Consider the following 227,324-nt stretch of genomic DNA (forward strand, 5'->3'; position numbering starts at 1 on the left):
TTTTCCAGAAAGACTTTTTTTAAGCTACATTTTTAGATATTTTTGCACAACCCAACATTTTTTTTATATACCATACATGGCTACTTTAGCAGATGTAAATCATAGGAAGCACCTTGCTGATATTTTAATGCACAGAACATTTCCTTAAAAGTGCAACACACACTGTGCCATCTCAAAAAACTCATAAGGTCATGAACATGTCACTGACTGAGCTCCATAATGTAGAATATTGCTGGTAACTCCTGTTACAGTACGATTTGTTGCAGTAAAGGCATGTCTAAATCTGACATATCAGGCCAATGGAAAACAAGGTTCAGGTGTCAACAGTCTAGACTCTGAAAAAAAGGAAGTATAGGATAAAGGAGAAAAGACCAGAATAATCAGTTGTCTGTGGTGGCAGCAGCATCACCACATGATTTTTCACTAATATTTCTGATGCTGTTACTTTGTCCTGGAGCATCTTTGGTCAGAAGAACACAAAATAAGGCAGTCAGTCCACCTGCCATGCAGAACAACCACAGATCATTGATTCAGGCTCACAATTACACATTTTTTTTTTATGCAAATCCCTCAAAAAAAGATTTTGTCTCAAACCATTTGCAGATGATAGTTTGGTGTTCCTGAATCCTTCTTTCACTGCTGGATGTTGAATGTATTGACGTAGCCACACTGCAATCAAAGCTTACTATGAAGGAAGGATAAAGCTTGTTCAAATCGCATCTCCTTTGTTTGAAATACAGCTGGATGCATGCTATTGCTGTGTTTAAATAAGGTTTCTACATGTGATTCTGCTTTTGGTCTCTGATTTTGGGAGATCTGTTGGGACCACATGTGCCTTTAGTCTGTGATCTGGTTTTACTGGTGATACTTTAGTGTATAAACGGATCATTTTATGGTTACTGTTATGTTTTGTGGTTTAAACCTTTTTAAAAAGCCCATTTTTGATTGTTTGCAAAAACAAATGGCTCCTGACTGAGTGCAGCTTTGAACCTTACAAAAATGCAGCATTCACCTAATGCTCAGGAGGGTTCAGCTCACTCATCAGAAGCTTTATTCATAATTGATTTAAAACAGGAAAAAAAAACTTCTATTAGAAAGCAGAAATGAGCTCGAAGCTTGAGCTCTTTGAGATGACATCTGCAAATTAGGATTTTTCCCCAACATTTTACATTCTTTCTCATAGCTGAAATGTTTATTTTTGAAGGTTTATTGTAAATTTTCTACTTGATTTAGGTTTGTTTTGTGAAAAGATTTCAGACTAGCACAAATTAAACTCGTCTTTTCTACCAACAAGTGCAAGTAAATGTGTTTTTGTGTGTGAACTCGAAGTCTTTGGTCTCATCTGTATCTAACCTATAATAAACTCTGTTCTCACTCTGTTCAGTTCTGCCAATCTCTCTTCCTTCTCTTCACTTTTCTCTCTGTTCTCTCTGGGAGTAAAAAAAAGAAAATGGACATGGTTGCATCTTTACACAGACAGGAGACAAGGACATATTTCATGTTACAAACACAAACTTCAATGTATTTTATTGGAATTTTATCTGATGGGCCAGCATAAACCAACAGTTGTGAAGGGGAAGGAAAAAGAATACAACCTTGTTAAAATAACAAATGAAAATCTGAAAAGTGTACATTTGTATTCAACTCATACATGTAAATAAAATCCAGGACGATCTATTGCCCTCAGAAATCAACCTATTAGTAAACATCTCACCTGTGTGTCACTGACATCCAGGTATTCGGTGAAGGCCTCAGAGGTTTGTTGGAACACATTGGAGAACGAACACCATCGTGAACATGGTGGATGAGTCTGAGAGGAAGCTGAGAAAGTTTTAAACGGGGTTAGATCATAAAAGAATATTCAAACACCTAACAGACCACCGCTTAACCCATCTGAATCCGGAGTTATTGCACAACTGCATGGCTGCTAAAGCAAGGAGGGCATTCAACAGAAGCAGCCAAGACCCATGGTAACTCTGGAGGAGCTGCAGGGCTCCACTGCCCAGGTGAATGATGAACTCTTTAATGCTGGTGTTTACAGCAGAGGTAAGACCAAAGCCATAAGAAGCCCATCTGCAATCCCATCTCCACTAGTCATGTAGGAGACACAGCAGGCGTGTGGAGGAAGGTACTGTACTATGGTCAGATGAAACCAGAAAATGAACTCTAGCTTTGATGCAAAATGCTGGTCTGGTGGAAAACTAACACTGCCCTGTATCACATCCATTCAGTGAAACTGAAACTGTAGCCAAACTTTTTACCGTTCATATTGTCATACTCTATAGTACACAATGTATCTGTATGCCAAATCCTCGTACCTTGTGTACACAACACTGAATATAATTCACTCATCACATTGTGGGCATGTATGTTTGTGTGTGTGCACCTGTGCATCACTTCCACCTCTGGTATGTACATAATGATAATGGAAATAATATTTACTTTTGAAGCCTCTGCCATTTGCTCTTTACATCAATGCATTATTTTTCTCATTTTGCCCACTTTGTACAGTGTTCATATGTGTCTGATTTTTATGACTGCATTATCCTGTTGTATTATTGTACAATCCAGAGTCAAATTCCTTGTAAGTGTACACACATAAGGCAGATAAAGCTGATTCAGAAAGCTGGGGGGAGTGGTGGCCTGGTGGCTAATTATAGAACAGACAGCTTGTGTTCTAGAAAGGATGCATGGTTCTGGGTTTGTATCCTTTAGACGGCTTGAGCAAAATTTTTATCCCCCAAAGTGCTCTCCGGGCGTCGTCCGCTGCTCCCTAAGGGATTGGTGAAATGCAGAGGACAAATTTCATCTGAATGTATGTCGCAATGACAAAGATCATCATCATATAAAAAGTGTTATTATTAAAACCTGATGGTGGCAGCATCATGCTGTGGGGATGCTTTTCTGCATTAATGGGGAATCTAATAAATGAACACTGCACAAAATGACTAGTTCATAATTTTAAGAGGCCTGCATTTGAGCAGGAGTTTCAGTCACGCGTTTAACATCTTTAAACATTTGAATGTTTCGTTAGAGTATTAACAATAATACCGTTTCAAAACTGAAAGTGCACAAGTTAATGCATGAATGCATCTATTAACTCGTATTACCGCCAGAGTGGTGCAGTTAACACATTAAACACTGAGGACAGAGGGAGCTGGCTCTGGATAAACAGGGACGCTCTGTGATGAAATGTGACACAAATGGAGGCTCTCAAGATCTTATATAAAAATGGATCTTGATTGGATTTGATTCCCAAAGCCCTGTGTGTGAATTTGGATGCTGCACTGCTTAGTAAAATCTGAATCATTTTACAAAATGTGAGACCACTTTGGGGAGCAGCTTGAGACAGGACTGTTGAGTGGGAAATTAGCACTAAGTGAAACCTTTGCTCTCATCTCTCTGTCCTCTTCCTTTGATTCCTTTTATCAAGCGGTCACTAATGAAGCTCTCATTTCGGCACAGCAAGCCTTTAAAAGGGGGCAAGACAAAGAAGGAGACAAAAGACAGCAAATCTGGACTGATGAACTCATTCTTTGTAATTAGCAGTCTTTGAGAAATCTTGATTGGGTTAGAATGGATCTACTTTACAGTGGACACCCAGGATCATAGCCAGAAAGGGTCCGCTCAGTCAGGATCTAAAACACACGTTATGTTATCAACATTGCACTTAAATATAGAAGAAAACAAATGATTGCCTCGACTCCATTTTGACAACAAGCAACTCAATAATAAAACTGTAATCTAAAATAAATAGCAAACAAAAATAAATACTGATGGTTTACAGATTGCATAAAACTCAAATATTCCAAGTCAATTATGTTTTTTAAAACACGTTTACAATTTTAAAAGAAACATTTCTTGCTGTTTTTAGAGCCTCAAGCGTAATATTTTGTGACTATTATGTTGCTCTTGAGCACCCCCTGCTGGCGTGGAGGACTCAAAGCAGCAGCTGAGTTTGCGTATGCGTAAGTCTCAACAGCCACACGTGATTGGCTCCTATCATGACGCGGTTTGGACTGGTTCTGCTAAGGCGCTGGTTCTGGTTAAAGTTAAAGCAGAAGCTCCAGAAACGTGGACAGGTGTCCCCTGGCTCGCGCGCTGTCTCTAAAACGCAGCAACAGCGCGAGGCTCCAGCGCGTGTGATGGACAGAAAGAGTTCTGATGGAGAAAAGGGAAGACAAGGCCAAGTATGCGACTGCAGGTTCAAAAAACGAGCCCAAAAACTCAATAAATTTACCAGCGACTTTAGAAAAGAAAAAAGCAATAAGTCGCTTGGCATCACTGCGTCTTACGCGGCCGCTCACACACACAATACGCAACAGAGATGTCCGCAAATGTCATTAAAGCTCAGGCTTCGGTTGTCCCGAGCAAGTGCGCCATATAACAAGCTGAAGTAAGCATTTACTTGCCTATTTACATAAGCAAGTAAATAAAACTTGTTTAATAGTACACTCCAATGGCCGAAATTGTATGTTTAACAAGCAGCTATTATATCATTCTAACTCAGGTCACTCTTTGCAAGGCGCAGTTTCACTGTGTACCGCCAGAGGTCAGTGTAAACCATCTCTTCCAGCCTGTCCAAGAACCCATCCGTCTACAGTTGTGTCCACAGGATGTAGTCTAAAAGATTCAGATCTTAGATACAGAAAAATAATAATAATAAACCCAGATTTTTTAAAAAAAAACTATTTAAAACATTTAGCTTTTACAACAGAAAAAATATTGACAGTAAACCAAAAACAACACACAATAAGTAGTGGTGTTCTTAAGAGTAAAACCTTTAAAATGAGACAGTCATGAAGGGTTTCTTGTGATATCAGGCAGGCTGCTCTGCCTGTATATTGTATAACTGGACCCTCATGACGTGACCCATCAGACACACCTATTTAAAGAGGAGAATAAATGGGTGATAGAGTTACAGGATCCAGAGTGAGGCCTCCGGTCCACTGCTGTGTCATGCAGATGGTGGATGAAGCTTTAAGCCAGGTGCAGCTTCTGTTGAGCCCTGCAGGTGGGATTTGGCTGAGATAACCGCCCTCCCTCTGGCAACCATGTTTGAGCTCTGACTTCTGTTTCACCTGAATCACCTGTTGATCTGCAGCGGCACACAAAAAAACACAACGTTAATTTAGACCAGAGTAAAAACACAAACCATTCAGCGCAAAGTTGTGTGTTTTGATTGGTTCATATCTGTGGAGTCTTTATTTGCAGCAATACTTAAACACATTTCCTCCATCTGAAAAAACTTTCAAATTCTTCTTATTTGCACTGAGGCTATTCATAAATCATAGATTAAAGGTCTCTTTCGGTGAGTTTTTTTTCCCAACACAAAAAATATACAGTATACTGACAATAACGAGACATCAGGGCATTTAAGGTAAATTACAGTGTTTTTAAAAGTGCTCTGAAGAAAAATGCCATGGTAATTTTTCTTTATTGTATTTGGATTGATGACATCACAAGAGGTACAAGAATCAAGCTGATCAGCTGGTATTAGTGAGAAATGAGTGACAGATTTTGAGAACGTTTCCAAAGTATTCAAGTTTACATTTCAGTCTTCCCTAGTCCTCTTGACAAAATGCTGCCCTCAGTTTTATGGTTGAAAATAATTCCAATAAGTAATAACGACACCTATTGGTTAAAATCGGAACCACACATACGCAATGCCTTTCACGAACACCTGCCATTTACTTAAAGGTCCGGTGCTGCACTGAATTTTTCCTTCTACAGGACAGGTCTATGATGTTGTATTCTCTATTATTTCTGATCCGCTTCTCTTACTGGCTCCCATGTTTCCAGGCTGCTGCTCTTTTGCCAAAATAAAATACCAAATGCTGCGCTCTGTTTTGGGAGCCTTGGGAACTCTCATTTGATTGGCTCATGAATCAGGAAGTAAACACGAGCTACACTCTGAACAGAAGCCGTTCCAGACCGTACCTCTAGGTTTGAAAGGAGAAAAACTTGACTAAGACATTATTAATGGAGAGGACAGATTGTTTATAAAGATTGTTACTTCCATCCCAGGAGACAAATGGGAATGATTTAGACTGATTTTACAGTAAATCTCTTACTTATAGCTCCTTTATATCCATGAGGTGTTCTCAAATACAGTTCAAATGTTTTGCTGACGAATTCACAGAAATACCGTTGAAGAAAGAAAGGAATTTCAAGAACGTGCAAATAGACAAAATAGCTCTGATCAGTTGCCTTATACCTTAAAACTTGTTCAAACTTAAAACTTGTAGCAATTGCTACAATATATATATATATATATATATATATATATATATATATATATATATATATATATATATATATATATATATATATATATATATTGAAGCAAACCCGATCATACTATGTTGGATCACAGGTGCAACATTTTATTTAAGTTGAGTTTGAGGGAATTTACACAGAAGTCCAGGTAACTCTAATAATAAGACACACTGCAATGAAAAGCTTTTCCTTTTCCCCCCAAATGGTGGTTTTATACTAGTTTTCATCTCCTTTTGTCTAAAATTAACACAATCCAATAACATCCAAGCACATTTTGATTGCACGTAAAATAATTGGGAAAAGGGTTACACTTCCTGACAAAAAACACAACATTTGGAAATGTACTGTTATTCTTTTCTTTTGCCTTGCTTCCTCCTTTTCTGCCATTCGTTCCAAGTGTCCTTTTTAGGATTTCCTCAGATCAAACTCCTGGCCCGGAGCTTCTCTGTGTATCTGGCCTTCTTCCCCAAAGCAAAGCCAACAATGGAGCTACTGCTGCCATTAACTCTGTTTACACAGTTCCTCTTTACCAGTGAAAGCAGCCCTGGACCAGTGATTCTCTGTTTATTTTTGTGCCACTCTTGTTCTTTTTTTGACAGTAGGCTGACAGGAAATGGGATTTAGAGAGAGGGAGACATGCAGCAAAGGTCCACAGGACAGGACTGAGGCCTCCGTGTGTTCCACGCCCAAGAAATGCAGTTTTCAAACACAACTTTGCGATGCTGTGATTGAGATTAAGTTATTTGATTTGATCTGCATTAGGGTAGAAGGGTAACTAATACATCCAAGCTGGATGACCATGGTAGTGTCACATTAACAACTTCAACCCTTTCAAATAAAGACCAAAACATTAACATAATAACATAGACGTTCTTTTTATGGCGCTCTCCCCTTTCCTTTCATGGTGGGTGACCTCCTGCTGGGCTCTTTGGGATGATTTCCTGCCATAATATTCATGGTCCATCCAATTAAAGGGAGAAAAGAAGACAGACACACTGTCCTGATGAGGCATTATACTATAGCGGCACAGAACACACTGTGGTGTGAAAAAAGCATTCGCCTGATGTCTTTTTTTTTCCACAGTTAAATGCTTTAGGTCATCAAACCGATTTTAACATCAGCCAAAGGAAGTTATGATTTAATTTATTGAGAAACCGGCAATCCAAACCAACCTGGGCATATACGAAAAAGCAATTGCACACCTTGTTAAATCATGAAAGTGTAACAATTTAATGAACCACACCACTTCCAGACCCGTAGAATCAATAAATGACTTTAAATGAACATTTCTGTCAACACAGAGTTGGGTAACAGACCTTGAACAGCAGCACATCCTGTCCTGGTGTATATAAGTTCGGGAAAGTATGAGACAAAACAAACATTCATGATTCTGGGTTAATGGATTAATGGATTTCAGCAAACCACAGTGAGAAGACATGGAACAGTGGAGAACCTTTAACAAAACCTACCAAAATAACTCCAGGAGTGAGTCAACCACTCATCCAGGAGGTCCAAGAAGAGCCGAGGGCAATATCTAAAGGCCTGCAGGCAAAATATGCCTCAGTTTAAGGTTGTTGCTCATGATTTAACAATAGAAGAGGGACTGTGCAAAAATAGTCACCATGTGAGAATTGCTCATTGCTGACCAAATACAAAACAAAGGCCAGATTTGCTGTCTTACATTTCCCTAAAAAACATCTCATTGATCACCAAGACTGTTGGAAAAATGTTCTGCTACCGATGTTAAAAAAGGGGAAAGTTATAGAAGCTGTGCGCACCATTACACCCAGCAGCATTTCAGAAGTAGACATGGTGGTGGAGGTGGTGTGATGGTCTGTCGAAGCTTCAGAACCTGATTGACCCACCGTTGCTGATGGAGCCACAAATTTAGCTTTCTGACAGTAAATCCTGAAGGTGGATGTCCAGCCATCAGTTTGTGATCTTAAGGTCAAGCACGCCTGAGTCCACCTGCAAGTCCGTCTAGGAATGGTTAAAAAAAAAAGAAATAAAGATCTGGATTTTATCTTTGTCTGATATTTAGGTTTCTTTGATGATCTGAAACATGTAGGCGTCATTTAAAAGACAGTCGGTACAGATAAGGTGAGACGACGTGAAGCAAAGCTGCTGCTTTGTGATTTGCATCGAGTCTTTGCAGGATCGGTCTTCATGAGTCGGGTGTCAGGTGGAATGAGGAGGCTAATCACGCCAGGAGGTGTGTGTTAGGAAGGAAGGAAGGAAGGAAGGAAGGAAGGAAGGAAGGAAGGAATATTATATCTGACCAATAGCTTGTATCCTCTGATGACCTCAAAGCCCCTCCACTTTGTGTGTGTGCTCAGTGATGCAGATGATCCACAGATCTCATCCCCTCCCCCGCCGTGCCTTCATTTTCCTCACTCACACAGTCCTTGATGGAGAGGGGGGGAGGAGAGGGAGGGGGGAACGGGCGGAGGTCATTAGTCAGGGGGAATGAAAAGCGAACAGGAGGCCCACCACACACACACACACACACACAGAAAGAGGGAGAGGGGGAGAGAGGGAGCATGCACAACTGCAGGCCTTATACATGAGTAACTGTTACATCAGTGTTTGTGATGAGGTGACCCCACCCCCAACAGAGCTCCATTAGGACCAGCCCTGATGTCAGCAGAGGAGCAGTCTGTAGGTTAGCTCCTCTCTGCCGCCTCGCTGCGTAGAAAGCATGATGGAGAGCCTCCTTTCTTGTCGCAGACTGATCTGGAAAACAACACGACGCCATCGATCAAACGGAGACAGCCCTCACTGTAGTGGACAGGGTGACAGACAAGGATCTCAAAATTAACAGATCACATGACTCTCAGAAACCCTAATTATCTCGTGTCTGATGCGCTTTTTAAGCGGTGAAGGACAATACATCTATTTTTGCAGCTCATGTCTCTGCTTCAGGCTTCTGTTCCCAGCTTCCTCGTATTTCATAACAAAATGAGAAGGTGTAACATTTTAAACTTCCCATGTGTGACTGTAGTAGAGCCCTTTTGTCAGCAAAGGTGAAATGGAGAAAATCTGAGGATGTTTGGCTGAAGGTTCACGGCAGCTTTCCATCCGAGCCACGCCAGCCAGAGATGTCTTCATTTAGATGAGCGGGTTTGCTTTCATAGCGACTGGGAGGGGCTCATGTGTGGTCTGTCCGCTGCTCTTTCATCAATCCACTTTGTGGGCTCTTTAGATGGGAATTAAGGTTCTTTTGGATCTCTCCTGGTTTTCTGGAAAACTCTCAAGCTGTATATTTGTTTTAGTTTTTTTTTTTTTAAATAGTGATCATGTTTGAACTGAGTCTGTTTTTACTTTGTTAATCTCTGAAATGTAAAAAGAAAATATACAGCCGGAGTCTCTTTTTGGACTTTTAGCACTTCCACACCAAATATAGGAGTTTATCATTGCGCTGCTGAGGATCCGTGCTCCTCACACACCTCACAGAAACCCTGTGCAGTGTCTCCCTCTGATCCTGCATGCTCAGTAGCAGGAGCCTGCAGTAATTTAGGGTTTTTGAAGACTTCCCTCCGCATCTTGCCGTCTGCTTTCAGGGTGAAGTTGCTTGGACGGTCCCACCTGGGCGTGCTGGGAGATAGTCGGAGGCTCCTCCACTTGTTGACTATCATTCATACAGGGGGGGGATGGGGGACTTCCAATTCTTTTGAGACCTCTTGAAACACATTTGTTCATCTATTATTTACCATTTTCATTATTTATTCATCATTTCATCATTTGAATCTTCCAGTGGTTTCAATAAATATAATAAATATACAAATATATTATAAAAATACACATCATGTACTAGGGTGTCCCAGTTTTTTTCAGTATTACTATTTGTACAATGTTTATTTTTCATTAGTATCCTAGCAAAGCATTATCAAAAATCTAAATGCATATTAAAAACATTTGATAAGAATTATTTTAGCTTTTGATGTATTTTAAGCTTAAATCTGCCATGGACTGCAATGTGGATATTGTAGGGTCTAGAAGAAGAGTGTGAGGAGTACGATTATTTTTTCTTTATATTTATCTCCTTCATAAAACTGTCCATCTGCGTTAAGTGAGAGCAACCCTGAAGGTCTATGAACTCATCAAATGTGATTCGGTACAATAATGCATGATAACTGCCTCTTGTGCGCGTGACATTTAACATTTCTTTGTGATTTATTACCCCCGCCTGCTGCATTCGAAAACCGGGTCATATGTAATGAACATATTGTATTAATGAGATTAGCGCCTTTTCCGGCTGGCCATCCGTCAGTCCATCTGTCTTTCCAGCCGTCTGTCCGTCCACTCGTCCATCCATCAGCCCTCTCTCGGCCAGCCAATCGATACCTGATGTCAGGATGAGGTAAGTGATGACTTCAGAGTCATTAAGTGATATGATAGGCGGACACGGTGCCATCAGCAGCCGCGGCTGGAAATGGATGGACCCCAGACACCCTGGCTCGTATTTCAATGGTCTCTCCCTCTCACACACACATTTATACACTTTACAGGCTCACGCTAGCCCTGTGAGGATCTCCTATCTCCTGCCATAGAAATGGATTTTTCCTCTGCAGACCACACGGGCCTGATTCATATCTCTATTGATTTAGATGAGGAGATGAACTGAATGGGATGAAATGGGATCGGCCCCTGAAATAAATGAGAAATTAATCATATCGATCTGATCCAGATACACACATGCAAGCAGTCGCACATATAGTGCATAATAAGCCCGGCTGCAACAATGCAACCCCCTGCAGCCGCTTTAATCTGAAATTCACGCCGCCGCCACAGCACTGCTGAGGCTGCCGTGAGTGAGCAAGGAAGGTCACAGCAAGGAAGTCCTGGTCCTGACTGCAGGTGAACGCTTTTAAAAAGGAGCCCCACTGTTACTGTTTCTGACGCTTCAGATGTGAGGGTTAATCAGGCACTACAACTCATGAAAGGGACCAAATGACAGCAGAAATGAAGATAGGAGAACTGGTGTTAGAAACATAAGATCTGATCCGTGGTGTCTGACACGTAGAGCGGCGTTCACATGCAGCTATGTGACAGAGCAACAGAAAATGGTGCGTAACTGTGTTGTGAAAGGAAAATGTGTGGTTTTTAAGATCGTTCACTGATTAAAGTCTGGAGAATGTGACCCGTTTTAATTTAACCCCACTCCACTCTGATAAAAGTCAGGCGATAGCTTTCAAAATTCATAGAATATTAAAATAGAATAGACCTGTGTGTAATTTAATCTCGGTATGAATCCAGCTGTTGGGTGAAGGTTTGTTAGAGGAAATCAGTTTAAATAAAAACTGCAGCAGACCGGTCAGGGACAACGTTGTGGAGAAGCTCAGGCCAGATTTAGGTTTTAAAACTAAATCCTAAACTTTTAATGCCTCACTCAGCACTGTCCAATCTGAAAGACTATATGACACCACTGCAAACCTGCCAAGTCGGTGCCCACCGTAACCTGACAAGGACAGCGTTAGTTAGAAAGGCAGGAAGCCCGTTTAACTCGGGGGGAGCTGCAGGGATCCTCCGCTCAGGTGGGAGAAAAAGTTGACCAGATAACTATTAGGTGTGCAGATTGTCAAAGAACCATGTGAGGGACACAGCAAACATGGGAAAAGTGCTCTGGTCAAAACACCTAATGAAGCGAAAATCTTACACAAAAAAAGTCTTCAGACTTGACGGGAAGACGGATGGAGTTAAAAAATGAAGGAAGAAAACTAGTTATAGGTGGCAAGAGAGTGGAGTCGACATTTATCTTTAAGCAAAACGACAATCCTGAAGTTACAGCTGCAGCTCAGTGGAACGATTTGGGTCAAAGAACATTAATCTGATAGAACGGCCCAGATCTAGATCAGAATCTGTGTCAAGACTAGAACACCAATCTTCAAAACCTCCTTGTCCAAATGGCTGATCTTGAGCTATTTTGCAAAGAAGAAGGGGCAAAAAACTTCAACGTCTAGATCAGGGGTCTCCAACCTGTGGCTCCAGAGATGCAGGTGGCTTTTGGGACCCTCTATAATGCCTTAATTACTATGATAAAATGACAAAGAACCAATTAATATTTTCAATACACTATGCTATGGAAAAAAAATGCAAGTTTAAACTTTCGGGGGGGTTCCATTGGAAATTTGGATTGGATTTCCACAACAGAATGACAAAAACATGACATTTTTATTCTCATTAGGTTGGAAACAACCTAATGACAATTAGCATTAGCATTAGTAAAAAATTAGCATTAGTAAAAATGCTAATTAGCATTAGCATTTTTACATTTCCACAAATCCCCACATAAAAAATTTATCTGTCCTCTTTTTTGTATGTATGGCTACATACAAAACGTGTATGTAGCCATACATACACGTTTTGTATGTATGGCTACATACAAAATGTGTATGTAGCCATTTTCTATGAAAATGCCGATATAGGAATAAATAGAATAAAACCTATAATCATCAGAACATCGGAAGGTCTAAGTTCAGCTCTAGGAGAATGTTGAAGGTGTGCTTAATAAGACTCAACACAGAATTCAGGTGCAAAGAACGGTTTAATATATGAAAAGAAAAATATTTACAATATTTACAGTTGTACACAATAAGTAACAAAACAAGCCAGTTAAATTTTTCCAAATGAACAAATACAGAAATGGTCACTAAATTGTGGTCTGAAATCTCAACTTCATATAGCCCCACAAAGCTGTATTATTGTCCCAAAAGGTTGATTATGAGAAATGACTAGATGATATTGAAAGGTTAGTATATGGATGTATGAGGGTTGGGGGAAGCGAGCTGCAGTGCCTCCTACGGCACTGATGGGAGTTGCAGTCGGCTTTTTTCCGGGCTGAGGCACCGAGGCCTGTCTCTAGCTCACCACCCAATGCATGGGAACAAAGAAACCTGGCCTGTATAAACATGAGCAATAATTAGCACCATGATTAACAATGCTTAGCTCCTAATTAATATCATAAACATATTTATATAGTCATCCACATGAACATGATTTATCTTAATTGTTAAATTAAAATATACAAAACAATTATTCACAGAGTACTCTTTACCACATTAAATGGTTTCGTACATAAGTACACTTTAGAAATGGATTTCAGTAAGCCTATACATGTTAAAGGCTTCCAGCCAATAACCATAAAATAAGGTTATTGACTTTTGTTAACTAATTTTAACCCAGTTGGTCAAATGAAAACAACAGGCTAATGCAACATTACAACTGTGGAAGCTAGGCAATTTAGCTGTTAGCCATAATTCTAGAAACAATGGAAACCAATACAAAGTGCAGCTAGCGCCCGCGCTAAGCTAACACTATCAACACAGGGTATTTAGCATTAGCAGGCTACAACAGACAATTTAGCACTCACCAGTTCCGTCTTTAGTTTTTCTCCCACATGAGGTATATTAAAACGTTTTGGTATCATTATTTTAAGAACAAGTAACTGCGTTGGTCAAATTTTAATCCGTTTTCCTCGTCGATATTCAGTTGTACCGAGCGACAGGGGATGCATATCTCAGCAGGCATGCACTTTTCGGAAACATGCACTTTGCGAGGGAACGCAAAAAAATAATTCCCCATGTCCCTTAGAGGGCTCCGTATAAAGCAGCGTGGTTACATGTATGTTTTTTCTTTATTTTGAAACAAGCAGGTGTAATATTTGCGGCTTTGAACACATTTCATTTAGCTGGACTGAGGTAAAAAAACTCTTTGGAGTGTAAAGGTTGCAGATCTGTGTTCTACATGTCCGGTAGACACCAACAAGGCCTGCAGCTCTGACTGCAGCCGGAGCTAATTATACAAAGAAGTACTCCACAGTGGCAGGATATTAATGCACATAATCACTGAGAAGCTGACTGACAAACTCTGAAGTTTGTGTTTGTAACTTGACCAAATTAGAAGAAGTTCTTACTTTTGAAAGACTCTGTATGTGAACCCATGTTCTACTGCTGGACCTCACATGGTTACTGTTTTCTACAAAACACATCATTATTACAAGTACATCAAAGCGTTTTAAGGCATCCGCTGAAAGTAGCTTTTCAATAAATTAGAATTATTCTAATCGTTTATTTCTTTTTTTTTTCATTTCAGTAACTCAATTCACCATCACATCATATAGAGTAACACAGACTCAGGATGATCTAAAGCCTTTATTTCTGTTAATTAGGATTTTCTTCCACCTCCAACTAATACAAATAAAAACGTAGCATTTATGATTAGAGCATCGCCTCAGAACAAATAAAAAAGCAACATTTTTAATGCAGAAATTGGGGCCTAATGAAAAGTAAAGGTTGTTTTTTTAAAGGTACTTTTAATCTGACAAACTAGCCTTTTAGAAATGCATATTCTAATTTATTCTGTATTTGTCTCTTTTGTCAGACCAGTAACAGGTTTGAATGTTGCTCACATCCTCCTTTATAATGATAAAAATTAATAACCAGCCCTCACTGCTACACCTGTTTTCTGCATCCGCAGAAAAGTCTACACACTGTTTCTCTGCCACAACGCTGTTTGGACAAGAGAGCTAAAACAATAAATAACGTGTTTGCGTTGTGGTTCCTGGGTGCTGATTTTAAGAGTTTCTTTAAAGCTCCAGCCAAGCAGGACAGTCTCACTGAGCTGCTTCTCACAGGCAATTCCCATAAGTGAAACTTAAGTGGTGTTTAAGTGCTTTGACTGACATTGAGCTTTCCGTCCCACTGAGACTGACATAGAAGCAACATTTTAATCACGTTGACAGGAAAAATGCAGAGTGGAGACACTACATGTATCTAATGTGCAGTAACTGAGTAAAATGGACATGTGTTTTAGTCTACTTAGTAGTTGGTTCAGTCTGCGTTAACGTTGGATAATTCAACAAGTCTAAAACAGGCTGCAGAATTTCACTTGAAGGGTTGTTAAACCAACAGGCACTTCAGTGTTTGCTGGTAGATAGACTGCATGACGGCTTACTGAGTAAGTGCCAGAAAATCCCTTCAACGAATGAAGGAAATAACAGCAAACAGCTTTCTGAAGGTGTCGTGTTTTCTGAGTCTGCAGCACAACACTACAGGGTACGTCCACTGTGACTTCCTGAAACGGTTTTCAGGCCTATGAAAGGCTCAAAAGGCATTTACAAGGCTGGGCATGAATACGCAGCTAAAGCAAAAACAAAAACAGCCCAAACTCATTTGGATCATTTAGTTAGCTTGTCATGCTTTACAGAAATATTAGCTTTAGTCGTTGTTGTCCTTGAAGATTTTTTTAACAGCTACTGTGTTCTTTTTCATTAAAGATTTAACTTTTAGGTGCATCAGAAGAACACAAAGACACTTTGGCCACTTCAAAACACTGACTTTATTATCTTTAAGTCACTCCCTATCTAATTTGGTGGTGTGCTTAGGGTCAGTGCCCATCTGGAAGATGAAACGATGCATTGTACCAGATTTAGCTATTGCTAATTTCCATCTGCACTCCTAGCGCAGGTGCACACAACATTAAAACACATTACTATTATACCCTTTGAAGCTTAGTAAAATTAGTTCATCATTACCAACATAATTATCATAATAACAATAAAATAGATCTGATCTAACGTAAAACAGTACTAAGAAGTTACATAGATAATGCAAAGAACAGCTTAGCTGGCTTAATGCTGACACAGCTGCTTATCAGGAACACTTTTGTAGGTTATTTTATTTTTTTGTCCTGTCTGGCAATGTGCCATTAAGAATCTTAATGCCAAAAAGAGCCCAACAGATTTTACTTTCAGAAGCGGAGACTTACCGCTTTCACCATAGTGCTCTGCTTGATTTATACATGCAAGAAGCGCTTTTGTAGGTTTTTAGAAACAGTATTCAGGTCTACAGACAGTTTCAAACTATTTGGGAACTGATTCCATAGTTTAATGGTTTTTAAAGGAAAAAGCTGCCTGTGCAAAGGCAGATAATATTCTCTGGACGCCGCAGTTTCTGTGAGCAGCGGAGCAGGACGTTCAAGCTTGTTGTTCAGAAAACAGTTTAATAATTTGTTTTCCATTTCCATTTCTTTTTCAACGAGGCAGCCTATTTTGAGAAGCGCACCAGTCCCTCCTGCAGCAAAATACATGGAAACACGCTGCTGCCATCCCCGTACTTCACAGATGGGTTCATGTTCTTAGGCCTGCAACTTTCTTCCGTTTTCTCACTCGCAATGTAATGACGTTCATTATGACCACACATGTAAAATTTAGTTTTATTAGACTGCAGGACGTGGCCTTAAAAATTACAGAATGGGAGTTTGTGCACGCCAAACCATTTAAAAGCAAACCCTAAGCATTTATATGCAACCAAACAATTTGATTACACCATTGTATATTTATATAGATTTGGGTAATGCTAAATATTCTTTGTGTCGTTGATTGTCTCTATTTTTGCGTCGGTGTTTCAATTAAAGTTAATGGTGGTTTGCTTTGTACGAGGGGCTTCTGGTATAAAAAGCCTGGAGTAGAGGCTCTCATGGAGGGTGGTGTAGTTTAAGGAGCTAGAGTCACAAAGTGATAGAGCTTCATAATCAGGGGCCTAAAACTGTTTTTGTAATTTTGATACAACTTTGAAGTGCAATTAATCAGAAGATTTTAATTCCTAGCCTTGACTTAAGGGCAGATAAGTCTTTTTCAGACAACCGGGGTCTTGGTGGCGTATGCAGAGCCTAAAACGTCCACACCAGAACCTTAAAACGGTTCTGTGTTGAACTGTGAGCCACTGCAGAAAGATCAGCAGGTCTAACATGAGATTAGTTGGAGATTCTAGTCAGAAGCTTAGCTCCATTTACTGAGACAACTTAAAATAGGAAACAAGGTCCAGCCAGGCAGAGAAACCTATATCATTTTGATAGAAAATGCTTATTTCCTGCAAATTAGATTGAGGCAAGTAGAGCTATGAACAGGGCTAAAGTTACATAATTACAATAACCACCTGTTGACAATGATCAAATAAACATGTATGAGCATAAAAGCATGAAATACCATCTCTATCTCAACTTCAAGCTTTATAGCACTCTGACTGCAAGTGTTTTTAACCTAAAACTAAATCGGAGACTTTTGACATGTGAGCCAAATCAGCTATTGTCATCAAAAGTCATCCCCAGATTTCTAATTATGGGTGGAAAGCCAGACAATGTTTTGAAAAATCTAAATATGAGCCTACCATGATTATGTAGATTTTAAATTATTTCGGAGGATTGGTACTTCGGATGTTCCCAAAGCTGTAAAATTACTTAAAACCTGAACATAATTAGCATAAAAGGGATGGAATATACCCCTGAAAAATCTTACATACTCTTGGTGTTTCCAGTTCACACAGGACAAGTAATCATGCATGTAAATAATAACATCTTAGGAAAATTAATAATGTCAATTAACTTGGACTGTGGAAGAGAACAGGTGGGAAAAAAGGTTATGCTTACAATGAAAGAATATGTAAACTCCAGGCAGAAAGGCTCCAGCTCTGATTCAAACCCAGCAGCTTTTGGTTATGAGGCAAGAATCCTAACATCTGCAGAGGAAATAAACAATAAATAACAAGTAAAACCGCTACAGAAATGTTCTGGATACAGTCAGAAAGAAAGAAAAAAAAGCACAACCCACTAAACAGAGTTCTTCAAGAAACAAACATTCACAAATCAATGTTCTTTCTTTTCCATAAATATTTGTCAAAAAGAAATTGATTTAATTTTTCTTCATTTGTAAATGTTTCCCAATCACAATGAAACAACGTAGAATTCATGTTGGATTGTGTGATGGGGAGCTGGACAGGTCCCTCAGCAGCAAAGCATCCCCAGATCATGACACTGCCACCTCTGTGCTTCACAGGCGCTGTGATGTTCTTGTTTTAGAGCACAGTAGTCGGTTTATGCTACATTCGCCTTCTGTGATGTTGTCCAAATAGTTCAGTATAGCTTCTTCACTAAAGCTGTAAGGGCTATCGCCCCCTGCTGAGGAGACTGAGTCTGTTCACGTTACAAAACCTCTGGTAGGGCATCTTTTTTTACACACTCTTAACCATCAGGAAGGTTTCATTGCACAGTTTTAATCTCACAGTTCTGCATATTAAGGTTTAAGTATATTGCACATTGCAGGCTTTACGTGTTACAATATCGCTACTGTGGAAGCATAATTCTCTTGCACACTGTTAAGTATCAGAAATGTTTCATTGCACAGTACTGAATATCAGGTTTCAAGTGACTGATTCATCCAACACAATGGATCGCATTTAGGTGGGACTGACTTTCAGAACTAGCAGAACACAAAGACTATCTTGCATGCTCTGATCTAAAAATGATAATAAAATAAATAAATAAATAAATAAAATAAATCAAAAAAGACCTGTACATATTTTTCACTGTGTTATTTTTATATTATTATTGTTTGTTGCATGTGTCCTAACCCAGAGTATGTCCTGAAAAAGATTTATACCACGGTATCACGCGGTGACAATAAAAAAAAAACTTCTTGCTTCATCTATTCAAAGAAAATGTTTCTCTGGCAAACTTAAGTCTGGCCTTGATATTGATAATATTCTTGGAAAGCAAAGGCTTCCTCCTTTACATCTCCAGTTAAAGTTTAACACGTTCTGACTTTCCAAGCGTGGACTTTCATATCAACAGTAGTAGTAGTTGTCCAAGGTGTTGTATAGCTGGAGTTATGCTGCTGCAGGCTGAGGCTGCTGGACAACATAATCAACACTTTTCCTCTCTCTGTTACAATCTCCAATTCTGCATTATGTTCTATTATTGCTCTCTTTTTCTCTCTTCGTCGTAGCTACAGTGGGGGGATCATGAATTTGATTCACTGACGATTTTGCAGATTTTCCCACTTGCAAACCTTGTAAAAGTTCACTTATAGGAGTGAAAGCTGCAATTCATTGACTCGATGCAATCTACCGGGTCTCCTCAATAGAAACCTTTTTGATCCGTCTGTCTGTATGATTTATTTGACTTTGCAAAGTCCCTTGTGATGATGTGTTGATGACTGGCACTATGTAAATCAACTATATTGAACAGAATTAAAGAATGTACTGAACAGACCTGCAAGTCCAACGAGCTGCTGAACCCCTTTAAAACGGTGGGACAATGACACAAATTAAAAAAATATATATAGTACATCTAGAAACAACTTAATTTAAACTACACTAGCAACAAACCTCTTTGAACTCAGAAGAGGATGTGACGTGGAGCGGGTAGCTTGTATCTACGGCGTACCTGAGCATCACTGTGTCAGTGCAGCGCCCCTGTATCAGGGTCTGCCTGGTGTGTTAAACCTCTGCTGTGGGAAAACTTTCTCACACTGTCTCAGCAACACTGCCTGATGACCGGGGTTTGCTTTTTAACGGCGATATCAACCCAGAAATTAATATAAGTGTCCTCACCGAGATACTCGTGTTAGAGCTGTGTGTGTGTGTGTGTGTGTGTGTGTGTGTGTGTGTGTGTGTGTGTGTGTGTGTGTGTGGGTAATTGAATCAGTGGCTCTTAGTGCCACATTTCTGCCATTTGTCTCCCTTGGAAACAGAGAGAGAGAGAGACATAAAACCCCCGAGCAAACAAGGGGGACATCTGGACCTGTCTCTTCCTCTCTCCTCCTCTCTGCATAGTCCTCCACTCCTCCTCCATCACCACCCCCCTCTGACTTGTGCCTCTCCCCCCCCCTCCTTTTTATCCTGTTCTTGCTGCGCTCTGTCACTCTCGGGGGGCTATCAATCACAGTTGCGATGACTGGGCGTGCGGCTGGCCTGTAGGTGGTCATGCCGACGGCAGATGGCTCTTTATCGCTGGAGCCCTGGCCTCTCCATGACAACCGCAGAGAGCAGGAAGTGACACATCCAGCCGGGTGGAGAGAGATTCATCTGGACAGGAGAAACACACACACACACACACTGTGGTCCTATTTTTGTGGTAACCCATGCTGAGCAGATTGCCTTTGCAGTCCCTTTACACTATCCTCTCCAGCTGAAGCTAAATATTAAATCAGTTAATAACCATAAAAATAAATTTAAGCCCTTATTTAAACATCAAGGAAACATAATTTTGGATCCAGGTTATCAGGACTCACACGTGTTGCCAACTCATATACAGACAATGGGAAATATAGCTGTAAAGAAAATGCAGTCCTACTTTAGGAACTGTCTTCAGTTGTGAAATGACATGGTTATCAGCAAGTTTGAAACTCATGACAGACCCAGCACCGCACACGCTAAAGGAAGTGGGATTTCTATTGTGAAAGAATTGAACACTTGTTTACGTTTTGTCTTGTTCCAACCACAACCTTCAGTGTATCTTAGTTGGGATTTTTATGAGGTAGACCAGCACAAAGTAGGGCAGGATTGCAAAATGGAAGAAAGATACAAGAGAATAGACTTTGTTTTTCCGAATACAGATTAGAAAAGCGTGGCTTGCATGTGTATTCACCCCCTTTTAATCCAACGGCACAACATAACATTTAGTAAAACCAGTTTTCTTCAGAAGCAGGGGGAAAATTAAAATAAAAGTAGTTTAAGCTTTCCAGCTCTCAAAGGAGGACTGTCCAGTCCGTCACCCAGAGAGTATGAATCCTACGAAGACATGGGCCATCCACACGGATAAAGAGAGGATTATTCAGAGAAGCGGCAAAGAAAAACATGGCAACTCTGGAGGAGCTGCAGAGATCCACAGCTGGAAGTGGAAGATTTGTTGACAGGCGTTTACTCCACAAACCTGTCCTTTATAGAAGAGTAGCAAAAGGAAAGCCATTGTTCAAAGAAAGCCATAAGGAGTCCCGTTTGCAGTTTTACAAATCATGAAGGGAACATGGCAACCACATGGAAGAAGGTGCTCTAGTTAGATGAGACCTGAATAGATTTTGTTTGGCCTACATGCAAAATACTATGTGTTGTGGAAAAACACTCCACAGTGCCATGAACACACCAGTAGTGAAGCATTGTGGTGGCGGCATCGTGCTCTGGGGATTTCTTTAGGAGGAAAGGGGAAACAGGTCAAGCAAGACAACGCCCCTGCCCAAACTAACACTCTATTCTTCTTTTTGCTATTATCAAAAATGTATTTCATTATTTATTTATTTATTCCCACTCTGTGTGGGATCAGTTCAGCGTAGAGTTTGGTGCAGTGCCTTTCCCTGATTTGATATCTGGAATATCATCTGTGCTGCAGTGTGTTGGGCAATATGGCTGGATATCCACTAATCTGAGCACATTAATTACAAATTAGCTGGCAGAGGAGAACCTGGCAAACGTTCCTCAGCGATGTGCAGTCAAGAAAGACAGATCGTGTCGACGGAGCTGCCACAAAGTCAAGCTTTAGCCCAAATCCCTGTTTAACAATGTGCTTAATCTGATTTAAATGTGCAAAACGTCTACGTTGGAAATTATTTTATTTTTTTAATAAAGTGATTATCGCAAAGTCGTTGTTATATGTGTCATTTTCACACGCAGACACAAATAAAACGGACTGAAATCTGGTAATGCAGACATTGCTCTTCACGTTCCTGGAAGGAGAAATGGGGGCAGAAGAAGAAGAGAATACATGCTGTGTGTGTGTGTGTGTGTGTGTGTGTGTGTGTGTGTGTGTGTGTGTGTGTGTGTGTGTGTGTGTGTGTGTGTGTGTGTTGTGTGTGTGTTTTATGGAGCGGCTGGTAGATTTCACGTCCCACTTCCTCCTGCAAGGCGATTAGGCCAGACGTCTGTCACACACAAACACACACACTGACCCCCAAGTCTCTACTGTCTGCTGAAATAAACACACCGCTGCTCTCAAACCGTAGTTTTCATTTCTCGATTGATGAATTTTGTCCAATCTGTTAGCTTATTTCACAGAACAGCTTGAAAATATGTATCACTAGATATTTGAAACCAAGTAACTATTGTGAAAGTGGACGGAAAGAGGAGTACAATAAGTAAAGTGGAGTTAAAGTTATAAGCGTTGTATTTGGGGTGTGGGAACCACCGTGAATCTGAACTATAAAGCTTATAAAACTAATTCTAGGTGTCGTCTTTCTACTATTAAAGACACGTTTTGGGAGTAAACTTGAGGTTTTAGTTTTAAACTGGTGCTTCTGTGGGTCAAGAACAGGCAGATATGAGCCAGTATTGACCTATTTAGTAACACACACACACACACACACACACTAAAAGGTTTGGCTGTCAGTTTGTTAGTTGTCAGCAGCTCCAGTGGGAGAAATGCCATTTCTGACAGCCTGGATGGACTTCTACATGGATGTCCACACACACACACACACACACACACACACACACACACACACACACACACACACACACACACACACACACACACACACACACAGCAAACCGAGTGATTTCCTGAAATGTTATTTCACCTCAGATTCACCTTTAGAGTCACTTTAAATCTTATTGTTTCGTGCCAACATGTTGTAAATAAAAATGACCGCAACATCAGCGTCAGACCAGATCATTTGGTTTTATTCAAAGTACGCGTCTCTCTTCACTCTTTCAGCTATAGCTGAAAACATCTAACAACCAGACCATTAATGCCATTTTTTGTGACAAATTTTTTATTTTTTTTTATGCTAGAGACTTGCATGATCACTTGTCGGTCGTGATGATTTGGACTATGTAGAGGAAAATCAGAATATCAAATGTATCAGCAGGTTTATACCTTTAAATGTGGCTGAGGTACCAGCATTAGACTCTGTACAATCAGCCATATGTCTAAACCTTTGTGGTAAAAGCAAAGCCTGACATCTTTAAATCAGCCATTTATAGAAGATGCGGAAAAATACTTGCTACAAATTTTTACCAACCCAGGTTTCTCAGTCACAAACTTAAAGGGACAGTGTGTAACTAATTTGGCTTTTAATTAGCAAAAATCAAGTATTACTTTTATAAATAGATAGTTTGGCAAATTCTAACATCACATCAAAAATAAAAGTGTTCTCACAACTTAGAATTAGTAGTTTATAAATATATAGGTGCCAGTGCACCCACTGGGAGGCGCCATGTTGCGTAGCCGTTTCTGATTTCAGTCGCCAAAAGGCTTTCAGTAGCCATTTTCCCTATATGTCTTCTATATGAAGATGTGTTGTTGGAGTATAAATAAGCAAAGAAGACCGTAGATCATTCTACGTTTTCTGTTGAAATTTGTAAATAAATGACCAAATATTCTCTTTGCCACCGACTTCTTGTCATTGTCTGACTCTTGAATGAATCTGATTGGATGAAGAATGACACAAGAAGCGCTGATTGGTCACAGGCATACAGAGCTACTCTCGCCAATTCCAGCCCCCTGAGGAGAATATTTTAGAAAATCAGAGACCAGTGGAAGCCAAGTGTCACTCTACATACACATTCATATGTCTCATTCATACGCCCCACACCAGTTAAAAATGCAACTCTCACACAAACACAAGGACCTCTACACCATAGCCAGTGGCTGCACCCAATCGGGGCCACTAACTATAACAGTTTATAGTAACTAACTATAGCCAACTATTGATATTTCAGGCCACTACTTTATTCCAAGTTTATTCCTTCCTGAATGAAACAATGTTTTTAATTCAGTTCCCCAAGCTGTAAGCTACTTCTGCAAGCGAATGCGAGAAAAGTGCAATTTCAGGAGATAAATGTGTTTTGTCACATCTTACAATATTTCCGCATTTCCTTTTAACAAGTAGAATTATTTAAATTTAGAAAAGATTTTCCAACCTAGAATGGGTATTCTGTATTTAAAACATCCGAAAGCCTAAAAGAAGATTATATATTACTCTGCAAAAGGTGTTGAATTTATTGAAATTTATTCACTATGACCTGTAAATCTCCCCATCCTGTAAAATGCAGCCTTTTGTGCAGTAAAAATGTAATTATTTAAAAACTTTTTCCATACATAGTGAATTTTCTTCTGCACATAATTCAACTAAAACACACAGTAAAGAGGAAAAATATGAAAATAATAGAATCAAGGCCTTTCTGCGTTATTTTTTTTCACCATGCTCTTCTTCCTTTACTTCTGTGACAGCAGTCCTGCGCCACTCACTGGTGTGGCATAGGTATTACACCTATTAAGGCTCCGACTTGGTTCGGTTTCATCGACGGTCAAACCTTTCTGTGCAGATACAGTATTCAGTTACCGTGTGGATGTAAACCAATATGCATACACGCAGCCCCACGGGGCTATCTAAAGAGTTAAAGGTCACATATCATACAAAATCTACTTTTTTTTTTAGCCCATAAAATTCATTTTGTTGTTTAGTTGGAAGTCCCAAGGAGTGCAGAAAAGTTAAGTGTATTCCATCCAGGTGCTGTGTAGATATCTTTATATTCTTTTTTTTTGGCTCATATTATTCCAAGTTGTTAAATTTTTTTGTTGTTGTTTTAAACAATTATGTCACAATATTTGCTGCGGCGCTGCTAAACAAGGTCACGGACTTCCAGCCTGTGAAATTCGCTAATCCACCATTTATATTTCTCAGAGTGATTTTGTAGTCCAAGCTGAAGGATGCCAAAGCTACAAATGTGTAAGTCAAAAATGTTCGGTTACTCATTACACAATCCACAGCATACTACAAAAATGGGCGAACAGGGTGGAGTGGAACCTGGAGGGAGGCGGGAAGTAAAAGCACCAAAACTAGTTGCTCTCAGATGGACCTCAGAACAGTGGTAATTAACCAGGGGTCAATTAACTAGGAATTTAGACCAAAGCGTTGCAGTTTCACTTTATATATACACACCACAAATAAATGATTTCCATGTGAAAAGAACTACAAAGCATGATATAGCTCCTTTAGGCTCAGGTTTTAAGAAGATTGAGACAACTACAAAGCATGATATAGCTCCTTTAGGCTTAAAGAAAACTGAGACATTAAAAATAACGAGACAAGAGGCAGGGGATTGGTTTCCTAGGCGAATATCATGATTCACTTTTATTAAAAGCATCATAGCTACAAGTCATCATATATGATGTCTCAAAAAAAACAAAAACAAAGAAAAAATACACAAACCAAAAAAGAAAAAAGGAAAAAAAACAAAAACATTTACATGGTATGTCTGTAAACTTCAAGGCTAGATAAGAATTTTGAGGTAATGCTCTTCAGCTTGCTGGCTAAAAGTAACAAAATGTCCTTTTTTTTTCAAGAAAAGTAGCTAAGTAATAAAGGTACCTGATTAACTTTACTCTTTAACACCAGTGCATCAACAGGAAAAGAGTGAGACAAAAATTGATTGCAGTACTTATTTGTCCTCATTTACAGTTTGCTTCTCTACTCATACGACACTTGTGGTTATTCATGGGGTGAGCGTGTTGGGAGAGTGATGTTGGAACATTCAAAAGCTGCCTCGGTTATTGCTGACTCAGCGTTACAGAGGAGAACCGGGATCTTCGTGGCGGGGCGGCGGCGGCGGCGGGGGGGGTCGACCTCCGACTCGCTTCTCTCCCTGGCCGCAGCGCTTTGTGTTTTAATGTACTTTTAAATATTTGAACCACTTGCAGCACTTTTTTCTTCTCCGACACTAGAACTGGCCTTTTTTGTTTTTTTGGAGGAGGGGGCACCACTCGTGCTTTCAAGTATTTAAAAACTTAGCGAGCAGAGTTGAATTACATGTAGAAACTTCCTGTCTCAGTCCTGTTTGTGTGGCCAGGCCTGGTGTCAGTGTATGTGACTAAAAGCAACAGTCTTTATAGAGAGGACGACTACAGGGAGCAGCGCTCCGTCTGGAGCTACCGGGAACACCAAGCAAGTTTAGAGCAACACGTCGCGGGGCAGCAACCGGGAAAGAAAAAAATAAAATATCTCATGTGCCCCCCTTTTTAAAAAAAGGACTAACCTGAAAACATCACATCCCTGTTTGGACCGCCGCTCCAAATTCATTCACGAAGGCCCCCTTTCTCTGCACAGGGGCGGCTGGGTTTTTGGCAGCATGAAGCGGACTGGTCAGAAAGGCCGGACCCGGCGGCAGGACCCAGCCCGCCCGGCACCCCCCCCGCCCCCCGCCACCAAAAAAAAAATAAGCAGCCGCCTCCCCAAAAAGAACAGAGACGCCAATTTGGATGTGGCAGTAGGACAGACTCCAGGCTGGTTTTCAGTGTGGGACTGGGTTTAACAGTATCGATTCAGCGTGCACCGAGCGCACGCCTACAGTCAATAAGAGGAAAGGAAAGACAGGAGAAACAGTCACGTGACCTATGAGGGGTTAGTGTGTAGTGGTAGCCTCCTGAATGCGTGTGCTGCTCTTCATCAAGTATACGCCTGGATGTTAGAGAGAAAGAGAGAGAGAGAGAGAGAGAGAGAGAGAGTCTGGTTCGTTTTCCTCATCAGAGTCTACCTGGTCTGATATGTGAGAACTTAAAACAACATCTGCTCCAGAACAGAGCAGCTCTAGCGATTCGTTTTGCAGCAGCGTTATCAGACAGACAGCAGGATGAGCCGTAATGCTGTTTTTTTTTTTTTTTTTGTTTTGTTTTTTTTTTCCTGACTATTTCTTGAGAACTGACGCCAGAAGAAGCTTCTTCTGGTTTGGATGAGACGCTGCCGAAGACAACAAATCGGTCCGGACAAAAGGAAGAGGGGAGGCATAAATGACTGGAGAGCTGAAAGCAGCAATAATAATAATAATATTAATTAGAACAATAGTATTACTGGAAACATGTGAAGTCCTATTGGTGGAAAAAGGAAAGAGGCGGGCGCAGAGTTCACGGCTGGCGCCGCCCGCAGAGAAGGAAACAGTCTTTGAAGAAGAGGATTTTTCCCTGACTACACTATCGATCAGAGAGATTTAACTTAATACAAACACACCTCGTCCTCTCTGACGCATAGTAAATACACCTGGTCAAACGACAAAAAAGCAAAATAGAAATCGTCAACAAAAGCCAAAAGGAAAAACAAAAACGAGCTTGGTAATAGTTTGGATATTTCTGTTGGAGGCGTGTAAACGTGCAACAGAGGGAGGAAATGTTCAAGGCCAGTCAGTTTGTTTGTTTTCCGCTTCAGTCACTCGCTCCGTTCTGAGGAGACGCTGCCGACTCCTCCGCCGCTTCTCCCATCCCTCCTTCCTCTTTCTGCTCCGCAAAGTCCGTCTCCTCGCCCTCCTCCTCTTCGTCGTCCTCCTCCTCCTCTCCTGCAGCCTTCCCAGCGTCCCTCTTCTCCTCCTCCTCCTCCTCTCTTGGGGGGTTGGGGGTGGAGCCGCTCTCCCCCAGCGCCCCGGCCATGGCGCTCTGCAGTTCGGCGAGGGAGGCGGTGGGGAAGCCCGGCAGGCTGAGCCCGGCGAGGCCCGGAGGGAGGAACATGGAGGGGTAGAGGAGGCCGGGGGCCATGGTGGAGAGGAGGAAGGGGTTGAACGCCAGCGAGTTGGCCGACATGCCGGCGGCCGACATGCCGGCGGCGGCCAGCAGGGCGGCGGCGTCGCCGTTGATGGAGACGTCAGCTGGAGCCTCGGCGGCGGCCATCTTGGCCGCGCCGCTCACGTCTCCGGCTGATTTCTCTGACTTTTCTGAAGCAGCCTCGCCCTCCATCTTCCTCTTCTTGCCCTTTTTTACACCATCCTCATCTCCCTCCGCCTCTTCGTCCTCGTCCTCCTCCCCCATCTCGTCTCCATCTTCTCCCGCCTCCTTCTCCTCTCCCTCTCTCTTTCTCTTGGCCGTCTCCTCCCCGTTTCCTCCCTCTGCCTCCGATGTCCCGTTGGTGTTTCCGGACGAGGCGCTGGACGCAGCAGCAGCCGCTGCCAGGTTGCCTCCAAACAGCCCGCCCAGACTGAACATGTTGGGGATGGCGGCGGCCATGTTGGGCAGGCCTCCCATGCCGGGGATCATGAGGGGCAGCATGGAGGCGGCGGCGGCGTTGGCAGCGGACTGCTTGGGGTCAGCATGAGGGAAGGCCATCAGACCGGCAGCCAACTGGAGAGACTGGAGGCTCTGCAGAGACGACAGGTCCATCCCTCCAAACAGGCTGTTCAGCAGCAGAGGGTTGATTCCTCCTGCAGACACACGTGTTGTCAAAGCTGAGCTCTGGAACAGCGGCTAGCATCTCTAACGGCGGCGGACAGTGAACGTTACGAGCAGAGGTGCGTACCTGCAGATGAAGCGGCTGAAGCCAGGGACGCCTGCGCGGCCTGGGCTGCCGCTGCAGCCTGGGCGGCGGCCGCCGCCTTTGCTATCTCAGATTTGGGTCGCCGCCCTCGACGACGGACCCCTTCCTCTCTGACCACAGGGCCGGTCAGGAGGCGGTCAAACATGGCTTCTGGGAGGAAACCCTGTGAGGTGGAGGAGTGTTTGTGGTTAGAATGGAGCTCAGGACGACCTCAGGATGCTGGAGCCGAATGGACAGGAAGGACTCACCGACTGTTTGACGATGTCTGTCCAATCAGGAGCGATGGAGAACTCTGGGTTCTCCAGTAACCACCTGGGAAGCTCCTTCATTGGTGGAGCCATGGCCCCGCCCATCTAAAAAAACAGGAAGCGGTGATAAATGAGAGGGAAACAAACAAATGTTTAATCTTGACCAACCAGAGTCATCCTCTGCCGTCATGCGTTACCTTTTAACTTCACCGTCATCTACTCACACATAAAATCTCCCCAAATGCATTTAAGTTTGTCGATTCATTGGAAAGGAAAGTTTAATGTGTGCTGTTGCTGCCGTTGTCTTTACCTTACGTCCATTTCGTCTGTTGACCACAGGGACTCGCTCGTCCCCGGTCAGCGTGTTGATGTCGATCTTGTTGGGATTTCGACAGCGATGGCGCTTCTGCTTGGGCTTAGAGAACTGAGACAACAGCACCTCCTCGTTCTTCTGCAAAGGTGAGAACAGACGTGTCTCTGACGTGCAGCACGGTTAGGAGAGCAGGTAAAGGTGAGCAAGACGAGGAAAGGACACTTACTGGTGTGAATCCTGTCATGTCCATGGTGTATGTGGGGTGCTGTCTCAGCCACTCTCCAAGGTCTTTGCTGGAAACTGGTGCCTCCTCCTCCTCCATGCTGCCTGAGGCCAGAGAGCGGGCGTTGGGGCTCTGCTCAGGGACAGCGATTGGTCTGTGGGATTGGGGGGCAGCATCCTGAACCCCCTCCACGCCTGAAATCTTTGTCCCATCAGAATCCTCCTGGAGACGAAGGAGGACGATAGGTTTAGTGTGGCTCAGAGGCACGCGTGTCCGTAGAACAGGGGTGTCAAACATACGGCCCGCGGGCCGGATCCGGCCCGACGAACAATTTAGTCCGGCCCTGTGGCTAAATGCATTATCATTATTGAAAATTTTTTTTTCCAGTGTCCTGTCTGGCAATGTGGCAATAAGATGCCACAAAGAGCTCATCAGATTTGACTTTCACAAGTGGACAAGATAAAAGGAAGAGAATGATAAAACAATTATTGAAAAAAACATGTACTTTGTTTAATTGAAAATATGTAGTTCCTATATTGTCCACGAGGGGCGCTGTGTTTTATTTAGCAGATTAAGCTTCAGGTGTGGAAAAATTTAAATCATTTCTTAATTTTTACCTTTTTGATGTATTTTGTCATGCATACAAAAAAATTTAAATAAATGTTTTTCAACATTGTACAATCACTGTGATCAGTTCTTATGCATAATGCACAAGTAAATGTTTAACTGAGTAAAAGTATTGTTGAAATTGCACATACTTTTCTTAAAAACGCTGAGGTTATTCATAATATATTGTGTAAAAGTGAAATTAACTTAATATAAAAATCAACAAGTCCACATTTATTAGTTCTATTTAATCTTGCAATGAGTTAACTCGTGTGGCCCTCTTGAGATCAGATTAAGCTGAATGCGGCCCCTAAACCAGAATGAGTTTGACACCCCTGCCGTAGAACATCACAGATCTCATACGTACCCCTCCTGCCCTCTTGTTGCCCATGAACAGCAGCTCCAGGCCCTCCACATTTTTCCTGCGGCCCCGCCTCCTCCTCATGATGGGCAGGTCGGCGTCCAATGAGCCGTTGGCTCGGTGTCCGGAGGGCGGGACTTGCTGGAGCAAATCCATCTGGGCTTTGAGGGAAGGGTTGGTCATCAAGGCACTGGGGAAGCCAGCCAATGAGGGCGAAGCCTTGTGGTGATGGTGCACACCCTGATGGCAGAGCTTCAGTAAATCAACATGAAGACTACCAGCAGCTGGAGAGGAGACAGAAAACGGAGCTGTGGGCACCTTGGTGAGGTCTATGGCCTGGTTCTGAGACTCCGCCGCCGCGTGGCTCTCTCTCAGCTGAGCCACCATCTCCATCAAGTTGCGCCTCTTCGCTGCTCTTTCGGCCTCGATCTCGATCTTCTTCCTCCTCCTCCTCCTCTGTCGGGGCACCGTCAAGCTCAGGGCGTCCTCCTGCAGCAGCAGGCCAACACTCGCTCTACTCAGTATCCAACAGAGTAACATCCGCACAGACAGGGCAGAGGAGCCCTGCTAGAAGGGTGTTTTATATGGTCAGCACTCACATGAACCTGTGGAGACAGCGTCTTGTCTTCCCCCCCGCTGTAAGGCGTGTGGATACCAGCCATGGTCAGCTTGGCCAGGCTCCGCCTCTGCAGAGGACTCTCGCTCACCATGGCCACGGCGGCTGCTGCTGCTGATGCGGTGGAGCCGTGACCCGGCAACAGGTTGCCAGGGAAGTCGAAGATGTGGCGTCTGTTGACGGGCCACTTGCCCTTCAGGACGGCCTCGCAAATGTTGTCCAGCCTGTTGATCATCACTCGATCCTGAGCAGCGGAGAGAAGAAACAGGCTAGTCAGTTTATGAACACAGGACCTTTATCACATGCTGACAATGGAGAGTTAACATCTTTTTTAGAACTTCAAAACACACTTTTATATGTAGGACAACAGGAACAAGCTAATTGTTTATCATCTGCTGTTAATAATCATCTGTTAAGTCTTTGGGTAAACGTCTCTGATCACTCTCTCGTATCGTTCTGCAACAGAAACTCCAGTTTCTGCAGGTTTTACAGCAGATGTTTCTAAAAATGCGCCAAGAAATCGACCGGATGTCCTAGAGCTCGAATGGCAGGTCAGAAACTCAGAAATCCAATTTTATTTACTCAGCCAGATTCAAAAATACAGCGGGGGATGTAAGAATGGGAACTTTTTAAAACAAAACTGTATTTTCTGACCTTTAAAGACATATTTTTGATCCATTCAGGCTGAGAGAAAGAGCAAGACTCTGAGCAGATAACAGGAAGGGTTGCAGAAACGTTTCATGCTAGTTTTGTACACGTTGGCAGACTATTGGTAATTTGAAAGTTAATCTAAGGAGCTACATTCTCTAGGGAATACCCAGAGAACAGGGATCAGAGTAAAGCTAAATGGCACATAATAATAATATAAGATGCTAAACACCGTCTAAACGGTTCATAATCACCTGATCTATGTTTTATAATAGTGAAACCAGGTTTTACTGCAGATTCTCTCACCAAGATCATGAGATATTCTCACCAACACGAGACAACTTTTTATTATTAAGATGAACTACTTGAAGGGTTAGAAGTTTCTTAGAACTAGATTAATAAACCATTCCTTAGTGTTTGCCTGAGCATCCCTGAAACAAATGTTGGGCAGATGTCGGGTGCCTGATAATCATTCCCTAGTTATAGACTCACCTTAGGCCAGAAGGAGAAGGCGTAGGCGCGGTCCTGCATGGCGTGCAGCACGGAGGTTTCCTGCAGCTCGTCGGGACAGAACTCGTCTCTGGTCTCGTCCCGGACGGACGTGCTCAGGGAAGCGATGCTCTCCTCGTCAAAGTTCTTCTGCCCGGCGCTCGCTGCAGGGAGAGAAATAAAAGTCACATTGCGAAAGGCTTCATTTAAAAAAAGATGTTCTGAATTGTCATCGGGGGATCCAAACTCATTTTATTCTCTTTTCCTGGAACTAATGCTCATTAAGACTCTGAGGAGTCACGAGGGGGAACACCAGAAATAGTGTTGGGGTCAGCGGTGACGAGGGCCAGAAAGGCACCTAAATAAAAGCAAAGCAGGGATGGTGGAAGTACCTTCAGCCTGGGAAGACTTCTCTGATTTGTCGTCTTCATCCAGCCTCTCCTCCTCTTCCTCCTCGGGGCTTTTCTCCGTTTCCGCAGACTTGGGAGATTTCAGAGGTTCTGAAGTGTCCTTCTCCTCGCCGTCCTCCTCCTCCTCCGCAGCCTTGGGGCCAACCTGTGCTTTAGCCGAGGAGTCTGGGAGCTCAGAGCGAGGCTCGTTCTCGTTGCTCAGCTCAGACTCAGGACTTGTGCTGCTCTTCTGCTTCGTCAGGTCGTGCTGTTGGTCATCCGTCGTCGGGCTTTCTGCTTTTACTTCCTGATCCTCTTTTTCAACCTTTGGCGGAACGGCGTCCGTTTCGACCTTCATCGGTGAAGCGGACGCCTCGTCCTTGTCTTCCTCGGCGCCGCCCTGACTTCCCTTTTGCTCCAGGGCTTCGGTCTTCACACGTGGACTATCGCTGCCGTCTCCTTCCTCTGCTCCCATTTTCACCTCCGCTTCTGCTTTCTCGTCCTCCGTCTTTATATCCTTCCCTTCTTCCTCCTCCTCCTTAGCGGCGTCCACAGCCATTCTTGCGGCGGCGGCAGCGCTCTCCAGCTCGGCAGCTGTGAGGAGCGGAGCCGAGGCCGTTTCTGCGGGCCCCATCCCGGCTCTGCAGAGTTCTCCGAGGGCGGCGGCGCCAGGCCCTCGCTGGCTGGTGAAGCGCTGGTGGGCCTCCAGGAAGCCCAGGGTGGGGTCGTTGAGGATGTGATAATCTGTGCGACTGACGCCGTGCTTGGAGGCCCCCAGGAGGAGGTCGCGGTCGTGGCGTCCGCACTCCCACCACTCGGGCAGGTCAGGGGAGGGCTGGCAGAGCTTGAGGCGCTCGGACAGCAGCTGGTGAGGAAGGACCTGCTCCCTGATGCGGCGCAGCAGCTCGATGCGGTACAGGGTGCGGGAGGCACGCTCCTCTGTGATGGGGTCGATGATCAGGGTCGGGTCTGGCAGTTCTGGGAGAGATCACAAGCAGAACAGCCCATAAGTTTCATGAATTGTTACCATCTCCTTTCAGTTCCTTTCATTATAACCACAAACTCTGAGGTATTTTATCACGACATCACGTGACAAAGCAACACAAAGAAGCGCTTAATTACGAACCGAGAGGAGAATGATGCAATGTTTTCAACAGATTTTACTAATAGATTTTAATTCAATGGAAATAAATATTCCTAACCGTAACTGAAGGATGATTTGCAGAACCAAATCTAGAGCTGCACCTTTTTTACAGTACCAGCTTTTTACATGTAGAGGCCGACACTTACTGCCCATTCTTCTGCATAAAAATAGCTGTCAGATTGGATGGATCCTGGATTTTCAGGTCTTGCTACATATTCTCAGTTGGGTTTAGGTTTGGGGCCGTTCAAACACACAAATATGGTTTAATCTAAGCTTTTCTGGCGTGGCTCTGGTTTATACTGAGGGTTGTGTTGCTAGAACATGAACCTAGTCTCCAGCAGCCTCTAACAGCTCGTCCTCCAGGACGGCCCTGTACTTCACTTCACTTCATCGTCCTGTTAACTCTCAGACGCTCCTCTGTTTCTGCTGAAGAGACGCTGCCAACACAGAGTTTCACCTCAGGCTGCTTTCATGGTGGGAAGCCACACATGGCCTTTGGCATGTTGGGCAAACAGGTACGTTTAAAAAATAAATAATTAAAAACCTAAGACGTCTTTGCGACATCCAGCACATGACTTTTGGCAAACTTGAATTTCTTTTTGCCACTCTTGAATAAAGGCCAGAGCTGTGATTTGCACAACTTCTAATCGTGCTTTTACAGCTTCTTACTCAGAAGTAGATCTCTGCAGCTCCTCCAGAGTCACCATGGGTCTTTGGCTGCTTCTCTAATAGTGCCTCATATGGCGGACCCATCATTCTAGGCGGGCCACGTTCTGGCAGGTTTGCAGCTGTGCCATTCTTTGTATTTTTGGATAATAAAACTACTTTGGTGACTTCTGAGGGCAACTGGTTGCTCTGGATTTTTTTGTAAGATACAAACCAACACCCACAGATGTTTCAGATAAACCCATTACAGTTTGTGGTTATAATGTGAAAAGGTTCAGAGATCATGGCCACTGCTCTAAGGTGTGTTATGGTCAGTAAGTACCTGTCTCCGTCTTGACCTGCATTCTGCAGACCCGTTTGCACATGGCAATGAACGAGTAGTAATATTTCTCCAAGCTCTCGTCCGTTTTCTTGTCCAGGCGGGCAAACGCTCTGAACTGTGTCCAGTCAAACTTCTGACGCTGCGTGTCAAAGACGACTCCAAAGGTGGAGACCACACGGTAGAAATCTGCCTCCTCGCGGCGCGTCCATCTGAGAAAGAGAGACCAGGGCAAATATCCCCATGAGGCATTGATGGACTGCGAGTCATTTTAAAACGGTCTCTAAGCGTTTTATCGTCTCTAAATGTTGAATATAACCGTACCTTTGTCTCCTCTCTCTATAATATAGGGACCCATCAGACATCAGGGAGCCGGCCGTCATCACCGGTGAAGCCTCTGGCAGGAACTGGCCGCCTTTGGCAAAATAAGCACTTCCTTTAGCCAAATATGGGCTTCCTTCTGTCATGAACACCCCCGTGGCATCCTGGATGTACGTCGTTCCTCCGCCCGCTTCAGGAACCATGGCGATGGATGGCAGGAACTCCCTGCGTCGGCGGCGGCGGCCATCGGGTCTGTTGAGCGCCTCCTGACGGAGCTGCTCTCTACGGTTGGAGCGCTGGTAAGCCGTGATCAGACGCCGCAGCCTGGCTGTCAGGGCCGAGGCCGCGGGCCAATAAAGGCGCTCGCTGGAGCCAGAAGCTCCGCCCACAGAGGGTACAGTTTGCCCGTTTTCACCCGATTTGACTACAACAAAGGAAAAAGACTTGATGTATTCAAACTGCTGTCATAAAATAAGTTAATAAACCCTGATTTTCTACGTCAGCTTATATTCCATGTAGGCTGGATGTGGTTCAGCACTGTAACTGTGACAAACTTGGACATTTGGGCCAATTTGCGTCAATTTACTGCATTATATAAAACGATAGTCTAATTAAGTTCTATCAAGTAGGGCTGGGCAATATATTGAGATTTTTTTTAAAGATATATAAGATGATACTATATTGTTTATATGGAGATGGTCCGTGTTGCGTTATATTTATACTTTTATGTATTCCAGTAGGTTATTTTTCAGCTGTTTCACATATTTATCTACAGTTGCTTGTTAAAATTTGTGCCTGTGAGACATTTGGGATAAAGCTTTGATTCTGAGATAATTTTTTTAGTATTGTATGAAAAGAAAAACGGAGATAAATATCGTATATCGGGATTCAGCCTGAAAATATGGAGATATTAGTTTTGGTCCATATTGTCCAGCCTTACTATAATTCTGAGTGGTTTATTTCTCACCAGGAGTATCTTTCTTTGTTTCTTCGTTTAGAATAACTCTATATTAGTTGGACCCAGGAGCTAAAAGCTAATGATTCATCTGCAAAGTCTCTAAAGTTGGGGATGATTGGTGGAAATATTGATGTCACTTTAGCCTGTTTCAAGCACATTAAACTATTTAGATAACATTCTTGATGACATATTTAAGGCACACAAACTCAAACAGGTAATTTACACATTACATGGAAATGTTAAAGCCTCATTTTTTAGTTTTTAACTGGGTATTAACACGTTTTATATAAACATATCGTCTTTAGCTTCGGGTTGTGAAACTAGCACCTATTTTTTTCTCCCAGTGTAGTTTTACTATATTTGGAGTATGTTTAATATTTATGCTTTTTATTTTTTTAATCTATAAATTTACTTTATTTTCTATGCTTTTTGAATTAGTTTCAGTGTTAGAAGAATAAGATTCCTGTATAAACGTTTAAACTATGGTCAACATTACCATATAAATAATATTCATTAACTTCTGAGTAACTGACTGCCCAAAATGTTTTTTTATAGTAAAGTATTCCCATAAACTGATGTGATTTTTGTTCATATTTGACACGTTATGCAGAAGGACGCTTTTCGCTTGGCTCCTCTCAGCCTAGCTGTTAGCTCGACCATCTGGGACCAACTAATATGGATTCCTACTCAATGAAGACGTAAAGCGTCGTCTACTGCGGGGAACATATTAACAGCTCATAAGCTTTTACCAGAACAACACGTAAAAAATCCCAAAGCATCCCTTTAACTGTGATGACTTGGAACAAGGAGGGAAAAAAAATCCCTACGGTTTCAGCCAACCTTCACAGTTCACTGGGATATTTTTACTGACGTGCGTTAAAATGTTTAATTTTATTCAGTTTATAATGTCCGTTGTTTTTACCGTCGGTCTCGCCTTCAACTGCGTCGTCTTTGTCATCCAGTGGAGAGTTGGTGAAATCGTCCAAGTCATCTTTAAACGGCATTCTCATCGGTTTGTACTCCGGATCCTCATCCTCCCTGAAGAGTTAAAGGAACAACCAAGACATTTATTTTATTTTAAACGGAGCGCATATCTCACTACGCAGCATCATTATGTGTTACTACAGAGCGGATAATATCAGAAAGTAGAAAATATCAGAAAGTAGCGCAGTACAAAGCCTCATATTCAGCCTACACAAAAACAAACGAGGACAAAACTCAGAAAAACGTGTATAAATAAGCTGTGGAGAGTACAGGGCTGCCTTTTGGTCACCGAGGCCTGCTGTCTTACCCCTCAACACCATCTGCCATCATGTCAGCGCCCCTCTGCTCAGCGGCAATCGCTTTGGCGTCTGGCATGCCCACTCGCTCCAAGAAGCACAGGGCAGGGTCGGCACGCATGGAGTTGTACTTCTCATAGCCTGAAGAGAGAGAAAACGAAGGATGAGAAAGGCGACCAGCGGTCTGAACGCGTGGCGGAGGCTGCGGTCTGGGTATGGACGCGTTAGCGGCGCCTGTTTGCTTCACAGATATTTTAACCGAGGCTGAGGGCAAACTCCTGAAAAGAAGTCGTGCTTTCTAGCTCAGTGTTCAACAGACGGAGCGCTGTGCAGGCAAACACATGCACACGCGGCGTCCATATTAAATGAAGGAAAGAGGGGGGGAAAAAGCAGCAGCAGAAGGGCAGACCCCAGGAGCCAGCTGCTGACAATACCCGGCCTGCATGCGTGTGCGTGTGTGTACACACCCGCCTCTGCTCTACATGCGTGCGTACGGATCCAAGTGAGCCTGCAGGTGCTTATTTGTGTCAGAGAGAGGGAGGGAGGGCGAGCAAGAGAGGAAGAGGAGTAAACCGTGTGTGTGTGTGTGTGATGGAGTCCTGTGAAAGTGAGCTACTGTGAGAAACTCGGCGTGTTTGTCCGTTAGGAGCATTCAGGCAGAAAAGATTAGAACGTGCAGATCCTACTGAGACGCATCAGGAAGTACAGGAGAGGGGGAAGAAACGCGGGGAATGTGAGGGGGGGGATGAATATCGGGAGGAAAAAAAGGGGAGAGGACGGGAGGAGGAGCCGAGGAAAACAAGCACGCCATCTCTCTTTAACCTTTTATTCATCTCTCCTCTCTCTCTCTCCATCAAATTTCCATTAGCAGGATGTAAGGCATCGCTCCTAACCGTCGCTCTGTCTCCCTCTCGCAGCCCCGCGCCCGCAGCCAAACGTTAATCATCGGGGCCTTTATAGGCCATCACTCTTCTGTATGTGCGCGCCGAGCGCTGTTTGGTGTCTGCGCACAAAGCTTGGTGGGTATGCGTGTGTTAGTCCCCCCTGAAGGGCCTCCCTGGTGAATAAGGATTATGATTAACTACGGGTGAGGCCTTTTGTGTTGCGCTGTGTGTGCTTGTGCGTGTGTATGTGTCCTAATTGAATCATAGAAGGCGGCAAAAGAATTATGACAATTATTCTAAATTAATATGAATGAGGGCCTCCGTATAAAGCAAACCAGTCCAGTCCACGCCGACCGACCGACCGACCGCTCGCCTATCAAAGCGACACGTTCAAATATTTAAAACGGCCTGCGAGAGTAAAGTATTTGGTAGGGAAATGCTGAGGTTAACTTTGTTTATAAGTCAACACCTGTAACTGTGTGTTTGTGTGTGTGTGTGTGTGTGTGCAGCCAGTGGTGAAAACAGCCATCAATCACGCTCCCATCTGCAGCGAGCCTGCCAGCTGCGCACCGCCGTGCCCATGGCAACACCAATCAACTGGTGGCAGGACAGGCGGGTGGTGTGAGCGCTCACCCGGTGTGTGTAGCTGCTCGCGTGACGCTGTCTCTGCTGGAAGCCGCTGGAGTGTCTGAGCGTGTGTGAAGGTGCCGACATTATCCGAGCGTGCAGTGTGTGTGTGTGTGTGCGTGTGTGTGTGTGTTACCGTGTTTGAAGACGCCGATGAGCAGGGACTTGTCAGCCTCCGTGTCCCACCAGTCAGCCGGGACCTCAGCGTGGAACGGCTGAGGGATCCAGATATCCAACACGCTGAGGAGGAGAAGGAGACGAAGCCACGTTATCATCAGCCGGGACGATTAATGGCTTTTTCAAGATTACAGCAGTTTTGGATTTTCCTCCAGAACAGAGAAAGTTCAGCCAAACAAACAGTTTAATTGTAGAGTGACGCATTAAAAGTCGACACAATAATTACAGGCATTAGTAAAAACGGTTCTTACACGCCGCTACATTACATTCACCATGTTGACAAATATGTAAATTACATTTGTCATTATTTAAAAACTGATTTTACATGTCTAAGATTTGTTTTTGTTACTATGAATCAGTCAGGAAGGTTTAAAGTTTTACAGTACAGCAGTTATAACAACAAAAACATCGACACATTTCTACGCTCATCTTTTACTTTTACTCAGTAAAATTCGGTGGAAAATGTTGTTATTGCAAAAGAGCACGGCTATATATCACTGCTTTAACTGGAAGTACTAATTTAAATTCATTCATAATAGCTCCAACACTTTAGCCATGGCTAAATCTTCCTGGCTTTCTATTATTATTATTATTTTTTTAAACGCATTATGAACTTCGGGGGATCTCTGACCTCTGACCAGTCAGGAAACGCTCTAATCGTCATTGGCAGGTCAAACATTACAAAAACCAGAACCAGGAAGTGGCTTCACATCTTTTTTTGGCTAGGACTAAACCGGTGTAACCATTTTTTAATAATTACATTTAATCCAAACTCATTTAAAAAGTGCTCAACATTATATATGATACATGTAGGATGTGTAAAGCCCATGCAATGCATTTCCTTTTAGTTGTTGTTGTTAAAAGCAATAAAGCTAAAATGTTACTCTACACGTCAACGAGTGCTGCATGAAAACCACGGTAAGAGAACCATTGTAGTAAAAGAGCTGCTTTAGTGGTACGCAAGACCAACATCGCTATGAACTAACCTGGGTAAGGAGTGCAGGGATGACTTACTATTGGCTTTTTTTAAAAGGCATCAAATCCATCTTCAAACCTGAGACCTGTTAACTGATACCCTTGGCGGTCAAGCTACCTACAATTAGCAGTATGTAGTAGGGCTGGGCCATATATCAATTAATTTGAACTTGCAACTCCTGAAGATTTAATTGTGGAAAAAAAATAAAAATAAAAATCAAGATTTATTAGATTTTACTTATTTCTTTTTTGCCAATGCAGGCTCCTGGGATGCCGTTAAATTTAGCACTCTATCAGTTCCGAAAGTGGAATTTGTTTTGGGTAATAGCATGCAATGTTGAATGTATGTTTGGGAAAATATATTATCAAAATGCTCCAAATTTTCTGTTAAATCTGAAAATGTAGACCCATAACATTGAGTTTGGTCTGGTGAGAAACTCCTAATTTTCTCATTAGGAATTCAAACTTTCAAAAAAGGAAATTTTAGACTGAGATAAAGAAGAGCTTAATCAAACCACTTCCTACAACCAATCAGACAATGCCATTGGATAAGGGTTTCTTTTTCCATGTTGACTTTTATCACATAAAACAACTAACTGAAAAAAGTCCACATCCTGTTGTGAAACAGTTTTAAAAATACGGGCCAACGTGGTGGAAAATTTCCTATTTACTAAGATGATACTTGTCTGAGAAGCGCTGCTCTATGAGGCCGATCAGGACCATCTGGTTTTGACCAGGCATGCAATTAAACTTTGCGCAATTACTATGTTTAGGCGTAGAAAAAACAAAAAAAAAAAAATATCCTCCATTATAGAAAGTGAATAGCATTTGCAGGCGGTTACGGAGAGAAAGGGTACGAAAGACAATGGGAGCAGAAAGACAGAGGGTGACAGGAGGAGAGAAGAAACCAGGGAAACAGTCCCTTATCTCTGCAAACAGCAGCATGCCTGGCCTTGGCAAAACGTGAGCGCCAAGACTGGCATGCTAAATCCCCCTGGCATATGTTGGCACGATGGCACCCCGTATGCTCTTGTCTGGCACGCGCTGACAAACGCACACACACACACACACACACACGCGGGTCTGTCACAGTAGCCATTGAGTGGGGGGAAGGAGGAAAAAAAAAAAAAAAAAAAGGGGAGGAGGTGGGAGAGGAACAACTTTGAGTGCACATGCTCCCCATTATAAATGCATTCACATCTGGGTGGCAGGCTAAAGGGGGGGGATGGGAGATGAGACTAAAGAGCACTGTGGAGGAAGAAAGAAATGGACAGATGGCAAGGAAAAATGTAAAGTGAGGAAGAAAAAGACAAGGAAGGAGAGGAGGGGGGGGGGTTGTTAGAAGGAGATGAAGGAAGCAAGGTGAGCGGCTCCTCCAACATTCACATCTGGACCTTTGCTCTGCAATGCCTGGTGCCATATTGGACAGGAAAAGCCTCCTAAATAGGTCAAACAGTGATAAAACCTTATTTTTTTACCCACATAGTGTGTTTTGTGTCATCAGAATGGAGAGCCTGCTGCCAAAGAGGTCAGTAGCACACACTGAAATACGCTTTAGTAATAATTCATGACTTGGTCTTAAAAACAGCTGCTTCTTGACTTCATATCATGAAGCATGTGAGCGACAGAGCGTCTCCATTAGCTTTCAAACTGCTCTTTGTGTTCTGGGAAACTCCTCTGCAGCAGAAGACGGATGCATTTTCCCCTCCAGGTAACACCAGGATGCACAGGAGTTTTAAAACTATGACGACTGGGATTTCAGGTTATGCTTGTGCGTTCTTGGCTCTTGTGAGAGATGGAGTGATATGAGACAGAGGACGGAGAGACTGCGCCGACACGAGGAATCCACCAACCTGGAGTCAGCTCCCTCCAGAATGCGCTCAGCCTGGTCTCCAATGACTTCCTGTCGCAGATAGTACAACATCCGGACTCTCAGCAAAACCCTGAAAACGGAGCAAAGAATTAGACTTGAGAAGCTGCTCTTTGCCAGATTTATTAGTGGAGCCCAGCTCCACAATTTCACAGCTAATTATCTTGCAATTAATTGAAACAAAGTGAAATAATTATACAGGGTTCATACTAGTTTTGTCAAAATTTCATAATTTTCCAGCCAATTTCTAGAGTTCAGACAGATTTTTATCAAAATTTACAAAACATGCATACACAGGCTTTCCAGGACTTTATGGCAGATTTCTAAAGAACAAAAACAACAACAAAAAAACCAAAACAAAACAAAAAAACAACAACAGAGGATGGAGACTGGCTTAGCAAGGAGACGTATTAATAATAGGGCTGGGCAATATATCTAGATTATAAAAATAGAGATTCTTTAAAAAGAGATAAGAGGAGAATATCGTTTATATCGAGATGATCTGCGTTGTGTTAGAAATAAACTTTTATGTATTCCAGTAGGTTATTTATCAGCTGATTCTCATATTTATCTACAGCTGTTTGTTAGATAAATCTGCCACAGACATTTGGGATGAAATTTGATTCAGAAATAACTTTTTGTAATTAATGTATGAAAAGAAAAACATAAATATCGATAAATATCATATATCGGCATTCAGCCTAAAACTATCAAGATATTAATTTTGGTCCATATTGCCCAGTTCTAATTAATACAGCTTCTTGTTGCTTTAAAAGTGTCTGGATACACTAATTAAATCCATACTTTACTTCCATATTTCTCTAGGACAGAGAAACACCAGAATAAACCAAAAATATTGTTTTCACATATTTCCAGCCTTCATATGAACCATATTGATGATTTCAGTGTGTTTAATAAAATACAGTTAAGATAAACCATCAAACAGCTAAAGACTTTAAAGGCCAGGCAATATTTCCCTTTGTTACTTTTTATATCTAGTTTAATATACAATAAATTCAAGGTGTATTCTGGTGAAACGCGTAGTAGGGACTTATTTCTCGACGTAATGAACTAGATTCTGCGTACTACACTTTATTTAGGCGTATCAGAGTAAAGGGGCTAAACCACGAAGCACGCCAGACATGTTTTTATTCGTAAAACCTGCAGAAAAACCACGTTTTTGCCCTTTAACATCACAAGCGTGCACCGCTTTGTGTTGGCTGACCTCTTAACATCCTGACAAGACTCACTATAGTTAGTGGCGGTAATGTGGCAGGACGTGTGAATACTTTTGCGAGGCACTGGAACGTCACAGAGCCCAGCGATGCGATGGTGTTATTCGTCACGACGCTGTGAGAAAAACGTCTTACATGCTCGACGTTTCGACACCCAGAGGGCGTTTTCCTTCTGTCTTAATTCTGAGTGTTTCGCTGTTAAACGGACGGCCGTCTTCTCTGGACACGACCTGCAGGTGCTCGGCATTGCGGATCGCTCAGAGCGGTTTCCTTCCAGAAAATAAAAAAAACGAATCTCTCCGGGCAACAGCAGCTAGTCAGATATGATCTTGTGACACTGGGAACAGCGCTCGCGATCTGGGAGATTTGCTTCACTGTAAACATTTGTCACCAGATTTGTCAGCAGCTAGTGATGGTGTTCGGAGCAAAAGGCAGAGGGGGAGAGGCGGAGGCTGAGAGCAAGAACTGAAGGGATGGAGCTGTGCTCCAAGGAAGGGAACAGAAAGTTTGGAGAGGAGCTGAGGGGGGTATGAAGACAGGCCTTTGCACCTCATTCTCAGTGTGTGTGTGTGTGTGTGTGTGTGTGTGTGTGTGTGTGTGTGTGCATCAATGGCATAACAAGTTGCAGTGTGTGTGTGTGTTTGTTGGCAGGCTGTGTGTGCTCATCCATCAATGTGCCAGGCCTGATTAGCCACACAACGCTGTGCTCCAGCCTAGCAGATGGCACCACATAATCACCCCCAAGTGTGTGTGTGTGTGTGTGTGTGTGTGTGTGTGTGTGTGTGTGTGTGTGTGTGTGTGTACGTCTTTTACCCACTTCCAACAGGTCTGCCTGCCTAGCACCTGGGCTGGCAGACAGCCAGACACACAAACATACACACAGAAACTTCTCCTTCAAGAAGGGGGGAACAAATCTTGGAACTGAATTTAGAGGGCAAGGAAGCAGATCTCCCTGACAACAGCAGAGAAAGCTGACCATAGGAGTGTGTGTGTGTGTGTGTGTGTGTGTGTGTGTGTGTGTGTGTGTGTTAGAGAGCTAAGTTTTAGACGCACACCCTGAGACCAACACATCTGCCATTTAAATCCACACCATATTCATGAAGCTAAAGCATTCTCCATCAGCCGAGTTTTACAATAACCTGAAATAACTTTTTTTAATCCTTGTTACGAGCCGATATTTAACAGAACCTTACTTGTTACAGTGATGCTTCAGGTGCCTCTTGTAGCTATCCTCCTGCAGTAGATGGTCGGGGTTGCAGGTGGCCAGCCAATCAGCTCGCGGCGTCTGAGGAGGAGGAGCAGTCATCTTCCCCTTCTTGCCCTTCCTGCCCCTTGGAACAGGGGTGGAGAGGCCTGGCGAGGCAGACGCACACAGAGGGGGGTGAGGCACAGAGGGCAGAGACGTGCAACCAGGACTATCAGCCAGTAAGCTTCAGGAACTGCTAATGAGACACTTTTTATTTATATAAAAACTATTCTGTCGTTTTTCTATGGTCAGACTATTTCTTTAGAACAGATTTTCTGCTTTGTTTTGAATCTGGGCAATAAAAAAAGATGGTCTACAAACACAATCCTGTCTGCTATGCAGCACCAATCATGATTTCTCTGGTCCATACAAGAAGTGCATCAAAGTACAAAGTATTGGCAAAAAAAGAAAAAAGAAAAGTGGATGTTCTTATTTTGACAAAATTTGAACCATATGGAAATTAATAATAATTAGCTTTTTCAGATTTTAACCTGCCAATCGGTCGGCCATTTTCAATCACCTGGCTGACGACCGCTTTATCTCGAGGTCTGATCAAACTCAAAATGCGACTCTAAGCGCTTCCCATCTAGAATAACTCTGTTGCTTGTGTTTCTAAGTTCAAATTCAAAGACAACAAAATACACTGTTGGTCTGTATGGTCTACAGAAAGATTTCCCTTTGCCGTTCCAACCCCCAGTAACCTTCCCTACAACAAACACAGTTTATACGAGGAAACCAGCGGGATGGTGCGTCTTACCAGAGTGATTGGTCAGCGTTCTGGTGGTGCCGTCTTCACTCGGGGTGATCAGGTCCCAGATGAAACTCTTGATGTTCTCGTCTCCGCGGTAATGCAGCAGACAGTAGGCCAGCAGGGCCCTGCAGATCGTTTCCACGTCTGCCTCCTTCAAGGGGCGCTTGAAGCGGCCGTGAGCGAGGATGTCGCTCCACCTGCCCCAACTACAGAGGGACGTGGAGAAACAAGCTGCCAGTCAGTGCATGTGTGCATCCCTTAATAACATTATTATTATTAACATCAGGTAGAAAACACAGAGCTTAACCAAAGGTTTTAAACTACAAAGTCATAGCTGCATGCAGTGGCAACAATTCATCTCTAGTTTTTAAACTACTCATTTTTTGTTACACTGGGAAATACGAACAATTCACTGGTTTTTAATGCAAATTACAGATTATGAGGTGATCCAAAAAATAAAGAAGAAATCCAACACATCTATGGATGGAGAAATGTTGTTACTCAGGAAGTCAGACAGTGTTGGATTCAACGTGACCCCCATCCGTCATGAATATTCACAAGAATCCAGCTGATCTGTTCTACATCAGCTCGTCTCTAAACCGGGGCTTTCTAGCAGAGCTCGGATCCCACACCGTGCATTTTACCAGACTGCTGACTTAATCATTACTGGCAGCCTAACTAGTCCCACCCAAACATCCCTCTGAGTGTGTGTTTTCATGGATCACAGCCCATCTACCCCCACTAACCAAAGACCCCACTGGCTGATGTGGATTCCTCCACTTTTCCTCTTTCATATTTTTTTCTTTTACTGCCATTTCTCAATATTCACTGAAGCATGTGAGTCGGTCCTGTTTTTTTTTTTTTTTTAGAAAATGGAGGGTGAGGGTAAGAGAAGGAGATGGACAATATAAAGAAAAAAAAAAGCCATGGCTGAGCAGAGATGACGGGGCCCGCTCAGACAGTGTGTTTTTGTGTCCCACAGCCTCGGGCCACAAGGCTAGACTGTAACAATAACAATGCTGATGTCTCACTAGCATCACTGTTCGTTCTTTTACACACACACCGAGCAAGTGAGCCATGAAAATGGAAAGGCTCACCAGATAATTAGGATCTGCAGTAAGTATGTCAGCTAGACTGTGTGTTGGACGCTGTGATATTATCCGCTGCATGAGTCTTAGTTAGGAGGATTCTCTCACGCTTTATTTTAGAGCCGCACAATAAGTCAAAATCGCTATCACAATATTAGTGTGTCCAGTATCGCCATTAATATGGACTGCTTGGACGCCACACATTTTGGAGTGTAATGCATTCCCGTTCTGCTTGTTATATTGGGCCGGTCGAATGAGACAAGCGTATAAGAAGTGCCCCAGAAATGTGGGTTCATTTTTAAAATCCACATCCTCGTTGCTCTTACATAGTTTTCTGTAACGTTGTTAATCCTAATCTAAATACACCCAGATGTGTGTAAAGAGGAAATTGTAAATTTGAGTATTTTTCTGAAAGCTAGCAGAGGGGAAATTGTCATTTTTAGGGAGATTTGGGGGAACTTCTCTGTAAAAGCCGTGTGGGGGTGAGAAACAAACATGTAAATGCAATCTACAGACCTCGCCCATGCGGTCTTGTCTGAGACCGTTTCGTGTTTTACATTAACTAAACTACGCTAGATCATCAGGGGAGGCAGTAAAATTGGCCACAAAAATTCATAAACTAACTGAATATATTATTGCAATAGCATAATTTCACAAGTAAAACTTGTGAAATTATGAAAACATCTAAGCTATATTACTTTTCTCCGCAGGTAAAAGAAAATGATCCCAAATCAAGTCATGATCGTTTTCATCAAAATCCCAAAAGGCACAATTGTTGGCACCACAAAATGCTCTTTCAAAATAAGCGTAAAGGAATCATTTATTTTATTCACACTCGACTTATTTAAGTTGATCAGCGCTTGCAGGAACTTCTAAGGAGACGTTCATCCCTTGTTCTCTTGGGTTATTAATGACACGACACAGATAGCCTCTTCTTTTAGCCAACGGCCACAACAATTAGACGCTCTCTGCAGGCACACCAGGGGTCTGGGAGCGATGCAAGCAAATAAAAGCCTACAATGCGTACATGTGGAGCTTTGTAAACTACTGGAAGCTTTACATTTGGTCAGAGGAGACCAACATTATGCCTTTTGGCACCAAACACTCTGATGAATATGTGTCACAGTGGCTGCAGACCTGTTTCCCTTCCATAAGCCCTGTGAATCGTCTTAAGAGTAAAATGGTACCATGAACACCAGGACATTATAAACAGAATAAAGGGGGCGTCTCATAGAGAACTTGCATTGGGTCATCAGCATAATCACCCAAAGCATAGACCCAAATCAGAAGAGTTGAACTATCCCAGCAGATGTAGCCTTATTTGTGCAGAAATCAGCGGTCCAGCATGTAATCAGGGCTGTGAGCCTCAGACATGAACACGTGACTGACCCGTAGACGAGCAGGTTCTTCTCCACCCTGAAGCACTCGGAGCGGGGGTAGCCCTGGGCTTTGTCTTGAGGCCGTCGTGGTTTGGAGGAAGGCTTGCTGGGCTCGTCGTCGTCGCTCTCCAGCTCAGAGAACTCGAGCATTTCATCCTCTTTTACGCTGCTGTAGTGCCGCGTCTGCTTCCTCACCCTGGGTGTGTCGATCACCAGCGTGTTCTGCGGATAAAGCCAGAAATATATCTTTTCACTCGCGAGTATCTCCTGAGCCTGGGTGTGCTTTTATTCTGGTGACGTCTCCATATCTTGTTTTATGGAGACTCCGGGTTTAATTACAGATGGCCTAAAATCCAATCAAAACATTATGCAAAGCACCTTCTGTTGTACCCCACTGGAATGACCCATTTGTAGGTTCCTTGCGCGGTCCAGGCTCCTATAACTAGTGTAAACGCTGCAAAAACATGGCATCTTCAGGAATAAATCTTGATTAATTGGATATTTGGCCCCGCTCTTCATCGCTGATATCGGGAAATTTGCCGCTTAGCTCAAACATAAACTGGCATTAATTATGTTGTCTAATGAATTACATTTTTGTTCAATTAATTAGATTTTTTTTCCCCCACTCCCTAGCAGTGCCATTAATATGTGCAAACAGGGCCGTAGTTAGTTCCACAATTATCACAGAGCTGCAGTCATTTCCATTTTAACGTCGCACAATAAGAAATCCCCAGGGAACGGCCCCGATTCACGCTCGCAGAGGTGGATTAAGTGTTTCAGTGGAGGGCCCTCAACAAGAGAAGTGAGAAATACACAGAGAAGAAAGAAAATGATATAACGGAGGAGGAGGAGGAGGGGGGGGGGGAGTAAAGCAGCAAAATAAAGACTCCTGTTAGCAGAACGAGCAGTGAGCGTGCGAGAAAGTAATGGAGGCCTTGTTTCTGTGTGTGCATGTGTGAGCACAAGCCTAAGTGATATCTCTGTAGCCTCAAGGCATCTGTGCTCTGTTAAGTGGAGCTAAGCAGCTTACTCTCCCTCGCTCGCTCGCTCGCTCAAACACACACACGAGAGCAGGGAAACATGGGTAATTAAGGAAGAGAGGAGATTCCCAACTGTCAATATTAATCTCCCTCTTCCTTTCTCTGTGTGCTTCCCTCCTGTCCTGTCTGTCTCTTCCTCCCAGGCCGTCTTTACGTGCTTCCTGCTGGTTTGAGGTGGGAGCTCTCACACATTTCCCAATGTGACCCCCCCGCTTTACCGCGGGCCGGACGAGTGCAAAGGCTGGACGCACTTCGAGTTCAACAAGGATAAAGCAGCGCTTGGACGTCCTGCTTAAGGCTGTGATGCAAAACACGGAAACAAATGGTGCACGATTAGCAGCTGCAGTGAAGACATCCAGGAGCTACTGATGAGCCAAACGCAAAGAAAAAGAGACATTGATACTTTGTTTCAATGATGAACTCTCTGGTGTTACAGAGTGTCTGCAAAGATTCTCCCTAAATATGTGACTGACGCTTGACTGATGTGCATTTCACAAAAATTCATTCATCGTTGCAGTTTAATCACATTTATTTATGTGTTTGTTTTTTTAATTATCTTTAAATAAACTATAACTTCAACCAGACAAACTCCTGAATAAGTTGCATGGAACCTCTAGTCTCTGTCACCATATTTTAAATAAAGCTTGCGAGTGAAAAACTGTTTTATTTTGAATTGGTTTTGATTATTTCCAGTTTAATCACATCATATTTACATATTTACTTTATTTTATTTATTGCTGTCATGATTTAGGTGGCACTTTATACATTTCATACTTTAAATTGCAAATCTTAGCTTAATTTTCTATTTGTATATGTATTAAAACCTCAAATCAAATTAACTGAAAAAAAATTTTTTAAAAGAAAGAAAACTAGTCAACAGATTGTTCAATAAATATTCCTACATATGCAGCTGAAATAATCTAACAATGATTATTAAACTTTTAATGTCTAATATTAACTGATTTAACAAAGCTAAATCAGTTAAACACCCCCATGATTCAGTCGTTTTTTTAGGGCAGAGCTCTATGACGCCTCAGATTTTAGGGACCAAGAAATATTTTCTAACACCCAAATGTATCTCTTTTCAGCCAGCTGACCGGTAGTGCGCAGCGGCAGGAGTAAAGAAAACCTTCAGTCCCTGCAACACTTTCACCAACATAACGAACAAGCCGACGCAGTCGTACCCGGCCGTTGATGGCGTCCATGTCCAGCTCGGCTTTCTTGGCCCATTTCTGCCAGAAGTCTGGGTCCTCCAGAGAAATGTCTGTCCGGTTTCCTGTTGCAACAAAACTGGCCTGCAGGCAGACGGAAACATGCTTGTGTAATTATGGCTTTGCTCGCAGAATGAACCGCCACTATGTGAAAGGAAGCAAATTCAAGCGCTTTTCACCTTGGCAAAAGTGGAGCCCTTGCCCTCAGATTCGATGGTGATGGTGTGGGTCCGTCTCTGGAGGATCTGGTCGATGTCCTCCTCGCAGAATTTCGAGCCTTCGTCTTCTTCGTCCATCAACGCTCCATAGGCACCTTTTCTCAGTAGGTCCTCTATCTCCTTCTTGGATAATTGTTGGACCTGGGCAGAAAGTCAGAATTATTTCCCTGGTTTTTTTTAGAAAGGTTCCAAGAGAATAACCCAAACAGGGCCAGAAAACGCGGCAGAGTAAATTAGGGAGAGTCTGGACATTGGACATCTTGGCTCTGATACTCAGCGTGTGAGAGGATCTGGTGGGACTCACCCCACTGTTTGCATTCTCTCGGCCGCTCATGCTCTGGAGGACGGCCTTATCGAGCCCAAGCTTCAAACTGGCCTTGTCAAACATCTCCCTCTCGTAGCTGTTCCTGGTGATCAGACGGTAGATCTTCACAGACTTGGACTGGCCGATACGATGACATCTGGCCTGAGCCTGGTGGAGCAGACGTTTAGAGACATTTTTACAGGGAGCAATTGCTTTGTCATGCCGTTTCCAGCGTATTCAGCTCAACACTGGAAACTATATCATCCTGATGGACGGACAAAGAATTTGGATGGATTACTGGGGGGGGGGGAATGGATAAATAAACAGATGTGTTAATGGATTAATAAATGAATGACTGGATAAATGGAGGGACAAGCATAACTTGAAAGAACAGCTTCTTCAAATAGAAATATTCTTCATGCAGAGTTTTCTCATCCATACCCATTCATGTCTAGAAAACATCTCAATCAGCCTTTTTCCACACTTTCCTTGCTGCATAGGAACCCTGTGCTAAACACAGGGTGTTTGCTCTTTTTCCAAATTAAAATTCCAGACTTTTTCAAAACTGATATTTTTTTCCCCCAAGACCTTAACTTTATGTACTTGTATACTTGTGTGCCTACTGCCTACTTCATTGGTTGAGATTGCACAAACTGTTTATTAGAAATGTTAATTTTTATAGGCTAGTATTCAATGAACAAATGCATTATTCACAGTAAATTATGCTTTTACTGATGAATACGTTTCAAAACATGAAAATCACAAGTACATGAATTTCACATCAAACAAGTGTTTGATTCCATTAGGCTAATACAGTACGTGACCAGTTAGTAAAATTATAGTTTTATAGCCTACCTTCCTATTTCTCATTTCACAATGCCTTTGAGCATACTGTAAAATTCTACCATACATTTTTTTCCATACTTTATTAAGACTTTCACACAAAATTCAAGACTTTTCAAGGTCTGGAAAACAGTGTTTCAAAATTCCAGACTTTCAAGACTTGCGCAAGCACCCTGTAAACAATAAGCAGAAGAGAGAAAAGCCTGGAGGCGGCAGCATGGAGTACGGACCTGCAGGTCATTCTGGGGGTTCCAGTCAGAGTCAAAGATGATGCACGTGTCCGCTGCCGTTAAGTTGATGCCCAGCCCACCGGCTCTGGTGCAGAGCAGGAAGACGAAACGGTCCGAGTCCGGTCTGGAGAACCTGTCGATGGCAGCCTGTCGCAGGTTACCCCGAACCCGGCCGTCTATTCGCTCATATGGGTAGCTGTGGGAAAAGATGGAATCACATTGAATAAGTTGGTATAAAAACCAAAATGAGCTTAGACAGGAACTCTGCCCAGGAATCTGTCACAGTTTCAGCTTCACTGACGTTAATAAAGGGACTGTAAAATTAGCCATAGTGTAATGTTGGCCCCAATCAAGTAACATTTAGAAAAAGCAAGTCTCTGCTCAACCCGCACGTTGTTACTGACAGTTCTGGCTTTACCAGAAAGACAACCTGCAGGATGCAATCCATCCGCATCAAGCACAAAGTTGCACGCTTCTGTTTCTGTGGTATTCATTCTCCTACTTAGCAGAACAAGTAAAAAAAAATTAATTTCCTTTTGTTCCTTCTACAGTTTAAAGGACCACAGCACCATTATCAAAAGCCCGGGTAACAACGAGGAAAGCTGCATCAAACCAGCGAGGAGACGGATGCTTGAACCGCGTTTGGCTCGGCCCTCACCGTCTCTGGATGAGGTAGTCCTCCAGGATGTCCAGGCAGCGCACCATCTGACTGAAGATCAGAACCCGGTGTCCTCCGGCTTTTAGTTTGGGCAGCAGCTTGTCGATGAGCACCAGCTTCCCCGCTGCCTGGATCATAGCTTGGAGGGCCATTTCAGGCACGTCAATCCTGCCGCCGTGGGAATCCCTAAACTCCTCGATGATCTTCTCCTCGGCTCCTGCGGAGCAGACAGGAAAGACGATCCCTAAATGGGCCTTCTGCACCGATTTACAGCGAGATTAATAATCCACCGTGGAGGAAGAGAGTATGCACCATTTATGAGGTAAGGGTGGTTGCAGCATTTCCTCAACTCCATCATGGTGTTCAGCAGGTTGGGCACACTGGCTGATCCACTTCCTCCTGAACCTCCTTTGGACAGGAAGGAGAAATTTTTCTCCAGAATGGCCCGGTAGTATTTCTTCTGGATGTTGGTCAACTCCACCTAACAACAGAAAAACACATAAAATGATTTGGTTTCTTCACTTGAGGACACTTTCTAATAGGAGGAAGGCCCCTGGATGCTCAGGATTATGACGGTAGGTCCTCTACCTCAATAATGGTCTCCTCTTTGGGGGCTAGGTTCTTCTCCACGTCCTCCTTCAGTCTTCTAAGCATCATGGGCTTCAGGATGCCTTGAAGTTTCTGGACCTGATATACACAGAGAGCAATGTTACAACCAGGCAATCTATGGCAAAGTTGAAGAGGTTTTCCTCACGGTTAGCGCCCATCACCTGTTCTTCAGTCTTCAAGTCTCCAAATTCAGTCATGAAAGTCTGTTCAGATGGGAATCGCTCCGGCTCCAGGAAGTTGAGCAAGCTGAAGAGCTCCTCCACTGTGTTCTGCAGAGGAGTTCCTGTCAACAAGACTTTGTGCTCCTGGAGGACAAAGCCGAGAAAGGAAGTACCGATTTAGCATTTCTAAAATTAAAAGCAGGATGCGTCTACAGGAGCTGAAATACTGAAAAGATGGAAAGAGAGATTATGGCAAAGCCGAGACACTGGCCCCATTAGAAACCAGCCTTCCGCTTCCTAACTCGTCTCCCGCCGCTCAGCTGCAAAAAGCACGTCCACTCACCATATCCATCATTTTCAGTCCCTCCAGCAGCTTGCAGTTTCGGTTTTTGAGGCGGTGGGCTTCGTCGATCACGACGCAGCGCCACGGGATGCTGCGCAGCTCCGGACAGTCGGCCAGAATCATCTCAAAGGTTGTAATGACAGCATGGAAGCGATACACGCCTTTTATTATCTTACCCTGGAGCGATGCACAAAGAGAACAATAATGAGGGGCGCTGAGAAGAATAAGTACTATTCATTAATTATTGATTTCTGAAATACGGTCCCGCAGCAGCCAGACTCAACAAGTAAAAGCCACGAAATGCAGCGAAGCCGACACTTCTGTGAGCGACACTTGGAAAAAAATCTGCCTAAATATTTTATACAATATAAACTGACTGAAGTCCTTTCAGTCTACAGATAAAGGCTTTTTCCCTCCTTATGCCACACCTGCTGCCCGGTTATCACCACCGCTGACCCCTCCTGCATTACATCTTTTTAAATAGGATGATCAGTGCCTTGCTAAAGGGCATCCATTGAACCGTTTCACACATTTATCACGTTACAACCACAAACTCTGATGCATCAGATTTTATGTGACAGACCAATGCAAAGTAATGCATAACTGCAGCTTGCAAACATTTCTAAATCTTAGAATCTGAACATGCATTTTACTTCAGTCACTCTGAAGTAAAATGGTTCAACACTGTGTTGAACCACCTTTCAATGCAGTTACTCCGTCATTTTTGGACGTTTTACCACTTCCTTTTTTTTGCAAACTACCTTAAGCTCAGTCAGACAGGATGGAGAACATCTGGGAACATAAATGTTCAACTGGATTTAGGAGTGGCCTTTGACTAGGCCAGTCTACCAAAGGAACATGCTCTAATCCGAACCGTTGCCTTGCAGCTCTGGCTCTATGCTTAGGGTCGCTGTTTGAATCGAGGGCGAACTTCCAGCAGTTTAAGGGGTATAAATAATTTTGGTTTGCCACCAATGCCTGCAGAAGAGCGGTCAACGGGCTTTTGGGGAAGGATGTAAAATCTTTATACTTCTCCTTCTCCATTTCAGGCATAAAGTTGAGACGTTAGACTGTAAATAGTGTGAAATCTCTGCCTATTTCTATTAATAGAAAAACCTAAACTAACAGCGTTGGTGGTTTTGATTCCACAGCTTCCTTTTTTAAAGCCAGGACGACCAGTTTGCCCTTTACTGATAGCAAGAGAGCCCTTCATTTTGATCAGATTCATGATTTTACAAAATGGCCCATTCATAGTGGAGTCTGCAAAAGGCTTGTTTGCATAGAAATGTCGTTTGTGTCTCCGGTCTGTGGAGGATACAGCGGACGGGAGAAAAGAACAGAAGGTGCCGTCTTCATGACCTCGAGGATTACCCCAGGCTGGATTAGAACAAGCAGCCCGCAAGCGCACTGCTACTACAGCTTATTTTCTTCAGGGACTCGCTGTGGCGAAGGTTATACTGGGAGATGTTTGCAGCATTGTACGGTGAGAGCTTACGGTATAACAGCTTACAGCTACATGGCTGTAAAGAGCTTTAGTGGCCATCCCTGTTCATCCTCGGCCAGCTCAATATTTCCCTACACTGAGGGGGGGGGGGGGTTCAGATCTGCTGACCATTTCATGCAAAACCGTGTTTGTGATAGGCCTCCTGCACGTCCCATTTCTCACAAGGACAGTTACATGAAAAAAATATTCAAATGTCACGGCTAGAAATATCTGATACCTCTTTAAAAGGACAGGTATTATTTCATATCCAGAAAACCTAAAAAAGTTAGCGCTTTTGACATTTGGTATGTATTCAAGCTGTACATTTAAAGCAGATCATCTTAAACTGACTTATTTGATAAAAATGGAGTCTTTAAGGTCCCACTTTACCATATATTGATAATAAGTTGACATCCTGCTGTAAAACAACAGGAATATGTAGGAGAACGTGAGGCTGCCTTGGCACAAAGTAGAGGAAAAGAACACCTTTAATAGCTCAGCCAACCACATGTGGTGATAAAAACTGTGACACATTGTTTTTATTTTAAATTACTTATTGACAGGTGCGGTACTACAGTGTCGTAATCGTTCATGTGTAAAAAAAACAACCAAATTCCTGTATAAAGAGGGAGATTTTCAGCTACTTCTATTCACTACCCCCCATGTTTTACCCAACTCACTAATATCTAGCATTCTTCTGACGGTTTCATATCTATTCAGCGTTTCTCACCTTCCAAAGTGGAAATTATTATAACCATCAGTCCAAATACAACGCAAAAGGAAAACTTGTGGAAAACCCCTTTCACTGATTTACAATTTTTTTTTTTAAATCTAAGATGCAAATTGAAGATAAAGCGCCAAGAATACAAAAAAAAAAAAAATCCCCGGCATGTTCCTCAATTCTTAAGCTGTAGTCCATAATGAGCATCCTCCACTCCAACCCTAAACGGTTGTGTTTTTACCTGTGCGTCTCTGTAGTACATCTCGTAGGCCTGGATGGTTTTCCTGCTGGCCTGGCTGCCGTGGTAGACCACCACGTTCAGCTCCGTCCAGGTCCTGAACTCCCTCTCCCAGTTGGGGATGGTGGAGAGAGGGGCGATGATCAGGAACGGGCCCTCGATGTCCTTCAAGTAGATCTCAAACAGGAATGTAATGGACTGGATGGTCTTTCCGAGCCCCATCTCGTCCGCCAGTATACAGTTGCGTCTGTGAGGACAGACGACGACGATGATGATGATGTGGACGAGGTGACAGTGGGAAACATGGATTTTAAATTATTTGGTTAGTAGCACTAAACTGTATAAAATCTCTTGCTTTCATCTTGGGTGCTCTGTGTACATCGAGGCCCTGATGGTAAATTCCAGCATTTTTGTTAAGACTGCCCTTCATAAAACAAAAGATTTTCCATTGTGGTTCATCAAAGCCAATTTTCCAGTAGAGTTAGCCAGTTTGTTTTTCACGGCAGTGATCTAATGCAAAAGACACGTGGGACACCTTGGAAAATACTTGGTAATGTATCTCTGGAAAAGTCTGTCTTCCTCTGCAGTTTGACCATATTTCTTTAAATGTGTGTCAGATAATCCAGAAAATCCAACCGTGGTATTCACTTTGGAAACAGACGATCCGACTCAAGCACACCACTTATAATCTTTAATTTAATTCATCTGAGTGTGCTCGCCTAAAGACTCTTAACATACGATTGGAGCATATATTTGGCACGTGGACGGCGCCAGTGGGGAAACTTAAAAACAGCAGGATCGAACGGAGCCCCTTAATGGGAACTTTAATGCCCACTTAAGACGACTTTAATGAAGTGGCGTTTTAAGGCACAGGACAGAGCACCAGTTAGGAGCTACGTCTGGGATAACACAATAAATGGGGACTTACGAGTTGTACCAGTTGAAAGTCAGCCAGTTGAGGCCTTCGAGCTGGTATTCCCTGAGTGCGTTGCCATTCCCGTATTCTCTGGAGCTCTCCAGCTTTTTCCAGTCGGCTGCAGAAGGCCGATCCTTGACACAAGTAGAAATGATAGACGGTCGTTAAATCACAGAGAGGCTCCCCTCTGAGTTATCAGGGACAGGGCTGCTGAAGTTGGGGCTGCAGGGTTTAAACCTGGCTTTCAAGCTCAGACTTTCCCCTTTAATAAGCTTCTTCACAAACTTACAGTGCTTTCAGACGTGATTTACAAATTACCTCCATCCAAGCCACTCAGGTGTTACTTTAGGATGCTTTTATTTGCGTCACAATCTTAAATATACAGGAAACTGTAATTTTTTTGTCTTCATTGTTCGATGCAGGGTTCCTACAGCATAAGGCAAGTTAAATTCAAGACTTTTTAATGCCACTTGAAATAAAAAGTTAAGACCAACTTCACGATAAACAAGATAAACCTGGTTGCGACAACTTCACCCAAATGTTTATTTTAACATAAACCATTACTTTCTGGCCCAGTAGACATGTTTAAATTTTTTTTAAAAACATTCCATATAGGAAGAAAGCTAAAAAACACAAATTACAGATATATTTTTAACAACTACTGAACTGAATTCACAAACATTGTTTTGTTCCCTACTAAAATAAACTATAAATCAGTTTTAAAAACCACAACATAACCAGTGGCAACTCTTTTTCGCAGCTATGGTCCGGCCGCAACAGTTTTTATTGGTTCCGCTATCGGGACAGAAACAACAATGGTTACATTGAGCTGTTCGGTAATTTTAAAAAATTATAATTGTGTCAATTATTTCACTGTTTGGTAAGGATTACAAAAATAAAATCCTATTGGTATGGTAACAATTTTAAGACCTAAGAATGACTGATTTAAGACATTTTAATGCCAATTAAGGCCTCAGTTTTATATTACAGAATTCAATGCCTTTTAAGACCTTTTAAGGATCTGCAGGAACCCGGTCTTTCAGGGCGATCAGCAATGCAGACTAAATCGCTTTATGTTCAGCTGCAGCAGGGTGGCAGGGGGCTCATTCGGTTCCGAGTCTGAGAGACGGAGACATATGATCCAGAACGTCGACACGGACAGAAAAATGAGCTGTAAGCTTATCAAATGCCGACAGCGCACAACTAAGCTTTTGGAGTATTTTTGCCACAACAATCGCAGGAAACCACAAGCTTTGTGTCACAAGAACGGGCCTCGATTAAGCTAGAAGGTTGAGAAATTTGTAGCTAAAGTTCAACCAGATGATTTTATGGTTTCTTAGCTTGGAGACAGAAGAATCCTCTTTCCATGTCAGCGGAGTGGGAATTTATCTGAGGAGAGTTGAATCCCCTTTAAAAACCCATTTATAAACACAAATTTCAAGTATTTCTATAGATGCCAGTGCTTCAAATTTCAAAGTAATATTACAGACATTAAGGACTTATGTCAGATGTCCCTTTTCTTATCAGACTCTAAAAATGGAACCTAAAAAAAACAAAAAAAACAAAGACAGGTGGACCGAGTGATGGGTGGATGTGGAACGATGTTGGGGGGGAAAAGTGTTTAAGATCGATGGATAAAGAGAAGATGGAGAGGGATTATCGACCTATGGATGCCTAAATTAATGCCTGGATGTGGAATATATTAGGGAATAGAGTCAGGAAATGCAATTATAGTTACACAATACACTTTAATATTCTTCCATAATGATCCAGACCTGGAAAATACTTTAAATTCCCAATTGCTCCAGGTCTTTTTTTTTTTTTTATTGTAAAGGAAGCCTGTTTTAAGTTCATTTGGCCTGTTTCTCCATGGGTTGCAGCTTTGTTTCAGCTATCTTAGAGCAGCAGAGTCTAAAACTGCTCCTTAGGGGAAAGTGAACGTCTGCTGCAATCGTGGCACCGCTGCCTTCTGACAATAACTAGAGGTTAAATAAATTCCCTTCCTGGAGCTGCCGCTGCGTGATGGAGCTTTTCTAATATCTTCCTTAAGGGGAAAACAGACAGACAGTCGTTGAAAAGATGGACCCGGGGAAAGAAAGAGTGATGGAGGAATAGACCATAGCCAGCCGGCTCCCTCTGTTAAGCATTAAACATACTGTTAGTGGTTTGGCCCGGCCACAGGAGCAGGGCGTGTGTTCCTCAGCGTGTGTGTCGGGAGTGTAAGACCACAAGAACGTGGCCCTGTGGAAACCAGTTAAAGGAGCTGTAAATCTGGACGGGGCAGCAGGCCAACACACACAGAAACGCCTACTGGGAGGAGGAGGAGGAGGAGGAGGATGGGAGGCGGACAGCAGCCAAGGAGCGTCTGCAGACGCATACTCACCACTCTCTTAGTGTTGGGTTCTCGTGCGACGATGCGTTCGTATTCGTCTATCTTAGATTGGTCGATGTCTGCCTTCAGCTCCCAGGTGGCGTCTTCATAAGGCAAACTGCACCATTTCACCAAATATAAGGTGACGATCTAGGCACAGAAGGACAGGTTGGGTAAACTCATCTTTGGGGTGATGGAGGAGAAGGGACGGGCGGAGTTTGAAGCTATGACCGAGAGCAAATCACCTCTCCGTTTTCATCTGTGCTCTCAGAAACATCCAGGACCCGGTCCACCTCCACATAGTCTGGATTAAAAGGCTCGTCGTCCATCTGCAAGAGAAGAGGAGCGGTATGCTGTAATTAACAATGAACAGTGATTTCACCTCTACGGAGGAGCAAAAAGACAAAATGCAGAACATCGCATGAACATCGTTGTTTGTTAAACAACCATTTCAGACAACTGAATTAACCTTTGGGTGCAGATGGTTTCCAGCAGTAAAAGATGAGGAAGGGAAAGCTTTCCAGCCAATTACCTCAGTGATGAAGTTGTTGAGTAGCTGCTTGGCTTTGAACCTCTTTATCTTCTGGTGTATCCTCTTGTCCTTCTCCAGCTCCTCCAGCTCCGACCAGCGACAGTGCAGGTACGAACTGGAACCAAACAAACACTTCAGCTCGCTTCGCTCAACGCAGGAAAACGCCACAGGCACCAAAGCAGTGCCGCATCTGCAACGTTCACTTCTCTTCAGGTGGGGTCTGTAATTCTGTCAAGTGTTAAGAAACTCTGACCAAAATGGTTGAGCGTAAACACAGACAATTGCAGACGATACCTCTGGACAGCACTTAGGTCTAGTTGACAAGTATGAGGATCAAGTTAATCATTTGTAGAGTGATTTGATTAGCTGCAACAAAGTTCTACTATTAAACTGATAGAACAGCGACTGTTTTATAAGCCCTGTTGAGATGATCTGGCATTTAAATTTGGTACTTAAACACGTTCTGGTGTAATTTCTGAAGGGAGGAAGGGGGGCGTCGTGCTGCTAGCGCAGGAAGTGACAGCGCTGTAACAGTCGAAATATGAAAGGGTGTGTTTGACTTTGTGGCTCGAAGGCGTGAAGCTCTGGTGACAGACGTTCTCTGCAACCAGTCGCCTGCAGGTTTCAGGAGGACAGGTATTGGATTTAAACAGTTTTAAGGAAACACAACCTGTTGATTGGGTCCTATTCTAGGTCTCATTTGTGTACGCGATCATTATGGGATTTATATAGGGGCAGAGGCATCATCTGATGTGCAGATTTCCAGTATCAAGGTTTATGAGAGAGCAAGATTTTCTGTCACACTATTCATGTGGGTTAAAGTTTCTAACGCCTTCTTTGTAAAAACATGTATAAAAATACATGTTTACATCAGCAAAGGGGGGGAATAAGTGGGTATAGACAATGGATGCAGGTAGATTACATTGTACTAATCTAAATATGTTCTGTTATTAGCAGTGGCAATTACAGTGGCTTTTCTGTTCTCAATTAAAAACACAAAAGTTTTATTTACATACAGTGAAACTATTGTAGCTTTGCACAAAGTTAGACTATGAAGCTGATCCACGCTTGTGATGTGACAAGCTGATGTCATTTTAAAGCGGGCCGAACGGTGAGGAAAAAAATATATAACGCTAATGAAGAAGGCCATTTTATTTGACAAGCCGGGATTATGCACAACAGTTTCAATAGAAACGACAGGATCAAATTTAACACAGGTTGGATGGTTTCACAATTTGAAGTTCCAATATATTGATCATTTTTGGCCATTCTGTGATAAATGGCAGAAAAACTTTGAGGGTTCTTAAAGTTTTTAGCCATCAAACCACAAACAGGAGAGGAAGAGACTGAGAACCCTGAGATTCAAACGTTAATGTGTTGATTTTTTCTAATTGCAAGTACAGCATTTTATCTGTTGTAACGTTTACAGTATAAACATGCTTTAAACATTACCCTTATTTTATGTAGTTTGACTTCTGAAGGAGATCAAGTCCCCACACTACCTTTTAACTTTGATATTTTTATTTTTGTGTGCATTTCTGGTGTGCAGCTTTAATCTTAGCCATGCGGCAGCCTTGACACAAAAGACCTGCATGACAGGAATATCATGCATTTAGCAATACGATGGGAAGCAGACACTGCGCTGCTACCACTCGTGCTATCGAGTTAGAATAGATCTGAAAGCGAAATAAGAGCGATTGCGGCATAAAGAAAATTGAATACGGCTTTTCAGGCAGAATATACTGAGCTTTTCACACTAATAGATCAATGGACACCCTGGCGAGTGTGTAGAGAATGGGTCTAAAAAAAGAGGAATCCCTGCTGTGAAAGACAAAAGCAGTAGAGAGCTGAGGGGGGGAGAAAAAAAAAAAACCCTGGCTACAACTTACAAGCCCTTGAACTTGACGTAGAACTCCTCCACCTCCACTTCCTCACCCGACTCCAGCTGAAAAGGGGAGGAAAAAAAAAAAGGTTAATAATCAGAGAAAATATAGCAGCAGGGCAGTGAAAGAGCAGAAGTGGCTCGTCATTGTTATACAACATGCGGTTAAAAACGGTGAAGTGGGCACACGAGGAGCCTGGAATCTGCTTCACGCCGACATGTCAGTCAGCCGAGTCAGCTCGCAGGAAGCTTTTATTTCACTCGCGTCAGCCCGACACATCTGCGACTATTTAGCCTTTTGTTAAAATTACTAGGATTGGAGAAAAACGCTCTTTATTTTTACACAGTTGTGAGAGGGGGAAAAAAAAAACTCAGCAGCTCTTAAGCTGTCCAGACTCATTCACTTTAACTAATGTAGCTGCAGCACACACACACACACACACACACACACACACACACACACACACACAGCATCATGGTACTACCACTACTACTGTAATGCCATGAATCATCAATCACACACGCGCGCACACACACCGCCTGAGGAAACACTAGCTCGGCGTCTGGCTTAGCTAACGTTGTGGTTTTGGCTGTGTGCCAGGCCTGGGGTCAACTCTGAATGGAGCTGTGAGAAAGGGTGGCTGGGCGGGTGTGTGCGTGCGCGTGGGTGGGTTAGGTGGGGGGCAACCCCACTGGGAGCTGGCTGGCAAAGCACAATTGGCTGGTGAGCGAGTGTGTGTGTGTGCTGGCAGAGGGACGACTTTTCCTTAGCTGAGACGCATGAAACGAAGCCGGGCCGACGCACAGCGAGTCGATCAGAAGCGCACACGTATTTGATGGCAAGAACTTTTGTATCTGCTTACAAAGTGAATACGAAGCGACTTAGCAGTGTGTGTGTGTGTGTGTGTGTGTGTGTGTGTGTGTGTGTGTGTGTAATCTCCTCAGGCCAGCTGTGGAGCAGCTACTCGTATGACGTAAATCATGACTCAGGCCGGTCTGAGTCATGTCAACGCATGCATCTGTGTGTTGAACTACTGCCTAAAGTATTCGCTCCCCTCACACACACACACGCGTGGATTTTAGTGACGTCACAGTCCTTATTCGTATTATTTATCATGACGTCAGCTCACCTTTTTACGGCTCTAAAAGCTGCGGCTCTTCTGGTAAGGACTTCAAGGATTAAGAGTGTGTTTATGGGAAGTCAGGACTCAAGTTGTTCACGTGTTGATGGACCTTGATTTAATCTGGGGCACGGTGGAGTTGGAACAGGAAGTGGGCCGGCTTCCAGCTGTTCCCACAGAGTACGAAACTGTCCAAAAGAGTGTTCTCCTGGCTGCAGCCAGGAACGACTCGTCCCTCCAGAAGCAACTCGTCCAATGCTCTAGAGTTCAGTGGCAGCGGGACTTACACCCGTGCATCCAACGCTTTGCTGGAATGCAGCTGCTCGGCCATGGAGACCCACTGAATGAAGATATCCATTTCCTGTTCCCGAGCCAATCACAGGGTCACATGAAGGTTGGCGGTCCTGCTATCAACGCTGCGTAATGTCGATGACCTCTACTAACTTGATGCACCTCAGCATCTGCTGACCCCGCCCTGTGATTTTTGCACGGCCGGACACACTGCAGCTGAATTGCTGTCGTTCCATATTCCTCTTTCCTATTATACCACAGACAGTTGACTTGGTAATATTTGATAGCCGGGAAACTTTATGACTGGATTTACTGCACAGGGCCTAGACAATCAGGATACCGCGCTAAAATTCAGGGGATTCCTGACAGGGATCCACCCGTTCACACGTGTTTGTAGAAGCGGTCTGCGCGTCTAGCTGCTGAGGGGTGAGTGAATACTTCTGGAAATGAGTGACGGCGTATCTTACCTGCTTTTTGGCGCTGCGTAAACCCATGATCTTCTCCACCACGGGCCCTTCAGCCTCAGCCAGATCCTGGCACAAGAGAGAGCAGACAGATACAGTTTTAACACAGGGTCGCTGGGGACATCTAATTCTTAAAGCCAGAATGGTTTAGCTTAAAATGTAAAGGAAAAAAGTATTTTAAACAGAAGCAGCCGTAGAAACATGGGCTTTTCGGTTACAAATGGAAAGCCAACTTCATGTGAACAGTGAGGCAGAAAACTTGAAGCTTTGCTAACAATTGGTTTTTACTGACTAAAGATGAAGCAATTATTAGAAACCCAGCCCTCACCTGCTGTTGTGAGGATGAAGGAGATTTTGGTGTTGTTGAATCATCTCCGCTGTCATCGTCCTCAGAGATCCTGAACTCCAGGTCCTCAGTGTACCGCTTCCTCTTCACCTGACGGCTCGAGCGGCGCTTCTGATAGGAGGAAGGTGTCGGTATTTAAATTATCCACCATAACCCAGTCTTACAAAATCATCAACAAGCCTTGACCTTCATTACATTTTGTCTCAATACAACCGCAAGCTTTGATGTTTTTGATTACAAGTTCAAGCTATTGAAGTGGTGCATAGTGGATGTTTAAAGGAAACCTCTTGTCAATAAAAAAATGCTCTAAATAAAATCCAGTGAAGCCTCTAGCAGGGATAGGTTATAAAGCAAAATCATCCATGATCCTACCAAGAGATCACAGCACCGACCGCCTAAACGGACAGAAAGGGCCAAGAAATCCTGTTTCAGCATGGGAGCTTTGGTCAGATGAGACCAACACTGAAGTTCTTGGCCTATTTCTAAATGCTACACAGCATTTACTCAGGGGTGCTGAATACTAGTGCACCGTGCTCTTTTCAGATTTCTATTTGCAAAACATTTTTAAGTCAGAGCAATGTTGATCATTTTTAGGGCTTAAAATCTTGGTGCAAAAATCTGTAAAAGGCAATCTCAGGCCTCTGGGAACACGCTGAAGGGACACAGCTGCTGAGGTGCCATTCTGTTTCTGATGAAAATCAGGACTCTTCACGGGCGACAATAAGATCTGCTCATAAATCTCCACGTGAGGAGGGGACGCAACAGCCTGCTTTTGTTCCTCTAATGACCACTTCCCACCCTAAGCAGGCCCTCATAGAGAGCGCATCGCGGCACACACCCTCCTAGGGTTCGCTTCTAAAGAGGTTAAACGGTAAATTTGGAGCAAAATGTTTCCAAAATACATCACTGGCTAAAAAGTTGCTGACAGGCGGGGTTCGCCCGCTGCTCTGTCAACAAGGCTGGTTTACATCACAAACGTCCACCGGCTCAGCGCCTGGCCTACCAAGCTGCTGCGACGACGACTGATCAGAAGTGGTTTGATGGGTTTTTAGTTGGGCTTCCTGGAATTGTCCTGCTGCATGTAGAGTTGTGCGTTTGAATGTTTTGTCGCTTCCTAAAGTGTCAAACAAACTGAATTCTGGAGGATTTGTCTTTGTCGAAAAAAAAAAAAAAACACACATCCTACCTGTACACCATCGTCGTCCTCCTCTTCAGGGGGAGAGGGGAGTGGAGACTTCACCTCCACGTCGTCACCGACTGACGACTCCCTCTTCCTCTTGGCGTCCTTCTTAGCAGCATTGGCCCCGCCCTCTGATTCCACCTTTTTACTGCTGCGGGAATAAAGGATTAAAAAAAAAAAAACATGTAAACGGCAGTATTTAAAAAAAGGTCAAAGAATACATCAAACCTCATTCTTTATAAGATCACCTCTGTAACAGACAACCAAACATGTGTGTGTGTGTGTGTGTGTGTGTGTGTGTGTGTGGCCACTGTCCCAGGGCAATCGCCATGTTTGATTTACCCATTTAGAAATCATTAGTGTGCCTCAGGCTCTGGCACACAGGGGGTTAATATGATGAAAGACTGCATGGAGGCATGGGAGCAAGATGGAGAGATACAGGCTCAGGGAGGAAGAGAGAGGGGGGGTCCAGAGAGACAGACAGGCAGACTGAGTGAGAGGCCCCAGAGAGAGGAGGTGGGAGGAGTCGGGTTTTGCCCAGGCTTCCACTAATCTCTGGCATGGAGAGCAGGAGGAGCTGGCTCCATCTGCGAGTGTGTGCGAGCGTATTAACACCACAGAGGTGAGAGGACACTCAGCATCGCTCCTCCGTCTTTCGTACAACATGTCTCCGTGTTCCTGTATCTCACTCGCAGAAAGCCGACCGGCTAACGATGCGCCGACGGCGGCCGCTCAGGCCGGACTGCTGTTAACCCCAAGTACCCATCACCGTCCTTCCTGTAGTACTTTAAACCTGGATCCTGATCTGCTACATTTTAGGTCAAAAGTCGCAATTCATCACTCGTGTACGTCGTTGCCATTTTGAGATCGACGCTTATTGGGCGTTTCTGCAATGATGGTTTTTCTATTACACGCTACGGTACAGTCCAACTGTGCATGACGTCTGCCTCATTCCTCACTGCAGATAGGATCATCTTGACACGGGGAGGATAAGCTTTTTATCACCGCAGCACATGAGACGCCGTGGTGATGAAATCCCCTCCACACAGTCTACGTTTTTATACAACTCAATTAGAGTGTTGAAAAAGTTGTACTGCACCTTGTAGTTTGACAAGGGTTTGATATATGAATACGTTTTGGCAGCAAACACCTGAAACTCACATGAATGAGATATGAACTGGGTTACAACAAGTAATAGTTTAGGCTTTATCGACTATGACCAAGCAGCTGTTCACGTCACTCCAATATCAGATTGGATTTACTCAGAACTCATTGGATACTATAAAACAGTCAATTTTTATTTTAGTCTCTTTAGAGGGATGTCATGTATTGTACAAGATAGCTACTCCAGGTTAAGTCACCAACAGATAAGCAGGAAATAATATCACTGCTTCATTTTATGGGGTTTTAGTGCATTAGTGACCATGGCATTCAAACATGAACAACTTCTGAGATTAAGTCAAGAAACTTGCATTTTGATTGCACTTATTTTAAGAGCTTATTTTAAGTTAGTCAGGGCTGCCATTGATTGGTAACTGGTACAAAAAAGGTACAGCCAAACAAGAGCATCTTTCTTCAGTTTCTGGTCCATTCCCCAAAGTTATTTCAGGATTATTTGTTTCAAAATCTCTTACAATGCTGTTTTATCTGCCTGAACTGCAGCCGCCATATTTAAAGTCTTGCAGGAGGCTCTTCCATCCAAAATGCCGGGCAAACTCAGATGTTGAGGGGATTTTGAGGTTGGAGCATGTCACATTACATTACCGTTTTTATACAGTAAAAAAAATTAATAAAATAAATCTACTCCTGGCTTTTGACCCAGTGTGCTTTGACTGTGACTAGGGCTGGGTGATATGGACCAAAAATAATACCTTGATATTTTTAGGCTGATATTTATCTTGATATGTTTTTGAATCAGAGATTTATCCCAAATGTCTCACAGACATTTTTTAACAAACAGCTGTAGATAAATATGAGAAACAGCTGAAAAATTACCTACTGGAATACATTGAAGTATAATTCTAAGACAACATAGACTATCTCGATATTAACAATATATAGTCTCGTCTCGCTTCTCTTTTGAAAAAATGTGGATATGTTAAAAATCCTGACATATTGCCCAGCCCTAACTGTGACCTAATTTTATTTAGTTATTGTTTTATTTCTTTTACACCATCTCATTCACGACTTGGTTTCCTGGAAAAGGTGGGTGGTGCGGAGGCCGCACGGACCTTGCGGATGCATCAATCATAAACCAAGCTTTATTCCTTCCAAGGACTTAAGCAGCTGAAGGCAGATGCCAGGAGATGGTCAGTGTGGTTGTGCGTATGTTACTCAATTAAAAGCAGACCTTTAGTCAGCTTTCGATTAGTGAGATATGAGGTCTAAATAGCAGCAGGTCTCAAAGCAAGAAGCTAAAAAATTCACATCTGTACAGTAAAACTTCCACTTCATAGGCTGTGGGTAGGACTGGGCAATATATTGAGATTTTAAAAATACTGTGATTTTCTAAAAAAGCAATAAGATAAGACTCGTTTATATAGAGATGGTCCATGTTGTGTTAGAATTATACTTTTATGTATTCCCAGGGTTTCTGGTATTTTCAGGGTATTTGATCGTGGCGCATTGTTCCAAATGCTTTCTCTGACAACGCCACAATTTGAAAACTGGTTCCAGGGAGTAATGGTTTCTGTTGTTGTGCAAACGGGGAGCCAGAATTTTTCTTACAGGGAATCACCGGTTAATGTGCAGTAGGACAGAAATCAGTAGAAATTAAGGCACACACAACATAATGGCCTGAATACAACCACGACTAGGACCATCGATAACTCAAAGCCGCCTTAAGCAACAGTTGAGCCTCGTCGTCTGTCCATAAGAAAACTTTATTCTCTGCCATGTCAAACATTTCAGTTGCGACGGCTTTTAGGCGGTACGCATGCGCATGTTGAGTTTCAAAGAACATCGCACCACTAGTGGCGTGGGAATTACACCGTTTTCACATCTACTGTTGCTGTGTAAATGGAGATTGTGATTAGAACATGGTCTTGTAAATGTTTTAATAGAAACGGGGGGGGCCTCTCGCCCAGTGAACGCTGGAGATAGGCACCAGCACCCCCCGCGACCCCATGAGGGAGAAGCGGTTTGGAAAATGGATGGATGGATGGATGGATGGGGGGAAAGAACCTCGTTTTAAATGGATCGCTGTGGCGAACAGGGTCTTGAATGGCAAATTTTTTCAAAGATTCAAAAAAATACATTAAGAAAAATAACCATTGAAGATTGACCATGACTTCTGCCAAGCAGTTTGTGATTAAAAACAATTGCTTTCTATATTTTGTAGAAAAAGTGACAACATCCTATATTAGTTATATTATTGCATGTGTGCACACTGGTGATATGACAATTGGTGGTGGGAAAAAAAAGTTGATTTAGGAATTCAAAGTTAGTTTTCAGATGGCTTGTTGGCAAAACTTTAACAAACTTTTACAATATTACCTACAGTAGTTGTTGCACTGACTAAAAAAAGTAGCACCATTACAGACAAAAAAATATTTGCATAGCACTTTTCAGCATAAAATCTTTGTTTTAAGTTAACACGGGAGTTTTTCTAAAAACATGGAACTGGATCCAAGACGGAACCAGCTTCCAGAAGCCAGCGGCAGAGTTTGGATAAAACGAGCCACTTTCCATTATAATATAAACACTGCATTAAAGCTTTAGGCCAGGCGGAAACAAATGTTTGCCCAACTAACCTCCTCCAAAATTGAGGGTAAAACTACGTGTAAATGGTCGTCTGGGCTGCCCTCTGCAGAACTGTACGCCATGATGTCCCTCTCCTCTACCGTGCCTCCCCCCCCTCCCCCCCTCCCTCCCTTCCTCCTGCTCTCTCCCCTCTCTCCATCTCTCACCCCTCTCTGTCCCTGGGGCCCTTCTCCTTTCATCCTCACGCCAAGAGCAATCACCATCTCCGTGGTAACGGCTGGTCATGTGACCTGCACCTGTTCCTCTGGCTGGTCGCCACACGCTGGAGCCATCTGGCCAAACACACACACACACACACACACACACACTCCTCCACTTGGCTGCCTTCTCCGCTCTCTCCCTCCTAGCGTCTTCATGGCCTCACTTCCTCGCTGCAACATCACCTCTCTGCAGCCCTCTCCGCTCAGCGCATCTCTTCAGCCCTCTTCACGCCGATCTTTCAACTACAAGGGCCTTTTCCACCATATCAAACAGATCGGCACAATAAAGCAGAATTTGCTAAATAAAGCTTTATTTTTCTCAAGTGTGCTCCTCTCAAACAGTTTTTGGTGCCAATAAAAAGTATGTTTTTTATATTTCAAGAAAAATCATATACAGAGCCAATGAACATCTGGACCAAGGCCAGAAGCAGTAAGGTTGAAGTTTACAGCCTATGTAAGTGGCTTAAATCTGATATGAATGATATAACTATAAATGATTATTACGTTTTAGTGTATATCCTAATACTTTATACTTTCTATGGGCAGTGAAGATGACACAGAAACCCTTTCAGGTCCGACTCCCCCACAGTGTAAGCATATTCCAACAAACCCAAATCAACTAGCTGACAAGCTTTCTCAATCCACGCTGCAGATATACTTAGTTTAGTTTAATGGTTAATGGTAAATGGCTTGTACTTGTATAGCGCTTTAACTAGTCTTGATGACCTCCAAAGCGCTTTACACTGCATTCAGTCATTCACCCATTCTCACACACATTCACACCCTGACGGTGGTGAGCTATGTTATTAGCCACAGCTGCCCTGGGGTAGACTGACAGAGGCAAGGCTGCCATACACCGGCGCCAGCGGGCAATGCGGGTCAAGTGTCTTGCCCAAGGACACAACGACAGAACCAGTCAGTGCAGGGGATCGAACCGGCAACCTGCCAATTGCAAGATGAACTCCCTAACCTCTGTGCCACGTCGCCCCTGTGGTTTAGTTCTCCCACAGTGTTTGGGTGGAAACTTTTCAAATCTTTCAAAGTAAATCTACTCTGACGATAACTTAGAAGATTAATAAGAGAAATAGGAAACTTCTTCAAGCCAAAGTTTTCAATATTGGACAAAAGTCCACAATGTGAGCAAAACAACCGATATTCTGGATTACATCAAATTAACTTGAAAAAATGAGAGTCCCAAAAGAGAAAGGAGCCACACAAACATTTAAGGTAAACCTAATGGAAGGGGTGCATCTCAGCGTGGCCCTCTAACCACAACAGAGTCCTGCAGAGGACAGTGAGGGGAGCTGAGAAAGGAAGTGAAGCATCCCTCCCATCCGTTCCAAAACTGCTGCAAAGAGTACAACATTGAATGCAGAACCACCAGACTGCTACCCATACAAGTCACCTATGGGGCTCGATGTGGACAGGCAACAAGGAAGCTGAGATGATGCTTTCAGATCGGTGCAAAGCAAAAAAGAAAAAAAAGGGACCAGTTAAGTAAAATAGGGAGTGTGATGGAGACAGGAAGAAGACAAAAGCAAAGAAGGGTGGGGTGTAAGGGACACCTGCTGCTGTGATGAGTCATAACACCAAGCCTCCATAATCCCTCCTCTGTTCAATAAAAAGAAACATAAAGAGGGCCAGAAGGCAACGCACACACAAACATCTCTGCGTGTTCAGAAAGTGCTGCATGTGCATCCGCGTCTGCAGACGTGCACAAAGCAAGGTGCCTGCATGCAGGTCTGACGTCTTTGTGTATTGCAAACAAATCACCCCTGCACACACAAACACACACATGGAGGGGAAGGGTGTGGCAGCTGAGAGTGGTGTTATTTATAGATGTGCTCCCTCGGAGAGGTAGACAGAGGAGGCGTGATGGAGGGAGCAGGGGAAAATGAGGATGGAGAGGAAAGGCAAGGTCAGGGGAGAGCAGTTAGCTGACTGGACAAGTAAACCACCTGATTCTCTCCGCAGCGCTCACACCCACACACGGACCGCTCAAAGCATCCGTAACATGCACATCTGAGAACCCCTTTGATGCGTCTTCTATTTACAATCAAATTTGACTGAGGATTTCTTTGCCATAATGAGTAAGTGAACCAGGCACTCGTTTAATGTAAAAAAAACTAACTGAAAAACCAAACATAGACATTGGCCTGGTAGTGGTACCCAGTAGTGGTACCCACTGCAGGCTAAATGTTTGGATAAAAAAATAAAATAAACTAGCTTCATCTGTATGCTTTGCAACAAACAGGATGAATGTTATGCAGGGAGTCACAATAAAAATGCTACAGTAATTATCAGGTACCTGGAGTTTTCTTTCTGAGACTTTGCCTTCTTCAAAGTACCCTCCGCTGGGTTCAATGGCAACCTGGCATGTACCGTATACACTTTGCAAACTGATTTGTTTTTTACTTCGTTTTATTTTAGTCAAGACTCTCACAAACCTTCTCAAACATAACTAAACATGTAATTTATTCAGAAGTGCACTGGTAAAAATCAAGAAACAATAAAAAGGGAAATTGCGGACATTACAGCATGCTCATTTGCTTTTGCAGAATAAAAGGCAAAGGGATCATGTAGCAAATACATCCCAAAACTCCTTTTTAAGAAAAGCAGTGTGAACCAAAACTTGAAGCTGCTTTCAAGTGTTTAGTGCTGCGTGCTGGTGATATGGCTAAAAGAAGATGCTAGTCCTTTCCTGACAAAAATCTGCTGTCTGGTAATAAGGTTATAGCTATAAATTTTTCGTCAAAATTGTTACTTTTTCAAAAATAATATAGCCACAGAACATCTAGGGTGGTGGAGAATGAAAATATAAACTTTAATGAAAAATATATAGTATACAAATTATTTTCTAAATTTTGACGGGTCCAAAATATAGAAATATTTAACCCTAGTTACGATGCCAACTTTGACACAAAAGTATTCCACACCATTAGGAATGATAGGTTGAAGTCATGCGAGATGGAGCTTATTGTAGTAGCTTCTTGATAGCACTGAGAAATGGCTTCACTGTGTTACATGTCTCAGATTCAAGAAACCAAAAATGAAGCAAAACGAGGGTGAATATTGGTCAAGCCTTTGAGAGATGGTGTCGATTTAAGGGAGGAAAGGGGCTCAAGATGCTGGAGGTTGACGCTTTCCTTCTGGACCAAAAAAGTTAATCGTTTGCTAATGCTAACCTAACATACCAACGGACCTAGCCACCGGCAGGCCAACATTAGTGGGTGAGCGCGCCACCTACTGGCTGGGAGGAGTTAAACTTGTTGCCATCTCCTTTAACACAGTTGGAGAAGTCTAGATTAAAAAAAAAAAAAAGGTCAGGATTACAATATGGCGACGGCGAGGAAAGTTGTTTTGTTCATAGTATCTTCTACGCATGTCATTTAAAGCTGTACTTTCCACTACAAACGCTTTCCACTCTTTTGATTTGTTTGGTTCAGTGTTATGGACACTAGATGTAACATTGATTTTAGACGCGTTCTTACAACTGCAGCTACGTTTACCTGGACAAAAGTAATCGTAATTAAGGGTCGAACGGAATATGATGTTCGGATTAAGCTCAATCGAAAAGAAAATGTATTGTGAATAAGGGGGTGGTTTATGGTGATTGATAATCCAATCAACGTGCATATAAAACACTTGTCAGGCTCAGGTTATTCTGAATGCGGCAAACTGACCCAAGTGCGCCCGATGTAAACGTGACGTATTTCTGCGTTGGTGAGTTGCGGAAATACGTCTTGAAGCGAAACTGTCGGGGCTCCCAATAAACCTATTTGAAAAAATAAAAACTCTAAATTTTTGCACATTAACTAACGTTTTAATTTTAATTAGAACATCTTGGAAGTCCAGCACTCGGAAGACATAAACTTGTATAATACTGCTGTGTTTACAATGTTTTGTTGCTTAGCAAAGACTGAAGTACTTCTGTGTTTTTTTTTTTAGGGGAATTTGATAACTGTGCATGTCAGAGTGGTTTTATAGTGGTTTGAATAAAGCCAGGTGCATATACACGCAGATTATGATAGGATTACTTGATTGCATGGCCTTATAAAAGGTACAATCCAATTATTAAATCTGAATACATTTTAATCCAATCGTGACATTTTGTGCATGTAAATATAGTAAGTATCTTGTACAAGAAATGTGTTTTCATCACAGCTTACTGTTGTTGATGTGAGGAGCTGCCATATTGGATCCGAACGTCAGCCTTGAAAAATTTCTCCAATTTCCCAAGAGGTTAGTCCGACTTTAGCAGCAGTTCCTGATTATTCTTCCCATTAAAAGCCAGAATTTCAGACTTCCACAGCATAAATCAACTAAGTGTTTTTTTCTCCAAAGTTTTGTTCAATCCATTTATCAAAATCAAAATGATGACTTGATGGTATAGATAAAATTATGCAATGAGTCAACATGTTATTTTAACAACTTTGTTTTTTCCATTTCAAATAAAAGCAATTAGATTTTAGAATGTTATAGATTTTGCATTTGAATTTTTGCAAATGCCACAAAACCACATTATTTTTGCTCGTTATTTTTAGCAAGAGAATTTCATACCAGCTCATACCTACTTTAAAGCCATTTCTGACAGAGTAAAAACAAAAACTGCCAAGAAACATTTTGTTGTCTTTCATCGGCTCAAAAGCATCTCTGGAGTTATTTACACACATAAGATGGAGGCTAAAAAAGTAACTGTTTTTTTTTATAGATATAATCAACAAAAATCAGTCTCAACAGGGACTGCCAATAACTAATGCAGCAATAAAAAAATGTTTAGCAAATTGTAACTAAACATCTTTATGCAATAAAAAATCAAGAGCACACACATACACAACATTATCCTCATCTCAAAGTCTGCAAAGATGCTTACATAAAATAAAGTGCATGGTGTGCAAACCGTTGTTGCCCCAACTTATTCTGCAAACGCTTTGCTGACAAAGTGTGACTTCTGAGAACGCCACAAACATGTCAATAAATGGTAGTGAAACCCAAAAAGCAGCCTGTGTTCAGATGGTTTTTACAGCACAGCCCAACATCCCGTTTACACCCATAAAGTAAAGCCTTCCGTCTGCTTTATGGTGGTTTATTTGTTCATACAAATATGCAAATACAGCAAACATACTGCAGTGTGGTATGGCGACGACACAAGAAAGAAAAAAAGAAAAGAAAAAACATGCGCACACACACACAGTCGAGGTTTGCAGCATCTATTGCCTACCCAGAGATCTATTGTACCTACAATGCTGGCAGCACCCAACAAACTTTTTTTATGCTCAACACAAAAAGTTTTGTGTTATGTCTTTAAGATGTAGTAAATGAGGCTTTTAAGGAAATTGTCAGATTTGGGAAGGAAGTCCTGCTGCTAACACAAAAGCAAAGAAAATCTCTACTTAATGGCAATTAACATGTACAACTTTTAAATGATGTCTTGTCATTAAAAAGACACTTGTTAAAAGACCTAAAGGCTTGTTTATGGAGAATGAGCTATGACTAATGAAGAGCTCAGCTTCATAGAAGCCATGCCAAATTTCTTCCAAAAAAAAAAAAAATCTAAATATAATGCCATCTTGATCATTTGTTGTACAAGTGTTTGACTGCAATTACACAAACTGGAAGATGATGATGGAGGAGAGGAAAAGATGACATGCACCATCAGGAAGGGGTGGATTTGGGAAAGGAAGGAATAAAACGGGAGATAAATGGATGATTGCAGAGGTCCACCATTTTAGAGTAGGAGTGAATGGCCTGCAGCCATTATTATGCTAAATTAACCTGGGAGCTCCAGGCCACCACTCAAGATGGAGGAAAGCTTGACAACAGATAAGAGCCAGTTTAGTTTACCAACACACACTGGGCTGAGAATGGACTCCCCACCCCCACATTTCCTTTGCCCTCACACTCACACACACACAGCTGTGGCTGTGGAGTGGTCAGCAGCATGGTCCTCATTATCATTAGACGCCATTTTCTGGCACAAAGATTACCAAGGACCCCTCCCCCCAAGAAATGCATGCACACACAAAACTCCAGCCCACTCATCTGCCCCACCTCCACGCCCCCGACCCTCTTCTAGTGGCCGGTGTATGCATACGTATACACACCCACCAAACCTCCCCCATTGCTGACCCCCTGCCTGCTGCTGCTGCTGCTACCCTCCTCCTTCATAGGGATAAAGAGAGGCCGAGAGGAAAGAGAGATGAGAGACTGAAGGACATGGGGTGAGAGCGGGACGGGGGCCCTCCTGACACATTCCTCAGTCCGATCAAGTTTCCACCTTCACAATGATGCACTCATCCCCGCATATAAAAATGCCCTGAAGCTCTCTTTGGCTCTGGACTACCCCTTTGATTATAAGCTGTGTGAAACAAAGTGCAAATGCGATGTGGCGATCAGAATGCTGTCAAGCTAATATCAATATTGGTCGACTCCGCTTTCAGTCTTGGAGGTACAATAATAAACTATTTCACATTCCTACAGCAAGAGATTATTTATTATTTTTAGGAACAGAATGTTACTATCATTTTAAAATTACTGCAGAGATGTACTTTTAAACTGGCTTTAGCATAATACATTAGCAATTAGCACCATTAGCCCAGCTAGCATAGCATATATCTGAAAATAAACTATAATCGTGAACTATGTCACTGTCAACATGTCACTGAAACCCGTTAAGGTTACTTTAGGAAGTAATTTATTAATTTTTTGGCATTGCCTGAATCCACACAGCATACATCTAATATCACCAAAAATATAGTAATCAGAGGCACACGCATTGAACGGTATTCAAGCTGTGTGGTAGTCAGGTAATTATAGTAACAGTTTTAGAGAAAGAAACACTACATTAAAAAAATATATATATTTACATGATATTTATATCCCGCTTTGTAATCCAGGGTGGAATCATCAGCAGCTTTGTGTTATACATTTGCAATGTGAAAACAGAGTAGGTCTCCTCTTTGTTCTGACTGCATGCTGGGCATTAAGGACGAGGCAGCAGCCTGTACCTGTGGGACAGCGCTGAGGGAAGTAGGAAGCTCTAGCAGCCATGTCTCCCTCATAAACCGGTTGCTGCTTTCAAGTGAAGCTGCTAAACCGCCCAAAGCAGAGATAATAGTCACTAAATTTGTTTCTAGTCACTTTTTTGAAGAAAAGTTTCTAGAGGGGTTCGATTAGCCCTAAAATGGAGTCTGGAGTTTTCCTTCACTACAGAGAGCAGCGGCCACCAGTAGCTTCATACACTAGCAGATTTGCGGCGAGGAGCCAGGGGTGTTGGTTTTTCAAAATATATATATATTTTTAAATATATATATTTCATGATATTTTAATTCATTTTAAACTGATTATGATTAATAAAAAGTGCTCAAATATATACTATGCTATATCACATGCTTTACATTGTTTAAACCTATTTTTTATTCATTAATTTTTCCTTCATTCTGAAGGTGTGGTGGGTTTTCTTTTGGTGTGGTGGTGCGCAATGATCGATTACATTTAGTTTTCACTTCCAAAGAGGACATCAAGACTTCACAATTGGGATTTGAGACACTAAGTGCAGTTTTGTAACCTGACGCCGCCAGATAGATTTGCTTCGCATATCCATCTGGAAACCTTCCGTTGAAGTAATTTTGGGAAGGGGCGAAAATACTGGTTAGCTGATTGGCCTATGTTGGTGATAGACGGGCCAAATAAACCAATCAGATCAACGAAGCATATGACGTACTCGTCAACATGCTTCGTCGTCGCTCGTAACAGAGCGACGACGAAAACACAACCACAAGCCAAGCTACTCTTGCTGCTGCAGGTAAAGGCTCGTTAGCTCAGCAAAGAAATATTCTGTAATTACGATAAAACTTGCTCGATAGCCACGCTAACGCTAGTTTCATCGGCTGAAGCCGCCATGTTCTTTAGACTGAACTGTCGCGCTTCTCGTTGCGTCACACGTCAACCCGCCTCAAAGCCAACGCTGATTGGACGTTCGTTTGGTGAACGGCTCCAAATTTTCTTTAACGGAGAGTAGCCAGACTGATCTGTGAGTGAAACCTTGAAAGCTCGCGAGATCAGGATGGTCTCACGAGGCTAGCAGTTTTGGCCCCAACCTTGGGAACTCAAAGAAGTAAAGGCTTCCCTTAACTCTCCGAAAGGCTGTCTACCTTTTCAAATCCAACATTTTTCATCACAGAGGTTGAAAGCTCAAGGGGAGAAAACAGAGCAACTCTGCAGTAATGTTTTCATGCAGCCTGAATGAGCCTGAATGTAAAATATAGTTTCCTAAATACCTTTGCAGATCTCAATGCTTCCTCTGGCTTTATTTTAAACTCCTTGCTGGTAATAAAAATGGCTAACTTCCGAGTCTGAAGTAACACCTTTCACACAGGAGAGAGTTGCCAACGCAGCCTGATAGCGCTTAGGTATTATACATTTACTGATTGGATAAAGACTGGCTTTTGAGTTTCTGATCAATCAATCTATAAATCATCTGATTCTGGTCAATAGCCGATGTCTTAACATTCACATCCCGACAGAGTAATCAATTAATTAAAAAACAAAAATAATTAACAGCCCATTTCACACCGAAAGTCCCTCGATTTAAGTACCTGAGATCTTTTTTTAACCAAGCCAAAAGGAGCCCGTGTAGTTCCTGTGCTTCCTGTTTCTACTGCGCCATAAGACCTTTTATCCAAGAAAGTGTGGTGGACCCGAGAATCTCAAATTAATCCTGGCAAAATTGTGTCACAACGGAAGGAGGGCTTTTAAAATTCAAGGTAATGGCTGAAAGGCCCTGCAGGGGAAAAGGGGCTAATGTTTGCAGCCTCGGAAAGTAAAAAGAGAGATTTGATAACGGCAGTTAGAAAGAGTGAGAAAAGGCAGAGATAAGACTAAAGAGCAGAGAGTAAATAAAGTCAACCGGAGGCAATATCAGCAAGAACTGATAACTACAGGTTCAGTCAAGCAAATCTATATCCTACTTTAACCAGTCTTCCTCCTTTTCTTAATTAGTATATTAAACATAAAGACAGCAGTTTTTAATCAGTCAGAATAATTAATTATGGCATATTTAAAGTGAAAAGAATTAGGGCGACGTACTGACTCGTGGGTATGGATTCATAAAACGCTATTGTTCAAACTGAGGGAGCCATTAAGTAACATGTTCCTTCGTTATAATGAACACACAGTGTGGTTTATTTTGACTCAATCCCACATACTCTCTCCTGCTGGCAGAAACGCTCCACAGCATCCAAAATGTGTGTTAATCCACCACCATAAACTCCTACTCGACTCTCCTAAATAATTGTGCAGCTCATAAACCATAGAGATTTACTTTGAAAAGATGATGAAATGAACATTTAAAAAGGCTTAGCGCCAGTGTCACTAAGCCAGTCTGTCTGTCAGCGACACAGTGGAGTGACAGACCCGAGCCAGACAAGAGTTCCCCCTTCCACCTGAAGCTTCACCCTTGCAGCTCGGTGTCTGACAGAGGAACGCATGAATATGACTGATCCGTGGATCTGTCATGGAGCCCCTGCTCCATGCTTCACCAGGCTCCACAATCAGAAAGTCGCACCCACATAAACACTGTGTGCTACAGTTCACAGCTCAGAGGCTGTGACCCTTTCAGTTCCCCCTGGTTGGTCACATGAGTGATGGATACGCCGCGCTCGCGCGTGTGTATGTATAGGCTTCTGTTTATGTGTAGAAAGCCACTTTAGTATTCCTTTAGCATCAGACTTTAAAAGGCAAACATGAACATTTTCTCTGCTGTGCCAAACAAATCTCACCTCTTAGAATATCTCTGATTATGATGTGTGGGATAGAGAGAAGTGTCAGGTGAGATTAATACTGAGTGTTACTGAACTCTGATATTCTCCTGCATGCCTATGAGGAACTGAAACGCTAACACCAACTTGTAATTACAAAACATTTTAAGAGTGTATAGTAAAATGACGGAGCGACTGTAGAGGAAGCTGCTTGTTTCACAGAGTACATGAAAGGCTCTGGTTCCAAGTTGATGTCATTCAAAGCTACAAATTGCAGTTTTCTAGGAAAATCACTTAAAGGTACATAGCCACGTTATCTGACTTTATTTATACATCAGTAGCTCACTCTGGATGCAAAGTTTTTAACAAACATTATCACGTCCTGCTGGCGTATTAGTTGTTTTGGTGTTTTACGCTTTGTTTTTGCTCAACATGTTCGTAAATAAAGCCTTTTGTGTTTATTTATGATTTTAACAGGGGTTAAAACAAGGAAGCAGCTAACGGCTATTAGCATCTCCAGGCGAGACATTGACGAAAGGTCCAAGATCCAGCGAGGGAAAAAAAGAGTCCAAGAGGGAAAAGACTGGAAAGACTCTGGGAATACAGTATGAATGTTGGTGTTCACTGAAGCAGAGGCTAAACCTCCCGATTGTTCAGATGTGACTGCAGAGTTGATTGATGTGAATATTCCAAAAAAGTTTTAAAAAAGTTGCAAGTTTGCAAAGTTTAAAAAAAGTTGCAAGCTTTATAGTGCTGCATTACTATAAAGCTTGCAACTCCACATTACTCCAGACTTTTTGAATTGAGAAAGCTTTCTGGATGGGAAGCGAAACATCTTCAAACTTCAGAAAAAAAGTCCAGCTGTTTTGTTTTTTAAACTTTTTTGGAATGACAATGACCTGGATGACTGAACCTTCACCAGCACATTAAGGTGAATAAATGTTCTGATATGAGGCTCTTAAAGATGCTGTTAGATTGTTTTATTTGATTAATAATGGTTGGTCTTCGATCCCGCCAAGCTGCTGCATTGTTTAATTTTGATTTATTAATTAAGCAAACCGGTATTATGATAGTTCTGCGATACTGTTGCTGTTTATATCTGCTAATCGCGCCCAGTGTGGGGGGCTATTTTTTATCCACAAAAGGGACCATCAAAACATTATCAGGATGGAGGCCTGGTATATATAGCCTTATTTTATTATGATCAAACGGTTTTTGGTATTTTTTATAAGCATATTACGTGGCTATATACCTTTGAACTAGCTTACAACACGTGCAGAACATGTCACCGTCAGGTTTTTCCATTTTTCTGCAAAATGAATCAAGAAATATTTCCCATGCTAAAAAGCCCCCTTGCAGACATGTCCGATCATGACGTCACATAAGATAAAACAATGACGTTTTGTTTCAGCATCTCGTTGTTTCAAGCCCCCCACATACAGTTTTTTTCTTCTTTTCTAATTTCCAACTTCCCATTTGAATGGATTCATGTATTTACTGCAGCAAAATGTTAAGAGCTACATGTGAGGACACTGCATGGACTCTAGAAAAATATGGCAACAATAAAACACATGAACAATAAAACACATGAAAGCTGAATGGGAAAACGACCAAGGCAGTCGGAAAGAATCAGTCTCAAAGCAAACAGGGTTTATAAACAGACTGGGGCCAGTTAAAACTGTGAACATGATTATTGTCATCACTGCAGGCTTCAGGGTTGTACTAATAACTTCGAAGTCATCAGAGGAAAACTCGCCCAAAAGCATAAGGTCGAACCCCTTGCAGATAAAATGCAACTGAGGATTTTGGGAATGAAGGTGGATGTTGCTTGTTGACACTGTGTGTGTGTGCGTGTGTGTGTGTGAGAGAGAGAACTAATGCCATCTGATTGCCTCAACTCGTGTGCCTCTTGTGATGACATTAACTCAAATGACCACAAAGCAGAATTTGCTGTTTGTTTCTTCATTCTACTTAAAAAAAAAAAAACAGATTTTGTAAAATCTTGCGGTGGAACTCCAGATTTCATTATACTGCTGTGTTTTGATTTTTGCCACACTTCCTTTGGTGGGAAAACTAAACCTAAACCAAATAAACCAAGGAGTTTCAGCTGTTCCTACCTGGTTTTCTTAGGAGTCTTGGCCTTGGGTGTGGTGCTCTTGGCTTTCTTCTCCTTGGGCTCCTTGGGATCTTTGGGAGTCTTGGGTGTTTTGGGGGTCTTCGGGGTCTTGGGCTCTTTGGGCTCCTTGCCCTCAGTCTTCTCCTTTGGTTTCTTTTTCCGCTTCTTCTTCTCCTCCAGTGGCGGCAAACTCCCTTCAACAGTTCCTGTGCCAGTAACCTGTTCACTTGCATTGCTTCCTGTCGCAGGAAACTCAGACTTCACATCTTCATCTCCTCCTTCCCTTGCTTCTTTCTTGCCTCCATCGCCTTTGTCTTCTTCCGCCACTTTAGCTTTCTTCTTCTTCTTCTTTTTTGGCTTGGTCTCCTGATCAGTAGGCTTCTCTGTGCTGATAGGCTGGCTGGGGGCTCCGGCACCAACCGTTGGCCTGTCAGGAACCATCATTGAGGCATCACCTGACAGGTCTGAGGGGGAATGCTGGTGGGGAAAGAAAAACAACACATTTAATGATTTAGAAACTTGATATTACATACAAATCATAGGTGAACGGTGCACGAATTTGACTCGAGTCAATGTGGAGTAAGACAAGAAAATAGAATTATTCAAAACTAGACGGTAAAAGAGGACCGCAAATACTGGTTTGACAAAGTTTTATAAGGTGACGGTTATGCTGATTGAACATTAATTTAGACAGACAGAAAATATTTCCTCTTGCAGACTAAAAATAAAGCCAGATCAATGGGAAATGCGACAATTCATATTCTTGGTCTGCTAGACAATCTTTTCTATTTCATTGAATCATGTCATATTCAATCAGTAATGCAATGTTAAAGAAGACCTCGCTGGTAAAGATCGTTGAATTACTAGACTATGACTGTAAGTCCCATCTAAAAACAAATCTGACATGCACTACACTACCAAAAGTATTGGCTCACCCATCTAAACAATGGAAATTAGGTGTTCCCATCACTTCCATCGCCACAGGTTAATAAAATTAGCACCCAGGCATGAAGACCGTTTCTACAAACATTTGCGAAAGAATGGGTCGCTATCAGAACCTGAGTGAATTCCTGCCTGCTTCTGTAATAGGATGTCACCTGTGCAACAAACAAGTCCAGTCGTGAAATTTCTTCGCTCCTAAATATTACCCAGTCAGCTGTCAGCGGGGTTATAAAAAACAGTAGTGACTGGGAACAACATCAACTCAGCCACGAACACGTAAAGTGCCAGAGTGGGGGTTGGCAGAGGATGCTGAGGTGCACAGTGACCAGAGGTCGCCAACTTTCTGCTGAGTCAGTGGCTGACTGACCTCCAAACTTCATGTTACCTTCAGAATAGCTCCAGAACATTGCATAGAGAGCTTCATGGAATGGGTTTCCATGGCTGAGCAGCTGCATCCAAGCCATTAATCACCAAGAGAAATGGAAAAGGTGGGATGGAGTGGTGTAAAGCACACTGCCACTGGACTCTAGAGCTCTGGAGGCAGGTTCTCTGGAGTGATGAACTGAGCTTCACCGGTTGCCAGGTGAATGGTAGTTGTCTGATTGCTTGGTTCAAAGATAAAGTTGCACAGAGTCCTGACCTCAACCTGACAACTTTGGATAAATCTGAACAGCGACAGCCTCCTCGTCCAACATCAGTGTCTGACCTCACAAATGGTATAAAAGAATCTCAGAAACACACTCCTAGGTCTTGTTGGCAGCCCTTCCAGAAGAGTTGAACCAGTTACAGCCGCAAAGGGTGAACCATCATCATCATATCCAACCATATGGATTAAATCAAATCAGCTTATGTTAAGAATGGGATGTCTTCAAATGAGAGTCAAGGCAGGGAGACTAATACTTTTGGCAGTATAGTGTCTATGCTACCATATGTGTCATGCTGTTGAAACAAGGGTCGGTAAACAGTATCAAAGTATACCAAGTCGTTTTTTTTTTTTTTTCTTCCACATTTTTCCTCGATAAAACCAAATGTAAGCATCTGACACCGTCCCCTGCCTCTTGCTACTGTTCTGCTTCAACAGCAGCTTGTCAAACCGGCCTGTCAGTCAATATTGACAGATTGCAAAGCGGAGGTTGAATCAGTCAGTAATGGCAGCCAACAGAGCGGAGGGGTAAAAAGGGATCATCTTTCTATCCATTCATGAGCATGGTTGCCATCTCCCCCATCCCCATCTTCGACTCCCTGTTGCTACAGTTTCCGCCTCCCCCCGCCTTGTCCTCCAGCAGGCTAACCTTAGTAAACAAACTGGCTGACACCTCATTTTTCCTCTCCCTTCTCTCTCCTGTAGACTAATCTCCGTGCTCCTTCTCCCCTACACCTCCCTCCTTGCTCCCGAGTAAGCTTTCGGTGACAGGAAACTGGTTACCAGCTGTTGGGAGCCTCTCCAGCTGCCTCTCGTTCCCCTTCTTCTCTTCTCTCCCCTCCCTGCCTCCCTCCCGCTTTCTCTCTCTCCAGCTGCCCAGGGTCCCAGTAGCAGATGGGAAATCAGGCATCATGACACGAATAAATTATCTCCATACTTCAAAAAGGCACAGCGAGGGAGAATGTGTGCGTGCGTGTGCGTGTGTGTGTCAAACCACAGCCAGAGACACTATGCCTTTGAGAGTCCATCGGTGTGCATGTGTAACACGTGCGCTTTCCTTTTCCTTCACGTGTGTTAGTGTGTCACTGCGGTGTGCGTGTGAGCACCAGCAAGTTTCTCTGCGCACACACACACACACTAACACACACCGTGGCTCTTTCACGTGGAGCAGGAAAGAGTTGGAATGCCATCACTAAAAGTTCACTTCCATCAGAAGAATGCTAATGTACACACAAACCCAGAAGTGCTGCAAGGTCACACATCACACAACCCCCCCCCTGCACACAAACACCTGCTGACACACACGTAAACTGAGCCATTTAGATGCACAAACCGGGGGAAGGGAGGGTAGAACTGGAGGAGCGAGGAATAGAGAGACAGTGGCGTAGGAAAAAGAGAGAGAGAGAGAGAGACGGTGAGATGCAGTGCCAAGAGATAAATCTGTCCCCCTGCCAAGTTTCTTGGGTAATCAATCACAGGAATGACAATGGTGATGCACGGTGCCGACACCAAGGTGCGCGCACACACAGATACACGGACATCTCACCGCTGCGCCAGCTTTGGTGTTCTGCAGTATGACTTTAACATGTTGGACCATGTTGTCTCCCCGATACGTCCAAAACAAGCTGAACAGGCATCAATAACTCAAGGAACTGAAGCAAAAGATTCAAACAGAAGCAGCGAGGTTTCACAGCTAAAAATCGCTAAACGTGATTAATACCAGAAATTTTCAGTGGGAGAAGCGACGGCTTTACTATCCATCCACAGTATGGATCATCACACCCATTTATTGTCTGATGATTCAAAGCCAGACCCTGTTTGGCATGAATTAGACTCAGTTTTTTTATATTGCACCTACAGAAAAAATAAATATTGTGTATAAGTGGAATAGAGTAAAACGCCTTTATTACATGGAAGCATCACATAGCGATATATTCCAAGCCTTTGGTTCTTCTAATTTTGCTCATTAGCGCCTACTGGTACAGAAATCCCAAAAATTCAGTCTCAAAGAAATTTTAACATTGTAAAAAATAAAAAAGTTAATTGTTGGAAACCCTTTAAACGGTCTCTCACTCTGGGTCAGAAGGCGACACAATTATGGGGAAGACCGCGGACATGACAGATATCCAGAAGACAGTCAACACCTTTCATAAGGAGGGAAGGCTGAAGCCCTGCAGAAGAAGCTGGTTGTTCAGAGTCCTGAATCAAAGCATATCAACAGAAAATTGAGTGGAAGGAAAAAGTGTGTTTGCTTAAGTCCGCAGTCAACGAATTCATCTACCAGGACATTTAGAGCACGTCATGCTTCCCTCTGCAGATGATTAGTATAGAGATGTTGATTTTATTTTCCAGCAGGACTTGGCACCTGCCCACGCTGAGAAATGTACCAAAAGCTGGATCAATGACCCTGGTGTCCCTGTTCTTAGGCCTGAACCCCATAGAGGGCTGTTGTCAGGAGGAAGATGAGAGACCCCAGACCCAACAAGGTAGATGACCTGAAGGTGGCGATCAAAGCAATCTGGGCTTCCATTACACCTATGCAGCGCCACAGGCTGATCGCCTCTATGCCACGGGGCATTACTGCAGTAATTCATGCAAGAGGAGCTCCTACAAACTATTAAGTTCATAGAAATGGACATACTTTTCAGAGGCCTGACATTTGTGCTTAAAACATCCTTTTATGATTGGTCTACATTGAGTTTTGGGTTTTCTTCACCTGTAAGCCATAATCATCAAAATTACAAAGAATCCAAGCTTGAAATATTGTGTTGTGTGTAACGATTCTCTACAAAATAACCGTTTCACTTTAGGAATGATTGGATAAAGAATATTGCACTTTTACGAAATAGAATTTTTTTTAGATGCCTCCAGATATATTGCTAAAATATTGTGTCAAACATCTTGACAGCCATACAAGAAAGCAAGCTAACCTTAGCTATAGCAGAAACCTTGCTGTATACTGCATCTCTGATAACAACAAGCACGTCGACTCTCTTAGAAAGTAGAAGTTCAAAAGGTCTCCTGTTACAATGCTGCCAGTAAATGCAATGCTGTGTCAGGTGGACTTCCTCCCTAGCATGAAATCCCTTTTACATGGTGATGATGTAGTTTAAAGTTGTAACAATAGTCTTCATTCTTCAGATACAAAAAAACTGGCATAAGGGATCCAAACCCACATATCCCTACCAAAAAGTATTCTATCAATGGGATATTTAATTGCGTACTTCAAAATTCACTTTAAAAAATGTGATATGCAACAAATACAAAGACTGAGGTCTGGAAAAAAAGGTAATCGTAAGTGATGATAACTGGAATTGGTAGAAATGGTAGAAGTGGACTGCAAAAAAATATAACTATACCAATATAATCAACCTATACTACAGCTCACGAGACAAGACATAATACTGGGTTCAGGTGCAGCGAGATAAGGCTTCTGCATTATTTTCTGGATAATTAAGTATCATTTTGAGTTTCGTTTTTTAAAAAAAGAAGATTTGAACGTTTCATAAATCATAAGCAGGGTTAGAGTAATCTAGTTCATGTTTGAATAGACCATATATCCCAATATTCATGCTCGTCTCAACCTGTGATACTAGTGTAAAATACAAACACACACATTAAAACAGCTAATTTTTGGTTTCATAAATCTTATATTGTGCTTAATTTTTCGCACTGTGGAATCATCTAGTTTGCATTTGATCAGAGAGTTTTTTAGATTTTGAACCAGATGTGATAAGATGGAGTCCAGAGTTCTCAGTGTTTTGCTGATGATGCTTTAAAGTCCATGCCAACGTTGGCATCGTTAGCTACTAAGCAGTTAGCCAACCTGTGGTACAGCCATAGTGGCTAAGGCATTGACAAACCTTTCTCAGTGAAAAATGAGCAACTTGGACCATGGGCACAGGCTTCCACCTCTATTCATACCATTGTTTGGCTCTGTTGACTAATCGCTGTCAGAGGTTTACAGTTTTCACTACAGCGCCTTAAGGGACAGTAACGCACTGGTTTGCGCGCCGTCTACTCAGAGGAGAAGAAAGAAAACTGGAGGGAAAAAAAGTGATTTATCTCTATATTATTTCTGCAGTTTCAGTATCCCTATTGTCCCTGAGAAATAAATTATCCTAATGGGTAAAACAGCAAATCGCTCCCCAATGTATTTATGAGAAATATGCATTGTTACTACAAACAAAGCAGCATCAGTGGAGAAAATGTAAAGCTTTTGGACTGTGCTCTATTAAGCAGCCAATTTAAACCTGCTGTGAAATATGAAAAAGAAGCATCGTCACCATGTTTCTTCTCCAGCTCCAGATCTGACCCATAGTTTCTTTAGTGTGTGTTTGGCGGTACCCTTTGATAGGGAGTATCATCATCACCGTTGGTTGGTGCGCTCTCTCCTAGCCGATGACAGTAGGCAGGTAGAGATGACGACACAGGCTTCGCCGTCCAGCGGACTGGGAGGTACAGACTGTTAATATTACCATCACCAAGAGAAGGAGGGGAACGGACGACTGAATCCCCCCCAAGTACCCCAAGATTAACTTAGATTTATGCCCCAAATGTCAGCTAAAGACTCTTTAATCCTCTAGCACTGTGAGGACTTATAACACACACAAGCTTGCCAGCCCTTTAAACTGCTGTCAGCCACTGCTGGTTACAAGATATAAAGGCCACAAAATAATAAAAAATGGCAGGCTACACCAACAGTGATACGCTACATTTACAGAGAGCAAAACACTCTTTATTTGAGTCGGAGGCTCGACCGGTTTGGCTGAACGTCTCTTGTGTTTTGTCTTTTAAACTAATTCATCTTTCTGGGGTTTAACCAGTTGCTGTGCTAACCTTTTTTTGAAGCTGTGACCCGATACAAAAACGTTTACCAGCAGACGGGAAGGTGAACCGAGCCATACGCCAGCTTTCCATATTTTCACAAAAACAACATTATGTGCAGGTGGCCAGTACGCATGCTGGAAAAGAAATGAATAAATTCAAGCCACTACTCTGTCCACTTCACCGTTTTCTCCGGTTCAATACATATTAAAGCTCTCCAAGCGGGTAATGTAAAATTCCCAACAAGAACACGATGAAATTGGAACTGTAGCATCCAGCTGCTTAAGTGCTCCTCACAACAAGACTCGGGCGAAGCCGTCTTCTCTGGATATTCATAGAGGCCGTCTATTCCGCTGAACACGTTTGTTTTGGAAAGAGCAGACCTGACATTTAGAAAGGGGGAGAGCAAAAACAGACGAGGAGGAGGAAACCGGCAGACAATTTGCCAAAACCGTGCAAAATGAGTAAATTAATTTTAAAGAAGAGAAATCAGAGCAAACACGACGGCGTCTGAGGAGAGAAGCGCTTGCGAGAAGATGCAGAACCTCAGCGAGCTAAACGGTATAACAGCTCTCTGACTGTGAGATGAGTGGGGGGGAGGGGAGGGTGAGACAAGCATGTTATATGTCAACCAGAGTGCTGCACGCAACATTGTGTGTGTGTGTGTGTGTGAGAGAGAGTTGTAGAATAAAGGTCACAGCACAGCGTTCTGCCGGAGCTGTGACCTTGAGATGCTGACGAAGGCCCGTGTGCGCGCGTGTGTAATAACCATGCTTAGTGAACAGATGGAGCTTAGAGTACCAGACATGCAGTCATCATGACTGACTGACCAGCATGGTGTGTGTGTGGCTCTTTCTAACAAGAGCATCATGAGATGAACTCCCTTCCTATGCCACACATCCTCTTTAACTCCTCTACCGAGGCGATCCTATTTCCCAAGGCAATTCGCCCTCCTATTCTGGACCAAGCTATCAATGCTTGTGTGCGTTTTTTTGTGTCTGTGTGTGTCTGTGTGTGAGACACAACAGGGGCTGAGGGGGCCGGCAGCGTAAGTCGGGAAGGCGCACGCAGCGCGCCCAGGCGAGAAGTGGGGCTCACCAGTCAACCTGGCATCTAGGTCAGGAGTCCTGGATAAATTAAGTGTGACGGCTGAAATGTCAACCACGAACCACGGCAAAGGCAGTCCTGGAAGATGGGGAGTAATAGGCGAGGGTAGGGGAGCAGACTGAGGAGAAAGAGGGGACTAGCTCTGTGTTTGTGTGGCCACAGGGCTGCTATTGTGCATGAATGGGCTGGTGGAGAAAGGGGGCTTTGAGCAACAAAACAAGCAAATGGAAGGCGAGGGGCACGTGACACAACGCACAAACGTGGCCATTAGAAAGGAGAACCTCTTCCCACCAGCCCTCCTCTCTTTTGCTAGAGATCCTGTTCTCCTTTCTTATCACATGCATCACAGCTATGTCTTCCCAGAACATCTCCCCTCTGGATATGCATTTTTTTTTTTTTTACTTTGTAATTCATTCTTTAAGCGTGCCTGGTTCCAGTGTGATGTCAAAAAAAAATCTGCTGTTTATGTAAATTAAAGCTTGAAGGCTGAGAGGGTCGCATCCCCCTCAACAGAAGTATGTCGCCACTTCAACATCATCAAAATTAGATGAAATGCAGACACTACGGCACTTAAATCTGATAAAATCCAGGTTTACAGCGCAGATAAAACTGAAAACCGACCAAGATCAATTTAAGACTGCTATGATTTAACAGCTACAAACTTTAAGCATCGGTGAAATGGGTGTTAAATGGCAGTGTCAACGTCGTGTTCAGTGTGTGGAAGAAGGGAAAATGGACTCCTGTTAAGATAAAATGTTGCTTTTCAGTAATACAAGTATAAACAGCCTATATCACAGACTCCATAAACATACAAAGACTAGTCGATTCTTTGAAGTATTTAAATGTAGGCGCCATAAACGTCATGAATGAGTTACAGAGTTTGCATGTTGCCCGCAAACAAAAATACCAAATAATCCTGTAATACAAGTTGAAGTTAATGGAAACCGGGACCCTTCAATGAGTTTAGACTGGGAGAAAACTAAATTCCCAACTATCCGGCTTCCTGCGGTAAAATCGCACCTTCTTGCAAGTTGCCCCCCCCTCCGTTTGCCCCATTTTCACAACCTTCTAATATTTAACAGGAGATTTTTGTTTCATTTTCTGCCCATTTCTTCGCACATCTCACTAGACGGCATTAGGTCACCGACGATATCCCTGAAGTGGCTGAGACAAAACGGTGAGAAAGACAGACCAGAGGAGGGCGAGCGGAAAGAGAGGAGACGGGGAAGGGGGGGGCGGACAGGAAGGGAGGTTTCCTCTATAGAAGGGGGGGAAGTGGGACCAAGAGAGAGGAGAGATTATTCTGGTGGCGCCTCTGTGCGCGTGCCTGTGTGCGTGTGTGTGTTGCACACGTGTCTCAGGATATGCAGCTCACAGGAAGCAAACAGCTGCAAGAATCCATTTCCCCACACACACACACACACACACACACACACACACACACACGGAAATACAGCCACACACAGGTTTGCGCACACAAAAGGCGAAAAACAAACAACACACACACACAACCCAAATGATCCAGTACCCGATACACTGCTGTGTTCTCAAATGTCAGGTACACACACACTTCCCTTAGACTCCAGAACGCCCGCACACACACACACACACAATTTCCCCACCCACATGAAAAATAAACATTCACATGAAAAACACCCACACACAAAAACAAATGCACATAGTCTTGATCTTTCTCACACTCGCAGCTTTGCTACCACATCAAAGCGTTTGTTTGATGGAGACTCACCTGTATGTGAGGCACTTTCTGTGGGGTAAGAGGGGGTGAGGAGAGTGGGTGGGGGGCATGTGGCTGAGGTGCCCATGGGTGGGAGGCCTGGTTGGGAGGAGGGGGCGTGCTTTGCAGGTGGTGAGGGTGTGGGGGCAGATGCGTGTGCTGCGTCTGAGTGTTCTGGGCAGGTGGAGCTAAGCCCTGGTTAGGGGCGGGGGCTCCGTGTTGACCAATGGGCGCACCCTGGAAACCCATAGGGGCAGTCTGCATGGGCTGCCCACCTCGAGAGGCCTGCTGTTGGGCCTGGAGCAGGCGCTGGTCACCCCCCTGGCTGACTGAGGCTTCATGAGGGCCTGGGAAGAGAATGAGAAATGAAGAATTTTAATCACAAACTGACACAGCTCTGATTAGGATTAGCTTTTAAGATGCGTTCCTCAAAGGTCCATCTTAAAACCACTCCTATTTAGCTATTTAAATAGTATCGACAGTAATGTCACTATTAAAAGCCTTTATTTTTATTCTGATTATACACGTCAGCATCCAGACAAACCTGGATCATATTTTGCTGGTTTTTACTAGTTTACAGGGTTCAAATATCTAAATTTTCACCCAACACAAATGTATGGGCTTTCCTCCTGACAAACCTTTAGAGATTTTGCACCATGATGTCAGTGGAAACGTTTGAACGGATATTTGTATTGTTTTTATTTAACACTTTAGGCCTAGATGTTACTAGATGTATGTATTTATTGCACTTGGTGATGCAATTCACATGTAGGTCTAAAGGCACAGCATACTGGTAATTATTAGGTTTTGAGATGACTTGTCCACTCAGACTGAGGCTTAGATACATTTTTAGACACCTTCCCAATCTTCAGACCTGCAATCATCAAAAAGTAGAGATAGAGGTTCTGGCCAGGAGTCCAGCAAATCATCCACCACAAATCCAGCAACACCACAATGGCCAAAGGAGATGTGCTTTTGGGGAGGAGCTGGAAAACTTGGCTACTCCCATTGAAGAGGAAAGACCTGAGACAACACCAGCTGAGACACACATCGAGGGGGGGGGGGCCTCCAGGAAGGCCGCCGGACCACTCGGACTGACCGGCAGACCAACTGGCCAGGTCTTCACCAAAATATTCAATTCATCACTGTCCCAGCTCTTCATCCCACAGGTCTTCCAGAACTGTACCACTGCCCACATAGACCATCATCAGCGGCTTCAATGACCAAAAACCAGTTGCTCTGTCAACTGTCATAATTAAGCGTTTTAAGAAACCAGTCTGACATTGCATCATATCCTCATCCCCACACTTGAGTCCCTCTCCAATTCTCATTTAGAGCTAATATATCACCTGGAGACGCCCTTCTCACTCCACCATATCCTATGCAAGGTTGGTCTTTGTTGATCGTAGGTCTGCTTTTAACACCGTACTTCCAGGCAGACTGAAAGCGGAGCTATCGGACATCGGTCTTCCTCCCACCACCTGCTGCTGGATCAGAGACCTTCTTTCTGACCGGGCCAAGAAAGTTAGAGTGGGCCCCCATCACACCTGATTTAAATGGACGAATTAGCTACTCGGCATGGATTCAAGTTCTCCAGAGTCCTGCCAATGACCGGATCACTTGTCCAAGGTGAGTTGAACCAGGGACACATCTAAAAGCTGCAGGACACTGGACCTTCGAGTACCAGAATTAAAGACTCCTGCTCTTTACTGATAATGGCAGTGTTACCGCTATACATGTTCGTCTTTATGGTGATGATATTTGTGTATATTTTTAAATCCACACCCAACCTTACTCTCATTCAACAGCAGTAGGTAAAATATTTTTTTTGTGACAACCAGTTTTAAACGCTGAAATTTCCAAAAGCAAATCACTTATTCTGCCATCAATCCCCACGTTTTTGTACCTCACTAGAAGCATATGGGTCTATTTCTTGTCGTAGCCACATTTATATCTTTACTTTACATATCTCTTCTCAACACATATGCTTTGGATGTTATTTATGATGCCGATTTATATTTCAGCATAAATTTAAAGACACACTCCACAGTTTTAGGCTTGTGTTAAATAGTCAGACCTAACCAATCGCACATTGAGGCACTTTTACGTTGAGCTACGTTTTAATCTGCAAGGACATTCTGGGTCACCAGCCCTTGTAACTTTAGTCCTACACTCATCTAAAGTCAAAGTGAAATGTATTTATAAAGCACATTTAAAAACAACAAGCTGTTACCAAGGTGCTAAACAAAATAAATGATAAGATAAAGCACATTACAGGGTTGTCGTTGTTACGGTCAGTACGACATGGAACATTACGACAAGGATGTTTGAGAGCAGAAGTCGGTAAACCTCTCAAACAATATAAGCTAACGCTAGCTGTTATTAGCTTGACGAACAGCCCCCTTCGAGCTGCACTACGCAACGATTCCACTGCGTGAATCCATCCAAATGAGCTAAAAGACAACAGGGCACGCGCGAATACCAACACAGCACCGCGCTGCCAGTCGTTCCCTGTTATAGTGAAAGTAAAATTTTGGTGAGGACCCTGCATTCATACAACAATTTTGTACATGTACCTTAAGGTTAGACCCTACCCTGGTTAACCCTACCCTGCTTCATCTTTGATCCTACGCAAGATCCCAAAACTCCTCAAAACACAGCACCTTCTGACTCTTAAATCAAAGCGCTGAGCTTAAAAAAAACAAAAAACATAATCCTTTATATGTGTGTATTGTTTCTAAATATACTAGCACAGCCTCCTTTTTTCCAGTGCCTTAACAAAATCAGTGTGAACAGAAATTCTCACCAGAATCAACATGGTGCCAAATATTCTCAACCATCTGTCTAATAAAAAGAAGCTTCACCAGCTTTGTTTTGTATTTAAATAATACAATCGCTGGAAGGGTAGAAATGTGACGGAAACATCCGTTAATTACACTTTTATTGTACTACAGTTGTCTAAGCTATCCATTTGTGTTTGCATCTACAAAACGAGACATTGTTATACTTCTAAACTAACAGCCGGTTTTAAGGCTCCCTACCTTGTGGTTGTTGGAGCCTATTCGGCCCGATTTGTGGTCCACGCTGAGGCCCCAAGCCAGGATAAATTTGCCCGGCACTGGGAGTCATGTTATGGGGTTGCTGGTTTTGTGGGTGTGCTGCAGATAGAGGGGTTTGGTGAGTTCTCTGTGCATGGGCCAAAGCGCTGGGTGGAGAATGCATTGCTGTGTATCCGGCAACATCCGGAGGCCCAGCTAGTCCCGCGCTAGGGGGCCGTCCCTGTGGGGGAGGAGGAGTTGGGGTTCCCAGAACCCGCATAGGCGACATTGATGGGGGGGAGGGGTAAGATCCCTGAGCTGGGGCGGTAAGGTGGGACTGGGGTTGGTTTTGGGGTTGGGGCATATTTGGCGGGTGGTTTAAGGGATGCATAGGCTGGCCTTGCTGTCCTGCCTGCTGCTGTATCGAGGCAGTGTGGGGCTGGTGGGGTGGAACAGAGGGGTATCGTTGTCCCTGTTGCCCTGGTGCAGGGCTCGTTCCCTGGTTGAACCTCTGGCCCAGCTGCCCTGCTCCCATGGCCTGGCTGGTGTTAGCACTGACATTAGCATTAGCCCCCTGGCCCATCCCAGCTCCAATGGCAGCATACTGGGGCTGATAGCCAGGGTACTGAGCACCCCCAAACGGCGCCATGCCCTGTTGGTGCTGGTGGGGGTGCGGAGGTTGTCTAGATGGGGAGTGTGGGTATCGAGGTGTGTGGCCCATGTTAGGATAGTTCTGGGGCTGCGGCTGAGGCTGGGGGTGTCTCATCTGGACCCCGCCCATCCCAACATGTCCTAAGTAGTGAGATGGGTCCTGAGCCGGAACAGGGGCCATGCTCTGTGAAGGGTAGTGTTGGTTCATGCGAGCTGCACTGGATGTAGGGGGGCCTTGCATGCCAGCATAATTGCCTTGAGACATTTGGTAGCTTCCCATCTGGTTGGGACCAGCCCCTGATGGTGCTGAAGCCTGCTGATACACAGATCTGCTCTGCTGCTGCGGGCCCCATACTCCACCCCCACCTCCCGCTGCTCCCCCAGCATCACCCTGGTACCCATGGTGAGGGTTGCTAGGGTTAGCCGGGTTATTGTGGTAGTGGGAGGTCATGCCATTCATGGCCGTGTTCACATTTGGTGAGCCCTGGTTCGGACCGTTCTGGGCCATCAGCCGTCCTCCAGGGGCACCCGGTTGATCATAGCCTGTGTAAGGGCTGTGCTCATACATTGGCCCCAGTTTGGACTGCCCCGGTCCGGCCCCGGTGCTGTGAAGCATCCCCTGGTGGTAAGCCCTATTTCCCTGGTGCTCGTGGTTCAGAGCTGGATTTGTCGGCTGGGCTAGCGGGTTGGCCTGGCCGGCGGCCGACTGCTGGGGAAAGCAGTCTCCCAAACTATCCAATCCGTCCGAGAACAACCCTGCATCATCACCAAAGAGGCTCAACATCCCTGGATCCGCCATGGCTGGGTGGTGGGCCCACAGATGGGAGGTGTGCTGTGATGTGAAGAGCTAGCCACTAATTTGAAGCATTCCACTCCATCGTCCTCATTAAGGTTCCTGGAGGAACACAAACAGAAAAAAATAAAATAAAGTTAGTGTAAATTTAAAAGCAAAGAGCAAATTTACGGCGTTCTACCAATCGGAGACAGTCAATGGAAATTTGACCATTTATGACAAATTGATCCTGTTCCGCTAAATAGTTCCTGATTAATTTATTACACTACAAAGAACCAGCAATACCTAACAATGTCTAAATGCCAAATGGTTTCTTTATTGATTTAGTTTGTTTGTTTATCGGTTTATTGATGAAGTTATGTTCAAATTTGTAAAAAAGAAAAAAAAAACTTCAGCAGGAACAGTTTAATTTAATTTTGAAATTAAAACATTACAGAATTTCTCTAAAGAACTTTAGTTGCACTGCATTGAATTATACAAATTACTCTCAACCCTTCTGCTTTTTCCCCCCAGCCTTTACAGAGGTGTGAAAGATTACCTAACTTAACCTCAACGTACAAGTTAATCATATTCAACCACAACAAGAGGGGGAAAAGGAGGAAAAAAAAAAGTACAAAATAACCTTAACACTCAGAGACACACTCATTTGACATTAGCGTCTCTCCCCCCCAAACACACACACTGGCCCCCACACTCCAATTCACAACTAAACAAAAGAACTTCTTTCTTTGCTAACACACACTTGGAGTCACTAAGTGCGTTTTTTTTTTCTTTTTTCTAAATCACTGTGCGTTAGAATAAAGGGCCGAGCAGATGCAGCTCTGTTTGAACAGCAGCAGCTGCCATCCAGCCAGAAATCAGCCAGCCAACGGGGGCAGACAGAGACGTACACCAGTCAGTCACCGCTTAGCTCCTCAGATGGCAGCCTGTTCAATAACTACTCAGGCAGTGCAGGCAGATGTTTCAAGACAATAGAACCAACCACCTGCTTGATAAGATTTAAGTTTAAGACACCCCCCCCCCAGATAGCAAGGAAAATGCATGCAGGGAGTATATTTTAATGGCGTAAAACACGCAGTGTTAAAATTAGAAAGACCGATATGAATTTAATTGTCATCCTACTGATTCGCCAGCCCACGTAACCTCCCATTCTGCGTGAGCGAGGGGGAGGGGGTAGGTGGATTGAAGCATGCATCAGTGAGTTTGAGTAGTGGAGAGCAGGACAGGGAGGAGGTGGGGGAGGTTTGCTTGTTGCTTCGATGCAGTGCAAAAAAAAAAAAAAAACACCACCCGAGCTAACTTGTACCGCTGCATGGTTTCCCTCCCCTTGAACCTCGCTTCTTTCTTCCTCCACAATTCTCCCCTCCCACCCACCATTTTTTCCCTCAGCCACTTATGGGTTCATTACAGAACACAGCAGGTATCAGGGACCAAACCCTCATTATTTCCCCAAACAGAGTGGGCAAACATTAGCAAGTTTCCCTTATCAATAAATATTATGCGCCTGAACTTAATTATGCCCCCATATAAAATCCATTCCCTCAAAGAATGAGAGAACGGACCACTAACCTACTCTGAAATAGCTGTTTTAGAGAAGTGCTAGCAGGAAGCTAACAGCCTCTCCATTGGCATTGGCCCAAAAACGTGGCCAAAGACAAGTTGACAACTTTTGGCTGAGAACGTCTCCGTTTTTTTTGTAACTGCCAGCCTTTCTCAAGACTCTCAACTTCACAAGATGTGGTCTCCTGCCACCAGACAGATGTTTACCGGTTCCTTTTCTTCGACTGTTTGACTCCCAAAGAGCTGGAATTGTGTCGACCATGTGCTTGTGTCAAACCTTGTACAGCTAAATCTACCTTCAGTCATCTAAAACTCAAACCTCTTCCTAAGAAGACGAGGCAAATTGATGCCGTTAAATCTTTATCGTGGTTGAGGAGAAACCAGTTCCTCCATACGTAAGACAAGCACACGATGGAGCACCTCTGCTCCGTTAAATGTCTAAGAGCTAAGTCGGCCTGAGACGGCGACAGTAACACAAAAAGGTTTCTCCTTGAGGCTTTTACAGTGCCAGGTAAGAGCATTTGCATTTGTTGTGTAAACAGAACGAACAAGTCTTTTCCAGCATTACTTCATGAACCCTAAACATGCTACCAAAACAAGCCCCGTTCAGTTTAATAAGCTCAGCAACTGAGAGACACAGACATTCATTTGTCCTTACCTAAAAGAAAGCTTCACTGACCTCAATACATTACTTTTAAATTGCTCCCACCCTACAGGTTAAGATTTTTGCACAGAGTAGCTGAGACTTAATAGTAAAGGCAACATTCAACAGGTTTCACTGTGCCAGGGGGGGCAACATCTGCAAAGAAAAGGCAGCAACAAAAACCCAAGAGACATGGCTCTGTCAAACACATTGATCTTAGTTTACATTTTAACTTGATGCAAAATAGATTTTACACAAGCTAGTGTCAGATAAGACGGACTGAACGTTGACTTTAGTCTTTCTGAATGCGATCATAAAAATGATAACTGGGAAGAGAATTGAGGACTGGGAAGTAGCCTGTACCAGCTTTTATTACACACCAGCACTTTATCAAATTGTGACTCAGCAAATGCTACTGGAAAAAAACAATGTGTGTTGTGGCAATATCACAAAGGACTACTTATTTGCGGGATTTGGTTGGCCCTTAGATATAAGGTGCCCAGCATTTGGACTCTGCACGTCGACGCTGTATCTGGTTAAACTCTCGCAATTTACACGACGGTAGATGACGCGGCACTACACGAACAACGTGGGTTATTTGTGACCAACGATGACGCCGCAACAGTGCGTTCTACAATGAGCATGTAGCTGTACTGCACCCGACACAGACTTTTGGGTTTCTGGGTGCTAATGAGATTTTAATTAATTTGACTCTAGCCAGATGTACGTAGTTCCAACGTTCTCCGCACATCCACGTGTTTGGATTCAGGAACATTGATGTTGCCATTTCTGTGTTGTCCAACCTACAGAATATTAATTCTTTAAAAGAACACCAGAGAATGGCTTTGAAGGCTTTTGTTAGTCGAAACCATGTTTTCGCCCTTCTCACGATCCGGTTTGGCAAGAGCTTGTAGCACGTCAGTAAAGACGACGGACAAGTGGTTTATCCAATCATATGCAGGGATTTTTGATAAGGCCCCTCCTTTTTCAATACATCTCCAATGGAGCGATCCCAGATGGATGTGAGGAGCTCTGCGGAAAGAAATGCATCTGGCGAGAGTAAGGTTAGATTTTAATGGCCTTTTTCTCCAAAATGGCACTAGGTTAGAGTCAGATCTATTTTCGGGAAAATTAACAACTGTTACAGCTTCTTAGAAGGTGCAGATGTGCATAAAAATAAAACTGGAAAGGAATTACAGTACATTTCCTTACTAAGCACTAACATGGGTTCTTTACTTTTAGAAAAAAACAAACAAAAAAAAAAATCAATGCGGTAGATGAGAGTTTTGAAATTACTTAGAAGAAGAAATCTTTGTCATTGCAATTGTACATTCCAGTGAAATGTGTCTTGTGCATTTAACCCATCCCTTAGGGAGCAGTGGGCAGCTACCTGGGGCTAAGGGTCTCGCTCAGGGACCCACAGTGGTAGTCTGTGGGGACCAAACCAGGTACTGGCAACCTTCTCAGAGTGCAGGCATGCTGCTCTAACCCCCCCCCCAATACTTATACTCACAAAACATGAATGCCGAAAAACCCGCAAAGACGAGGTGTCTCTGTCCATTTACAAATCCCAGGTTGAGACGGTGATATTCCACCAAACCATGAAGTCAGCAGCGCTGGACGACTGGACGCGTCATGGCAACACTAAACGCAAGATCTCCAATGTCAGGAGTTGACCCATACCGTTCTTTTTAAAACAATAATGCCAAAATCAGCCGAGCAAATGCTCCAAATCCAAACTATACATCTCACCTTCCTATTCTACTTGTTTGAGATGATTTGAGTCTTGTTTTAAATGTTGACGCATCGATACATCACTCCCCCTGACTCACAAAGCCAGCTGTGGGCCTGGGACTACCTCAGTTGGCGAGTCGAGGGCGTGCCAGAGGCAGGTTCGCTTCTACTCCTCTCAGCCAGTCGGCCTTTCACAAAACAAGTGGAGGCAGCGAAAAAAAAAAAAATACTAATCCAGCCTTGAAGCGCTCTTGTCCTGCTAACGTCTTTTTTTTTATTTTTTGACTTTTCCATTCTGATACAGACAAAACAATCAAAGCAAATTCAACACCGCTAGATCCTTTCAAAAATTAAGACTCCACCAAAACAAAACAGGACTACCGATATACCTCGAACATGAACAACTTTATTCAGAGCACAAGGTTTCTACAAGCAAATGAAGCAGGAGTCATTTAGCTGAGAAAGACGTCAAACACTTACTGAAAATAAATAAAAAACACTGCTCTGGGGCACTATGGAAACTCATCGCAGCATTGGTGCAAAGCCACTACCAAAAATAGGAAGTAAATAGAACGATAAGTCAAAGTTTCTAAAAAATTGGGGATCAACTTTGCGTTCTTTATAGCGCTGGATCGACTGGCAGGGAGCAACAGATTGATGCAGTCCTGGTGTCGAGATGAGCTAAATACCAGTCCCTACATGTTTAGCGTGGAATCACAGCAAAGGCAGGTTTAATTACTTTAAAATGAGTCAAGATATAGGTGCGGGCCTGTTGGGTTTGCACGTAAAAAAAAAAAATGGAGCAAAGACAGGAGAATTTGTGCAAAGGACCAAGCAATAGTTTTTATTTCTTTCTCCAGAAGAGCAGAAATGTTCTGCTGTTTTAAAACAGAACTGCTCCATAAACACTACAGGATCTACATAAACAGACTAGGGAGATCTACAAAAAAAAAACACTTCACTTTTATGACTATTGTACAAGTACACCATTGTTTTTGTTCCATTTTCCCCCTGACTCCCCCTTCAGATCCATGAGACACGGCTGGTCATCTACATGTGCATGACAGTAGTTTACAACGGTGGCGAGGCTTCAGCCACACGTATGGAGGCGATGCCGGCCTATGGAGATTCACAGCAGTATAACTAAAACACAATTTAATCACAATTACAGAACAAACACAAAAATAATGTTTTTTTTTCTTCACAGCAGGCGTAACAACTTTGTTTCAGCTGCAAACCCAAAACACGTAATTTGCTGTGTTTTGTTTAAGACGGACAGAGGTGGACCCTTAATGAAAACTGTTTACTTATACCCTTTTATCGAATAGAAATGTAAGTTTTCAGCAATGTGAGGCCAGGTGCAAGCAGCTTTGATACAAAGTAAAAAGAATGTCGTGGTTTTAGATTTGCCACATTTCCTTAATCAAAACATAATTACATTTATTGTTAGCAATCACAACGCAAGCGCTCACAAGAGCTAAACCGCCAGCTTAAAGATACTTTTTTTTAATCAAATAAAAAGGTTGAAAAGTACTACTAAGCAAATATTTGGCAGGTCTATGTTAAATAAATCCACTTTGCGATGACAGCAGCGCCTCAAGTAGTGCATCAGCTGTTGGAGCCGCGGCGCGCGGCTAGATTACGGCGCTCACGCTGCGGATGAAAGGCTGTTTTCTTGCAATTCAATCACTACAGGAAGGACAAAAAAAGTTTCACCACGTGTCAGAGTGTGCGGCAGGTGAGAGTAATTGAGTGTAATTTCACATCCTTTGCAGCGAGCTACTATGAAGGCAAGCGATTTCCTGTCAGCTGTGTCAGAAGCACACTACTTTAGACCATGAATTATACAATAAAAGATAAATGTAGCTATACAAGCACTCAGAGGCTGCGGTGTGTGTGTGTGTGTGTGTGTTGGTGCACAACTGCATGAATGATTTAATCAGACTAGGGCTTTAGTTAAAAGGAGGAAAGCAGGAGATTATTGGCTCTGCTGAGGCTCCTCGTGTTTTTTGTCTGACCTGATAGCACGCCCCAAGGATAAAACTCATCTGAGGCCTGGACACAGCTTGCCTCTGCACTTCCACTCTTTTGCTCACAAGCATTTCATCCGTCCTCGAGCTTTCGTTTTTTTTTTTTTTTTTCTTCCTCGCCTATTCTTCTGCGAAACTTATGTCAGCAACCAAAAAAAAAAAAAGATGGGCCCTCGGCTCCCTTCTTATTTGTTTTCTTTACCACATCCTCCGCCACCTCAGGTTAAACTTCAGCTCTCGTCTCTTTTTTCTTTTCTTTTTCTTTTTTTTTGGCAGTAAACAGCGACATGCAAACACGTGCACACCTTGGCGCAAACGTCGCTTTGCAGAGGGAATTAAGTGGCTGGCCAACGTGCCGTGCCGGTTCAGATGCAAACTCTCAGAGGATGAAGTGTTTAGCCCTCTGTGCTTTTTCCTCTGCTCCACCTGCAGAGAAGCACACGTGGAGAGGAGTCGAGCAGACGCTATGTCGCATCCAATGTGAAAATCACAGGAACAAAATAGTAAAAAAACACCTTTTATTCTGACTTAATGTTCTGCTGCGCCGCTGCCAGCCACCCAGGCCCGTTCTGGACGGATATTAAGGGGGACACGGAAGGCGCTGCTCGGGGTGAGGATCCGAAAAGGCTGCTGTGTACTTTCGGGTCAGCTGATGACCAGCTCCATGCTGGAGCTCAAACGAGCTTTTCTTAAGATCCCTGTAGCTGCACGTCGACTCCAGCACATCCCAAGGGTTTCTCTCCCTTTACTTCTGGAAGCACCACTCCAATAACTCTGAACAAGGTCTCCAATCTGTTGCTACAACAGCTCATGGTGTATAGCTCTAATGGTTTGGTGGGAGCCATTTTGAACCATAAAGCACAGCGAGAGAATGTAACACCAAACGGTACCGGAGCCAGGCTAGGATTTATGAGCGTCAAATGAACCAATTTATATTAAAATCATGGCCTGGGAGGTTCTGTGCGGAGTTTGTGTCTTTTCCCTGAGTCTCTGCAGAGCCTGTCGGGCTAACCAGAGATTTTAGAGCAGGTGTGTGCGCGCATAGGTGTTGATCCGTGATAGACCGGTGATCTGCCTGGTCCGACCGCTACAGATCGGCACCAGCCTCCCCCCCCCCCCCCCCCCCCAACCCTACGAGCCTACAATAATTAAGCAGGAAAGAATGGATGGCCTTATCAAGGCAGCTATCGTGCATAGATAGCTACGCTATTGTTGAATACTGCAGCGACGATATTATTAATTAACCCACATTTTGCTCGCTCTCCTCTTTCGCCGCCATCATCCCGATGACCTCGCCACTCTCCTTGACCTTTAGCGTGTCATTAATTCAAATCTAAAACAGGTTTGCGCGTCAAGGGCAGTGAAGGTCTCCCTCGCTGGTTAAGTGTATTACCGGCATGCAGGGCTTGATTGTGCGACACTCGAGATGTAATTGCCCACCAAACGCTGCATCCCAGCAGTCCTTTGCCATTGCAACGTCAAATGATTACATTTTTCAACAACTCTGCCAAAAAGTTGATAAACACGATCAACCCTTAAGATAAATTCCTAAGTAGAGGTGCATCGAACGTCTAATATATTGGAGAACAGCCAGTAGCATCGTCAATACACCTCACCCTGTTTTATTCAGACGTTTTTAATGATGAGAACAGTGGAGGAGTCTGTACCCAACATCACCAGCCTAGTCAGGGTTCTCACCAGCACATTTCAGCGTAACGGTCCATTACGCTGAAATTAGACCGTTACGCTTGTTTCCTTAAAAATAAGCCTAAGAGTCGGTACGACACGGATGTTTGAGATCAAGATAGAAAAGTCCGTAAAGCTCTTGAATGTGCGTCAGCGCATCTATAAACTCCTGAACATTAAAGCTAGTGCTAGCTGTTAGCTTGATCAACAGCCCCCGTTGAGCCATTACGGCAAAAAACGAAAATCCCGGTGAGGATCCTGCCGGTGTATTAACGCCATTTTAAACTATTCCTGATTGTGAATGCTTCACGCTCCCAACCGGTCCGTCTCCAATGCGACTGGTACCAACGGTGCTGGAAGACAGGAGTGTCAACCCTTGCCGAGGCTAGTAAAGGGCCGGTTGTGTTAATAACCCCGCAAAATAAACATTAAAAAAAATAAAATAATCGGAGAAACCGCATTAAAGAAAAATTTGTCTAAAATGTCCAACTGCACGATGCAATTAAGCAATTAAGCAAAATGCTGATACTCTAGAGACTGTTCGAGTAATTCACTTTCACAATTGGCAAAACATTAACGATCTTTATTCAATCCAAAAAAAACAAAAGAGAAGTCTAACGAGGCCAATTAACAACAACACTTCTTTCTCGAGGCTTTTCTACGTGTTGCTCCTTTTTTCCCCTTCCATCGGCGCAGTTATCTGTTTACCAAATAAGATCTGCAGAAAGGAAAGCGTGATCCATCTAGTAAGTGTCTGCCTGTTTGTCACAATTAATTGAAGTTTGTGCTTCGTTAAGCTGGGAAAATGCCGGTCTGGACACCGCCGTCCGTTATTTAATGACACCGCTTTAGGACGCTGCGCAATGCCAGCTGGATTGGACACACTTATTTGTGGCCGTTCGCTCGGACTTGTGAACAAGTTCCTCGATAAGACAATGTGGAGGTTTAATGGCTGCGGAGCGTGTGTTACTGAGTGCAACGGGACAGAAAGAGAGGCTCTAGCATAACAGAGGGCTGGGAGTAATTTGGCTCCGATAGCCGATGGAGGGGTGTTTTATTTTTTCAGGGGTGACAGTCTGTGCGTGGTTAACCAAATTGTTTATTAAACTAATCCTGCAGATTAGTATTCAAGACATGCTGGAGCCAACAGGGTGAACTGAGTGAACCGTTTAAGGTAGGAAATAACCAAAACACACGCTGGGTGTGAGTAAATGAATGCAAACTAAGTCCTTAGTGATTAAAATTACATTACAAAACAAAAACAATACCCAGAATCACTGCATGTACAATCCTAACCGTAAGGTTGGTAAACCTTTATTGATAAAAGCTTATTGCTCGGACACTGTACCTGGAACACCGAGAACACTGCGACATGGGCAGCTGAAAGTTTGTGTGTGGTGGGAAAGGATTTTCCTCTGACTTTCTGTGTGTTGTTACTGCAAGCAAACTATGTCCCAAAATAAAACTGGAGATTCTGTATCAGGACTTTGACCTTGAAGTGGCAGCAGTTTCCCCTTAAAAGCACAAACACAGGGAATATGGAAAGCTTTTCCGGCTCAGTCGTCGCTGGAGAGAGGATTTAAAAAACGCACTGATGAGCTCCTTCCAGAAGTGTCCATACTGCAAGACCTTTTTACGCCATTCTGTCACTTTATGAAAAATCTTAATTTCCTAAAATAAAACAACTGAAAAGTGTGACATTCAGTGAAATCGATACTTTTTAGAAGCACTTTTCACTGCAACTAGAGCAGCAAGCCTTCTGGAGAAGCCGTTTCTACCAGCTTTGAACACACAAGGATGGACATTTTTGACAATTCTTTGGAAAAGAGCTGAAGCTCAGTCAGACTGGAAGGAGAGCGGATATGAACAGAAATATTCAGATCACAGCACAGATGCTTGGTTGGATTTGAGGCTGAACTTTAGCTAGGCCATTTTAACACACGTACATGCTTTGATCTAGACCAGAGGTGAGCACCTGTGGCCCCAGGAGCCACCTGTGGCTGTTTAGATCCTCCAGCGGGGCAAAAGACTTATTTTTGTAATAAATATTTTTAAACAGAAAGATAAAAAAAGACTAGTTCTAGCATGTTCTCTGTGCTTCTTAAGACTATTCGTACAAAACTTTCACAACATAATGATTAATTTCCCTACGGGGATAAATAAAGCCATCTATCGATAAAGACGTTTTCTTTTTTTCTCTTTTTGTCATCAGGCTAAAATCTATTGGCTGTTCTTTCACTCTCCATGAATTTGAAAGGTTTCATTCAAGATTTTCTTTTTTCTCACAACGGTTCGACAGCTTTCATTGTCCTAAAACTTCAAACTAGACATTCAGTTTTACTTATTTAATTACAAAACAATTAAAACTGTAGGTGTTCATAAAAAGTTTGCTTTTTCCAAAGGGTCATTGTTTTTATGGCTCCAGACAATTTTATTAGTTTTTTGTTAAGAGGGGAAAAAAAATAAAATAGAGACACTAAAATATTCAAGAATGGATTCAAAAAAGGCTTTATTTATTATGCCTGAATATAAATTAGCAGTTCACCTTTTTTGATGAATGTGTAATTTGTCTGTTTCTGTATTAAAAAACAAAAAGAGTGTAACTAGGCCTTTAACACTATATGGGTCTGTTTTATTTGAATATACCGTATTTTTCAGACTATAAGACGCTCTTTTTTTTCCAAATAGTTTGGCCGATCTTGCAACTTACACTCAGGAGCGACTTATTTATAAATTTTATATGGTAAATTATACTGACCAACATGAACCAAGTAGTAAATATTACCATCTTATAGCTCCAAGAGGGCGCTCTAAGGTTGTCAAAAGTATACGCTGCTCCTGTACCATTTGAAAATTAAGTGAAACATTAACTTATAGACCACAGAGACAAACATGTTTGTATGTTGTTTTGCGGCTTCAGTCTGCGTTTTCAAAGCAGAGCATTGCGCGGTGCAGCTCAAAAGGAGCCCAGACCCAGACAGAACCCTATTGGGCTGTCTTGAAGCTAATAACAGATAGCGCTAGCTTACAGGTCTGTTGTCCGGCGTTTTACCGCTTCGCTGATGCTGCACGTGAGCTTAATGTGGCTCTCAAACATCCGTGTCATACAGCTAGCTTAGCACGTAGCATTGCTACGCTCACGGTCTGATTTCAGCGTAATTTTGACAACTTTCAGCGTAACGGGTCATTACGCTAAAATGCGCTGGCGAGAACCTTCTTCCCGGATGTTATGCTAATTTAGCCCATTCATCCACCCAGGTATGTTCAATATTATTCAGCAGATTGTGGACGCAGCTGTGTAATTGAATAAATTGCATTACCATATTAAATGTCAGTTTTTAATCTTAGATTGTGTGAAATAAATTTATCAATAAATGCGACAGTCTGGTGCGACTTGCATATGTTTTTTCCTCCTTATGACATTTCTTTGACTGATGCGACTTATATTCCGGAGTGACTTATAATCCGAAAAATACAGTAAATTATGTTTTTTAAAGCATAAAAAAAGAAATATATCCAGAATGCAGTGTGGAAGTGAAACTTTCTGTCGGTGACCATTTTCTCTACAGAAGCAGAGGCAGTCTTTTAATATTAAGTCAATCAGAAAGGGCTGAGCTGTTAACATTTACTTTTTTTTTAGCAGCAGATAAATCCTCTTCATTTTATTATTAAAAAATAGTTTATTTGCATTATTTTCATGTAATTCTATTACTCATAAAATAAGCTCAAGTGATTAAGTGAAAAAATAGCAGAATGTGGCCTTTTTTATCAGATTACTCCATTATTCATCAGAATTACTAAAGTAATTGTTAGTGATACAGCCCTAGTTTTATGCTTTTTGCAACTTAAGTCTTTTTGAAAAGATACAGCAAAAAATTTTCACAAAAATGTGAGGGGAGTACTCACTTTTTACCAATACTGTATAGCTGTCCTGTCCACGAATTCTCTCAGCCATTCAGGTTTTTAGTTGAAAGGCAACACAATGTGAAATGGGGTATAAATACTTTCACGAGGCACTGTATTAATTAGTCAACCCCCTAAAAAAAACACCCAGAAATAATAACCAGGTCATTTCAGACACATTTGTGGTGGAGTTGAAAAATAATCTGGCAATCACCACCAGAGCTCAGAAATTCACAGACAGAGCAGATCTGTGAAACCACAATTATCGAGGCCACCCGTTCAGCCAAGCCGAAACCACAGAATATCACTGCCAACATGGTGCAAATGAATGGCCTCTCTGGCAGTCAGCAGCATCACAAAGTCCTCCACTGTCGGGAATTAGACAGACCTTCTTTTAGAAGGAAACACTAATGGAGATCTCAGCGAAACAACTCTTGCATTTCGGTTTTTTTTCCCCACAGATGCATGGATTCAAACGTATATACATCTTTGAAATGACCGTGCGTACTTTATCTGGTATTTTTTTTTTTTACATAAGACACGTTGTACCACAGGTTTCAGCTTTCGGCCGATGCGGACCGTGCCCCGGGTGAAGGAACTGGTACGGCTGAATGAAGGCACGTCGCTCACGCGAGCGGCTGTAAACCTTTGCAGGATTACAAACCTACATCGGGTCTTCCATGACACACACCTTTCCTCATTCCAGATTTACGTTAATTATAATGTTTGACAGCCAGAGGAATGCTGGGAACCGCTCGCATGAAACTATGGCTCTTCATCCAGCGTCAGATGTGAGAGCTTCCATAGCGAAGTCTTACTTTTAACAGTACTTGAGATATTTCTGTCTTTGCTCAAGTGGAATGTAGTACTTCACCAAAAAGCTGTGGGAAAAAAAAAAAAAAAAAAAAGTTGGCGTATGAAGCGTTAGTCTGTGGTGAAGGGAGGAAAAAGGGGAGGGAGATTAGCTAACAGCGACTCAATGCAGTCTTGTCTGCGCTGTCGACGGTTTGGCAGCTAAACTGTCTGTAGCCTCCAGGCTTTACTACGGGCTCTGCCATATCAACAACACCATGTTTCCTCTGACACGCAGACAGACAAACAGGCCAGAGCCCGAGAAACAAAGTACGAAGGCAGCCTAGCAGACGCAAGCACATTCAACACCTGAAGAAGAAGAAAAAAAAAAAAAAAAAGTGAGTGATCTCCCTCTTCCTCTGGAGGACACGTGTGCACCCACCCACCTCCCATTACCACCAGGATCTAAGCCACCATAATTTATACCTTTGTTCCCAAATGGAGGACAGCATGCAGGAGCTGGCTAGCTGCGTGTGTAATTACGCTCAAGTGTGGGGATGCAGGGCCGTGTGTGTTTGGGGCAGGGATTTGAGGCCCGGAAGGAAGGAAGAGAGGAGGTGGTGGTGGTGGGGTGGGGTGAGGGGGGGAGATCAAGAGAGCGAGAACAGAAAAAAAAAAAAAAGAACGAAAGAAGCAGTGAAGCTAGAGAAAATCTGGTTATTTTACGCACGGCTGCTTTGTTAATAGACAATGTGTGTGTGTGTGTGTGTGTGTGTGATTGGGGGGGGGAGGGGTGGTCGGAGGGGGTGGGTCAGCAGGAAAGGGCTGTGTTTATCCAATCTGTTCCCTGCCTTTACCATGTGGTAGGAAAAACCACTGGCCGACTCTTGGTCTGATCCCAGAGGACACGGAGGCAGGGACGGACAGACAGAGAGAGAAGTAGGCCACAGGGGGTGGCCAAGAAACCTGCTAGCAGAGAGAGAGAGAGAGGGAGAGAGAGAGAGCATGTCTCTGTGAGTGTGTGCTCACTGAGCTTAAGAACCTGTTATGTGGTTTCCAAAACCGACTCGGCTGTACACTCTGAAAATCCCTTCTTTAAAGCAAGTGTGCTGAAGTGAGCGAGGACGCTACAACAAAGAGGCCAAACGGCACGCGGCACAACCCGTTTAGCGCCACACATTATTTCTGTTTCTCACCTTCAAGTCTCCACGCTGACGCAAAAAACACCGTTAGGCATTCGAACCTTTCAGAAATCACCACGATGAAAAAAAAAAAAAAAAAAAGCACAGAAGTAGTGAATCCCACAAGCGCCGTGCTTCAGGACCACGTCGTCTTTGCTTGAAACTTGTTCAATTCAGAGAAAAACCAGGATCAAACCGATCCTTGGTGCATAAATGGGGATGGTGTGAAGCTACAGAGACGTGTGTTTAATAAACAGGCCGTCAGTGAAAACCTATTCTTACAAACTCACAGCATCTGAATCCCAGATCTACGGCCAACCGGGTAACGTCACAGGAAAACAAGCTCTTCAAACACTGTTAGTAAAAAGTCACCCGAGTAAATCCCAGGCAACAGTGATAAACGCATGACTGGGAATAAAAAAATAAACTGACGCTAGTTGTTTGAATTACAGTCGTGAAGTTTCGGTCACATGCGCGTCTGAGGCTAACGCTTTTTTTTTTTGTTTGAAATTCATGCTTTATGTGTGAAATCCTTTTTGTTCACATGGAACGTGTGTTGAAGCACGAGTTGTGGCCGGGCTCTTCTTCTGCCACCGTTCCTGGTGTAAAACGGGATGGTTTTTTCTTACAGTAGCGACCCCCCCTGTTTAAGAAGAGAACTGCAGCAAATGTGGCAAATTAAACAAGAAAAAATGCTTCGGAGCGTCATGAGTGCAGATCAATAGCTCGCCCTAAACATGAATATCGACTAATACGCCTACAGAAACCACTTACTGCCAGCAAGGGGGTCAAATACATTACCGACGTGTGCACCATTTTTATGTATTAATGTTTTGGGACCGCTATTTTACTGAGTCTTGTTGCGGAAACTTAAGATTTCTACATTTATGAGGCGTTTAATAACCCCCGTTTAAAAGGCTAACTTATATTTCTATTGTTTATAATCAAGAAAAACACATTTTCTGCTTACTGCTGAGATTGTGAAATGCTGATTAACAAATATGTTTTATAGCAGATAAATCATAATTGACTGAGTCTAGTTTCTAATCAACTTTGGTTTTAGTATGCACCAATTTATTGAATGTTGGAAAATAAAACATTGGATTCCGGACAGAAGAAGTAAGGTGATGGCTGGTCAAGATGGCCTTCCCAAACCCTTTTAATACTGAATACAGGGGACAAATGTAGCCCCAACTTTGCTTAAAAAAGCATAAAATCAGTATTTAATAATAGTTAGGCAAACTTAACCATTAAGTTTGGTTTTTTGATACATTTTGTGTATCAAAAAAACAAACAATTGTGAATATTTTTGAGGTTAAGCATAAAAAAATGTCCTCAATGTGGACCTATGTTACAGATTGGCTGTAAAATAATGATTGTAGCACAGCTTTAACCACTTCTCTAGTAGCTCATCTGATAGCAAGAGACAGCTGATGTGCCTTTTTAAAAAAAATAAAAGAATAACTTTATCTACACACCATTTCCCCCAAAATAAACCAAAGTGTTACAGTATGGTTTTTAAGCATGTGAATATTTCAATATTGGTTTTTTTTTTTACTTTGATCAGAAACTGTGTGTGGGAGCTGTAAACCTAAATGATGATCAGACAGCACAAAGGTGCAGGTGAGGGGGAAATTGCTGCTCAGCCATGAAAATTACTTAGCATTGCCTGCGGTCCTCGGTTGTAGGCTTAGGGGGAAACCCTGACACTTTGTTCAGAGGTTCAAAGATCGCAGCCCTTTCATGATGTACAGGATTCCTCCCTACCTACAAATCTGAGCAGAGAGCTGGGCTTACTATCCCGTTTCAGATCGAGTCATAAGGGGATCAACACGAGGGCTAGGACTTTCCTAATTCTCTTTCAAGATTTTCACTTTACACGAAACATGAATCAATCTGAACTTCCAGCGAAATGAGCTTAATGAGGAAATTCCCAGAAAACTGAAACCCCATTCAGTTATGAACGAGCACAACGCACGACCCAGACCACGCTCTGAAACCACCCCTCCCTTCCCATCCATCCCTGCTGTTTGACTTGTTCTTTTTACACCAATGGGACAAGCTGATCCGGAGTTACTCCCCAGAGATTGGTCAGCTTCGCTCTTAGCTCCGCCCACCTGACTGCTAACAACCAATTAACCTCCAGAGTCGTTGCTTTAAAGATGTGGGCTAACTTCTCCCCTGGGACATCCGGCCCTTTCAGTACGCTGCATGAGATCCACAGTTTGAAGCTACAGCTACATGGAAGGTGGGGGGGGGGGTTACAGAGTCCCTTCACAGTCTCCACACTTTAGACTATTTACTTTTTTTTATGTTTCTGTTTTGATGACATTATGAACATTTCAGTACAGAGCAGTAGCTTGTTTGACTTTTATCACCCATTTTCCCTCCACCAATCATCACCCCACGGCAGTCCAGACGCTGGCTTCTGATTGGCCAATGTGGTAAAGGCCAGTTTCCCAGTGCTACTGAGAGCTGAACAAAAATGTCAGTAAAAATCTATAATAAAAGGAGAAAATCTGGACCTTTTTATGGTCAGTGATCATTTCATGCTTCTTTCTAATAACTGTATGTGTTTGAAAGCAACTCCAAAATCAAGGTGATCAATGAGTTGGGGAGGGGGGGTGACTAAAGTTGATGTGATAAGGCCCATCATGGAAAATGTCAATCAATGTAAAAAGCAGCGACCAGGCTTTTCCTGGCTAATGTCAACTTGTTTGACGCCTGACCTGCCAATTCCCATTTCGACTGATTTGTTTTTTATAAAAGGCGACAAAAAGAGAGAGACAATGTGATGCCGGATCTTTGATGTAAAATTACTTAGATTAATGCATTTTACTGAACCTACAAAGGTGTATCAAAGTTGTTAGAAACTCAAGTATGGACGTAATAATATGAAGATAAAAGTTGAGTCACTGTAAAAAGCCCTTTATCTTTCACAAACACGGATGCTATCAAATGCTGCGTTCAACTTGTCCTCAGAAGCCACAACTTCAGAGTCGCAAATTTCAACTGGAACACCCCCTAAAGTCGGAATTACAAGTCGGAAAGCCGGTGCGACAGAACCGTACCTGACAGCGTCATTCAAGATGGCTGCTTCTCTCAGCAACATTGAGTAAAACTTTATACTTTGTTTTTAGCAGGTCTCTGTTATTCATGTAACATTTAGTCATATACGCTCTAGGGCTGGACCATACAGAAAAAAAGCAGATTGATTAATATCGGTAAATATCAAAAAATTCAAAACCCTGGCCGTTTTATGCCGTTGCGTAATTACCTATTTTTACATAAGGCTGAATTCAAACTCAACCTTTAATTCAACCAACTTTTTACCAAACTGCTAGTTTTTTAAAAAGAATAAAAGTGTTCCTGGGTCTACATTTTTCTATCATGTAGGCTAATACTACAGTCTACATACTCCCAACCAATCAGTTTGGGAGTATGTAGACTGTAGTATTGACCTACGTGATAGGCTGGAATGCAAAAAGAAGGAAAACTGTTCTATTCAACTTTTTATTGACCCATTTCTTTTGCTATTACACCACGTCTATCTATCGATATATATAGTTATTGAATTATCGTCCAGCCCTAAAGAAGAAAACTGAAATGCAAAAAAAGGTGGAGATGAAGTAATTTCCGACTTCCCAGTTTCAGGCTCTGAGGTTAATGGAACGCAGCACTAGAACATTGGTGTGGGATGCTAGTAAAAGTTAAATAAACTGAATGCTAAGCTAATAAATCGCTAACCTAAAAAAATCAACAGACGGACCACAAAATTCACTATTCAACCTTCAACTTGGTACAGAGGCACCAGACGGAGCTGCTTTTATACCCCACAGCGGCAGACCTAGACACGCCAGTTTCTTTGAGTGACGTCACAATTTCTAACCAATAGCAATACTGATTCAATGCTAGACAACCGTTGCACCTTAGGAGGGCGCCACACTGATAGTTTGAGACACAAAACCAGGATTTCAACTAATACGCAGTAAATTATCAAAATAATCACCAGGAAATGTCAACAGCACTATAAGACAACTATTTTAGCAGTTTATCAGCAAAAAAGTTGATTTGGGGGTCATTTCCCCCTTTAAACAGTTCCAGACTTCTCAAGACTTGCTAAAAAAGCAATAAGTTACACTTTTGCTTGCAAGAGTTTCATTTATTCTTTTAACCACCCATCCGTCTCCTCTCTGACCTTCCAGATCCATCTTCCCTAACTGGATGTTGATTCCACAACCAAGCAGCACTTAACCTTTCATCGGGCGTGCGAATCACTTGATGGAAACCGTGACAGATAATGTAGGGAGACAGAAGGGGGGTGGGGGGTGTGCGGACGCCAACAACAGCGCTATTAAACCGGGGAAACTGATGAGACCCCGGTAGCGCTGACGCCGCTTTTCAGCGATGGGATTCATCGGGAGCTGACGACACACAACTCCCACGTATTTTTCGAGCGGCGCGTCCTTGAGTTCGCCTTTGCTTGTTCGCATCCCAGCACCGGTGTTGGTTGGTTGGTGGTCAGCAAAGGCAGAGCTACGGACCCAGACTGGTCGAGGTCAAAAGACGAGATTAAAATGCATGCACGCATACGGGTCAGATGTACTTGACTGGACGAGAAAACACATCCAACCCACACACACACAAACGCTCGAGAGCTGTATTTACGCCAGCCTCTCTCCACGCACGGCTCCAGAAGGGCCAGAAGGCCCTCGCTGCAGGAGGAGAGGGGTGGGGGGGGTGCAGGCGGAGGAAGAGGGGCCAGCAAAGGAGACAGGTGAGGGGGGAGGAGGAGGAGGATGAGAGCGAGAGAGACAGTGATGACACTCAGTTTTGAATGTCACCATGGTGCTAAAGCTCCCTGCTAACCTTTTGGCTGGAAATGATATGACTGGAGGGAAAGGGGAAGGGAGGATGGGGTGGGGAGCAAACGACAGCCAGGCAGAGATGGAGAGAAAAAAAAGAGACGGAAAGGGTGACAACGAAGAGGGGAGGGAGGGAGGGGAGGGAGGCTCATGCTTGGGCAAAAAGGAGTGGGTGGGCGGAGGTGGAGCAATAGATGGCAAAGATGAAAGAGATGGAGGCAAACAACGGCACTACTTCCATTCCCTCCCAAAAGGGCTGCTATCTCCGACACATGATGATAGGAGACAAAATGGCCACCCTGACAAACACCAGTCCTCTGGCTCAGACACCCAACACTGGCCCGTAAACACTACACTGACCGCCACGCCACCTGCTGCTCCCTGACCCACAGGCTGCACACGCCGCTCCGTACCGGGGCTCAAAACGTGACAGCCGACACGGAAACGCCGTTTCTGAGCGAGGAAGAGGTTTTCCTAATCACTTTTAAAAAAACAGAACCCGGGGACAGGTCTGCAGTGGCAAACCTGCAAGTGACTACATAAATCTGCTGCAACATGGTCTGAAAACTTGGTAAAACACAACACAGCTGCTGGTTGATGACACGGCAAAGCGCTGCCAAAGAAAACACCTGCTCATTCTTCTTCTGCCAGCAGTCTTAGAACTTCCACTTCCCGGTCCAGAAGTGCTGTCAGCAGCACACGGTCGCAAGAAAAAGGCTGTGAACCGATTCCAAGCTGCTCCTCCCGTCGGCCCATGAAGGCAGCGTGCTCTTACAAACCACCATCTTTCCTTCCAATTCACAAATAAAAGAAAAACCCAGACTACACGGAGCTGAGGATGTATCAAAGCCATCAGCCAATAGTCCATTAATCTGCACCTCAGCTACTGAAAATCATCATTTCTCTGGGATTACTGTCATTAAGAAACGAAAGATCGGAGTTGGTGAAAACTGGAACTACCATTGAGCAGGAAAAGCCTAATCTGTGTATTTCCAAAATAAAAGGTGCAAAGAAAAGGCTTGATTTTTTAAAAGGAGAAGCATAAAAAGTAGGTTTCCAACAGAAAGTCTTCAGTGGAAACAGTTTCCCATTTTCTTAAACTCAACTAACTACAGAAGCTGAGGCAATAAGACAAATTCAGGGATCCATCTTTTAGGATTTGACTGTATATCATACAAACATCTTGCTTCCAACTTTAGCAGATTTCAGTCATGAACTTATTCTCTCCACCTGATAAAGTACAACGACCCTCTGCTTGTTCTCCTTGGCTGGAAGGCCTACAGGCATTCGATGCAAACATCCCTCAGAGAAAACGACTCAAATCAGGACACAAAAAAACAGCCAAACCTAATAACGGGTGTATAATGCCAAAATTATGCAGATATAAAATCTCTTCAGATACCTCCGTCAGCCCCTAAAACAATGTGAAGTTGAATAATTCTAGTCTCACACTTCAATTTCACAATGACTGAATTCGTGTTAACGCAAGACTAAAACCACATAATCAGCCTTACGATCTGAAGAATAAACCACACTTGGTCAACATGGTTAGTGCATTAAGCCACATCACTTTCTTTCACACTCTGACGCCGTAGTACTGTATTAAAGCTGATCACAGAAAAAAAAAAAAAAAAAAAGGAACTCCTTATAATTCACCAAAATAAATGTAAGAGAATCAACTTCTGACAGCCACATGAACAGTGAAGCTAGAGATGTACCAATGCGATCCCTGGGCTACGCGTATCGGCCGATACCGATCCGATGCCACTGTTGAATGAATAAACCATATACCTTGCCATGTGAGTGAAGTCATCAGGTCTGAAACTTAATAAAACTTCTGTGTGCTCTTTAGCACGGTGCCTGTTTAAGTTTGTGGTGTTGACTTTACCAACCTTATCACTCACAACCATGTTGCTCTGTGTTTGCTCATGGCTAGCTGCTGTGCGTGCTTTGCGTAACCAACCGTTGCAAATATAGAAGTAAATAGATTGCAGAAACTGCATTGCTGCGTATGATAATTTTTATTTAAACGACTGGATCGGCATCAATCATCCGATATCTGGTTCAGCTAATTAGTCAATATCGGAGCCGATATCCGATCCGGGTATTGGATCAGCGCGTCTCTACAAAAATCCCACAATGGGTGACAGCAAAACAGAACTTAATGACGTCCTAATGAACCACAATAACACAACCTCTAACGTTTGAATCCTTTCTCATGTCTGTTTTTGCATTTACAAATACTGAGTTTCTTCTAACATTAGATTAGCGCTAAACATTGCAGTCATCCTCAACCTACGACCCTGGCCTCGTCCGTACATTTAATGATCGAGAAAATATACACAATCTTGGATCACGGGAAGAGAAATGCCCAGGATAAAGCGCCAAAACAAACGTCAGAATGAGTTAAAAAAAAACTTTAAAGGTCCTTCTACCTCCACTGACGTCAAAGGCCCGCTTCGCTACAGCTTCAGAATTTACACGCACTCTTGAAAACATGAACAACTTTCAAATAATCAACACTGATCACACCAATGATTCATAGGTCAGAACTACAGGGAGCAGTGTCTGACAAAAAAAAACATGACAAACTGATGGTCATCTGGTCAAAACTTGTTTTTGTGTCCTTCCCAAACTCAGAAGGCCGCAAAACAACAACAAAACCACATGCTTGTGGTAAGTGGAACATTTTCAATCTGATATTTTGACAGCAGGTGGGCAACTGTGTACGGATGCTATTAAGGAAATTAAGTTGTTTTATTTTTTTCTGTAATAAATAAATAAACACATAAAAGTAACAACTGAAAACAAACATTCATCAATTTAATAAAAACCTGACAAGAGTTTAAGGACATATACTTTGAAGCAAAAACGAGGACAAGCTTATAAATCCTTTTTTTTTTCTGTGAAAGAACTCACATTTTCTATCTTCTCTTTGTTTTGCAAATAAAGACCAATTGGGTCTTTTTCTGGGGAATACCGGTATCCCTTTGACTTAGACCCTTTCCACGCACACCCAAAGCAGCGAGACTCACACCATCTAACTTCTGTAAAACTTTGCTTTAATTCAACAAATAAATGTAAAGAAAACTGACCAAAAAAATAACAGAATTATGCTACATGCAGAGCAGATTGGTGGAGGTGGAAGAATTGACTCCGAAGGAAAATATTGGGTAAAAAAAAAAAAATCTAAATAGTCACAGTCATACTTCAAAAAGGAAACTGGAAATTGTTATTGGTCGGGAAAAGCCGGATCTGTTCATTTTTATTTTCAAACAAATAAACAAAAAGGCCAAACTGTCCAGGACATTTCATCAAAAGCCTCGATTTTCTTTACAACTTTTCAGTAAACTAACTTTTGCCTGAAGAGGGGGGAATTTCCTTCAAAACCACAAGAAAGGAGGACAAAAGGACAACAACAAAAAAACAGGGGAGAGACAAAATAGTGCTAAACATCTGTTGTGTGCTGTGTGTGTGTATGTGTGTGTGTGTGTGGTCGGGGCCCTCTTATCTCTCCCTCTGTGGCCCGCTAAACATGACTAGCTGCCATCTTGGCTCACAGACACAAGGTGGAGGGGGTAGCGGCGGCTCCAGGCTCTCCGGCGAACAGCAGCCGGGAAAATAAAGCAGCACAAATATCAACGCTGCAAGTGACACGACGAAAAAAACGTGTTGTTGTTGTTTTTTTCCCTTCTTTTACCCCCTGAAATTACAGCGCGACATCGATAAAGTGACCATTGTGCAAGTTGACCGACTACAGGAGAAAGATGGCAGAATAACGCAACAGACCCACGTCAAACTGCGTTAGATAATGTGGCAACTTTTGCACTCCGGCTCGTGCAAAACGCGCCGTTTTGTAACAAAGGTGAAGCCGGGGAGCTTTTCGCAGGTGCTCCGGGGTTTTTTTTTCCCCCCCACAACACCGAGGAACAAGTGTAGCCGCGACGGCTCCTAAACTTATCTCGCTGGACACCGTGTAATAAACGAAAAAAAAGCCCCGAAGCACTGAAAAAAGTAGGATATTCGATGTAAAGTCTGTGTTTTGACACCGGCACCAACAAAAAAAGTGAGGTAGGAGAAGCTTAAAGTTGCCTAGTTTGTCCAAACCGACACACAACCGCCCCGAGCTGGTTGGGAGCTAACTCCGGGGGGGGGCTAATGAGTGGTCCCGGTTTGGACACAATGAGGATGGGAGCGGGGCTAGCAGGCTAGCTGAACTTCTGTGTCCTAGCGCTGGGCCAGCCTCCAGCGGCTAGCACGGCTAATTAGCCTATCAGCGGCATTTCGCACGTCGTTCCGGACCAGGGAACGCTTCGCTCATCTCGGGCTTTGCCCCCTTTAAAAACTCCTTCCCCTCCGCCTCAAAGCGCAACGCGGGCACATTCGCCTCGCCGGGGCCAAACCAAGCGTCGTTTTAAATGCGAACTATTGCAAATAAAAACGTTTAAAAACACGGTTATATGGAGTGACCGCCTGGCCTCACAGCTTCTCCCCCCTCCTCCTCCTCCTGCTGCTCCTCTCCTCCGTCCAATAAAACTAGCGACTACTACAAACACTTCTCGCTGCTCGGTTCTGCCGAAAAAAAAAACGGCAACCGTGTGAGTGTGTATGGGGGGGGGAAACGTCAGTATTTGAAAACTTTTCCGTATAAATGTTTCAGTAAAGTGGCAGGAAGCGTGTTTGGGTTTGTGTGCCAAGCGTTGTCCGCTGGGAATCTCCCTCGGAGAGCTCCGCTCATTCAGCAGCAGCAGCAGCAGCAGTGACTCACCTCTACGAGCGAGCCACCTCGTGTCTCCTGGAAGCTTCAACACAATTAGCTAACGGAGCTAACGCTGACCGTTTAAAACCCGGAGTTAAGTCAACACCTCCGCCGAGGCCATTCACAAAGTTGTCAGGGCAAAGACTCGGGCACACACACGAGCTCTTTTCCCCCCCGCCGCCGCCGTCCGGGGGAATATTTCTTTCCACTTTTCAACTAACTAGTGGGACCGCTTTGCGCGTCTTGTGTGCGCGAGCGGTGCAGCGGGGGTGGCAGAGCTAAACTTGCTATTGTTAGCATGTCGGCATGGCAGCTTCGTGGACCTTCAATGACTTTAGGTGTAAAAAAAAAAAAAAAAAATGAGGGGATAAAAACGGCCGCCGAGCGAACGAGCAGCCACCGAAATCAGGCTTTCCTGCGAGTTAGCCCCGAAGGAAATGCCCGTCGGGTTCGGAAACACGACCGCGCTGTGGGTTAAAGAGTCCGATTGCGTCGTAAAGTCTGGAAAACTTACTATTCAGAGACGATATAAACTGTTTTAATTCCAAACCGTCGTATACTGCGATCCCATCTCATTCATGTTGCAACGTGCTTTGGAGGAGGGGGGGAAAAAATCGTAAATGTACTTATTAAAAAAAGAGGCATTTGTTAGCTTACCCAACAAGCTCGGTCACTTCGGGCTTTTATCAAATCAACTCCTCGTTAGTATCTCCGCTTGCTTGAGAAAAAAAAAAAAATCCACCGTGGTCCTTTTTTTCAGTTCGAAATATAAATAAACAGAGGGAAAAAGTTCAAGTTTTGCTGTTCTTTCAGGAAATATTTCTGCGGCGTATCTCGCATCCGCGACCTCGCCGGCTAGTGTGCGTTGCTCTTCTCTCCTTTGTGTTAATTTCACTCAAATCGAGTTTAATCCGATCGATCCCTCGGCTGGCCGCGCTCCCGAGTCCTCCCCTCCAGACACTCGCTCACCTTCCTCGGCCAGGGGGGGCGCGCTCCCGAGGACCTCTCATACAGAAAAACAGGCGGCGTGCGCGGTCACTGACCCTGCCGTGCCCGACTGACGCTCTTTCTGAGCTTCAGCTTTGGGATGCAAAATAAACGCAACGTGCTTCTTTGTGGGGATTTCAGGTGTTGAAGAAAATGAATGCTTAACATATAACTCGCATAATTATCTGATTTCACAGTTCTGTCAGAAATTATATATATATATATATATATATATATATATATATATATATAATGTATGATCTTCTGTAGTTTCCTATTTTCATGTATTTTTTTATACATTTATTTTAAATATTTCTTACTGTTGAAAGTGATACTATAGCTATAAGATATTCAGAAACTACTATGGTAAACCTCACCCGCATGTTGGCTTACTGATTAGCTCAATCAACCACACGGTAAGAGAACTTGAAATAGGCCTATTTATGTCTTTAGACTTACCAGCATAACTACGTCGCACCAGAAATATTTCACTGAAACTGTAGCTCATATTGATAGGTAGGTTAAGAATGAAAAACGTTCAAAGACAAAATATTGATTTCTTATCGGTTTTCCACACATGCATTATTTATGCATGGAAATGTTGACCTTAAAGGGAAACTTCAGCAACTTTACATATCAAAGTCCATTTCCGTGCATTGGGGAATACCACTGTACACAGATCATTATGAAAGTTGTCAGACCCTTTCAAGTTTTCCACGTTTTGTAATGTTTCTCATCAATCCTCACACAGTTCCCTTCAAGTCTGAAGCATGACGCTTTTTTTTTAAAGCGGTAATTTGTTAAACAGAAGTCAATTAAACACTATTTTCTAAGTGTGTATGAGTTACTAAATTCACAGAATTTGTACAGTGCTTTGCAAAAGTATTCACCCCCTTGGCTTTTTACCTATTTTTGTTACATTCAACCTGCAATTTATAAAACACTAGTCAGACCAGAGAGAGAGAGACAAAGAGAAGAGAAGATCTAGACTCAAACAAAAGTAAATAACTTTAGTCAAACTGATTTAATAAGACTTTACATCTCCGATCTTAACGTTTACCTTTCAATCCTACCACTAACCCTCTATTGCTGAATCAGCTAGGTTGGTGGAGGCGCCTTGGGACTCAGCATGTTTTCACGTTTGTAAGGTTCACTAATTTTTGTGCTCTTAGCACCACTTCATTATTACCATCCCTAGAGTCATACATGGTGACAGCAAATCATCCTGTGTGGATGGGTTTGTTTGTGTTTTTGCCTTTGGGGCTAAAATACTGTTCAAATCAAACGGTAGAGGTGCAGCGGGCTCTGATTCTTTTGATTTGTCTAATTTTTGGTAATTTCACACAATATTTAAATCCCACCTGCATTAAAGTCTCTCATTAGGCAATTTGAATGTGTGCTCTACGCATGGTCAAACATGGTGATGGCTTTTATCTATTGTAGGAATTTTCTGGCTGGGGGCCCAGAACACTACTTGGACCAGATAAAATGAAAAAGGGAAAATATAAAGCCAGATTGAACGTAGAGTGAACAGAACCTTTCGTCCAACTTTAAAAACAAGGCTTTGCATGTAAAATTAGGAGATTTACTCGGCGATCTCAACACACACATCCCAAGACAAGCATGTAAGTGAGCATTGTCCTGTAGGGAAGTATTCTTTTTATCTTCCACGTTGACAGGATCAACAGTCGAAGCATTTCTCAAATCATCACATTCACTTTTTTTTTTTTTAGGTTTGATATAGGACCCTGAGACATTAACAGCAAACGGGTCCTGGCATTTTAAATACTGACTAAGCATCACAGGAGATTAAATGAACACCATAAAGAAGAACAAATGCTTTCTTCACCGACTGGAGCAGAAGTGGCACAACCCTGTTTGAAGAACACAGAGAATTTTCTTATCACGTTTGACCAATCTAAAGTGATGAAATGATGATGTGTATTGCAAAAATATGAGGGACCTGCAGTAATGCGGATTTCCGTGACCGTGACACAATCTCTAATTTGCTTATCATATTAACCTAGCCTTAGGAAAGACACGTACAAACACATCACACACACACATGCGCGCGCACACACTTTTTCTCCGATGCACAAATACACAGCCTGTCTTAACTCTCATATCTCTTTGTCTACTTTTTAACTTCCTTCTTTTTGCAAAGCATATCAAATTTCATAAGAACGCCCCAGTATGGTTGCATATTCTTCTACCTACTTGTTTAGATAGTCGACAAAAAGTGTTGAGTTAAAACTCCGATATCGACAAAAAAACGATCTAATAAATGTACAAAAAGAACACAGAGGCCAGTTTCGCATCTCCTAAAAATATTTGATAATCTCAAGGACATTTGGGAAAATATTTTCAGAAGTGACGAGACAAAAGAGGAACTTTATAAAGTTGTGTGTCTTGTTACACTTGCTGTAAAACTTGAAAAAGCATTGCTGAAATAAAGAATCATACCAACATTGTGATGATGGTGTAATGGTCTGGTGTTTGTCTTGCTGCTGCAAGATCTGGTCATTTTGTGGTAATTGATGGAATGATGAAATCTGCTCTTGGACAGAAAGCCCTGATGGCGAATGTCCAGCCATTGGTTTGTGATCTTAACGGTATAGTGGACAATCTTTATTCGGCTTCGAGATCCGGGAGAATCATCTTATCTATAGGGCATTTCTCAAATATGTCAGATTAGCTCCCGCCCCCAGGAATCAACTCCAGTTAATTTTGGAAGATGAGGATGTCCCAGGAGCTTCATTTCAACATGCTTCAGTCGAGAAGCACAGCATGGAACAACTGAGACGTTGGTTGAAATGTAGAGGCCTGAAAGTTGGCAGAAACAAGCTGTATTAGTGGAAAAGTGAGGTTTTCTTTTGCTAGAAGTATGGTTGGGCTGTGTGGTAGCTAACACATTCCAGAAGTGTGTGAGCTAGGCTTAGCCAAGCCATTTGCAGTGTTTTTCCGAACAAAAATATAAACCTAAACTTTCCAACTAACGTTAACCAACTCCGTGGTTTCATTGCTCTGGTTCTCCGAGTTATCCCCGCCAGAATCTGTGTCCCCAGCGTCAGGAGCGTGCATGCAGCAGGGAGAGCAAATCCAGGCCGCTCCGTCTCATTTCCAACCATCTACACGTGAAAATAGAGATGTTTTCTTTTTGTTAGCAGAGAAAAAGAAGAGGGTCGTTACGTCATCGTTCAGTTAGCGGGTGAAAACTGAAGATTTAACACATCGGCACGGGGTTGTTTGAACAGATAGAGGACGTTTGGCTAATGGATAATCACGTCTGTTTAAACTCGATCGATCCCTCAACAACCCGTTCTCAGAAAGTAAACGGCTCTGTGGTCATTTGGAGATGTCCCACGGAAATAATAATTGCTTTGTGTTATTAGATTGTCGTGTGACTGTCTGCTGAAACAAAAAAAAAACAACCTTCTTGAGTCTGTCACAGATGTCTGGTTGTTTGATCACCATGGTCACTATGGCCATATCAAGAGTCACCCCGGCAGACACCGAAGCAGCAGTGTTTCGTTGTTACCATTATATCTGCTGATGCAGTATTCAGGACAGTGCTGTCTGCTTCACCACTCTACACAGCTTGTCCGAACACAAGATGGCCGCGACACAGGTGCACTGCCTGTTCTAAATGTAGTCATTTGACGTCATTTGAGGAATGCCCCATTCGCTGTCCCACATGCCAATCGTTGTGACGTGCTCCCGCAACACCAATGTCCGTACTCATTCCTTGTTAGTTACCTCTTGGTGCACATGCACACTTGTAGTGTGTATGTATCTGGTGAGCTTCAGTGTTAGCCGTTCATTGTAGCTCCGCTGCTCTTCCATATACTTTGAACATGACTGAGACTCGCAAGAAGCAAACGGTCTTACAAGTTTATGAGAAGAAGAGGAAGGCCTTAGAAGAAAGAAATAAGACCAGAGTGTATTTAGGAGATTCTTTCATGCAATCCCCCTGAGGAGCAGATGAGCAGGTAGGATAGTCTTTGCATGAGCAGTTATTTAAAAGGGAGCTTGGGGGTTTCTTACGTTCATTTCTGGAAAAATCGTCCTCTACCTTTATACTCTTTTGTACTTTGTTTATCTCCCAGGACAGTGATTCAAAGTAAAGGTTTTGGAGTGGCCTAATTAAAGTCTGAACACAAACTATATTGTTTTTCTACCCAGATTATTGAGATGCATCAAGATATATGTGCTCTTCTGGACTGAGATGTCTCCAGGTATCTGTTGGAGTCACTTCTCCAGAGTGGGGGTTACTACCCTGAGTGCTCCGATGACCACGGACACTACTGTTGTCTTCACCTTCTAGGCTCTTTCTAGTTCTTTCCTGAGCCCTTGGTATTTCTCCAGTGGTCACATCGATCACTATGGCTGTCCTCTACTGCTTATCAATGACCACAGTCTCTGGTTGGTTGGCCATTACCATTTTGTCTGTTTGTATCTGGAAGTCCCACAGGATCTTAGCTCTGTCATTCTCCACCACCATGGGAGATGACTCCCATTTTGACCTGGGGGAACTGTCTCCAGTTGGTATTCTGAACAGATGTTTCTGTACACTATACCAGCCACTTGGTTATGGGGTTCCATGTATTCCTTCCTTGCTAGTATCTTACACCTTGCTCTGAGATGCTGGATGGTTTCTGAGGCCTCTTTGCATAGTCTACACTTGGAGTCTTGTCTGGTATAGTAGATCTGGGCCTCTATCCCTCTGTTTCTCAAGGCCTGGTTGTGTGCTGTCATGACCAGTGCTTTGGTGCTGTCCTTCAGTCCAGTCCCCATGCAAGCCATTGAGCTGACTTCTCAGAACTTGCCTTACTCGTTGCAGGTATTTGACTGTTGCTGCTTTCCTTGTAGCCTCTTCGTGGTTGCCATTTGCTGGTGGTATTCCAAGGTACTTATAATTCTCTTCAACATCTGCTATTCTCCCTTCTTGGAGTGAAATCCACTCTGTGTGGATTACCTTCCCTCTCTTTGTCACCTTCCGGCCACATTTCTCCAGCCCGAATGACATCCAGATGTCCCTGGTGTAGATACTGGTGGTGTTTATCAGCGAGTCAATGTCTTGCTCGCTCTTAGCATACAGCTGTAGGTCATCCATGTACAGGAGGTGGCTGATAGTGGCCCCATTTCTGAGTTGGTATTCTTAGCCACTCTGATTGATTATTTAGTTGAGGGGGTTCAGGCCTACGCAGAACAGCAGAGGGTAAGGAGCATTACCCGTTTGATGGAGATTTACACAATTGGCTTCAAATTGGCCTCAAGGGTGGTTTTTCACAGCCTCTTGGAGTTTGCAATAAAGGCTCTCAGAGTGCTGTTGACCTTGTACAGCTTCAGGCATTCCAGGATCCATGCGTGTGGCAATGAGTCATAGGCTTTCTTGTAATCAACCCAGGCACGGCACAGGTTTGTTTGTCTGGTTTTGCAGTCTCGCGCAACTGTTCTGGCAACTAGCAGCTGGTGTTTGGGTCCTCTGGTGTTTTTATTAATGTTCTGCGCTTCTGTCATGTGTTGATCCATGTGGCTGCTTATTTTAGCTGCTATGACGCCTGACAGGAGCTTCCATGTTGTGGAGAGACAGGTTATTGGTTGGTTGGGGGAGGGGTCTTTCACTATCAAGAATGTTCGGCCTTCGGTCAGCCCTTTGGGATGGATCCCATTCTTCAGTAGTTGGTTTATTTTGCTACTGGGCGCTCATGGAGATAAATCAGCTTGTTGATCTGTCATGAGTTGATCCATGTGCCCACTTATCTTGAGCAGGCACATGGAGGTCACGCCATGTGCCTGAAATTGTCGTTACAGTGCCCTGGTTCACATGGCGTGGATATGTTCAGGCCTGGTGCTCTCCAGTTCTTCATACCTGAGAGTGGATGTCTGCCATTGTGATGTTCACTGGCCTTTGTTCAGGGAGATTATTGTGGTCTGCTGTTAGATCTATTTGCCACTGCGGATTGTTATGTCAGGCAGTACTACAATAAAGCCAGATACCTACTTTCTCCCATATACCCTTTCTAGTATTGCTCAGTCTCTTGCCTTGATGGGTTGGCTCATTTGTTATTATTTCCCTGCCACTTGGAGTACACTTTAGCTGGTTCAGTGGAGAACAGCATGTTTATTCATCTGGCTTCTATCTCCTTTGTGTACCTCTTCAGAGGGCCGGCCAAGGCTTGGAGTCTTTGTTTGGCAGTTTCCAGGGCCTCAGATTTGGGTATCTCTTTGTATTTCGGAAGTACTGCCTTTCTGGATGCACCCTTCTGGAGTTCTGAGAAGTGGCTTCCTTTTTTCCATGTTGCCTTGATTTTGGCTTCCAACCTTCTCCTCCATGGTGGACATGTCCATTGAGGTCATTTTTAATATTACCTTTGCCAAGGTTCATGGGTTGACGTGTTCTTAATTTATCCATGATCTTGTCTCTCAGATCAGTCAACCTCACATTCAGTTGTTCTCGCATTATTGGGGATTGATACCCTATCTATGGGGGGGTTGATGTTAACCCCACCATCTGACCTTGTGTCTTGGCTCCCCCTTGCCGTAGCACTCATGTGTTGTTATTCAATGTGTCGTTATAAGCAGTTGCCGTTTGTGAATGTTGGAACACTGAGTTACAAGCTGTTTTGCTGTTAGTTTTAGACTGTGGGTATTGAAGCATCCATGTTTCCCCCAATTTTTTTGACGTAGCCCCGCTGGCTAGGGTTACTGGTGTAGTAGCATTCTAATAGTACCTTATTGTCTTCTTGTGTCCTTGGCTCCGTGTTCCAGTAGCCCGTTTGTCGTCACAGCAGTGCCCTGGTCCCTCAACACTTGATGCAAACCTTGTTTGACCGGGCGAAGTCTGAGCCGGTATGATTATCGGCTTATATATATATATATATATATATATATGTGTGTGTGTGTGTGTGTATCTATCTATATATATATATATATACATTTTGTCTCCTTAGCATTGACATGTGGAGGAAATGGTGTGACATAAATGTAAAAATTAATCCAATTAGAAATTTCAAAACATATGAAGGAGATGTGGGCCCCTTGCCTCCATCTCTGATCGATTGCCATGTTTTTCAAACATTTTGGAGAAATATCAAGTTTAAAGAATATCAGGGTTATATCACATTTTATCCAATTATTGATGCCTGTCTCCAGTGAACCGTTTTTGTGTTCTTTTCCTGACTGATACCTTTGTACAATGACGTCCTTCTGACCATTTGTAACTTCTTATAAGGAAGAGTTTAGCTAAAAAATGCAAATGTGGAAAAGTCAAGAAAATCCTGCTAGGGTAGATTAACTTTATTTCAGCTTCACTCAATCATATTAAAAATAATGTCTGAACAATAAATGTCATATTATATGTAGAAAGACTGCGAAAGGGTTTATTATTTTCTAATGTTCTAAAGTTTTTTTTTAATTGTATTGCACTGAATAACTGTTCTTACCACTTTTTTCAATTAGTAACATTTCATGTCACACGAGAGATGTTACTAATGTTAATATCCTGTGGGAAAATTTGATTTTCCTGTCTCCAGTACAGTTAAAAATAAACAAATAAAAAGTTGCGAGTAAACATAAATTGATTCTATTAAAGAAAAAAAAAGGGATCTTCCAAACAGACCAGAGTTGGTGAGACTGAAGAGTAGTGTGTTTGACCAGGTGGTTAGCAGCACCGGAGCAACACAGGAGTGTGCTCTCACCATTTGTTTTCACCCTCTACTTTCAGTACTAGTCAGTCCTGTCATCTGCAGGAATACCTGAATGACACTGAAGTTATCAGGTGTATCTGAGGGGAACATAAGGCTGTGTACAGAAAACTGGTAAGCGCATGGTGGCACTAAATGGGAACAATTAGTACATTTTGAATTTGAACAAGGAAAAAAATTATTGGGATTTCTGGGCAGAGCAAGCCTATTTGAAACATGATTTCCATCACTGGTGAAAGAATATAGGTGGTAGAGGAGTATAAACACCTGGGTGTTTACCTGGACAACAGACTGGACTGGAACTACAACAGTACCCTGTCTACCAGGAGAATTGATCAGACTGTAATCTTAGATCTTCCAGTGTTTATAGCAAGGTGCTGCATATATTATGATTTTAAAGGCTTGAACAAACTTATAAACAGGTCTGGCTCTGTTCTCATTAATAAAAATTATAAATAATAGTAACAGGAGAATATAATGGACAATTCTGAGCATCCTTATCACAACAGTAATCCAACATCAAGGCAAATTTAATAAGAAACTTCAGCAAATCTTCTGCAACACAAAGTGCTACAGAAGATCCATCCTTCCTACAGCTATAACCTGTAATGACTCAATGGATACGTTTGGATAGTGAACGTTTCTATAACATTCAAGTTCCCTTTGGGATTAATAAAATATTAGCAAATTGAATTGAATTTCTCATTGATTAGACATTTTGGATATTTTTGATTTTCTTTTTACTATTTGGTTTACCATTTTAATGAGAGAAAAACATCAGGTAAACACATGCCAGCAAACCACAATGTCTTGAGTCTGATTTGTTCTCCATTTCCCTGCTGTTTCATAGAGTCAACTCACTCAATCTATAATTAGGGTCTATGATTATTTGAACAAAAATCTCTCTTACACCTAGTAAATTTTCTGAAAAAGAAAATATGTTGACAAACTGAAGCTATAAAAACCTACTTAGCATATATTATCATGCTAGCATTAGCACCTAATGTCTTGAATCTGATTTGTTCTCCATTTCCCTGCTGTTTCATAGAGTCAAAAACTCACTCAATCTATAATTAGGGTCTATGATTATTTGAACAAAAATCTCTCTTACACCTGGTAAATTTTCTGAAAAAGAAAATATGTTGACAAACTGAAGCTATGCTAAAACCTACTTAGCATATATTAGCATGCTAGCATTAGCACCTAAATTTACAAAGAAGTTCTAATCATCAAATGTTCAGGTTAACTCTGTATCGACTTGTCCTTGGTAGGTTATAATAATGATAAAAAAGTATTATTAATTGCACTGTCCCTTTTTTTATAGTAGCTAAACTTCAGCGTGTAGCTAGCAGGATGCATGACAGATGTGCCTATGGGTTAAAGCAAGAGTCATCCTGTACATACTATAGCCTGGGTCTAGGAATATGTGATGTTTTCAGATGTTCTGAGTTGTTAGTCTGTGGCAGAGGACATACCATTAAATCAACAGCTAAAACATTCCTGAAGTACCTGATTAAATTCCTATTTTTCTCTTCAATGTCGGTTTAATGTCCATTGCTTACCCATGTTGGGAGGGCCGCATTAATCTGGGAGTCATTATTTGGACAAATCTCTTTCTTGAGGCCTCTGTCATTTAAAACAACCACCCTGAAAGGTGTTATACACTGTGGCAGTATTGAGTGTTCAGAAAAGCCCTGGAAGCAAATAATGAATCTACACTTCAGCTTTTTATCTCAGTTTGTCACCTAGCTACCTGAGAGCGACATTTTCTGAGGGGTGCCAAATTTGTTTGTTCCAAACTTGTTCTGGATTTGTTGTTTCTACACATCCACAATCTCCTGTCCTTTTTGCATTTTCATTTCGGGTAGGACTATGGTGATGTTATAAATAAATTGCAGTTAGAGTTGTGGATTTCTCATAGTAGCTCCATAGTACCTGGAAATCTATGACGTTGCTAACCCATTACTCCTTTTACAGTGTGAGGAACCCTCCAAATGGTCTTTCTTGCAGCTGTAATTGAAAATATGACAGAACTCCCTTCCATTGTGCTTGCTGTCGGTCTATCGTGAATTAAGAGGAACAATTATCAGATCTACAGTTGCCAATAACATTATTAATTATGCGTTAGCTTTTCCCACTGCAAGGGGTTAGAGAGGTCCACGGGACATTAATAAGGGCTGAGCTCTACTCAAGTGTTCCTGCAAATCATGACAATGCAATAGTTGATATGAATGAACAATATCAGGATACTGAAGTCATGGGGGTCAAGTGGAATTTATTAAGCATTGCTTTCATTGTTTACACATGTTTTTCCTTTGCTTTTGGTAAAATTACCGACTGGTTTAGCAGTGTAAGACTTCTTACAGGAGAGAAGAACTAAAATGGCAAAATCACTTCATTTCTTTTGCAAACCAATAAATTATTTCTAAATAGTTATATTTATTTGAGGGGGAAAATGGGACTAAACAACTCAATTTTACCCTAGACAAAAATAAACAAAGCTTTATTGTATACTAATAAAAGCTTTTTTACAACCTACAATCTAAATCATTGTTTAGGAAGCAATGTAACCTTGTTTTGAGTTGATACGACCCACCTGTACCTGGACAATTTAAACAATGTGTCCAAATTTCAATTAATCTTAGATATTGACTTTTTGCAATAGTTTTTTTTTTTTTTTTTTTTTTTTACAATAAACCTTATATTCCAACTCAAGTGCCAGCAAAAACAAACACTCCCCAACCTTGACTATCCCATTCGTTTATTCATGATAAACGTAAAATTAATCAGCACCTGGAATACGAGTTGAAAGTCTCACTGAAACTGATCAATGTAATTTGAACTATACTGACAGGAGCCAAGTGACCCAAGCGTGTCTGAGCAGATTTTAAAGAGATCACTGGGGCAGAACTGACTACGGACATCAAACCAAGGAGAAACATCCTTCATTAGCAGCTCCAATATTTTGGTTGAAACACATAAGAAAAAGGCGCAGAATGCAGAGGGTTGTTGCTAAATTTTCACCTAATGTTGCTGCTGCAGCTAAAATCTCTCAGAGAAACAAATGATTGCTTACCTTTTACTTTAAAATATGATTATGGCACCATAATGCTCAGTTTGAGCAATGAACCAATCAGCAGTTTATATATATTCAATGTTAGCATTAATATCTTTAATTTTGGACTGTTCATAATTTTTGTAACCCTTTTTCTTCCAATTACAAAAACAATCAAAATATTTTGCCGATTTTTAAAAATCCACAATATGTAGACCCGCATGAATACTTGGTCAAAAGGCAAGTTGAACACTCTTTTTGTAGCAATCGAAAAGGTTCTGGCATAATTCTGGTGGATTTATTTTTCTTACTACTTCTATGATGGAAATCGCCAAACTTCCTGAAAGAGATCTGGCTTTTTAAGACATGGTCATTTGAGCAGCTGAATGTTTGCGGGGTATGTGCATTCAAAAGTCAGACTGAATACCTTTAGTGTCGTTAGAACTGTTATCTCCAAGTTTTAACCAACCAATTGTCGAAGTAGAATTTGAAGGTGGTCATTCCTTTTTACTTATTCCATCCCCTTAGCATAAGGCACCAGTATCACTGGTAGGAAGACACCCTCAGCATGAGACGACCACCACCGTGCTTCACAGCCAGTTCTTGGATTTAAAAGCCTTAACCTGATGGCTCCGGACGTTATTCATTCAAGTCAGATCAAATATTATTTCTTCAGAAGGCACTCCGTGTGGGTAAGGACATTTTTTCCCCCCGCCATCCATTTGTTTTTTTCTTGCTTAACCCATGCTTGATGTTTGCTTCTATGTGGACTGTGACATGGGTGTTCAAGCTCATTTCTTGTGGCTGTTAAATTTTCTGGAACATCTAAACTAATTTCCTTTCTTCTGAGAATAAGTCTGGGTCAGAGTTTTGCTGTCCCAACTGGTTTAAATGAGCTCTAGCCAGGTGAGCTGTCAAATGTGCAACCAGAATTATGCCAGAAGTGTGTTGGTGGCAACAAAAGGTGTATAATTGAGTAGCCGATTGCTAACGAACATGTCATCTCTGTTTGCGTTTGAGTCCGTTTAGAAAATACAAAACAAATTCAAATTTGTGGAACCAATGTTTGCTTTTAAAGCCCAACTGGTAAGTTGTACGATCATCCTAGCCAGAACAAGTCAAATGCATCCATTAAACCCCTTAATGACATTCAGGCCCATGGTGAGTGTAAAAGTCTGCCTGGAACAGCGTGAGTCATCAAGTTTGACCAACGCCCAAAACAGTGAAACTGTAAACATGTTGTAAAGGTGTGATAAAGTGTGGTAAACAAAGGACAATCGCACATGACCACTGATCGTGCAAGTGATTCTTGACCACATACGTGTTTCAGAAACGTTTCACTAATTAAGCAGTCTCCGGGTCCGACCGACCCTCATCTGGGAATACAACCTCCATGACGGCTCAAGGTCGAACGGCACATTTCCGAGAGTGCACAAGTCATTTCCTCCTCATTTTAATGGCTGAATCAGTCAGAAACCATGTGGAAACCTTGCAGCTTAATGGATTGAGGAGGGGGGGGAAAAAATTGAGACAGAAAACACAATTTCAGCAACCCCCCCCCACTCCTAAAACGCAATATTTCTCCATCTCCACAAACCATCAAAATGACAGGTTTAGAGTTTAGAATGTTTTATTATAGTTTATTGTGATAGCATTTTCATTTTTCCTTTTTTTTAGGTTTTATTTTTTCCAAAGAACAAACACAGCAAATAACTTTTAGGGGAAGGAGGAGAGGCAGAAAGAGGAGGCGAGAGAGAGAGAGAGAGAAAGAGAGAGAGAGAGGAGGACCACATACATAAGATAGATCAATCCATAGATAGATAAGTAGGTGGGTAGGTAGATAGATAGATACATCAGGTTTGGCTGGATCCTCCCCCTGTAACCCCTGTGGGTCCACACGTACACGCACGCGCGCACACTACATGTTGGTTTACAAAGGATAGTCAGCATCAGAATAAGATTAATAACCATTTGAATATATCAAGGAATTTAAAAAATAAACTAATATTAGAGAAGAACACACTGCCAAGGAAAATAAGATTCACTCGCACTGATGTCAAACCCAAAAGTTATACAGTTAGCCTGGAGAGAAATAAAACAAAAAGCAAAACAACCCCCCCGAATAAACAGCTTGGTTAAGCAGAAAAATATGTATACTTCATCTACACATGCATACATATACTGTATGCAGGCTGTGTTAGTGTGTGCACGCTTGGAGGGGGATAGGAAAGGAAACAATGCTGTATAGATTTGTTTCAAATGCCCCATTTCATACACAAAATTCAAAATCAGGCCTCTTTCTAGATTAATCTCCCAAAGTGCGCGTCTATGCATGTGTAACGCAGCGGCGACTAACTCGTTAGTGGTGAAATGCCTATCTGCAGATAAAGGGTCGCTCTGGTTCTTTTTTTTTTTTTTTTTTTGCAGCTGTCCAGGTCTCTCAGGGGGAGGGGCAGGGGGTGTGGAAGTTAAGGCAGACAGCTGATTTCAGGTCAGACTACAGGGGGCAGAGTAGGTGTTTTGCACCAGCCCACCTCCATATTGATAAAAACACAGGTAAACACGATATTTTGGCATTAAAAAATAAGTACAGAGCTGTTGTTACTGCAGTCTGGCAAAGAAAAAAAAAAGTGCGATAAAGTGAAGGGGTGAATGGCCATATAAGCGTAAAAACAGGGCTGATTACGAAGATTATGAAGCAGAAATAAAAATAAAACATTGCAGCAACCGATCAAGCTCTAAACAGCACATTATATATCCGGCAGCTAATTCAGGATGGAAATCTTAGCTCGCTTAAAAGGAAGATGCTCTGACATTTTCAGTCCGAGTCAAAGTGTCCCCCCCCCCCCACCACCACCACCACCAGGGACAGTGGGTTCCCTCTGCTCGGTCCTGTTAACAGCCTGTTATCATTCAAAGTTGTCATTTAAAATAAAGGGCACCTCCAACCCTAATGTACCGGGGGTGGGGTGGGGGGTGAGCTTCTTCGGGTTTAAATGAGAATTGTTCAAAATGCTAAAAAGCTGAAGGCCCTGAGCAGCGTCTTCCCAAGACCCTGGCTAAGACTTAACTAGACCACAAGAACATGCCACGCTTCGTCTTCAACAGCCAACACAGCTAAAGAAACCTAAAGAGCCATATATACACAGAAATGCGCCTGATAAATACATAAAAAAAAAAAGTCTTAACTTCTTATTTCATTTGTTTTCCTTTCTCTTCTTCACTTCATAACGACAGCCACCGCTCGACAACCCTTCAGCATTTTTTTTTTAACTTTCCTGCTCGTCTTTTCTGTTGCTCCAAAAGGATCAATGTTCACACTCAACAGTTTGGTCTTTTATTCTCTACCCAGACGATTTAAAACACTTTTTTAACAGGTTTTTTTTTTTTTTTTTAGTGTTTAGGAAATACAAAAAAAACAAACAACCAAAAACAAAAAAAAAAAACATGTGTGAGCTGACAAAGAGGACACAAAGACTGCAGGAGGACAATAACGTGACAAAGATAATGAGGGGAAAGCATGGACAAAAATGACATGATTTGCATCTCTCTTTTTTTTTTTATACAAATAATACAGAGCGACTCGAACGCCTCCAACACATCACAAACTGACATCCTGGAATATTTGTGCTGTCCCTATGCACACAGGCACAGCATGAAATCTGACTCAGCATGTAGAAACACGTCCTGCTATCAACGCGGTCTGTAGAAACGCGTAAGGATGTGTGTGTGTGTAGACACAACATGGTGCCGGGTTTATTCTGTAAAGTCAGACGTTAAGAGTGCTAAGTTTCTAACAAAGCCAGCTCACCGCAGACAATGACAGCTCTTAGTGAGTTTCAGTTCCTGCAATATACCAACATCCATGTAAATCAAGAGGACATTTATTAAATTGCTGGGGGGGGGACTTAATCCTGCGTTACGTTTGTGGGTTTTTACTCAAATGCTTAAAATCTTCAAACAATAGTGGGAAAACTTCTGAAATAAATGTGTAAATCTGCAGGCGAGGCCGACTCTGTCCTCATCCAGGGATGCTTAAGACACTCAGGATGGATGGATGGACGAATGAAGCGGTAGAGAGAGAGAAGTTAAACTGTTAGTGGGCCTGGACAGTTCTGTAGAAACGCGACGGAGGGTTGGAGAGGGCGAGGAGGAGGAGGAGGAAGGGCGAGGACTGGAGGAGGCGGTGCGTTGTGGGCCTTCAGCAGCAGCCTCCTCCAGCATGTTGGCCTCCCTGGTTACTGGACAGTGGGGAGTTGGTGGTGGGATGCTGGGGTCCGATCTTAATACCATTAGCCTGTGTGGAGACAGAAGAGGAAAAAAACGTAAGAAAGAGCTCACCTGGGGAGGAAAACCTACCTTCATCTTGATGCTTGGGGTTAAAATCTGACATTTTATAGACACAACATTGCTCCTTTTCTTGGTGCAAATAACCATTTTAAAACTCAGATACGGTTTCTTGGAAAAATATTCATACTTTTGCACATTTTGTCCCTTTAACGCAACAAACCAAAGTAGTTTATAGCAAATTTATGTGCTAGAGTCTAGTCAAAATAAAAATATAAAATACTGTGTGTCCAGCAGCCAGACCAAAGTGATGAACAACTCAAATCTCAATCAGATCTGAGTTTGATCTTAAACGTCATTCTAACATGCAACTACGCTTTGATCTAAACCAGATTTACTTAAGTACATTAAGAAAAGAGAAAAAAAGAAAAGTATTTCTAGGATGAGTTCTACTGCCAGGTACTTCTAACTTTACGGTGAGGGACACAGTTGTGAAGTAAACCCTGGCTGCATATCGAGTGTCGTCCTGCTGAAAGGTGAACCTCCAACCCAGGCTCAAGTCTCCAACACACTTTCTTCCAGCACTGCTCTATACTTAGCTCCATCCATCTTCCCATCAACTCTGACCAGCTTCCTTTTCCGGGCGTCCCCCACATGATGCTACCTGACATTTCACACCGACAGCTGTACTGTCGGTGTGGCATTTTGTAAACAACCTTTTATTCAAATGTCTAATGTAAAGCAAAAAATAAAACACAAACACTGATTTTGTAGATATAACATCCTGACCATGAAGTCTGTATAAAATAACATTTTGTTCTTGTGCAACACAAGAGTAAAACTTAGCCAATATGTGGACATGGCTTTGCTAAAATAATCTGGACGAGATTAAATTAGCTGCAGTTCGTTCTAAATTTGGGTGAAGAGGAAGAACGGCAACCTTTCAGTCATACACGCTGTGCAGTTAATCCAACCTTTGCTCAATAATTATCTAATATGTGCCAATCTATAATTGATGAGCTGCATATATAGCAAATGGTGCAGAAGAGGACTGGAAATGGTAAACAGATGTTTAAATGAGACTTCTCAGTTGCACAATTTAGTCATTTCAAAATCACAACCAAGCAGCACTTTCTACTATACAATTTTACAACATAGGGTTACATTAAAAGTAAAAAAAAAAATAAAAAAAGTAGTTTCATTTGGCCAGAAGTTGAGCTTTTAACAGCTCCGGTTGCACTTTACTATGCTGTAACTCCAGTGCTAATTAAAAACAAAGCAAGCTCACAAAGCGTTAACCGTGACAAAGAATCACATTAATTGAAAGCACAGACATAAATGTGCGATTACACTCGCTAACTAAATAGAAAGATGTCTGAATGACCGCTTGATATTGCTTTCATGGTGAGATTAAGAGTGCACGGTGTCTGTGGGGCTTTCTATTAGATCACATCATAGAGGACGCAACAGGTGCTGCCGTGCTGCACAAAGGCAGAGGAAACACCAGCAGCAGCAGCACTCAAGGACAACGGGATAAAAAAGAACAGCACATACAAAAGAGGAGTAACTGAGAAGGAGGCAGGCAGGTGGGTGGTAGGGAGACACTTTCATCTCTCTGAGCTGTAGTGCTCACTTTCTCTCTGCATTTCATCAGCTCTCTCTCTCTCTCCCTGTGTGGCTGTAGCACAGAGTCAGCCTCACTTGCTCTCTGTCTGTATATATTTATCTCTCCCCTCCCAGTGCAACTCTCCTCCTACACTCGGTAGCAGCCGTGCCTCTGGGAAACACTGTATGCCTTTAAATCACATTTATTGAGCTAAGGCCATGTGTGTGTTTTCTCGTAGCGCCTGCCAACATTTCTGGTGGGGCTTCCCTTTTTCTCGGAGCTCAGTCAGCTGATGTGGTTTGGCCGGCCTGCTTGCCTTCACTCCGTCTAACTGTTACTAATAACAAAAACGCTGAGCGGCCCACCATAGCACTGTCTGCCCAACACCTGCATTTGCTGGCTAAAGGGCCAAGTACACTCCGAAACACATGTGGAAACAGTCATTAGATTCACACATGGTTAACTACAATAGCTTGCATGTGTTAGTTGGTGCATAGAGGCCTAAACACTAGAAAATAAACCTTACCAAACTGTATAATGGGTGTAGCACAAGGCTCTAATTTTGGGCCATTGCTGTTCTTGTATAAATGACCTACCTATAAGCTATAAAGATGTTTAATGCCAAATCTATGCAGATGATGTTGTCATTACACAGATTATCTGATTGTAAAGATTTGTGGAGCTGTTGAAAGGACAAATAGTGGGAGTGAGAATGGGCCGGGGTAAGTTTTTCCATAGGTATGATAATACCGGGTAAAAATTGCGTCGTTTTACCGTACCACAGTATTTACAAAAACATGACCAAGCTGGTTTTATTTAAAAACAGAAAACCAACAGTTTTCACATTTTCACAAAACACATTTAGAAGTAAATGGGTTTGGTTGACCTATTTAGCTGTGCAGCTATGCACAGCAACAGGTGGGGGAGGTGTCACTTCAAATTATTGGTCTATTTTCTCCAATACTTTGTGATACTAGGGGTTTTAATGATTATGAGCTGCCAAGAAAAAGGTTTAATGTCCCTAGCTATGATGCTTTTACATACATTGGTTTCATACTAAGGCCTTGTTCCAAAAGAATTCTGGAAAACTATTTTAAAACCTATTGGTATGGGAGCCATAACAATGGAGATGTCATGCAAAACATCTCGTGTACTCCCTTTCATTTAAAGAGGACCCAGATCAGAAATAGTATGGCATCAGAAACTAACTCCCAGCTGAACAAATTAATGTAATTTAAATACAATAAATAAAACCAGCTCACAAAGCCTATCATGGTCTGTATGTTTCTTTCTTTCATGCGTTGCTATTCCTTTATGCATGCATCTATTTAAATGTTGCGTTATTGTTGGTTTTAGTTTTTTTTTTCTGTATTTGTAGGTTTAACATTTGAAAAGTCCAACGATGGACGAAAACTAGCCTTTTGTTTGAGGGCTAGCAAATAGAAAAGTTACTTATTTTCTGATTGCAACATTGTTTTTAGAACATTGATTCTTTTTCTTTCATTTCAGAATGCAGTTTTTTTTAAATAGTCTACACTTAGAGATTATCATAAAAAAAACATTTACCTTGAGGACAGCTTGTTTTTGCATGTTCCACAAATAATGAAATAAAAGTGAAGCTGGCTTCTAATGAAGCATTAGGATAAAAAAAGTTCACCTTTTTTAGCATCTGAACCTCAATTCTGACAATTTTTTTTAGTAAAAATGAAAGAAATTGGATTTTTTTCAGTGCATTGTTTAGCATCTGACCTGACCTTGATCATCATCAATATAAGAACTCCAGGTCCAGTTCACAGTGGTATAGAAAAAAAAAAAAAACATGTAAAGGGAGCTTCTTCATTATTTAATATATACAATTACTGTACATTTATGTACAGGCTCTCAGCCAAAAACTCAAAAATGAATTTTTTATGTATATAAAAATAATGCAGACCTGGAAAGTGATCAAATTCCATAATTGTCCAGACTTGGAACAAAGTAGGAACCTTGGTTTTGAATTCTGCCCCTAATTAAGTAAATCCTGTATTCATACTCCGGGACCGACTTATGTATTTAGATAACATGGGCACAGAAACTATACTTTCTGTGCCTTAACAGGTTGCAGAGCTTGCCAACTTGATTACCGATTAGCCAACCAAGAGTGTAACCACTTATGGGAACATTTAATTAATGCAGTGACTCAAAAAGGACTGGTGTTGGAAACCAGCTAGAGGGAACCTAACAGTGAATATTCTCCTTCTTCATAAATGCTTGACCGATTAAGAAAAAAAAAAAAAAGCTAGTGCTGATGAAAGACGTGGCATGATGTAAATCTGCTGTCCATTCTTTGCTGAAGGGGTGTGCCAAAGCGCTTCAGTGGCAGTATGCAACTGTGCTTCGCAGTGACGCATAAGCAATGTGAAATCTAGATCAGCAGTTTTAGGAAGTTCTGGCCCAGATATTCTGCTTTTAACTTCAACGTCGACGCAGGTCATTACGATACGTTAGACATCTAGAATGCCTTAAAACTGCAAACAACACTGGGCAGCGCCTAAAGATAAGAGCGTAAGGCTGAAAGAATGGAAAGAATGAAGAAGTTAGGTTGATATAGTCGTTGCCGAACAACTGCTTCCTTGCGGCTGAACGACAACAACAACAAAAATTAACTCTGGACCATCAGTTGAGGTGAGAGAGGCTCGTCAGCGCCAACTCATTTCTGATCCAGGGCTCCTAGTAGAGTCAGCACTTTTGTTCTACGGGGGAGCATTTAATTATTGGCTGGATGCAGGTTTGAAATGTATTGCACGCCCTTCATTTTTTTTCTAACTCGCAGTTCGCTCTGGGTCTGACCATCTTCATGTGGAAGTAATCGGATTAACATTTCAGCTCAATGACTGGCTGCGCGACTAAACTTTTCTGCCTCCTTTGCTGTTCCATAGATAGAAATTTGGCTGACAGTGACGGGGCTGACAGGCAGCTTACAGGCTGACTGGCTGAGTGAGTGTTTGTTTTCTTGCTGAATGACCGAGACCTTGTGGGACGCGAGGAATTTATGAGCTGGCAAAATGCCAAGAGAGTGAGGCCGAAAGAGAGAAAGAAAGAGAGAGAGAGAGAAAAGAGTGGAAAATAGAGCAGAGGAAAGGAGGAACACAGAGTTTTGCTTGGCTGGAGTCAAAGGAAGAAGAGAGGGTTTTTCCCCCCGCTCTACCTCTCTTTTTCTGAGGGTAGAGGGAGCGTGGCAAACCACACACACAGCTGGAAATCCTCGCTCAAGAGAAAGAGGGAAGAGAACAAAGACTGGGAAAGAGAGGAAGAAAGGCCCCTAATAAAGAGGACGACAACAGAGAAGCTCAAAAAGAAAAAGAAAGAAAAACAGAGGGTTTTAGTGTGCTTTACCTCGTTGTTGATATCAAACACGCCCTCCTGGATCTTCTCATAGATCTCCTTGGCTGTGTTGATGAAAGCCTGAGACGGAGACAGGAAGCGAGACAGATGAAGCAAAGAGATTCGATTCATATTCGCGCGCCGACTCCTAGAAATAAGTCTGCACCGCTCTTTCGGAGATGTCTTTTTTAAACATAGTTGTTTTCATTGGTCTCATTAGGAAAGAAAAATACAAATTTGGAGGGAGTTTTAGTAGCCAGCAGGGCTTTGAACATCAGCACCCTGGACTTTGCAATTTATGTCATGCCGCGTTAACAACGTCCTCACCGACTCCTGAACCTTTCACAGTAAAACACTAGTCCGGCTTTTATTGAACGGGATGTGCGATTTGTTTTGTGAAATATTTCATCTGGGTGTGGCAACCGTCAGTAAAGTAATGCAGACTTCCTGGTTAGCTGCTGAACATTCGCAAACTATGCATGTGGAAAAACACGCCCTGCAGACAGCAATAAACCCCAGCCGGTGTGTCGTGAGAGCACACGCGTGTTTTAGTTTGTGTCTACGTGCTCCGCGCCTTTTCATTTGCACCCATCAGATTATGCAGAACTTTTCGTAAGGCCACAAAATGACTTGCATTATTGGCAGATAACGTGCAAAATGAGAGGAGGGATACGTTTTGGTTATAAAATAAAATGAAAAAAAAAAACAAACAAATGTAGTCTTAAAACGCTCCATGTGAGAAAATATAATTGTAATAATTAAGAACACATCTCAAGCATCCACTGCTTTTCTATTCACAAAAGAAATAAAACAAACATATTTAGTATGCAGTGAGACAAAAGGATGGTTGAACGAGCTTAGTATGAAGACTGAAGGCAAACAGAAACCTGGTCATTTTGCCCTTTTGCCATTTTTCAACATTTCTAGTTTTGGTCAGTTCACACCCAACTTTTTCCAGGTACCGTCACCGGACATTTTGCACTCCTCCAGCATCAGCTAGTGTCCCCTTTTTGCTCCTACTCTAACATTTGATGACTGTACTGTAAAATGAAATGTAATGGTGTGTCGTTCTGAGCCATTTTGTTTGATCAGGGGTCATAATCTATCCTATTTCATAATCACGCGTTCGTTATCAGACAGTTTCTGAATGTATGTTAATTGGTCGAGGCATGAAGAAATGCCCTGTCATGTCTATGAAGTATGTGCATTACTATGGACATGTCACTAGTTTGTGTACTGCACATGTATTGGGATTAAAGGTTTTACAGCCTTTTACTGCATCTGGAGGGATTTAATTATATTTACTCAGTCATCAGTGTCTTGTTCTGTTCTTTTCTTTTCCAACATTAATAACCTTGACCACCTCTGAGAACCCTCATGTTTTCAAATAACGATTAGCTGAATCATTCAGAAACATAGTGCCATCTGTTGGAGCCTTTAAGGAGACGACATGCAGAGGTGAGTAAATCTTCATCAGCACAGACAGAGAACATGCATAGTGTGGCATGGGATTGAGTAAAGCTACTGTTACACATTAGGGAGTGGTGGATTAGTGGTTAAAGAAAGGTGCTTGCATCCTGGAAATGCTGCAAGTTCCCCGGTCCGAATCCCACAGACTGCCACTCTGGGTCCCTGAAAAAGACCCTTAGCCCCAGAATATTACCCAGGCGCCGCACCGTGGCAGTCAACTGCTTACTAAGGGATGGTTTAAATGCAGAGGAGACATTTTAATTGGATTCACAATAGTTGCAATGATAAATAACGATTATTATATTTCTGTTAGTTCAGTAGCAAATCTGTGCAGTAAACGTAGAGCTGACATTGAATTTCTTTGGTCTGTCCCAAAAAAAATCCTGTAAAGTAACAGATTCATAGAATGTCGATGCCTGAGCTTATTTTGGAGACATTTACTTAAAATTGTGAATCTCTCCTATGCCAATAAAAATGCAAGGCAGATGTGTGCCTAAGCTTTTAGGAAAATGATTCAAAATTATCAAGAAAAAAAATATATTTGCACGGTAAAAGCAAAATAAATCTGGAACATATGCCCTCTTCTGCTAAACACAGCATTAAATTATTTAAAATAAAATCTCTTGGAAGAGAGAATCCGGTTATTTTTAAACACTCATATGCTGATGTCTTATGCTCATACAAGATGTTTGTTAAAAGTTCAACATGTCAATTCCTTTTTTATAGTTGTAACATTTCTTAACAGTGGCTATAGGAGCCTTCTACATTCTTACAGGTTTAGGTATTATAAAGGAGGACCTTGTTAAAGAATACAGTTGTATGTTTGTATAGATCATAAATAAAACCGGACAGGAATTAAAACACACAATCCATCTTTCTATCTCATACACACACAGTTTCTAACAACACTGATAGGATCAAAGTTGATTCAATAAAGTGGAATTAAAGATCCCAGAGCGACTGCCCTATGACTGCAGGTATCGATGCTTCTGTCTCCAGGGGCAGTATCGTATGAGTTACGTCTGAAGGATTTAAACTGTAGAGCAATAACTGGGATAAACTATATGAGAGCCTTCAGCTATGATCCCCACACTAAGAGGTTTACAGACGATTTAACTGGGTAGGCTGATTTCAGAACAAACATACACAATGACATGCAAAAAGAAGCTTTCTCCTCACAAAAATAAATAAAATGTGCTGAGAAACTGAAATTATGTCTCTAACTCCTCCCTGGCACCCCGTCAAAAATAGATGGAGCCAAAGGGCGCACTGTAGTCTACTAGGCTCTGTTCCCTCATGTCCTCTTTCCTTCCTCCCAAATATCTCTACACCTCTCGTTCCTTCATATCTTCCTACCAGGGGAAGATGAAAAGCTGAGATGAGGATTAAACCAAGAACTAATAAAATGTTTAGCAGAAAAAACAAAGAAAAAAAAAACCAGCATAGCACAGGAGGACAGAGAAATAAAGAAGAGGAGAAGAAGAAGCGGGAAGTGGTTGTGGAGAGGATCTTCATGAAGGATTTAGGAGAGGGCAGGGAGGACATGAGACGATGAAAGCATGCTTGCAGGATCTCTCCGTCTGTCTCTAAAGATCATCCCGTCAACCCCAGTGTCCACCCACAGACCCTTGACGACAAACTCTGCACACTGATTGGCTGCTGGATGTCGCTGAGGGAAGGTGGGGTGGAAGTTATGAATATGTATGAACTTTAACTGGTTGATATACTGCTGGAAAATAGGAGGAGAGATGATGGGGGAAGGAAGGAGGAAGAAATGAATGGAAGAGGGCAGGAAGACATAAATGGGAAGAGGACGGAGGACATGCTGGAGGGGAGATGGGGGGGGGGCAAGAAAAGGATGACGAGTGGGAAGGGGGAGGTGAAGTAGGAGAGGTAAAGAGCAAATGATGGACGTCAAGGGATGAGGAGGGATGGAGCGAGCAGAGATGAAGGGGAGGGAGGAGAGGAGCGGTATCAGGAGGATTCAGAGGACACTAATGAGACAAATTAATCATAACACACACACACACACACACACACAGACTCACACCCCTCCCCCCAAATCTTAACCCCAGAAGAGCGCTGCTCAACAGTGTAGTGGATGTGAGCGTTCATATGACAGAGACTGGTCAAGAGAGGGAAGGGGAAAATTATCTATGTAAAAAAAAAACACACACAGAAAGAAAGAGGGAGAGAGGGTGTGATGTGCCTTTAGGTGGCAAGCTGTGCTGTGCAGGATAGGATTAGTTATGTGGTGGAGCTAAGTGAGAAAGGGGTCCCAGAGGAGCAGGCCGTGCGTTCACTGCAACAACACCAGGGGTGTGTCTGCATGCGGGGCGGAGCCATGCATTCAGCGTGCTAACAGCAGTTTAAGATGCTAATGTGATGCTGGCAAGGTCAGGCTCCATCACTGTCATCCGCGCTGCTGCAGCTCTCCAACGTGGACTTTGACTAAATGCATTACTGGTGAAAGGAGAGAAATACTGAAATACTGTATTAACCTTAAAAGAACAGAACCATTACATGTAATGGCGAGGGTGGAATGTAAAACGGTCTTTTATCACAGCTTTTTGTACCAAAAATAATGTAATGATGTTTTTGAGTGGTATAAAAATCATAAAGGTTAAGAACATGAGGGTATGTTTTAGTACATAAATAGGGATAATCTAATGATACTTTAATTTTCTATTGGATTCAAAACTACTACTGCTATCAAGGAACATCCAGCGTCTTTTCTTTCTTCCTATGGTTTATAGCCTGTGAAAAAAACAAAATAAGAAGGGTGTGTGCTTTTTTTGTAAAACCATCCATCATTCAAATCATCAGGACAAGATGCAAAGGATGTATTACAATATAGCAGGTGCGTCCTCCATAGCTGTCATGAGTAAAGAAAATAAACAATCTTAATCCATATCAACTATAGAACTATAGAAAATTGGAACTGAATATTTTAGCTGAAAATCTTTTTCATTATTAAGTGGAGAGAAAATGTTTTCATTCAGATGTTTAAAGGAGCCTTTAGGGTATCCAGAGATAGCTTATCTCTGTGACCTGGATGTATGTTTATATATAAGAGGTGCAACCACAGGTCACAGTCAATACAGCAGCTCAGTCTTCAGCCACACCCGACATCTGACATCCAAACAAGACAACCCTAACCTGTGCATTCTAGAGTTCATTCAACAATTATATATATTTTTGTCTTTAAAAATGTTTATATGATCTTAACTTGCTGTCCCTCTGATCTTACTTACCTTTCCGGTCCCTCAGGTCAGTCCAACAGCAGGATGAAGGTCCAGGATGAACCTCAGAGGGGGCAGATCTTTCTCTACTGCTGCCCCCTCAACTGGAATATCCCCCCCCCCCCCCCCACCGCACATTAGAGGCTCTTAAATTGTTTTTTTTATTGTTTGCAATCTTATTTTCAAGCTGTTATGTGCAGCATAATGTTTCAGCTGTTATTCTTTTAAAGTGCTTTATAAATAAAATTGGTACGGTAATCATTTCAGATACGGTCTCAAACGTCTTGTTAAGGATCTTAAAATGCTAATATTTACCAAAACTATTTTCCAACCTCAAACAAACCAATCCTGAAGGTTAATAGACTGCCTGATATAAATCGGGGGGGGCATTTTCACAGATTTACTCCGAATCTTCAGAGAAGTCCTTGTACAACTGCTCTCTGATCCAGACAGGGCTCTAATTCCAGCTACAGATGTCAACAGGCAGCAAGCAGAAGTGTGAAAGAACAGATAATGGCTGTGAAATTGTGGTGTGGCCTGAGATTTATTTGTCTGCGGGGAAAAGGGCTGTTTGGCATTAGTGTTGACCCGTATGGAGCGGCGTATATTTCACAATGACAGGTGGTGTTTAAAGCTGCTGAGAACCCGGGTTCAGGTAAGCTGGTAACCTTAATACCGTCATTACAGCAGCCATCATCAATTGCTGGTGTGCATATGTAATTACCTCCTCTACATTAGAGGCAGTCTTGGCTGAGGTCTCCATAAATATGAGGCCATGTTCTCTGGCAAAAGCTTCGCCTTCCTCTTTTTTCACCTCTCTCCTCGACTCAAGGTCACTGTAAAAAAACAAACAAAGAATTCAGGTGAGTTCATCTGGAAATCTAAAACATAAAAAGTAGCACAATCCTACGCTACGTGCATTTCTAAAATGCATATAATGTGCACAATTATTCATACCCCTACAAGATTTTTGATCATCATTTTCCAAGCACATGAATTCAGAACATTTCCTGATATCTCTGACTGAATGTTTAAGGCCTCTGTCCTCCAGAAAGGTGAATCTCATCCAAGTCTGGAGTCTTCTTGGAGCTTCTTCCAGCATCGCCCGTACCTAAATCTTTTCACGTTGCTACCATCTCTGACCAGCTTTGCTGCACCTTCTCCACAGCATGATGCTCCCACCCCCTGTGTTACTGTGGAGATGGTGTGTTCAGGGGGAATATTGAACTTATAGAACCAGCACATCTTCTTCCAGATGTTTCAGTGTCTCCTAAATAGTTTGTGGCAAAGTCCTCAAGGTTTTCCTTCTATAGCAGCCATTTCTTGCCAATCTCCCATAAAAGGACAGATTTCTAATGTGCACAACTAACAGACTTTCACTTGAGCTGGGCACTTTCAGGATCTATATATATATATATATATATTTATACACACACATGATGCACCTCTTGCTGTGAACACACAGATCTATACAGTCAGTACAATACTGCCAAAGCTTTGTATCAAAGTAAAAATTCCCAAATTAAAGTCCAGCAGTTTCAGCCCCTTTTTTGTATTTTTTTTTATCCCCAACAAGAAAGAAAAAGGAGGAAAAAAAAACCCTTCCCCTCTAGGATTTTTATTTCTAAAAGTTGTAAAACATTTATTGTTTTCCTTCCTCCTCAAAATTGTGTTTTACTCTGTCGGTCCTTTATATGATAAACTACATACACGACCTTCAGTGTAACAAATTGTGGCAAAGTTCAAGCGGTATGAATACATTTGCATATCCCTTCAGAGAAAGGAACGAGCTCTTGCAGCAAGTTTAACCAAAGGTCTTGGTCCACTTAGTTAATAGTAGAAAACTTCTTTCCTTTAAAAACAGTCCATCAAGATCTGGACGTTTCTTTATGCTGAGGTGGTACTGATAAAGTGCACTCAGACTTTTGATTAAAAATCATTTTCTTACCGTCGAGCGCCTTGCTTTTAGCCGACAGATCTCTCCATGCAAGTTCAAAAATGAACACAAGCTCCAAACTTATTTCTCCTACATAAGAGCGTTGCGTAACCTCCAGCAGCGGAGCTGGCACTTTTTCCCATCACCAGCTGATGTCTGGTGAAAAAGGGAAATCTCCCTAACAAACTTACCAGGAAGGGGGTCAGTACCGCAGCTCAAACGGTATTCTAGGGCAGCCATGTTGACTTAACTTTATCCCACACAGGTACAGACAAAAATGTGAAGCAAGAGAGCGTCTCATGGAAATTTAACCCACCCAAAAAAAACAAAAAAAGAGTCAACCAATAAGAGGCCAGCGTTTCCAACCATTGCCGATGGTCCAGCGTTAAGTAGGCCAGACTGTCCCCGTCACTGTGGAAGAAAGAGACGTTTACCTCTTGTTGCCAATGAGCATGATGACCATATTGGAGTTGGAATGTTGGCGGGCGTCCTCTAACCAGGTCGTCAAGTGGTTGAAGGTGTCCCTTCTGTTGAGCAAGCACAGATTATTATTGTTTTTTTTTTTTGTTGGTTTCAGTCTGACCGCCCTTTGAAACTGGAAGCATAACAGACCAACAATCTGCTGTTATAAATATAAACTAACACCCACACCAAATGAAGTGGCAACAGATTTTACTTTCTCTTGAAAACTGCTCGTCGACGTCTCACTTCCTCTTTTGTTTGACACCGTTTAAGAGAAAATACTTATCTCGTCATCTTCTATGGATTCACACAACACTTAAAGTGTCTTCTGTCTTATTTGATACCAGGTTCCTCTTAAAAAAACAACAAAAAACGCTGTTTTTAATACCCGACATGTGCCCAGGCCCATGCAGGAAGTTTACTGCATTAGAGCATTATTGCATTGCACCAGAACTTGCACCAGAGGTTGGGCCTTCATTGTGCAAACAGAAATGGAGGACTAGAAATTCATGATAACGGCGCTAGAGATTGACGTGAAGCAAGGATTGTTTTTAAGGATGTTTTTTATCCAAAAAACAAAGAAAAGCTGAAAAAACATCAACTAATAATGGGGCTGTAGATCACTGTCCCTTCACTGCGCCCAGAGGAATTCATGCTGGTCCACGGTCCTTTTTTTTTTTTTTTTTAAATGGTGTTAAATATCCCACCCATTAAATTAAAGAGTCTTGTGATTGTGTCAGCATGTTTTTTGTTCACATGTTCTTTTGACTACCAGCTGTGTTTCAGCTGTCTTTCGTGAGGCTACGTAAGAATATTTTAGGGTTAAAATATACATCCTGTTATCCCGTCTGCTTTCCTTTGTTTTTGTTTTTTTTAGGTTCTACCCATCTCCAAATGTTTCCTGGAAAACAATCCATGAATTGTTTAATCTCAGTTAATAGAACACCACTTGCAAATAAAAGGTTCTGCAACGGGCTCCTAAGAATGTGGCTTTACCAGCTGAATTAGATAACTAACCTGTTTAGTGATTTTAAACTGAAATGCTGCTTGTGACACGATAGAAATATTTTAACTCCCGTCTCTGTTCCTCAGGGCTACATTCTTTACCTTGTCTCAAATAGGTTGTCCACGGGTTACATGTTAACTAGTGAAATAATGCAACTCTTTTACTTTGCACATGATATTAAGCTAGATCAAATATAAAAAAGAAAAAAAAAAAAACAGGATTGCTCAGGAGGAGAGATTACTTAAAACTCAATGTTTCATGATAGCTGTGGACTGTATAGTCTTCTGCATTTAAATCAGAGTTAAATTCAGATTTCATTAATGGACATGAACTGGACCGGACTGTCTTTAAAGTGCCTTCTGATGACATTTGTTGTAAAGTGGGACCGCGTGGGTAAAGCTCAGTTTAATTAAACTGAATAAAGATTATCCAGGTTTGTTCTTCAAGGAACCATCAGCATCCAAAGGATTACATGAATCTATTTGTATAAAGCCATTTCACTTCAAAACCAGCTGTTAAACATTCGTGTTTGGGGAATTTTTACTAAAATAAATGCTAAACAAAAGGTTACACGATAGTTATACAAAACATCAGGAGATCATGAGGTCAGCAATAATGTTCAACTTAACATGGCCCAAGTACATCAATACAAGGGATATTTGTTGTATGATACTTCGTTATTCTATGATGTTGAATAAAAGTTTGAGATTAGGACGTTTATATATATATATATATATATATATATATAAAAAACAATCTCTTCCTTTATTAGCTTCCTTCAGCATCAAAATATTGTTCCTATTCGGAATTTCAAATAAAATAGTTAAATATTCACGTACAGCCATCACATTTCATCCATGAACGTTACTCTTTACTATGAAGAAAGGCAGGATTTTAATCAGGCCTCATCAGGCACTTGGTTGTTTTATCCTTTGAGTCCAAAACTGGTTTATTCCAAAAAATGACAGTAAAATCCCAAGTTGCTGACAGGATAAGGCGCCAGCTAAGGGCAGAGCCCAGGAACGCAGCCTTGCTCAACAGAAAGTCACGTGATTCATTTCACGCATTTCGATAAGGTGTTCTAGATGTTGGCTAAACGTCATAAAGTTGAGGAGCAGCAGCTAGTTCAGACATGTCTGCAGTAGCAGCAGGGTGGAGGGAACCTGATGTTATAACAAATTGAGTACAAGCAGAAGGCTGTACCAGGAAAACAGGACTTCAGGAAGGAAGAAATGAATCCGTGGTGCCAACGTTGCAGTCAGGTTTACTTGTCCGGTTTAAAAAAAAGCTACTGAGATGCAGACTAGTGTAGCTTTAATAGCTGTAAGCTGTTCTGAACATGTTTATTATTCCTGATACATGCAGCGCAAAAACAAATACCAGGCTGTTCTTTAATGCTGACGTTTCATTGGAGATAGAATAACGAGCCTTTTCAGTGTCCCTGAATGCCTCCTTAAATGCGTACGATTGGCCGGGTTACCTTGTGATGTCATAGACTAGGAGTGCTCCTGCTGCTCCTCTGTAGTAAGACCTGGTGATGGACCGGAACGACTCCTGGCCAGCCTGCACGGACACATGCACACGTTAGTTAGACGGCAGAGAAAAGCTGAGAAGCTCCAGACATGCAGACGCTTTGCCGAGTCGCCTGAGCTGAAAACACATTTAATAACGAAATTCATTTGAGTGTCCCCGTTTCAAGTCCAGCTCCAGGTTTTCAGCTGCTGAGGAGAAGACAGAGCAGAGCCTGTAACTGGATACAATGGACTTCTGTCTTTCACTCTCCCTACGCCCGTCACAGAGTCACTACTTTCTCTCTGCGAGCGTGTATGACCTTCCAGTTCCTCCATTCACGCCGGACAAAGGGGGGGTCGGATAAGCGGCGGCGTTGAAGAATGCGGCTCAGACGTGTAGCCACCGGGTCACTCCTGACGGTGCATCCAGCTCACCGAGTCACCTTGTACTTTCACTTCCTCTTCCATTATTAACCCTCATTGTCTCACCTTTCCTTTGTCTTCCTGCCATCACTCATCTTTTTCAGTCTCCCTCTCTCTGAGTCCTCCCTCTTTCCACGCGTTCTTGCTACCCACCCCCCCCCCCTCGTCCCAAAGTCTATTCATTCTCTGGCTCCGTTCGGTTGTACATTAACAATGTTGTCTGTGTTCGGCCGGGCCGCGGAGGAAAACAAAACGCCACTCTATCCGAGCAGCTGCGAGTCCTGCTCCGCTCTGACCTCATCTGAAAAGCCAGACAGTCAGACAGACACACGAGCAGCAACACCAAGTCAATGAATCATTCAGCAAGTCAGAGCACCAGGCAGCTAGTTTGTCTCCCAGAAACACGCGGGGGAGGGGGGAGGGGGGGGTCCGGAGAACTAGTCAGCGGCCTAACCAGCTAGCGGGGAAGCTAACGGGCTGGTGAGCCGAACATCAAGCTAGCTGCTCAATGAACAGTTGGCGAGTTATTCAGAGAGCAGTCAACCAGCCTGCGTTGCTATTAGTGAATAAATGATAAATAAGAGTGTAAGAGAGGGAACACTGGGTCTGTCTGCCATCTGGCCAACAGGCTTTTGTGCAGAAACACACACACACACACACACACTTATTCATATGGCAAGTGCAGCCCACACAATGATCCGAATGGGTTCTCGGTTAGCGTTCTTGGTGGCGGTGTATGATTGCACAAATCCCACCAGGAAACAGAAGCCGCGCCTGGCAGGGTTTCAGTCTGAAAGTCTTTATACCTGCAGAGCCAGGTGGACTCCACTCATTGTCCAGCGGGAACCCCAAACACGCAGCGGAGACACACTAGAGCCGGCACAGATGCTCAGCAGGCCGCTCTAGTCCTCCCTGTCAGCTCCTTTGATGGAGCTCTGACTCCACCTGCTGGACAGATGCTTCACTGCATGGACACGATATACTGCCCCCGCCTGGTTTGGTTGAGAACGGCTCAGGCTGCTTTTACAGCACAGAGGAAGACAATAAACCTTAAACGCCTCAGAGTTACTGCTGCGGTGGGGGGCCCTTCAGCCTCCAACCTTATGTGACGTTAATATTCAGAGTAGACTATTCAAGCATCAAGGGTCCAACCCCACCACCTCATGGATAGAATTAATATTTTTGTTGTTAAACCCAATAACTTGTAGAATCTGTTGACACATAATGGCTAAACACCACATTATGAGGCTAGGAAATTGCAACAGATTGGAGTTTGGGCCAGAGGTAAAACTTTATGAGTATGAAAAAAGTTCATTATATGTATGACAGCAGGCACATTAGCTCCCTGAAGGTTTTATCAGGCTGCTGTAACAAAAACAAAGCAGTCAAAGATCAACCACAGAGCAAGACTTCAGCATATAACAGACAGGAAGGGGTCCAGCAAAGTGGCTGCATTTGTTGCTCTATCGCCATCAGTGTCTTTCTCTACAGGGACGTGGAAATGTAGGCAGTCTCAGAAATCCCAGAGTTTCAGTCAGGATCTAAATACACACAGTGACAGAGGTTTTCAAGCACATACGTTTTTTTAAATATACTAATGTCTGTACGCTGCTGGCGTTGTCACCGGGGTCAAGCTCCTTGATTGTACACAATCATGACCCAATAAAGCTGATTCAGATTTCCACAATGCTATCACTGCAAAAAGGAACTAAAAGTAAGTACAATTTTCATGAACTGAGTGTATTTTTCCTTGATTTGAGCAGCTAAATAAGACTATTTGCCAATGGAATAAGATCTTTGCACTTAAAATAAGCACATTTCATCTCCATCGTCCTATTTCAAGTGCATGATATCTAATTATCTTATTTTAGGGGTAAAAATGCTCATTCCACTGGCAAATAGTCTTATTTAGTTGCTCAAATCAAGGGAAAATATACAAATTTTAATAAAGATCAACTTACTTTTAGGTCCCTTTCTGCTAAATATGATGCTTAAACCAGACTCCATCCGAATAAATCTAATTATGGCTCCTAGCTCCTGCTCCTTGATCTTTCACGGGGTCAACAGTAAGGAGTGTATCGTGGGGAGGAGCTGAATTCGGACAGCCTTTAACTCAGACGTCATTACGAGTCGGAAGTCAAATCTGCTCTGCGGACATTTTATTTGATTTCCATGAGGTGGGTTGTGTTTATATGTCATGTCACACAAAGGATGGAGGGGTTCCTTAGCGCTGGTAAGGGACGTCGTGAGGTTCCTAGGCTAAAGGAGCTTTGAGAGGAAGCATACAGGCTCCTTTTCCTACCTCCTTCCTGATTGGCTGCACTATTCAGCACTTATGGCGACCGCTGACACACTTCTGCTTTGGCTAAAGAGTCCTCAGCAAAAACAGGTATTAGGGTGGAGCCCCAGTTTAAAGTGTTCTTGATCACTGGAATGATCAAGTTTTTGTTTAAAAATACAAAAACAATTTTTAGAACAACTGCTCCGAAACAAGCGGGTGATATTGCCTCTGCTACTGGCGGAAATAATTCAAGACGTCTGACAGAAGGCCAGAAAACCCATTTTAAATACTGTTCTTGTATTGCATTATAGATAGCATACATTTTACGTTGTGAGAACAAAAAGCAGTAATTCATTAGTTCAACAGAGACCTGCATGCGAGTCAACAATAAGGGGAGGAGCTGAACCGCATTCAAGAGATTATTTACCGTATCCCAGATCTGCAATTTGATCTGTTTGCCATCTATAGTGATCATCCTTGCTCCAAACTCCACACCTAAACGGGTAAAAAACACAGAAGAAGAAATGAGTATGCTTAAAGAAGTCTGACTAATTAATCAAACAATTTAAAAGGCTTGCACAAGATAAACATCCACAGACTAAAGAGGGATTTTGTGGCTCGTGAACTAATAGGAGGAGCGCAGAAAGAAAGAAAAATAGACTGGGACATAAAGATAGATCCACTTTATTTTCTCAGTATAGTACGGCTTAATTCTTGTGTTATTAGCGCACGTCTACTCGACGGAGATTAGAAAATTACCTGGATACTTTTCTTCAGCTGTGAGATGCAACTAATTAAACTGTTGTTAAACCATCTGTATTCAGAATGGCTTTTTTCCGAGATGAGGGACAAACGCGACGCGCTTCCTGTCAAACCCCGTTCATGTAAAACAAATACTGCCGCCGACCCAGCCCTGCACTGATCATTGGAAAATCTGTTTGCACAGGCGGTGCAGACATGTTCTGAAAGACGAGCTCTGCTTCCCAGGCTTACATCAAACGCTCGCGCCGCGTCTGATTCACATGCAGCACCGCAGCGAGCTTTTTAACGCGGGCGTTGCTGCGACCGCCAAAGAGTTGGCTAGAAACGGACGCTTTCTGCCCACAGATGTGCACGCAGCGCAACAAAGAGGGAACCTTTAAAAGATTATCCTCCTTAATAATATAGGTGCAATTCAAATAAGCTGTTAACCATATTTAACTGTGTATTATGTTAATAATGTTAAATAATGAATACTCTTTCAAATTTAAGACAAATAAAAAAAAAAGTGTGAAAGTATAAATAAAAATAAGGAACTCTGTAAAAATGCTTTTATTCCTCTGCCGTGGATCACTTTTGATCAACATACATTTCTGCACTGCAAAAACGGAACTATAAATAAGTAAAATGTTCTTAAAATGAGAGTATTTGTCCTTGATTTGAGCAGGTAAATAAGATGATTTGCCAATGGAATAAGATTTTTGCACTTAAAATAGGAACAACTCATCTTCATCATGTTATTTCAAGTGCAGGATATCTAATTATCTTATTCTTTATTAAAATTCTCATTGTATTGGCAGATAATCTTATTTACCTGCTCAAATCAAGGACAAAAACACTAAGTTTAAGAACATTTTACTTATTTTTAGATCCATTTTTGCAGTGTGCCTTCAAGCGCACCCAAACCCACGCTGTTTCTAAAGATTCAGAGGAATCACATCAGATCAATGACTTTGTGTCAGTGGGACAAATTTAAAATAAGCCTGGGGTGTTTTTTTTCTTCTCTTTGGATGTGATTGATCTGTCTGTAACAAAAGAAAAAAATCTGAGAAATAAACGAAGAGCAGCAATTAAGCACTTCTTATTAGCCAACTCGCATTTCTGATGCCTTTCTCTTTTGTTAGTATTGCACCAGGTTTGTGTGAGCAATTAGTCATCAATACTTTATCACAGCACCTAAATGGTTATACTTATGTCTTTACTTACCGATGGTGAGGTCGTGAACTGGCTGAAACCTCTTGTCTGTGAACTGTAGTAATAGACATGACTTTCCCACACCTACAAAAGAAAACACAAACAAAAGAGGGAAAGACGTACGTCAAAAAAAGCATGCCAAAAATATTGAACCGACTAGGAAAAAAACCCAACAACCTGAAAGTCAAATTAATCAAAAGGCTGAATTTACACACACAGCAAAGAGATGCATCGGTGTTTGTAGGTGACGGAGCTGGGCCTTAATTAAACACAACAGGAATTATAGCCTTAAAATCAAATATCCATGCATGGTTAGCATGGGAGCCAGCATCCAGTTCAGAGGAGCCCAGCAGGAGAGCTCACACTTGTTCTGCAGCGCCCGGCTCCTGCTAGCGGTTAGCGAGTTGAGTGACCAGCTGGCCGCCTCCTACATGTGATACCGTTGGGTCCCCCCCCACCCCTTCAAAGGCCACTAATGAATCTGCTTGTGATTAGCACTACGCTACTCGTGGCTCCTTTTCCAAATGCTGCTCTCTGCCACGGATCCGAAACGCTTTAATGACAAAGACCGAAACCGTCGACATTCTGTCCTTTCACACGTCGCCTTCAGGTCCTTTTAACTCCACTGAAACGCAACACAGGAAATGATTGGATTCAATTAGCTAGAGGTTGCAAACGGAGGCCTTTTAACCCATTCTGATGCAGCCATCAGGTGATTTCAGAGAAGAAAGCATTATTTCTTTAACAAATGACATAACTTACAATTAAAAGTAGCTACTCTGAAGAAAATGGACAAACTAAAATATAAAGGTATATCTCCATACACACAGCAGCTCTTTATCTGGTGCATTCTAAGTTTAACTTCAACATTAAAAAAAAAAGGCAACTTATTTCACATGTCAACCCATAAAGTGAAACTCAGATATTTAACACAAAATCGTTGTTGAAGGAAGCTGGCTATTCTGAGCGCTGTATCCAGGTACATCAATGGAAAACAGCGCACAGAGAAAAGGGATGACCAGAAATCTGAGAGAACTGTGAACCGAATTCAAGCGTTTACAAGATGGACTGCAGGGAAACATGACATTGGGACCACCACTGACCCACTCCCTCGCTTTCAATCATCATGCTGCTTCCACTACGCTCCTAAAACTATACAATCTTGGTAATTATGATTTATACCAGGGGAGGGCATAACAGAGAAAGTCCATTCAACTGTGCAAATATACTATTAGCATACAAGGGTCGTCAAGATATTCAATGTCTCAATAAAAACCATACTAAAAAAATTGTTCAGAGATAGCGGTTTGTGTCAAAATTGATGTAAACTGACCCGTTCACATTAGAGTTCAGCCAAAAAAATAAAAGAAAAAAACCTTTCTCTGTTCTACTGTGGTACGAATAAACGCAGGGAAACGTTCATCAGCTCAGTCAGCTAATAAGCAGTGAAGCAACAAACACTCCTACGTTTAGTTTTAAAAAGGTACTGGAAGTGAACGTGGTCTAGAACAGGTGAAGCTGACAATTAGAGCAGAAAAGAAAAAAGTAGGAATCGGCATAAACCCGTCGTGCTGCTGTAGTCGATCACTTAAGAACATATAATGCTAAATTATCAGGACGGCAGAAATGGTGCAGGGCTGCTGCTGAAAACATTAGCATGGACCAGATAATTAGTTACACTGGAAAAAAATACATTTTGTATGCGTCAGATCCACGTTTGTTTTTGTATACAATGATTTGGCCCCAAGTAGTAAAATTTATTTGTATCATCAGCAAATTGAGGCAAGTAAGATAACTGATGACTGAATCAAAAAGGTACGTACTTCAATAAAGGATATTAACACTTATATTATTTGTGTTATGTGGTCTACGGTTTTACAAAGCTTGAAAAGGGCACTTAAATTATACATTTCTCTAAAGGAGGCCTGAATATGGAGGACCAGAAATGACAGAATTAAAACTAAAAGCAGACATTTATTAATGCCCCAATAAATAAATACACCAGACATGTACCAATTAATGAAAAAAATACAAATTATTTTATATTGATTAATGTGTCCTTATTTTAAAAATGGAATTTACTTTACCACATATTTATAATGTAATCGACCTTCTGGATTATTGGTCAATCTGAAGGAAGAAACAGAAGTATAGAACTACACTCCTATACTAATCGTGGAGTTAGATCGGTGTGTGCTTATGGAGACGGACCTGTAAGGGACATAAAGCCATCTAGAAGTAGAACATGGGAATAAAAAAGTAAAATTTAAACCACATGATGGAATAAATTATATGTTGGAAATAGAGAAAAATATGTGACGGTCAATTAAATTCTAGAGCATGCAGTAAAGTAAATAAATGGCATTTTAAATAAAGACATCAATGAAAAAGGATTTCACGTTACATTTGAGGTGTATTGGGTTATTTATTGGACAATTACATATTTCAGGTTTTTTTAATCTGTCAGTTGCGGTAAATGTCTACTTGCGGAAAGCCTGAGTTCCTTTAAATCGATTTTAAACACATTTGTTTAAAATTGCCTTTGAATGTTCTAGTTAAACTGTTTTACTGTTTTTAATGTTCTTTTTTGTTTCTACATTCTATCCCTACTTGCTTTTATTCCTATATTTTAATCATGTAAAGCACTTTGCATTGTCTCTGTACTGAATTGTGCTATATAAATAAATTTGCCTTGCCTACTTATTAGTTTAGCTGTAATGAAGAAAATCAAAAAGTTTGTCATTATTTGCTCTTAGTGGTATCGCATATTGAGTATTTTGAGTGTACAGGCATTTTAAAATTTTTGTATTGTGACATAACAACCTGATAGTTTGAGGAGTTTTAATAGATGGCTCCTGAAATACAAAACATTGCGATACTGTGCATGCATTGTTTTTGTCAAGCTCAATATTCTTTCAGTATACTACAAAAAAAATAAAATAAACAAGCATTATGTACATTTGAAAGTGTGCGAGTAAAAAAGATGCAAAGAGGTGTGGATGGACTGCTAATGAGATTGAAACAGAGAGAGAGACACACAAGGAGGTGGCAGAGCAACATGATGCGCCTCCTCTGTGGTTTCCAAGGATGGCCGCTGCTAGGCAGTGGCGTTGCTAGGCAGGGACAGGGTGATGACGACGCTGCCGGACAGAGGGATGTGACGGAGGAGGGCTACGTACAAGTTGAACAATCACACCATCATCGGCTGTAGCACACTGATGCTGCTGGGTACTGAGGGTTAAAACAGAAAACCTTATTCTACACTGTGTCACCTTGTTCTCAGGTGGCCAAAGCGGCCACAGTACTTCTCAAACTCTTTGTCGTCTGGCCAAGTGGTCACAACGTTGGTGCGTATGCTGCAGAAACCTGTTGACAGCGACCTACGATGACGGCCTGGTGGGCCATGATGGTGAGAGTGGCTACAATCAGGAGTAATTAGTGGGGAACTAGGTAATGTTGCTAGAAAGGCTCCTTCATCCGGTTCCAGGCTGTGATAATAACGCCTCATCATATCTTACCATGCAGAGGTAATCCGTACCGCACACATGCACAACACAACAAAAAGGTCTGAGAAAGTACAGGCAGAGAAAAAGGGAAGGAAACATTTGCAGATTATATATCAGGACCTTCATACAGTTTTCTGTATAAGTCTGCTTCTCAGAAAAAGGTTTTAGCTTGAAAAAAATAAATAAAAAACATCACAAATGGAAATATAAGAGTCATAAGCAGAGCAGGTGAGGGAACATTAGTTTAAATCAGCCAAGAAGAACGACGAGGCACAGCCAGGTTAAAGCTGTCACCATGAGCAAAGTTTTAAAGCTGTACGCTTTTAGAGTCTTTTTAATGAGTGCCGACGTTTCCCTGGTTGTACCAGGGAATAATAACCCTCCCCCACCTGTTGTTGTGCACTGCCAGCCAGCTGGCTGAAAGAAGGCCACTGCAGCCTTCCCTCGCTCACCAGAAAAAGCAAGTTTGGTTGTCTGGAGACAGACACAACAAACAAACAAAGTGAGCAGTGCTCATCTCTCCAGCTGCTGAGGGCATCTCTGTCAGAACGGCTACCTGAGCCTGACTAACCAGACAATATCCGCTTTGTTACTCTGCAAACAGCAGAGTGACTAAAACGTCTAACACCGAGCACGACGCGCACCTTACAATTCAATTCAGCAGATATTTGCTCTGTAGTTTTAGGTTTATTTATAAAGGTCACTGAAGAGATATAAAAAAGCCAAGTGTGATAAATAAAAGAAGTTAGATCATGTTGGACGTTTTTGTTTTACATTTTGTGTAAATTATGCAATCTTGTGAAACTGGAGTTTTACTACAAACAATACTACATATATACAAATGTATCAAAAACAAAAAAATATAAATATATACGCATAAGAAAACAGAAACTTGTAATCACGGTGAATAACGGCCACTCTCTGACATTTAGGTTCACATCTTAAACCCGCCTGGAAAATCTCTACTAAAAATAAACCGTGGGAAGATGAGAGACAGTCAGATTGTGTTATTCTGACGCTTATCCAACATTTTATTATCCTGCAGGCTCTACCTCCTTTTTATCTGCTTTTTTTGTTTTGGTAGGACAGCTCAACAACTAAACTAAACCCAGAAGATTAAGACATGGCTTTCAAAATGTTTTGATGGGCAGCGGTTCCCCATGAGAACGGACAAAGATCCTCAGGTGAAGCGGGTTCCTCCTTCCGGCCCACCAACCTACGACAAAATATCACAACATTACGCAGCAAAGTGACACAAAGCCAGGAAAACTCAGCTAGTATGATCAGTTTCTAAAACTGAGACTTGAACTGTAGTCATAGCAACTAGTCCTTCATGACTAACATCCTTACAAGCTGTTCAGAAACATGGACTAATGCTTAGACAGGAATGCTTTGCTTTACAAATTAAGCCCTTTCTGAAGGCATAATGGCTTAATATGCTTCAATAAAACATTCTCCATTCTGAAGAAGAAATTATACGATAGACTAGAGTTTTCCTCCTTTTCATAGCTTAGCGTGTCAGTGCCATGTATGAAAGTTAGAAGGCCATTAAGTGTTAAACACAACGTAGCGGCTGACTAATGTCCTGCATGGCAGAAAATGAAAGAAGGAGGATGACTAACAGCAGTATCATCTGGGCTTATTTCACTTAAGTTGCTTTCAAGTAAGCGAGCGGCAGGCTGACAAAAGCAGCAGGAATTCGGTCCCGTTTACAAAACCCAGCGTTTTAGACGACGCCCCAGAGCTCGGGAAGGTAAACAGCAGCCTGATGTTTCCTATTAAACGAATAAGCGCATCAGAAATAGGTTCGTTGGGGAGGATGTGTCGGTTTTCAGCGGGCCGCTCGGCTGTGTAACCTGAAGCTTTGCAAGGTCAGCAGGCTGCATCACAATCCCTGCTGAGGAGTCCGGCTCGGTGTCAGTCCACAGAACCCGTCACAGGCCGGTCCTCCTGAAACCTCAGTCATATGACAGCTGGGAACCACATCGATGACTCGGCTGAAATTCCCCGTTTGGAAAATGACGTCTTGCCAAACTGAGCTTAAAAACAACATTAGAAATCCCAGAGGACTGGGATAAACCGTCTTTAATGTTGCCTCTTCTTTATATCTCATTTAGATGTGTTGCCTTCCATTTCATGCATTATTTAGCTTATTTTTTTTTTTACGAAAAATGTCTCGGGTATAACATTGTGCATGCAGCAATAAGTAGCTCTGCCATGAACATTTCATTAAAGCAAGCGGGGGAATGTTATCCAGCGTATCTTCCCCTGGCAGATCTAAAGTAACCCTTTAACTTTATCGACTCGTTTCGTCCGACTAAAGCCACATTAACTTTTTGGAGAGGTCCAATCAGAATCCTGACTTAAAGTTGACGGAGAATCTGTGGAGGAAGCGGGAGCTTGGGGTAACGGCCAGGAGGCTGACTATTATTAAAGACCTGGAACCATTCACTAAAGAGAAACCATCAGTGGAAACATGTAAAAAGCTGGACAGCAATGATAAATGGTGGATTTCTGTAATGGTGAGGGGCTTTTCAACCCATTACTGAGGTTAGAAATAATTTGACACGCCACTTTCCATAGATGTTAATAGAGGGGCATTATTTGAATCAAAAATGAGAGCCACTACACGCTGTCTTGTAAGATTTTGGAGAACACCTGTCATTTCCGACAAAGAAACAAAGTTCTCAGTTGTATGAAAATATCTGCCTGTACTGGAAGCAGAGTCAATCATTTTGAAGCTTAACAGCTTCATCAGATCATGAAAAATCATGGTGACTGATGGGAAAACTCATTTAAAGTTAAATTGAAACTTTCTATGTCTACAGATTAAAGTGGAGCTGGAGGAAGAAACATGTTTTCTAATATCTGCTGCTGCACCTCAAACCATCCCAATAGTGAAGTCAGACTTTTTCAGACGAGGCTGGATCTTGGTATGAAGTGTCCCTGCAGACAGACAGTTACATCTATCAACCTATGCAAAGGTTTTAAATACTTAAATTTGCTAAAATGTTTAATCTTACTGCTCCTTCTGGTTAAAGTCCTTATATTGAGATGCCAGAGAGGGACTAACCAGAATAACGGCCAAACAGGCTACCATACTTTCCACTTGTTCACCAGTAAGACTTAATGTAGTTGTTTGGAAATATTCTTGGTTCGATAAAACGCAGAGTTATGACGTGGAAACGAGACGCTCATCTATACCGTTATTCAGGTCAGACGGTTTATGTCAATGAAATCTCTGCACTGCATGGCCTTGAAACCTAATTGAAACAGAATTCCCATTTTTCTCTTGAAGAGTTCAATCAATAATTATTCACTCCTGGACGCGCTAACTGCTGCCTTGCATAACAGAACAAAGTCTCCTGTCTCTCTTCCACGCTGGACGGAGGCCTGGCAGGTGTGATCCGGGAGGAGCGCCGAACAACACAGACGACGTACGGGGAGAATAAACGGAGGCCGTTCAGGCGTAAGCAGCTACTACACACCCACAGCACCATGGCGTTTCTCCCAGGCAGCGCTGGTATACAAATCTGACCTTTCAGAAAGGCCCCGAGACAACCTGCCGATTAAGACCTTTGACAAAGAACAAAATCACTTTAGAAAAATTACGTTTGCAACGCAGAATCTGATCTACGAGAATAAATCCATTTCTGAAACCTAGAGCCAAAGTATTGATATTTTTACGCGTCTTTGCTGGGAAGTTGCTCCTTGTGTCCAAAATGCAGCACGTGCATGAAAAGAAAAACAAACCACTGACTGGAAACGAGTCGTCCTCGTTCTCCAAGAGGAAGTCTAAAGACTTGTTGCACATCAGCAATAACTGGATGAGCCGAACTGATGGAATCTGGTCAGCATTGCTACCGGATCCTGTTGGACCGCATACAGACACACGGTGCGTCTCGCTGATGGCGTCGGGCCTGTGCAGGCAAGACCGCAACCTGAGGGATGACCAGGACTCACTCAGGACTTTAGTGACTTTCTGGATCCCTGACATCATGACATCAGGGGGCAGATTGGTGACACGGGGCACACGAAATGACAGCTGCTACACTTTTCCCCTCACAAGACACTGAAAACGGGCCGGGGATGATTTCCGGTTGCGTAAAAAGTGTACAGCTATTTTACAAAAAGCACAGCTGGTTTCATATTTTGTTAAACAGCTAATATCAGACTCACAACCAGGCCAGACTAATTAATCAGCTGATATTAGAGCGCTCTATTGGTGTTACTCCATAGGGAGCAGAATTAACGTTATGTTAAATAAATATACATTTAAAACTCTACTTTTAGAATTAGTGTGTTTCTATTGCTTTGCCAATGTATCAAAATCAAGATAATTCGTGTTAGAACTGCAACTGTATTAGAACATTTTTGCTTTTTATGTTTTAAATGAAGGCAATTAGTTCATTTTTTGTTTCAAATATGCCTGTTAATACTAATATATATATATATATATATATAAAAATTAAAGACTAGTTACCATAGTGTGAGGATCTCATATCGACCCATGCCTATTCAGATGTGTAAATCTATTTAGCACTGGGATAAGATTTTATTTTATGTGTTTACTAAAGAAACACCAGATGTGGGGTGGAAAAAAAACTTTGGACTAATATGATTATTAGACAGCTTTGTCTATCCCAATCACAGCCATCTATAGACGGGCTATTATTATTAACTTTTAGGTATAAACCTGAAACACACAAAAAAAGATCAACGTGGCTAATAAGAAACACTTTCAAAAAGATCATACTGAACACGGGTAAGAAGAGGAAAATGTTTTACCATTTCAAATGTATAATCTGTACAGTGTCAACATATGAAAACCCTAAATAACTTAATCACGTAGATTATTTTTGTTTGATTTTTTTTTTGTTTAACTGCTCTTTTAGGAGAAGGAACCTGCTTCTGACGACACATCTGGGCAGTGAAAGCATCCCTGGCACACATGTAACCCAGGGAGGACCTCAGCGGCCCCTCGCCCAGGCATTTATCACTAGAAAATGACAGGAGGCAGCACAACACGATGCTGTTTCGCAACCACCTTCAGGTCAACACGCTGTCCATCAGCAGACTCTCAGCTGGCTGAAATTAGAGTAGGGTCCTCACATGCCTGTAACTCAGTGCAGATCCGTGCCTTGCTTTAATCTGACGCTTTCTTTAATTGAAGTTTGCACATTGAGCTGTGCAAAGATGATCCTCGTTACAACATAGCTGCTATCACACCAGTCACTCTTTCTAACGCTGTTATCTCATCTTTGAGATGCAGCAAGATTAGAAAAATGCACCTGCTGGCTCACCGCAAGCTAACTCAACAGGCCCCCCCCATTAGTAAACACATGATAGCCTCGTCTGCATAATTACCGGGAGGCCAATTAAGATTAAACGCAACCTTAAACTCCACAGCTTCCTATTTTTATTTATCTTCCCAGAAGAAAATACCATTTTAAATCGTGAACATAAACGTAATCGGTATTTGGAGGTGCCTCTACGCCATTTCAGTGGGATATTTGAGGCTTTAGCTTCAGGCCTTCAATAATATGTGGCCATGCTAACGTTAGCTGCTACTGGCGGTGACTATTCTTCGGGAAATATACTCCACGCGTTGAGTTTTGTCCCCCCTCGTAAGATTTTGGGATCCACCGTGACGGTAATGTGCGGTCGTGACAGCTGTTGCTGGACATTTACTACATGCTAAGCTGGTTAGCGGGTTGGGCTAACACCCCCACCCTCGACGCAAAACGGACAAAAGGCCAAACATCTGCCGGTATAAACACCCGCGGCGGTCCGGGGGAGCACGGCCAGAGCACGCGTTCACTTCCCCTCCCCACTGTCACCGTGTTTTAGACGTGTTCCGCTGTGTTAACACGGCAGAACCGGAGCTGTCATCCCACCCCTATGGGTCTCTGCTTTTACCACGTCATTGGACTATCCAACACTGCGGAAACACCGCGCTAGCTGCTAGCTAAGCGGCTAAAATGCAGCTTACCCGTGTCCCCGATGATGATGTATTTGAAGAGATACGCGTACGCCATGGCCCCTGGTTGTGGCGGTCGGCCGTGTGAACCGTTGCAGTTTCGTAAAACCGAGCGAGAGACGTGTGGAAACAGAAGCTGGAGGATCGTTAGCCTGTTTTTTTTTTTTTTCCTCTATCGGTGCTCAGGAAGGAACAATAAACAGCCAGAGCCTCGGCTCAACGTCACACGGTCCGCCCTCGCCACGCTACAAAATGATGTGTTCAAAGACTGCTCGGAAACTTCACGATGTGTTTCCTTTCTTCGGACGACGTCAAAAATTCCAGAAATTCAGTGGTAACTGCACTCTGGTTATTTAACCTAAACATGAACATCTACGTTCTGGCGTGTTTACTGCTATTAACAGAAAACTCCAACGACTGTTATAAAATAGTATAAATTGTTAGAAATGTGAAGTCTCTCTAGCGCTACTTACAGGTGGCCATGGTTACCACAGTCCACAAGAAAACCTTTTTGCTTTCAAGGGAATGTTTTCTCTTGTATGACAGGCTTGTATTTGAATTTCTGTTGTATCTTGAGAGTTAATGAAAGACAGGAACAGAAAAGCCGGTGTATATACATAACATTTTATATGAATGTGTGAGAGAAAACAAAATTTTACTGTTTATTAGGACCCCTGGTTTGTTTTTCATCGTGCAAAGAGTTTTAATGACTCGCTCCCTCATATCCGACAACAGCATAATACAATGAATGAGATCCTCTCACAGGTTTTGTTTGTGTTGTTTCCCAAAGGACCAAAATCCTTCTGAAAATGTTCTGGAAGTATGGAGAGAAAATACATACGGAGGCACTGAGTCTTTTTTTCTCCCCATGTGGAAGAATCCTTGGAACTGAACTTTAATTGTATACAAAAGATTACAGATTTGTCAAAGTTCCATCCGTCCGTCCGTCCGTCCGTCTTCTTCCGCTTATCCAGGGTTGGGTCGCGGGTGTAGTAGCTTCAGTAGGGAGGCCCAGACGTCCCTCTCCCCGGCCACTTGGGCCAGCTCCTCAGGAGGAACCCCAAGGCGTTCCCAGGCCAGCCGGGAGACATAGTCCCTCCAGCGTGTCCTGGGTCTTCCTCTGGGTCTCCTCCCGGTGGGACGTGCCCGGAACACCTCACCAGGGAGGCGTCCAGGAGGCATCCTGACCAGATGCCCGAGCCACCTCAACTGGCTCCTCTTGATGTGGAGGAGCAGCGGCTCTACTCTGAGTCCTCCCCGGATGACTGAGCTCCTCACCCTATCTCTAAGGGAGAGCCCAGACACACTATGGAGAAAACTAATTTCAGCCGCTTGTATTCAGGATCTCATTCTTTCGGTCACGACCCAAAGCTCGTGACCATAGATGAGGGGAGGAACGTAGATCGACCGGTAAATCGAGAGCTTCGCCTTTTGGCTCAGCTCTCTCTTCACCACAACGGATCGGTACAGTCCGCACCAATCCACCTGTCGATCTCCCGCTCCATCTTCCCCTCATTGGTGAACAAGACCCCAAGATACTTGAACTCCTCCACTAGGGGCAGCACATCCTCCCCAGCCCGGAGGAGGCACTCTACCCTTTTCCGGTTCAAGACCATGGTCTCGGATTTGGAGGCACTGATTCTCATCCCGGCTGCTTTGCTCTCGGCTGCGAACCGCTCCAGTGAGAGCTGTAGATCACGCCCTGATGAAGCCAATAGGACCACTTAAAAAAAAAAGTAAAAAACAAAGCAATTGGACTTGTTTCCGTAGTTGAAGATGTTTCTCAATTCAAAAGGTCTAGATTAACGATGAGTACCAAGCTTTATACTACTGCCCAAACAAATGCCTTGTAATGGCTTAGATAACATGCAAATTCAACCGAAACAGGTCCACCCCTTAGTAATGGCCGGTCGTTAAAGCCATTAAGACAGCAGATTGAACCGAAACTGGTCCACTCTTATGTAACGAGGAGTCGTTAGGGTTGTTATTGGCCTGGCTTAAAGGAGCAATGTTTTGATCACCCATATGAGGGTGAGAACTGAGGTGATGATTGGCCGGAATTAATTCTATAGCCGTATTGTAAGTTTTTGAGAGTTGGAACCTAAGGCCTTCTCCTCTGTTTAAGGTTGGTTTTTCTCTTTTATAGTAGATGACTTCCTTCACACCCCTTTCAAACCATCTGTCTTCTTTGTCCAAAATGTGAACATTTTGGTCCTCAAAAAGAATGTCCTTTGTCCTTAAGGTGTAGGTGGACAGCAGAGTCTTGTCCTGAGGAGGTAGCTCTTCTGTGTTGAGCCATGCGTCTGTGGAGAGGTTGTTCGGTTTCTCCACTATAAAGATCAGAACATTCCTCACTGCACTGAACCGTATACACCACTCCCTTCATCTTAGGTTTGGGTGTTAAGGACCACTATAGGACCACGTCATCCACGAATAGCAGAGACGCAATCCTAAGGCCACCAAAACGGATCCCCTCAACACCTTGGCTGCGCCTAGAAATTCTGTCCATAAAAGTTATGAACAGAATCGGTGACAAAGGGCAACCTTGGCGGAGTCCAATTCTCACCGGAAACGAGTCCGACTTACTGCCGGCAATGCGGACCAGACTCTGACACCGGTCGTACAGAGACCTGACAGCCCTTATTGAAGGGTCCGGTACTCCATACTCCCGGAGTACCCCCCACAGGATCCCCCGGGGGACACGGTCGAATGCCTTCTCCAGATCCACAAAGCACATGTAGACTGGTTGGGCAAACTCCCATGCCCCCTCCAGAATCCTGCTGAGGGTGTAGAGCTGGTCCAGTGTTCCACGGCCAGGACGAAAACCACACTGCTCTTCCTGAATCGGAGATTCCACTATCCGATGGACCCTCCTTTCCAGAACCCCTGAATAGACGTTACCAGGGAGGCTTAAGTGTAATTCCTCTGTGGTTGGAACACACCCTCCGGTCCCCCTTTTTAAATAGGGGGACCACCACCCAGTCTGCCAATCCAGGGGAACTGCCCCCTATGTCTCGTCAAAGTTCAAGCTCAAAATTAAAAAAAATATCAAAATGTAGAAAAAGACAAAACAAAATAAATTTATGTCTTTTCAAATTCAGAGTTCAGAGCTTTTAGATAAGATCTTCAATACCCAAGCATGAAAATGCAGCCACACCAGAAGAGCTTCCAAAGATCAAGGTCCACCCCCATTATTGTAGCCTAACCCTTGTCTGACCTCCCCAAAATATATGCAAAATGAGTTATTAAAAAAAATCTTATATGGATTAATTTTCCCTGATTTTTCTGTCAAGTTTTAGCATAATTTTAAAAACAAAGACCTCTTTTTCACACCTTCCTTCACTGGGAATTCCTGCGGATCCCCCCAGATCAATGTTAATTTGCCGTCCCTGAGATCACAATCAAATGGTTCTTCTGTTTTATTCTCTAAAACATAAAAAACATTCAAAGTAATGTTTTAACTCTTGATGGACAGCAGAATGTATGAGACCATGACCCATTTCTGATGTGGATTAGTTTTTATGAGCTTTTTTAGCCAGGAAAAGGTGAATGTCAGCCGATTATCTGGTATTAAGGTAAAACACTATAAAAACTAAAATCAGACGCCTTAGGGATGATTTAAAACCCATTCGGATTACTTTTTAATGATGTACCATTTGCTATAGCAACCTTCACACTGGATCTTTTAAAGCAAACTCCTCAACAATTAAGGACTGAAGCAAGATCTTAAAAAAAAAAAACTAAAAGAAAAATGAGTACACTGTTTCTGCTTTTCAAGGAAGCTCATTTTTTTAGGCTTACAACTAATGACAAAGTCCTGTATGCTCCTTGGGTTTAAGAAAAACATTGTAGTTACATGCAATTTCCTTTGATGGCAGCATGAGGCAATTTTCTCAGCAAAATCAATGCAACCCTGAGCAGAACGGTAATTGTTTTGAGCAGACCACCAAATAAAAATGTGAAAGGATCCTTGAAATAAAATCAACCTTTTACTGCAGTAGCATGATGTTGCATTTACATTTTTGGAAAAATACAGCCTTTAGTCTGATTACAATAATAGCAAGAAATCCTTTTTTTCATTTTATTTTGATTATTCATTTTTCCAAAATACAGGTCACATACTTTTTGCCAGCCCCTAGAAGTTTATATAAAATAAGTAATACTGAAGTGTTTTATTAATTTACTTTTTAAGTTTATTTAGAAGTTTCAGAAACTTTGAATATGTAATTTGTCCAGACTTCATTTGTCAGAGACACTTTAAATGCAAAAGACAAAAAACAAACAAACAAACAAACAAAAATCCTCTCTGTTGAAGTAAGGGTGTATTGATCATCCTAAGGCACCATAAGTGATAACATTTAAAAGTTTGTTTCTTTGCTTCCAAGGTGAGTAGTTATACCTCACATACAGGCTGGATTTGTGATGAATTTTTGGTGTAACTTTATGGTATGGCATTAAAAGAGGGATTTATTTTCATACATCTTGACTAAAGAGGCTAATAATTGTAAAAGGTCAAATGTGCTCATGCTACAGTTTTCAGACACATGTCAAGCTTAAGTCACATTTTCATTCAAAGTGTGAAAGAATGCAGTGCAATTTAAACATCAGGAATTAATTAAAGCTTTATCCACGTCAATGTGCATTTTCTCTTTCATGTAACCTTGTAGAAGGTATAAATACCTTTGGGTCACGTAAGCATCTCTGTGTATTATCAAAATATGTGGAGAATGAGGAGGATAGGGGTCGCAGCTGCTCAGAAGTTTAGCATCCTAATCAGACCTAAAGCTCCATGGTAACTCTTCTGCTAGCAACACAATTAAATTAATTCACATCTGAATTTTGTCCTGAGCATCAGTCATCATAGGAGTCTGTCTTTTCTATCATTAAACTCCAACACTTATAAAATCCTTTATTCATATTATCTGACATGACCATTCATGTATGTTGTAGCTTGTGCAGAAATGTAGTGAAAAAGGAGGACAATGGCAAATTCAGAAAATTTGGATCATTTGCTATTTTTTAACCTGTGTTTTTTGTACACCTGTATTGGATTTGTACTCCTATTTCTATCTTATTTAAAAAAAAATTACAGGCTTTTTTTTAATCTTGTCTCATCCTGTTAACTTTAGCCTCACTGTAGTTTCTTACACTGACTTAAAAAAAGTTGGATGAAATTTCGAGAACTAATTTCAAATCCTAATCTCTCATCAGAACCATTATCACGTCTTCGTAACCCTGCCTATAAACTGGAAACTATATGATTGACTTTCTATGAAGAGAAACATGCATTCTTTTAACTGCCCAGCAGGGGGCGACTTCTTTAGTTGTTAAAATTATCGACAGACTGCCAGACAGGAGCAAAGCACAGTTTTCCTGCTTCACACACTTACTCTGAATCCCAAGAAACCATCTTGTTACATAAAATGTAACACATGTTTAGTTTGCAAATCATTGTCACAGTTTGCACAGCCAGTGCCACAGATGACATGTGAAAGGAGTTGAACATCTTGTTGAGACCTTTCAGACTCAACTGTCTATATATATATATATATATATATATATATATATATATATATATATATATACTATAGACACCTGTGATAGACTGGCAACCTGTCCGCTTCTCGACCATTGACAGCTGGAGATAGGCACTAGTACCCCTCGTGACCCCACAGAGGATGGTGTTAGGGATGTGTTAGAAAATGGACGGATGGATGGATGGATGGACTAAAGACACCCTCAGTGAGGTTGCTGTTTTGGACCTCAGGCTCTGGGATGCTTGCATGCTCTGTTTTAGACCTACTGTAAGGAGACAAGGGATCTTGCTGTCATTTCAATTGCACCAAGGACAGTTTCCAGATAAAGAATGTAGGGTAATTAACATCAGCAGCCCGGAGGATGTGGATTAAAAAGAAAGGCACCAAAGAACAGGAGGGACGGTTAACTCTTCCTAACTTTTTTACGTTTAAAACACGTTTCTTTAAAAAAAAAAAAAAAGTACCACCTCTCCTTCTATTTAAAACAAGTTTTATGTATCTTACATGGTGGACATTGTAGAGTCTAGAACCTCACTCAGGACCTCTGCCAAAAGTGGGTGTGGGAATTGAGAACTAGTTTTTTATGTCCATCTTGAAGTCATCAGGGCTGGAGAACAGTCTGGCCTGTCTCTCTGTACATTCGGCCTATTTTTTTCTGTCTGTTTTCTCTACCATTGCCGTTTCCTTCACCCAGGGGTAGGTGTGTGTGTGTGTGGCCTCCGCGAAGAACCCGCAGCATGACCTTCCTGCCAGCATTCCAACACGCAGGCACACAAAATACTGCCAGGAGACCCCAAACAACGGTGAGGTTAAAGCAATATGACACACAATGTTTGACTACACGGTGTGAAACAAATGAGGAAAATATTACAGCAGCCAACATTCGTTTCCCATTGAAGAAGTTCTTATCTGACTTTCTCTGGAAGAAAGTCACAGTGGGCAGGCCCACCTGCAGCCTGCAGAGAGAGCGATGAAGAAAAAGAAGAAAGAAAGAGTGGAGGAGATACAGATAACAGCAGAGAGAGAGAGAGAGAGAGAGAGAGAGAGAGAGAGAGAGAGGGAGGAGGAGCAACACAGAGGAAAGAGAAACAGGCAGACCGCTTCACTCTCATCCGTTAGTGGATTTGTGCACAGCAGCTGAGACTGAGGTAAGGAGGGTTGTAAAGATTTAAAAAAAAACAAAACAGGTAGGACAGAAACTAAATCAAAGACAAAAACAGAAGAAGCGGAAAGAGAGAGCGTTTTTACTCTTTGGGGAATCTGTCCAGCAGGTTGAAGAAACTCAGCTTCGTCTGCAAGTGAATGAACTTGAACCAGCGGGACTGAGAGCTTCCTGGGAACACGGACCGGTTTCCACCCAAAGAGAAGGAGCTGCGAGGCACCATGGCCGACAATGTGAACGAGGAGTCAGATTATATCCCTGGGAAAGATGAGCTGGACTGGGGCTATGAGGAAGGTAGGCTGGTCTCCATATGCACATGAGGGGATGCTGAGAGTCAGAGTCAGGGGGGGGGGGGGGTGACAACGCTGAAATATGAGCCAGAAAGGGTTTTGAAAAGTTTCAGTTTATTAATACTCTGAATGTTTGTTGATTTTGTTATGGGGGGGGACCACTGCTTTTTGTTTGTAAAAGAGGCTGACCCCTCCTCTAAACCCCCCCGTGAGGTCAGTCTCAGTCCCGTTTAGCCAAAGTAAATTAGAAACGTGACTCTTCAACTGTTGTGACAGAGCTGATTGTGCTTGGCAAAAGTTTTCACACCCCTTGAACTTCTCCGCTTTCCTTAACGCCACGGCCGCAAATAATAATGAAATTTAGACCCGAACCACTACGTAATTGGAAAGCGGGAGGAAAGTGATACGTGGCTTTTAGACACGTTCACCAGCAAAATCAAATAAGCGTGGAGTGCATTTGTAGTCATCCCCCTTTAATCTGATACCGCTGAATGAAATCTGTTGACAGGACAACTATCACACCTGTAATCCACAAACATGCTGTTTTTTAGAAGAGTGGAAAGAAGGTCATTGTTGAAAGAAAGTCTTAAGAAGTCCTGCTTACATTTTGCCACAAGACATAAAATGAGAACAAACACGAACTCAACGACTTACATGCAAAACAGTGTGTGAGAAAGAAAAGAAAACACGGCACATCACGTTAAACAGGAAACATGCCGGCGGCGGCAGCATCATGCTATGGGGATGTTTTTGTTGTCAGCAAAGACAGGAGAGCTGGATGTAGTTGACGGGAAGATGGAAGGTCTAAATATACCTAGTAATCCTGGGAGAAAAGCTTTTTAAGACCGCATGGGGTCTAAACCAGACTCTAACACAGGGGTCACCAACATGGTGCCAACGAGCCTGTTCTAAAAAAAAACACAACCCACCTCCAAAACTTTATTTTATTCCGTTACTCTTTTTTGTTCAATCACACTTGCATTTATATACATTTAGAAATGACAATATCTATAACAAAGCATCAGTACTGGTAGCCCTTCATATGACACAACACCGTTGAAGTAGCTCTCGGTTTCATAAAGGTCGGTGAGCCCTGCTCCAACATGTAGCCAGCGCTACGACAATGGTCTGCCTGAGGGTGTCCCAGGCAAAGTCTACACCATCAATCCAGTTAAGAATCACACTGGATACACGAGATATTAAAAAGGGCAATTCACGGGTGCTCTCTATCCAGTCTGATTCACCTTGAGTTTGTCAGGATTTGTTTATTGATGAACTCAGAACACACACAGGACAAAAGTTTGAGAGGTTTATTGAAGGGTTGATGACTGATGGAAGATGTAACCGGAGGTGCAGGAATACAACGGCTCAGGGGTGCAGGTGAAGGCAGGGGCTGACAGCCTGGAGAGAGAGTCCAAACGAAGCTGGGAGGCTTGGCACCGGGCAGAGCTTTCTCAGAGTGGCTAGTCAGGTTAGCAGAACTTGAGAGACACCAGGGCACAGAGCTGAGTTTCTCCAGGGCGGCTAGTCAGGTTAGCAGAACTCTGGAGACACCAGGACACAGAGCAGAACCTCTCCAGGAGCAAACAGTGAACGAATAGTCTTTAGAGTGACTGGCAGGACTAACCTTAACAACAGGAGTGAAACAAAGCTTCCAAGGCAAAACGGGAACTGGCATGGAGAGGTGTGGAAAGATGACGGACCGGCAAAGGAGTGACAGGCAGAGTGAGGCTTAAGTAGGGAGGCTGGCAGGTGAAGTGAGTCTGGCTAATTAGTGGCTGGCAGGTGTGACTAACTGCAGTGGAAGGGAAGGCTGAAGTGAGGGGATGGAGAAACTAAAAACAATAAATAAAGTCAAACCCTAACTAAAACAATTTGGAAAAACCAAATACCAATGGCAACAAAAGCTGAATCAAAACTAAACCATGACATTACCCCCCCCTCAAGGCCGGTCTCCGGACGGCCTAACAAGCCAAACAACAACCAACCCAGGGTGGGTGGAGGGTGGTATGGATGGCGGGCTAGAGTCAAACCAAACTGATCAAAGCAGGGTGGGTGGAGGGTGGCACGGATGGTGGGCCAAAATCAAACAAAAAACTACCCACTCAGGGCGATTCGAAACAAAGGAAAAACAAAGCGGACTAAAAGGGGTTTCTAACAACCCCTGGTAGGCAAAACAAAGAACGTCCAGCGGATGCCGAAAGGCCAACAAAAGGGCGCCCAACCGACGCTGACTGGCAAACATCGCCACCAGGCAAGACGGGCGAACACCGCCACAAGGCAAAACGGGCAAGGCCAGACGCACCAACGCCAGAGGGAAGGAGCAGGCGCGCCAATGTCAAAGGGCAAGTCCAGACATGCCAACGCCAGAGGGAAGAACGGGCGCACGACAGCGCCAGAGGCAAGAAACGGGCGCACGACAGCGCCAGAGGCAAGAAACGGGCGCACGACAGCGCCAGAGGCAAGAAACGGGCGCACGACAGCGCCAGAGGCAAGAAACGGGCGCACGACAGCGCCAGAGGCAAGAAACGGGCGCACGACAGCGCCAGAGGGAAGGAACGGGCGCACGACAGCGCCAAAGGGAAGGAACGGGCGCACGACAGCGCCGAAGGGAAGGAACGGGCGCACTTAACGCCAAAGGGAAGGAACGGGCGTACTTAACGCCAAAGGGAAGGAACGGGCGTACTTAACGCCAAAGGGAAGAAACGGGCGTACTTAACGCCAAAGGGAAGAAAAGGCGTACGACAACGCCAGAGGGAAGAACAGGCGTACGACAACGCCAGAGGGAAGAACAGGCGTACGACAACGCCAGAGGGAAGAACAGGCGTACGACAACGCCAGAGGGAAGAACAGGCGTACGACAACGCCAGAGGGAAGAACACGCCGGGGCGTGAGGGAAACGCCGGGGCTTGGGGAAGAGAACGCCGGGGCGTGAGGGAAACGCCGGGGCACAAGGGAAGCAGAAACATCTAAAATGCCAAGGAACTAGAACGGAGGGCGTACTAAAACGCCGGGGAACCGAGGGCGTCCTAAGACGCTGGGGAACCACAAATCAGAGGGCATCCTAACATGCCGGGGAACCAAGAATCAGAGGGCGTCCCAACACGCCAGGGAACCAAGAATCAGAGGGCGTCCTAACACGCCGGGGAACCGAGAATCAGAGGGCGTCCTAACACGCCGGGGAACCGAAAATCAGAGGGCGTCCTAACACGCCAGAGAGCCAAGAATCAGTGGGCGTCCAAACACGCCAGAGAACCGAGAAACAGAGGGCGTCATAACACGCCAGGGGACTAAGGAACTAAGAGGCCAAAACAGAAACCAAGGAAGCTCGAACCAGCCAAAGCTAAGGAGCATGAAACAGCTCAGGGCCAGGGGTCAGAAATCTAAGTGAGCGCTAAGACCTAAGGAGCGCTGGAAACTAAAAGCGCAGGACAAAAATAAAGAATCAAACCAAGAACTAGAAAATAAGGCAAAACTAGAGCAGGGATAACACCACAAAAGAAAAACTAAGGCAAAACATAAAATCAAAACACTAAAGCAGAAAATGAAACTAAAGCTAACTACGAATGAAGGAAAAAACAAGAAAAACTAGGACTTGAACAAGTACACTAACGTGACAACCAGAGAGCTAAAGCTAAAATGACAAGGCTGGGCAAACCTAGAAAACTAAGGCAAAATCTAGACTCCTAAAACAGAGCAGGAAAAAACAAAGCAAAACAGAGACTAAGTACTCTAAGAAAACAAAGAACCCCCTAAATAATTCTAAACCGAGGAATTCTAAATCAATCAAAACTAAAACCGAGCTTAAACAAAATAAAACAGAAAGCACTGGCCTTAAGGGCGTAGGCAAAGACGGCTGCTAAGCCGCAAGAGTTCTCGTGGAGGTCGTCCTGGACGAGGCAGGCGGCGGAGCAGCATCGCCCGACTAAGCCCTTGAGGAGGGCGGCCCTGACGAGGCAAAGTCAAGCGGCCTGGAGACCGCGGTCGGCAGCTCCGGCCGAACAGAAAAGTCAAAGGCGGGCGCCGTGGTGGACGGCCCCGACGAGGCAAAGTCAAGCGGCCTGGAGACCGCGGTCGGCAGTTCCGGCCGAACAGAAAAGTCAAAAGCGGGCGCCGTGGTGGACGGCCCCGACGAGGCAAAGACGAGCGGCCCGGAGTCCGCAGTCTGCGGCTCCGGCCGAGCAGGAAAGTCAGAGGCGGTCGCCGTGGTGGGCGGCCCCGACGAGGCAAAGTCGAGCGGCCTGGAGTCCACAGTCTGCGGCTCCGGCCGGACAGGAAAGTCAGAGGCGGGCGCCGTTGTGGACGGCCCCGACGAAGCAAAGTTGAGCGGCCCGGAGTCCGCAGTCTTTGGCTCCGGCCGAACAGGAAAGTCTGGTGCGGGCGTCGTGGAGGACGACCCCGGCACGACGAACTAGAAATAGGAGTAGCATCAACTAAGGCCTCATCCTGAGGCGAAACTACTCCCTCGGAGGCCTCATCCTGAGGCGAAACTACTCCCTCGGAGGCCTCATCCTGAGGCGAAACTACTCCCTCGGAGGCCTCATCCTGAGGCGAAACTACTCCCTCGGAGGCCTCATCCTGAGGCGAAACTACTCCCTCGGAGGCCTCATCCTGAGGCGAAACTACTCCCTCGGAGGCCTCATCCTGAGGCGAAACTACTCCCTCGGAGGCCTCATCCTGAGGCGAAACTACTCCCTCGGAGGCCTCGGCCTGAGGCGAAACTACTCCCTCGGAGGCCTCGGCCTGAGGCAGGGCGGCTTCCTCGGAGGCCTCGGCCTGAGGCAGGGCGGCTTCCTCGGAGGCCTCGGGCTGATCTGCGTCGGCCGGCGGAGCGGAGCTTTCAGCGGCCGGCAGAGCGAAGCCTTCAGAGGCCGGCAGAGCGAAGCTTGCGGTGGCCGGCAGAGCGAAGCCTTCAGAGGCCGGCAGAGCGGAGCTTTCGGTGGCCGGCAGAGCGGAGCCTACGTCGGCCGGCGGAGCGGAGCCTACGGTGGCCGGCAGAGCGGAGCCTTCAGAGGCCGGCAGAGCGGAGCCTACGGTGGCCGGCAGAGCGGAGCTTACGGTGGCCGGCAGAGCGGAGCTTACGGTGGCCGGCAGAGCGGAGCTTACGGTGGCCGGCAGAGCGGAGCCTACGTCGGCCGGCGGAGCGGAGCTTTCAGCGGCCGGCAGAGCGAAGCCTACGGTGGCCGGCAGAGTGGAGTTTTCGGGTGGAGGCGGAACCATCTCTTCAGCTACCTCGGACGCTGCCGGGCTACAGGCTTCAGAGGGCGGGTCCTCCTGAACCCCCTCACGGGACCTGAGCGGGAGCGAGTCTTCGGAGGCCTTAAGGCGTCGGAGTGCCCGGCGTCCTAGCCGGGAGGAGCCAGACGGGGGTACAGAGGCTGGCAGAGGGGTGGCTACAGGCCCACGGGGAAGAAGGTCGTCCCGGTCACCGTAATAGAAGCTCCACAGCTGGTCCTCCTCGACATGTGGGGCTCTGATGGATGGAACATTGAGCTTTACTCGGGGAGCCAGCTGCGAGTCATAGAGGTGGTGACATAGGCGACGAAGGGATCTGCGGCTTCTCTTCTCGTGCCCTGGGGTAGCGGCAACAACGCCCACGTAGAACACCTGGGGAGTGGAGTCGGCCTTGATCGGCGGCGCAGGGTCCTGGGCAGAAGCCATCCTGGCGTACCTCTCTTTCATCAGGCGTTCGCACATGTCCAGGTATGCACGGATCTCCGGGGTGTCAGCCCCTGCAGGTAAGTTCCATGTGGTGTCTGAGTTCATCCTTTTGGCCGGTCCGTACTGTCAGGATTTGTTTATTGATGAACTCAGAACACACACAGGACAAAAGTTTGAGAGGTTTATTGAAGGGTTGATGACTGATGGAAGATGTAACCGGAGGTGCAGGAATACAACGGCTCAGGGGTGCAGGTGAAGGCAGGGGCTGACAGCCTGGAGAGAGAGTCCAAACGAAGCTGGGAGGCTTGGCACCGGGCAGAGCTTTCTCAGAGTGGCTAGTCAGGTTAGCAGAACTTGAGAGACACCAGGACACAGAGCAGAACCTCTCCAGGAGCAAACAGTGAACGAATAGTCTTTAGAGTGACTGGCAGGACTAACCTTAACAACAGGAGTGAAACAAAGCTTCCAAGGCAAAACGGGAACTGGCATGGAGAGGTGTGGAAAGATGACGGACCGGCAAAGGAGTGACAGGCAGAGTGAGGCTTAAGTAGGGAGGCTGGCAGGTGAAGTGAGTCTGGCTAATTAGTGGCTGGCAGGTGTGACTAACTGCAGTGGAAGGGAAGGCTGAAGTGAGGGGAAGGAGAAACTAAAAACAATAAATAAAGTCAAACCCTAACTAAAACAATTTGGAAAAACCAAATACCAATGGCAACAAAAGCTGAATCAAAACTAAACCATGACAGAGTTATTATTGTAAATAAAAAAAGAAACGGCGCACAAGGCTCATCAACTCAGAGGGGGTTGCTACAAATACACGCTAAACCTTTCAATTATTTTTTTGGAAAAAATTTATAACTTTTCTTCCATCTGACAAATATGTGTTGCTTTGTTTTATTTACAAAATCCCAATATCCCCATAAAAGCACGCTGATGTTTGTAGCATAATAACATTGCGGAAAGGTTCAAGGGTGTGAGTGCTTTTGCGGAGTAATGCAGCTGCCATAATCCTGATCAAATCTTTCTGTTCTTCTAAAAAAAACAACAACAAGGAGGTTTATAATTTCTACCTATTAACACAACCCAGTTTTAAACAATCACTTTATTATGGTCAGCTGTTCTTTTCCTCTCTCACTGTCTTTCTTCTTTTGCTGCTTTTACTGAGCATCCGAGGATGAACTGTGATACAGTTCTGTGACTCTTCCTGTGAGTATGGCCCAGTGATGCAAAACATTCTATACGCATGATTCAGATATGACTGTTTGACAAGACACAAAAAAAAACCCCACTTACTACATGCTTTTATGATCTGAGCTAATTAGTAATAAAGTAACCCGTGTGAGCAAAGATGAAACTGAAATGTTGACACAACTGAGAAACATCGTAGCAGGACACCTGTGATATTGTCAACTTGCAAGAGGTTTTTTTTTTTCCATTTAAGTTTTTTTTTATTGAATTTTCATACAAACAGACAAAGAAAGAACCAAAATACAAATATAACAACACAATTCCATGCAATCAAAGTCAAAATCAAAAAATGGCACATACCGAGCAAATACGCAGTGATGATTCCATCCTGTGATCTAATCAATGACTTAAATCCATATTTAGTTCATTTTTTTCTTCTTTTACCTGAACATTGATTATCTTAGTGATTCAAAAGAAGCCATCTCTGTCATGGGTTTAATCCAGTCCCCGATCTAGGGTCTGTGGGGACTTTTCCAGTCCCTTAGAATAAGTCTTGCAGCAACAACGAATCCAGCCACTGCAAACCCTGACATTTCTGCGATCAGTCAAGGAGAGATTTATCTGCCAACAAATGCAGCAGCGGTGATTTAGTCTAGTCCACTTTCCCAAATGAAGATAGATACCGATTTCCTAGCCACATTTGCAACATTTATTATCTTGCTGTAGACCCATCTGTACAATCTAATAATGAATACATGCACTTCAAGCATATCTAATAGCCCCACCTTATTCTTGAGATAATATTACTCCATATGTCTTCATTGAGTTTAATATTTAGATCCCTTTGCTCTCACAAAGTCCTTCTTGTTGACTTAAAAGTTGTTTTTGTCAAACACAGAGGCCGACCACACATTACTAGGTGAGTTTAAGCAGTTCGTTATCATATCTACGTTCTGCATCAGTTGTAGATCAAAAGCAGATTACAAACCACACCTGAGTTGTAAATACTTCCAAAAATCCCCTTTATATCATAGTGAAAGCTTCTTTTACCAAACTAAATGGTATAAATGTCCCTTCCACAGATCTAATCTCTATCTCCTATACTTCTATCTCTAGCCATATACGCCCCCAGAAGGGAGATTTTCCTACACGTACAGCCAGGTTTCTCTGCACTAGATCGATAGATTTTTGTGACAGGACCTAAATGACATTAAACAGAGCTAACAGAATTGAATCTGGTGTTTTCAAGTGTCTGCTTTATTAATTAATTTCAAATACAATATTACATTGCTCTAAATCTGGAAGTGCGTTCTTGATTCAATTCTCGACTTCTTACCATTCCACAAAAATGCTTTAATCAGTGTAATACATTGTTTCTGCAGAACACTACTAATGGTTATGTGTATTGTCATGGATATATAATGAACTTAAAACAATCCCAAATAATATCTATAAAAGCTTTTTGGATATATATCAAGTGGAGCACTATAACGAAAGCAGTAATGCTCCATTTATGAAAGTAAATCTGTTGGTCTCTCCTTGGCATTAAGACGGCAAACCTTAATACTAGAATGCCAAACAGGACATGTAAAAAACAAAAAAAAACAACAAAAAAAAAAATCTTAAGTTTTGTTCTCATGAATAGACTTTTTAAACTCCTCCTTTTAACAAGGTACACAAAATGAACCTCAGTCATAAACCTGATCTTGCAGGAAAGCAGAGGATGAAAAGATGCTATACTGAATTTCAAACATAGAAGTTACTTTAACATTTTCCAATACCCTTTCCAGTCTAAGGTTAATATCTTGCAGTCCACTTGTTTAAATCAACTGTTCAAAACAGCTTGGATCCACTGGATTTTCATCTTTTTTTTTTTAAGTTAGTGTTGCATGAGTTTTTTTTTTATATCAACCATTAACATTTTTTTGAGGGGGTTGGGGCCTTACAATAAAGAACTCCAGTAAAATATAGTTAAAAGAACAATTGCATGACTGTCGTTAATACCAAAATCTGCTGCTGTTTTCTCCATTCAGATACAGACAAATTCATTTTCATCCCTGGTAAAACCTCCCCTCCCCGCGGGGAAATGGTGGCATCTTCTGGTCAACTAGCGTAGACAGGAACCATTAGTCACTGTTTTGTGCCGACTGGCAGCGATAGAGCCCTTTCCATCCTATCATCACATCATAACCTCTTCTGGGACTTTAACTGGATCTGTGGGCTTTGCTGAGGAGAGAATACATTTTAGCGTTTTGGCAACAAACGTTGCTGGTGGGCTTGAAACATAACATGAATATATGGAAAAGCATTTAAGTGCAGTGGAGGGTCTATGATAATGTGGGCCTGTCTCCCCTCCAAAGGCCTGAGAAACCTTGCAGCAGGGCATGAGACCAAGAAAAAACTTGGGAGACTTCTATCAGAAAAGTAAGAAATTGATCGCCATTGGGACTTTCACCAGAATAGTAACTCAATAGATGTGGTGAAATCAAAACAGAAACGGTTCTCCTGAAACAAAATCAACCTCCTTCTTTAGTCTCTAGACCTGAATACTACAGAATGCCTGTAGGGGCGAGTAGCCGGACGACCTGGAGCTATGGAGTCAACACTCCTTCACTGAGTAGACTCAAACCTCAACGGTGCTACCAATAACTGTGACACGGGGGAACAAACTATTATTTCCCTATATTGCATTTTCCACCCCTTTGAATAACTGTAGTCAATTAACGGTTGGTTACTAGAAATTTCACACTATGATTATGCCTTTACAATAAAATATGGATTTCCGTGAGGGCACTTTAAACATTTAGCAGGGGTGCTCATAAATATGTTCATATCTGCAGTTTTTCTGGACTCTACACGTGAAAACCGAACCTGCGTTATTTCAGTTCTGACGTTGCAAAATACAAGTAGCGAGCAGTTCGTCAGCTAAATTCTGCCCAAACTCAATGTGACCACAGATGGAGAATGGAGACGTTAAAAAGCTTTTACTGGGCATGGTGCTGCCTCAGGAGTAGACCAAACAACCCATGTTCTGAGGCCTCAGTCCTCAACGTGGCCGTCCGGGGTCTGAGTCCCGGCCCGCGGACCTTTGCAGCACGTCTCTCCACTCTCTCTCAGCCCCATTTCCTGTTGGCTTATGGTGAAATAACGGCCACTAGCGGCAATAAAATCTTAAAATAAAACAAAAAACTTTTACTGTTTGTAAAACTACACTTACTTATTTTTTTCTTCCTTTTTTTCATGAACTAGAACCTGAGACAAAAACTGCCCATGCCCACTGCAAGGTCTGCATGGCACTGAATACTGATGTGATGCTTTCTCTTGGCATACATGTCAGAGTCCTCTGGTTGTTAGTGTTTTTCTAACCAGTGGGAAAGGGCTTCTGGCTGGCTAAACGAACAAGTTTGCAACCCCAGTTCTAGATTTGCATACATGTAAGAGAAGGAGTTCAAATAACTCTTTAAATTAGCAAAATAAGGGAAAATGTAAGAATTTGGTTAAAAAGTAGCAGCAACATCAGCTTTCCCGAGCCTTTGCAGAATTGAACGCAGTGTGGATCTTTTCAGTGCTGTAGTGAAACCCTGGGGGTGTTCAGAAAACTGTTGTCATGGCTTTAGTTGCTGAGGAAAGAGGGAATGTGACGGCCTCCCCACCCTTCTGTGCCGTGGTTCGCCACTGTGGACAAAGGCGTCCGCTCCTGCTGCAGAGAGGCTCCTTCTCCCCCATAAAGTCTCTCTCTGTTTTACATCTTGGCCTGTTTTTAAAAACACATTGCATCTTGTAAACACGTTGCGTCTTGTTCTGCTTTCACCGTGTAGCAAAGTCAACCTCAGAGCTGAAGTAAAACCAGACTTTTGGTGTCACTGATAGTATCAGGCAAGTGACGTGCGGTAGGGTTCATAGCTGGCGAGGCACTGACGTCATCAGAGTCAGATTTACTAATATATACACTCTACAGAGTAGACTCATTGCAAAGTGATGAAGGAGAGTGATTGAGCCAAATCAATTCACCAAGAGACGTGGAAAAAAATATTGATTCTTTGATGAAAATAAATAAAGACTGCACGTCACTGTATCAAGCCTTTCTTCCACATTCAGTCGGAGCAAATCTGTTTAATTTGTATACGTCTAAATATCCTTCTGGAGTGGATCCTATCCGATGTTCTATGGGCCAAAATATGTCACAATACCACTCTCTACCTCACTTTATGCAAGCTTATAATTTTACTAAGGTCACTTGCCCCAGATAGGACAACCCGACCCTCTTTCTGTAACCACAACCTGTTTCATTTTGTTTTAAATAGCTCAACACTCTCGTAGTCACACAGTTGCAATGAGAAATCCTGTTTCAGAGCACATAATTAAAACGCTGCGTGGGCGTAAAGAAGGCTCAGAGACGGCCGAACAATCTTAGAAATACCTGAAAACTATTTGAACTCTGAATTAAAGGAGGGCCCGTGGGTTCTCTTGAGACTCCTTTGTTATCGACAGACCTCATGGATCGCAGTACTCTCAGATTGTTGGATAAGACTAGACTGATTTACGTCCATCTGGAGAACTCGGTTGGTGAATTCATTAAACACCTATAAAGCTTACTCTTTTACAGGAGGAGGTTATTATTATTTTTCTCATAATATTGGATGGGCAAAACCATCTTAGCCAGCAGAGACCACCAGTTTGTTCTACTTCCTTCAGGTCAAAGGTCCCGTGGATTCGGTACAAATATTCTTTTGTCCCAAGTGCTATCAAAGGTATTAATCAACTCATTTTAGAACATTTTAGAATGTTTGACCGTTTTATTCCTCGTTGCTGAGGGTGGTATTTGTGTTGTCGTGTGTGGATTGTGTCTTGATTATCTCTGACTGCTGTTGTGCACCAGGTTTCCCCGCGTGGAACAATGAACAATGGGACTGAAAGGTCTCAGGGCCGTACCTTTAAAACCTGTGGTAGCCCACTATAGCTTTTGAATAAAAAAATGTGGATGACTAAGCCAAAATGATGCAGATAATCACTCTCAGTCCTACTTTGCACCAGACTACGTGATTTCCTATCTTATCAGGTATCAGTTTTCTAAGGAAAGAAACACATTTTAAACATGACAAGAAATGAGGTAATTAAAGTGGATACATACAATCACTAAAATAATTAGGGTCTGCTCTTTTGAATCACCATTACTGCCACCACGTATATGTCAAGAAATAACATGCAACTGTGGGTTTTGATCTTACTGCATGAAATGCAATATAAATAAATTAGAAATATTAATAGATGGGAGCTGGGAATGTTTTTTTACTGAAACATCCTCTGGACGTCGTGCTTGCAAATTCAAGGGGCTCATTTTGTGAGACTGATTCCACCGTGTTGCACCAATGAACACCAAAGGAAATCTTTCCTACCTGTAGCCATGCGTCTGGACAGCTCCTCATTCTGACCACAAAAAGCAGTAACGGCTTCATGGTATTTTTTTTTTGTAGTATTTGTAGCTCAAAAATGGGACTGGGTTTTATTTATTTTAAATGAGCGTGAATTACATTTTTCACATATTTATACTTGTTTTTACAATTTACTTTTTCTTTTGTATTATCTCATGTGTTTCAAATCCCCTCTGTACACTGAAACTAAGCAACTGCAACAATACAATTTCCCTCTGGGATTCCTAAATGGCTGTGATTCTGATAAAACAAACAAAATGCTGGCAGTAAAAACGGTTTATCAAATTACCTTCAGTTTACTTAGGAAGATTTTGATCAACATTGATTGATATTTATATTAAACCGCTAAAAGACAGTGAAAGTAGTTTGATTCCAAACATTAAATTTCCCTTTTCAGCTACATTAAAACTAATATCGTTGATGAAATTGTGAATGATTTTACTGTAATAAGCAGTATTCTAAAACCCTCCAAAATAAATTTTTCTAGAGCGTGATCATGATTTGCTGTTCTTCTTACCTTACCACAATCCACTGGTGTTTATGTTTTGATTTTCATCTGTTTTTTTTCCAGTTTTGATCACCTTCTTGTTGGATCTTGCCTTGATGGGTTCTCTTCTGTGTTGCTGCTGCATGGTGTTGCTTTATCCATTCATTCCTTTGGTGATAGTTTCCCCTCATTAGATTATTCTTCTGTTGTTTTAGATTATTTCTGAAAGATACTTACCTGAGTTTCTTCCTGTGTCTCTCTCATCGGCTACTCATCTCTCCTCTGACTGCTCTGCCTTCTCTCGGCCTCAGCTTCAACTCATTCCCTCCGGTTAGCTCTTCTGGTTTGCTTGTCATTTCTCTCCCCTGCCCCTAGTGCATATATGCTCACCGGTTCTCTTTACTGGATCATTATGTCAGTTACGTGCTCCTGTTTTTTCCTGCTTCCTCTAATCTATCCTCTACTGTAGGACCTGTTTCTTGCAAGTGATTTTCCCAACTGCAAATCATTAAAAATCAATTGAACCAACTTCTTCTCCACTCTGCATTTGAATCTTAAACCAAATCATGACATAGCTGAAGATTTGTGAGCGTAAGAGACTGAAACCCTCTTCATTCTGGCAGCTCCAGTTAATCCTTCTGACTCAGTGGATTGAGATAAATTAAAATTATGAAGTGCAGCAGACCCCATAATCCTAGTTTATCATCAGCCTTCCATACAAGTGACCTTTAAACGGTGTCTGCCTGATTTTAGCACATGCTAGAAATAAATGTAGATTTTAAAAATGTATGTTGAGTACACATAAAAATACATCCATGAACAGTAGAGTGCAAAGGTCTTGACTTGATTGTTGTATGTTTAATATTTTCTTCCAAGGAAATCATTTCACCTTGTTAGGTAGTTATGTTGTTATGTTAAAATTTGTTCAAACTTGTTTACACATTTAACTTGTACTCAAACAGTTTTTATTCAATGATTTATTTTACTTTTTCAACCAATAAGATTATTAATAAAGTGTAACTAGCTGAAAACCGATGAATGAGGCACTTCTTTCTTTTACCCAGTTTCATAACATTTTTGAATTTTTGTTTATTACCTTTAGACCTGAAACTTTTGTTCTTTACTTGTCCACTTTTTTCTCATATTTTTAAGATCCTAATGCAAAATAAGGTGCCATGCAAGAACAAGTCACCAAATACTTGGGCTTCATGGACGACTATCTAAACTCAGCCAGTCTTTGTCTGTATTTAGACCAATAAAATATGTCTAAAATGGGACTTTTTTTCAGCCCATAGCCTTAATCAAAACGTGACCTAAACAAAGACATTGAAATCCAGGCTTGGTAAATCAGGCTACTTGGGGCATTTAGATCATATTAAAGGCACTTTTTCATCAGTAGATGTACTTAACGTCGTCTTAAATAAAACAAAAAGAAATTCCTTGGTGTTAAATACAGGACAGGAGATGAGGGATAAAGACATTTAAAAACTCAGAGAATATTTGAGCTAAAACCAATTTAAAAGATTTAAAGAAAGCCTGGCTCATTGGAAGTAAATCTTATGGCATTAACTGTTTCTGCATGGAGTAACGATTGAGCGTGTGCACAAATGTTTGTCCTGTTTGTCTCTGTGTTGTCCTCTGACGAGCTGGCAAACTGTCCAGAGTGTACATCAGCAGTATAATACTAAGATATTAATAACATTAACCACACTCTCTATTCTTTCAAGCTTCAAAGTTAAATGCCCGCTCTAGAAAACTCACTGGTAAACGTTTGCTGAATAATGGTGGATGTAAGGTTGCAATAGCAGCTTGGCCATCATGGGAGTGTGTGTAAAACTGGTGATTTTTACAGGAATTATGAGGAAGTTGCTAATTCTGTGTAGTCATTTCACATCCATTAGACAAAACCATCTATAACCAGCCCACTTTTATGTTTTACACTGAAGAGATTTGTCTCTCTCTTAGAAAACAGAATATTTAGTTATCATTTTACAGCATGCCATTGGTATAAGGGATATCAACAGTAAAAAGTCTCTGTGTTGATGTTAAGTAACATTTATGTATGCTTTCATATTTTGTCAAGTTACAACCATAAAGTTTTACTAGGATTTTATCTGATAAAACACCAAAAGGTACATATTTTTGGAGTTGAAGTAAATATGGATACATGGTCTTCAAAATATTTTTGGAGGAATTAATTCTGAAAAGTGTGGCATACCTTTAGCCTTTTTTAGATTGAACATCTCTAAACAAGCTCAAGTGGAACCAACTGTGTTCAGCAGTCACATAATTAGCAATTAGATTCCATCTCAATGTACATTAATTGCAGTTTAAATCCAGCTGTTTTGTTAAAGTCTAAAAGAGCAAACAGCGGCAGGAAGAGCAGGGTTATAGCTGTGGAGGTGTCCAAAGCAAAGTAAGGTTATCAACGTCCCAAGGCTAGAAGATCTCATAAACTGACAAGAAAAGCAATAAGAAGTGGCCAGAAGACCCATGGTAACTATATAAAAGTTAATTGGCCCACATGTAAATCACTGTCTGTGGGAAAACACACCTTCCCCATGTTGAAACATGGTGATGGCAGCATCATCAGGCAGGCATGAAATACACTTTATAGTAGGACCAGGACTAAAACATATTGCCAGAGGTACAATGTATAGTTTAATAGTTTAGATCAGCACATCTAAACTATGTTGGTACAAATCCACATGGATTTGTGTGTTTGAACGGACCAGTCAAAATCTAGACATACATACATTTGAATGAATTTGTGGCAAAATATGAAACTCCAAGTTGACTGACAATCTCCAACCAATCTAACTGAACTTGAGCAATTTTGTAAAACAGAATGGGCAAACATTTCAGTCTCTAGATGAAAAAAAAAAACTGTAGAGACGCAGCACCAGAGACCTGCAGGCGCAATCATAGCAAAAATATTTTTCTAGAAAAAATATTGATTCAGGAGACTGAACATGCCACACGTTTAAGATTTTTACTTTAAAAAAACATGTATTATTTTCATTCTAATTTATTGTTATCCACCAGTTTGTGTTGGTTTATGACATGAAATCTCAGTAAATTATAATTTGACAAAATAAGAAAGGGTGCAATCATATTTGCAAGGCACTTTAGGCAAAATGATGTATCGAACTCAGGAATCAACACTGCATGCAAAAAAATAGCTTCATGTTTGCTGTGGGTTTTTACTTATAGGTGTAGAATGGGGACTCCATTTCCCAGCAGCCAACGGCGAGTACCAGTCTCCGATTAATCTCAACTCCAGGGAAGCTCAGTATGACCCCTCCCTCCTGGATGCTGGTTTGTCACCAAACTACGTGGTGTGTCGAGAATGTGAAGTCATCAACGACGGGCACACTGTCCGCATCCTTCTCAAGTCCAAGTCAGGTAAGCCCCAGGAGCCAAGACCCGGCTCCCCACCAGACGATATGCTGAGAGGAAGCAAGAAGTGTGTCTAGCTGTTCGTGTTAGTCACTGTGGCGGTTAGGGTTAGGATTTTGTTGTGCAAACAAAATCAATTCTGTCCAACTGCAAATGACCCACTTTATCTCCTGCTGAGTGTCTCTTGAATTCAACTGTTGCTTCCTGTTTACAGTTGTTCACAATTCATTGTGGTTTCCTGTGTTTTTTGTCAGTGGTTACTGGGGGTCCATTGCCTAGTGATCATGAGTACGAGCTTCATGAGGTTCGATTCCACTGGGGCAAAGAGAACCAGAGAGGATCGGAGCACACGGTCAACTTCAAGGCTTTCCCAATGGAGGTACATGGAGCAAAAAGCAACTAGCAGGAAACACAATCCTGCTCCAAAGAAAACACACGTCTCTTGTGTTTATACCACTGGCTCGGGCCTTTGTCCTTCTGCAGATAACATTGTAGCTGGTTGAGTCCTTGAACATAAAACTCGTTCTTTCCATCAAATGAGTAACTCTTCGGCTAAGATACAATGTGCAGCGTTTTCAGTGACTATGTATCAGTTATTTAGAATGCAGTAAAGAAGAGAATCCTTTTCCCATCACCTTACAGCTACTTTACTGCACCACAAAAAGTACAAACAAAGCACTGATTCTGGGGTAGCAACTTCCTGTCCCTTTGTTGCAAATTACATTTAAAGGTAGAGTCAAGGATTTTTATGGAAGTTTCCCCAAGTCTCTTTTTATTCGGCTATATTCATTGAACATTTTGAACATAAAAATGGAGAGAGCACAGTATAAATGGCATATTCAAACAGAGAATCAACTGTATGTGAACACCCCGAGCAGCACATGGTTGGCCGGAGATAAATGACATCTACCACAGGTCTCACTAGCAGAGGAATAAATCTTGGCAGTTTCACATATGTATAATGGAGGCTAAAGAGAACCATACAATGAATCAACTTGTGATGAGCGCAAATGGACAATAAACAAATCAAAGATAGAGCAGAATCCCATTGCTGCCTAGTTAATGTGATACCAAAACTGCTTTCCCACGCGGCCTTAACAGCAGTGAACAGCGATGAGGTGGACAACCACATAGAACAGTAAAGAACCAAAATACACCCCCCCAGTGGCGATGTCTACAGTCAAAAGGCTATCTACCAGGGTTTCTGGAGAGCAGTTTGGGAAATGAGGAAATTGTTTTTTTTATGTAATCTGTAATTTGAAAGAAGTGAAAAAGGTGATGGTTTGGAGGACTAAATTTGGCAGCGAGTTGGGCAAAGAATGAGAAAATATTATTGTTGTAGAAATCTCCCAACAGACTTGATTCCATTATCTAACTATAGACGAAATACAGGGTCCGTCCCAGAAGGTACAAAATTGCAATTCCTATAAACTGAGGTAAGGACTAAAGGACCTGAAAGACCAAAGTGCTTTCTAACCTGACTCCAAAGTTTCAGCGATATACAAACTAAAGGGCAACCGGACCAATGTGAAAGAAGCAGAGGAAGAACAAAGAGCAGAATGCAAGGAGAATGGTGCAAAGTCCTGTTCAAAATTAACCCATACAGGTAAAGAGTGTTCATCGTCCAAACGGAGAAGAAGTTTTTGTACATTTGCAGCCCAATAGTAAAACCTAATTTTGATTTGACCAAAAAAATGGGGACATGTTGATGGAAGAACCATCATCATTACTTGACTGATACGGCCTATGAGTGAGAGAGGCAAAGTTAACCAGCGAGCAGTCGTTTTCCATCCTTTTAACTAGTGGAGCCAAATTGCCGTGATATAAATCAGACAAGGATGTAATAACATGGATACCCAAATAGCGAAAACCACTGCTCGACCATTTAAATGCCATATTTATATGTGGAAGAGCTTTGGGGGACGCATTGAAAGGTAGAAGCTCACTTTTTTGATAATTCAATTTCTAAACAGATATACTAGCATAACAATTTAAGATATGAAGAATCACAGGGAAAGAGTTTGCTGGGTCAGAGACATATAGAAGGAGGTCATCTGTATACAGGGAGACCTTATGAACCATATTCTGGGACGCAATTCCCCTAAAACCCACCTCTGAGCAGAGCCAGTGGCTCTATCACCAGAGTGAAGAGTAATGGGTATAGTGAACAGCCTTGTCTGGAACCACGACATAACGAAAAAGGGGAGGACAAAGTATTATTAGTTCGGACAGAGGCCTTAGGTGATGAGTAAAACAGTTTAAGAAAAAAAAAAAAAGGATTCACTGAGTCTGGACCTAGCCATTACTTCATACAGGAAACTTGATTCAAACCTAATGAAAGTTGGATGAATGGATGATATCAAAAAGGCGCCTGGTGTTGTGAGAAGATTGCCGGCCTGGCATGAAACGAGTTTAGTCAAGTGCTATAATAGGCGACGAAACATGTTGCTGACACAGGGCGAGAATTTTGAAGTCCACGTTCAAGAGTGATATTGGGCTATAGCTACTACAAAGCAAAGGGTCTTTGTCTTTTTTCAGAAGAAGAGAGATTGTAGCTTCCAAAAAGGGTGCCTGGGACATGACTGCAGGTGAATGCTTCATTATACACATCACATAATAGAGAGACAAGAAGATCAGAAAAAGTATGTTAATGTTTGGCTGTAAAGCCATCAGGCCTAGGCGATTTATGACTCTGAAGTGTGCCAATGGCGTCCTAAACCTCTGCTTAGGTAATGAGGCTACCTAGAGCCTCAACTGTACCAATGTCTATTTGGGGAAAACAGGTCGGTTAGCATGACTTGAACTTAGCATTGTCCGCTAGCACAGCGATAAGCAAAGCCTTAATATCCTGCATATCACCGTCAGTGGAGTCCGCAAACTCTTCTAATTTGGCAATATATTGATGGTGGTCATCAACCGTGGTCTGGAAATTGTCCAATTTCATCTCAGGTTTAGCGTATGTCTACTTAAACTCCGCTAGAGCGCCTCTTTGTTTTTGTCTAGCTTTGTTGTTAGCAGCATCGATATGGAGCTATTGGGGCTCTCTTGTTTCTTGTCTTCTTTCTTCAATATATTTGACATTTTAAACAAGAAAGATACACTGCACACTGAACCAAAAGTAGATGAGCCAGGAAATAAGCTTGAAATGGTCTTATGACCAAGTAGAAGCTATAAAGTCAGGGAGTGTGGACTTGTGTGACTACATCCAGCAGCTAGGGCAGAAGCCCCCAAGTCTCTTTTTGAATAACTGCATATGGCCAAGACGGAGTGTATTTGGGGGTTACCTGCCCCAAATCCACTCCGGTCTTATTTCTTTCTACTACGGCCTTCCTCTTCTTCTCATAAAGACGAACACAGTTCTCTTTTTGCGACTCTCAGCCATGTCCAAAGTATACAGTGCGAGCAGCGGAGCTACAATGAATGGCTAACACCTAAGCTAACTGCTAAGCTAACCGGATACATAAACACTAGAAGTGCACATGCGCACCCAGCAAGCGGAAACTAACAAGGAACGTGTATGCATATTACTGCTATGTGAGCGGACGTGGGACACCCAATAGATAAGGAGATACCCCTGGAACTTGAGGGACAGAGGGGGAATAAAAGCAGGAACAAAACTCTGACCAGGGTTAGGGTTAGGGTTAGAGTTATTTTACAGGTCTGCAGCTCTCACAGAGATTTTTTAACCTCCTTTTTCTGAATTCATAATGTATTTACTTCTGTCAGATTGGAAGGACCATTCACTTAGTATAAGAAGAAGTGTTTCTGAACAGGATTACCAATTATATCTATAAACGGATAATTATTTTTCTTATGTAGTGTTCTGTTAAGAGGTAATGGGCAGACAATGGGCTGCAGATTGCTTTTGCCTATATAGCTAGAAATAAAGTCTTCAAGCCACAGTGCAAACCTATTGGCATATGTGGTTTGAAGGCTAGAGAGATGGCGTGGAACCTGAAAGACCTGACAAAAATACCATCAAAACAACTTCACTGTGGTTGAGGTTTTTAGCACACATAAAAGGAAGAGTGGGACTCTGCATCCTTGTTCTAATCTAATCTTCAGATATCAGTGTACACATTGAAACCAAGGAGTTTTTTAAAAGTCCGCAGGAAAATTTTCCATATTACATTTTTTTCTCAACAAATAGAGAAAAACAACATTTGCTTTGTAAAACCTTTACTTGTCCCTTTACTGTGTTAAGATGTGTCGTTACTGTCTTTGGATGGGTCTTTAGTTTCTCACTTTGATGCAGCAGAGATTTGTTTTTCAGCAAACAGCTGCAAGCCAAGAGCAAAGCAAATGTCTTCTATGTTAAAATAAAGTCTAATGTAAAAATGTCATAGTCCATATGGAAACATCTTTTGATCCATGTTGGGAGGAGCTCTGTGATGCAGTGATATGGTGTAAAGACAGAAGCTGCACAGTCCATACATACAAACAGAGCTGAAACAACTGATGATCCTCCAGCATCTGTCTGATCTCATGGATCAGCAGAATCTGATGTGGATCATAGCATGAAGCAAAACCATTTTGCTTGCATTTAAAGCACTGAATGCCTTTCAAACAGCCTGCACGAGCACTATCATACAGACAAATCCCCTGCAGACCTATTGTGTGTTTCTCAGGTAAAAGCTAGCAAGTCATGATACATGCCCCTTTGTTTCTGTGATCTCAGCAGCATGTTCTGAAAGCACACACAGGCCACTGAACATGCTGGAGGATTTCGTAGAGTGCGGAAGACAAAATGGGTTGTTTCTTGGGTGTTTATTAAGTAATGAGAATGTAAAAGAGGTTCATGTTGGGTCGCAGACTGCATCGACGACTTTCTTTAATCAAAAGATATAAAGCAAATCACACAAGAGCAACTCAGGTACAATATGAAAGAAATGAGAAAATAATTACATTCACATCAGTTCAAGAAAATACTTTTTTTTGTTTTTTTATTTTATTGCGGACCATGAGCTACCCATAATCTTCAATGTAAATGAGTGTGCAGTACAAACAGGTGTTGGTTTGACAAAACTGAAGTTCATTTTGCACTTGGGCCCACTTTGATGAGCCATTAGCCGGAAAACTAATCTGTTTAATCAAAGTAAGTTTTCTACTGCAGTCTCAGGTAAGATATTTACTGCCCATAAGTGCACAACAGGTCCTCCATGCAAAACAAAGCTGCCATATCCATGTAAGAAAGATCACAGCAGGCCAGGTGGTATTCAGTTTGTTTGTGTTAACACTCTGTTCCACTAGAGGTCACTGTATCTAACACCTGCAATGCTTGCTGCCTCTTTAAAGAACATTTTCTTTCTTTTTTTAATCTAGCTGCTGTGGGTTATGCATTTAAAATAAGCCTACAGCTTCTAAATGTATCTAATGTATTGCAAAACAAAATAAAACATAAGGATAAACTGTAGTTATCGGACTGTTCACAGCCAGTCCTTTCCTGAGAGTGAGGATGGTTTCCCTAATGCTGTCTATTAGCTTATCTTACGGAAAGTAGCTGATGGATGGAAAGTGGCTTGTTGACATGCGAGCAGACATTGGTTGCACTAACAGCAGGTTGGCAGGCTGCCGCCATACAGCTGAAAGCAGGTTTAGATACTCTGTATAAAAAGAAACACACTTTGTTTTTTCTTTCTTTTTTTTTTTTAAATCTGACTAAAATTTATTTTTTTTACCTCAGTCAGGATCAAAACTATCTCTATCCACTAAATGCCAGAATAATAACACAGAAAAGATTTTACATAATTCAAAATTGCAAAGTTGCAAAATTGCAAAGTAAAGCAATGAGCTTTTGGTTGCATTTCTATTTCAAACTGAATGTTTCTGACTAATTATTTAGGTCTCCTCTCACAACTTCTCATATTATTTATTATTTAGCTGGAATTTTGACCTGCTCCTCCAGACAGGACTGGTGTGACAGAGCTTGGTAGGTCAAGTTGCTCATTAGACACCTTTTCAACTCTGCTGCATAACTTTCAATGAGACAGGGATCAGGGCTTTGTGATATCCCCCCCCCCTCCTCAATACTGTAACTTTTGTTGTCATGACTAAATTTGGTGGTATGATCAAAATCTTGGAGGAGCCATTTTTTGTCCCAAGCTTTAATATGTTCCTTAGATATTTCCATGGCCTCCTTCTTCATGATGTTATCCATTTTATGAAATGTACCAGTGCACAAACGGAGAGTAAACAGTACGATAGCCTTCCTGTGACGTTTATTCTTGCATGTAATTATTTGAGCAACTCAACCCGAGGGCCAACCAGACCTGTGGAGGTCTACCATTTACTTTCCTGACCATTTGGCTGTCTTATTTGGATTTTCTCATTCAGTCACACACATAAGCAGCATGGTTGAGGAGTTTCTTTTGAAACACATGAGCAGATGCGAGTTCAGTGAATTCGCAGGGTGTGTTTTGAACTCTCAGAAGATTACAAAGCTACGACATCATCATCTGGGTGTTCCCAAAATATTTTAAGGCCCAGTAATTTCAGGGGTTGTGTAAGATTATGCATTTGACAAAAGGAAATACTTTTGGTAATCCGAAGTGACCCGAAACAGGAAACGTTTTTTTCATACCAGACAGTGAGAAAAATCATTGTGTGTATTTTTATACACTGCATTTAAATACCCTGTACCAGCTGTAGTCAAATTACAGTCAAAAATTATCAAGCTGTTCAATTAATCCCTCACAAAGTTTTGGTTATATTAGATTTTTTTAAACTGAGAAGTCAGAAACCATTTTCACAGTTTAACAGTGTGGTAGTTTCCAGACTCTTTGTCTTTACAGGAAGAGAAGTTCTTAGTCATACATACACTATCTGGCGTTTCTTTGCGTGCTCATCGTGTTAAAGACTTGAAATGGCCTTTCAGCTGCAAGTTATGTTTTGTTGTCTTTTTGTGCACAGCTCCATCTGATTCACTGGAACAGCACTCTCTTTAACTCGCTAGAGGATGCTCTGGGGAAGAAGAATGGAGTCCTCATCATAGCACTGTTTGTCCAGGTAACTGAGTCGAGAGTTTGAAGCTCTTAGTGAGTATTTCATTCAAGATACTTAGATCAACACTTGAATTTTCCACATTTATAAATATTTCCTAATAAATTCATCATGGTAATAGAGAACATATATTAACTACCAATACAGAAAAAAACGAAGGTATAGAATGTCCTTTGAGTGATACTGTGATATTTGTGTCTTTACAAATATTTATACGCATTTTAAGACATATTTGAAAGAAATGAAACATTTATTTCACACAGTCTGATGGAAACAGAGGACCGCCTCAGAGTGACTGACCAAACACCCAGAATAAAGATCTGAAAACCTTTAAGTCTGTAAATACATTTATAATAAAAATTCAGAAGAGATAAAAATTCTTCACAATCCAATTTTGTTGAAGATTTAAAAGAACTGAAAGATGTTCTAGTTGCAACCCTACAGAGGAAGCTATGTATAGTTTGGCAGTTCTATCAAGCAAAAGCATGAGGTTAATTAGTTTATTCATTTCTGCTGCTTGTGTCTGTGCACCAGTCACATTTCCTGGGCAGAGCAGCTTGCTAATGTACCAATGATGAATAAATGAGAACTTTTCCCCTCTTCTCTGCTCGACTGAGTCCACATGGAAACGCAGTAGTCAGGACACCAAACGAGCGAATCTGAGACATAACCTTGCCTCAAGAATTCATATAATGCAATTTGTTTAAAAAAATAACGTGAACTTGAATTGAAGGCCTCAAAACAAATTCTGCTTAAGCCCCCAAACAGTCTTAGGCCGCCTCTAGGTATGCCTGTCGTCTTTCTCCAATAATATAGCCACTAAATTGCAACATCTTCGTATATTCTTAATTAACACAATGTTAACCTCATAATAAATATAAATAAGACAAAGGTGAAGTGAATAACAATGATTATCTCTTCATCATGGGACCTGTTGGTGGACAGCAGGTGAATATTTTGTCCTCAGTGTTGTTATTAGAAGCAGGAGAAAAACGGAAGTGTAAGTATTTGAGTGAGTTTGACAAACAACTTGACTTACAAGTCAGAATATTTCAGAAACTCCAGCTGTTGTGAGGTTTTCCTGGTCTGAAGTAGTCATTATCTACTCAAAGTGGTCCAAGGAAGTGGTCTTAGCACCAGCGTTACCCATAATGCAACAGCGCTTTTCAATAACCATAACACAGCAGAGCGGTGTTTCAATGATGCCCTTTATTATATCCTTAACGAGCTGGACATATCTTTAAAAACTCAACAACTGGCTGCTCTAAGGGCTAAAACAGAGCATGTTGCTTGGAGTTAGCATCACTACTGTAGTTATCTGATTGGTTCTACCCTGTTTCTGATGACCCTGTTAGTCCCGCCTTTGAAATTGGGCTCTACCAACGGCTTTCCAGACTGACATGCCGTATTTGCGGCGTAAGTCAGTCTGGCTGGCCAGGCTAGCAGCTTACAGAAGTTAAAGGATCTGCTGCTAGTATCTTGGTGCCAGATGCCACAGCACACCTTCAGAGGTCCATTGGTACCGATGGCCTCATAGGTCAGGGTTGTTTTAGCAGCAAAAGTGGGACCAACGCACTATTTAACAAGTTGTCACAATGCTATGTCTATACGGTGTTACCCAAAATGTCTATTTGCAATGTTTAATGGATTAATAAACATAATTGCCTTGAAGAAGGGAAAATTTTCCCATGTTTCTTGAAAGTTTGTGTATTCCTGCATGAGGAATTGCCCAAATCTCCGTATGAATCAGCCAGCTAAGGTATGAGTCAGACTGGTCAGTAGTGGCATCAAGGGTTGTGTGGAATCCCCTGTTTTCTTCGTCTTCGTGACGTTCATGGAGAATAAACCCCAGGTTCCTGTTAGATGGATAAAGACTCAAAGAAATACCTCGGCTCTGTGATGACCTTGGTGGTACCACCTGTGGAAAACACCTCATTCTTCTTTTTAACCCAAACATTCCCAACATCCTGAGATCTCAGTGTTGCTTCTGACCTCACACGTCCTGTTTTTCTACAATGTCTCTACTTTCTTCTTCCGCTTTTCTTCCGGTATGATAACAGAACATGTACTTATCTCTGCTGAAAACGCAGCTGACATTGTGAAAACAGTCACCAGCAACATTGCTAAGTGTGAACTGAAACCCAAAATGCGTATGTTTTTATCAGATTGGCAAAGAGCACCTGGGTCTAAAGGCCATCACTGAAGTTCTCCAAGACCTGCAGTACAAGGTGAACCCGGTTTGATGGTGAAGTCAAGCGCTTAATCAGAACCTTGGTGTAAGGTTTGATGTTATGAGTGTAATTGCTTCTTTTTGACAATGTATTTCCTTTAGGGGAAGAACAAGATAATCCCATGTTTCAACCCCAACACACTCTTACCTGGTAAGGCAAAACTTACTTGATCTCTAATCTGCATTTTTCAGATTCTTAAATAAATATTTGATCAAACCATATAAATTAGACCCCTAATAATGTAGCATATAGGGATTAACACTGATTCTGGATGCAACCTGTGTAAATCTGAGCCACATAGAATAGAAAAATCCCATGTAGAACAGGTCTTTAGCAATTTCGGTATTGAAATGATAAAAGAAGTCGGAGTGCTTTGAGTTTTGAAGCAGAAAAAACCTTTCAGATTTATTTGGAATTAAATAATTGTTGATTGTTTCTGATCCATATGGTAAAAATTTGTGTTGCCCCGATGCCATTTTTTGGCCCCGATACCGATACAGATACCCGATACCTGGCTGTGCAGTATTGGCCGATACCATACTGATACCATCTGTTTGAAACTGATGTGTGTGTATATATATATATGAAGAACTGCATACTACTTAGGGTAGTAGAACTTTTTATTGCCTACCTGGAATGGGTGACAATAGTACTTTTGGCTCTCAAAGGCCAAAATAGTGCAACTTTCATGAACTTATATAACATGTATAATAGTAGTTGGGAGAGAGAAGGCTGCGTTCAAGTGACATACAAACATCAAAATGGTATCGGTGCCCTATTTGTTGGTACTTGCCGATAACGATACCACCATTTTAGTGCTGGATCTGGGCCCATCCGATACTGGTATCGGTATCGGTGCAACATTAGTAAAAATTTTTCCTACAGGCTCAAACATATTACTTTAAGCTCCATAATATGTGTTTCAATCGCCCTGAGCAGTGCGGACCTTGACAGCGTAACTTTTGTAGCCATAATTCTGAGCGGTATTTAACCACTCTTTATCAGAACTGCTACATGTTAATTTTCATATTATAATTATTGTCATTTTATTTTTTATTTTTTGCCACTCGTCCCCATTATTTGAAAGTTGGACTAACAGGAAACAGGGTTGAAAGAGAGGGGGAAGACATGCGGCAAAGGTCCACGGGCTGGGAGTCTGACCTGGGACAGACCTGGCATCAAGAACGGAGGCCTCCGTAAATGGGTCGCGCACACTACCTCTGTGAAACCAGTGCTCCCACTACATGTTCATTTAAATGGTTTTCTGAAATCGATTAGACAAAGAAATCAAAAATTTTCAATTGAAGTTGTATGCTCGACATTAGCCTGCGGCTCCATTCTAAAACCAATTTTGATGTGTGTTTGTAATCATCACCCAGTTGTGTCCAGGCTTCAACCAATATTCTCAGGAACTATTCAGGGACTGGAAGTTGCTGAGACATCAGAGCCACTGGCCACTGTGTCATAGGCTTAACACCACCATGGACTAAGAAGGTGCTGGCTGAGAAAGAAGCACTACCTCCAAAACTGATGCCGCCAAGCTGAACAAAAATGTGAATTTTCAATTTTGGCCCTCATAAAAAAAAATGATTTTGTGATATTTGGCCACAATGACAAGAAGCATGTTTGGATGAGTCAAGCTGGGGCCAGATACAGATCCAGGATCACCTCCAAAATGAGAGCATTCTGGTTGTGTGTTGGAAAACAGTGATATTCACTTTTTGTTGTGCTAACAGTTTTTAGCAATACAAGCAGCACTTCAATTCATCTTATGAATTTAAAAACAAAATGAACATTTTCACAAGTAAATGTATCACTGTATATTTGTAACAATGGTTTAATAGGATCCACACCCTCAGATGTGCTAATAAATATTCTATACTTTCACTACATTCAACATGCACACAACTCTGACTGAACACAAAAAACTTGCTTGGCGAGCGCCAAATTTCCCAGTTGGAATTCCATTTTCAGATGACATTCCTGTTTTTGCAACTGGGAATATGGAAAATTCAGCTTCTAAGCACAAACAGAATGCACCAAGAGAATGCCGTTCAAGCTTTCAAGCCTCGTGTTGGTAGAATCATGCTGAGGGTCTTTTCCTGTCAGAGGGAGAAGTACAGCGGGAGGAGAAGCAAAAGCTTTTTAACTTTACCTTAAATCCAGCAGACGACTGAACCTTGGACACAACTGGGAGTTCAGACAAAACAACAGACACACCTCCAAATTGGTTTGGAAACGGATTAAGCTTTCTATCATTAAGCTTATGGAAGGGCACTGGCCTCAAAACAATTGCTAAAATCAGGCTCTTCACCAGGAGACCAACCCCTTTAAATGGACTCTACCATCTGAGAGCTATCCAGGCTGAATTTTTCCAGGACCTTGTTGATGGCTACAAAAGCGTGTAGTTTGTCTGTAAGTTTCTAAGGGAGATTTAACAAAATATCAGTGGGGCCTTTATTATAATATGAGTCTATATGTTTGATTTTGAATCAGAATCATTGTATAATTTTTTATTACAAAGAGAACAGCTCAAACAAACCGTTTGAAGCTCAATAGCAATGTGACATTTATGCTAAACATTCAAAAGGTTTGGACCTGGATGAAAAGTCATTTTCCTTTCTATTTTCCCTCTTCTTACTGTGTCTTTATGGAGCTGATTTCTATATCAAGCTGCCATGCGGGGTAATGAAACTGCAACTACCCCACTAGGATTAAATCACCTCTGAAAACACTTTATTAACCTGGACCTCAAAATCCAAAACGGCTTTGTTAAAAGTGACAAGTAGTGAGATGTTTATAAGCCCTTCTGTGCTTCGGAGTTCCTGAAACTGGAACCTGCTTTGTGCCTCTCTTGAACCTTTAGAAAATACAGAATAATCCTTCATTCCCCTTTGAATTAAATTCCATCCACATGACTAGATCTGACACAGTATAGTTAAGGATTACATTTGTTTAATTTATTCAACAGACCCGCTCCTGAGAGACTACTGGGTGTACGAAGGATCTCTGACCACGCCACCTTGCAGTGAAAAAGTGACCTGGATACTTTTCCGCTACCCCCTCACCATCTCACAGCTACAGGTACAAACATGACTGAAAATCACTGTGCAACATAAACATTTAGTACTCCTTGATGGACTGAGATGGAAAACAGCAGGAGTCACAGGAATTAATGGAATATATATGCGATATGGATATGGACACCTGTACTACTTTCAGGCTAAAGGCCTTAGATGATACAAATGAGATATGATGGAAATGTTCAAGTTCAAGAAAGTGTTACAAGTGGAAGACAAGTTTGGAAAGACTATCCTGAGAGAAGTTTAACAGCAATTTCCCCTGGATTTCTCTAGTTATTCTTTTCAGTGGGTGTGTTGGGTCATTTTAATATGTCTAGAGGAGAAGGGAACTGGTTTTCTGGATCAGGTGGGGAACAAACAAAAGTCATTTATCCCAGTTTGATGAGTACAAGGCAAGCAGAAAATCTGTTAAGGTCTTTCACACAGAGCTTTTTATTATGCGCCCCCCGTATTTCGCACTCTGCCTGCAGGTGTCCATATGGTGCGTACTTTCAATTCAATTCAATTCAATTCAATTCAATTCAATATAAGGGAACCAGTTGATTGCATCAACTGGTTCCCTTATATTGAATTCCCTACAAGCAGCATCACTCCTGGAGAATTATGTATTTGTCTACATAGCAAATGAAAGTTACAGCAATAAAATCCGAGGTGACTAATCATCCGATGGCTGATTTGCCTTCAAATGACTTGATTCCCTTTCCTACCGGTATCTATTTATTTACTACATCCTTTCATAACTAGACATACTGCATAATCCAGACATCCGATCCTTCTTTGACTTTTGTTATCCTACAGAATCACGAACTCTGACTTTTCTGGCATCCACCACAGCGGGCTCCAGGAAGCCTTTCCACCCACCACTAATCAATAAGTCTGCCATGTTGCCTTTGATTGATTTACACTTTAATTCAACCTTTGCCTGACTCGTGGCTCTCTTCCAAAGGCTTGTTGTAATAGATGAAGGTGCTAACCCTCTGACATTTATTTATGTCTTTCATCTTGGCTGCACTTTGGCTCGCTGACCCTTTGATATGTGAGCACAAAGAGTGAATTCTGGCTGTCCTGCCTCAGGCCATGTGGGTGCATAAGAACAGAAGAAAACGGACAAAAATGGAAGACAATACATTTCTCTGATTTGCGCAACCAAATATGAATACATCCGCATCGTAAAACATAAACAAAGTTTTGTATTTTGTGATAAAAATAGTCGTATTGATTTTTAAAGTGAGGATTAAGAATAATGTAATAGCAAAAGGTGTATAGAAAATAATTTGCAAACACTAACACAGAATGATTTAGAGGATGTAAACAGCTAATTATTCTGTGTCAGTGTGTTAGCAGGGGCACTTAACTAGAGCTAGTTTTTGCCTGTGGTTCAGCATAATGGAACAATTGGAAGCAGGTCAAATGAGCTATTAGCGGTTCTTGATTGCAGCAAATCCGGATATGGACAGATTAATATGATTGACTCACTCTGATAAATTGATAACTTCCAAGGCAACTTCCACTGTTGTGAAACAGATCTGGATGTTAACATCAGTAGATAGCACTGCAGCAGTTGGTTGTGTTACTGCTGTAATAAAACTTATTCATTATTACTTAAGTCTTTCTTGTGGTCTCATCTTGTTTTAAACACCTGCAAGTTCGAGAAGTATGACATCTAGGATGTGTATCCTAAAGCTGTATAATAGCATTTTATTCCACCACTTAACTTTTTAAAGGTGCATATAGTGCAAGTTTTCAAGTTAAATATTGTTTATTTTTCCACATACATGCTCTTACAATTGCCCAATGTGTAAAGTTTATTATCGTCTATTTACTGCAGTTGCCTCTATAGGCTGGACAAGTCAGTTTATAAGAGATTTAATCACTAAGAGAGTGATTCGGTCCTGATGCTCTGGGCGTGCATTCAACTGGCTACTTTGTCGAGTCTCTGCCGTAATTGAGGCATTAGCAAGGGCTCCTGGGCTAACATCAATATTTAGCTTAAGCTTAAAATTTCCATGTTCCTGTGTAAAGAGAAGTAGTCTAAAAAGAAATGTATTCACTGAATTGTGAGCAAGAGCAAAAACTATTTGCTTCATAGCCGTTTTTTATTTTTAGAACAGAAGGATGTTAGCCTGCGTGTGTGCTAGCACATCCAGCTGGGTTACCTATAGAGTCAGGGGGTTGCAGTGGAGGCATTCAATAACCAAACCACAGTTTGGTGTTACCTGCAGATGTCCATATGGTGCGTACTTTCAATTCAATTCAATTCAATATAAGGGATCCAGTTGATTGCATCAAAGCCCCTACAAGCAGCATCACTCCTGGAGAAGCGTAGAGCTACAGGAAGAGTCGTCTGCATTGTCCCTGGCTTTGCAGCAATCCCTCATACTGACCATTAACGGGAAGGAAAAACCTCCAGCAGAACCGGGCACAGTATGAACGGTCATCTGCCTCGACCGACTGGGGGTTACAGAAGACAGAGCAGAGACACAACTAGAGAGACAAAAAGCATAGAAGCACACATTGATCCAGTAATCTGTTCTACATTAGATGGTAATAGCGGGTGATCTGTCTTCCCTGGATGATGTCACAGCTAACAGGACGCCAGACCAGGTGTACCTACTATGAAGAAAAAAAAGAGAGAGCAAAAGGTTAAAAGCTGAAATGACAACAGTCATTTCAATGCAATGCAATGCAAAACTGGAGAACAGTAGAAATCAGTAGAGTGAGAAAAATAGGCCCTGATGTCCTCCAGTAGCCTAAGCCACAGCATAACTATAGCAGTTGCTCAGGGTAACATGAGCCACTCTAACTATAAGCTTTGTCAAAAAGGAAAGTTTTAAGATTAGTCTTAAAAGTAGACAGGGTGTCTGCCTCACGGACCAAACTGGGAGTTGGTTCCACAGGAGAGGAGCCTGATAGCTAAAGGATCTGCCTCCCATTCTACTTTTAGAGACTCTAGGAACCACCAGCAGACCTGCAGTCTGAGAGCGAAGTGCTCTGTTAGGAACATACGGGGTAATCAGAGCTCTGATATATGATGAAGCTTGATTATTAAGGGCTTTATATGTTAGAAGAAGAATTTTAAATTCTATTCTTGATTTATCAGGAAGCCAGTGAAGGGAAGCTAAAATTGGAGAAATATTATCCCTCTTATTGATTTTCATCAGAACTCTTGCTGCAGCATTTTGGATCAGCTGAAGACTTTGAACTGCATTTTGTGGACTTCCTGATAGTAAAGACTGGTCCAAAGAATTACAACTTCTGTCTTGTCAGAATTTAAGTGCAGGAAATTTAAAGTCATCCAGCTTTGATGTCATCAAGACATGACTGCAGTTGAAGTAATTGATTGGATTTATTAGGATTTATGGATAAATATAGCTGAGTGTCATCAGCATAACAGTGGAAATTAATCCCATGCTGTCTGATAATTTTTCCAATTGGAAGCATATATATAGTAAAGAGAATTGGTCCAAGGACTGAACCCTGTGGTACTCCACAAGTGACCCTAGAGTTTGAAGAAGATTTATTATTTGTAATGAATGATGTGGTGAAGAACCCAGAATTCAGCCAAACACTGTAGAAATGCTTTTGACGGTGTTTTAATGGAGGGAAGGTGAGGAGAGGGAATCAAAACAGTCAAACAGAACAGGGTCCAAAAAGGGTAAGGCAGACATCCAGACAACTTGACAGGGAACCGGCAACAGAACTGGGCAGAACAAAACAGATCAGGTTACAGACAGGATCAATGTGCTGGGAGCTCTTACCAAACTGAGGCAGGGTGACAAGTGTGACGAACCGACGGGGAGCAGAGAACTAAGGCAGGTTTAAATAGGCGGATAGAACAGGTGAGCGGAGGGAAACTAATCAAGGACAGGTGGGAGTGATTAAGGGAGCAGACAGGACACTAGAAAATAACCCTAAGACAAAACCAAGCAAACCAAGCACAGAACTAAAAGCAGAGCTAAAACAGGGACCAGATAACTAACACAATAAAGGGGCTAAACTAGAATCCAAAAACGGAAATAAATCCAAGGGCGAAAAGAGCTACTTTAACCAAATAATAAACATAAACCAGAACAGAACGTGACATTATTAACATGAACAAACAATCTGTCCGACAGATAAGATAAAATCCATCTTAATGCTTTCCCCTTAATCCCTGCAGTATGCTCAAGTCTTTGTAGGAGAATATTGTGATCAACTGTGTCAAATGGAGCAATGAGATCTAACAGGACAAGTACAGACACAAGTCCATTATCTGAGGCCATGAGAATATCATTAGTGACCTTCACCAGATCCGTTTCAGTGCTGTGATGAGCTCTGAAGCCTGACTGAAACTCCTCAAGTAGGTCATTACTTTGTAAATGTTCACAAAGTTGTTTAGCAACTACTTTCTCAAAAATTTTAGATAAGAAAAGAAGATTAGATATAGGTCTGTAATTTACTAACTCATCTTAATCAAGAGAAAGTTTCTTAAGTAAAGGTTTAATAACAGCTACTTTAAAAGCCTGTGGTACATATCCATTTACTAAGGATAGATTAATCATGTCTAAAATAGGGCCACTGATCAGAGGGAATATCTCTTTAAACAACTTGGTTGGGATTGGGTCTAACATACAGGTAGAAGGTTTAGATGTAGCTAGAATTTTAGATAGCTCCGAAAGCTCTACTGCTTCTAAACAGTTCAGACACTGCGCAGGTTCTAAAGATTCCTCCAATGCTGCCTCACTTACTGAGGACGAGGTAATCATGTTTGGGACGATGCCAGTTATTTTATTTTTAATGGAATCAATTTTATTTATGAAGAATCCCATAAAATCTTTACTGCTAAGAGCTAAGGTAATGGATGGATCAACGGAGCTATGACTCGGTGTAAGTTTGGCAACTGTACTGAAGAGAAATCTATGATTATTTTTGTTCTCCTCAATTAATGATGAAAGATATGCTGCTCTAACTCTATGAAGGGTCTTGTTATACAATAGACTGTCCCTCCAGATTAGGTAGGATTCCTCTTGGTGTGTAGAGCGCCATTTTCTCTCCAATTTCCTAACATTGTGCTTCAAGGAACCCAGCTCTGAATTAAACCAGGGAGCCAACTTCCTGTAAATAATCACCTTCTTTTTCAAGGGAGCTACATTGTCTAATGTAGAACGCAATGACGAAGTCACACCGTTAACAAAGACATCTATTTGTGAATGGGAAGAAACAACATTGCTGCTATCTGCAGGGTATTCCTGCAATACTCACTATATTAAAAGGGGGACAAACTCTTTAAAGTTTGATGCAGCATTGTCCAATAAAGATCTACTATAATGGAACCCTCTTTTGGGGGTGGAGAACTCAGTTAGATTAAACTCAAATGTTATTAAGAAATTATCAGATAGGACAGGGTTGTGAGGAAATACTGTTAATTCTTCACAATCAATGCCATATCTCAGCACAAGGTCTAAAGTATGGAGCCAAGAGTGCGTCGGTTTATGCACATTTTGAGCAAAACCAATTGAATCTAGGATAGTTTTAAAGGCTACACTAAGGTTATCACATTCTGTGTCAACATGAATGTTAAAATCCCCAACTATAATAACCTTGTCAGTGTTTATCACCAAATCAGATAAGAAGTCTGACAACTGATCCAAAAACTGAGAGTAAGGGCCTGGTGGACGATACAAAACAACAAACAGAAGAGGTTTTATTGCTTTGCAATTTGGATGAGGGAAACTGAGGGTTAAATGTTCAAAAGAACTGTAGTGATTAGTTGGCCTGGGACTAATTAATAAATCAGACTGAATAATGGTTGCCACTCCTCCTCCTCTTCCCACAGATTTGGGAATGTGGAAATTTGAATAATTGGAGGGACTTGACTCATTTATACTAACGTTTTCCCTAGAAAGTTCGCCATCAATGTAGCCCACGTCATTTTCAGAACACCACCTAGACAACCAGTGGTTGAATGATGACATGCGGCTAAACATGTCATCACTGGTCAGATTAGACAGGGGACCAGAGAAAATTACGGAGACCAACATTGTTTTAGCAAATTTACACACCGAAGCAACACCAACTTTAGTGACCTCAGATCGGCGTGACCGGGTGTCATTACCGCCAGCGTGAATAACAATCTTGCTGCATTTACGCTTATCCTTAGCCAGCAGTTTCAGGTAAGATGTTGCCCGTTCTGGCCCATGGCAGGCATTTAACTGTAGTCCCTGGTGTCTCTAGTGCCACGTTTCTGACTATTGAGCTGCTAATCACCAGGGTCGGCTTCTCAGCGGGTGTGTCGCTGAGTGGAGAAAACTTGTTTGAAACGCAGAGGGGAGCTATGCTTCCCATGAACCGTCACCCAACCGGCCTGGTTACCCGGCTGCTCGGGTGCTGCTGGAGGACCGCTACGTGAAGTAACTCTATCTGGCTCCGCGCTAGCAAAGGGGCGGCTATCAGCTGGTTTTTCCATAGCACGGAGGCGGGTCTCCAATTCTGACACCCTCGCCTCCAAAGCTACAAAAACACTACATTTATTAGTACCGTTATCACTAAAATAGGCAGAGGAATGACTAAACATCTGACACAGAGAGCAGGAGATAGGGGGAGACTTAGACAGAGACGGAGAAGCTGAAGTAATAGTAGGAAAAGGAGCCATTGTGGAGCTAAAGCTAGGCTAGGCTAAAGCTAGGCTAATGTCCTTTTACCACTCCAGAAAAGCAAACCATGTGAAACACGACGAGTTCCCAAGAGCGATGTGCAGCAACAGAAAATGTTTTAAAAGTGCTTATGTGTTAAAAACAGATGTTACAGCAAAGAGATTAAAGATAAAAGCGAGAGAGTCTGGAGCAACAGACCGCAATTCACACCGTGAAAACAGGAAGTGACACAATACGCCTTACCGCAAACAGAAAGTGTACTTGCATTTGTAAATTATACATCTGTTTATCCAAGTGATGAACACTAGCAGGAAAAAGGCAACACTGATGTAGTCGTGCCCTAAGCTAAACCTAGCTAGCAGCTCTGTTGTTGCATCCCCGGCTGGCTCCACCTTAAGCGGACAGGCCTCTCCTCAGTGATTAGACATCAATCTACGTACACCACGAGATGGTTATTGTAGGATCCATTAAAGCTACATGGTCAATAACAACACTTAGGTAGGATGTGTTTAAACATAGCTCAAATGGAGCTGAGGGGACCGGTGCGCCAAGAAAATCTCCCTGACATAATTACACCTGATTAATCTGTTGGTAGTGATGCTGGAAAAAACAACAACAACAAAAAGTTGATCTTGGGAGAAAACTTAATAACTTTCATATCTCTCTTGTGATTGCTTAAACAAAATTGGGACAGTTTGCAAAATAGAATACCTGCAGCTCAGCCTTGAAGTTTCCTGCATCTGCGGCTCATACATGTATGGCTGCACTCCTTACTGTATCAGTCCTAATGATCCCTTTATTGCTAATGTTCAAATCCCCTCATAAATTCTCATGTTATTCTAGATTACTGGACTCTAGGACTTTTCCCCGTTGTCTTGATTGTGAGAAGCCATCTGTCAGCTGCATTTGCCTCTGGGCCTCCCTAAGTTTTTCTCCCTGGTCTAAACCAATAACCTAACTGTTCAACAGCTGTCAGTATCGCTATTTATGTTCAGAAATACTCCAAATAATTTAAGGTGCTCAAAATGAAATGCACTGAACATCATACATGAGTTGTATGGTGCTTATTTGGAAGCGTGTGGCTTTCTCATCATGCTTCAGCTTAATGGACTAAATAGTGTTTAAAAAAACAGCAAGTCGTGCCTTCTTAAAAAAAAAAGCACACTTCAAACATCCGGCTATTATCAATTGAAGACAGAGAGCATGTGTGCAGAGTGAACGTTGTGCAAATAAATGTCAGACAGCAGTTGCCATGCCCACAGCCTTTGCACTTTTAGAGGGTGCTGTAAAAGTTTCCACACACAACCCAGGTCAAAACAGTTCAAGCATTGCTCTTTGTTTTAGCGATGTGGCTGAATCTCTATGGTAGAAGTGATACAATCTACAGCTGCTGCAATTTCACATGAAAAGGAAGTATTTCAAATCTTTCTGTTTATGGCCCTGATTTTTACCATTTTGGCCCAGGAAAGACAAAACCATAAGCTGTTCCCTCAGAAGATCGGAGATAAAAACATAGGCCGTCCCATCTGCCATGCCTATTTGAGCAAATGTTCTACTTGATGGAAATATGTACCACAGTGACATGACTCTAATTCGGTTTCTCATTAATATTTTTGACAATTAAAACCCTTTAAACAGGAAATGAGCCTGAATAATCCAACAACATCAGCATTGCTCTCAGGTTCCCCTGCAGGCGCAATGCATTATGTGAGGAACTGAGAGACATGATGCACTCAAATGATTTCACTTCTTTGTTTGCAGATTGAGGAGTTTCGGAGGCTACGGTCACATGTCAAGGGGGCGGAGCTACTTGAAGGAAATGACGGGCTGCTGGGGGACAACTTTCGCCCTACCCAGCCCCTCAGTGACAGGACGGTCCGCGCTGCTTTCCAGTGACTTCCACTTTCCCGTGCCATCTCAGTAAAACTCTGGGACCTACACATACAAAAATAGAAGGTAACAGTGTTAACAATGAGTTCACCTGTGTCCTGATTACAGAGGAGTCCAACACTTCAGTGACTGCAACCCACTTCAATGCAATTTTTTATCCTTGACAAACAGGGCTCAAACTGGGGCTGTCTCAAACATTTGACAAAAACTATTGCAACACAAACTCATATAGCATCCATGCTATGCACAGCTTTGTTGCCATGAGGGGGCTGCATAACACATTGTGGTTGAAGAGTTAAATAAATGAGCATGAAAAGAAAAACTTGTACCCCGAATGTGTTCCACTTGTCTCAATACACCATTCCCAGTGTTATTAGTCTGTTCAGTGTATTTCTTCTCGAGGGACACATTTTTAATGGGAGAAAGTACATTGTCCCAGAGGCAACAGATCAAGCCCTGGAAGAACTAACCCAGTTCACTTACTAATCTGGGACTAGCCTATATACATTGCAGTGAAAGATGAGGTTCCAGATTTAGCTCAGCAGCTCTGCCGCAGGAAGACATGGCAACACTAAATGCAGAATGGTGACAAAAAGAGAAAAACTTAAAAATAGTTAATTCCATCAGTCCAGACCTTTAACTAAGAGGGGGAAGAAACCTGTGATTTTGTATTAAAAACTGCACAACAGGGAGCATAAGTGCAGAAAACAGTAAAACTAAGAAACAACAGTGCTGTTAGAAAGCATTTGCCTCCTTATAAGTAAGTTCTCTCTTTGCTTTTTTTGTAAAAAATTATCATTGATCATGAAAGTATTTTTCAAATTACACAAAGAGCCTGAGTAAATACAAAATGCAACTTTCAAATGATTTCATTTAGTAGCACTTCACACTACAGTCAGTGACTCGCAGATTCTCACGCTGACGGCGGGGAGCTACATTGCAGCCACAGCTGCCTTGGGAGCAGACTGACAGAACCGAGGCTGCCATACAATCACCTCCACTGGGCTCTCTGACCACCAGCAGCAGGCAAAGTGGGTGAAGTGTCTTGCCCAAGGACACAATGACTGAGACGGATGGAGCTGGGGTTCTTATCTTCAACCTACCGGTTACAGGAAGATCTCCTACGCCCTGCGACATCGTCACCCAAGCTACAAGCTGTCTGGGTCCTATGTGAGACAAAGTACCACAGGTCATCGTACTGCCGCCATCAAATGACTTTTTGGGCAGCAGAGTTTTTTTTGTTTTTTTTTGCATGGAACTAACCCATGGATCATGTTTTCACTCTTCTTGTTGTTGATGAATCATGAATACCGATGTTTACCCAGGCTAGTAACATCTGCAGTATTTTATTTGTTGTTTTGGATTCTAATATGACCACCTTGATGGGTCGCCCATGTACTCCTGGGCTAATATTGGTAAATCGGCCACAATGAGAAGGCTTACCACTGTTTCATGCTTTCTCAGTTTGTGGTTCATTGGAGTCCCAAAGCCTTCACACTGAATGCGAACAAGGCCGTTAGTCTTGTTCACATTCGGTATAAACGTACCTTTAGAAATGGCTTTTTAGCCCCTTCCGAATTGATAGATCTCAATTACTTTTTTCCCACCTGTTCTTAAATTTGCTTACTGTAATGCATGATGTGTTTGTTTTTGAGATCTATGAATCTACTTTATGTTGTCAGACAGGTTCTATTTGAACGATTTATTTATTCTACATGTGAGACACTAATCAGGCCTGGGTGTGGCTATAGATATTGAACTCAGGTTTCCACAAAGGGCTAGGTTGGTTTTGTTATCATTTGAAAGCAGCATATTGTATTGATTTAGGTTATCTTTACCTGATATTATAATATGTTTTATCTGAAAAATTTAGATGGGATAAAATTGTTACTTGAGTGTTTTCTCAGATAGAACATAAAAGAAAAAAGAAAGGGAAATCAAACTATCCTGACCCTGAATTGTGGGAATTTGGACTTGCGAAAGCTGCTTCTTGAACTTCCTGTGGTGAAGTTTGTTGTCACTGTCAACATAATGAATCTGATGACAAGGAGTTTAGAGCTTCAAAGCTCAGGAAAACTCAGGAAAGTGGAATAGATTGTAGATATAGTCCTTTTTATTATAATCCCCTTATAGTTCTAAATCTAATTTCAGTCATCTTTAAAACAGGTATACAGAAGGTTAGATGGAAAACTGCCGACACTCATTACAATTGTCTTCCAAACCACTGGGCGATAATTGTTCTTTTAAATTATATAGAGATATATCTGTACTCTCCCTAAGACTGAATTTGAAAAATGTTCATCTAGATGTTTTCTTTGTAATTCAAAACTCACAACAAAAGTTGAACTTTGTTACAAAATATTTCCTTTGTGTTGTATATTTTAATAAATCATTAGACATCATCTTTATTTATTTTGCTACACATTGCTGATTTATGCTTATTTCATTCAGTGCTTTAAGGTTGAAAAGCAGGAGGAACACTGAATGCAGTTTTTACTGTCCTGTTCTTCCTGTAGGCCTGGATACTTATGTCCACGCAGAGAGGAAAACCTCCCCTGCACTTACACAGGAAACTGTTTATGGTTTTTGAAAATCTTTCAGTGTGTTTTATAGATGCAACTGGTTGTCTGGTTTTATTTAAAAGCAAACCAGCTCACAGACTACAGCCATTTCTATTTCCAGTCCTACCGCCAAACAGCGGATCCCTAAACTAAAGTCTACCTTCATGCTAACTTGCGCTGTGCATCAATTAGTACACGTTTTATCACTTGGCCTTGCTAGACCTTTGCGTGTTTAGGAGGCGATCTGAATGAACCTGCACTGTGTTTGTATTCAAGGGGCAGCGAGATGGGGAAACAGAAGGGCTGGACGTAAGTGGAAAAACAGAGAAGGGTGTTGAAAGGGGGAAGCTTAGGGACTCTAGAGCGGAGATGGGAATGCCAGAGGACTGAAAAAGGAGGAGGCAGAATGGGAAGGAACAACAGGGGGCTATTGTTGTCGGGGTGAAAACAGGCACTGATGTGGCCTCAGCAGCACAGGCCCGCCAGAGCTTTGGACGAGGTAGAAAACTAGAACAACCAGCGGCAAAACCTTCTCACTTCATTATTCTGGGGATGTTTTCTCACAGCTGGCTTGCAGATGCTAAAACTAAGCAGGGTTACAGACTACAGACACCTAATAAGAAAACACGGATGGCGAAGCTGGTCAAGCTGATGAGGATGAAGATCCTCTCCACATTCATCATGGTCCACAGTATCCCTCCGTACAGGTATTTCAATGATAACCTGCTTACAGGCTCATAACGATGCTGTGAGTTCATAATAGTAAAAAGGTGAATCCTTTTCCTTCTCGTTGACAAAGCTTATGGTTGAAAAATAACCCTCTTTCTCGCTCTCTGACTTCAAATCAGGGGGCCTGAGAAGAACTTTTCAGCTATGAATTATGGGAACGAAAACATCCTATTACTGGGGGTGGGTGGGGGGAAAATAGACAGGATCGTGAACAAAGAATTATTATGTGGATGTAATGAAACGATATCTCTGGACATCAGCCATGAAGCTAAAGGTTCAGTACCAGTGGGTCTTCCACATTAACAGAGACCCTTAAGCATAGCCCCAAATCAGTTACTAATTGGCTCAAGGATGACAAAAGTAACGTTTTGAAGTAGCCATCATAAAACTCTGATCTAAACCCCATCAGGAATAATGGGTCAGTGTTCGGTAAGCTATTATGAGGACCTTATGGAAGGGTACTGCAAAACATGCAGTTTAAAGGCATCTCAGCTTAATATTATGGAAATGTATGTCATTTGAATTAAGTAATCAGTTTAAACAGAAAAAGTAAATTTCCCTGTTATATCAGACATGTTAGTCTGATATAACAGGGAAAGAGAGAAAGTGACGTGTCTCCTTATACAGTGCATGTAAACACCTTGTTAAAACTGTAAACTGACTGTATAGGCTGTATGCAAAGATGGAAAATGTTCACCTGTGCCCACCTCTATGGGATTTTATGTGAAACACGGCGGTAAAACCATTAACCGGGTTTTTATTTTCTCTCTAGCTTGGTAACGGAGCAAAACTGCAGCTGAAAAGCTGCAAACATGGGTGTCATAAAAAGGCCTAAAGGGGGGGGGGGGGGTCCCAGAAGGGCAATGGGGCACATCTGGATTCCTCTTAATCAGATCCATGTTCTTTGTTTTTTTACAGGAGGAGAGGAAAACAGAGGGATAAAGAGAGGAGTGGAAACGGGAAGAAAGAGGGGAAATTAGTGTGATAACGAACCCAAGGCAACCGGACAATGGACAAAGAAGCTTTTAGCGTTACACTTTCACTCCACGCTTCATGTGTGTGTGTGTGTGTGTGTGTGTGTGTGTGTGTGTGTGTGTGTGTGTGTGTCTCCGATCATGTGAAGGTGTAGCCTTCTTTTTTCTGTACAGTTTCTCTCTCCTCCCTTTACTCTCTCTGTTGGTTTATCATCCCGGCCGTTGTTGTGTCTCCGTGCTGCGTGCGTGTTGTGACTAAATGATAGGAGGCGTCTACAATCAGCTCATCTCTGCTGTCACAACAGGAGGAAGCGTTGACCACAGATGTACCAGAAGCCAAAAACACACTCCGGGACACAACGTCGCACCCATCATGTTCTTCATGTTTTCATCCACCTGCTTTAAACTCAGACCTCCTCACTAACGCCACATTTCATCTACTTAAAGTCGACCTGATCCACCCCCCCACCCGACCCATCCCAGCCAATCCTCCCCAAAACCATCTCACTCTCAGCATGATATTCACAGAGCACAAATCTTATGACATGCAGGTGAAAACTGGCCAATCAAGTCAAACCAATGTGAGAAGTTTGCGCTTCCTTTGTGTCTGATCAGGGTTGTTCTGTTTTCGTCGTCTGAGCGTCACTCTCCGGCATTACCACAGCGAGTTTCAGGTGCTGATATCAAGAGACTCCCCGAAACTGTAAGAGCTACGTCTGACTGCTTCAGGAAGGACTCAGATTTGAGGCGATGCTTCTAAATCAATGGCTGGTTTGAATGTTTTTGATGCACAGTTGTAAAAACAGACGAATGCTTTCTGTCTGTCACTGATTAACTCTAAGATAGAGAACATGTTAAAATTACATCAGACTGTGTAACTATTATATGGAGTCTATATGAATATGTACTGCACTAATGTGTGATCTATTGTCCGAATAAAAATAGAACCCATGTGCTTTCTTGACTTTGCAGCTCGTTCTTTTCTGTTCTCTTCCTCATAGAGGGGGGTGGAGGGGGGGTGACATGACCTGCAAGCATTACAGTTTATTATAGAACCCCAGAAAACCTCTCCAGGATCCTTTAAAATCATCCACGTTTATTAGTGTTGTCTGGCCCCAAACACATAAAATATACCAACATCATCTTTTTTTGTAAATCTGTGCTCCCATTTAAAGTACAGAAATAGCTGGCCATGTGTTTGCATCATTTGTCAATAGTTCTGAACTTTTATATTGCATTTTTAAATATAACTGACTTCACAAACTGTGCTAGGCTGAATTATTTTGTCTTCCCTTTTTCCTTTGTTTTTTTCCTCTGTCAAGCACTCAGACGTTCTTGTAATATCTGAGGGTGGATATTTTTGCGCTTTGTTGTTAAATGGTTTATTTATTTTTTGCTGTTGTTTCAATTTATTCAACTTATTTCTGGATCTCATAAAATGCATTAATCAAATTCAAACTCAATTCATGCCTTGTGTTGGCGGAGCACCTACAAGCATGCTGTGGAATATAGGGTTGACAGGCAAAATCTGAAAATGACACTTCCAGCTGTAACAGAGTAAGTATTTCAGGTGGATAACATTGGTGAATAAGTATTTTTTTTTATTTTTAAATTTTTTTTATTTACCTGGTAAATACACCAGTACCAGCACCCAGTATTTTTTTTTTTTGAAAGGGGGGACCACTCAATTATCGTATACTGATTAAAGTATGAAGGCTGCCTTCACTAGTGTCACTTCACCTCCATGGGTTGGCTGTGCCTCAAGTGCAGGGAAACCTAAATCTTAGAGAACGAAGAGGTGAGAAAAAATTCCTCTTATCAAACAAACACAAATAACTAAAAAGGTAAAACTTTGTATCCAAAGACCAAGGTTATGGAAAAGGAGCTTCAAATTTAAAAGTGCTTAAAACTCATTACCCAGATGTCAGTAGTTCAAGTACCACTTTGGGATTTGTGGCTCTAAAAACCAATGTTTGGCGAGTGATTGGTCAAAACTAATAGAATGAGCCCAGAACAGGGAAATCACAAGTAACAAGCATTATTTTCTCAGTGTAATGGTGTTGTTCTTCTTTAGTTAGTTTTACCAGCCTTATCCTGTAAGCAAATCCTTGTGGGAATACGTTTGTACATCTTGTTTAGTGTTCTTGCCGGTGCCTCAAGTTAAACATCGGGATTGCTCAAATATTTGTACGAAAGCTTTGGAGGACTTATCGAGGCGTGGCTGTTTAATCTGCTTGGAAGCAAACATGGGTTAAAGGCATACGTTGGTGTCAGGCGTCCTCAACCGTGACCGATTTCAACAGGTCTGACAGAGACAGATACAGAGTCTGTCTTCTTCGGCCAACATTCTTTTCTCCCCCAATATTCTCCTGTTTTTAGCTCCGTCCGTTTCCCTGTCAGCCTAAACCATCTGTCCAGACCCTGCCGAAGAAAACATCCCCACACCGTGATGCCGTCGCCACCAGGATGTTTTGGTGAAGATGGTGTTTTCAGCATGACGATCGGCATTTTCTGCTGATCGTCATCGATCGTCAACGTTTTGATGGGATCTAGCCTAGATCCCATCAAAACGTTCAGCCTAGATCCCGTCTGCTTTCGATGTTGTGTCCAGATGTGTGTGATGACCCTAACATCCCCTCTTACCACTGCCTGCCATCTTTTAACGTTCTGTCAACAGCCCATCGTACACTGTTGCTCTGCAGTCTACAGTACATGTCGTTACCAATAAGTGCAATAAGTAGTTTCATCTCCGGCCTGGAAGACCTTGATTTGACGCTCATACAAAATAAATATCATCCGGATGCCGCTAGTGGTTGCCCTGATCATTCAATGGGAATCGTTGATTTAGTTTTCATTCTCCTACATGGGTCGTGGAAAACTGCAGACTGCTGGCTTTGTTTCAACAGGCTATCTTGTTGCCCCCCGCCCACAAAGGCCCTTTGTGGAGTGGAGAACTAATAGTTGTCCTGTTGACAGATTCCCCCCTTTAAGTAGTAAGTTTCTGCAGCTCCTGGCTGCTTCTCAAATTAATGCTTTTCTTGCACAAACTGTCAGTTTAGGTGGATAGCCGTGTCTTGATAGCTTTATGGTTCTGCTCTTATCCTTCTCTTTCAGACGAGATGCTGTGAGATGTTCATAACCTGAGATGTTGTTTTATACCCCAGCGCCGTGTGCCCTGGTCTTCATAATACTGTGTGTTCATTTACGTTCTCCGACAAACCTCCGAGGCCTTCATGGGACAGCTGGGATTGATACTGAGATTAAATCACGCAGATCTACATGTTAATTATGGGACTTCTGAAGGAAATTAGCTACACAGGATTTTATTTTAGATTGTTAGCGAAATGAGGGCTGAAAACATCGGCATTTTACACTTCATATTTAAATTTAAAAGCAGTGTTGAAAGCCATAGATCAGTGCCCTACCACTTCACAAATGTTCCCCTGTGTGTTGGCCCTGCACAAAAAAAAAAAAAAAAAAATATGTTTGAGCATGTTACAAGATGTTAAAAGAATTAAGAGAATGGATATGTTTGTAAGGCACTGTAAACCTAACACAAAAACACAGAGTAAGTATTTCAATGCAAAGATTTTCCAAATAGTTTCTCTGAATTAAGTCTTCAGTTCTGTCAGAAATCATAAATGATGTCCTTGTGCTGTGCTCCATACCGAACGCGCTGCAGGATGAAAGAAATATTGCTCTTTGAATAAAAACAGAAATGAAAGAGTAGCCTGTTCTCCTAGATAATTATCTCTGCCAACAATCCCCTCTCGGATTCCTGACGGCACAATTTTGATGGCTCAACAAATGGATGGATGCATTCAAAAAATGCACAAAACAACAGAACAACAGGGCATTGTGTATGAAGTGTCTAAAAGCACCATATAAACCTCATGTATTTAATATATTAAGTTATGGGTATGTATTGGTTATGACTTTGCAAACTGAGCCCTGCAGGCTCTCATCTCTGCAGCTACAGTGCCATCTGCTGTCAGAAGGACCAATCACATCCCACAGCCTGAGAAAAGATGCAAATGCAAAATCTGGTGAGTCTCTATTATCGATACAGTCACAGGAAATACCTTAAACGGTAAAGTAGGAAATAGTTACAAAGCTATTGTCAATGAAAGATGTAAGGTGTCTTATGCGATAGTAAAGCAAAACACATTCTGCTATAAAACGTGTTTTTTTCACTCTTGAGTTATTAATTTAAAGACAGTGCTTCAGATCATTAAAAACCTTGAGTGTCAGACAGAGATGACCGGAGTAAATACAAAATACTGCTCTCAAACAATGATGTATTTAATTTTCTGCCTACTGTCTGTTCTGTTGAATTAAGATAGCAGCCTGACAACACGAGGTGGGCTAAAAGTTTTAAAAAGCAACACATTGCGCAAAACGGTGCAGCATTTTCTCTCTTTTGAATTCCCTGCCAAATCTTAGGCGATTTAAAAAAAAAAAATCTTAGCGAAAGATTCAGGGAAAGTGTATAAAGACAACTGAATTTGCACAATGTTGATCCTGTCTTCTTGGTTCAGTGTGTGCTGGTTAGTCCATCATGATCAATTTGTCTTCCCCTCTGTCTCTTTTTCATCACTTTGACGCTTTAAACATTTCACCATAGCGGCTTCATAGAGAATAACATTGCATTTGGACCATCTAAAGAACACAATACATTATGGAAGGCTTTTAAACAGTCTTGGTCAAAAATGATAAAATGTTTACGTTTGTGTATGAATGAGTGAGATTTTGAGATTTTCTTAACACTACATGCACATCTTCTTAAATCGGACAAAAAAAACCCAACACAACATTTTAGAAAAACAACATCTTGCCTTATTACTTATCACTTTTATGTGACCACCAAATAAGAGGCTTATTAAAGATTCCACACATCCACTTCACTCACATAGGAGGAAGGCCACATTTGTTCCTAAAGCTCTGTTTCTGTAACTCCTAACCAACCCTCCTCTCGCCTACATACCTACATGTAAGGATGCAAGGTTTTTGGATGTATCCATGTGAATATGTTGTGTCTGCAAAAGTTGTGTTTGGCGGTATGGGTGCATGGTGAATGGACATGTGTGGCTGTGTGTAATATGTGTTAATACATTGCTCAACCACTTCCTTCTACTGCAGCCTTTTAGTGACGTTACATGGTGATTCTTGTGTTTATAACATTCGAATTTTAATGTGTCTATGATCATCCTTGCTCCACTGTGCCCTTGAATTGCCCTTCAGGGACAAATTAAGTTTTATTGAAATGAATTTAATGGGAGCCAATTGTCAATGTGCTTACTGTTATGTTTGCTACAAGTTCCTCAGATCCATCCATCCATCCATCCATCCATCCATCCATCCATCCATCCATCCATCCATCCATCCATCCATCCATCCATCCATCCATCCATCCATCCATCCATCCATCCATCCATCCATCCATCCGTTTGTTGTGCACCAGCTTTTCCCTCCTCAGGGTTGCAGGATGACTGGGGCGCTCTGTGGGGTGCGCTGTGGAGATTGAGCTTTATATTTGTTTGCTCCAGAGCGTCTTGCAGCCAAAATCTATTTTGCATCACCGTCGTTGTCAGACAGCTTTGGTTATTGGAAGAATTCTCAGAAAAGCTGTGTCATTCTTGGCTGTAAGTCCACCCACCTGTATGAAAATTAAAGGGGATTAGGCATTTAAGCAAAGATAATTCAGCACCTGGGGCTCGGGGTGTTTTTCCTGATTTTTTGCTGGAAACAAACAAAAAAAAAAAAAAAAAAACATGCTTAAATCCAATTACATTTACTTCAGCAATCACAAACTCAAATTAAACGTAGACATATGTGGAATCTATCAAAATATAAAATTATTTCAAAGATATAGTTATTTATATCATGATTATGAACATAGTTTGTCATTGCTAAAAAGTTGTGTTCCTCCCCCAGTACTGGGGACTGGTTCAAGATAATTAGATTTTTTATCAATCCATTGCATTTTTGCTGTGAGGCAGGGTACACACTGTACAGGCTGCAGGTCCACCACAGGGCAACACAGAAACACACATCGAACAACAATACCATGCACACACACCTAAGGGCAATTCACTGGGACAGATTAACCTAACACTGATTTTTTTCCACGGCTCTGAGGGAAGAAGCCCTCGCATACACAGGAAGTGCGTCCAAACTCCATGCAGACACACAATCTAAGCTGTTTCAAGGCTTCATGCCCACTAACTTGTACAACTCTGTCACCTGCTGGCATTACGTGGAACTTGCAATAGTAGAAAATGTAGTAGCATTTAGTAGGAGTTTTTCCTCGATTGGTGATCTGCTGGTTTTTGAGGTATCGATGCATTCCTCAAGGAATATCTTTAAAACAGAGCTATAACCACTTAAATTCAAAGCAGACCATGAAGTGTGCTTTTAATGGATGTTCTGTGTGGAAACCACTTTCTCTGGTGTGTTCTCAGATTGTAAGATACCCGATTCACCCTTTTCTTAGCTTTAAACATAAAGCAGCAATTAACTGCTGCAGTCGTCATGTTGGGGTCTGATTTGGGGGGTATCAGAGTAAAGGGGGATTAAATGCAATTACATTCATTTGGAAACATTTTTGAAAACTTTGTGCTATTTTTTCAGTGATGTCACAATCCTGTGCCCCTTTGTTTTTGTCTGGCATATAAAACCCCAATAAAATACACTGAGCTATGTGGCTGGAAAGTGATAGAACGTTGAGAACGACGACATATCGAGTCAGGAATAATTTTGCAGGACACTATAATTTTAAACAAACAAAACTGCAGTTGTGGATTTTAGAAACCAGCACTCATCCCCTAAACAACATGCATCCATCTTCATCCTGAAAGTAATAAAACTGCTACGCGTGGCACGTCTTGATAAATTTCATGACATTTCCAATCATGCGCCTGTTTTATTCTGTTTCATTTTGAGTTGCATTCTTCTCTCTCTCTCTTTCTTTTTTTTTTTCTTTTGCATTCATCTTCCCATACTGCATCTTCGCCGTGCCCACACTGGCATTTAAGTGCATTTGAATTGATTTGAGAGTGAAACAGAAAGAAATGGAGGGAGAGAGGAAAGGAGGGGAAGGGGGATGGGAGAATGTTGCCATGACAACTGCCATAATAATCATCCTGATGATTGATGTGCTGCGCTGCAGTTCTTTCTGTTTTTACTCTCTCTCTCTCTCTCTCTTTCCCCCTCTTTTTTTCCCTCTCAGTTTGTCTGTCTGTTGGTGTCTTTCCCTCAGACTGCCCTCCTTGTTTCTTTCGTTATCTGTGCCGCTGTTACGCCGTCTATCCAACGAACACAAACAAACTCACTCATTAAAAGATTTTCGGGACAAAAAAAAAAGGTTGTCAAATATTAGGAAGGGACAAATTACTGAAGACTGTCCAAACGAGGGTTCTTCTTGTGACTTGGGATGGAGGGTTGAGAAGAAGAGGGAGTAGAGCTGTGTTTAACATGATATGGCCTGTTTAGGAGTCTGAATCAATCTTTCTGAGTCATTGCATTGGTCTAGTCAGGCGTTGTGTCTGCCTGTGTATGAGGAGCGTGTAGGCGTAGGCAGTGTCATAATAGATAGTCCTGTAATATAAAGCAAATTTCTTTTTTTTTCTGTGACGGGTCACTTTAGAGCAAGTCAGGAAGAGAAAATGGAATAAAAAGCTCAGTTTTTGGACATGAAGATTTTCCCCTCTTCGTTGTTTTCTGATGTAGCGTTGGAGAGCTTATGTCATCTATTTGTAATAATTAACATATGTAAAACTGTCGTTTCATCACTGTAACTTCATCCTGTCATATTTACTGTTTGCTCTGCTTTTGCATGACTTTGGCTGTATTGACTAAAATGGCCTCAATTAGGGCCAGGTTTTGTATTTTAATCTTATGTCAGCGTTTAGCTTAACTTACAATTCTCTTGCCAATGATTGGTCCGTTGTCATCTTCATCAGCCTCCTCTTTGGCACATTAACCATTATGCTTGTTCTCCCCTTTGCAGTGTACACAGTCTTTGACTGTGTGTGTGTGTTTGCTCAGACATAGGACTAAATGTCAAAATGGACTAGACCTCATCGTCACATTGTTGTTGATTCAAACCGACAGACTGTCAACAACACGCCCATCTCCTTCCTCTCCTCTCCTGATTTCTCTTTCTCTGAGTCCCCATTTGTGTGGTGATCACTGAGGCTAACACACATCTCTCCTCTCCTGCACGCAAATATTTAACATCTTGGATAAAACTGTAGAAAGCGGGTTCAAAACTTTCTAAATAAATCGTGCAATAACTGTAAGTTGGCCTCAGAGGCAAAAACATGAGGGCTACCCATTGCTCCAGTGACACTGTTCTTTTAAAAGAAATGTTGAACACCTCTTTGTTTTCCTCATTTGGCAAAAAATATTAACTACAATCAATTTTTTAACTGAAGTAGAAGTTAGCACACCCTACCCCTCAATAGCTAGTGTTAAGTTTCCTCTTCTCCTCACTTTCAGCTGAGAGATGTTAGGTCTGTTTTTGAATGCTCAGCCTGTTTGAAGTCACTCCACAGTGTCTCAGTGAAACCAAGATCTGCTCATTGTCTTAGTCCAGGGCTTCCCATTTGTGGCTCTACTCATATCATATTCCAGGGTCCAGCTCTGCTTCATATTTACTTTATTCATAGATGGTTTCAGATATTCCTCAAGCACTGTCAAATACATGTAACATGGTGGATCCCTTTGTTTACTTACAAAAAGAGTAGAGAAAAAAAGCGTACAACGCAGAGATAAAACATTATAAGCCAACAGGGCACAACAATTTGATAGGAAACCTAAAGTTGTAGTATGTGACTGGGCCCCTTTAAGCAAAACATCTCCTCTGTTCTGGTGCCCTACAACTATGCACAAGCACTCACAGTTTTAGAGACCCCGTTAAATTGTACAATTATGCTAGAGCCCCTGAAGAGAACTCATCCAAGCTCCACTCAGAAAGACTCCAGGTTGAGATCTGAACCCAAAAGCTTCTCGCTACAAGGCAGTAGTGCTACCAACTGCACCAGCATGTTGCCCCCACATGTGGTGCCCCCACACAATTTCAACTACTGAGGACTGAATGCAGTCCAGCTTCCTAAAAAAAACAAAAAATATCCTTTAGCTTGGCATTGCTAGGAAGTCGTCGTGTACTGCCATATTTTCTCGTGCTTCAGGGCAACTTACTCAACATTCATTGGACATGGAAACTATCAATAGATATCTTTTTGCAACTGACAGGCAAATTTAGTTTTCTTGTGCTTGGACTGCCCCTGACAGAATGGTGCCCTGGGCAGTGAGTCTTATCGACCACATCGAAAACAGCCGCTGCATAGCTTGTGTTGTACAATTCTCTGGTTTACACTGCCATAGTTTTCATTCTGAATTTTCAAGATCTGACTGTAAGCTGTTTAGGTAATGAAGGGATAGGAAAATATCCATCTGGACCATACATAATTTAGAGTTAACTGCATAATGTGCTACAAAATGCAAATGTCTGCAGAAGGTGACAAATTACTAAAATTTGTTTTGAAACGTAGAAACACATTTTTTTTTTCTTACTGAAATACCTTGGTAGATTTTTTTATCACTTTAAAAATGTGATTATGAAAAATATGTTCAATAACCACATTCATTCAACTGTGAGCCACATCATTTCTAAGCTTAATTGTTTACTGTAAGTTAAAAAAGGATTGTGATATATATTAACTTAGGATCAAAGTGTGTTAGTGTATTTATAATGAGTGTACTTGCCATATGCTACTGTTGCTGCTTGGAAGATGTTAAATGACAGAAAACCTACCCACTTCTTGTTTTGAAAAGAAATGGAGGAAAAATCAATCTTGGTTTCAAACAATGTGTGTAAACAGAGTTTTTCTAAACTGAAACAAATCGCACCGTGGAACCTTGGGAAATAATCATTTGTCAGCTCAATACAACCTCGAAAACAATAAATATCAGTTTGCTTTTAAAGGACCCAATTGAAGAGCAAAGTTCAGTTTGATGGATTTTAATGAAAAGACATGAAATTTACAAAACAGGTAGAGAATAATAAGATGAGCACGAAAGGACATGAAGTGTCACGTGGCTGGCCTGTAGTGGTTGGAGTCTGTGAGGTATGGATGGAGAGATGCAGAGGCAGAAAATGGCATGGTCCACAATTTTTAATTATTATTTTTATAATACCTAGTTTCAAAGTGCAATGGAGGTTGTTGGACCAGTGTGTCTTCTCCAGCTGCAGCACAGCAAGTGATGAAACGCGCCTTAAATATTGTCTCACTAACTGGCTAAAACCATTAACATATTGTACATATTAAGATGAGTACATAAAACTATCTAAAACCATCAATAAACCATAACCAGACACCTAGACATTTCCCTGCCTTGGTCCAGCCCGGAACCTTCTTAAAGCACTCGTTTCTGCCCATGCCTCTTTTAGGTGATGGACCTGGACACAGAAGCAAGTAAACACAAAACATATTTCACTAAAACACAAACACTAAGGACTGAATGGCAATATTGCACAAATATTGCCTTTGTTGATACTCTAATTTCTGTCACCCTTCTTCTCCAGGGCCCAACCACTCTAATAAAGTGCAGAAGTGCCACTGGATCTAAAGGCAGGAAATAAACACTTATACAATCAACTGTGTGCAATTATTTCTGAAATGTGCAAATATGCTTCCTTAAAGTGCTGTATGCTATCTAAAGTGCTAAATATGCAAGTTAAAGTGCTCAAGAGAAAAGTTAAAGATGTTCATTCTTGGACGTAACGGCTGTTTGTTACATGAAGCGACAAAGCTAATTATGAAGTAAATGGAAAGAAACAGACATCTACAGAAACCCAGCAACTAACAAACATACACACATTTTACCTTTCCTTAGCGCCTCTGCTTCTCATGACTTCATGTAAGGTAAAAGGTGTGAGAACATTGTACAACTGTTAAATTAAAAATTATGCCCATAGTAATAAACTTAAAAGCAGAGTTTTGAGCAATTATTGCAGGGTAACAGAAAGTTGAAGATCAGAAGTAAACTGCTGGGAAATGTTTGTGTTTGAGTATTTTTGGGTGGTTCCCTGACTTTCCCAGCTATGAGTGCTTTGGCTGGTGCATCATGCTGGTAAGATGACTGCTAACATGAAGCCTTGGGAAACCGGATTAAAAGATTTGCATGATTCCTAAAATGTCCTTGAAAGACTAAACCCTAACGACAAAAAATACATAATATGGCAAGACTAATACACAAGAAAATGTTGAAAACACAAAAGTATTATAAAACAAGGTTGTGTGTGTCTGTATGAATTACATGAAAATTACCTGTTGATTTATCAAAAAAAAAAAAAAGCCATGAAATTAATTTTAACCATTAGGATAAGAGGGCATTTTCAAGGAGCAGTACTTCCTTGCCCAAGTATTCACATTACCCATTTTGTCTCATTACAACCACAAGCCTAATTGCCTTTTATCAGGATTATAAATCACAGACCAGCACAAGGTACAGCTTTTCACATCTAACTACTGAAAAAGTTTGCCCATCCCTTTTGGAAGATTGCCCGAGTTCATGCAGATGTGATGGAGAGCATTTGTAAGCATTACTTTTCAGACAAATTCTCAAATGGCTCTAGATTGTGAATTTGACTGGGCCATTCTACCCCTTGGATATACTTTGATCTGAAATATGTCAAAGCTTTAGGGTCATTGTCCAGCTGGAAGGTGAACCTTCAATTCCATTTTATTTATATATATCACCAATTCACAACACATGTAATCTCAAACCACTTTACAAAGTCAAATTCAATCATACAGACAGATTGGTCGAAAAGTTTCCCATCTAAGGAAATCAACCAGATTGCATCGAGTCTTGACAAGCAGCATTCACTCCTCATGAAAGAGTGCAGAGCCACAATGGACAGTCATATGACTGAAAAAATATGTAGAGAAAAAAGACAAAGAACATAAAGTTAAAAGATGAAATAACAACAAACAATGCAAATTGGAGAACAGTAGGAGAACTCAGCAGAGTGAGAAATAGACCCTGATGTCCTCCAGTAGCCTAAGCCTATAGCAGCATAACTATAGAGGTAACTTAGGGTAACATAAGCCAATCCAACTACAAACTTTGTCAAAAAAGAAAGGTTTTAAGATTAGTCTTAAAAGTAGACAGGGTGTCTGCCTCACGGACCAAAATTGGGAGTTGGTTCCACAGGAGAGGAGCCTGATAGCTAAAGGATCTGCCTCCCATTCTACTTTTAGAGACTCTAGGAACCACCAGCAGACCTGCAGTCTGAGAGCGAAGTGCTCTGTTAGGAACATACGTGGTAATCAGAGCTCTGATATACGATGGAGCTTGATTATTAAAAGTGTAATGGAGAGAGGGTCCGTTACGTCAGGAAGTGAGATTATTAAGTTACAGACCAAGCAGTGGAGTTGTTTTTGTTTTTATTGTATTTTTGTTCAGATATTTAAAAATACATTCTTGAGAGGCAGGGGGACTGGCTATCCATTCTGTGTAAAGGATGTGGAGAGAATTTATGTTTCCTTAAATTTCTGGATGTTTGATTTCTTGCTTTAACAATACACTTGTTTAGTTGAAAGCACTTATCTCTTCCTGGTTTGGCTCCTCAGCAGGGTGTGGCAGCAGAATGGAGAAACAAGCTGCAGGTAGAGCTTTAAGGAATTATGTCTAATTTGAAGTATTTTTTTGACTGACTTTAGATTTGCTTAGTTGAAATGATTTGTATTTCTGTAAATATTTATTAGGTTTCAATTACTGTGTTGGGTGTCAGTTTTGTGTTAGTACTGTTTATTTCTTATTTTCTGATCTTCCCCTTCTTTGGGTCCTTCCAGCAAGACACTCAGGGTGCACTGCTATAAAAGGCAGACATTGTTGCATTGTTCTTGTAACTTAATTTCAGTAATTACTTTCTTCTTGTCACTCTTCCATGAAAAAGAGATATGTGGCGTGTACAACCAATAGCTGTCAAGAGACTCTCCCACTTGAGCCGGGGATCTCTGCAGCTTCTCCAGAGTAACCATCATGCCAACTTCTCTGATTAATGTTCTTCTTGCCTGTCTGTTTGCATGGACAGACGTGCCTTGTTTGTGCCATACTCTTTCAATTTTCAGATGATGAAATGTGAACAGTGCCCTGCTCAACCGTGCTTTAAAACCTCCCCACAACCTTCTCCCTGACCCATCTGCTGGGCTCCTTGTTCACTGACCAACAAACCTCTGAGGCCTTCACAGAACAGCTGGATTTATACTGAGATTGAAGTAGACAGATGTGGATTCTGTTGCACGGTTAGCAGATTTTTTTCTTTTTCTTGAATGAACAATTTATTTTCCTCCCTCTTTACAATTAAATACTAATTTGGGTTTGCCTGCCACATAAAATCCTGGTAATATACATTGAAGCTTTCTTTACATGATGTAACGAAAGTTCAAGTCATTTCAACGATATCATTTTGAAAGACAACTTCTTGTTTACTGTTAAAGGGAAGACGTATGTTGCATTTAAAGACCAACCAGTTGGTGGTTTAAAGTGAATGTAATTCTTTAGCTTGACACGTAAATATTCGATTTCAATTCCCAGGCTCCATAAGAAGCTATATAAAAGGATACAGTCAAAATAAGGAGAGTCGGTTAATTTCTAAGAGCTTTGAAATGGGATTAGAGAAGAAAAGATGATAGGTGAATGCAAATCTTTTAAAAGAATAATATAAAAGACAGAAAGTACCGTGCGGTTCATTTAAAAGTTTAAATAAACCAAGACGATCCTTAATCTGAGTCTCCGTGTTGCGGGATCGATGCTTCTGGTCACACCATCACAGAACCACCGCCTTCTATTTCCTAAATATAATACATTTTCCTTCCAAGCGCTTTTCCAAATGAACTCCTTTCTGATGATTTCCTCCCCTTTCTTGCATCCCCTCTTTCACCCAGGGAAAGCTGTAAAAATCTGAAGGGCTGGCTGTTTTCACTCAAGAGTGGATTGCTGTGCTATGAATCTATAATGTAATCCCGCAGCATGAAGAGTCACACATCATTCAAATGCTACAGTACATTACAATTTCCACCCTTAAGATATGATGGAAAGTTCCTGAATGGGAATCTGAGAACTCTATGAGCTAAAAAAAAAAAAAGAGTGCAAGAAGCAGGATGTGTGTGTGTGTGTGTGTGTGTGTGTGCATGTGCCCGTGTGTTTGATGTTTTCCCATCTTTATGTGTTTTTTTTTTTTTTTTTTTTTGCAGCGTTTGCTTGCAATAGTGTTTATACGTTTGCAGTGGCGTGCTGGCATCTGTGCGCGTTTCTCTGTTTGTGTGTGTGTGTGTTTTTAAGGGTTGCGTGTTTAAGTAAGCGCATGTTTAATATGAGTGTGTTTGATAGGTTTTAGGGCACATGTGAGTGCTGTCTCATGTGTATTTCGAGTGTATGTGTGTGCATGTGTATTTGTGGAGTTTTATAGAGAGGAACTGTGTGGGGGAGGAGAACGTGGAAGTGAATTATGCCTTTTTCAGAGGGGAGGGTGCATGTATGTATGTATGTGGGGGGGATGGGAGACTGTATGTTGGCTAAGTATGTGTGGGCTCGTTGGTTGTGCGTATATATGTATGTGTGTATGTGCCATAAAGCATAAAATACAGTTTATAACACAAGGCTGTGGGCTTTTAAACCCTATAGTGTGTTCCATGTATTTTATATCTATTTCCATTGAAATGCTTGAAAAAAAAAATCCTGTGTTTTGTCCTTATACGTAGTTGCATGTGGCTACATGAGCCACCATAAAGGCTATAATTATGCAGGGGTGTGCAGATACCCTATGTATTTGAGCTGGAAAGTAGTTTTTTTCCCCCCCATTATATCTTATGCATTCATGACCATCTGTCTAAGTGTACTGTACAGTCTATGCATACATTGCACGTGGGCGGGTAGCAGAGGGTCTCTTTGTTTCTATGCATTCGTGAAGATGTAAATATTTGCAGATGATGCAATTAAAGATCTCCCAGCCAAAAGCGAAAACCGCCGACTGTCTGTGCGAGATTTGAACTGAATATTCTGTGTCAAAGACATCGCATTTTAAGTTTGCCTTGTTCTAATTTGTATGCTAGTGAGGAACTATTACAACCATTCCCAATTCTTCTGCAACTCTAGATAATTTATAGGATGAAAGCAGTCAAGGGAAAGTAAGCTTCACCATTAACAACAAACTCATGAACCTGTTAGACTTCCTCCCAAAGTGAATGAAAAAGTTTATCTTTCTTGAACCCCTTATATATTTGCAAAAACTCTGGTCTGTCAAAAAATTTTTTGTATGCAACTAGCATGAGGTAGCTAACGTCGGAACATGGAAATGATGCTGTTTCTGATATGATCTATAGCTTTCAGGTTGTATCTGCTGTTTAAAATTTCTTTCTCCTGGGTAAATTCCTTTCTGTGGGAAATTATGTTATGGTTTGAGTGGAAACATCACAGGCAATGAGGTTTCACTAAGAAACCACAAGAAAGGCCAGTCTAAACTACAGGTTACAGTAGATGGTGGGATTCCTGCAGATCACACCTCCCACTTACAGCTTTCAAATCTTCGATAATGACAGTTATGGAGTGACTTTCTAAACCCAACATCCAGATGTTCATCCATGTTAAAACGCGTTAGGAGGTAATGAGCCTCTTTTAATTCTCTTTTAAAATTTGACCTGTATATTTCAATCCAATACTGAAAGCCAGCGTAACACATTTAACATGTTGAGCAGGAATAGTTGCAGCTATGAGTTCTATTTTTTTATAAGGTCTGTGGACTGAATTTTACTCAACATTTGTGTTTTATTTGTACATGGATGTTGGACTTTGTAAATTCCAAGTTAGAAAATACATCACAAATGCCCTTTGATGTGCTAATTTCTGTCACACTCTAGTTTGCTTAACCCCCATCACCTAATCCAATACGGACGCCTAGGGCACAAAAAGTGACGGTGGCCACTGAAACAAACCAAATATTTGCTCTTCTTGCAGCTTCCATCACTTTATTTTCATTTATTTGTCCTTAATTTCATCTTCCTACTTCCTGACGCTTTCTCCATGCGACAAGCATTTAAATATTGCAGTTTTTCATCATGGTAACTGACTCCATTCTATTTAAGCAATGGCAGACCCAAAGCATGATACCACCACCACTTAAGATTTGTCAGAATGTCGTCATTATTATCATTGAAACTATCTATGCATACAAGTATCCATACCCGTGTATTCTTAGAGGATTGCGAGCGGCTGGTGCCTGTCTCCGGCGGCTGCTGGGCAAGAGGAAGGTCACACCCTGGACAGGTCGTTAAAAAAAACACGTACACATGCACACACCGAAGGACAATTTAGAGAGAAAGCCGATGCGCCCGTCTTTGCATGCACTAGGAAAACATGCAAATTCCATGCAGTTTAAGTCTCATGTGCAAAAGAAAGATATTCATTTTTTTGTGTGAGGCCCTGCAAAGTGCCCATTGGTTGGACCTTAAAAGCGGCTTCTAAACCACTATTTTAGAGTTTACAGCGTGACAGATTTACCCTCCTCACAAGAAACAGGCGGCCAGCCTAAAAGCACTCGCTCTACCTTCCTATTTACTGAATAACTGAATGAAAACTGCTCAGAATTGATGCTGGAGACAGAGATGCAGCTTCAGTTTCTATCATGTTATAACTGCCTCAATATAGTTTAGTTGATCAGATTCATTGGTCAAATTGTTTCTACCAGCAAAATAAATAAATAAATACATATTGATATACACGTTGTCCACAATGTTAGTCCTCCAGTATTAGTGCTGTATTTTGCTAAACAAGTGCTCTCTCTCTCTCTCTCTCTCTCTCTCTCTCTCTCTCTCTCTCTCTCTCTCTCTCTCTCTCTCTCTATATATATATATATATATATATATATATATATATATATATATATATATATATATATATATATATATATATATAAGAATTGACCACCAAGTGGGTAGTGCAACCAAATTCTAAAAAAATGCTTATATATTGTTATAGCTATCTTTCTTTGCAGTTGATCTTTATAACAAGGGTCACACATTTTGACAAAGTTAGTGGGTTACTGTAATCATATTTATTTGCAAATATAAAAATGTATAAAATATATATATATAAGCTGCGTTGAGCTAACAAGCCAAAGAAGAAACTTAAATTGTTGTTACGCTCTTTGACCTCTAGGGGGAGCAGCAGCTCCCTCCCGTTGACCTCAGA

General features: G+C 42.2%; 3 protein-coding genes across 5 annotated transcripts; 1 reads left to right on the plus strand and 2 right to left on the minus strand.

Moving 5' to 3' along the window:
- Positions 1-25,148: 25,148 nt before the first annotated feature.
- chd7 (chromodomain helicase DNA binding protein 7) lies at positions 25,149-118,034 on the minus strand. Its single transcript, XM_012882796.3, has 41 exons — positions 117,697-118,034; positions 92,446-93,988; positions 89,417-89,751; positions 80,152-80,627; positions 64,321-64,465; positions 63,117-63,245; positions 62,792-62,857; positions 60,920-60,975; positions 59,031-59,145; positions 58,744-58,827; positions 58,511-58,648; positions 56,140-56,261; positions 55,215-55,458; positions 52,770-52,946; positions 52,427-52,570; positions 52,245-52,343; positions 51,969-52,137; positions 51,657-51,873; positions 50,999-51,194; positions 49,926-50,093; positions 49,583-49,762; positions 49,377-49,487; positions 47,163-47,374; positions 44,692-44,891; positions 43,882-44,041; positions 41,437-41,526; positions 38,568-38,671; positions 36,932-37,061; positions 36,563-36,678; positions 34,686-35,106; positions 34,365-34,573; positions 32,236-33,210; positions 31,847-32,007; positions 30,690-30,950; positions 30,409-30,579; positions 30,097-30,330; positions 29,127-29,345; positions 28,898-29,038; positions 28,588-28,692; positions 28,322-28,502; positions 25,149-28,226 (listed from the first exon to the last, which is right to left on the minus strand). The coding sequence occupies exons 2-41, from the start codon at positions 93,890-93,892 to the stop codon at positions 27,241-27,243; spliced, it is 9,894 nt and encodes a 3,297-aa protein (XP_012738250.2). The 5' UTR covers positions 93,893-93,988; positions 117,697-118,034; the 3' UTR covers positions 25,149-27,240.
- A 13,157-nt stretch (positions 118,035-131,191) lies between these two features.
- Positions 131,192-162,067, minus strand: rab2a (RAB2A, member RAS oncogene family). The gene is made up of 8 exons (XM_012882808.3): positions 161,826-162,067; positions 152,340-152,411; positions 150,802-150,869; positions 147,640-147,722; positions 145,126-145,218; positions 143,480-143,591; positions 138,056-138,124; positions 131,192-133,084 (listed from the first exon to the last, which is right to left on the minus strand). Exons 1-8 carry the CDS (start codon positions 161,869-161,871, stop codon positions 132,989-132,991), a joined length of 639 nt encoding a protein of 212 aa, XP_012738262.1. The 5' UTR covers positions 161,872-162,067; the 3' UTR covers positions 131,192-132,988.
- A 6,345-nt stretch (positions 162,068-168,412) lies between these two features.
- Positions 168,413-210,159, plus strand: ca8 (carbonic anhydrase VIII). Of its 3 annotated transcripts, none has more exons than XM_036134917.1 (10): positions 168,413-168,498; positions 168,622-168,806; positions 184,781-184,972; positions 185,221-185,345; positions 191,876-191,971; positions 194,131-194,193; positions 194,298-194,346; positions 197,168-197,280; positions 205,673-205,867; positions 210,010-210,159. In XM_036134917.1, the coding sequence occupies exons 2-9, from the start codon at positions 168,734-168,736 to the stop codon at positions 205,805-205,807; spliced, it is 846 nt and encodes a 281-aa protein (XP_035990810.1). In that variant the 5' UTR covers positions 168,413-168,498; positions 168,622-168,733; the 3' UTR covers positions 205,808-205,867; positions 210,010-210,159. The 3 variants fall into 3 exon arrangements, with proteins under 3 accessions (XP_035990810.1, XP_035990809.1, XP_035990811.1); XM_036134916.1 differs by having other exon boundaries at positions 168,425-168,498; positions 168,619-168,806; XM_036134918.1 differs by lacking the exon at positions 168,413-168,498 and having other exon boundaries at positions 168,511-168,806; positions 184,787-184,972.
- The last annotated feature ends 17,165 nt before the right edge of the window (positions 210,160-227,324 follow it).

Source organism: Fundulus heteroclitus, unplaced genomic scaffold (assembly GCF_011125445.2).
Source record: "Fundulus heteroclitus isolate FHET01 unplaced genomic scaffold, MU-UCD_Fhet_4.1 scaffold_94, whole genome shotgun sequence".
Classification (NCBI taxonomy): Eukaryota; Metazoa; Chordata; class Actinopteri; order Cyprinodontiformes; family Fundulidae; genus Fundulus; species Fundulus heteroclitus.

What these genes read in the sequence shown, in the direction of transcription:
- ca8 (XM_036134917.1), top strand. Translation starts at nt 168,734, where the DNA reads ATGGCCGACAATGTGAACGAGGAGTCAGATTATATCCCTGGGAAAGAT. An exon ending in TCAAGGCTTTCCCAATGGAG is followed by an intron (nt 185,346 to 191,875) that starts GTACATGGAGCA and finishes TTTTGTGCACAG; the next exon opens with CTCCATCTGATTCACTGGAA. An exon ending in CCCCAACACACTCTTACCTG is followed by an intron (nt 194,347 to 197,167) that starts GTAAGGCAAAAC and finishes TTTATTCAACAG; the next exon opens with ACCCGCTCCTGAGAGACTAC.
- chd7 (XM_012882796.3), bottom strand. Translation starts at nt 93,892, where the DNA reads ATGGCGGATCCAGGGATGTTGAGCCTCTTTGGTGATGATGCAGGGTTG. An exon ending in AAGAACCTGCTCGTCTACGG is followed by an intron (nt 44,892 to 47,162) that starts GTCAGTCACGTG and finishes GTCCCTCTGTAG; the next exon opens with TTGGGGCAGGTGGAGCGACA. An exon ending in GCAACAAGAGGGCAGGAGGG is followed by an intron (nt 29,346 to 30,096) that starts GTACGTATGAGA and finishes CTTCGTCTCCAG; the next exon opens with GAGGATTCTGATGGGACAAA.
- rab2a (XM_012882808.3), bottom strand. Translation starts at nt 161,871, where the DNA reads ATGGCGTACGCGTATCTCTTCAAATACATCATCATCGGGGACACGG. An exon ending in AGTTCACGACCTCACCATCG is followed by an intron (nt 150,870 to 152,339) that starts GTAAGTAAAGAC and finishes TTACCCGTTTAG; the next exon opens with GTGTGGAGTTTGGAGCAAGG. An exon ending in TGTTTGATATCAACAACGAG is followed by an intron (nt 133,085 to 138,055) that starts GTAAAGCACACT and finishes GTCTCCACACAG; the next exon opens with GCTAATGGTATTAAGATCGG.